General features: G+C 33.7%; 1 protein-coding gene across 2 annotated transcripts; it reads left to right on the top strand.

Annotated features, from left to right (window-relative positions):
• Positions 1 to 108203: 108203 nt before the first annotated feature.
• On the top strand, positions 108204 to 241067 carry CDH9 (cadherin 9). Of its 2 annotated transcripts, XM_032861913.1 has the most exons (12): positions 108204 to 108419; positions 154127 to 154403; positions 206077 to 206371; positions 214032 to 214151; positions 214734 to 214901; positions 217109 to 217296; positions 218209 to 218462; positions 229735 to 229871; positions 230313 to 230434; positions 234237 to 234354; positions 234453 to 234704; positions 239785 to 241067. In XM_032861913.1, the coding sequence occupies exons 2-12, from the start codon at positions 154176 to 154178 to the stop codon at positions 240270 to 240272; spliced, it is 2370 nt and encodes a 789-aa protein (XP_032717804.1). In that variant the 5' UTR covers positions 108204 to 108419; positions 154127 to 154175; the 3' UTR covers positions 240273 to 241067. The 2 variants fall into 2 exon arrangements, with proteins under 2 accessions (XP_032717804.1, XP_032717805.1); XM_032861914.1 differs by lacking the exon at positions 108204 to 108419 and having other exon boundaries at positions 154124 to 154403.
• The last annotated feature ends 47291 nt before the right edge of the window (positions 241068 to 288358 follow it).

The following is a 288358-nucleotide window of genomic DNA, read 5'->3' as shown; positions in this document are numbered from 1 at the left end:
ACATAAGAACAATTAAATAACATAAAACAGCTATATGAGGTCATTATCAGTATTTCATTACAATAGATAATTTTGAAATAGTTTCTAATATATCATCTCATTATAGTTATCAAAACAATTTCAATAATTTTGAGGTGAGAACACAAGGCTCAGAAGTTCTAAGTGCCTAGATATATACACAGCTGGCAATGGACAAATCTAGGACTGGAGAGCTGGTTTCCTGACCCCCAAATTACTTATTTTATATATCACCGTGTGACCAAAAGTTGATTTTCTGCTGTGATCCAGAGACCGTGACATTACTTAGTGAGTTTATTATCATTATTATTTTTAAAAAGTCCTCTCATGAAAGTTATCCAGGATTTATATAAAGAAAGACTCATTACATATTTGTACTTTACCCCTTTTATGTATATCACCAGTCTGGCTAGTATAGAAATTTATAAGATTTCTTTTTATAGGGAAGACAAATGTAGGATTGTTTCATAAAAATAAAATGCAGTTAAGCTTCATTTTTTTTCCCCTAGTAGATAATGCAAGTGCCTAAATGTAAGTTTAGGCATTTCTTCCAACAGATCCTTATTAAAGCATTCATGCAAACATACTATAGGGTAAGTATTACAGTTCCCTGTACTGAATCTCCCTTCTCCCAACTCTTTCCTTCACATGATCAAGTCTTTATTTAAAGTCATTTATATACCTGGTGTTATAAGCAGATGCTGGAGTTATCCTGACAAATATTCTAGACAAAATACACCTTTACTTTTTATAATGAGCTCACATATTGGATTGCTTTAAGGAAATACACATCCATAATATCTCTCAGAATTATTCATGACAAAATCTCATATGCATAATATGATATCTTCAGAGCAAGCAGTATAGAAATTTAGTGTTAATGATAGTAATTTATTACAATAGTATCACAAACAATAAAAATGCATTAATTTCAGAAATATATAAATTTTGATCCCCCAAACTAGACATTGTACTTGATATTCAAATCTTTAATAGTTACTGGTAGTTAAAAAATTAAATATGAATAAGAGACCTTGAGGTTTTATTTCCTCTTAGAGCCCTTTTTTCCTCCTAAATCACCATGGACAGAGTGCATTAACTTCTGTAATGTGCACTATTTCTCTTTATGAAATGGCAAATGACATTGAAAATACCACCTTTTGGTTGCCAGAGGTTATGTTAATTCCCTCATTAGAACATTTTCCTTTTAAAAGTGTGTAAATATTGGGGTCCCTGGGTGGCTCAGTTGGTTAAATATCTGTCTCAGGGGGTGAGATAAGTCCTCCACCTAGCCCTGGCAAGCCCCATGTGGAGTGGAGCTCCATGTGTAGCCCCGTGCTGGGTGTGAAGCCTTCTTAGGATTCTCTCTCTGTCCCTCCCCCCACCACAAGTAAAATTAAATAAAAATATGTATATATAAATAAATAAAGGTGTATATATATTAAGAAGTGAGCATATAACAGATAGCTCATAAAATGAACTCCACTGATTCAAAGCTGGAGAAAAGATCAGTCTGAATTAGAAGAATGGCTAAAATGTAGCTTTATGACTTTCAAACAGAATAAATGAAAGGCTACATAAAAGAAATACTTAAATATTTTTAATTAATATGTCAATAAGTGGAATGTAAAAAGAGAGTTTTGAGTGCTGGCAGAGTTTGGTGTCTGATGTAACACCATCTCCCTTAACAATCTTGTTTGCAAATATGTGTTTCTTGAACAGCTTGACTTCATTAGATAATGATGCTATTTTCCCCCTTTGCTATTTCCCAGTTAAATATGAAAATCTGCCTAGTTTTGCATTAGTTTACTTTCTATTACACACTTCTTTTTTTGGTAACTCTTACTTAATGTATCCCAATATATTTTCTAACTATAAAAATAAGATATATCCTAGGGTAGGGATGCCTGGGTGCTCAGTCGGTTAAATGTCTTCCTTCCACTTGGGTCATGATCCCAGGATCCTAAGATTGAGTCCCTTGATGGGCTCCTTGCTTCTCCCTCTGCTTTCCACTGCCCCTGCTTGTGCTCTCTCTTTCTCTGACAAATAAATAAATAAATAAAATCTTAAAAAACAAACAAACAAACAAAAAACAGATACATTCCAGGGTAGGAACTCAAGGATTCTAAGGAACTCAAAGGATTAAGGAACTCTAAGGAACTAAGGATTAAGGAACTCAAACCATTAGCCCTCCATCTGAATGTGTTACCTCTCTACGCATACAGAAGTTCATACTAAGTCAAATTGATACTCCTGGAAATGTCATCCTATTATTTTAGTCACATTACATACAGCAAGATTGGGTTTTTGATTGGGGAAAAAAGAAAAAAAAAAAACAGACAAGTGCTATTTCTGGTGACATTTATAGGATTGCTTCCAATTGATTCTCAGGATGACTTTAACTGATCTTAGGTCCGTCCCAAAGATGAATTTCAGGAAGTAAAGCTTTGCATCGCCTCCTCAGACTTGTGTCCCTGTTTTATTTATTGTGGGTTGGAACTGCCTTAAAATAATTAAGAAATTTGCATGTGTTATCAGAAATGTTATAATAATACACAGTTACCTTTAACAAATTGTCAGTCTGAAAGAATGAACCCATGAAGAATTTACTGAAGCTGATTGATGAAATGCATCTGTTCAAAATATTAGTAGTCTATAATAGCAAAATGTCATCAGATTGCTTGGTTTCAAGTCTGTCCTTAATCAGTAACCAGCAGGTAAAACTTTGAAAAATCACTAAGTAACCAAAGTTTTAGCATCATTATCCATAAGGTGATGATAATATTAAAGCCCTGCTTCTAAGACTGTTCCAACAACTAAATGTAAAAATTCTTAGACTGGTGAATTATACATAATTTAGAATCAGCAAATAGCAATCACAAAACCTGATATTCAGGGCATTGACACCTTATGTGATTTAAGTTCAAATGTTTAACATGCTAATATATTTCTTAATTATTCCTTAATTATTTTGCCACAATTTGACTTAGCTACAACTTGATCATTTGTTAAGCTAATTTATTTGAGAGAGCTGTAAGAATTCAGTAACTAAACTGTAGTGGTATTTAATGCAGACAATTTCCCTTAAATAATTGAAAAACAACTGCACATATGACATTTTCCTAGACTTTTATCAGAGAATACCAAAACACCAAATAAATTGCTACCTTAGGCCACATATGTTACTATGAGTATCTAGAGGAAAGGTTTTAGAAACCCCAATAACCTATGGGATATAGATCAGGAAAACTAAGAGGTTGTTATCCTCATTTTTTCACAGAGGGATTAAGCTCCGTTTGGAGCAGAACAAGGTACCTTTTTAAAAATTGCTTTTGGGGCATCTGGTTGGCTCAGTTGGTAGAGCATGAGACTCTTGATCTTGGGGTTGTGAGCTTGAGCCCCATATTGGGTGCACAGATTACTTAAAAATAAAATTTAAAAAAAAATCATAATCTTTGTTTTAAAAAATTGCTTTTATTGCTGAACTTCCCAAAAAAAAATTGGAAGTGGAATTTTTAGTCCTGTTCCATTCCAAGGCTCAAGGTATGATAAATATACACAGTTATCACTTGTTCAACATTATAAAAATAGAAGTAGGTATGCATATAGTCAGTTCTAACTCAAACTGCAGATATCTTTAGTAAATAATACCAAAGAGTTTTTTAAGGTTTATTTGTATTTGTAAGTTGTTTTTTTGGTTTGTTTGTTTGGAGAAGGTGGTTAATTCATAGTAACAATCATTTGTTTTTACACTTTTATCTATTAATGTAGCATAATAATACCTAAATAAACATATTGATGTTGAAGATTTCACAAAATTCTATAATAAAATTTGCTTGGACATTTGATTAATACTCTAATAATCTTGCTTTTCTCAATATGTAATATAAGCTTTTTTACAAAAAATATGCATAACTGAGTTTGTTCTAATATTTAACTTTTGTGTATCTGCTTTTCTTGTTTTGTTATTAGTACAATCCCAGTCTAGCTAAATAAATTGAGAATATTTCAGTTATTATATTATTTTGAAATTTTGAAAGAATATAATCTCTTGTGTAAATAAATGCATGGTGGAACTATGTTAAATCTGGGGATAGATTTTTTTTTTTTGCCACTACCACTTAAATTAAATGTTTCCTACTTGGTCTTTAAAAAATTTTTGGCATTAAAATTTCCTGGAAATAAAAAAAATTCCTAGAAATTCAATGATTATGGTTTTCAAGTGTAATCATACAAATGTATATTAAAATCTCTGAAATGTTTAAAAATGATCAGTATGTAGAATCAAGTCTTTTTTTTTTTAAGTCTAATGGTGTATAGTTATGTTCTTCCCCTATGTGTTAAATTTCACTCTTTTTAGACAGCTTCTATGTAATTTTTTTGCAGGGTTGCAGGATTCTTATCTCAAAGAGATAAGAATGGGGGTGCCTGGTTGGCTCAGTGGGTTAAGCCTCTGCCTTCGGCTCGGGTCATGATCTCAGGGTCCTGGGATCTAGCCCCTCATCAGGCTCTCTGAGCAGCAGGGAGCTTGCTTCCCCATCTCTCTCTCCCTCTGCCTATTTGTGATCTCTCTCTGTCAAATAAATAAATAAAATCTTAAAAAAAAAAAAAGGAGTCAAACAATGAATCACATGGACACAAAAGGGTGAAGTGATAGTTTACTAAGTGAAGATGAGAACAGAAAGAAAGCTTTCTAGAGTGAGAGGGGTCTCTTCATGGTCACCAAATGATGTAGTTTTGGAATGTTGGTGAGGTCCAGAGCCCACAGCCAAGGAAGACTTCTTTGAGATATCTTTGGTGTAAAAAGGTGGCTTTATTAAAGCATAAGGACAGGACTCACAGGCAGAAAGAGCTGCACTGCAGGCATGAAAAGTGGCCCATTATGTACTTTCAAACTGAGAGGGTGTTAGGTATAGCACAAGCCTCCAAGGTATTTTGAGAAAAAGGCTTCCAGGACTTTAGGGGGCTAGCTATTATTAGGAAAAGTCATTTTTTATGGTCTAACAAAACCTTAGTTAGGAGACTCTTCAGATGTATATCAGTGGGTCATATGCTTGAGGGATACATGCCAACATGTATCTTATGGGGGAAGAGATAAAGGAAGTTTCCAAAGGAATGTTCATGTGTTAAAGTAGACTCACAGGATACTGGGGGTCAGGCTAAGATTGCCTTTTACCCTTAGCCAAGTGTCAACATCCAGGTAATTCAGTCATTAGAGGAAGGTCACTCTGCCTGTTTCAAGGACTTGCCAATGGGCTGTGAGTAGTAAGGAAATGTAATAATTTTTTTTTCTGCCTTTTTTTCCCACATCACTATTATATAGAACCAGAAACTGACTTTTTCTATGGTATTAATGCTTTATCTTTGCAATTTCATATTGGAGTTATTTTGATATTCTCTTTATTATTTGTTTTGTTAAGAACTTACTAGAATAATTTTTCAAGTTATATTCTAATAAAATTTTGCTTCTATGGAATTTGTTCCTAAAATGGCTTTATAATATCCCATGGGCTTGGTATGCAGATCTGTTATTTTAATTTATGTCTGACTATTTATAATCTGCTTAAATTTCTATTTTGTGAGTTCTTCAAATTATATTTTTACTTTCTAAGTGAAAAGGATAAGTTAATTACAATTTATTGTTATTTTCTAATTGTATTGAATTATTTTCAATCTGTATTATATTTGTAATTTAGAATATGTTAGATATAGTATTTGCTTTCTTTCTTTTTTAATTTTTAATATGCCATTTGTTTCTAGAATTGTTTGCTTTTTAACCATGTAATTTAGTAATATTTGAATATACATATGTATATTATACTTTATTTTTTGCTTACTACAAAATGCAAATGTTCTGTCTTATTTGGATTGGTTAAGTAGTCTTTATTTCATTCTTTTTCCTTTATTTCTTTCATATAGGGATGGTAAAAATTTTACTTAAAGGGCAAAACAGTAAATATTTTAAGCTTTTTGGGTCACATGTTTGTTATATATTCCTCTTTTTAAATTTTTCCTTTACCACCAATTTAAGTTGTAAAAATTATTGTTCAGGGACGCCTGGGTGGCTCAGTGGGTTAAGCCTCTGCCTTTGACTCAGGTCATGATCTCAGAGTCCTGGAATCGAGTCCCACATCGGGCTCTGCTATGCGGAGAGCCTGCTTCCTCCTCTCTCTCTGCCTGCCTCTCTGACTACTTGTGATCTCTCTGTCAAATAAATAAATTCTTAAAAAAAAAAAAATTATTGTTCACTTGCGGGGCATACTTTGTTAACCCCAGCATTGGGTGTTTACTGTTAAATTTTAATACTTAAGCTTAAGCATTTCTCTTCCAAAATATATAGTTAAAAATGCTCTTTCCCCTACATAAAAATCTAAGAATTTTTCCACTTTTATCATTTTTCCATACCTCCCTCTACTTTTCCAAATTCCATTTGAGATAATCTAGGGACTTAGGGTCCAGGATTGTTGTAAATTAAGTATTAAAGTATATTTTCTTATGGGTCTTAACTCATTCATTTTCATAATAATAGGTAGATGTGATTGCTCTATGCCATTTTACAAATGAGTAAAATTGAGAGTACATGCTCTTAACCATTTAGACTTCACTATAAATATTTTCAGTTTTCTTGCTTATCACTATCTAAACCAATTGAGATTCTCCCCCACCTACTTCTTTTTAACCACCCATCTTCTTTTAATTTATTTAGAGAAGATCCATAGTAAATGTTGTCTCTGTATTTTTAATTCTCATACTATTATCATTTATCCTTAAATTGGGTGATAGTTGGACAAAGACTACACACAAATCTATTTTCATTTTTTTCCCAAACCACTGAAGTTAATGATCAAGTATCTTCTAGCACGAATTGCTTCTGGGAGAAAATTAAAATGATACAGTTCTTATCGTTGACTCTAGGTACAGTGTTGTACAGCATATCTCTGCAGCTTACTCATCTTGCTTAGTTGAAACTCTATGTCCATTGATTAGTAATGTAGTTACTCTTGGATTTCTTTGTGATTGTGTGTGTGTGTGTGTGTGTGTGTGTGTGTGTGTGTGTGTGTATAAATATGCTGTCAATATTTTACTTCTGGAAACATTTTTTAATTTCTCTTGAATCATGTTTTCATAGGATGTGGCAACAATGGGTCTTTAGGTTTGAATGCAGAAATAAGTATTATTTTGTTTTGTTTTGTTTTGTTTAAGTTAAAGAAAAGATCTGAGAATTTACTCTTTGTTTAATTTCAATTTTATTTTATTCTGGTTTATCATAGTAACACTGTCTTTTTTGAATTTAAAAATATTAACTTGTGTATTTTTGTACTTCTTTGAGTTAAATATTTTGTTGTTTCTTTTTGTTTCTTTCTTTCTCTAATGAATGCACTTAAGATATCAATTGTCCCTCTACATAGGGATTTGGCTGCATTCCACTGTCTTTGTTTTACTCTTCCCTGACAATAAAGCAAAATACATAAATTGGCAAATTGATAAAGACAAAAAGCAGGGCTATATTGAATCAGTATAGTAATGCAAATATTGCCCCAATTTTCAATATAAAATAAGAGTGAAACTTAAAACTTACAGGCTCAAAGTGCTGGTGGATCCATAGCAAAAGTAGAGTAATATTTATCTTTCCAGTAGGAGTATTATATTTTACCATTCAACATGTTTATTTTTTATAATTCCCTTATTGTGGCTCATCTTTTAGGATTCAGCCAATAAGGTAGTATTTCAAAATTTGTCTTAATAATATGGAAAAATTTAAAAGTTTAAAAAAGGTGAATATAAATGAGAGCAGGGATAAGGACACCTAAAGTCTACACTTATTTCAAAATCATATTGGCAGTGTAATCTTGGTCAACTGCATGAATTTTTAACATCTTCATAGTTGAAGTAAAAGTTTTTAATTATTTAATTGCTGGGCTTTGTTTCTCAGATGTTGAAGTTTAGTTTGGAGAAAGATTTATTTCCTTTGTTATGCAGAAGCTTCCTAGTTTGAGGCAATCTCATTTATCTATTTTTACTTTTGCTGCCTTGGCTTTCCGTGTTATATCCAAAAAGCTTTCTCAAGTTTTCTTCCAGTAGTTTTACAGCTTCAGGTTTTCTGTTTAAGTCTTTAATCCACTTTAAGTTGCTTTTTTATAGAGTGTGAGATAAAGGTCCAAATACATTTTTTCTGCATGTGTATATACAGTCTCCCTAACATAATTTATTGAACAGACTATCCTTTCCCCATTGGATGTTCCTGGCACCCTTGTTGAAGATCTGTTGTCTGTAGATGTGTGGGTTTATTTCTGGCTTCTTTATCCTGTTTCATTGGCCTATATGTCTGTTTTTATTAGTTTGATTATGGTAATCATCCCATGATTTACACATATGACAAAACATCATGTACACCTTTAATATAAAGGTTTGGAAAAAAAGAACTTAATAATAAAATGGCTTGTATTGACTGTGTTTTTAAAAACGTAGATTTACTACGTTATAGAACATAAAATCCAAGACCAACACCAGAAATTGCAATATGCTTAAAGGACCAAAATGCATACTCAAGAGGGAGACAACATGACCTTGAATTAAAGGAAAGCCTTAGGTTGATCTAGGTGACAGAAGGACTAAGCAGAAGAAAGACACTCAAGAAACAGAATAAACATGATAGGGAACAAATTAGAGAATGACACTTTCGGGGATTGGAAGTAATGCAGAGTTGCCAGAATTTACAAGGAAGTTGGAAAAAAGTGAGAGATGAGATAGAATAAGAAATGATAAGTGGACAGCTCTGGGAGAATAGTTTAAGGTACAATAATTTAAGTGGACATTAAAGGCAATAAGAAAGGTTTTTAGTGGGAAAGAGGTAGAATTCATAAGAGAAAAAATAAATAACAGAATAGAAATTCACAACAGTAATCATAGTAGACAAAATATTAGTTTTAAGCATTATAACCCAAAATTACTTTTTTTCCTCCAGTGACAATACTTGATCTACTGAAGCTACATTGTAATAATTTATTTACATCCCCCACATATAAAAGTTGAAAGCTGTTTTAGCATCAAACAAAATCACATATACCTATAATTCATTTTGAGAGGCTATTTCAAAATATATCTTACATTTGGCAACTCCCTAAATTATCTTTTTGTAAGGATTATTAAAATGAAATATTATTTGGATAATTGGATGAAGAAAAAAACATAGAAGATCCCATACTATTAAAAACAGGAAAGACGGCACAGTGCAGATTTGAATATATATGTATATGTATTGACTTAATAAACCATTGTTGTTGTGAGGTAATTTGCCAAGGGCTTCCTACATTCTAACGTGTATGAGCACATTGATATTGCAAGGCTCTGACTACTCTTTTATCCAGGTCCTTTTTTTTTCTCCTCTGGATGTTTGTGCATCTAGAAATGCTAAAAAGTTGAGATAATGTCTCATTCTGGGCAAAAATGATAAACATAAAAATGAAGGATTCTGTAAACTCAAGATCCCTCTGTGTGCAAAAGTCCCTCAGTGTGCAATACACTGTCCACACAGGCTTTATCTGGCTGCCCATGAAACCTCCCATGATATGGGAGCAAAGGAAACTTGCACAAGTTTCTGCCATTCCTAGTATAGGTGGTATCATAAAGTCACTTTTCTCTGACCCAGGAGTTTCACATCTTCTGTCAGTACCCCTGGAACTGTGACAGGCCAACTCATTAACTTGTATGAAAGGTAAAATCCATCTCCTCATAATTATACTAAATAATACAGTTAGATTTGAAAGCATAAATAAAATGTTTAATATTCTAGAAAATGCTAAGCCCACTCAGAATTTAAAATACAAATAGATTATTTTATTTTACAGAAATTAAATAAGTTATCAAAAAATTACCCTAATCTAGGGTGCCTGGTGGCTCAGTGGGTTAAAGCCTCTGCCTCTGGCTCAGGTCATGTTCTCAGGGTCCTGGGATTGAGTCCCACATTGGGCTCTTTGCTCAACAGGGAGCCTGCTTCCCTTCCTCTCTCCGCCTGCCTCTCTGCCTACTTGTGATCTCTGTCTGTCTGTCAAATAAATAAATAAAAATCTTTAAAAAAAATTACCCTGACAAGTACCTCAGACACTGAACATTTTTGGAGAATTTTTAAGATTGAAGATTCTTAATGACAAACTCTTTTCATGGTGGGGGGAGGGAGAAGATTAAGAAGAAGCATGGTAATATATTCTATTATAATACCATAAGTATTAGAAGGAATAAACTATGATCAATTCATAGTCTCAATTATGAACTTGATGATGAAAATAACAAACAATTATCAGTTTAGTATATGAATCAAATAATGATGTACAGTATACATATGCCCTCAGGTATCAATTTATAAAACTCCAGCAGTATTCAAACAAATAATAATTTTAGTATCTGATTTGACTAGAGATATAGCAGAGATAATTCTGGATTAGGATTTGTGTCCATTAACAAATATTCATTTTTTAAATATATTTATTAGTTAAAAATTCAGTTATAGACTTTACCAAAAATATATTTGGTTCATTTTCCTTAACATTTGGAAAATTTTTAGCATTTAATATTAACAATAAATAAACTTTCTGAACATCTACTATGGGCCTCATGTTTTATTGAGTGCATTAGGCATTATGTATTTTTATATTCACTGCAGGAGACATAGGAAGTGAAACTCAGAGAGGTTATGTACACTTGACTTCCTCATTTGCAGTAGGAAGAATTTATGTTGTTATTTTCAGTTTTGCAATGCAAATATTATATAAAGACATTAATTATCTCAAATAAATCCATGAATCCAAAGAAATTCCATTAAAATTCTCATTAGGGATTTCTAAGATAACTACCACTTAGGTGAAAGAGTAAAAATGTAAATATATCCAACAACATGTTGAGAAAATGAAAAGGAGAATTTAAAGAAGAAAGAAGTGATGGAGGAGAAGGATTGGGGAAAATAAGGAGTAGAAAGAAATGGGACTGAGCCTGATTTATATAAAAAGTAAAATAAAACTAAACTCAGTGAACTGGCTAAAATGTTTCTGGTGAGTTACCTCAGAGCCCAGTGTACCTAGAAAATAAAGGAGCATATTAGGAAATAACAATGTATGCAAAAAAATACTTAAATTTTGTGGGCTATGTTAAGAAGACTATTTTTTTTTTCTAAATATAATGAGAAAATTGAATTACGTGGAAGATAGTGTAGCATAAAATACATGTTTTGGAGAAGATAACTCCATCTGTAGTAAGTCAGTAAGTTGAAGAGGAACAAAAGCACTTGGGAAAAATCAATTATTAGGCTATTGTGTAGTACAGATGAACAACCTATATAATTCCTTCAGGTTAATCATTTAATCTTTGAAGTGTTTTTAGATTTCTCTGACTTGAGTAAGGTCATTGGTGCTTTCTGGCATGTGGTATTGAATGAACGTGTTTTCAGTATGCTCTTTTCATGACAATTTACCTCAGCCCAAGATTTATTAACCAGTATGTTTCATTTCTTTTGATACCATTCATTCAGAAAAAAAAAAATTGAAATAGCAAAAGGCACTAAGATGACAAATAAATCTAGTGAAAATTTGAATATCAGCTGAGAACCTAGTGTTCATGATTGTGTCTATTTCTATTATTAACCAAAAACAAAGTTATAAAGCTTATTGAGTATGCACATTTGTCCACATAGTTTACTATTTTAGGATATTCTGTTAGGTGTATATATTAAAGAAAGGATAAACACTTGAACTACCTATACTTACTGTGATTGAATGAGAACTATTTCTAGGGATTAATCAAGTTTCATCAATATGGGGAAAATTTTTCATCAATACGGGAAGTCCAGTGACTCTTTCACAGCATGGCTTTCAGTCAATATCTTAAAAGTCAAGTAAATGCATAAGCAGGATCAGGGATATTAATTTCCAGATAGATGCACCTACAATATAGTCTTATGGTTACATAGGGTTCTTTTGTTAAAGGATATTATAAAGAGAAAATTATGGATGGTAGAAGCAATACAGCAAGATCAGGAGAAATTAGCTTATATGTGACAGTCTAGCTTCTTAAATTTGCTCTAAGTTTCACATACAAACCTGCATGGGGATATTTATAGCCCCTTTACTTACAATCATTGAAAACTGAAATCAACAAAGAGGTCCAATAGCTGAATGGATAAACAAATTATGGTACATCCATTTAATGGAATGTTATTCCATGATAAAAAACAAATGAACTACAGAAGAACATGGAGGAAACTGAAGTGCAAAAATCTGTATAAAAATCTGAAACTTCTGTATTGTATGACTCCAACTGTATACATTCTGGAAAAGGCAAAACTAGAGTAGAGTAAAATGATCAATGATTACCAAGGGGGTTGGGGTGGGGAAGCTAAAGGATGAGTAGGTGAGGTAAAGGGATTTGGAGGGCAGTGACACTATCCTGTATGATATCCTAATGGATTCAGGGTAGATCCATGCCATTACAAATTTATAATATTCATAAATATGTACAACATAAAGAGTGCAACTTGATATAAATTATGGATTTTGGTTAATAATATATCAATGTTAATTTATTAATTGTAACAAGTGTACCACATTAATATGTTAAGAGTAGAAGAAACTATGTATTGGGGTAAGTGGTAAATGAGAATGCTATTATCTACTCCATTTTCTGTAAATCTAAAACCTTTCAAAAATGAAGTCTATTAATATAAAAATAAAGAAAACCAAATTTTAAAAATTGCTCTGAAGAGAGGACTGGCTGTGTAATATGATGTATATTTAAACTGGGTAAAGCAAGAACTTGTTGAGAAATTCAGAGGCACGGATTTAAGTGATCCCAGGTCTATCATTTCCTTCTTTGCACATTGTAATTAAAAGCAATTGGTTAATAAATAAACAGGTCCAGTGATTGTTCAAATACATTTTAGTTATAAGGAAATGCTGTAGTTATATGTGTGCATGTGTTCACACACAGATGTGTTTTTTTGGGTATATGTTTGTGTAATACAACAGAGGAATATGTACATCATACCAAGTAAAACTACCACAGATTAAATATTTACTATGTTCTTAATTCTGGATATACAGATGACATGATAAAACAGCTATTTTCTTTGGATCAGGTTTCTGTGCTTAACATGAATGGCTAATACATCCCTTTCAATGAGTCTGCAAAAAACTAGTAAAAGCCCTTTATGGCTTTTGCAGCATTTAAGAAAAAGACATTTGTTGTGTGCCCTGTATTATATTTTCACAAAAACTCACCTGTCTAAAGATTCGATACCAAAATATCATACAAATACACATTCACACACATACATACTCCATTTGCAAAATGTAGCAAGTATTTATATTCCTCCATCTCTTTCTATGTTAGCCCCTAAGCTTGTTACAAAAATGGAAATGAGTTTCTTTGTAACAATTCTGCAATATCTAATGGTCATGTATCTTATTTCTATATGTATGACTTTTCCTCCATGCCCTATAACCCTCATGAAAAAAGAGAATGTTTTAGCCAAAGGACGAACAGATTTGTTGCTCAGGGATGGAAGCTACTTATTGTTCCTAGGTGTTCAATTACATGTGGTGGAAGACATAACCAATATTATAGCTTGTGAAGCCACACAGTTTGAAAAAAAAAAAAAAACATAAAATGTCTTCCGCCAGGTTTTCTAATCCCTGTGGTGACACGTAATAAAGAAACACATCACACTGCCATCAACTTCAGTCACTTACACATACTGCTGAGGCTGGCTTTAAGATAGATCCTTTCTTCCCATATGAAAAATGAGCAAACCAAAACCAAACAACCACCTCCCCCCCCAAAAACAAACAAACAAACAAAGCAAAAACCAAGATCAAAACTTGTTTTTTATCAAATTAATTTTTCTGGCAAGGGAAAAGCTAAAGATGAGAAAAAGGATTGTTCATGGGAATAAAACACTCATTCTTACATTCCAAGCTCACCACCTGAAGACTGACTGTGTAATATATCCCCTTACTAGCAGATTTCTGGAGTGAAAAAGGCCATTGGGAATAAGGTCAGACCAATTAATACTGATACTTCCATCCTAGGAATTAGGATGGGGCCCCAGGCAATCACTCCCAAACCCAAGCCCTTCCCAACACAGTCTGCCCCTAATCCATAGAATCAACCCCATTATATCCCTCATCCTTGTATGCAGTAACCACAAGAACTCCCAGACTCAGTCATTCCTCATCTCCCTAAATCCAATCTTTTTAAAATCTTTGTAATTCCTTATTCTTCCGGTTATTCTACCGTCTTGAGTTCCTGATACCCTTATACAATGTCCACGGAATTATTTTACATTCTAAGATAAAATTCTTCTTTCACCATTCCTTTCAGATTATTTTTCTGATGGAAACATGGATCTATGACATACCTTCCACAACTGACTTCTCAATGATATATGATTTTGTTCCCATAGCTCCTATGCCAGTGAGTCTGGATATTTTCTTTACATTTTATTCGTGGTATTAGGCCATTTTCCCTTTCTTCTCCCTAAAGACTTTGGTTTTGATTCTCACACATACTGTCAAATCCTTTGACCCACTAAGCCCATTGCTGCTTACATCTACAAATTCCTGGTTCCATTCCCATAGTCCACTTACTAGCTCAAAAATTTTATTACTGGTTCCATTGTTACTCCTGCCTTAATTATCTATGATTACAACAAATACATAGATGATCCTTCCAAGCCTGACAGTTCAACTCCTTGAACTCCATTTCTCTAAGTTTTTTGTCTTCGTCTCAGTGATAATCTTTCAATGCTTTACTCATTAGTCTAGATCTTTTGTTTACCAGCAATTATAAAACTCCATAATTTAAGTTTCTTAGATCTTATTCTTTGACCACTACCTCTTCTCCCTAATTCAATCATCCTGACCTGAACAAAACTTCATATCCATTAAGACCTCCATTCCATTACCTTAAGAACTTTTGTTTTTCTTTTTTTTTAAGTTTTTATTTATTTATTTGACATAGAGAGAGAGATCACAAGTAGGCAGAGAGGCAGGCAGAGAAAGAGGGGGAAGCAGGCTCCCCACTGAGCAGAGAGCCCAATGTGGGGCTCGATCCCAGGACCCTGAGATCATGACCTGAGCCAAAGGCAGAGGCTTAACCCACTGAGCTACCCAGGTGCCCCTTGTTTTTCTTTTACTTGATATCTTACACACCTCATTCCTCAGCTTTAATTCCACGACCATTAATTAACTCAACAGATACTCACTATTTGCTAGGCACTATTTTAGTGCTTCAGACATATTAGTAAGCAAAGACAAAAGGACCTCCACTTTCATGAATCTTGAATTATAATCATATGTATTCTAGTGCATCAGCCATCTTGGCCTAATTATCCTGTGATAACAAATGACACCCAAATATTTGTGAATTCTTAAAACAAAGCTTTAAATCATATCCATATTTTTGTGTATTGAGTTGGCTTAGGTTTTCATTCACCAAACCAGGATCAGGCTATATTTGAACTTGTCAATCACAGTAGAGACAGAGGAAATATGGTACATTGATGTGACAGTTCTAAAAGTTCCTACTTCTAAGTGGAATGTGATACCTCCACTAAAATGTTATTGACCCAAATAAATAATGAGCCACAACTGAAAAGATAACACACTTAAGGATGAGGACCACAAGAAAGGGCCTGGTAGACTTTTTTTCTTTTCTCAGTGGTTAACCTTATTTGATAAAACTGCAGCCTTAACTAATTCCAACTATCTCTGCTTACTTTCATCTGCACTCATACAGTTGAATACGGCTTGAGAAAAGAAAAGAAAAAAAAAAGTATACCAACTCATGAACTGGTTAAGTTTTAAGTGGATGACTATAAATATTGAATGGGTTATTAATGATGCCAAGAAATACAACCATAGATCTGTTATGTTAAATCTGTTCCCCCCAAAGTTCATGATGCTGAAATCACAGCCCCTAGTATCTCAGAATGGGATCTAATTCAGAGACAGGATCTTTACAAAATAATTAAGTTGACCCTAGGCATTACTATTTTGACCCTAATCCAATATGACTGGTATCCTTATAAAAAGGCAACATTTGGGGACAAAAACACACATAGAAGAAAGATACCACATGAACACACACAGAGTGAAGACAACCATCTATGAGCCACATAAGGAGGTATGGAACACATTCTTCACTGATCCCCAGAAGGAATCAACTATGTTGACACATTGATTTGGGGCTTCCAGCATCCAGAACCATGAGATAGTAAATTTCTTTTTTCAAGTCACTTCCTGAAGCTGACTTCAGTGAACTGATGACTTCACTTCCTACTACTCTGACAATTGAAGTCATCAGAAAATATCAGAAGGAGCCCTCTTCAGTCTCTCTACAAAAGACCCTTACCTAACACCTACATTAACATACTCTGCATTATTGCCAAATGCCATGGATGGAATAGTCTTGTTTCTATCTAAAATCAATCCCTTCACTTACCTTCTTTCATCTATTCAAGGGTGTCACTTTGGCAATTCTCTCTCCCTTCTACATAATCCATTTTCCTTGTCTATTGCAGTAACTTCATGGCCACACAACCTTTCATCAAAAAAAGGTAATAATATTTTTATCTCACTTCTCTTATCAGATACAACCCTATTTTCTTTGTTTGTATTTGTAGCAAAACTTATCGACATTATTGACAATCCCCATTGTTTCCAGTTCCTATTTTAAATTTGCTCATATCAGACTTTGTTACTTAAATCTACTGAAGCTACTCTCATCGTGACGGACACAAAATTAAAAAGAACCTTACGGTCCCTGACTCCTAATATGTCCTTGTGTAATGTCTTCCCCTTCAGTGTGCATAGGAATTGTGACTAGCTTTTAATCATTACTTGGTGGCAAAGGCAATGGGTTGTATGGGATTATATATACCCATCTCATGTGAACCTCTTGCTAAGAGGCTTTGTTGATGGTTTTGATGAAACAAGTGACCATGTTAAAGAGGTTCATGTGTCATGGAACTGGTGGACAACTTCCAGCTAACAAAAACTGAGGGCAGCCTCTGGCCAACAGCAAAATATAATGACTCTCAGTTTAATAGTCCATGAGGAATTGACTTCTGTCAACAATGACATGAACTTGGAAAATGAGCCTTTCACAGTTGAGAAGGGCCCAGCTGACACCTCGTTTATATGTATATAGACAGCCTGATGCCAAACTCATATGCTGTATATACTACACCTCCCCAAAAGTGTGCATATGTTGATGTCTGTTTCTTTGTTTATGAGAGCAGTTGTCTCCTGGCAATTAAAGCATGGGCTTTGACATCAAATAGTTCTGGGTTTTGAAATGCATCTTATGTTTCTTATCATATAGCTTAGTCAACTTTGTTTTACCTTTTCTGTGTACCTTATTTTTCAATAGGATAACTAGGTAATGGATCAAGACAGCCTACATATGATAAACTTAAAAAGTTAATGCACTTGTAGGCTTTCTTACTATGTAAAGTGTTCACTATTAATAATTATTATTGTGAACATTAAGTCAGGTGCATTTCACCTTTTCAATCTGTTTTTTTCTTAAGAATAGAACTAATTTTTAATTTTAATTAATTTTTAATCACTTGACTAAATTTTAAGGAAAGTACAACTGAACAGACACAGGCTGACACAAAAAACTGAGGAAGCAGAAGTTAATGGCAACTTATCTGAACACTGGGAACAAGTTATTTCAAGTCAATCAGACTGTGTTATAAATCTCAGTTCGGCACCCACTTCAAACTATTACCTATCCTTTGATCTCATAGTATCTCACACTAAGTGATGAAGTTATTTACCCTTCCCTTGACTTTGGGTTCAACCACGTGGCCCAGTTTGGTTAATAGAATAACACGGAAATTATGACAGGCCATCCTGACCCATGGTCTCACCTTTTACTACTTTCCTTCTTATGTCACTATTGTTTTCTATGTGAAAAACATATCAAGGATAGTTCATTTGATCCAAAAGGTGGATAACATATACTTGTAACAAAACTGCACCTAACCCCAGTAAGGTTAATAAGCCTAATTAAGATCAGTGGACCTTCTAGCTAAGCCCAGTCAAGTTCTGCTAACAGTCACCAAATCTATAGGTCCATAACATTAAATTCTATTTACTTTAAGCAGCTAGTTTTGGAGTAGTATGTTGCATTTCATTTCTATGACAAATGGTATGGGCTAAAACTCTCCTAGATATATATGTAGATATAAATATAGAGATATATAGCTATAGATATACACATATACATATATTTATAAAATCAATGCATAGAAATATGTTTCTATGAGAGAGAGAGAATAGGGGTATATATTATACATTATGTCTCCATGCCTAGTTACATAAACTCAAATCAAATAACAATGTACATCACACTTTATAACTGGCTGGCTCTCTAATTAAAGAAGGTTTTTTTCCTGGGTTGGACTGGGAGTCTTCAGAATATGGTTGACATTACACCCAACTGACCAACAGCTATAACCATTACATTATTAAAAATTATCTCCTTCATATTCAACCTCAGTCAATAATAAATAATGAGCTTTGTTCACCAAATTACTGAATTTTGTTCAAACATTAAACCTTTGCTGTAGAAAGTCGCTACATATGAAATTTGGTTTAAAAGTTTAAAGTAGGGGGTGCCTGGGTGGCTCGGTGGGTTAAAGCCTCTGCCTTCGGCTCAGGTCATGATCTCAGGGTCCTGGGATCGAGCCCTGCATCGGGCTCTCTGCTCAGCGGGGAGCCTGCTTCCTCCTCTCTCTGTCTACTTGTGATCTCTGTCTGTCAAATGAATAAATACAATCTTAAAAAAAAAAGTTAAAAGTTGTATTTTAAGTAAATTCCACTGGCTTTATAAATTATTCTTTGCATTCTTTTTGTGACTGAACTAATCACGTTCAAGTAACCATATTTTAAAAGACTCATATGGGTTTGAGACCGTCCTCTTTACCCCTTAAGAATGGTAGGGGAGAATGGGATGATTTGACTATTCATTACATTTACAAATCAGTAGTGATGAAGTGAATTATAGATTGATGATCATGTCTTTAAGCAGAACACATTTTATTTAAGTCTTTCATCCGTTTGTACTGGCTAATTATGTATGAGGAGTTTAATTCTTTTATTTCAAAGGGTTGTCAATGTGTGGGATGAAAGTACAGAGAAAGAGAGCAGTTCTTTTTAATTGTTCCCAGCACTGAATGCTCTTTTGTGCATAGTTGGAATTGAAATAATTTGATCCTCCTTGCTTCTATCTAAACAAATTTAGATAATGAAATGAAGATATATCAACAAATACACAAAGACACCAATGTTTTAACATGGTTCCCATTAATCCAGTAAGGTAGACATTAAAATAAAAGCATAGGTACAGATGAGTTGGTTTGAATAATTGTTGGAGAAGAGACTGAAAATTTTTGTTGAAATGTTTCTTTGACTTTTATAATACAGTGACTCAAATGCAAATGTCTGCTGTGTAAATAAGATCTCGGTAACTTAGAGTTCTCTAAATACTTACTTTTAAAAATTTAGATGAAAAATAAATGCTGGTACCCAGGCTAAATGTTTCCTTATGATTAATTTTACCATCCTCTAAATGTATTTTTTGCTTACGCATTCTTATTTGAAAACAATCATCTAAAAGTCAAACTATAAAACTATTCAGTAACTTGAGTTATTTTTTCAATTAAAGCAAGTGAAATAATCTGTGTAGGTAAGTATATATAGAGACATATTTTCAATCATTTATTGAAATGGTTTGTACAGTAAATATGCTATGAAATACATGAATCTTAATTTAAAATGACTATAATTTCCAGCCAAAATGACTGATTTCCTAGACATCCCTGTATCAATGTACAGAACAAACAAACAAACAAAAGTTATAATGAAACTCAATTTCTACTGAAACATTTTCTCCAGGATAGGAATATCAGTACATTTTTAAAAGTTTAAGATGTACCCAAATAGTATATATAGCACAATTGACTCTAAAATGACAAAAGATAAAATATATTTGATTTAAGTTTTGCCCTTCCTAGTTCTGGCTACAGTTCTTTGTGTCATCCTCATTCTTATGGCTTCTTAGCATCAGGCTATGTGAGTAGTTGGTCACTATTTTTATCTATTTTTTGAAGCAATTTTTCTCTCTGATACCTCTTACTCACTTAGCATCTGAACAGTAGCAGCCAGCTCCAGGTTGATGTCACATCCAGTCTCAGCAATGTGAGTAGCTGAATTAATAGCCCACAACTCTATCTTCAGTTATTTAGGATTCTCAATCATTCCATTGGATGTACCCTTACTGATTAATAAAGGATCTATTTAATAGGAAATAGGTGATTTGGAAACTCTCATATATAGCAAAACAACACAAGTAGAATTATATGTCCAAATCTCCATGTGTGTGTGTGTGTGTGTGTGTGTGTGTGTGTGTGTGTGTAAATCTCCAAAGCTTGTATCACATTGCATCTTGTGATTTTTGTTCTGGTTTGTGAGTAATTGTTTCCTTTCTTCTGCGTTCCCTTTTGAAGATTTTACTAATCGTTTGTGTTTGTTTGCATGTGTCCATTTATTTAAAATTTGTAACTTTTATAGGACAAGTTATATTCAGAAATACTCTTTGGAACATAATTTTGGGTTTTAATTGGTATATCAAAACCCCTAATATTTGAAATTTGTTGATTTGCTCTCTAAAGTAATTATTTTCATGAGCTATGTTTTCTTTTTATGCCCATAATTTACATTTAGAATTGAGCCACACAAGTTTTAATGTTCCATTCAGGATGATTTTACATGCAAGTAAACACAAAATCTGGCTCAAAGTGGCTGAATCAGTATGGAAGTTGATTGATTTATGCTAATATTTTAGGTAGGAATTCATGGTCATTTTGAGGGAGCATTAACATTAAAGATCTATTATCTTTACTTTTGTCTGCCTTGCCTTTAGCTTCAAACTGGATCTTTGTGGTTGCAAGAAGACTGTATACAATTTCAGGACCACAAGATAAATCATTCAAGACTAGAAGAAAAAGATATTTCCCATTTAAAAGTTAAAGGAAGTACAGGCCATGACTTTTCTCATCTGTTTCTCTACTCAACCTGGAAGCTATTGCTGTTATGGTCCAGCTAGGATTATGCTAGTAGGCTGTTCCAACCAGTCTTATCCCTGAAGGTCTGGGTGTGACCCACCATAAGCCCATAGTAAGTAGGGACGTATGACAGTGCAAATTACATTACTCAGAGCTGATAAGAGATAACTGTAACTAACATTTTATAAGTGTTTCAATTTATTAACTATCTGCTGGACATCTTAAAAATCTTACAATTCCATTCTGTATATAAATCCTATGACATAGATAATGTGCAAAAAGAATTGTTCCAGAGATTATTATGTACTTTGTCATTCAATATAAGAATACATATATTTTTATCTATCTCTCTATATATATGAATTCTGTAAGAAATTTCTTTCAGATTTAGACGCTGGGAAAGATACATTTTCTCCTGAGGTATGAAATGTATTATTTTTCCTCATAAATAATAAAAATATTTTATGTATAATTTATAACCTTATATATTGTTTTTCCTGATAAATAAAAATATCATATACAATACATATTATATATATAATAATTCCGTAAGATAAACAATAAAATTATTTAATTGACTAAATTTTCTATTGCATGAAGCTTAGGACCAAATTTGGTGCTAAATATTAGTAACCATGTGTGACCCTACTGCCTATACATTAATAATGTAATTTTCCTTCAGTTTCAATCATCCATTAATCATCCATTTGAGAGCAGTTTTAATCATCCATTTGAGAGCAGCAACAACTGGATTTAAAATTTGTGTCTTACCCTTTTGAAACAAAGAAAAAATCAAGAAGAGCAATAAATACCAGGACACAGAGTACACCACAACTCTAGATTATCTTTAAATAGAAGAAGGTGGGCAAAAAATCCCAACTGAACATCAACCACCATTTTAAGTCTGTTTTCAACCCATGGGTATAAAAAGCTTAAAAGAGGATGTGGAAAGACTCCATGACAAAGAGCAGCCAGGAGCAGAGGACTTTGAGGAAACATACAGTGCCATTCTCAGAAAGATGAAGTGAAATAATAAACATAAATCTACTGAACATAGGCTGGGAATTTGGTTTGTTCATAGTATTCACAGAGCTGGTTGCAGAATCATAGCGACAGCTTTAGAGAAACTCTACTTTTGGAGAAGAATCAGAGAAGAGATGGCATGCCTTGGAGATGAGGTGACGGAGAAAATGAAGAAAATGCAGGGGGATTAAGTCACATGCAGAAATGTAACAGAAAAAACACCAATTTTTCCTTTCTCAAAATCATAAAATAAAATACAAAGGATTGGGCAGAACTGATAGAAAACTCATTAATAGCAACCCTGCACTCTCAATAAGAATAGAAAAAGACTGAAAACATCGATATAAAACTTCTGTACATAGTCAGATACTGTAAAATGCAGACTGTCTGCTGGTAGAAAATCTCAGCAATAAATAAACCACAAAGCTGAAGAAAACTGACACATTGAAAAGTGAAGTAAATGTTATAAAAATTTTAGAAATATGAATTATCAACCTGAATAAGAAATGTAAAATCTAAGAACAGATATACAAAAAAAAAAAAAAAAGAAAGAAAAAAAGGAAAGTTGAAATCAAGAAAGAAATATATATAAAAGACAAAATGGTATCGGAAATGTAGGCAAAATTACAAAATGTTCAAGATAGAATAGATATGAATGAACTCTTAATGAGGAATGTTGAATCACAGCAGAAAAATAATCAAGGTAGTAAATCTGAGATTTAAGAAAGAGGTACAATGAACCAGAGCAAAAGTGGTTGAGATAGAAAACAGGGAAGGAGGTGGAACTTCTGTATTATTGGTTTCCCTGAAGAAAAATATCAAAATAATGGATCAGAACTAATATTTCAAACTATAATCCAGAAAGAATTCCAAAAATAAAAGTAGATAATATTTGCAGTCTATCCTGTTATATTTGGATATTGCTATGCTATTCCTTCTGACCAATGGACTGTGCATAAAAGTATTTGGGGAAACTTTTGGAAAATAATCACTTAATATTTTTGTGACTTTTCATGACTTTCCTCCTGCCCCAATGATCTTGAAATCCCATATCTAGACAGAGACACAAAGAGATCAATGCATCTTGGAATACCTAACCACGACATGGAGATTTGAAGAGAGATTTGCTTAGACTCAGTCTGAACTTTGAAGGAAAGAAACTATTCTACTGTACCATTGGAAATTTGCTGGTTCTTGTTGTAACACACCTGAACCTATTCTGCCTGATACAATTATTCACATTAAAAATATGAAACCCAAAAAAATGTAACTGACATATGATTTTGTGAAATAATACATATAAAATAAATGGTAACATAAATTTCAGACTCTAAAATTGCTGAACTCTGGCCTGTTACATCAGAATACCTTTGGGCAAAGCCTACCCATCGTTATTTTTAAAAGCTTTTCCAAGTTCATAGCTATGGCTGAAGACTGCCTTTAGTGAAATGAAGTCCGTACATAATTATGAAATGTTTCAGTGAAAATCTGTTTCAAAACAAAATACAAGGAAAATTTATCATTACAGAAATCGTTATTTTTCCTCTCTAGAAGATAATTATTTCAATGTGATTCCATATCATCATGTATGATTTGCACCTGTTGATGTTTTGCAAAATTCTCCGTTTCTAAGATGATTGCTTTGTGTAGTTTGCACTTCTGCTATTTGAATTTGCATCATCCTCTGAAAAACTACTTGTTTCTGAGCTAGGGTTCTCATTAAAGTTTTCGTGGCTGATTGCAGTTGAAGTGTACTGTATCATCACAAAGCTTAGTCACATTGCTTGGAACAAGTATGGCATCTAGTCTTTCTTAGAAAGCAATTAGGTAAAATTTAACATCTTTAAAACTAAAATCGCCTTTTCTTTAAAACAAAAGCTCTTTTCCACCTGTCTTCAATTTCATTTTCATGTCACATTTTAGCTTTTTTTAAATCCCCTTAATGATTCTTCTTTCTATGTTTTTCTATTTTTATTTGTTTTGACTCAGCATTTTCAGTAACTTCTGCATCTTTTGAAAATATTATATTTTATCAATTCCCTTGGAAAAATAACTTTAGTGGATTGTGATCTAGAAATCTATCTTGATGGTCCATCTTCTCTGTCATGAGAATTCTTCTCATTGGCAATACCGTCATTTAAATATAATTTTCCATGTAGCAGCTTCGAATAGTAATATTTTTCATCCTTTATCTCATCCCGTGGAAGATCTGGTTCCTTCTTTAGGGAAGATTTCCTTTCAATTCATTTATAAACAAGAAGTATACCAGCCTACCATGAGACTTGTATGTTGAACAACAATTCAAAATGAGGACCTGGACAGAGTGCTTTAAAGGGTGGTAAAGAAGACAATATTCCAAAGAGTAATCCATGTCCTACACAAGCCAGAATGAAATTTCATGTCATTTCTAGTATTTTCTAAGTCCATTGGATTTTTTTTTTTTAAGAGAGGAAGAGGGGCAGAAGGACAGGTGGAGAGGATCTTTTTTTTTTTTTTTTAAGATTTTATTTATTTATTTGATAGACAGAGATCACAAGTGGGCAGAGGAAGGCAGAGAGAGAGGAAGAAGAAGGCTCCCTGCTTCCAAAGCCAAAGTTAGATGCTTAACTGATTGAGCTACCCAGGTGCCCTGACCATAGTAATTTTTCATCTTCTAAGAGTTTTGAAATAATCCAATATATATAAGGTTATGTTTTATAAATACTAAAAATAAAAATTTTGCACTGATTTATTAGTGAATATATCTTTTAAATAGAAATGTTTTAACTGTTCCTAGAAATTTTTATCCTTTGGGCAAAATTTTAAAAAGTCCCTTTTATTTTAATATGTTGGTTGTGTATATAATTAGCTTTCTCTGTGCCTGAAAAATTATTGTTATTATAAAATCTAGTTATACCCCAATAGATATTACAGTATTTGATTATGGATTGTATGAATAGATTTCACTTATTAGAATATAGTTTATTTTTCCCTACACACGTTTGCTTTGTGTTAGATAGGAAGCAGAGTTTCAGGGCACCTTTACATCTTACTTGAACTTTTGCAAAAATCTTTTAAATGGTCACTGTGTTTTTCACAACCTCACATTTCTAAACTCTTACATTTTACTGACAGAGTTACTTCCCTAAACCAGATATCTAATGAACCATGTCATTATTCTGCTCACAAATCTCCAGTGATTTGTCGATGCCTACATCGGAGCGCAGACTCTCTCCTGTGTCTGTCATATGGCCCCAGCACATCAGTTTTAGCCTCTTGTTTTGTCCTCCATCTACCCCTCCCATCGCTCTCTACTTTATCAAAAATAACATCAAAAATGAATATAATGATATTTAAAGCCCTGATTCTCAAGCCCTCACATATTCATGAACATACATGCATACACATACACCCCAGTGCCATGAACATAGTCAATCATACCTTCTTTGTTTCTCGGGATACTATTTTTATCCTTGTTCACACCACAATGGACTTCCTGCCAATTTCCACATATGTCATACACATGTTCTTTTGTCTCTATTTATTTGACACTCTTACCCTTGTGCCCTTACTCATCCTTCTCTGTGGCTCAAAATTCCACATATATTTCAAAACAGAGCTATGTGCAACCCTCTCAATGACATTTGCTCTAATGATTTCTGCCAGAATTATGCTTCCATGAGACCTGTTTTCTTTTTTATAAACCCTTGCTATATCTACAACTCATTATTTTTATATCATACTGATGAATTCAACTGTCTCCATAATAGATTGTAAACATTGTGAAAGCAGAAATTATTCTATTTATTTTCTCTCTTCTGTAGGGTAATAATTCAAATGTTCAATGAATAAAAAGAAAATATACATATTATTCATCTCATCTATTATAAAATACTATAGGACCCCAGAATCCATGATTTTAATACAATCTATTTTAGGTATCTTTTGGAAATAAATAAAATTGAAATCAGTTATGGAAACTGCATTTCAGAAGAATAGTCATATTTTATTTGGAAATGTTGCAATCCTTTTGATATCAAGAATGAATTAAATTCACTAGAAGACTGGAGTGTGTACACAAATACTAGCCATGGTTGTAATTAATTCACATAAAAATCATCAGTATTGGCTTTTAACTATCTCCAAATCTAAAGACACCCTGAAAGCAAGCCATGTAGTATCTCACAGCCAGACAGAATGCTCTGAAACAATGCTTTCTGCTTCCATCTCTGAATCAACTGTCATAACTCTTTTCTACCTAAATCATATAGGCCTACTAAAGCTCTAGCCTTCAGATCTCTCATAGCCAGTCTGCATGTCTCCAAATTCATCACTCACTACCTCCCTAAGTGAATTCTTTACTTTACAAAATTGATTTAATATTTTCCCCATAAAATATGCCACAAATCCCTGGCTCTGTTCCATTGCTTACTTCATTCCTACCACCTGGAACGTCCTTGCCTTTTCTCTTCTCTCATTAAAGTTGAACTCTCCATGGAAATTTCACTTAACTGGAGTAATCCACAGTGATGTTTCTCTACCCTGAACTCTTATGGAATTTATTACCTGAGCTACTAATTAGTCAAAAAACTATGAGCACTATGATGCAAGTCAACCTTTTTTTTTTCCCCTTTGTGGATGTGTAATTTTCTGCTCAAATTAATTTTTAACAATAACTTCTATACTTTTCTTTTTATCTCCAGCCTTTTTTTTAACACAGTGTTTGACATATAGCTTTAAAACTATATTTGGAGAAATGTAAACACCTATTTTAAAACACCTGAGAATAAGATTTTTTTAATTAATATATACTACTTTTCATGGATAGCTACTTAAATAATGATATATGGGTTCTGCACTACAAAAGGTTATTGACCAATAGTAAGAACATATAGTAAGTTGAAATCAAGTAATGAATACCATATTGGATGTGCATACAAACTGTGATAAATCTCACAAGTTGAGGAGGGAAGAAATACATGTAAAATTCCTCAGTGTATCTGCAAACATAGTTTATCAGACTAGTAAGATCAGAGATCAGGAAAAAATATACGGATCAGAAGTATCAGAAGTAAAAAGAGAAAGAGACGAGGAAAATCAAAGGAAATATGGTTGTTTTGTTCACAGAAACATACACACCTTTCATTCTTAGAGTATTGTCTGGCACATAGCAAGGACTCAGAAATTGAATGCATAAAATGGTGGATTACCAGAGGTCTGTGCAGGATTCCAAACTCTTGAGCTATATAGTAAATTGTTGATAGCTCATCACAACTTTGTCAGGTATTATTTCCACTTTACAAATCAGGAAACTGAAGCCCAGTGAAATGACATTGCTCAAGGTATATAGGTAAGAGGAAGAGCCTAGATTATACTCAGATTTATCTAAATCCTAGCCATATGTCTTTATTATACATCATCCACCTCTCAACTTGCCACAGAATTGTAAAAGAAGATGACATACACAAGCAAATGTGAAAAGTTGAATCAGTGTTTGCTTACATTACAAACAAAGCCGAGTTAAGAGCAGGTAGTCGGAGGCACGCTGTGAAGGCTGTGACGGCCAAGTGAAGGCACAGACGTTGTTTTATAGGCTGTGTCACACCATTCAAGAATTTGAAGGAGATTTATTTATGTTAAATCTCACTGTACACACTGTGGGAAAGGGACTAGTGAGGGAAGAGATTGAGGGTGTTAAGCCGTTAGGAGCATACAAAATGACATAGCTTTGGGGAGAAAAAGTAAGGGTTTAACTAAATACTGGAAACGGAAATGAAGAGAAAAAGAAGCATGCTGTTTAGGTGGCAGAAAGTATAGAACTATGATACAGGTCAGCTGTGACAACCAAGAGAGTATTGCAAATTTTAGGACAATGTACAGGCTTTAACACCTGTGTGGCAATAATGTTTAATTTAGAAAAGGACTGTAGGTGGAAGGATTCTAGTCTTGTAAGGTGTGCTAGCTTAGAGAGGATCATGGGATATTGGATGACACTTCTAGATACACTGGGGAAATTTGGGTCTATATCAAAGAGAAGTGGAAATATAGAAATTAAATGGGAGAATTAGGAGTATATGAGTAGTGCTTAAGATTTGATTGAGTTCATCCAAGGGAGAGTATATAAAGAAGCTTCATGACCTTCTAGGTTTTAGATGTTCTTGAATAAATTGCTAAGAGGCAATCAAAGAAATAGGTGGAAACAGAGAGGTCATGATTTTACCGAAGAGAAGAGGTAGAGTGTTTCAAGGTGGGAATCTTCCATAGTATATGTAGTTGCAATTTTATTAGACACTGCAATGAAATTTACTTATTTTTAATTTTTTAAAAAGGTGTTATTTGTTTATTTGAAAGAGAGTGAGCAGGAGAAAGCATGAAAGGGGGGAGGGTCAGAGGGTGAAGCAGAATCCTTGTGGGGTCTCGATCCTGGGACTCCACCCTGGGACTCTGGCCGGGATCATGACCTGAGCCAAGGGCAGTCACTTAACTGACTGAGCCACCCAGGCACCATGCAATGAAATTTAAAATGGAAAAGTTTTAGAGGACATTGGTAACTTAGTAAGAGCAACTGTAGTGAAATTATAGGAACAGGAAGCTAAATGTATTGGATGGAGTCTAGCATCGATAAAATGTTCTTAGAAGTAACTTGCTTGTAAAAATGGAGAGTAAAACAGGAAATTGGCCAGATTGGTATTAGAGAAATAAAAAGAGAATGGAAATGTAGCTTCAAAAGCATCAGTCAGGCTTTAGGTTGTCATCTTAAAAAAAAAAAAAAAAAAAAGAATAGTAAATGTATATCAAATCCTGATTTAGTATCTGAGTTTTCAAAAGGATAACTGCTAGTTCATCAACTAATGAATAGAAGTGCTGTGTTGACAATATATTTATATTATCACTTCTATTGATACATTCTGTTATTGCAGTGAACAGTTAATATTCTCTTTTTTTAAAGACTTTATTTATTTGACAGAGAGAGATCACAAGTAGGCAGAGAGGCAAGCAGAGAGAGAGAGAGAGAGAGAGAGGAGGAAGCAGGCTCCTTGCCTAGCAGAGAGCCCGATGCGGGACTCGATCCCAGGATCCTGAGATCATGACCTGAGCTGAAGGCAGAGGCTTAACCCACTGAGCCACCCAGGCAGCCCAACAGTTAATATTCTTTTTGGCTTCTCAGAATGTGAACCATTTTCCTATGAATGGAGAATTCTTCTCTTAAGCATCTTAGTTGAAAACAAATTTCCCTTTAAAGACTAGAGTGCAAGCACTAGACCAATGCTCAGTTCATTGCCTAAAAGGCCACGAACTTTCAGTCAGAAGACAGTTACACAAAAAAGAAGTCACAGCAGAAAAATTTATTTGTGGGTAGTAGTATCTGGGTCAACAAATTCAAGTTTGTAAAAATAGCACTAGGGCTGATGTTTGTTGTAGCTTTCAGTATCCAATGGCAGCTGTGTTGGCCGCAGAAAGAGTAGGATTTGTACATGTGGATGCTGCAGTAATTCTGTATTATAATTTCCGTGTTCTTTTGAAGGTGCCTCAAAGCCTATTTCTCCTGAACTCTTATTTCTCTTAAATCCCCATTTAATTTCTTTTTTTTTTTTAAACATTTTATTTATTTATTTGACAGAGAGAGAGGGAGAGAGAACACAACCAGAGGGAGTCGGGGAGGGAGAGGCAGGCTTCTCACCAAGCAGGGAGCCCGATGCCGGGCTTGGTCCCAGGACCCTGGGATCCTGACCTGAGCCGAAGACAGCCGCTTAACCAATTGGGCCACCCAAGTGTCCCGCATTTTTTTCTATTTTAAATGAATAGACTATTATTTGAGCAATTTGAGGTTTATACAAAATCGAAGCAGAAAGCACAGAGCTCTCATAACCTCCTGGACACCACCATCCTCACCTCAGTCAACTTTGTTATTAACGTGTTGAATTAATGTGGTACATTGATTATAATTGAGGAACCAGTATGGATACACTGGTACTAAACTCAAGTTCATAGGTTACATTGAGGTTCAGTCTTTGCATTGAATATTCTGTGTGTTTTGATAGCGGTATGACATGCATCCGACATTAGGGTGTCATAGAGAGTAGTTTCACTACCCAAAATCCTCTGTGCTCCATCTGTTCTTTCCTCTCTCCCTTCTTTTGAACCCATCAACCACTGAATTTTTTTACTCTTTCCTTAGCTTAGCTTTTCCTGAATGTTATGTAGTTGAAGTCATACAATATGTAGCATTTTCAGACTGACTTTTTCATTTAGCAGTATGTATTTAAGGTCAGTCTGTGTCATTTCATGGCTTGATAGCTTATTTCTTTATTTTGTTGAATAATATTCCACCGTTTGGATGTACCAGTTTGCTTATCCATTTACTGTTGAGGGACATCTTGGTTGCTTCCAAGCTTTGACAATTATAACTAAAGCTGCTATGTGCAGGTTTTTGTGAAGATGTAAATTTTCAACTCATTTAAATAAATACCAAGAAGTGTGATTGATAGAACTAATCAATTTTTATATCAGTAATAAATTAATATATTTCTATAAATAAAAATGTCAAGGTAAGAAAATAGGGCCAATTCTAATTATTCACAGCAGTTGTATTCTATAAAGTCTCAGAGAACACAGAATTAGTAAACACTGAATCATTGCTCTGAGGGGAAATATAGGATTAGGTGCTCTGGTCACAATATTTTTGACAACCAATCAATACATAACCTTTTATTTATTTATTTATTTATTTATTTATTTGACATAGAGAGTAGTCACAAGTAGGCAGAGAGTCAGACAGGGGTGGGGGGGTGGGGACCAGGCTCCTCGCCGAGCGGAGAGCCCGATGCGGGGCTTGATCCCTGGACCCTGAGATCATGACCTGAGCCGAAGGCAGAGGCTTAAACCACTGAGCCAACCAGGTGCCCCAGTACATAACCTTTTGTTATGTGTGTTTCTATAAATAGATACTACACACACACACACACACACAGTTGACTCATCAATGTTGGACTCACATCCAACAGTCCTATAACTTCTGTGTAAATGAAGCTTACCTGATGTACATATTTTCTCCATAAGGCTAATTACAGTCTACTTGTGCTTACACACTAGACAGTATGTCAGCACTAAGCTTGGGGGCCATTTTAAACAGTGAAATCACCAACAAAAATTTCATAATGTGGTACTAGCTAGACTGCAAATAGGATATTCATTTATAGTGTGAGAGCTGAGATAAGAAGGCAGAATGCCACTTTGTTCCATCTCAGCTGGGACTGCTGAGCATTCAGTGACTCAAGTTTTTCTGCATGTGCATGTCTGCAAATGGTCACAAAAGTGCCATGACAATTGGTTTGGGGCAACAAACTAATTTTAGCAAGTTAGTAAATTCACAAATTCAGAATCCATGAATAAGGAGGATCAACTTTCCCAGTTGGTAAAGTTCCAGGATTTATAATACATATTATTTATCATATATTTTCAATGTGGACCTTTCTCTAGTAAAATTTTCTGATCCATTATGGCAACAGTGAAGAGAATGCTTCAATATTTCTTGTTACTATGAACAAAATGAAGAGATTGAGTTGCTTCATCAATATGAGGAGTATTCATTTGTTTATATTTTTTATTCACTTATTCATTTATTTTGCAACAGTTTTGCAGTTACATATGACCAATGACTTTGTAGTGGTGCAATCCATAAATATAATTCCATTTGCAAAAGTGGTGTGATTTTTATAACTGAAATTTTGTAAATTTAGTTAGCCAAGAGGTGCTCTAGGAAAGTTCCACAACATGCCATTTAGATGTGGCCACAAGAAGCAAATAATTTCTTCGATATATTTTCCAATGCAACCACATTATTGATTTTTTTTTTTCCAAAGACCCTTCAGATTTCCCATGAGTACATCAAATATCGAAATAATTAATAAATCAGGGCACCTGGGTGGCTCAGTTGGTTAATCATCTACCTTCAGCTCAGGTCATGATCTCTACGTCCTGGAACTAAGCCCCACATTGGGCTCCTTGTTCCATAGAAAGCCTACTTCTCTCTCACTCTCTCTCTTTCTCTCCCTCCGCCCCTCACCATTACCTGTTCTCTCTCACTCTCCAATAAATAAATAAAATCTTTAAAAAAAGAGAAGTATTTAATAAATCAGAATGATGAAAGCCATCTATAGGATTCTTACATGTTACTTTAGACTACATAAATGCATTGAATCCCTTATACAATTACATCATTAAATTCCCATAACAAATTAGATGAGGAAATTATGACTCAAGTATATTAATTAAATTCCTAAAAATCATATGTTTAAATAATTGAAAATGAAGCTTTTTACTTTGTTCTCCTTTCTATATGTTGTATTATATATCTACTTTCTATATGTTGTATTACTTCTGCAGTACAAAGCCCATATTTTTAGGCTTTTCAACTTGTACCGATTGGGATTTTTTGACACCACATAGAGTTCATGGCTATCAAACCCACTTTTGGAAGTGTGGTAGAGAATTGGAAGATCAGGCCTTCACAAATGGTTCACAAATGGTTCATTGTTGGAAAAATGTTTACAGAGTAAACATTATGTATTCCTAACCTGAACTATATATTCGGAATTTTAAAATTAAAGTATCTGAGAATCAACAAAAAGTATCATAGGTTAAATAAATTTAGATATAAAAAATATTAAAAATTATACTGTACTGGGCATTATTTATACAAAATTTGTGAAATAAGATTTATTTTGAAACAATATATTAATATTTAACTTATTTAATGTGTAACTGTGTTTTGGAGGAATTTGATGGAAGATTAAATTGAAAACCCTAACTTTTTGAGTATCTAATATTTAAAGACATTTTGGATATCCATAAAATGACAATCTCTTCAGTCACATTAGCACTTAAAATGTGATTGCTTCTTTCATAATTTGCTTCAGATCTTGTGCTTCCAGAGAGATTAATCCTATAAAGAGCAGAGATATTCTAAACCTTTGACAGTTCTGCTGAACTTGTTGTTTCTCCCCCTAGAGTTTTATAATAATACACTCAATTAGCTTCTTTGTCCCAGATTTCATACAATAATTGCTAGAACTTTATCTGGTCCTTATGAGTCAGAAGCGTTTATCCTTTTGGAGGATGTTTTCTGGAGATTTTAATACTTTCTATGCAAAGTAAAAAAATAAATTTAAATTGAAGCCAATTAATAGTTCCAATTTTTGAATTACTGTTTTATGTTTAAATTAAGCATATAAATGCCTGAGATTTTTTATAATAATATCTCTATTCATATCCTCTTAACACAATTTTACTACCAATTTTCCCCATTATCCAGGACAAACGTACATTACTAATACTCCTGTGATTTTTTTTGGCTGATTTTATTATTTTCAGAGACATAGTTTTATTAATAAATACTATTCACATTCATTTGCAATACCAGGTTATAAGAATTGAATATCAATTAAAAAACAGATTTAGATGAAACACCTCAATGGATATATACATACATTAACATCAAATTCTATTTGCATTTGTCATTCTAAAAAAAGCACCAGCTAGTTGATGTTTAGTAAACCTCTATAAAGAAAGATTGATTTTCAAAGCCTCAATAAACATTCTACTCTTTGTAAGCAGGATGCCAACTTTATAAGCCATAAAGTTTAATAGAACATTTACTTATTAATAAATGAAAAGGGTTTAGGGACTAAAATATGCCTAAACAAGGATGAAAAATATGACCCTGTGTAAAGTAACATTTATCATTAACAAAAACTTCTTTTATTCATTTTAAAGAGCTAGACAGAAGTGCCATAAGAATGTAAAAACTTATCTCTCTCTTTGCAGGAAAAGATTATACTAACTTGTAAAGGAAGGATATTTTAAACTTTTATAATTAACATCCATTTTTAATTAGTATCACTGTTGCTGTTAGGAAAAATGAAGACCTAGAGAGAGTTCAAAAAGAGATGAACTATCCCAGTGTAATTACCACAACTCCCAGCAGGATCTTCTCTCATCTGATTAACACCACAGCAGGATAGTCATCCTAGCGCATGGCTAACTGCCATAATCACGAGGAAAATAACAGGGGTGAGAAGACTCAAAAAAGAATTTCCCTGACATTTAAAATTAAGAATCCAAACTTCTTTGTGTTGTTATGAGTAAACTCATAATTCCAAACATTTCTAGGAAATCAAAACCAGTAGTAATCTCAAACAATTTTAAATAAATTTAAAAGACCTAAAGATGACTGTTTCAATAAAATAAAACAGACTGTGTTAAAAATGACTTATTGGGGTACGTGGGTGGCTCAGTGGGTTAAGCCTCTGCCTTCAATTCAGGTCATGATCTCGGGGTCCTGGGGTCGAGTCCTGCATCGGGCTCTCTCTCGGTGGAGAGCCCGCTTCCCCTCTCTCTCTGCCTGCCTCTCTGCCTACTTGTGATTTCTCTCTCTATGTGTCAAATAAATAAATAAAATCTTTAATAAAAAAATGACTTATTCCTCTCAGATCAAGGAAGTATTTTAACTACCAATGGACTATTCTGTTGTGGTTATTTGTACCTGTACTGAAATCATTTCTTCAATAATTCATAGTCGTGGTTGTTACAGACTGCTCTGTAGAGGATATTTGCTGATGCACATTTATAAGATTTCACAGATACTTAAATGTATATTAATACAAACTCAAATGGCATTTCCTATATTCATTGTCATATTGTAGTGATTGTTATGCTTCAGATTAGTGTGATACTACTTGAAACTCTACTCCAGGAAGCTGATTTTTAAATTGTTGTTTTGTGGGGTTTTTTTAAATTTATTTATTTATGTGAGAGAGAGCAAGAGAGATCATGAGCAGGGGGAGGGGCAGAGGGAGAAGCACGCTGCCTGCTGAGCAGGGAGCCCAATGCGGGGCAGATCCCAGGACCCTGGGATCATGATCTGATCTGAAGGCAGATGCTTAACCACCCAGGTGATCTTTGTTTTGTGTTTTTATTTTTGTTTTTGTGAAGTCCATTTTTTCTTTAATATTTTATGGTCAATTAACTATCTAACATTCTTAACTTTCAAAAATGACAATTTTAATGATGTGTTCCAAGAATGCTAGTCAAAATATTTGAAGACAGGTATGAAATAAGCATTGGCCAATTAGGATAGTTGCTCAACAAAACATAATGGGCACCACCCAGTCAGTTATACTGCTATGCATTGTCTGAGTTTTCTACACATTAGTTTAATTTTTATTTTTTAATTGATGTATAGTTAACATATAAGGTTATATTAGTTTCAGGTGTACAGAATATAATGATTCAACAATATTATACCTTACTCAGTGCTCATCAAGATTTGTGTACTCTTAATCCCTATCACCTATTTCAACAACCACTCCACTCACCTCCTCCCTTGCAACCACCAATTCATTCTCTGTGTTTAAGAGTCTGCATTTTTGTTGCTCTCTTTTTTCTTTATTTTTTTCTTAAATTCCACATAGGAGTGAAATCATGTGGTATTTGTCTTTCCCTGACTTATTTCACTTAGTATTATACTCTTTAGGTCCAATTATGTTGCTGCAGATGGTAAGATCTCACTTTTTATGGCTGAATAATATTCCATTGTGTGTGTATCACATTTTATTTATCCATAAATAATTTTTCAAAATTTATGCTTATGAAAGTAAATATAATTGTTGTATTACTAACATATTGTTATGATATACCCAAAACAAAAGCAAAAAGCAAAATAGGATAAACTGCAATACCAATGGAATATTTGGGGGGACTGTAGCACCAAAAACTCCCAACAAGATGTGATTCAAACTGGATAGAATATTATTGTTAACTGGTGTATCAGTTTCCTAGGGCTACTGTAACAAGGTATGCGGCCTAAAACAACAGAAATTTATTCTCTCACTGTACTGAAGGCTAACCATCCAAAATCAAGTTGCTCAAAAGGCAGTATTCTCTCTGAAGTTTTTGCTGGGTGGGGAAGAATCTGATTTGCTCTTGGTTTCTGGTGTGGGAGTCTTTGGCATTTCTTGCCTTGTGGCTGTGCAACTCCAATCTTGGCCTCCGTCATCATCAGGATCATCATCCTCCATCATCATCATCACATGGCATCCTCTTCATCTTCTCTTCTTTTAAGGAAACCAGTCATATTGGGTTATGGGCCCAACCTAATTCAGATTGACTTCATCTTAACTAATTACATAGGCAATGATCTTATTCCCAACTAAGATCACATTCTGCCGTAGCATGTATTAGTAGTTCATCATATCATATGGGTGGCACAATTAAATCCATAACAACTGGCTTATTAATAAAACCTTGAAAAATTTATAGCTTCTAACCATAATAGACATCTTCAGGAGACTAACAATTCAACATGTAGAATTTCCCTTGAATGCATTATTAAGAAAACAGTAGACAGGGCTCCTGGGCTTGGTTGGTTAAGTGTCTGATTCTTGATTTCAGCTCAGGTCATGATCTCAGGGTTGTGGGATTGAGCCTCACATTGGCTCCATGCCAGGCATGGAGGCCGCTTAAGATTCTCTCTTCCTGGGGTGCCTGGGTGGCTCAGTGAGTTAAAGCTTCTGTCTTCAGCTCAGGTCATGATCCCAGGGTTCTGGGATCAAGTCCGCATCAGGCTCCCTGCTCAATGGGGATCCTGCTTCTCCTTCTCCCTCTGTACCCCCGCTCATGATCTCTCTCTCACACTCTCCCTATCTCAAATAAATTAAAAAAATCTTTGAAAAAAAAGAATTACTATAGTCAAACACATGTAAAGTCAAGTTATTCCTTTAAAGATATATTCCTCTTGGGTAAATATAAGCTCTTATTGGCTATGTATTGTTTTCAGTTCAACTTTAAAGTATGTTATAAGAAGTATATTTTGTTTTTTATATGTGTACAATAATTTTTAATTCTGAGCAAATTCAAAAAGCTAAAATCCTCAACATAGAACTAGCAGTTTGTATATTAGAAGTGGTAATACCTTTATAAATAATGCATTCAACTGGAGTAGGAATGGGATATAACAAGCATGGGCTGCAACACTCGTTACCGATCTGCTACTGTTTCTGATGACAGGGTTGTGGTGGTCAAATGACATTCCGTTGCCACTTAACTGATGGTGGAACCAGGACAAGATTCTAGGTCTTAGCTCATTCTAGGCTTCCTTTCTCCTTACATTGAGATTTTATGATTTAGACTGCCATGCTATCACCTAGATTTATATACTCTAACTTTGTTTTAATTTGAAGAATTATTAAACCTTAAAACAATGTTTTTTCCAGGTTTCCTCACTAAAAACAGTGTATATTTCATAATTAAGTACATATTCTTTTTTTTATTTTTAAGATTTTATTTATTTATTTGACAGACAGAGATCACAAGTAGGCAGAGAGGCAAGCAGAGAGAGAAGGGAGGCAGGCTCCCTGCTGAGCAGAGAGCCTGATGTGGGGCTCCATCCCAGGACTCTGAGATCATGACCTGAGCCAAATGCAGAGGCTTTAACCCACTGAGCCACCAGGCGCCCCAGTACATATTCTTAACTTACTATTAATATGATGACGCTTTAATTGGAAAGCTTTATTTTACCAGCACTTAAAAGAGTTAAAAGTTGACAAAGAAAATATAGGTTCAACTAATTTTATCTGTTGTAAAATCAAATGTTGTGAAATGTTCTTTATAAACTTGACAGTGTCTTCATTTTGCCAGTTACCTAATTTTAACTGCCTTGCAAGATATTTCATGGATGTTACTCTTCATATTATTTATTTCTCTTATAATTAAGGAAGAATTTTATTTTTTAATACAGTTTGCAAATGTTTTGCAAAAATATACATATGTCTTTCCTGTCTTTAGAATACTTAGCACATAAAATTAACTCCCATAGATTTAGTTCTATTCCAGAAATCTTCAGCAATATTTTATGTATCTTTCTCCCCCCCGTGTGGAATATATGCAAGGATTTATAATTCTAGACTTTTCCAGGCATACTATCAGGACTACAATAATTTTTCATTTGAATTTAGCTCTTTGATTATTTTCTAAAATGTACATTGTCTTATTAAGTTACTAAATGACAACTGAATTTTCAGAAATATTTGTATATTTTGATTAATAAAATAACTGACAGGAACTTTCTTCAAGCCCTTTTCTGAGTTTCAAAGACATAAATACCTTATGAGTTTAAAGTTTTGAAAGGAATATGGTTAGAATCTCAAAAGTAGGATGAAAACTACTAATATCCTTATTCAGAGTAGTGGGTTTTTAATATTGTATTCTGGTTTTCATCACCTTTTTAACTGATTTTAGGGTTCATAAGTCATTTTGTGTACTTTCTTTTTTGGGAAAAACACTGCATTAGCTCAGAGCTGACTTAAGGTGGATCAAATAATTGACTTTTTTCAGGAAGCCTGTCTGTGTTAATTCTGTGGGGTTTTGTTGTTGTTTGTTTGTTTTGTGTTTTTAAATAAATGGAGGCAGGTGATTCTATCTCTGACTTCATTATTGTATTTATTTCATTTTCTCTATCTCATCCTTCTCCTTTTCCTACTAAGAGTTTTGTTTTTAAAAGAAAGCTTTTGTCATGGTTGTTGTGGTTTCTTTCCTCCTCCCCCTACCTCCACACAGTTTACTTTAAAAGAGAAAAATCTTGGAATTCCAGATTGTTTTGTATCTTGAATGTCTTATCTGATGTCAAGAGAGAAAAATAAAATGGCCATTACAGTTTAATTGATAATAAACAATGTCTCAGGAATCTTATTTCCTATTTTTGTACCATGACAGAGAAAACTATCATATTCTTAGAGTAAAACAGTGCAAGAGAACAAAGGCATCCATACCCGTAGGGTGAGGTCCTGGGGGAGACAAGAATTTCTAGAGAAAGAAATATGCCAGCTCCACTCACTGACATGAGTTGATGGACAAGGAGCCAGGACCCAGCTCATTACAGCCAGAATCCATAAAGTGAGACAAGTAAGTAACAAAAGACAACTCTTCTCGATTATAAGGCTTGGTCTGGTGGCTTGGCTAGATGTACAACTTTAATTAATTAATTAATTAATTCATGTATTTATTTATTTTATTTATTTTTTCAAATTTACATTAGGATTATTTGTACTTTTTTTAAAAAAAAGATTTTATTTATTTATTTGACAAAGACAAAGACAGCGAGAGAGAGAATACAAACAGTGGAAGAAGGAGAGAAGGCTTCCTGCTGAGCAAGGAGCCTGATGCGGGGCTCAATCCCAGAACCCTGGGCTCATCACCCGAGCTGAGGACAGATGCTTAATGACCAAGCCACCCAGGGCATCCCTAGATATATGTCTATATTTAATGGAATATATTTAATGCAAAATGTGTGTGTGTGTGTGTATGTGTGTATTGGTTATATATATGTATATTGGTTATATACATGTTGTAACAATTATATATATATGTATAATATACATGTAATTGGTATATTGGTAAATATACAATTGGTATAATATATATATAATTAGATGTAATTATACACACACATAATATAGATGTGTGTGTGTGTTATATATATATATAATATATATCTCCATGGATGGATGTTAAGATACATATATGTATCCTAATAGAGATATATAGATACATATAGATAGAGATATATAGATATATCTATAGATCTTAATACAGAAGGACAAAGATAAGGTTTATACCATCTTCTCATCATGAAAGTTGAACAAAATATCATTCCCATTCCCTTTCCTGAAATTATGTCTTTAGATAGTGTTGCTTGATGAACGGCTGGTGGAGTTACCTACTCAAGGGGGTGAAGACAGTGAACATAAATTATGTCAGTTACGTTCTTGAAACTGTGCATATATGCAAACCACAGCTCTGCATGTGCATTACCTACTTTTCTTTTAATGTTAAAGACAAAAGCTTATAAAGGTGAATTTTTTAACCAAGGGTTCAAGTGAGAGTAAGAATTTAGAGAGCTGAGAGTCAAGCCCCATCTGTGGGGTTTCAGAATTAGTTTTCTTTTTTGTCTTTCTACTGTTACCCTGATGCTGAAAATAAAAATTATCTGAATATGGTGAGGTATAATATTTAAGAATGTCTTATCTGCTTTTCAAATCAGGTGTATGCGTTGCTAGAGCTGCCATAACAAAATACCACAGACTGTCGGGCTTGAACAGAAATTTATCTTTTCTCATAGTTCTAGAAGCTACAAATCTAAAATCAAGGCGTGAGCAGGTTTCATCTCCTTCTGTAGCCCCCTCTCCTAGACTTAAAGATGGCCTCTTTTCACTGTGTCCTCATGCGTCCTTTCCTTACTGTGCGAACATATCTGATGTGTCTTTGTGAGTACAATTTTGTTGTTGGGTTTTTTTTTGTTTGTTTTTTGCTTTTTTTTTTTTTTTTTTTAGTACAAATTTATTCTTCTTACAAGGACACCAGTCAGATTGGATTAGGTCCCACCCTAACAGCCTCTTTTTTAACTTGATTACCCCTCTACAGGCCATAGTTAAAAACACAGTCACATTCTGAGGTACTGGGGTTTAGGGCTTCAACATATGAATTTGGTGGGGACAAAATTCAGTCCATAATTCAGCTCATTCAGAATGTAATTAAGGGTTAAGTCAAAGAGCATTAAACTTGAAGTCAGAAAATCTGTGTTAAAAAGTTTTCATGACATTTAGTAAGCAACTCAGCATCTCTGAAAAACAATTTGTCATGATATGAGAATAATACTCATCTCAAGGTAATTTTTCTATGATAACACATATAGAAAATGTACCATATGGCTTTATCCATATTCATAGTAGATTTACTAAGTGTGTATATTGTATCAATGTCACCATATACTTTTGTACCTCCTAAGATTAAGGAGATAATATGATAGAAATGCTGAAATTTAAATAGTGTTTTCACTTTGCTTTTGTAAGCAAGACTTTTATTTGTGAAGAATGAATTTGAGCATAATATATTAAATGTGTCCTAAAATTATAACATTTTTGAATAGCTCAAATTCAAACACTTTTTTTCTATTTAGTCATTCATAAAACTCTTTTTCATGCATCATTGATTTGTAGACATTTGTCACAAACAAGATAGACCCATATGTTAAAAGCATTACCATTTTTTTTGTGACTGCCTTCTATCAGATTCAACAGATTAATGATTGTATCGGCCATCCTGATTTTCAACTATATGGTCTTAATTATTCTACTATATCAGGTTTGTCCCTTTATCTAAATCACTAAACTCTTTGGGATTTATTAAAGCCTCTTTTTAGGCATACTGATCTCCATCTGATTTGTACCTCTTTTGTAATGCCCTTTTCTCGCTTGAATTTTCATAGCAAAGTATTCTTGTTGATTGATGTGTTGGTGTGTTGTTACATTACTTCACCTTAAATACCTTTTTTCCCCTCACCAAACCTCCTTGAGTCCACTATTCTAAATGCTTTAACCTCTTATATGTCTTTGTAATGTCCTTCCATGTAAGATCAGGTACAGTGGGCTGACTGTATTTTCTAGTGCAAATTAAAAGCCCATTTGTTCAGCTTGACTTATGCTTAGTGACAGCTCTGTGTATTTTTATGCTTAGTGACAGCTCTGTGTATTCACATGTGATATGAATACATGAAGGACACAGCATAGAAACTCACTGCATTATTCTCCATCTGCATTGTGAGGTAAATGTGGAGTAATTACGACTAAGTTTTTATTCATTTTTTCATTAAAACTGCTATCATGCCAGGGACAAGGATAAATAATACCCAATACCTGGCTCTTATTAGTTTCTGTCTTTGTTAAATGTGAATGACATGAATGGCAATAAGTAAGGCTGTAAGAAATCATAAATAAAACATTAGCACTTTTTTTAATAGTGCAGGTGTAAATGTCACTAATGAAGTAAGAATAAATATGTTATGTTAATTACACTGGTTTGCCTAAGTGTAAAATGTGAAAGGAAATGTACTTCTTGACAAGAATGAAAACAGGAAAATCAATTTTTTTTTCTTACCATAGGAAATACTCATTTGTTTTAATACTCACCATACAAGAGTCGATTATATTACAGATTTGGCCATGTGTTAGACCTGTTCTATACAGTGATATTCTAAGCACAATAAGTCACATATGGCCATTATACTTTCACCAGCTGGCCCCAAACAGATACCTACATATATAGACTGTATTCTAAAGTATGTTTTTCTCTGTGTTTCTTTAGGGTCAAAGAGCACATAGCACTTGCTCCAACAATGCTTCATATCCTTTTCTTCTACAAATCCCTTCTTGTTATATAACAATTATTCTTTTTTCTAGTATGCAAAGAGACAGGAAAACCAAGTGTATTCGAATTACATCTAATGAAGTCTAAGTAGATTAGGAAATGACATTTTAAAAGCCAACTGATAAAGTTCATGAACTATAAACAATAATTTAAAAAAATTGATTTATTTTATGTGTTCCTCTGCTTAATCTAGAAAGAAAAAAAATAACTGTGGTGTTGAAGTTCATGGCTCACGTTTGAGTATCTCATTGTATCCATTAGCATGTGTTGGGAAGATAGACTACTACTTCACCCTTAGATAGAGTAGACAGACACACAAAAATCAAATTCAACTAATTCCTCCAAGAGATTAACTAAAATCACCCATTCCTCTTTGCTCATCAAAAGCCATTGTATCCAGAAAACAAAACAAAACAAAAAATCTAAGGGTCATTTCGCTTGTTTTATAAATTTTATGCTCTGTTTTATATGCAACAATGGTAAAATTGAGCAGGTTTCGTTCATATATAAATAAAAGTCGCCATTTTAGAGATGAATAATCTTTGGATCTGAGGGGATTACATACTCTTCCAATTTCACAGAGTCACAAGTCTGAAAATCAGAATTCAATTTGGAATCAACACATTTGTAACCAACCTTCAATGCTCATGGGCCCCAAAGGATTATCTCTACCCCAGACCTATGTCTTGAGGATCACACCCACTTACATATTATCACATGGCTTCTCAACATACTCTTTGGATAGTGCAAGCATGTCTTAACCCTAAAGGGCTAAAAGTCTGTCTTTTTCAATTTTTACTTATGTCAGTGAATGACACCACCATGAAACCAGTTTCTTAAGCTGAGAATCCAGCTTTCACTTCTCACAACTCCTTCTCCCCTGATCACAACATCCATATATCACTTTGCCCTGTCATCTTTTCCTGACAGATATTTCTTTCATCCATTCACATTCGTTCATAAACACGAACATCACTGATTCTTGCAGAACACTTTCCTCCTCTCTTTCACAGCTGCCCAGATACTGTAGTGGGTTCCTAACAGTTCACCACAGACATCATCTTGTCTCCTTTCAATCATTTCTTGACACTGCAGTTAAATGATTTAAGGCCTGCCATACCACTCCTCTTTCATTCTATAACATTTTTCTCCTTACTGTGATTCAACCACTCTAGATTTCTTTAAGTTTCTCAAATAAAACCCACTAACTCCTGCCACAGTGCCTTTGCATACATTGTCCTACCCGGAGAGGTGTTTGCTACCAAAAACTTACTTGGCCCTTGCCTACATCTATTCATCCTTCTTATGCAAGTTCAAATATGATTTGCTTAAGCTAACATTAACTGAGGTTCAGATTGATATAACCTCCATTTTGCACTGTCACACAATGAAAAGATCCTGTTTTATAGCATTTTGTTTATAATTGAATATTTACCTGTGTGATTATTTAATGTTTACCTACTTTGTGTACTAATAGAGTTTATGAAGAAAATGAACATGTCTTATTTTTCTCATTTTTATATTCAATGTGTTTAGCACAGTGCCCAGGACAAATTATATAATGATAAATAACATGTTGAAATACTAAAGTCATGTTTTATGCTAAAATTAATGTTTTTATTTTATATCTAATATTGTAAAAATATCAAGCTAGAAATGTTGTCTATTTTCAACTGCTTCTTGTGAAAATTTTTTCCTTGAATAGATTTTGAAGGATACTGTGGACACTACTATAATGCTCACTAAATTTCATTATATTTTTTAACTTTTGGCAATACTTGCTTCATCTAGCTTTCTTTCTCATTCTTTTCTTTTTTCTTTTCTGAATCACTTGAAAGAAAGTTGTACACAGCATGACATGTACCTTATTCCTAATTACTCAAACATGTATTTCTTTTTTTTTTACCTTAATTTAATTTAACTTATTTAGAGAACACAAGCAGGGGAGGAAGGGCAGAGAGAGAATTTTAAGCAGGCCATGTCCACCATGGAGCCTGACATGAGGATCCATCTCACAATCCCAAGATCATGACCTGAGCATAAATTTAGAGTCAGACATCTAAGCAACTGAGCCACTTAGGCACCCCTTGAACATTTATTTCTTTTTTCTTTTTCTTTCTTTTTTTTTTTTAAAGATTTTATTTATTTATTTGAGAGAGAGAGAGAGCACATGAGTGAGTGGGGAGGGTTGGGAAGGGGAAGAAGACTCCCTGATGATCAGAGAGTCTGACATGGGGCTTGATCCTAGGACCCTGGGATCATATCATGACCTGAGCTGAAGGTATACATTTAACTGACTGAGACAACCAGGTACCCCAAACATGTGTTTCTTAAGAACAAAAATATCCTTATCTAGATTCTATATACCATTATCACACTCAAGACATATAAAAATAGAAGATTATAATGTCTTGGAGGTTATAATAAAATAATTCAAATATGCTTTGGATTTCATTACGAATCTGTTATATAAGATACATAAAATGCATAGCATTATCTATATTACAATATGTTAGAAAATGAAATTGATAGTTTAGCTTTCTACAAACAGACTAAGTGTCAAAAAGAGCATTCAAATTGAGGTCTACTCAGCCCAAAGCATATTATTAAACCATATCATTAAAAATCAAGATGATGTTATTGACATTGTTTCTATAACTGGAAATTAGGCAATATGTTGAGAGTTTACATAGAAATACAGTGTGCTGAGGGGGGAGGTGTGGGGGTGCCTAGGCGGCTCAGTCGGTAAAGCATATACCTTCAGCTCAGGTTATGGTCCATGCGTCTTGGGATGGAGTCCTGCCTCTGCCTCCCTGCTCAGTGAGGAGTCTGCTTCTCCCTCAGCACCCGCATCTAGTGCTCTCTCTCAAGTGCTCTCTCTCTTTCATTCTCTCTCTCTCAAATAAACAAATAAAATCTTAAAAAAAGAAAAAGGAAATGCAGTAGGAAGGCTTACTATGCACATCTAATGGTCAAGTGTATAGTAGGAGACATTCCCAGTTCAGTAAGATATCTTCTTCTCTCAAACTGGCTCTGTTACTGTATATGAATATATGATATTTTTCTGAGCCCACTATAGTATAACAATCACTGATAGTGTTTATAGTTAGAAGTGGAATATTAAAATTTGTGAGATTAACACATAATTCAAGGAAGGAAGGAAGGAAGAAAGAAGGAAGGAAGAAAGAGTGGAAATAAAATACAGAATAAAAAAACAGAAAAGATCAATAAAACTAAGAGCTTATTCTGTGAAAAAATAAACAAAATTAGTAATCCTTTATTTCACCAGACTCATCAAGGAAAAAAAAAAAAAAGAGGACTCCAATAAATAAAATTAGAAATGAAAGAGGAGTGACAATGGACAGAACATAAATACAAAGGATTACAAAAGACTACTCTGAAAAATTATATGCTAATAAATTGACAACCTGGAAGACATGGGTACTCTTGTGGAAGCATAAAATCTTCCAAAACTGAATCAGGAAGAAATAGAACATCTGAACAGATAGATTGATTAGTAGTAACAATTGAATTGATAATCAAAAAACTCTCAACAAACAAAAGTCCAGGACCAGACAGAAACAAGAGAATTCTACCAAATATTTAAAGAAGAGTTATTTTTCTTAAACTATTTCAAAAAAATAGAAGAGGAAGGAAAGCTTCCAAATTCATTCTATGAGGCTCACATTATCTTGTTACCCAAAATAGACAGACACCCCAAAAAAGAAAACTAAAGGCCCCTATCTCTGATGTACATAGAAGCAAATCCAAGCAAATATTGGCAAACCAAATTCAACAATACATGAAAGGATTAGTCACCATATCTAAGTGGCATGTATTCTAGGGATGCAAGGTTGGTTTAATATCTACAAGTCAGTCAATTTGATACATCAATTAACAAAATGAAAGTTAAGAACTACATGATCATCTCAACAGATGTAGGAAAAAGCATTTGGCAAAATTCATCATCTGTTTATGATTAAGAACTCAATAAAGTGAGTTTAGAGGGAACATATTTCAAAATAATAAAAGTCATATATGATAAACCCACAGCTAACATCATTCTCAATGGGGAAAAGCTGAAAGCTTCTCCTTTAAGATCAGAAATAAGACAAGAATGTCTACTCTCACCATTTTTATTCAAAATAGTACTAGAAGTCCTAGACATAGCAATCAAACAGGAAAAATAAATAAAAGACTTCCAAATTGGTAAAGAAGAAGTAAAACTGCCACTCTTTGCAAATGACTAAAGACTCCACCAAAAAAGTTATTAGAACTAAGAAATTAATTCAATAAATTTGTGGGATATAAAATTAATATTCAGAAATCTGTTGCATTTCTATACACTAATAATAAAGTAGCAGAAAGAGAAATTGAAAAAAAAAAACATAAAATTGCACCAAAAAGAATAAAATACCCAGGAATAAATTTAGCCAAGTAGTTGAAAGACCTGTATTCAGAATAATAAACCATGGATGAGAGAAACTGAAGACAACACAAAAGAATAGAAATATATTCCATGTTTATGAATTGGAGGAATTAATATTTTTAACATGTCTCTACTACCCAAAGTAATCCACAGATTCAATGCAATCTCTATCAAAATACCAATAGTGTTTTGTTTTTTTTTTCCACAGAACTAGAACAAATAATCCTACAATTTGTATGGAACCAAAAAAGATGTAAAATAGCCAATGGAATTTTAAGAAAGAACAAAGCAGGAGCCATAACAATCCCAGGCTTCACCGCATACTATAAAGCTCTAATAACTGAAACGGTATGTTATGAGCACAAAAAAAGACACATAGATCAGTAGAATGAGTTAGATTTCTCAGCAAATTACCCACAATTATGTGGTTAGTTAATCTATGACAAAAGTGGCAAGAATATAAATAGAGAAAAGACAGTCATTTTAATAATTGGTATTGGGGAAAGTGGATAGCTACCAGCAAAAGAAAGAATTTGGGCCACTTTCTTATACCACACACAATAAATAAACTGAAAATTGATTAAAGACTTAAACGTGAGATCTGAAACCATAAAACTCTTAGGGGAAAAAACAACAACAACAACAACAACATAGGTATTTAAATTCTTTGACATTAGCCTTAGTAACAAATTATAGACATGTCTCCTCAGACAAGGGAAACAAAAGCAAAAAAAAAAAAATCTATTGGGGATATAGTGAAATAAAAAGCTTTTGCATAGAGAAGAAAGCCATGAACAAAACAAAATAACAAAAAGGCAACCTAATGAATGGGAGAAAATATTTGCAAATATCTGTTGAGGGGTTAGTGTCCAAAATATATAAAGAAATTATATAACTCAACAGTTAAAATAACTAGTAATTTTATTGAAAAATGAGCAGAGGATCTGAATAGACATTTATTCAGAATCATACAGATAGCCAAAAGACACATGAAAAGATACTGAACATTGCTCATCATCAGGGAAATACAAATTAAAACTACAATGAGATATCACCTTACAACTGTCAGAATGGCTACTATCAAAAACACAAGACATAACAAGAGTTGGTGAGGATGGGTAGAAAAAAAAAACCTCATGCATTGCTGATGGAAATGTAAATTCCTTCAACCACTCTTGAAAAACATATTGAAGTACTGCAACAAATTAAAAATAAAAATAACATATGATTCATAAATTCCACTGCTGGGTATTTATCTTGAAAAAACAAAAATACTAATTCACAGTGATATATGTATCCTTATATTTATGGAAACATTATTTACAGTAGCTAAGATGTGGAAGCAACCTAAGTGTCCACTGGTAGATAAATAGATAAAGAAAATGTGGTATATATGCACAATGGAATTTAACTCAGCCATAAAGAAGAATGAGTTCTTGTTATTTGTGACAACGTGAATGGACCTAGAGGGTGTTATGCTAAGTGAAATAAGTCAGACAGAGAAAGACAAATGGCATATGACTTCACTTGTATGCAGAATCTAAAAAAAAGAAATTTAAAAACAGATAAAGATCATAAATACAGAGAACTGATGGCGGAAGAAGGTTGGAGAAGGAGTGAAATAGATGGAGGGGATTAAGAGGTACAGACTCCCAGTTATAAAATAAGTAAATCCTGGGGATAAAAAGTACTGCACAGGGAATCAGCCAATGATGCTTTAATAACATTGTATGATAACAGACGGGTGACTATACTTATCATGATGAGTATTGCATAATGCATAATGAATAGAATTGTTCAATCACTATATAGTACACCTGAAACCAATATAACATTGTAGGTCAACTATACTTCAGTAAAAAATGTACTTAAACAATTATTCATTCACTCTTGGAAGAGTATTGAGCAGAGCTGACCAGAAGATTCAATTCAGTAAAAAAAAAAAAAAAAGCGTACTGCATTTCAAGTCCTCTCATCTGAAAGAACTGCTGTTCCTACCATGGGAAACTCTTAGTTCCATAATTCATAGAATTGATCACCCTCACAAAATGTATGGATCTCTACCAGGAAACTCTCTCTCCAAGCATAAATGTTCTTCATTTACAGTGAATCTCTGACTAAGGTAGAAGCTGAAAATATAAGGGGTTTTTTTTGTTGTTGTTTTTGTTTTTCTACACACCATCTTTAGGAAGCAAAGAATGGTTTCTAGTCATGGGGAGGGCAGAGTAAACTGAAAAATCAGAATGAAAAGACTATGGAGGAACATCATAGAATTAGACCAAGAACTCATAAGGACATATGAAAAGGGTGTTTCTGGGACGAATATACCCCAGAAATTTTGTTTTTATAAATTTGTATTATGCTTCTTGAAGAAGGATCCTTAAATTATATAAGCTTCAGGCCTGAAAAAAGGTACTTATTCCTATAGGAGACTTTAAAAATATTAATAGATGAATTCAAAGGGTTATCATTACTAAACTTTGAATTGGTACTTTGAGAGATATCTCATTAAAAAAGCACATTCAAAAAAAAAAAAAATGGAAACCACAGGTAAAAAGCAAAAGAGAGTACATATTCAGCGTAACTAATATAAAAATGTTAAGGTTTATGAAATGTCAGATTAAAAAAGAACCGAATTAAAAGAATTATCACATTTACAATGTAAGAAAGCTTCTTTACTTGTTGAAAAACTCATCTCTATAGACAGAAAGTAGATAATGAGCACTAGCAATATTTAATTCACTCATTGAATGAAACCATATTGGGCATCTTCAATTAGTCAAGCAGAATTCTAAGCACTGGGGATTCAGCAGTAGAGAAAAGAAGCCAGGCTTTCTCCTTTCACAGAATTGAATGTAGTCAGGGGAGGCATCAATAAATGAATAAAGATCATTGCACAAGATCATTTCAGGTCAGTATACATCCTGAAATAGGAGAATGTGGTCTGAAATGGCAGCCAGTGGTTGGGAGTACAATTAATTGTAAAGTTGAAATATATAATCAGTAAGTACATAGAAAATATTGAAGGGAACCTGGAAAATGGGTTTTTCAGGAGTGAGCGTTACCGAAACAGACAGGAGCAAAGTGAGCCAGGGCTCCTGAGTGGATCTGCATTGGCAAATAGGCCAATGGCCAACATAACATAGAATGAGGAAGAAAAACTTGTGATATTGACACTGATAAGAATTCAAGTGTGAAATATTAAATGGGAAAAAAATACTAAATGCACAAGTTTACTGAAAATCTATCTTTTACAATCAGAAAAAAATTTTACTCACTGAGTTACAGTTTAGAGAAACTTCAAATGTTAACATAAATCTCATCTCATTAAAATTATTTTGAGGGGCATCAGTCACCTTGCTCATGTACTCTCTCTCTCTCTCAAATAGATAATAAAAATCTGTAAAAATATTCTGCATTCAAGAATTTTAAAAAACAATGTTAAGCAGTTAGCATAAATTTATTAACATTTTATTAAACATAGCTCAGAGTAAAAACATAATCCAATGGTATTTATGAGCCTTTCAGTAAATGGTTGGGTTTCTCTTCCTTTCTTGAGCTATATATGCTATTTCAAAAGATCTAAACTAATGCATTTCAACTGTATTTCATTCAAATCATGTATTTGTATGAAGGCTTATTTTTTTCTTTCTTCCTGGAATGGTTCAGACTTTCTTTTATCTCATTCTATATCTTGTACATAAAAGCCCTTAATCTTTCTTTAAGGGCATTCTAGGATAGTATCTCAGATCACTTTAATCTGTTTGCAATACTTACTTTTTAGAGTTTTTTAATGCACATCTGCCACACTTTAATTAAAAGCAAATCTTATTTTATAAAATAAAATTTGCCATGGTTGACTTGAGAAAAAAATCATGTTTTAGAAAGTATTTAAGGCAATAAGTGCATTTACTAAGTGCTCATTAAAGTTTTAATTTATATTTATGATAAAGAGTTTGAGGAACTTACTGAAAAACAAGATATAAAATTGCTACTTACTGGCCATTAGCCAAGAATGGAATCAGTTTAAAAATCCTATTCACAATAGTAACAGAAATCCATAAAATTACTTAAAAAATACAACTCAAAAATAGATGACTTATAAATAAATAACATTACTAAAATACCATTAAAATTCAATAAAATCCAGGGGCGCCTGGGTGGCTCAGTGGGTTAAGTCTCTGCCTTGGGCTCAGGTCATGATCCCAGCATCCTGGGATCAAGCCCTGTAAGGGGCTCTCTGCTCAGCCGGGAGTCAGCTTTGCTTCCTCTCTCTCTCTCTCTGCCTACTTGTGATCTCTGTCTGTCAAATAAATAAATAAAATATTTTAAAAAAATTCAATAATTTCCAGAATAGAGGGAGCAATTAATACTCCTAGAGATTTTAATATTGGAAGATAAGTTTTTGCAAATTGCAATTTATGAATACACATTAACAAAATAAAAATGTTAAAAAATAATTATTATTTTTTATGTTGGATTAAATTTTCAGAACTGAAGATACTCTCTTGAAAACAGTAATTGAATTTCAGTGAAATACTTTTTTATGTGCCATAGAATGGATTTTTATAGTGTATAACTCAGCAATTCCATTTTGGTATACAATGCAAATAAATTTTCATAGAAGGAACTATGAAATACAAAAGAACATTTAAAACATAAGAATTTTTTTCCTAAAAGCAATATATTGGAAACAAACTCTTATGTTCATTAATAAAAAAATGTATAATCATACAATTAAAAACTATGTGTTGATATATATATATATATATATATAAATTAGACCCTACTGATGAACACCATAAACATAGTACTAATGATCAAAAAACTTTCCAAAAGCATACAATCAGTCTAGCATTGTTTCCATGAGGTAAAAAATATTTTTACAAAGTGCCATATGATATTTATGCATATATTTAATTATGTACATTATAAAGTATTCAGAAATATATGGTAATAAGAAACCTCAAATTCAAGACAATTGTTATCTTAGTCAAAAGGAGTTTATGAAATCAAGAGTTCATAGGTGTCTTAAACTGACTTGGTGTTATATATATATATGTATATTAAAACTGGATGGTGGGTACGCAGATGTTTTTAGAAATAATTTCACAAAGTTCTTAAATTCTTTAATATTTTATAAGATTTTTTAAAGAGCATATCTCTTAATATACATTATTTACATACATACCTTAGATCAAAATTTAATTTTCAAGGGATTGGTAAAACATTAAAACTTATTTCATTTACATATGTGTTTATTTCTATTGTTGTTATTATTATTGATAAGCCACTTCTATGATGAGTTCTTGGGTTTTTTTATATATACCTGTTTCACATCCTACAATCAAGTGTGATGGTAAGAACACAGTATTTGGAAAGTTTCAGATATAAATGTGTGCCTTCTATGGTACCCCTAGCATTATAACATTTACTTTGGACTATTCATATTGAATAACAAACACTGAAGAGGATGGGAGTATGAGGAAGGCATTTTCTATCAGATGATAAATCTTTCTATAAAGTCCAGTAATCAAAAGAGAATGGATTTGTACACAAGCAAATAGATAACCAGAAAAGGTTGATGCCAAAAAATGAAACTATATATGAAGGGGGTCCTGGTTGGCTCAGTTTGTTAAGCATCTGACTTTGGCTTAAGTCATGATCATGGGGTCCTAGGATGTATCCCCACTTCAGGCTCCCCGCTCAACAGGGAGTTTGCTTCTCCCCCTCCCTTTGCCCCTCTCCCAGCTCGTTCTCTCTCTCACTCAAATAAATAAAATCCTATAAAAAGAGAAACAAAAAAAAAGTACATATGAAACTTAAGAAACTTAAGTACTTAAACTTAAACTTAAGTACTTAAGAAACACAAATATTATAAACAGTAGTATTAATCTTAATGGAACTGGTATACATATATGGGAAACTTAACATGACCAGACATTAACTGTTGAATGCATATTAAAACATTAACGAGTTATTTGCTGTTCACTAGGAAAGGTGATCTTCTGGGCAATAACTAACCTCATGCATTCTATTGTTAATGATCATTGTTAAAACTCATTTGGAAAAAATGTGGGAGAGTATATTAATATTTAAAATATACTTTTTAGGGGTGACTTGGTCAGTTGGGCATCCAGCTCTTGATTTCAGGCCAGGTCATGATCTCAGCATCCTAGGATTGAGCTGCATGGGGGTCTCCCCACTCAGTGTGGAGTCTGCTTGTTTCCTTCTCCCACTGCCCCTCACCCTGCTTGCACTCTCTCTCTCTCAAATGAATAAATGAGTCATAAAATAAAATAAAATACACACTTTTTAAAAAATTGAAGTTCAACATTTTGGACTGTCTATATAGAAATAAAAAACAAACAAACAAAATTTCCTAAATGAAAAGATGCAGATTACTTGCTACCTAGAAAAGAAGTTTGTAAATGTAAAATGTGTACAACTACTTGAATTTTCATAAACAGGAGAACAATAGAGGATAGAGAACATAAAAAATCACAGAAAATATAGAGAGGGAATTTAAGACATCTGTTGAAAAATCAAGCTGCTAACTTTTGGCAAGTTACAGGTCAAAGATATTTAAGAGGGTAAGTAAATATTTAAGTCTATCTTTTTAAAATAAAGTAAACTGGGCATGCATGTGCCTTTATGTGTGTTTGTGATCATAGGAAAAAGGGTAAGGGTACACATAAATCTATGTTCAATGGAAACCTAAGAAGTCTGAACTGGAAGGAGAAATTAATACATAAGTATTTCTATATATTATTATTTCCTTTATTACCATTAGCATTTACTTGCTTGGAAATACTTTAAAAGTCGAACAGAAGGGTACCTGGATGGCTCAGTTGGTGGTTAAGCATCTGCCTTTGGCTCAGGTCATGATCTCAGAGTCCTGAGATAGAGCCCTAGACTGGGCGCCCTGCTCAGCAGGGAGCCTGATTCTCCCTCTCCTTCTGCCTGCCACTCTCCCTGTTTGTGCTCCCTCTCTATCAAATATGTAAATAAATTTTTTTTTTAAGTCAAACAGCTACATGCAGAAGAATGAAACTGGACCATTTCCCTACACCACACACAACAATAGACTCAAAATGGATGAAAGATCTCAATGTGAGACAGGACTCCATCAAAATCCTTGAGGAGAACACAGGCAGTAACCTCTGTGACCTCAGCTGCTGCAACTTCTTCCTAGAAACATCACCAAAGGCAAGGGAAGCAAAGGCAAAAATGAACTACTGGGACTTGATCAAGATCAAAAGCTTTTGCACAGCAAAGAAAACAGTCAACAAAACCAAAAGACAACCAACAGAAATGGGAGAAGATATTTGCAAATGACATATCAGCTAAAGGGCTAGTATCCAAAATCTATAAAGAACTCATCAAACTCAAAACCCAAAGAACAAATAATCCAATCAAGAAATGGGCAGAAGACATGAACAGACATATCTGCAAAGAAGATATCCAAATGGCCAAAAGACATGAAAAAGTGCTCAACATCACTCAGCATCAGGGCAATACAAATCAAAACCACAGTGAGATACCACCTCACACCAGTTGGAATGGCTAAAATTAACAAGTCAGGAAACAACAGATGTTGGCGAGGATGCAGAGAAAGGGGAACCCTCCTACACTCTTGGTGGGAATGCAAGCTGGTGCAGCCATTCTGGAAAATGGTATGTTGAGTTTCCTTAGAAATTTGAAAATAGAGCTACTCTATGACCCAGCAATTGCACTACTGGGTTTTTACCCTAAAGATACAAATGCAGTGATCTGAAGGGGCACGTGGACCAGAATGTTTATAGCAGCAATGTCTACAAAAGCCAAACTACGGAAAAAATCTAGATGTCCACCAACAGATGAATGGATGAAGAGATGTGATATATATATATATAATATATTATATATATAAACACTATGCAGCCATAAAAAAACAAAACAAAACAAAACAAAACAACAACAACAACAAAAAACAAAATCTTGCCATTTGCAATGACGTGGATGCAACTACAGGGTATTATGCTAAGCGAAATAAGTCAATCAGAGAAAGACAATTATATGATCTCTCTGATATGAAGAAATTGAGAGGCAGGGTGGGGGGTCGTAGCGGGTAGGGAGGGAAAAATGAAACAAGGTGGGATTGGGAGGGAGACAAACCATAAGAGACTCTTAATCTCAGGAAACAAACTGTGGGTTGCTGGTGGATAGGGGCATAGGGATAGGGTGGCTGGGTGATGGACATTGGGGAGGGTATGTGCTATGGTGAGTGCTGTGAATTGTGTAAGACTGATGATTCACAGACCTCTACCCCTGAAGCAAATAATACATTACAGTAAATAAGAAAAAAAAAAAGGAAAATAAAAGTCAAACAGCACACAAAGTAAATGAAGAGTCATGATTGTGATATGCTTTTGAAGAGATCATAAGTCAAGTACTTCAAAGGAAATTCATATGCTTTAGAAACAGAAGGATATAAAGTAAAATTTGTCTCTTACTGTATTAGTATGCAATGTTTAACTCTGTGGAATATACATATATTCCTCTTAAGACTTATCTCTGTAGGATATACATATATCCCTCTGTAGAATTTACATATATTCCGTTTCCTCCTGTTTTTTACTCATGCTATATGATGGTGATTAACATCTGGGAATGGAGATGACTGAAATGACAACTGGAAAACCAAAAGAAGCTTACATTCATTTGTCCAAATTAAGCCTTTTGATAATGATTGCAGACATGATGTGAAATGCTTATTGTTAGTGAATCATAGCTGGCCTGAGAATATTTTGCTACCAAAAAGCTTCTTGATTCTCTTTTTTTGTAGTGCACATACTTGTGCACCTTTGTTTTTCTTAAAGATTTCATTTACTAACTTACTTATTTATATTTCATTTATTTATTTATTTATTTATTTATTTAGTAAGTGACCAGATGTGAGCAGGGGGAGGGGCAGAAGACAAGGCAGAGAGGGAGAATCTCAAGCTGACTCCGCACGGAGTGTGGCGCCTGACTCAGGGCTCAATCCCTCCACCCTGAGATCATGACCTGAGCAGAAATCAAGAATCGGACACTGAACCGATTGAGCTATTCTGGTATCCCTGCTTCTCTAACTTTTAATAAGAAATAGAGGGCTCAGTCTGGCAAATCAGAAACTTGGAGTAGAGCAATATAACATTGCCTTTCCTGAGGCTGAACCCACTTAATAATGTACTCAATAAAAGTGAACCTAATGCAAAAAGTGCACAGGCCTGAATAAACAAAAAAGATCTCCTTCATTTTGTAAGCCTTTTTAACAGAGTTATGGATTAGAAGCTAAATAATACAAGGATAGAAAAGTATCCAGGTTTACAAAGGCATGGGTTCATTCTTTGAGGCCTGAAAGGGACCTCGCTGGAAAGGCTCTCACATACTCGACACTTTCATCACCTCATCACATCAGTTTCTACTTCCTATGTACACAACTGAAGTACATTTCCATTTCCATTTTAAGCAAAATCCTTGAAAGGCTGTTTGAAATTGTTGAGAAAGAGGGCTTTGGGGGAGTCGGCAGAGCCATTAAGTTTCAAGGAATAAAAAGATGAAAATAGATTCACAAATATAACAACAGCCATGATTTTAAACATCAGCATGTTTAGAAAATTGAAGAAACCAAAAGAGTGATCTAAAAATAAAAACAGAATGAAAGCCATGAGCCCTGCATTTCTATCTCAACTAGGTATATACTTCACATTTTCCTAAGTGATGAAATTCTTTGCTGTAGCTAAAATCTAAGGGAGAAAAATGAAATAAAATTTAAAATAAATATAATATTAGAATTCATAGATTCCTTCAATCATTGAGATAGAATCATTGGAAAGGAGCTTAGATATGATTTAGCCAAATCCCTCAGGGAAACTGGGGCACAGAGAAGTGAAGAGATTTACACATATTTATCGGGAGAAAATCAGTCATTATTGGAAAAGGGATTAAAATGTAGGATTGCTACCCCCTTTTGGTGATCTTTTGGAATGTATTTTAAAAAAGAAATAATAAAGCACTTTATTTTTCCATTCAAAAAATAAACATTTATTGGACACATCTTATTAATCAGATATTTCCCAGGACTGAGGATGGAATTAAGTACAGGATATGTTCCTTGTTGGAATATAGTTTAGATTGTAATAGGGGAGACATGTAATTAAAAAGTGGGGGGGAAGGCTGAAAAATAATAATACCAAATGATTGTAGCATAATAAACAGAATAAAATAGTGAATATAATTTGGCATTATTGCAAGGTGTTGTTGACCTTGAAAAGAGTAGTTTTATAGTAAAGGATGGCAGGATATTATATGAGATTGTTTATGATGTTTGTACAAATAGGAAAGACTTGAAACAATCTGAGGGAAAGACATTTGAGAAGGACTGTTAATAGGTTTCATTTGGTTTGCATTAACTTCATGATTTGAGAAATTTCAATGACATTTTCAATAGGAAAATCTGGCCCTATATAATTAACCTAAAAAATTCATCTAGGCAAAAAGGTTAACACTGATGGAAATGAAAGTTAAATCATAACTATTCAAGTGAAATAAATAGTCCTGCTTCACTGTATAAAGTAATTGGCTCAAAAAATGATGTACAAAGTCAGTATGCTGGTTAAAGAGAACATCACATGGTTGATTACATGATATATAAAATACTCAGAACTATAGAATAAAAGGTAACAACTCTGCTTGATTTCTATTTTATTTTTCAATCCATTTAAAAATGTATTATTTTTCAATTTATTTTATTATGTTTTTAAAATATATCACTAGATGTTGAGACAGGCACATTTCCAAGATTTAATTCACTCTAGAAATAAGATAGGCTGCAGGATAATTATTCTTTTTTAGCAATTCCAAATATCCCCTACATAAGTTGCTTTCCCTGCAGGAGAAGCTCCCCTAGTCAATTATGGAGTTGATCCCATAGTTGTGTCCTGATTAAAGATAGCTTTATTTCACTTGTTAAAACCATCATAGTGCTCTGAGAATACAAAGTACTTCCATTGTATTCAGAGAATCTAAAAGTTACCCTCAAAGAATAGGAACTGAACTTTATTCTGCAACTAAATATACTGTTAACTCATTTAGTTAACATTGTTGGCTTGGGTAGGCGATATTGAACCAATACAAACAACAATAACAACAAAAAAAGTGGCTATTTGTAATGATTCAAGCTTATCTTGGAATGGAACTCCAACTAATTACAGGAACTAATTATGAGTAATTTACATTTTGGATGCAATAAGGCTTCCCTTTCCCACCTCCATGATAGGCACTCATTTTCTGCATATTAGGAAAATAACGTATATTGAAGGAATGCTTATTCAGGGACAACAACATCCAACCCCAGAATCTTCAGCATCACATGTATCTATGATGCAAATGATTCTTAGAGCTATCAAATTAATTAATTTGAATTTCTGCTCCCTTTCCTCCTGTAGGGTCTCCAGAGAGAATTGTAGGACAGCTTTCAAAAACATAGGATTAAGTATTCTGATTTATAGTCTTGCTTTGTTGTCTTGAGAAAGACGCATAATGCATATACTCATTTTGTCTTTAATAAGAGTGGCTTGACTTCAAAACAACCGAGGGACTTTTTCCACTTAAAAGAAAGGCACATATCCTAACACCGATTTTTACTGGAAGATACGCACCTTAAAGATCTTCAAATGGATTTGTTATCTGTAACAAACGCATGAGTTAGGGCATATGATTTTAGAATAGAAACCTATAAAGTTAAAAGCAGAGAATTGAAATACTACCCACTGAAAGGTAGACTCCAACTGTTCATAATTGCTTGTGAATGCAGAAAGTGAGAAAAAAGAAAAAAAAAGCCCTAATATTTCTGATTCATTTTCATGATCCATTGGCCAGCTGCTATGAAGAGAATCACTAATGAAGCATGGGGTTTCATGCTGTTTGGCCCCACAGCATGAGCCATGCTTCACCTTATGGTCACATTCTTTACCCGTTCCTAACACCAAAAAGGTCCATGTGTTCTGAACACATTAAAATAAGATATGTACATATTATTCAGCTTTCTTTGAAAATCACTGACAGCTACCATACCATTTGCGAGAGTGACAGCGTTCAGCAGAGCATTGTTCTGTGAAATAGAGTACAGAATCACATAGTGTGAAAGGAAAAATGTAAAATCAAAAGTTTTCCAGAAGCTATTATTTAGTAAGGTTTTTGTTAAGGAGTTAATACTGTAATAGCTCACCTGTAATTTTTGTTTCTTCTTCTGAGAAAAATTTGGTTTTGCAAACAATTAGATTGTAGTGTTTATTACATGTTTTTGATGTTCCCCTCACTTATACTTTTGTGTTGCATTTCCTAGCACCGAAAAAAACTGTGTGGTCTTTGACATCACAGCTCACAACTGAGTGTTGACAGCATAACAATGAGATTTTCTTACTAAGTTATTCTTACAAGTAATAAAAATGAAATTCATAAATGTCAAAAGTAAACAGCATTGTTTTTTCTTAAGTTATCTACAGGTGATAAGAGATTGTTCAGTTGATCTGATAAATGTATATATGGAGCTCTTTTTTTTTCCTTTTTTCTCTCTCTGAATCTTGTCCTGGTTTTGAAATTAGGATTGATTTTCAAATGCAAACAATTTGTAGAAATCCATCTGTGAATACTAGCTGTCATTATAAGATGAGCATGTATCCTATATTTATCTACTAAAACATGCCTTAACTGAGAATGTTTAATCTAAGTTAGAAAAGCCATTAAGTGTGCTTTCTTACATTATTTAGTTCATTATATCATGGGTTTGTTCTATGAATAATACATTATGTACATAGGAAATTAAAGAAATTAGAGTAACACAGAAGGCCATACTCATGGCTCTAGTTGAGTTAAAATTACAGCCAAAGCACTTGGATGTTATAGATAAAATATAAATTTGCTGTAGTTATAATTATTATATAAAGCATGATGGTAATTTTTTAAATCCTTAGAAATGTCATAGTTTTGTTTTCTCTCAGAACCTGTCATCTTGGGTTTCCCAAGGATAGGATCTGAAGACCTGAAATCAATGGGAAGGCAATCTATGGAGACATGTTCTCAGAAAGGTCGCCTGCTGAGAGCAGAGAAATAGGACCGGACAGAGTGGGGAGAAGCACTTGGATACTGTGGCAACAGAGGACTCACCTGGGACAAAGGTCAGCGTGGGAGGTAGGATGGACCTTGAGGCAACGAGACTAGGACTCTAAACCCCAGAAGAATTAGGAAGTGGATGTGGAACAAGACATAGCCTTGGGCAAGATGCCTCTCTTCCCCTAAGAACAACTCCCAGCAAGGAGTCTCAGCTTTCACCATCCTGGCAAATGTGTATCTACCAAAATTATTTTGCATGAATTTAGGCAGGTTCAAAACTTCAGCGTATTAGTTAATGTTTAGCATTGTTTTCATAATTAACAATATGTAATAGTGCCTTAAAGATTAGAAGGGACCAGAAAAGTATTCATCCTTTTTAAATAATGAAAATGCTATTTATTAATTTTTTTATGCTGCTGATGTTGTTGGCTCATAAATATGTAGGTTGTTAATGTGGAGTATTAACATTTGCCACAGAAGCATTCATTACAAAATTTTTTGGTTAGAAAGTACACAAAATGTTTTGTTGGAGTTCAAACGTGTGTTCAACCAATACACAGATACTAACATGGGAAAAAATTTTTGAAAAAACCTTAGAGAACATACAGCATTTGAAATGTCTGAGTATATTTTATTATGAAAAATACGCTAGGTAAATTTGAAAAAGAAAAATAGCTATAATCTAAATCACCCAATAAACCGGCATCAAAATGTCACATTGGTGCTTAGCAAGGCGATAATATTCTAGAATTCAGTAATCCATCAACTCTTCAAAACTCCTGGAAGTTATCTTTATATTATATGCTTCTTGCCAATCTTTCATAGGGTCTAAGTGATTATCCACTTTTTACAAAGAAGTAAACTAAGATTCAATGAGGATAAATAAGTTTGCCATTTAGGTTAAGACATGAAAGATGTGAACATGACCCCCCCCATATTCTCTTGAGACACTTTCATTTAAAATCAGTGAAATCCTTTGTGCCAGCAGAAAGAAAAGACGGAGGGGTAAAAAAATAACAACAGGAAAAAAAAAAAAAGAGGAAAGGAAACACTGCCTCTGTACACTAAAATAGTGTAATATATATATGGTAATGTCCGAGGAACTCATGAATATGCCTTGATTTGAAGACCACCCCATAGGTTGAGTTGTAATTACTTAGTTAAGTAGTTCTACAAAAGTTAGCACCGGTTTTGTGCTAAGGACAGATAAACTGTTGACCCTTGAACAATGTGGGGGTTGGGTGTGTTGACTTTCCATGCAGTTGAAAAACAGTGAATTACTTTCAACTCCCCTGAAACTAAACTGCATAGCTGGAAGCTTTACCAATAACTGGTTGTGTTATAAAATAACACATATTTTGTCTGTCATATGTGTTATCTTAAAATAAACTAGAGTAAAAAATATAATTAAGAAAATTATGAAGAAAACACATTTATAATCATGTATGTACAAGTCTGTGTATAAGTGGAATCATGCAGTTCAAACCCATGTTGTTCAAGAGCCAAGTGTACCAAGTATCTTGCACTCACAGGAGCCAACTTCTTGAAATTAGGGATTCCTTTATTTAATTAGAATTTCTTTATCTTTAAAAATGCTCTGGTGTAAGAATAATTTTTTTTTCCCAGAAAGTTTGCTTGGTTTGTTGTTTTTTTCTTTAAAAAGCTTATGTAATAATTGCTAAGTTATATGGGCACTAAGATGTTAGGGAAATCATTCAATATATGTAAAAATAATTGTGATTTTAGAATTTTACAAAAATCTATCTGTGATTGAATACATGGTGACATTTTATCTTTGACTTATTGAAATCATTTTATTTCTTGCACTCAGCTGATGATTTGGTAGTAGGCAGATATTACCGTACCTTTTTCAAAAAGATACATTGTGCATTCCTACAGTGCAGTTCTTGTCTCTTTGATATACAGACTTAATTCTAATATAACTTCCAGAGGATTTTATATGAGGCTTCCCCTCTGGCTTCTCCATGTTCTGAAATTGAGCAAGAAAATTTACATAAAATGTTAATGTTTAGATGTAAAATTCTGAATACAAAGTCATGTGAGAAAAGTAAACATGATTTCTGGAACTTAATGGTTGTCAAAATAGTAGAACACAGAATAAAGGTTAAATCACTTCTCATATGTAATTTTTAGAGATATTGGTCTAAAGCCTGAGGAAGAGGGAAAAAAAAAAGTAAAGAAACTTGTAAAATAGTATGTATGTGTACAGAGAAAATTCTATATTTTCCCAACATTTTATTTAAGATGTTCAAATATTCTGCAAGGGAGAAAGAAATTTATAGTGAATACTCATCACTTACCATTAATATTTTACTATAATATTTTACATTAGTATTTTAATATCTTTAACCTAATATATATCTATCCATTTATCCTGCTCCCTTCCAACCATGCTTCTTTTTTTTCCAAGATTTTATTTATTTATTTGAGAGAGAGAGTGAGTGAAAGAAAGAAAGAGCACATGAGCAGGGCAGGAGTAGAGAGAGAGGTATTAGCAGACTCCCCGCTGAGCAGGGAGCCCATTTCAGGGGTTTCAATCCTGGGACTCCAAGATCATGACCTGAGCTGAAGGCAGACGCCTAACTAACTGAGCCACCCAAGCAGCCCTCTTTTTTGTTTTTAATGTTAATCATGTTATGATTTTAAATTACTAGTTAAGATTCTCATGATAGTTATGCAGATCATTGCAAAATTTTTTTCTGTCTATCTTGCCTTAAACACTCTATTCTACTTAAAATTACAATCCTTCCAACACAAGTAACCACACACATGCACATATGCATGCTGGCATGGGTGAAAACACACACACACACACACATACACACATACACACACATACACATATGGGCTCCAAATTTCCATTGCGCCCATCTTCATTTTTACAAAACCTTATCATTTCTCAACTTACTATGGAAATATAAACATCATAATGGCATTTATTTGGTGGCAATTTCTGTCTTTTGCTTTCTAATTTAATTCAGATTTCTAAAAGGCAACCTGATTCATAATATGAACTCAGAATATATTGTTTATATTTCATTGTGTGTATATGTGATGACACAAGATGTCTCACTGTATAGTGTCCTTAAGTTAACACAAGTTTCCATATGTAATTATATGATTTTAAGATACCTATATAACTCTACAAATTGATCCCAAAGTCCCTTTCCAATAATGTCTTCCATTAATCTTAAAACTTTTTTTTTTCCATTTTCTTTCTAAAGTTTTACTTTTGTCCTGGAGATGTAACTTCCAAGTTATCATTTTAATTAAGAGTAATGGCATATAAACTGACTTTATCCTTAGTGTGCCATTACCGTCATTATTGTCATTATCTATTTGTTGATTTTGCTATTATCTATTGTCAAGTGTCTACCACTTGCTTCTCCTTTTTAATTTGGTTGTTTCTACTATCTTAACACAGATATTAAAATTAATAAAGTAATTGAAAGCCACAGGCATATAAACATAGTTTCTCTTTCCTTCCTTTCTCTCTCTGTCTCTCTCCTTCTCTGTCTCTGACTCTAGAGTTATCTAAGGAAGATCAATAAACTTTCAAGATTAAACAAGTAATGTTAGAATGCCAAAGTAGTAGGTTGGGTTTTTGAGGGCCCCCCCACCCTCTGTCATGCCCTCAAACCGACACAAAGCCTGCCTCCTAAGCTTCCTATCTAAGCTATGGAGTACTTTGCTGTTTTAACAATCTGTTTATTATGATGAGGTCTCAGCTTTGACTTAATCTTGACATCAGTTGGCTTTTAGCTGAAAATCTGCAATTGAGATGGTGGAGCTGTCACTCTTGCTGACCTTTTAACAGCCTGGTGACAGAGACTCATTTCCTTTTGCTAGACTTTAGTTAACCAGAGATTCTGTGGGCCAGTTTAAATCAGAGATTTGGAAACACAAGCTAACAACCTGACAAATAGGATTAAAACATTCAATGTGTGAACACATGCTTGTTATTCCAGCAGATGATAGAAGAATTTGGGGTTGGCTTATATAAGCTGCTTTTCAAAGCATATGAGCCGAATTCAGCAGATAAATTTTCATTTCTTCCTTTGATTTTGCTTGCATTAGATTCCTCCTGAAAGTAAAACTGTTTAATTCTAGAGAACAGAATATTTTTCCTTGTAAAATTCAAGGGCAATGGAAATTGGTTATCACAACTTAAAAAAAAAAAAAGTGTATAAATGAGAGGGTTTACTATGGCGTCAATAGAAAATATTTTTATATATTGCAAAGATAAATGTTCTTAAATTATTAAAACCTAAAAAATCCATAACAGCCAATGATAGTTTCAAAATACATAATATGAATTGCTTATATAGTAATTCTCTAGTTATATTACTATAAACTAAATTTAAAATCCTTACTATATTAAACTACTTATTGATATTTATTCCTTATGTTTAGGTACACATTTATAAGAAAGAGGACTGGGGCACCTGGATAGCTCAGTGGGTTAAGCCTCTGTTTTCGGCTCAGGTCATGATCTCAGAGTCCTGGAATCGAGCCCCGCATCAGACTCTCTGCTCAGCGGGGAGCCTACTTCCCCTCTCTCTCTCTGCCTGCCTCTCTGCCTACTTGTGATCTCTCTCTCTGTCAAATAAATAAATAAAATCTTAAAAAAAATTTGTTTATAGAAAGAGGACCTATGCTATATGTTTCATATTTATCTAAATACCTTATTCTCTTAAAATTGGTACAATTACCCTATGACATTCTTAGAAAAAGCATATTAATGATCCATACTTGGGATCATATTTTCTCTTCTTTCCTTCCACTTTCCCCTTGCAATCCTTTCCCACTACATGCCTAATTCATATTAATCCCTTAATAGCAATTCTACCTCATCATTATAATAAATCATTTTAATGAGCATTTTAAAAAACACTTCTGACATTCTTATCAAGCATTTAATAGCACAAATTAAGTAAATGGCAAATTATGATTTCATTTGTGTTCATTGTAATGTTATTCATCAGACATTATTTTGGCATTTGTGTGAATGCAGCTCTCTATTTCCATGGAAATTTATTTTTATTTTGCTCTTAATTGAGTCAACTTGACTCATTGTTTTAGATGGTTTAGTTAGCTGGTTTAGAGTACCTAAGAAATAATTCAGATAGAAATGGGAGAAAAGAATCTCCACACGTTTAACAAGGGTTTTGTTTGGACTATTCAATGTTTAAAAAGGTATTAATAATTAAAATTTGGGAAAATTTGCATAGCTTTCAGAATTTCTGCCTTATCCTCATAAAGATGGTTTGGGGGTTGCAGGGATAAATTTTGCATTTAGAGTGTCTTCTCCAGTTTTAAGATCCATTTAATTTTCATACTGTGCTTGCTTCACTACTTTTTATTAGCTTCTTATCTCTTGCAGGCCAATGAGATTGCACTGTCTACAACACAGACTTTCTTAAAGAGTACTGGGGACACTTTGTGCCTTTGTCACCTGTTAAGATTGTTTCACCACCCATCAAGATTGGTTCTAATCTCAGTCTAGGTACATGACCTTATGTAACTAATACTGTTATCAGTAGACAGATAATTAGGCAAAGTTCAATATGTTAGGGTTTTAGTAAACCAAGAAGGAAATATTTGTAATACAATCAACCATTTCCCTGGACTAATCTCCTGGTCTTGATTACAGGCAGGATACTCTCTCACGAAATGGATGTTGTGGAAAATGGATTAGCTACTTGTGATTCCCTGTGTTCGTGACAATTGCTAGATCCTGGAAAACACTGTTTGAATTGGGAAAATGTTCTGCAACTGATTTGGTTTTTAAGGCATTGTCAGGAGAAAAAAAATTAAATATTCCAACTATTACAGCCACTGATGGTGACCATGTTTTGTTTTGTTTTTTACTCTTCCTGACATTTTAAGAATCCACTTTGATAATATCTACACAGTGAATTATTCTTAACTTCAGGAAATACAGTGATTACTCCTTTACTTTAGCTGTCATTGTGTATTCTATTTAGTCTTTTCAGAGATGAGCGTGGGACAGCTGGAATAGAATTAACAGCCAGTACCAAAGCTGAAAGGAAAGAGAAGAGACTCTATTTGGGGGCAAATGGGAGGTGTGTGTACAACCATCACTGGAAACTGGACATGTACTGTTTTTGTGTCTATCTGAAATTCACCCAAAAGATGTAGGAGACACTGGACTTCCAAATGACAAATCTTGAACTGAGATTGATACAAAAGAGAGTGACATAAATCTGAAGGGACCATGTCAGAAAAGAATCCAGACATTATTGTTACTAAATCAGGGCAGAACAGTTTAGAGAGCAGAAAGCAGAACCCGAGTGATGCCTTAAAATGAAATGTAGCGGATAATGGTTGTAGAGATGGATCTTTTGTTCCTTGTCTGTTTGTTTGCAGCAGGGTATTTTCAGACTCATTCACAGAGGGAACAAGCTGTTAAGGACATCGAGCCAGTTCAGAAAAAGAAAGGAAAGGAAGACCTGGGATCAAGGCAGGGTCTGAACAGTGAACTTTCAGGCTAATTAATTATGAAGAGTCTGCTTTGGCTCTATGTAAGCCTAAGAATATTCTTTAAACCTGTTTTCCTACAATTTAATGAAAGAACTATATATTTAGATAGTGACTCTTCAAGCAAAAACACTCTTTAAGAAATGACTATATATTTGATAAAATAATTACAGAATGATGACAAAAATGAATTACAATTATTGAATAGGTATTATGTTCAACACATTGTGCCAAGTAGTGTATGAACATATTCTTGTTTACCCCTCTTAAAACACTTCTAATCACCATTTCATTAAAAAAAAAAAAAATCGAATCCTGGAAGCATTATGTCATTTGACCAATGTCCGTGAGTACTACAAAAAGCTCGAACATAGGCCAGGGATGTCCATTTCTCATCTTCTGAGCAAAGAAATTTTCTACTACTCACAAGCCATCTCGTCTCTGTATGTTTACTTTGAAGGTAACTACTTTGTGGGTAACTTTTTGCAATGCTTCATAGAGAAAGCTGTTTATTTTTCTGTGAAAATTCATCTTAAGGTCTTTTTAAGTATTCTCACTGAAATACCCGAGCACGTATCAACTGAATAAGTTTTATGTGCACAAACTAAAGTTAAAAAAACAAATATTAATAGAAGCTTTTCATCCATTCATGACACAGTATTCAGAAGAATTCAATACAAGGAAAATGAGTTGAAGTTTTCCTTTTTATTTTAAATAATTACCTTCTGATTACCTAACGTTTTGGGGGGCAGATTCAGAAATATTTTGCCGGCCCTGGATTTGGTTTTTGTTCTAATTTATATAATATAAAGCAGAATAAGGTTTATGATTAAAGCTCCCTATATAACAAAGGAACATTTTTAGGTTAGATGAAAAAGCATGTATTCTGCTAGTCGCGAAACCAGAATTATTTTCCCTCATGCTTAATAAAATGCTTTTTAGAATAAAAAATATTTTACCTTTAAGTAACAAACATTTGATTTTTTTTCTTCAATCCTCTCTAAATCTTTTGTGGTACTTCTAGGTATTTCTAAATAGGCTTCTATTTGAAAATAGACAGTATTTCTGTATTATGGAAAAGAAAGGTGTTTTCTTTAACTTTGCTTCCTTTCTTATTCTATAGCTTATATTTGACTCTGGACATGAAGTTATGAAACATAAGTATTTCAGGCCAGTAATTGCTAACTCAATTTTAACCACAAAGGAACTTGGTAGTTGGTGTCAAGTTTCCAGATAACTGTTAATTTGACTGTGAAAATATGACTGGATATCATGTCATTACAGGGAGATTTGTTAGAAATCATGTACTTAGAAAGAAAAAGGAGATGTTTATGCAATTAAAAAAAAAGTCTTCATCCTAACGTTGGATCATATCATCCATTCAAATTAACCTCCTGAAACTCAGAAAATCCTGTGAGAAGCACAGTTCTTATACATAGTAAGGTCATAACCACAAATATCGTAATTTTCTTGGACTTCTAATCAGAAGTGGCTTTATCAATATCTCATATTAATTCTGGAATGCTCGGGGGGCAACTTATGGTTTTGTTTTCTCAGTAGACCAAAGTGTTAGTTCTTACCTAAGTTTATACCTCAAAGTCTTACCCATGAATTTATCATCATTATTTTTTTTTCTCATACTGCTTGCATATGAGACATTATTTAAGTAGACTTGGAGCAAAATTAATACAACAGATCATTTGAGTATAGATACTCAAATGCCAAGATAGATCTAAAAAAAAAGTAAGCCTCAATATGAGGAAAATATTCTAGATTACTCTAAATTCTCAAGTTTATACAATCATCTCTAGCTCTGAAAAACAAATCTAGTTTTCTACCTGAGTGGTTCTTGACTACTTTTTAGCTAAGCTTGTCATTAAAATAAAAATATAAAGAATACTTCAAAGAAGATACCAAATAATTACTAATCTATTGTGTTAAATTAATGTTAGATTAATTTTAGTAAAAAAGCTAAATAAAGAACTTTCCATATAAGAATAGCAAGTATGTTTATAAGAATGGAGGAATATAATAAAGCCATTCAAATAGCTAAAATTCTATCTCAAATTTAAAAAAAAGGAAAGTTTTATAAAAAGCATATTATTGTGAGGAAGAAAGTCTTAGAATGAAAATATGGGTTTCCTCATTACATATAGAAAATGTTGGCTGTCTACAGACTGAAAGTGGATAAAACGTCTCCAAGTAAATATATTTTTGCTCAAGTAAACTTATTAAGCCCCATTTGCTAAGGAAAACGTAACTATTTCCTAAGTACCAGGGAGCATTGTACATTATTATTACACACATTAAGACTTTTTATATGCTTCAGTTATTTATGAATCACTGTTAGGTTTTGTAAGTCAGAAAGCAATAACGATTGTGAAAATTAATGTTCAATAATTATATTAGTTCACATAAATTGTAAGGCAACATTAATAAGCTCTCCCTAAAGGTGCATTGTATTCAAAATACTATACTAAAAAGCATTTTTTTTCTATAACTAAGATACAAAATTGTATTTAAATTAATGTTTCTACTTATAATGTTCAAACATTAAGTTAAGAACAATTGAAAAATAATATTTTCTAAGTAGGTAATAAATTGTAAAATATTATCCTATATAGTCAAAACTATTTGATTTAGGGATGAGATTTAAAGGGTTTTTTTTGTGGTTTTCTTTTGTTTAAAGATTTTATTTATTTGCTTGAGAGAGAATGAGAGCCAGAGATATCACAGAGGAAGAGGGAGAGAGAGAAGAAGACTCGCCACTGAGCAGAGAGCCTTATGCGGGGCTCAGTCCAGGACCTTGAGATCATGACCTGAGCTAAAGGCAGATACTTAACTGACCAAGCCACTCAGGTGCCCTGGGTTTTAGAGTTTAAGTATATAATGAAAGCATTTATTTAAGGCAAGTAAGAAATATTGAGTTTGTAGAGCTGAATTATTAGAGGCTGACATTTTGAATACCTCCAATTTATCCTATAATTTTTATCTTTATATAAATTGAGAAACAGAAATCTGGACTGGAAAAAAATTTAAATTGATATTGTACCTCTATTATTTATGCACTATGAAATTGGTATTTTTTAATTATTTGAGAGAGAGAGCGAGCCACATGAGAGACAGCACAGTGGAGGGGAGGGGCAGAGGAGAAGCTGGCTCCTACCAAGTAGGGAGCCTGACTAGGGCCCAATCCCAGGACTCTGAGATCATGACCTGAGACAAAGGCAGATGCTTAACTGCCAGGCGTCCCTGAAATTGGTATAGTTCATTGACATTTACACATTAAATATCAAATTTACCACTTGGTTGAGAATAATAGGCCATATAGTTCATTTTGAATATACAACCACGCAAAGGGCAGGGGATTTTGTATGTTTAACAGAAATAGCTTTCCTTCAGGTTTATTTCTACCCAAAGCACATCTTATATCTGATATCTATATGACAATTAAAAGGCAGAGATCATTATACTTGGGGGGGAGATAATTCCACATGATTTGCTGCTTATAAAGACAGAATGAACATAAAATAATATGAAAATAAATATATAACATGGAAACATTCCTTATAAGGAACAGTGTAGTAGCTTTAACAATTTCAGGCAAAAAGTAAACTACAAGAAAGAATATTTCGATGGAAAAAACTGAACACTTCATCACAATAAAAGACTTAATAAAAGATATTCAAAAAACCCTAACTCTGCTTTATTAATAAAATAGCTAAAATCAATGAAATATATAATGGACAAGTGATACAGAAAACCAGTGAAATTAAAGATGGTTTTTGAAAACATCAATAAAATCAGTAAATCCCTAAGAAAATATAGATGATATAAGTTCCTAATATCAATAATGAAAAAGGAGTAAGAAATCCTGTTATTTTATAAAACCAGAATTACTATTCTACAAATTCAACCAAAATATTTTAAGAGAGGAAAAAACCATGAACATCTCAAGAATGTGTGTGGGGGGGGAAGAAAAATGGAAAAGTATTTCATCAAATTCAAGAGCCAGAAAACTAGAAACAAAGGAAACTTCTTCTACCTGAAGGACAATAGGAAAAAACAGTAGCAACCACCATAATTAATAGTGAAAAATGTAACATGTGCTCCAAATAACTGAATATAAGACAATGATTTCCACTCGAGCTGTCATTCAATTTTTCATTGCAGGTCCCACCCAGTAAAATAAGGCAAGAAAAAGGAGGAAAATACATATAGATTATAAGATATGAAACTTACATATACTTAAATATACTAAATACATGTGAATATCCTAAGAAGTCTAGAAGAACCTATTAGAAATAAGCTAATTAGTAAGGTCACAGGCTATAAAACAAATATACAACAAGTAAAAGAAAACACAAATATTAGAGTTAAATATAAGAAGCCAGAATTTAAAAAAAAAATTAAATAAAGAATGAGGTGGAGGACCTAACCTCCTTGATATCAAGATATACTGTAAAGCCACAGTAATCAAGACATCATTGCATCAGGATAGACATAAATATCAAATGAACAGAACAGAAGGCCCACAAAAACATTCACACACATAATCATCTGAAACTCTATAAAAGTGTCAATATAATTCAATTGGGGAAAGCTTTCTTATCAAAAAAGGGGGGGTTGAACTTTTATGTACTCATATGATAAAAACAGAAATCTTTACCTATATCTCACACCACCCACAAAATTTACCTCCATGTAGAACATTTAACAATACGTAAACATGGACACTATAATCTGGAGTTGTACAAATTTTTCATATCCTGAGATACTCTTCAGCCATAAAGAGGAAGAGACTACTGATTTACATAAAACATTATGCTGAAGGCATCAGATGCAAAAAAGAAACACTCTACATGATCACATCTATGTAAAGTTCTAGATAGGGGAAAACGCCTTTATATCAATTCTTATTAATCTTCAGAAACAAATAAGTTTTGTTTAGGTAAATACATCACATTAGGTCTTTGATTTTCCTATGTTAATAAATCTTTACAAACCAGTTCCTAAAACAGGAAATCTGTGACAGGTTTCATTGATTTGTAGTTAAGTTACTTTTGCTACTTTTGTCCACTGTTTTTTTAACTACTGGAGTCTCAAAATTTTCTGTATTCTGTGGTAGGTGACACATCTTATAATTTTGACTTGGCTAAAAATTCTGGAACAAAAACAATGATTAAAGAATTGGTTTTGCTTTCAATTTGGTAAAAAATGAGCATCTCCAATGCGGAGTTTTTACCTGAGATGACACTAAAAATATTAAAAGTGTAAGTGTATGAATATTGTCAAAATTCTTTCACCCATGCCTCTGCTTTTTTTGGGGTACTGCTTCAGATTTCAGTCTGCCATTGTATAGGACAGGGAGTTACAGATTTGAAGAAATTAAGAAATAAAAAAGGTAACAGCTTTGCATAGCTAGTGCTTGGAGAGAAGAAAATATACAGGAGGAGAAAGAATTTGGACATAGGAAGAGCAAGGGGAGAAACAACAGAGTAAGTGACTATGGAAAGTGTTTGGGAAATTATAGAAAAACGCGACATGAATAGAAGAACTAACCTGATGTGGAACACCACTCAGGAGGAGGATTTTAAAGACATTTTGCTACATGTCCTATGTTATCCTTTTCCTTTTTTTCTTCTCCTTCTCAAGACATACTTAGTGTCTGGCTACATTAATTTGTACTTAAAAAATCAAATTATGGTTATTTTTTATCCATTCTTATGCAGAGCTTATCTTCAAGTCATTCAATTTCAGTTGTATCCCTCATATATTCAGTTAGGATACGGCATTACAAAATTTAGGCATTTTGATGCCTTTATGCTTGTTTATCAGAAATTGTCCCTCTCGTTCCTGATTGTAACTTTTTTCAGATTTTGAAAATTGGGTCTAATTTTTAGTTAAGTAGTTCTGTTAAAAACCCCACTCACAAGAGTAAATATTTAGAAATAAACTTCTTACAATAGGAAAATTGTTGATGGATTTTCCTATCAACCAAAAGGTTGGTTAAAAAAAAATACCTCATATATACTGAAAGCAAAAATCATGAAAATCGATAGCTATGATAATGTAGTTTTTACAATTTTGCATGAAATCATTGCCAAAACCTTAAATTAAAATCCCATCAAGTATACCTCAATAGCAAAACTTTCATTCTTTTTCATTTCCCTCTAACTTTATAGCTTTTTTTATTGTGAAAGGAAGGCAATAAGAAAATATGGATACGTCATATTCATAAGAAAATATGGATACGACAAAAGAAGGTATAGAACAATCAGGATCTCAATCATTTTATGTTGGGTATGGTGCTGCTCCTTTATTCCTTTACTTGTATATTATGATTAATAGTATTATTGTATAAAATATATTGCACATGATATGCATAAATTTTCCATAATCAATTTAAGAAGTCTTCTAAATTGAGGCCTTTAGGTTTTATTTTAGGTTAGTGTGAGATGACCCAATTACTAAGACTGGGAATTGTATTCACCAACTGCCCCATATTCCTTTGGCCAGATTTTAGTCACATGGGTGTGCCCAGGAGCAAGGGACATGGGAAGTGTGATATCAGTCAGAGTGTGCCTCTAGCCTTCCCAACTGTGAGCAGAAAGCACAAAATAGAAATAATTCCCTAAAATTTAACATCCATAAGGTAAATCAGTCAAAATAAAAAAAAAACTAATAAACTTATTTAAAATACATACCAGTATAAATTTCTCAAACTAGTATATTAAAAATTAAATGAGGGTAATTATTTTGACCAATCATAATTATGACTGACCAATCAAATTATGACCATAATTTGAAAAGGCATAATCTAATCAATTCCTAAGGTTCATTTTATCTATACTTACCCTATGCAGTATTAAAAAAAAAAAATCCAATGTACCCATTGTATTCCTTGTATTTATAAAGACTCAGGTTTAAGAACTTAAAAATGAAACAAAAATATCATAAAAGAGCTTTTTTTTTTAACTTCCAAAGAGTTCAGAAGTAAGGGGGAAAAAAATCCTTCAGTTTAATCAGTGTTACATTCTCTCTGTTATTCAGTTTCTCCTTGATAAATTTTTTCCTGCAGCAAAGGATTCTGCCAGAATCCAGTGTAATTACAAAAAAAGAGAAATTATTTCCTTTTCTACAAAGGATGCCACACTATATTTGAAACCATACGCAACCTTGAATTGTTGTCTTTCTTATTCAATACATGCCTATTGATTAGTTTGTAAATTTTGTCACAACTGTGACCCTTTGTAGATACTATGTAGAAACTGTGATTGTTAAAAATACCACTGTGTCACGCTTCCCATCCTGTCCTGATGCTAAATAAAATTAGAATCAGAGTAGTTCAATGAGGACAACAGTTTGGGTGAACATAAAGTTAGAATACATCTCACAAACATAAGGTGTATGAGAACTGAAGCATTGTCTTGTTTATGGCTCTATCCTTGGCACTTCTATTTCCCATCATATAGTAAGTGCTAAATAAATATTTGATAAATGAGATAGTGAGCTTTCTTGTCCTGCTAGCTTTGAGATGGATATTTTAGACTTTTGTTTGGGAAATAAATGACATACCTTTCTATTGTTTTGTTATGTATCTGAAACAATGATTATACAGTGGTTCTTATGGTTTATTATGGAGTTAGACTACCTGAGTGCAAATCTCTGCTCTGCCATTTATCAATTGTATAATCAAAAGATGCTACCTTCTGGGTAATGATTTTTCAACTAGAAAAATAGGAGATAATAACTCTTATCTAATATGGCTGATATGATCATCTTACGTGTTCATATCAGCACTTGACACAGTGAGCACTAAAGGGACATTATGTAGCTCATTTAGTGAAACTGGTAGCTAAGTCGGGTGCCTACTTAGGTCCACATTCTAGTATAACTTGTTTTGTATGACTCCAAATATAGACAATACAAAATTGTTAGTGTTCTATAAATTAAGCACTGGTTTATCTTTTAAATGCTTTAAAAAAAAAAGTTTCTTGTTGGTTTACATTTCTAAAATATTTTGAAAACAATCACCTACTCATGTTTTTCTTTTAATATAAGCATTCTTCTCAATAGCTTTCCTATGTCAATCAAATGAGATCACTTGTTATCATATTTTAGAACAACTAGCAGCAATAAAATTACAGATAGGTAAATAGATTGTTAATGTTTCAGAAACTAATGATATCAATTATAAAATTTTTGTCCAAATGCAAGGGCAAGAATATAGTTTTCAGGGTGCTACATAATGAAAATATGAAGAATATAGATTACTTTCAATATAGTAGTATATTTTTAAACTCCATTTTCTTTAGAAATTATGAATATAGATTCTATTTGGGCTTGTGTCAAAGTAATTTTCTGGGGTAGGAATCTTTCTGCTAGTCATTTTTATTCATTTTTATTTGTTTGGATTCACTTTTTCAGTGAAAAATTACACACTGCTTTCAGGATTTTCTCTGTTGAATGAACATAGTAAACTCAATCCCCAAGCTGCCGAAGTGAAAAGGTAACCGTTAATGTCATCAGAACTAGGAATGTGAAGCTGAAATTGGTGACATTCAGGCAGTGCTGGTAGTAATTTTCCATATAGAAATATTATTCAAGGGTCTCTAAGAAGTTTCTAAAGAGAATAATAAAACGACTTTCCATTGTATAAATGAACCATTTTTAAAAAAGAAAACATAGCAGTTGTTCTAAAACTTGGAAAAGTCATTTGATTGTGTAGTTGTGTGAGAGTAAACAGTAGAGTGTGGTGGTCTTGGTAACCGGCTTGCGGTCACATTGTTATCACTCTCACCCTACTGCTCTCAGGCAAAAGCTGATACAAAGATTTAGGGACTTTACCTGGTGCTTCAAAAGGCTCCAAGAAAAGAAACCTGTCATTTTTAAGCTAAGAAAACTTTTTCATTGAGCACATTCTATATGAATACATGTTTTTTTGAATTGTTAGCCTTTATTTAGGTAGAGTCTTATAATATTACCTCTTACTCTTTGTATCCCAAGATACCAATATAAAAATTCAAACACATTTGAGGAAATGTGCAACTCACTTTACTCATTCTAGAATATTTACATCACAGTTCATTGTGCCCATTTGAAAAACATGCAATTATTTGAGATCTCCAATGGGTATTCTAATACTCAGATAATAACCAAATAAGGACAAGATAATAGTATATTCTTAGAAATCTGTTACATAGATTGCAAAAATTTTATAGCAGGATTAAAAAAAAAAAAACAGTCCAGTGATTGGACAGTTAATTTCTAACTGATGTAAAGACTACCAACAGTATAGTGAAGAACACAGATTTTTGAGCTATGTCAACTTGGATTAATATCTTCAGTTCTGCCTACCAACTACCAGCAAACAGGTTTTTCCAAGTAATTTAGTCCCTTTACTTTGTTTCTTGAGCACTAAAATTAGAATAATGATATTGTAATGATATCATGAAATTGTTATGAGGATTATATGAGATAATTATCTGGATTTAATGAGATTATAAATGACTGGTCCAGAGAAATCATTTTCTAATTCATAATCATGAAGATTTATCATAGATAGATTTGCCTTTCATCTTCTTATACTTAGTTCCTGAAGTGGAGAAGATATTCTTATTTCCAATATTGAGTTAGCTTTTAATGATAATCTAATAATTACTGAATCACCATGAAATGGGATGATACTAAAAATTTTGTGACTGGTAAGATATTAGGCATGGCCAAATCAAGATAGATACCAAGTACAAACTTCCAGTAAGAAGGGACCGTAACAAGCCAAGTGAATATTGGCCGAGCAGAAGATAAACACATAGAAAAAGAAAATAAGTCATATTTACAAAATGGAGATAAAAGCATTAATAAATAACTATTGAGGGGAACCTGGGTGGGTCAGGTGGTTAAGGGTCTGCCTCTGGCTCAGGTTGAGAGCCTAGGGTCCTGGGATCAAGCCCAGCAGGGAGCCAGTTTTCTCTCTCCCTCTGCCTTTCCCCTTGCTTGTGTTCTCTCTGTCAGATAAATAAATAAAATCTAAAAAAAAAAAAAATAGTAACTATTGAAAACGTGTCCTTTGACACCATTTTTTTCTGTTTTTGTTTTTGTTTCTGGCTCTACTTGGGTTTTTCTGATAATCCAATATACGTTGTGATAGGTGATCTTGCTTAAGATGATACCTGATAGTTTGTCAAGTGAATGTACAGAAAAATATAACTTATTTTTATTTTTTACAAATATATTGGTGGTATACTATTAATAATTCAATCAAAATTTTTTGAAGATTTTATTTATTCATTTCACAGAGAGAGCACAAGCAAGGGGAGCAGCAAGCAGAGGGAGAGGGAGAAGCAAGCTTCCCACGGATCAGGGAGCATGACCCGGGGCTCCATCCTAGGATTCTGGGATCATGACCTGAACAGAAGGCAGACGCTTAATGAACTGGGACACCCAGGCACCCAATAATTCAATCAAACTTAAAGTTATGTCTTCTTTCCTATAGTGAAGTCATTGTTATATGGGGTTTCATACAAATTCTACTATCTCCTTCCAATTAAAATTTTTTGATTATTCAAATCCCTACTTTACATTAGGTTTCACTCTGGGCATTGTACAAACCATAGTTTTGACAAATGTGTAATGACATATATCCACTATTATAGGATCATACAGTCCTCTGTGCTCTATTTATTCATCCTTCCTTCCCCCAGACTCCTTAGCAACCACCTAGCTTTTCACTGTCTCTGTTGTTTTGCTTCTTCCAAACTGTCATATTGTTGGAATCATAGAGTATGTAGCCTTTTCAGATTGACTTCTTTCATCTAGTAATATGCATTTAGGATTCCCTCATGTCTTTTCATGTCTTGGTAGCACATTTATTTTTAGCACTGAATAATATTTCATTTTTTGCATATACCGGTTTATTCATCTATTGAACAACATCTTGCTTGCTTCCAAGTTTTGGCAATTATGAATAAAGCTGCAATAAACATACTTGTGCACGTTTTTCTATGGGTATAAATCTTCAACTCCTAAGGGTAAATACCAAGGAGCACCACTGCTGGATCATATGGTAAGACCGCCAAACTCTTCCAAAGGACCTACACCACTTTGCATCCCCATCAATAATGAACGAGAGTTCCGCTGTCCCTCATCCTTGCCAGCAATTCATGTCTTGTCGTCCACGGTTTGGGATTTTCACCATCCTAACAGGTGTGTAGTGGTATCTCATTACTATTTTAATATGTCGTTCCCTAACGACATGTGATCTTGAGTACCTTTTAATATGCTTATTTGTCATCTGTAGATCTCTTTATTGAGATATCTATTTGAGTCTTTTGTTCATTTTTAAATTGTTCATTTTCTTATTTTTTAGTTTTAAGAGTTAGTTATATATTTTGGTTTACAGTCCTTTATCAAGTATGTCTTTTTCACAAATATTTTGTCCTAGTATCTGGCTTGTCTTCACAGTGTCTTGACAATCACCTTTCACAGAGTAAAAGGTTTGTTTGTTTGTTTGTTTTTAGATTTTATTTATTTATTTGACAGACAGAGATCATAGGTAGGCAGAGAGACAGGCAGAGAGAGAGGAAGGGAAGCAGGCTCCCGGCTGAGCAGAGAGTCCAATGTGGAACTCGATCCCAGGACCCTGGGACCACGACCTGAGCCGAAGGCAGAGGCTTTAATCCACTGAGCCACCCAGGCGCCCCAAAAGTTTTTTTTACTTAATGGAATACAGCGTGGGGCACCTGGGTGGCTCAGTTGTTAAGCATCTGCCTTTGGCTGGGGTTCTGATCTCAGTGTCCTGGGATAGAGCCCTGAGGAAGCCTGCTTTTCCTTCTCCCACTCCCCCTGCTTGTGTTCCCTCTCTTGCTGGGTCTCTCTCTGTCAAATAAAATAAATAAAATCTTAAAAAAAAAAATGCAGCTTATTAGTTTCTTCTTTCATTGATTGTACCTTTAGTGTTGTATCTAAAAAGTCTTCACTTTATCCAAGGTCACCTAGATTTTCTCCCACGGTATCTTCTAGGAGTTTGCTAGTTTTGCATTTACTATTTAGGTCAAAGATCCACTTTGAGTTTATTTTTGTGGAGGGTATAAGGTCTGTGTCTAGATTCATGTTTGTGCTTGTGGATGCCTAGTTGTTCCAGTACCATTTGTTGAAAAGACTATCTTTTCTCCACTGTATTGCATTTTCTCCTTTGTCAAAGATAAATATTTATGTGGGTCTATTTCTGGTCTCTCTATTATGATCCATTGATTTACTTGTCTATTCTTTTGCAAATACCACACTGTTTCCAATACTGTCATCTTATGTAAGTCTTGAATTTGAGTAGTGTCAAGTCTTTGACTTTGTTCTTCTTTAATCTGTGTTAGAAAAAATATTATTTTAATAAAATCTGGACAGAGAATTGTTTTGCAAGTATACTTTATATTCTAAAGCAATAAATGACAAACTTTTTTAATAAAAGAGACAGTATATGTTATAAGCTTGCACACAACATTGTCTCTGTCTCAACTATTCAATTCTGCTGTTTCAAGTAAAGTAGACTCAAAAAATATAAATGGCTTAGAGTGCTTATGTTACAATAAATCTTGATTTGCAGGAACAGGCACTGGATCGCAGTTTGCTGAAACCTGTTTTAGAGGTATTTTTCCGACAGCAGGAACATTTATGGAAAAGGGACCTTATCTGTTTTGTTTACTATCTCATAACTTGTATCAAAGTGTTGGGCATATACTGCAGATTTAGTAAGTGTATGGTGAGGAAAGAAATAAAGGAACATTTTTTCATCGGAAACATATTAATATATTTTTATTTTATTTTTTAAAAGTTTTTATCTAAATTTTAGTTAATGTACAGTGTGTATAATATAGTAATTTATCACTTCCATACAAACGTGGTGCTTATCACAGCAAGGGCACTTCTTAATTCCCATCACCTATTTAACTCACCCCTTCACCTCCCTTCCAAATGGTAACCACCAGTTTGTTCTCTATAGTGAAGGGTCTATTTCTTGGTTTATCTCCCTCTCTTTTTTTTCCCCCATTTACTCCTTTGTTTTGTTTCTTAAATTCCATATATGAGTGAAAACATACGGTTTTTGTCTTTCTCTGACTTACTTTACTTAGTATAATATTCTCTTGCTCCATCCACGTTGTTGCCAATGGCAAGATTTCACTCTTTTTGATGGCTGAGTAATATTTTATATTTGTTTCCATATATTTATTTCCTTAACTTGGCTATTGTAGACAGTGCTGCTATAAACATCAGGATGCCTGTATCTCTTTGAATCAGTATTTTTATAACTTATGGGTAAATGCCCAGTAGTGTCATTGTTGGATTGTAGGGTAGTTTTATTTTTAACTTCTGAGGAACCTCCATACTGGTTTCCAGAGTGACTGCACAAGTTGTCATTCCCCAAAACAGAGCAAGGGGGTTCCCCTTTCCCTACATTTTCACTAACAACTATTGTTTCTTGTGTTGTTGATTTTAGCCATTCTGAGAGATGTTGAGGTGATATCTCATTGTAGTTTGATTTGTATTTCCCTGATGATGAGTGATGTTAAACAGCTTATGTCTATTGGCCACCTGTATGTCTTTTTTGGAAAAATGTCTATTCATGTCCTCTGACCATTTTTTAACTGAATTATTTATTTGGGTATTGAGCTTGATAAGTTCTTTATATGTTTTGGATACTGTCCCTTTATCAATATGTTTTTTTGCAAATATCTGCTTCCAATTACAAAGGTTGCCTATTAGTTCTGTTGATTGTTTCCTTTGCTGTCCAGAAGCTTTTTATTTTGATGAAGTTTATTTTTGCTTTGCCTTCCTTGCCTCCAGAGACTTATCTAGTAAGAAGTTGCTATGGCCAGTGTCAAAGAGGTTACTACTATGTTCTCTTCTAGAATTTCTATGGTTGCAAGTTTCACACTTGGGTCTTAAATCCATTTTGAACTTATTTTTGTGCATTGTATAAGAAAGTGGTCTATATTTTTGCATGTTGGTGTCCAGTTTTCCTAGCATCATTTCTTGAAGGACTGTCTTTTTCCCCACTGGATATTCTTTCCTGCTTTACCAAAGATTAGCTGATCATATAAGTGTGAGTTCATTTCTGGGTTTTTTATTTTGTTCTATTGATCTTTGTGTCTATTATTTGTGCCAGTACCGTACTGTTTTGAGTACTATAGCTTTGTAATATAAGTTGAAATCCAGAATTGTGATGCCTCTAGCTTTGGTTTTCTTTTTGAAGGTTGCTTTGGCTATTTTCAGTTTTTTGTGGTTCCATACAAATTTTAAGATTGTTTGTTCTAGCTCTGTGAAAAATGCTCTTGGTATTTGATAGGGATTGTTTTGGGTAGTAGTACAGACATTTTAACAGTATTTGGTCTTCCAATCCATGAGCATGGAAATGTTTTCCCATTTGTTTGTGTCATCTTCAATTTCTCATTGGTGTTTTATAGTTTTCAGGGTATAGGTTTTTCACCTCTTTGGTTTATTTGTAGGTAACTTATTATTTTTGGTGTAATTGTAAATGGAATTGATGCCTTGATTTCTCTTACTGCTGCTTCATTATTGGTGTATAGAAGTGCAACAGATTTCTGTATGTTGATTTTGTATCCTGCAACATCACTGAATCTGTGTATCAGTTCCAGCAGGTTTTGGTGGTTTTTCAGGGTTTCCATATAGATTATCATGTCCCCTGCAAACAGTAAAAGTTTAACTTCTTCCTTGCTAACTTGGATGTCTTTTATTTCTTTTTGTTGTCTGGTTGCTGAGACCAAGGCTTCCAGTATAATGTTAAATAGCAATGATGAGAGCAATTTATTTTTTAAAAGATTTTATTTATTTATTTGACAGAGAGAGAGAGATCACAAGTAGGCAGAGAGGCAGACAGAGAGAGGGGGAAGCAGGCTCCCTGCTGAGCAGAGAGCCCGATGTGGGGCTTGATCCCAGGACCCTGGGATCATGACCTGAGCTGAAGGCAGAGGCTTTAACCCACTGAGCCACCCAGGCACCTGAAAGTGGACATTTCTATCTTGTTCCTGACTGTGGAGGCAAAGTTCTTAGTGTTTTACCTATAATCCAGTAGTGTATATCCTATTTTCAGCAAAGCTTAAACTCCATTAAAAGGATTCTGGTTACCAGAAGCTAAGAATTAATGTATATCTCTCAGTAAGAAGAGAACTGTTGCATATTACTTTATGTATAATGTACACAATCATTCACATCTACTGGTAATAGTTTGTACAATTTGATAAGGAGTCCATAACATAAGAAGAAGGAAAACAGGTAATATTCCTATTAGGTAAACTTAATATCTATGTTTAATACTCATGACTCTATACATTTGTAATGGAAAAATATATTTACCTAAAATACATATTGTATATATAAGCTTGTCATGGTTCTGAAATAGATGTTCTCAAACACAAGATACAATAATAATATTTTTCAGTAAATTTCACTGCATAAGAGAGAAATTTCTTCTGAAAACTGTTTATTTCATGTTTTAATTTATCATTTCAAAATGTCTGTAAAAACTTATTTAGAAGCACATTTATTTCTGTAAATTGCAGCTTATTTTAGTAGTTAATTGTAGTATTAATATTCATATTTAATTCTGGTCTGCTAATATTCCTTATTCTAATCAGAATATGCAAACCTTTGTTATTTTTCACTGCTAATATCCATTAACAAATCACATGGGAAAAAATGTTCTTTAGCACATTGAGAGTGCAATGTGAAAGAGGGATTGTTTTTTCCTTGTGGAATCCAAAAGGCATACTGGTATAAGTCATCAGAAATAGGAAATGATCTAAAAGAGTGTTTTCTTTTGGCTCAAGAAAAATTATACTTATGGAATAATATTTTACTTATTAACATGGATATACAGGAGAAACACCAGTGTATAAGAGAATTATGTAGGGGCTTTTCTTTTAATAAAATCAATCTCAATAAATAATTATCTCTTAGAAATTGGAAATTTTTCTTAGCACAAGTTTCACTTTACAATTAAAATTTATACAGTAAAATCTTTAATGCTTGTACTATTGAAAAATGATTAAGCTCAAAGAAGCTCCAAGAATTATCTGAATATTAACGTAACATCTTTTGGGGGACTGTAAAGTTATCATACGTATTGGTGTTATTTTTGACTTGGCGAAAGCAATACAAATGATCTATAGTAAAAATTCTTAGGACAAATTCTCCACAATAGCCATGGAATTTGCAAGCAAATATCTTAATGCATTTCATTAGTGTGAACATGGATCCACTATTTTAAGTAAATTCTTCATGCAGAGTGGGCTAATTGGTCATGTCTAATATTAGCCATTATGGTTTCTGAATCTGTTTCCATAGTAGCATTTTTAGATCCATGATAAATAAAGGATTTCTTTATACCTTATATTACTAATGAACAAGGGCAAAAGATGTTAAAGAGTTAAAAAAAAAAGATTTAATATAGTCTATTAAACTACAATTCCCTTATGTTTTAACAAAAAGATGCACAGCCACAAGTTATGATGTTCAGTGCTGTGGCACTCCAGTCCAGCTTTCCGACACTGACCTTACATAGGAATCCTAATATCATCTCTTGAGCAATTTATAAGGCATTTCCACTTGAATGTGCTGCCTTTGACTCAAAGTGCATGGTTTAAAAACTGACACCATATTTTTTTCTTTCTTTCTTGACATTCCCATCTCCTAATAAATAAATCTAGAAAGGTTAAGTTTTCCTTTAGGGCAAGTCCAAACAACAATTATAGATGCTTCAAAAATTTAACCTTCCCTATGATCTGCATTGAAATATTGTCTGTGGGTTTGGACTCTAGCTATTCATAAAGAAGGTGTCCAGTGAACAAAAACTTTAATTATAATCCTCAAAATATCAGAAGGGTTGATATTAACCACACTTGATTGATGTAAGAACTGAGGCTTAGAGAGCTTTGCCAGGTTGCTCAAAATTGCATTGCCGATGGGACTGCAAGAGGTTTTAAGAGAAAAGTAGCAGATATTTTGGGAGAAAAATTAGAAGGGAGTGTCTATGTGAGAGACAAGAGTACAGAGTTGAGAGAGTAGTGGAAAAGACAGTGCGGTATTGCATATGTCATTTGAGCAATATTATCAAATCTTGATAATTATTAACACTATTAATGCTGAAGAATACAGGCCAATTTTCTTTACATTTAATTTTTTTTTTCAAAACTGGTTAATTTGACTTCAAATTATTTTCTCTGATTGAGTCAATATAATTACTTACCTACCATGTATGAATTTGTATAATTTTTAGGATTTTGATTATGTTCTTGACAATGTTCTCCCTACATTGATTTATCATTCTTGGTCATTTCAACACTTCTATATCAGAGCAGAACACGAGAACTTTCTGCTATAATATGGTAGACAGTAGTCACTTGTGACTATTAAAATTTGGCTGGTGAGATGGAGGAAATAAAAATGAATTAAAATTAAATAAAATTAAAAATTAAGTGAAAACATTCTGGATTATAGTCTGATAAATGAAAGAGTCTTGTTCCTAGTCTATGTTACCTTAACAATTTAAATATTATTTTATGCCTCTTATCACTGCTTCATGGGTGTGTATGTGTCTGCATGTATATGTGTGTGTTTGTGAATGTGTATAATTTGGGGTCCTGCAGAAAATGCAAAGATTTACTGGTAGTTAACACCTGGGAAAGATAGAGAGGAAAGGAAAGAAGAGCAGGTTGGGGAGACTACAGGCTGAGATGCAGCTCCTGCATGTGATAGGAAAGGGAGAATGAATCAGAAGACTCAGATTTAGTAAAGTTCTGAGAATGTTTAAGTCAGCCCAGTAGGGATTTAAGAATAAAGATGACCCATTAGAGGAGTCTTGTCCTGAGCAGGAATTGTCAGAAACTGGTACTCCCACCATAACCACTCGTCTGGGTGTTAAAGTGGATATAGCTCTTATGCTACAATAGATTCTGAAGGCAGCTGGAGAGCATAAGATCATGGTTTCCTAATTGTAAATTCTTATGGGAAATTTGTGAATTTTGTCTACTCTTGTTTTTCACTGCAAACGCCTCCAGAGAATAATGGTTTTTCCTTCTCTTGTGCTTTCCAAATTTTATAGGAATATTTTTCATTGTTACCTGTGATCTGGAATTACACAGGGAAAAGGACTGCAGGAAATATAATTCCTAGAATCCTTTATGCAGTACAGAGGTCAAAGATCATAGAAGGAGGTCATAGTGAGGCCAAACTGAAGATAGATATGGTAACAAATCAACCCATTATCCACTCAATATATACACACATATCCTTTAACCATTTTTAGTTTCAGAGTAAAGTAAAAACAAATTATTCTTCCAAACTTGGTGTGACTCTTCTTTGTATACTGAAAATGTACTTGCACATTTCCTAAAAATAGAGACACTAAGTTCTATATTTAATTTTATCCATCTCTGAGTGGTGATCATATATTTGGTAGCTCAGTCACAAAGATTCTTAGACATTATAAGTTAAATATTAAATTATGCACTTAAAAATAATCACTCTATATTAACTCAAGGTGACTGTGTAAAGAGACCACTGGTTATATATAATCTATTAATAACAAAATGAGAAAGAAAATATGCTTAGCTACCACCATACTCACTTTTGCAAGGCCATACGAACAGAATTTGTACTTATAATTGCCTTTTTAAAAATATTTAATTTATTTATTTTGAAAGAGATAGAGCATGGGGTGAAGGGCAGAGAGAGAGGGAGAGAAAATCTTAAGCAGGCTCCATGGTGAGTGTTGAGCCCGACACAGGGCTTGACCTCATAATTCGGAGATTATGACCTGAACCGAAATCAAGAACAGGACACTTACCTGACTGAGGACACTCAGGCACCTCTATTTTTTTTTAATTTCTTTATAAAATTCTGTATTCCTTATTTCCTTTCCCTTTGCTGGCACCTCACTTGACTGTTATTTCTTTCCTGGGGCGGTAACTAAAACTTTGTTTTTGAAAGGGTTTTACTATCAACAATCTTGCCTGTATTGAATGACCAAATTTTCATTCATTGCTATCTGTGGAAATAGAATAGAAAGGGAAGTCTCAGAGAGGCTACTGGATTCCAGACATATCTCTTCTTGCTCCCATTGTATAGTAACATTTTTATTGTATTCTCCCCTGATAATCATGACCAAACCACTTAGTGTAGTGACTTCTTTATCTATAATTTCAGTAGTAAGACTAGTCCAAAATATTCGGATGGTTATCTCAGCTTCCAGGTCAAGAAAACCTTGTTGGGTTTCTCTAACGTATCAGATCCCAGGGTTTGGATATGGGAAACAGCTTTGGGTTTTGTTTTCCCTAGCATATAACTGGGAGTAATAGAGAAAGCAGTCACTTCCATTTCCACATCTCTGTTCAGAATACATTCTGATATTCTGGTTTGGGGGAAAAAGCCATTGTATCTGTTGCTGGTAAAAACCACATGCTACATCACAGGATGACTATTCAACTCTAAGAGCTTTCTGCACCGACTGGTGCTAAAACTGAGTCAACAAAAGGCCATTCTTCAGGTGAACTGACCTGGGGCAAGGGTTATGTAGAATGATTATAAACTCTCTGAGTTTAACTCATCATCTTACTTTACTTTCTCTAAAATGTGTTCCCTCTAAAATGTGTTCCTTGGTCAAAAGTGATGGTCAAAAATGGACAAAGTATTATACAAATCCACTGACAGTGATTTTGACAAAAGCACTGTGAATCAAAAAGGTAAATCTATATCCAGAAACAGCATTTATTCTAGTGAAGACAAATCAATGCCTGCTCTATAGTGAAAGGATCCAATGTAATCGACATGCAACCACATGGCTAGATGATCCTTTTGCAGAAGATTAGAATATGGGAACCCAGTGTAATTCTCTGCTGTTAACAGGTTGGAGCTAAGCAGTGGCCAGGTGTGCCCTGGTGAGGTTTGGAATTGTTACTTGGACTTCTTTTTTCAGAAGAGGCCATTAAAAATCCAGCAACCTTATGAGCATTTGGTTATTAAGGCCGAATAACATGCCCAAATAATATATAAACTGCATCCAGAATATAAAGAACCTTCTAAGCATGATAAGTTTTTCTTGGTGACAAGAAATGCCAGCTACAGCATGTTCTTACTATTGCAGTGGAGATCTCAACATACCCGGGTCCACTAAAACAGAAACACTACTGAACTAATTAATAGGCTTTTGATTTAATAGGTTCTATTTCTCACTTTCTACATACTTGTTTCTCAACAAGACATAAAAGGCATTCACTAATTCTTGGTTACTGGTAATAATCAACGTTCTTATCTAATCTTGACCGCACACCTAACCAAGTTTCTACTGCTAGCCTGAATGCTTCCTCTGAGGACACTTGACTACATATTCAACAGGCTGAAAATCCTGTGGCATTGACACCATTCCTCAGGAGCAGAGCTCAACCAAAGACTGAAGGAAGACAGAATAGGCATCGTCCAGCTCACCTGCCTTTTCAACAGAATAATGCCTAAATATATGTTTTATTCTGTTCCCTGGACTTCCCACATGTCATTAGGCTTCAAGTAAAACTAGTGGTAACTTGACTGAAAACAATCCATTTCAATATAATGTGATAAGAGATAAATACCTATGGATTTCATGGAGTTCTAGAAGATTCTCTCTTTTTTTTAAAGATTTTTATTTATTTATTTGACAGACAGAGATCACAATTAGGCCGAGAGGCAGGCAGAGAGAGAGGAAGGCAGAGAGAGAGGAAGGCAGAGAGAGAGAGGAAGGGAAGCAGGCTCCTTGCCGAGCAGAGAGCCCAATGCAGGGCTCGATCCCAGGACCCCGGGATCATGACCTGAGCCGAAGGCAAAGGCTTAACCCACTGAACCATCCAGGTGCCCCGAGAAGATTCTCTTTTTAACTGAATTGGCTTAATATCTTGATAACACATATCACAGAAAAATTCATTAGTTTACTACTAACAAGCAGTAAACCAAGGAGATAAATATATAAATCTAAAGTTATTAAAAAACCTAAATGCTATCTACTTTTTTCTCTTAAAATATTATGGATAATTATAACACCTAAGTCAGATTTATTCCTTCCTATTATAGCTAATAAAAGCAGCCCTTTGAATCTGGTAACTACATCCTAAAATGTTGGATTATGGCAAGTGAGAAGTATCAAATTTTAGGGCCTACCCTTCTAGCCTTTCTTTTTAAATTTGTTTTTAAAGACATGCATGGAGTTTGCATCCTACTTTTAGGAAGAAAATCAGAATTGCTTATAAAGTTTGTGCGCACACACACACACACACACACACACTCATGATAACTTGTACTAGCAATGGTGTTGGAAAGCAATTCAGTAATGGACAGTGGGAATAAAAACTGTGACAAACTTTTGAGGAAATATATGGCAGTAGAAATTAACATTAAACATGAACATTACCTCTGACATATCAAGCCAGATTTTAGAATTCTAACAGAAATGATAACATTATGCATATACCTTGTAAAACTACAGTGAGAAAACATGAGAAATAAATTAAATGTCCATCAGTGGGGAATTGTTGACCTTTTCTATATCCATTCTGTGAAATTGAAATACCATCTATCCATGTCAAACCATCATAACTAAGTATGAAAGCATGTTGCACAATTAAATACATAAGAGAGGGAAGGGAGGAGAAGGGAGGTGAGACAGTGGAAAAAATAACAAAGAAGAAGAAGAAAAAGATAGCTACCAAAGCTACCAGAGGGGCTGAGATGCTGGTAGAGATTCTTTAAAAAAAATTAATATCATAAAAATTAATATCATAACCATACTTAAAATCCAAAAACAAATAAGCAAAGCAGTATAGTAAATAAAACATGCACATGGATTTCTTAATGCAAGTATTAAGAACCCTCATTTAAATACAGAATTTGATAAAGAGAAGCAAACAAACTTCTTCCTATCCCCTGTAAATACACAATTATTCACACAATTAACCTTTAACCTACTCAACCTTTGAAAGTTAATCAATCATTTTTGGGGGGCAGGCCTTTTTATTGATAACAGGAAAATATTATTCACCTTAGTAAGTTAAAAAAGAGATTTGGTGGTGTTTTCCTCCTAAATACCTTGGGGGGACAGCTATGACTTGTGCTCAAAAAAAAAAAAAGTCTTTATGAAGTCAAAACATTGTGGAACCATTTTTATAAAATACACTTTGCCATGAAATAAGAAATCAAAAAAATTTTCCCTCAATACTTAAATGGTTACCAGATCATTCAACACCATTGTTTAAAAAGATCATGGGAAAATTAGTGACTTCAATAAACATAGAAATTTATATTCAAAACTAATCTCACATTTAAATTATACTTTGAGAATTTACTTGATCAAGAATAAGAAACATTTCCTAGATTCTTTTATTCATTTTTAATTTACAGCATTATAAAGTCAAATTTTGACTGTTGAAAACAGTTGCGACAGATGAAAATGTTTTCCAACTGAATTTTCATAGTCATTACAAAGTTAGGTTTATAGTGCAATTGCTGACAGGCTTTTAGCATTTTGATGTTCAATATTCATTTCTGCTACAAGGGAACTCAAACTAAAAACTTTTTTGGTAGCTGACACTGTTCGATGTTTGACTTCAAGGCTATTTTAAAACAATGAAAAGGAATGACATCATACAAAAACTGATCTGATTTAATAGACACAGTTTTGGAAAGGAATAATTTAACATAACGCAAAAGAAAAGTCTTATCTGTTTACTTAAGGACAAAAAAGCCCACAGATAAGCAGATGTGCAAATACTTCCCTTCGGTATTTTGCTCTTAAAAAGACTAAACAAAGTTAATACAACATATCTTTTCATGTCTACTAATTTTGTCTCTGTATCTTTTTATTTTTTTTTTACTTTTTCTTGTAGTTTCAAGTTTTAATTTAAATTTTAGTTAGTTAACATACAGTGTAATATTAGTTTCAGGAGTAGAATTTAGTTATTTATCATTTAAATACAATACCTGATGCTCATCACAAGCATCCTCCTTAATACCCCTCACCCATCTACCATTTAGCCATCTCCCCACCCCCCACACTGCCCTCCCTTCCAGCATCTCTGCTTCTTCTCTATAGTTAACAGTATTTTATGGCCTTCCTCTCTCTTTTCCCCCTTATGTTCATCTTTTTAAAATTTCCTAAATTCTACAAATGAGTGAATTCATATGGTATTTGTCTCTCTGACTGACTTGTTTTACTTAGAATAATATGCTCTACCTCTATCCATGTCATTGCAAAATGCAGGATTTCATACTTTTTATGACTGAATAATATTCCATTATTCATATATATAATCTATTTTATACACACACACACACTATCACACACACACCACTCTACATCTTCCTTACCCATTTGTCAATCAATGGACATATAAGTGATTTCCACAATTTGGCTATTGTTAATAATGTTACCGTAAACATCAGTGTGCATGTATCCCTTCAAATCAGTATTTTTGCATCCTTTGGGTAAATATTTAGTAGTGAAATTGCTAGATTGCAGGGTAGTTCTATTTTTAAATCTTTGAGGACCCTTCATATTGGTTTCCAGAGTGACTGCACAAGTTTGCATACCCACCAACAGTGCAAGAGGGTTCCCCTTTCTCCATAACCTTGCCAATACTTGTTTCTTGTGTTGTTGATTTTAGCCACTCTGAAAGGTGTTGAGGTGATATCTCATTGCAGTTTTGATCGGTATTTACCCAATGATGAGTGATATTGAGAATCCTATCATGTGTTTGTAAGCAATCTGGATATCTTCTTTGGAAAAATATCTATTCATGTTTTCTGTCCACTTTTTAACTGGATTATTTGGTTTTTGGGTGTTGAGCTTGATAAGTTCTTTATATATTTTGGATACTAACCCTTTATCAAGTATGTCATTTGCAAATATCTTCTCCCATTCTGAAGGATGACTTTTGGTTTTGTTGATTGTTTCCTTCATTGTGCAGAAGATTTTTATCTTGATGAATTCCCTATAGTTTATTTTTGCTTTTGTTTCTCTTGCCTCCCGAGACCTATCTTTTAAGAAGTTGCTACAGCCAATGTCAAAGAGGTTACCGCCTCTGTTCCCCTCTAAGATTTTGATGTTTTCCTGTCTCACACTTGGGTTTTTAATCCACTTTGAATTTATTTTTGTGTACAGCATAAGAAAGTTGTCCAGTTTCATTCTTTTGCTGATGGCGGCCCAGTTTCCCCAGTACTACTTGTTTAAGAGACTGTCTTTTTTCCACTGGATATTCTTTCTTACTTTGCCCAAGATTAGTTGTCATATAGCTGTGGGTCCATTTCTGGGTTTTCTATTCTGTTCTATTGATCTATGAGTCTGCTTTTGTGCTAATACCATGCTATCTTAATCACCACAGCTTTGTAATATAATTTGAAGACCAGAATCATAATGCTTCCAGCTTTGCTTTCCTTTTCCAAGTTTACTTTTGCTGTCTAGGGGCTTTAGTGCTTCCATACAAATATTAGGATTGTTTGTTCTAGCTCTGTGATAAATGCTATTTGTATTTTGATAGGGATTGCCTTAAATGTGTAGATTGCTTTGTGTACATAGACATTTAAATACTGTTTGTTCTTCCAATCCATGAGCATGGGATGTGTTTTCATTTCTTTATGTCATCTCCAAGGCCAGATGGCTTCACAGGGAGATTCTATCAAACATCTAAGGAAGAGTTAATACCTATTCTTCTCAAACTACTCCAAAATACAGAAATGGAAGCAAAACTTCAAAATTCATTCTATGATGCCATCATTACCTTGATTCCAAAACCAAAGGAAGACCCCACTAAAAAGGAGAACTACAGGCTGATATCCCCAGTGAACATGGATATAAAAATCCTCAACAAAGACTAGCAAATTGAATCCAACAGTACATTAAAAATTCACCATGGTCAGGTGAGATTTATTCCTGGGTTGCCAGGGTGGTTCAATATTGGCAAATCAAACAACATGATGCATCACGTTAATAAAATAAAAGATAAGAGCCCTATGATCCTCTTAATGGATGCAGAAAAAGCATTTGGCAAAATGCAGAATCTATTCCTAATGAAAACCCTCAACAAAGTAGGAATAAAGGAAACGTGCCTCAATATCATAAAGGCCATATATGAAAGATCCACAGCTAATATCATCCTCAAGGGGGAAAAACTGAGAGCTTTTCCCCCATGCTCTGGAACAAGACAGGAATGTCCATTCTCACCACTGTTAATTTACATATTACTGGTTGTCCTAGCCTCAGCAGTCAGGCAACAAAAAGAAATAAAAGAAATCCAAATCAGGAAGGAAGAAGTCAAAATTTCTCTATTTGCAGATGACATGATGCTCTATGTACAAAGCCCAAAAGACTGCCAAAAAATTTCTAGAACTGATACAAGAATTTTGTAAAGTTGCAGGACACAAAATCAACATACGGAAATCTGTTACATTCCTATACACCAATAATGAAGTAGTTGAAAGAGAAATTAAGAAATTGATTCCATTTACAATTGTATCCCCCCTCCTCCCCCACCAAAAAAAAAAAACCCAAAAAATACCTAGGAATAAACCTAACCAAAGGGGTAAAAGATCTGCACTCTGAAAAGTATAAAACACTTATTTCTATATCTTTTTAGAAACTGCGTCTGTGGGATCCTATATAGACTACAGCCTTTCAGTAAGATACAGAAAAAGCAAAATATTAAATTTAATTTTTCCAGTCATAGCAGTAGTTGATTACACAACCTAATTTTGTGACATTTGTACTTTTGTGTGAATATTGGTATATCTAAGGAATTGGGAAAACCTGTTTTATTTGCACATTGAAATGAAACTGCCAACATAGATGCAATGATTTCATGGTTAGTTGATATTTGCCAATAATTTTTCTCAAACTAGAAATCACTCCAAGCAAAGAGAGGGGGGAGAAAATGAAAGAAAAAAACGAAAGAGAGAGAAAGGCAATGACATTTCTGCACAAAGAAATTTGAAATTGTGTCAATTACTTGAAAAAATCAATTTAATAATAAGCAGGTCACAGTGTGTTTGGTAGCTTGAGTTTAGATAACCATTTATAAAGTGTATCATTGCAACTTTGGTTTAATCAGTAATATTATGTAATGGCAGGAGAAAAGTCTAAGGGTGATGAAATCTGAAACAGTTTTGACTTTCTATGTGATTGATAAAACCTATTTGAAACAGAAAAGTTAATTCTATTGTCAAATGCAGTATCAGTGAGAAGCCTTATTTCATTTTCATGGTAGAACAATAGGAGATATATAATTCTGCCTAAATTTGTCTCACTGTTCCGTTCATAATTAAACACACTGTCACAAGTGCTTGTTCTACTTTTATATTAGTGATTAACAAAAGAATGATTATAGCTAAATAGTACAAATTGCTATTCAAATGGAATGATTCCTTTATATCTGTATATGTAAATCATCTACACTTAACTTTTCTCTAAAATTTTGATAAAAATTATGTGTATACATTTATAAAAGTTAAGACATTTGCTTTGTTATAAGGGTTATATTTTTATAAATTTTAAGAGGTAACAGTTAAATTAGTAACATACTTCTTCAAATCATACAAACATATTTTGTATTTGTGCCTTCAAATTCTGGAAAATTCTGAATATATTATTTACATTTTCAGAGTGTCATGTTTCCCTTGAGATCATGAGTTTTACTGTAAGAAATTAATATGGTAGTCTATATTTTCTAAAAAAAATATTTGTATGTGTCTACATTAATAGGTTACACTCAAACTAATACACTTTGATGATTCTACTCTATTTTTCTGGATTATAACACAGGATTAAAAGCTTTTTTTATATTGGATTGTCTTAATACATCATCTGCACAATTTAAAATAATAATAATTTTGCTAAAATTTCCATTCAAGTGGACAATTATATAGTCAGTTTGAGTTAGTGGATAGAATATGGATTCTAGAGTCTTAAAGAAACAGTTTCTCAGTACTGGATTCATGGCTACCTATTATGGGAACTTTCTCTGCTTCAGTTTTGTTCTTTTTTTTTTTAATGTTGCATTGGAAAGTTAGGTTAATTAAAGGTATTTCATGTAAAGCACTAAATATATCAATATTGCTTAAGAAATCAAATGTGTTATTGTTTTTATTCAAATGGCCATTAATTTTTTTTACTTAACAAATATTAATTAGTACCCCCTCCCATGTCCTTGTTATAGTGGGAGAGAAAGGAACACAAATAATAGAACAAAGAGATTTTGCTTGAAATGCATATAGTTTCATTTGCCACATGTTAAACAGGAAAATGCTAATTTACATTTATGTTTAATATTTTTGGAGCTTAAAGCAGAGGGCTCCTAATTCTGCTTGCACAAGGAGGAGAAAGAGTTAAAAAGAAGGTAGTATTTGAGCTATGTCTTGGGGGTTGAGTATGTGTTTGTTCTTCAGGTAGATTGAGTTTAAAGGTAGAATAGTCAGGGAGGGAGAGATTAAAATGAACTGGAAACTTTCTAGGCAGAGGGATAAGCATATGGAGGTAAAAAATAAACTGACATATACAGCTACCTGAAAATAAGAGCACATGGCTCCGATTCAGCCATGTGTGCAAGAGATGAAATTTTATACCATAAGGAGTCACATAAGCCATCTGTAAAGAAAAGAGATAGCAGATCCGTGAGTCACCCCTTCCCTACTTGAGGTTAATTTAATTGAGACACCAATTTTTCTAGAGGACAATAACCAATTCAGTGCTATGATAACTTGAGATAAGAAAAGCATAAAAAGTGAGCTCCACATTTATCTCAGCTTTCTTTCTGGGTGTGTTTTCCAAAGGTGCACAGGAAAATGGAGTATAAGCAGAAATGACTATATTGCTGTACAAATGAAACATATTAGAAACCAGGGTAACTAAATTTTGGAGACAGGATATGAGAAAGGTAGAAATTACATATAAGGATTCTCCAAAATATATATAAAAGTTTCCCTGGTGTCCTTGGTGTACATATTCAAAGCAAAACTCTGGGATGCCTAGGACAGAACAGATGCTGGGAATGTAAAGAGCCAAATGGAAATGTCAGTGTTTTCACAGTGCTGAAATATTTTGGTGTATGAACCCAGCCAGTGAGAACACTGAAGATTCTGACTATCAGTTGAGACTGTGAAAGGCACTGGGAGAAAGATTAAACAGGAATAAATCTGCCCTAATGGGCCTAGAACCCAGTTTCAACAGGATCAAAGTGATCCATGAGAATCAGACTGCACAACAGAGCAAACATTAACACCTTTTAGAAGAAGACTGCACAATTCACATTCTCAGGACATATTTTCCACAATGTTCAGTATAAACAAAAAATCTCTAGATAAGTTAGGAGATAAAATAGACCAGCGATATTTAGGAGGTGAAACTGTCAGTAAAAGCATAAAAGTATACTTGAAAATAATACAGATATTAGAGTAAGCACAGCATCAAAAGAGTGCAGATTAATTTGTTAAAAGGGAATCAGTTGCCAAATGATTCAATAAGATGAGCTAATACCAGGCTGGTATTAACAAACAAAAAATAGGACTAGAAAAATTGAGAATAGTTTATTAGAAAATATCTTATCTGAAACGGAGAAAAAAAAATGTAATGGGAAAGAGAGAGCATAAGAAAAATGTAGCATTTGATAAAAAAAATGAACACTCATGTAATTGAGGTCACAGATGAAGAGAGTGGGAGAATGGAACAGATGTAATTTTTATAAGGAATACTGAGAATTAATTTTTCAAATATAAAATGATACATCAAATCACATATTCAAAAAAGTGAGTAAATAAACCACAAGAAGAAGCAGAAAAAACGACAACTAGGAAGGTCATAACCAAACCTCAGAGAATGAAATACAGAGAATAAATTGTAAAATAAGCCAGAGAAAAAAGAAATGTTATCTTTCATAATCAATAAAAAAGAAAACTGATTTCTTGGGGTGCCTGGGTGGCTAGTGGGTTAAAGCCTCTGCCTTCGGCTCAGGTCATGATCTCAGGGTCCTGGGATCGAGCCCCGCATCCATCGGGTTCTCTGCTCAGCAGGGAGCCTGCTTCCCCTTCTCTCTCTGCCTGCCGCTCTGCCTACTTGTGATCTCTCTCTCTTTCTCTGTGTCAAATAAATAAACTAAGTCTTAAAAAAAAAAAAGAAAAGAAAACTGATTTCTCAACCGAAACTTTATCTCAGTAGGAGATAAAGAAATATTATTTTTCAAGTGCTGAAAGAAAATAGAACAGTTAACAAAGAATTCTATATCCAGCAAAAATATCCTTCAAAAATGAAGATGAAATAAATATAGTCTCAGGAAAACAAAAGCTGAGATAGTTTGTTTGCAAGTATACCTCCACTGCAGGATATGCTTTATCTCAAATGGAAGTAGGTGAGTCTAAGAAGGAATAAACAGTATATTTTACCACAGAAGTGGTAAATACATGATTAAATATAAAGTACTATTCATTGTTCCAAGCAAAATTAAATACAATGCCTTATGCTTTATAAATACATAAAATTAAAATACATAACAATTGCACAAAAAGGGGACACAGGAAATAACATTATTGTACTATAGCTATTTTTTTTGTGTTGTATTATATGCTGTAGAAATACTAATTTGTTGTCTCTAATAATAAAAAATATGTATTGTTTATAATACATTTTTAATTTCTAAGAAAAGCAGCAGGGAATAATAATGAAAGATATTAAAAAAAAAAAAAAAAAAACTAGTAGAAGAGTGGCACCTGGGCGGCTCAGTCACCTGAGCATCCAACTCTTGATTTTGGCTCAGGTCATGATCTCGCCCTTCTGAGACAGAGCCAGCCATGGGGCTTCCTGCTCAGCAGGGAGTCAGCCTGGGATTCTCTCTCTCCTTCTCCCTGCCTCTCCCCCTGCTTGCATTTTGTCTCTCTCTCTCCCTCAAATAAATAAATCTTAAAGAAAACTAGAAGAGATAAAAATGAAATAAATGAAATTTACAAAGTATCTACTATAAAGAATTGCAAGGAAAGAAGAATAAAAAAGAACGTGACAAATAGAAAACAAAGAGCAATAAGGTAGATTTAAACCCAACTATGTTAGCAATTATATTAATTCTAAATGATCTAAACATTCCAATTAAAACACAACTGTCATCGACAGGATTTTTAAAACAGATAACTCAAGCTGTCTTAAAAAAGTACACACATTTAATGTAATAAATTATATATGAAGCTGACATACCCAGAGTCATGCCCTACTCTAACCATGTGCCGTCTACAAAAGCATGACTCTAACGCTGATGACATTGTTAATGCAGCTGGTTACTACTGTGCTTTTCTCAGCCAGAAGTCAGGAGATATGCTCTCTTGTTTCCACATTGCAGAGGTTCATTAAATACAATTTGTATTCCCTCCTTTGGTTTCCTCTATAACCATGTTGGCAGATTCTCTTTTTCCTACATGCAAAGGAGTGATTTTTCCCCGTCATCTAGTCCTTGCCACATTTTCATAATTAATATTCCATGAACAGGCTTTGTCAATGTTAGCTTTCAGCGTTAGTCTGGAATCCCAAAATGGAAAAAAAAAAAAAAATTCAGACATCTGAGATTTCAGCTATGAGTGAACAGATACAAAATCAAATGTTGGTCTTGGCCCAGAAACCAAACTAGAGGAATAGACAGGATAGGATATCTGTAGGCCACTGAAATGAGAAGAATTCTTGAAATGATCAGAACGTTGTTCGTATAGATGCACTTCTGTCGCTTTTAAAAGCAAAAATTCCAAACTTGGTATTAGTAACAAACTTCGTTCTCTGTTGCAACGTCATTGCCTCATTTGGTTCTCACAGGGATCCTTTGATCAGTTTCTTGTTTGTTGTGTGAAAACAGGCTGTGAGACATGGAGTAACTTGCTCAGATTCACACATTCACTACATAGAAAACTTGGAATTGTTATCTAAATTATTAAACCCATTCCGCTAAAAAGCATGGACGACAGAGAAAATCAGACAAACGTGCCCAGAATATGTAATCTGGTATTCTCGCGTCTATAGCACACTAGAAATAACAAGTGTCAGGGAAAAAAAAAAAAAAAAAAAGACAAAGTTGAGTTTGGTAACTATTGTGCCACCTGCTGAGTGTGTGATTTGACCATTATATTTGACCATTTCTGAGCCTACATTTATTTGTTGTGAGAAAAGTCATGCATGCTTCTTTATATTATTGTGCAGTTCCAATAAGGTAAATTTAAGAGGTACTTAATGTAATAACCATCATGGTTGGTTTTCAAACTATGGTAGCTTTTATTGTGGAAAAACAAGATCAATTATACTTAAGTACAGTCTAGTTCATCTGTGCACATTTTTCAGCTTATGACCTGAAATTAATATATAGGTATTAAGATATTAATCCCCATATACAATAGTGTTGACTAATGTTATATTTCTTTTTGAGGTATGTTTATAATAAGCATTAATCTATTTTTGCTTGTTAAATTATTCTACTGTATAAGGTTAGCCATACTTTACAGATAATGAGGTGATTACAGACAACTCTTCTTTTAGGAAAAAAATAAAACTGAGGTCTTACATATTAAACAATTGGTTAATTTAAAAATTTTACAGCACCCTTTATGAGCCCCACTATACAACAGCAGCTAATAGTATGTGCGCCGGTAATGTCACCATGTGTAAATAAGGAAAGATTTTAGCCTCTAAGGAACTTAATAGTCTAATGGAAGGAGATGGACCTGTCAACAACAAATACAAACACAAAACACAGAAAGAAATATACATCCATTAGTGATATTTGAGGAGGAGTGGTAATTATTACCCTTGCTGAAGAGTAGTAAGGGTATCTTCATTGAAGGAACAACACCTTCACTGAAATGAAATAAAAAAAAAAAAATACAGAGAACAGAAAGATTTTCCTGGCAGAAGGAACAATGAGAAATATGCAAAACAAACAAAACGTGGTATATTCAAGGAATCATGAAAAATTCCGTTTACCTTGAGCACTGCATATTGGGATTGGAAGCACTGGAACCTGAAGTCTTAGGAGATCTCTAGACATCACATACTTAGACCGTCTGAACATAACCAGGGGCTGAATTTGTAAGCCCATTCTCATTCCCAAGACTGCGATTGTTATCTGATCAGTGTGCTCATTGGAATCACCAGGGAGCTATTGAAATTGCCAGGGTTTGGGCTTTACCCTTAAACAATTGAATCAGAATCTCAAGATGAGGAGCCCACACTCACATGATTCTTACATGTGACCAGGGACAAGAACCACTGATACAGTTCCTCCAACCAGGTTTAGACGCTAACAGACAGCAGGTTTAAATCAAAAGTCTGTCCTGTTTGTTAGTTTAAAACGAAAATGTGTCAAGGTTATTTTCACTCTGTACGGTTGTAAACTATTCCTTTGGTTTTTTGAAAGAAGAAACTCAGAATTTCTACTTTGGTATTTCAGTGCTTCTAGCAAAGTACCATGTATGTGAAGGTACTCTTTAAAGATTTGCTTGTTTACAAAGATGATGTTAAAGTCACTGTTAAACTCAGAGCTTTCAATCTTTTCTTGGCCTTTGGCTGTACCCTTAAGATATATACATACCTTTTTGTAACATATTAATTATAATTTTTGTACAATTTATACAACTGACACTATGATCACATTATAATACAATGTGTTGTATTTACATTGTTGAAGACACAATACAGCAATTTGCAAGGATGAAATAAACAACACTTTAAAAAATTCAACTTAAAATAAAATGAAAAAAATAAAGGACTGAAGATGTAAAATAGATTTTTATCTTTAAAAGACTTAAGAAAAAAACAAAAGGATTATCGTTAGCTGGAAGCTTTGCAAGGCATTTATATTAAAGTATGGATGAAAGTCTTCATGAGCCACCCATTAGAAATTGTTGTTTACTAAATCAAAACATGACACACACAGAGAAATAAGTATTGGTTTATTTACTGGGAAACGTTTTTCTTCCTTCAATATTCTACAATTCATGCTATTTGCATGAGCAGATTATTACAAAGCCATTTGACTTAAGGGTCAATGTTTTTTAGGATTTAAATTCTATATATCAGGCTTCTCATTATCAGAGTTTTTCAATTTATATTTTTCTTGTGAAATTTTGTGGAACAAATGCCATTATTTTTTGTTCTTCCATTCATTAATAAATAAAACCTAAATATAGGAACTTTATTACTCTGAAGACTGAATACAGATATGTAATTTCCTATCTAACAACAACAACAACAAAACCCCAAAGCACATAAGCAAAAGGAAGCAAAAGGTATTCTAAGGGAGGAAATAGCAGACAAGGAGGAAACAGTGAGTAAATTTTAGAAGCTTGAAAGTAGATGAAGTATTTTACCAAGAAAAACAAATCCCAAATTTTCAATTGTAAAAGCTGATACAAACTTTACAAAAAGAAAATGTCCATAAATATTAAATAGAATAGCTTAATGCCTTTGAACAATGTTTATCAATAGAGTTACAGAAGTGTCCACAATATATTAAGTAGAAAAGCAAGATGAAGAGAAGTTAATAAAATATGCTGTTTATTTTTAATGAAAACACTAAGGGTAACATATAAACAATATAGATAATAGAGTGATAGGTAGACAGGCAAAGCATAGGTACACAGATACAAAGATAGATACATAGATATAGATAATAGATTTTAAATACGATTATATGAAGTATGAAAAATTATATAAGAATCTGTTGATGTCAGTACCTACATGGAAAGCAGAAAGGAACATGGATGACCACAAAAAAGAGGAAAAAAACAAAAAACAACAGTGTTAAAACAAAAATGTTTAACATATCCATAATAAAAATAGTACGCAGGATATGATCCTATTTATTTAAAATTAATTGTGTGTGTGATGTTAAATGATAGCAAAAGAAATGTTCTTTGTGTTATCAAGTAATTTTATTTTCTGACTTCTCGGATGAATGTAGTGTTCATTTACAAATTTATAACAAAATATTTTAATTAAAATTAAAATAAATGACTAAATGCTTTTATTAGATTTAAATTGTGTTTGAAACTTACATAAAGCACACAGCATACCATTTACTGGCTAACTACTCTGTGCTTTGCCGTGTGCTAAAAAGATACAAAGATGAATAAAACTCTAGGGTTTTACAACTATATTTTTCTTTAATGTAGGTGTCAGTGTAATTTTTGTTATAACATGTTCTTTTTAGAATACTTTTCTGACTAACATAATCTGGACAAGCATTTGTAAGTATTTCCAGAGATTCATCCAAGAGCCAAAAAAAAAAAAAAAAACCTTTAAATTATGTTTAATACTTATAAATCATTCATAAATTGTCAGGTTTTTCTAACCTTTTCCTTACTAGAATTTATGCTAAATCTAAATGCACATTTCTCATATGTCATATTTTAAATCTTTTTGGCAAAGATAAACATATTATTATCATTATTATTATTATTATTATTATTATTATTTTAGAGGTGGGAGAGCAGAGGGAGAGAGAGACTCCCAAGCAGGCTCCACACCCAATGCAGAGCCCAACGTGAGGCTCCATCCCACAACCCCAAGATCATGACCTTAGCCCAAATCAACAGTCACCCAACTGACTGAGCCACCCAGGTGCCCCAAAGATAAACAGTTTAGATAGAATTCTATATTGTATAAAATCTGAGGATAAGAAATCTCTCTAGGGGATAAACAATATTCCCTCTACCTTTGCCCATTAGTGCCTGAGTTGTGATGCATGGTGTGGCCAGCAGGCAAATGAGGGAGGTGTATACAGTAAGTATAGTGCTTAAAAGGATGGGCATTAAACTTAAATAGACCTGGTTTCTGCTCTAGATTCTATCAACTGCCTCGTTAAGTGGATTTTGATGAATAACTTCATTAACTATCAGTTTCTTTGCATGATATCAAGAAAAAAAATCTATCTTGCAGAGTTGTTTTAAGACATTTATAAAATGGCTGCAGTTAATGCAAGTATACAATAAATCATAGCAGTTGCTAATGTTCAAATTAGTGATATTATCATGGCTAGTGATAGCAGGAGCGAATTTAATAATGGGCATGGTAGTATTCACGTAATAAGTATAACTATAAGCAGAATTTTTTTTTTTTTTAAGTGGCAGAGGACTTGTACCAGCTATCCATGTTCTGCATGGCTTATAAATATCCAAGGACAGACTTCAAGGATTCTGTGAAGTTCCTAAACTTTCATCTTCTGTATGAAGCCTGGAGTATGTCAAGGCTCTCTGAACTATGAAGAAAAAACAAAGAGCAACTAGGACAGTCACTCTGACTCCAAAATTCTACTCCAGCTGCATTATTTGGTGGATGGCTCACTCCAGGACCCCAGAATCCCTGGTCCATATTTCTTTGCCACAGCTTAATACAGAGCTCCTTTTCTTTATACTTTTTTTCAGCATTCTCTAAAAAAAAAAAAAAAATGTTACTCTCTGGAGATAGTGTGTGTGTAGTCATGGAGTGAGAACTGAACAACAAAGTATGCTATGCAATGGAGAAGTTTTGATAATGACTCATGGGATCAAACACGAGTGAGCAGAGATGTGAGAACCTCAGAGGAGTGACAAACATTAAAAATGATGTGGGGTCGATGGATGAGAGGTCCTGAAGGGAGGTAGAATTGCTGGCATCAAGGTAACAAAGAGAGTGATTTGAAAGTAGGAGTCAGAATAGCAAAATTGGGATTTCTGAAAAAAACATATTCATGCCATTTTTGGTGGTTACAAGTATAGATACTAAGTTATAGGACAGGAGCAAACACCAGTTAGTGACATGTACAGAGGGGCAAGGTAAGGTTTATCCAGGATAAACAATCTTACAGGGAAAAAAAGTCAATATAATATTGCTATGTCTGAATGTTTATATTTCTCCATAATTCATAGGTTGAAATCCTAAAGCCCAAGATGATGCTGTTAGGAGGTGGGGCCCCTGAGCAGTAATTAGGTCATGAAGGTAGAGTCTTAATGAATAAGATTACTGCCCTGATAAACAGAACACAGAGAAATCCCTCAGATGTTCCACTACATGAGGACATAGCAAAACGATACAAAGCAAGTTCTTTCCAGACACCAAATTTGTTGGCACCTTCATCTTGAACTTCCAGCCTCCAGAACTGTGAGAATTGAATTTATGTTATTTATAAACCATCTAGTCAATAGTATTTTGTTATAACAACCCAAAAAAGACAGATAAATCTTTTTATTGTCTCTGTTTTCCCCATTTTACAGGGAGGGTTGTTTGGTCTGGGAACCCTAGGCAATTAGCCAAAAGAGAATCCTTGTCCTAGGAGGGGGCCTGTGGGCACCAGATCCTTTGATCTTTCTGGTTGAGATAAGGCTACATGCATGAAAAGATCATTCTCTTTCCTCTGACACTGTCCTCTAGAGACATCCATTTACCCATCATTAAAGGAAAGTAGGAATCTAGTAGCTTTCCTGTTAATTGAGGTGTTTTGTTTTTTTTTTTTAGGTTTTAAAAAAAATTTTTTTTTTAAGTTAACATGTGAATAGAAGGAAACTGAAGGCACAAAAAGCAAAGAACAAAGTCATCCATAATCACAAGCAATTTACAGTTTGACTTCTAGGTCCCATGTGTGTATCTACACAAGTAAGCATTTTAATGTGATTAAGATCATAAAAGTATGTATCATGCTTTTTTACACACCATGAATATTTACCATTTCAAAGTCCCCAAACTATGAGTATTTTATAACCAAGAATACACTACCAACTCCATCTGAAAGAAAAAACATAATCCTGCCTTTCTTGGTGAGTTTTGTTTTACTGAGTCAACACATTGCTATTCTACCTTGAGGCACAGAATGGAGGAAGAGCTATCAGGGTTGCCCAGAAAGGAGAAGAAAGAATAGTTGTTGTTTTTTTTTTTCCTCTTCTAGATAGGGTATGACAATGAGATTGTAGCTGGAGAGGAGGAAATCATCACTGTAAATGAAAAATCAAGGGAAGAGGAGTAAATTGTTGTGTACATCATTTAAGTGATTGCTGAATTTAAGAATGATGAGAGCAGTGGTTAAAAACCAAAACAACAACAACAGGAACAAAAACAATAATAACATAATAATGAAGGAGGAGGAGTAGGAAGTAGAGTTGGGGGAGGAGAAGGAGGGAGGAAGAGGAAGAGGGAAAGAACGAGGAGGGGAAGAAGAAGTAGAAGAAATTAAGCTATGCTTATACTCAGCTTCAATGAATGAGGAACAATCATCTCATTTTTAAATGATTTCAACAAGAGGAGTTAGGCATGATAATATCTGTGGCAAGCATGGGTAAAGGAGTGAGGGGAAATGGTCTAGCAGTGACAACCAAGGAGATCATTCATTCCCACTCTAGGTCCTGTTGTACATGGGCTATGGGATTAATATTATATTTCATGTATGAAATACAAAATGGAAAAGAACCCTCAGACAACAGCTATCTTTGAGGCAGAGCTGGGACAGAATGTTCAAAGAAAAGGCTGAGGATAAAAAAATTTCTGATGTTAAACAGATTCACCAGTGGGCATAAGCAGTCTATGGAATTCTGATGAATTCTGGGAAGATCTCAGAGCCCATAATAACAAGAATCATGGTAATGGGAAACGATTGGGGCATGCTGTAAGTAGCAATGAAGCAATGACTGGACTAAAATTGATCATTTTTAGGAAAAAAAGGGAATAATTTTTAAATTTTTCCCCATTCTTGATAATAGTTTAATCTTCAGATTGTAGTAGCAAATTCTTGACTTCAAGGTCTGGTGGTGGTTATTCACAACAGTTGCAAGCAAAAGTCATTATACAAAGATGTGAGCTGAGAAGGCATGAGCAGCTCTTATCAGGACCACATGTTGGTTTTATATTCCAGGATGGTCCTATGAGTGGTGTCATGGCACAGTTGTCTCAGGGCAAAACCATGTCTTTATGGACCTCTCTGAACACTGCAGGACTAATTATATGCCTAACAACTCACTTGAGTATAACGTTTATTTTATTTATTAATTCATCCTTTTTATTTTCTATTTCAGTGCAAGATAAACTAGCATTGTGACTACTTTTTGGAAAGTTCTCAACAAGCTGTCAAGTTATTATAACACAAAATGAAAACATTTGGAGTTGTCTATATAGCAGAGTAAATAGGTCTGGTACCAATTCTAATGTGGAACCAGGGAGGTTCACCACATTAACATGTAATTCTTGGGACACCAGTTGGTTGTCCTATAATTTAACTTAATTCTGACATTATCTATCTGAAGTTTGCATCATATTCCATAGGTTAAGGGTTCAGTTCCAGGAAACCGCCTCCCTCCTGCCCTACTCCTTTCAGATGCCAGTTACAAGTTCGGTTGTTACCTTTACCTCTGATCAAGTGGCTATAAATCAAAGGTTCCCACAAGCCCTGCCTTAGGTTCAATTAATTTGCTAGAGGGGCTCACAGAACTTAGACAAACATTTTACTTACTAGATCCCCAGTCTATTATAAAAGGATATAACTCAGAAAGACCCAGATGGAAGAGATGCATAAGCTACAAATCCCATGGTCTGTCCCAAGGTGCTACTCTTCCAAATCTCCAAGTGTTCACTATAGTACCCAGCAGCTCTCTGAACCCTGTCTTTTTGGGAGGCTTCTTTACATAGGCATGATTGACTCAACCATTTTGCTTATCGGCAACTGATTCAACCTCCACCCCTTCTCCTCTCCCCAGAAATCAGAAGGGCAGAACTAAAAGTTCTAACCTTCTAATCACATGGTTGGTTCTCTTGGCAACCAGCCCCCATCCTTGGTGGTGTTCAGAAAGTCACTTCATTAACATAACAAAAGACAACCTAATGCTCTCACCACTTAGAAAATTTCAAGGTTGTAGGAGTTCAGCGCCAGAAATCTGGATGAAGACTAAATGTTTATTTTTTATCATGACTCACAAGGATGAGCAGTTATTTTGATAGATGGAGTCCTCAAGTATGGAGATGCATTATATTCAAAGAAAAAGAAAAGAGAAAAATTCAAAGACCATGTGTTTTGTTTTGTTTTGTTTTGCTATGGTACTACATTTGTTGCTGTGACGGGGGAGACCCAGGACCTCGAGTCCTCAACCCTGCCCATCCCCAGGATGTCACCAGAGGACCTTGCTCTCATCATGAGAAAGAATTCAAGGACAGACACAACACAGTGGATGAGCAAAACAGGCAAGGAAGTTTATTAAAGCAAAAGCACATCCTCTAGATGTGAGAGCATGTGAGCTTGAGAGACAGAGACAAAGCCACAAAGAGCTGCACACCTGGGGTTCAGGTTTTCAGATTTCTTTTATCTACAGTTATTAACAAGGGGTTGGAATATTCATTACTTGAGGCTGGGCTTCCTTGGAAGCAGGCTTTTGTATTTTTTTCTTCCCTGTTTGGTCCAGGGTTTCCAGACTTGGTATCTTGGGCCTATCTGGTTTGATCCCACATCTTGTGGCCTTGTTTTAGAGGGCTGCCAGGACAGGCCTCTGACTCTCCCCATAGCTGCCATGACTTGCTCTTTGCTGGCTGCTATAACTGCCCACCCTAACACATGTACAGCAACAAATGATTAAGAGAAGTTAATTCGTGCTAAAATAATCTTGGAAAGAATAGTTCAAATAATATTTTACATTTACTGTTAATGATTTTGATGTCTGAATGCATCAGAAAATATACATGTATTATAAATAATAAGGATGATTAATATTTTTGTGTAAGCCTGTTGGCTAAAATCTGTAAACATTATTCTAAGACTTGAAACCTGTTTTATATAATAGAGAATTCCACTTACATATGAAAACCTACAAGTAGGGATATTTAAGATATAAAAGAATTTTTAAAAATTCCAAAGTTTAGGCCCTCTGTTTTCAAATGCTCCATAATCGGTATGACAGAGAAGGGAAGGACAGAAGATTCCTGACAGAATAACCATCTTTTACATGGTAACATTTCCCCTACTCCTTTTCTAGGAGTAGCAAAAGTAACTTCAAATCAGGTCATAAAATGCTCTGTTGGACTATAGATTTCACACAAAACAGTCTTTTCTTACATTTGGGTTTCGGTGGGAAATGAAATGTATTCAACTTTAGGGATTTAAATCTTTTATTTGTGCATATTTACCTTAAACTATGATAAAATATTTTGTTTGGTTTCTTTTCCCATTTTACGTATAGTACTTTATCTCGGCATTAACAAAGAGACTTCAACAATATACATTTTTATTTTAAGGATCAAGTACACCTGGAAGAAATGAGTATATAAGAGTGTGTGAATTTTATATTAAATATATTTGCCTCAAGAAAACATTCTTAGCCTCCATGAAGAATTCACTAAGCTGTTCTTAACCACTTGGATCCATCTAGCCCTGGACAATATGCATAAAGCTTTTTTCCTTCTTTCTGTTCCTTCGTTTGTAGATGGGCAAAACAAGTCCCTTTTTTGGGTCCATTTCCTACATTTCAAATTCACAATTATTTAAAAACCATGTACTCCAAGTTCAATTACCATACATTCGTAGTGCCATGTTGTATTTGGGGATTTGTAAAATGGTATTTTCTAAGTATTTGTTTTCCCTTTTAAGAAATGAATTTCCATACTGCTCATGCTACAAATAGGCATCTCTATTATCTATACTTCATGGATAAATGTCACTATTGGGGGGGGGGGCAGGTGGCAATTTTATTTTTATTTTCTATTGTCAGTTTTCCTTTGAAGCATCAAATAGGATATTGATATTTTTTGGCACTTAAGCTATTTACTTACTGTGACTTAACGAGCCGTTATAAAGTGAGCCATAGTCCCACTGTGCATTTCATACAACTATTACTAGAACTTCTTTTCAGAAGGATTTATCTACAATCAATATCCTTCTTATTGTGCCATTTCCAGAAGTCCTAAAGAGACTTTTCTGAAACGGGGTTTGACTCTCTCATGTTTTACTCTCTCTCTAACAGTTGTACAGTGTGCGGCAGCGGATCTAACAGGTGGACTGTGTAGTTCTTACGATGTGGCTATGGTCACAGTTATTTTTGGACATTTCTGGGGAAGGTGAAAATCCCTCAATTGCATTATCGAATAAAAAACAGGGTTGCAGATACTTGAAATTATACTTGAAATCATTCTCTTTCTTAAAAAGTACATGGTAGGACATCAGTTATTAGATATTTTTAAATTACTGTTTTTGAAAGATTAGTTTACAAACTCAGAGACACAGATAAAAATTCATCATTATCAATGATACATGTGATCTGAATTCCCTCTCTTCATTTTCTTAAACTCGGAATTTTGGTATTGAATTGAAAGAGGTAGTCGTGAATTCTGCGGGGGCTATGCCCCAAATCTCTTTTGAGCAACAGCATTCTCCATGTGATATATATTTTCTATAGATGATTTACAGGTTACGGACATGCTGTGACCTCTCTCCCCAGTCGCAAACAGATTAAGCAGAGCTGATTAACCGAGCCTAAAACACTGGGTTATTTTCTCCTGGGGGGGGGGGGAGTCTTTGACAAAGCCCTCCTTTCTGAACCCTCCCACTTCATTCGCTTGCAAATCACTGTGCCTGAAGAGGTCTTACTCCCCCAGCCCCAGCACTCGAGCCCTGCAGCGCCATCAGCGGCAATATCTTCCTACGTGAGGGACGTCTCTTATTAATCAGAAACGCTGAATGGAAACCAATCAGACAGAGAGTTTCTTTGGCTTCAGCTTCCTGCCTGTCTGAGTTAAAAGTGATGCTCGAAGAGGGAGGCACGCTGAGATGCATGAAGCTTCAGCTGTGAAGATACTATAAAAAGACAAGAGTAGGAATGAGACAGAGGCAACCCTGGAATTGTCAGCGCTGAGCAGGGCTCAACTCAGTTCCGCTACTAAACAAGGTAAATGCTATTTACTTTACCTGACAATATAAGCTATTCAGTTTTTGCTTTCTTAAAATGAAGTAGTACAAATACTGCTTTTCTCCTGGTTGCTTTATTTTGTACACACTCTCTCTCTCTCTCTTTTCCTACCCTCAACATTTTTTTGGAAGCAGGTAAGAATACATTTTGTAGTATTTGAGTAAGATATTAAGATGCTCACTGAGAAAACTTGCAATGCTTGCTTCATATTTTACTTTTACAAAACTGATACCTATCAAAGCTCTTTTCATAGTACTCAAATCTGCATATGGAGGATTATTATAAAAATAAAACTAAACTTCGCATTGTGTTAGTTGATTTTGGGGGGTCTTGAATTACTCACATATTAATGTATACATGTATGCTATTATTATATTAATTCAAATGGACTCCTGGTTTTTCCATAACTTTTGTTTATAAAATTTGAGTCAGAACTGTCAAAAATAAAGGCATCTTTATTCATAATTTAATAAGAAATGATTTCCTTATTTTTCATATTAAAATAAGACAATATAGAAATAGTGCAAAGAACACATGTACAGATGGACATAGGCTGTCCGGATTAAGGTGATCACTATACCTAGCAAAGATTTCTCCACATATTTGTGGTTCTCACTCAAGTCAACATTACAAATGTGTACCTCTGTTGGCTATAATTGCTCTCCATTATCACAGGCAAATGTATCTTAATGTAGTAAAGATGGGATGAAAACCACAGGAGGGAGAACTTCAAAAGCAAAATTGTCATGTTTTTCTGAAATGATATGGAAAATGCAATGATTTGATGAAGCAGTGTTTTATTTTTCTTTGCATAGTCAACATAATCATTCACATCAATTAAATTTTTAAGCACACCAATCTCAAAAAAGGCAAGATTAATTTTAACTATAAGATTGTCAGTATTTTATAGTTTTTACTTTTAGATACTGTTAACAGTGTGTGTTCTTAGAATCTACTTTAAATACCAATGGTGCACTAAAAGAAAAGTGATCACCTGTAGTAGATAAGTTCACATTTATTTGGTGATCAACTTTTGATAAGAATGTAGTGGATTATAGATTTGAGGAGAAGCTGGAGATCTTTTCTGAAGATTTGTTGTCATATATTATTTTATGTTATAGATCTATGAGATTACTAATACAGATTTTTTTCACAAGGGTTTTATAATCTATGTAGCAGGAAAATAACAAATGATTTTGTGACAGCAAAAAGTGGCAACTTTGTATGACAGGAGGAAATCTTCATTTGCCTCTTGATCTATGGAATAAGAAGAGTTACCCATCTTCAGCCATAGCTGACTATGAATGAATTTGATCATTCGATGCCCTTAAGTTAAAAAGAAATGTGTATAAAATCTACTGCATTGAATGGTGGCTAAATCCTATTTTCAGATTCAGACACTGTCTCATTGCCTAGGCAATGCTATGTCTCATGTAGAATACATTTGTGTAACTATGAATCTGCTTAATCCAGGTTTGAATGGTGGGTCTTTTAAAAGATCAGGAAAATGAAATAACATGCAATTTCAGCATATAACAGCAAAGAATTTAGGCATAACATGAACAGCATATGTTTGTGGTCTTGTCCTCAAACATATTATGAATTCAACTGAAGTTTTCCCAAAGAGAGAGTACAAACTAATTACATCCCCTTAATAGATGTCTACTAAGATGCTAAAATACTGTTATCTCTGTATTTGTTTGTTTTGAAACATGAGAAAATGCAAGGTAAAGTGCATGGTATGAGCAAATCTAATTCTGGAAATAATGAAGAGAAAAATGCCTTACAGGAAGCAGATAGTAGTCTCAATTTAAAAGTAATTCACTAACTTTACGTCAGATAGATTGGGTAAGACTAATAAAGCAAGTCATATCAGATAATATTTTCTGGGATGAAACAATATGATTTTTCCCTTTATTATACTAGGTGATAGCTTTTTAAAACAGTTTTGAAATGATCTGCATAATCATTTACCATTATTGTATTCATTGCATATGTGAAGTAAGGACGTCTTATACCATTGCCTGTGTGCAGCAAGATCACAGTATTAAAGTTGGCTTTGAAATGATGTCTTTAAATGTTGTGCTGCTTGACTTGACAAATTGTATGCTGCATCAGAAGCCCTTCTGAATGTCACCTTCCATGAAAAGATTTCATTTGGTATTTTCCTGTGACCCCTGTATATACAAAGTTTAGCCAGTAGAGTGTCCCTTCTATGGTGCATTCACCAAATGGGATTCAAAAAAACAATAACTGGAGACTTTTTTTTCTCACTGGCTTACTTCTCTTTAGACAGTAGTAGTGATTTGAAGCAGATACGCATTTTCTACAATATTTGCACAATGCATAGGTATAGTTAATCAGAATGCTTTGGACAATGCTTGAAATTATATAACATAAAATACATGAGTAATATGGCAATATATTGTAGCAAGAGAGTATAAATTTAGGTAAAAGTTAATTTAAAGAATGCATGTGAATGTGTCATGAATAAACATTGATTGTAATTTGTTCTCTATGAAAGTGAACAGCCTACATGGATAATTACTTACCATTAATACAGATGTTTCAATGTAATGGATCATTAGTTTGCTATATTCTTTAAGACTAATTTTGTTCTGCAAATGGAAATTTAAATCTAAAGTATAAATAAATCTAACATTTGAAAAAACAGAATGTGGTACTTTACAAAATGTCCAATATGATGTTTTAAGTATTTATACTTACAACTTCAAGGATATATGTGTATATATAGAGAGAGATAGATAGATATAGATATATATCTATATATATATTCAAAATATCTATATATGTATATATAGATATATATTCTATATATGTATATATCTATATATATTCAAAATATTTATATATATCCCATTATATTTATATTACCATATTATATATATCAAATCAATAGTAATATTAACTGTAGAGTAAGTTTGGTTTATTGTATTTATTGTGAGGTATTTTATTATAAAAGTCTAGTTAAGATCTTGGGTATTTACTTCATAAATTATCTACTTAATTAAAATTAAGCTTTCTTTTTTAAAAAATTTTTATTTAAGCTTTCTTAAGAAAGAAGACAGGATGTGAAATAAGATCAAAAAGACATTGGTTTTAATTGGCTTTGTCTTTACCAGATGCTAATTAATAGTCATTTTTCATTGTAGAACATAAGATATGTTTCCTAAGATAAAGCAATTTTGTTCATTGTATCTTTCATATTTGTTTTCAGATATGAGTTGTGACTTAAAATATGTACCCAAAAAGTCTCTTAATACCCATGACATTTTATTTAGGTTTTTAAATAAAATTCTAGAACTTTAGAAAAGGGATTTTAACCACCTTCAACTCTGATATTACACAAGAAAATGGAGGTTTAGAAAGGTAAGGTTGTATATCCAGAGTTGTCAAATCGTATATGAAAAATTGGCAACATTGTGTGAAAATATATAATGTTGAATCATGAAAATCATATTAGGTGTACACACAAGCACACACACATACACACAGTGGTTAGCTGAAAACAATCTCCTGGATTGTTTTAAACATTCTGAAAAAGTTTTTCTCTTATGACTCACTTTGAATTCCTCAGCCTGGAACCACTATTATCCTTATCATTAAAACATAGTAGGAAATGCAGAGTGAGGAGAGTGTCTTTACGCACTTACACATTTCCATAGCAGTCCTAATATGTTAATGCACTTATCCCTACATTTAGCACTAGTAAGAGATGGTCTTACAGCCACATTAAGAATGCAAAGTGCCTGAATAAAAGCACGCTGATCTCTGGAGCCTCACCAAGACATTTTATATTAGCACTACCAAGAAACACCTCCCAAAACATAAAAGTCATGATAATGGATCTTACTGCTTATGAAGGGAAAATGGAAACCTCATAAAGTATTGTTTTTGTTGCTGTGAGGTATGTATGTGCATATGTGGAGGAGAGAAAGAGACAGAGAGACAGAAAGGGAGACACACACCCATACAGAGGGAAAGAAAGGGAGATTTGTTTTTAAGAGGAAAGGTAGGGAAAAGGAGAAGACCTGAATATTTCCTTAAGTAACGTGCAGGGGTTTTCCTTTTGATCCTTTTCTGTGCTTTTGGATTACTTTGCCAAATTATAAATCAGTTGCAGGAGAAATGAGTGCTCTTGTATTCTCTATTTCTCTTCAAGAATAAGATAAGTCTTGGTCTTTTGAATTGATCAAAGAAACACCAGAGTGCATGATTGTTTCATAAGTATGAATTAAAAAGCTTGTCTTCCCTATCATTTCTTGAGATTAGCCTTATAGTTGTGAAGAGCATGGATGATTTCATAATTTTTTTCCTCTAAACACTAATTCAACTTATAATGGGAATGGCAATGACTAATAGTTATTATTTGATTTTTGAGTTTAAAGATGAATGTGTTCCTAAATGTATTTAAGAAATAGATATACCTGACAATTTATATTAGAATATACCAAACTTACTATACTTTATCACAAATTAAGTATCCAATGCATAATGAACTTTTTCCCTTAGTTACTGAAACCCAATCTTAAGAAAGTCCTAACAAGAAATATTCACAAGAAGCCAGTATAACAAGGGAGATGACAACACATATAACAATGTGTAGTCTAAGCAAATAAACACCAACAAACACTTCCTGGGACAAAAGACATCATGTGAAATATTCCACTTTTATAAAACTGGGACAATTGGACCTGAAAGTTTCCAAAGGGAGTTTTCCCCCAGACAATCAAGTAACTTCTTCCTCATCTATTTTTTTTTTCACTAAAGCAGGTTACTGTAATAATTAATGTAGTTGCCAGAAATTTTTTTTAAAATATTCACTTCTATGTGTTATAAATAATTAAAAATGCAAAAAATATACCATGAATTCAAGAAATTCAAATCTCTTTTTCACTGTAATGATAATTAAGTCACAGATGAAACATCTGAGGAAACTTACAAGTTGAATTACAAAGTAACATCTATATATCTGTTATCTTCTTATATCTGTGTTCCCATTCATAATTCTGTGTACCTGTATCTGTAGGTATCTCCATGTACATGTATGTTTATATGTTTGTGTGTGTAGACTCAAAAATATGTGGAAAATAGAAAGGGAAAATAATTACTTCAAAGTATAAATCAACTAGTTTTAAATTTTTAAAAAGGTATAACATTATATACTAAAAAGTTCTTTTGTCAGGTAATTATAGGTATGATATTATGAAGTAGTAAAGTAGCAATTATATATACATATTTCTTAATTTTGGAAAAAGTTAAACTCAGTTGTAGTCCATGTGTTATGGCTGATTCGGATAAGTTTTGAATAGGAAGTATTAGACTTTCATTCCTTAAAAGTGTAAGCATAAATAATTGCTCTCCATTCAATGTCCACAACTCTTGAAGACCTCATAAAATATAACCTCTTTACCCACTCTTATGATGGGAGAAAAAGCATTATATAAAGTAGGAATTATATTGCTATTTCAAAACATATTGGTAAAAGTTAGATTATTATAACTATCAGAAAATAAAATCCTTATTATTTTTCATTTGTTATATATAGTACAAAGAAAGGACAGTGAAATGGTAAAATTTTATAGGAAATATTTGGCCATTTTCCCTACCTGAGGATTAGATAAATAGGCATTTTAGAATTATTATATTATTTGGTAAATTATTTGCTTAATGCTTTATATCAATTTCTTTATATTAAAAATGTAATGCTAAGACTAAATATCATTTCCTTATATCTAATAAGATATATGCCATACTTAATACAAAAGTCAAGGATAAATGTTTGTATTATGGTTACTCCTTCGAGATTAATGTTATAACTTATTAGCACATTATAAATCAACTACATATGCATGTACTGAGCAGGGGTTAGACTAGGTTTAACTATCAGAAGAGAGAATATTTTTCCTTCTCTCCCAAATCTTGCCACTCTTGATAATGTGATATTTTACATAGATTCAATTCTGTTATGTTTTTAAACATAAGGTTCAGATTTGTATTTCTGACAATACTTACATTCTTCCAAAGATTAAATAATGCACTATTATAATAACATGTATGGTTATGTATGCATATCATATTTGTCTGACTTTTATGTTTAGCTTAGAACTGAGATCTCTGATATAATCATTTACAATGAAGAATGTTGTTATCAAATCTACAATATACTTTTCCTTACAATTAAAATTAATTTTGGTTAGCTTAAAATAACCAGTTCTATTAAAATAGAAACTGTGACTATTAATAACAAACATCCTTTTTAATATGTGTAATTTTACACATTAAAATGAAGAGTTTTTATCAGTACTGTCTATATATATTTATCTCTATATATCTATAAAAATCTATAGATATGTATGATGTATCTCACCTTCACTACTTTGGACTTTAAACCCATGTTAAATTTCATTTTCAATAACTAAATATAGAATGCTATTTAAGTAGGAAGAAATCTCTAACTTTGGAAATATTTTGTGATTTTTGAAAATTAAGAGAATTGTTCTGCTAGAATTAAAAAAAAATAGGTATATATCAGGAAACTACTTGAAGCTATAATTATTTACACCCAAAGATGAATATCAAAACAAATGGAGTCCAAATGATAGAATGGAGACTGGGAATGGTGGGATTCCATCACAGAGACAGCAGTAGAGTCACACAACAATGTGAATTTACTAGTGATGACTCATGGGTGTCTGACATCTCCCCAGACCTATGCTGCTTTTAGGCTTGCTGCTTAACAAATGAAGCATGGCCTATGGGATCACCAACCTTTTATTTAAACCACCTTTTATTAAATCACCAACCCTTTATTTAATGTAAGAGTTCAGATTCTTCTCCATTATATCCAAGACTGGACTGTGTTTATGGAAGTGAGTTTTAAATGTATTCAGGGAGGAACAAAATGTTACCTCAGAATAAAACTGTCACTGGTATATGTCTTGCATTTATTTCATTCACCATATTTATAAGTTGTACTCTTCTGAAATTAAAAGAAAATGTAGGTAAGCAGCCCATAGAAAAGAATGTGAGGAAATTTTACCTGGAATGAAAATTTTATCCAGATTATGGGTTTGGACAAACACATCTCCAACTATTTATAAACAGTATTTTGTTCTATAAAATATGGATTTGAAAGCAGATTTTAGAAAATAAGTACCTTTAAATTATAAAATTCTATACATATTCAATACAATAGCTTTCTACTAATAAGAGATGTCTTATAAGCCTTATAAACCTATAAGATGTGATATATATATATATATAGATATATCTTATTAAAACTGCAGTTGTAGATAGTTTTTCTAGATGTAATTATTTGATGTTTTTATTATTTTGTATTCCTTGCATTTTGGCTTCTGTTATCTCAAACTCATATAATTGCTCTTCAATTATCTCCTTTATGAGAAAAAATTTAAAGTATTAACAAATCAATCTGCTACAAGTGTATTTTCAACCAACGTAGTATTTGGAAAGTAAGCATATGTTAAGATTACAGAAAGGATTCTTAGTATTTAGTATGTGATTAAAAATTCTAAACATATATAATAATAAAAGGTATTAAATGATATACTAGTATATAACTATTAATGTATATATGATAAACCAATTAAGTTACTCTTTCTAATATGCTTGGTGACATGTTTTATGTTCAAAGTGTAACATGTACTTTCTCCTTTAATTATAATCATGGGGGAAGATATTACTCATACCCATTTTCTTTTATCCTTTCTCTTATGCTTTAATTTAAAATCATGTGGTGCTAACGCAGACTTTACTTAAGATGTGCACTGTCCACTGCCTTCTACCAAATTAAGTACAAATTTATGGTGATTCACAGAAAGCAGATTGTTTTTTCCCACGCAATGAACATGATGATTTATTTCTTTTGCTGTTTTTATTTTTTAAGGATTTTATTTATTTATTTGACAGACAGAGATCACAAGTAGGCGGAGAGGCAGGCAGAGGCAATTGGTGGGGGGGGGGAGCAGAAAGGCAGACAGAGGCGGCTAGAGCGGGGAGAGCAGGTTCCCTTCTGAGCAGAGAGCCCCATGTAGGGCTGGATAACAGGACCTTGGGATCATGTCCTGAGCTGAAACCAGAGTCTTTAACCCACTGAGCCACCTAGGCGCTCCTCTTTTGCTGTTTTTAAACTAAAGTGCTTTCTTACCCTCACTACAACTTTAGCTTTGCTGCTATTTCCATTTCCACATTTACTGCTTTGCTTCTTTCCCCTTATCATTATTCCCCACCCCCACTCCACTTCTATTTTGAAGACAGAATATATTTAACTACAGGTGCCTATCTTCCTTAACTTGGCTTGCATTGTGGGAGATGATTCAGTGAAGTGTGACAGAAAAGTAGCTTTTCCAACATGAGAAACTCCCTAGATGTGGAGCTAATAAAAATTGGTCAATATATTCTTGGATGATTTTAGAAATTCTTCTCCTTTCCACCTCTCTCCTACTTTCACTTTCTAATTGACTGGAAGTGGGTCTTACAAGGAGTGAAATAGTACCAAGATCACCATTCATTAAGAGATGAGTAGAACAAGGAGAATTACTGCTACTGACAAGAGGGTTTGACTGTAAGTCCAGGAATATAGCCCTGCATAAGGAATTTGGAGAATTGTTAAGAAAAACGGGGGCTGCAAAACCCAAAGCTGTCCTTATATACTGGAGTTTCATAAGGTATGTGTGTGAGGAGACAAAGTGGAAAATTATTTTGATATTGAATGTTTGGCCTCAGAAGTCCCACAACTGACGCATACAAACTTTTCACATTAAGAAGCTGATCTCTGTCCCATTCCCATGTAGTAGAAATGACAGTCCATCTTACGGTTTGCAGGTGTCAGTGGAAGCAATGCATTTCATCATATTCGTACAATAATGTAGTATCCTAAATATGTGTAGTCTGTTCAGAATCCTATATGCCCCTTTTGTTCTTTTCTTTTAAACTCACCATCAGGAGAAAGACCTTCGGATTATTTGCAATAATTAATTCACCCCCTGGATGATTATTTCATTTTCTTACCTTTGAATTATTCATTATTGAATACCTGCTCAGCCGCCTGGCTCTGTGCTATGGGAAACGTGTGCTGGGGAGAACTTCTCATGGAAGCCACCGTTGTTTCCAACAACTTCCCTTGTTGGAGATTCTCCTCTTGCCACATGTGACAAAACTTTTCTGCTTGTAACTTCACTTTTTATTTTGTCTTAGCGTTGCCTATATAGTTTGGAATCTTTAATCCGCTGCTATCGAATAGCATTAAACTCATTAAAAAAAAATCTCTGTCAATCCTGTGCCTGCTCTTCAAGTATAAATGTCCCTCATTACTTCAGTTCTAAAATAAGGAACGTTTTCCAGATTGCTCTATCATTCCAGTCACCCTGTGTGAAATGAATTCTTGTTTGATATTGTCTCAAAAATGGAAATTAAAAATCCCAATGCGAAATAGAGAGCTCACAGTAACTGGGACCAAAACTCCCTTTAAAAAGAAGTTTAGGGGCGCCTGGGTGGCTCAGTGGGTTAAAGCCTCTGCCTTCGGCTCAGGTCATGATCCCAGGGTCCTGGGATCGAGCCCCACATCGGGCTCTCTCCTCGGGAGATAGCCTGCTTCCCTCTCTCTCTCTGCCTGCCTTTCTGCCTGCTTGTGATCTCTGTCTGTCAAATAAATAAATAAAATCTTTTAAAAAAAAAAAAGAAGTTTAAATTAATTTAAGTTACTTTAAGACCAGTTTTTATCCTTCCTCACTACTTCCATTAGACATACATAGAAAAAAATTCTTTATGACTTGTAATTATTTCTTATAAGGTTTTTCCAAATTCTTAGAGATATAACCCTTGTCACATCTTACATTGGTCTCTTCCTGTCTAGTCCTTGGGGCACTTTTCCTGTAAGAACCTTAGTATCTCTTTGCTGTATTATTTTAATAACCTTTTAATTGCTCACTTAGCCAACAATTTCCTTAACAACTGATACTTTCCACAAAGTATAATAAATTAAGAATATGCTCAAGTAACCCTCTCTCCTGCTACCCCCAGCCCATATCCCATCACATCTGGATATAAATCAATACTCCTTAGCCTTGAATCCAAGTTCTTCAGCAGCTGGTTTATCTTATATTTTAACTTTTTCTGCTAAATTTTGAGTCTTAAAAATATAGCCACAGCCTTAAGGAGCCCAAATCTTAGGTCTCAAATGATTGAAACTATTCTGAATCTTTACAGAAATATTGTATTTATGATTTAATGTGAGTTCCCTGGAAAACAGTCCAAAGCATTCATGACATTCATGGAATTTTCATATCACCCCCAAAAAAGATATGGACTGCTTAGGTCCATAAATTAAAATATCAATATTTAATAATATCACTGTATTGGAATCAGAGTTAAAAACTCAGTAGACTGGTGATGTGAGCAGACAAAGAGCTTCTTCCTAGCTCCATTTATTTGTTCTGCTTTGTGCGTAGCTTATCTTCATTTCTGGATACAAATCGTCTCATATATAAAATGCAATAAACAAAAAAGTTTAGATAGGTAATATTTTATGATTGGAGAGGGCAAGAAAAGTCCTGGGGTCAGACATCCAAAGTATATGAGTTTGAGAAAGTCTTTTAATGCCTCGGAGCTCTAGGAGATTCCTGTGTTAAATTAAGATATTAGCAGTATTTACATTATAATGTAATGTAAAGGAATTATATACATTACATTAGTAATAATGTATGAGGAAACATGATTGTTCCTAGAATAACTTCTGTTATTACTATTATATTATTAAGAATGTTATTGTTCAGCTTCATTGTATTCAGGTAAAGATTACTGGGACTGTCCATATAAAAAAGCACAAAAGGGACGCATGAATGGCTCAGTCATTTACGTGTCTGCCTTCAGCTCAGGCCATGATCTCAGGGTCCTGGTTCAAGTCCCACATTGGACTCCTTGCTCAGTGGGGAGCCTGCTTCTCCCTCTGCCTTCTGCTCCCCCTGCTTGTGCTCTCTCTCTTTCTTTGGTAAATAAATACAAAAAATCTTTGGGGAAAAAAAATAAAGAAAGAAAAGCACAAGAGACCTAGCTTAATTTGATGAGTAATTTCTTTGTTCTTGAAAATTAGGTAAGATATGTCTAGAGGTCAGTTACAACATCACGAATGTACATGGTCACATATATCATATGGCTCCTTAAGTTGACATAACATGCAATTAAATATTTTGTGTTGTAAATTTATACATATTAAAATTAATATAGAATATTTACTATCATAAATAGAATACTAGAAGGTTTATTGCTTGATATTGTAATGAGTATATTACACTTGGATCTTGGAGACATGAGTGAGTTATAGAAGTCTTTTAGATATAAGTAACATTTGGTAAATCATTAATGGTAAGAAAATTTCATAGTGTCTCATATCATCACTTTTTTTTTTTATCACATGTTTTAATGCCAGGTATTTAACTTTTCTTTTTCTAGCATTTTTATGGTTTCTCCCTTTTATTCATTGAATTATAGGATGAGTATAAAGTGAATGACATTCTTGACCTTAAAATGAATGCAGTTTATAAAGGTGGTTTATTTGTATAAGAATTTTACTCTGGTGTAAAAAAAAAAAAAAGAGCTCAAACAAAAATAGTGGTAATGATGGTAATGATTACATGTTTGTGAATAACATTCATTAATAATAACTTGAAAGTTATTTTTGTGGTGAATGCTAACAATTTGATAGTTTATCCATAATCTCTGTAAAATAGAGTTAATGTCATTTGAAACATAGAAACCATTTTAAGTTATATTATTTAGTAAATTTGTTCTATAATCAGGTATAGATTATAGATGCCAAATATTTATTCAACCTTTACTATCACGCAGCATTTTCTGGGTGCTGAGGTTATAGCAGTAAACATGATACAAAGAGATTCTAATCACAAGAACTTACTCTCTAGAGGAGTGATACAAATAATAAATAAGATAAATATGGTATCGATAAGTGCTAAGAAGAAAGGTCATGTGATGGAGAGTTACTGAAGGGGTAGATGGAATAGGGTGTATGAGAGAAGCTTTTTTTTGAAAAAGTGAAATTTGAATTGATTTTGAATGGAGAGAAGGAAATATTATGAGAAAAATTATTTTAGGTAGAAAAATGGCAGACTCAAAAGTCTGGAATGTTAACAAATTTTGCTAATTTTATAATATAATCTGAATTATAACTTTAATTTTAATATATAAACATTACATTGTTATATCATGCCTATTTAGATACTTATAAACTTATAATAAGAATGTGAACTGCACATTTTCCAGTTTTCATAGTAATGTTGTTTTAACAATAACCTGCATTCTTTTCTTTTTGCTTCATTAAATACTTAGTTCCAATATAATATATTTATTTTTTTATGTATACAAAGTTAGACTTTCATTAAATGTTACTATTTATATAGTAGTGGGAATTTCAGACAACTGCAGTAGAATATTTAAATATTAACTATGAGTATTCAAATTAGTAAGTTCTCTAGTTTCTCCTATTATAAAGAGAAGATTCAGGCTGAGGCAGGGAAGAATATCTAATTGTGAGGAAAACTAATATGCCTGTATACATCTTTGTGTATTTCTATATTATCAACTATAGTGAAAAGGGACAGTCTTACAACTCTTTCCTTCCATACCCCCAAAAAAGAAATCCATAATAGGATTGATCCTCCTTTATCCTGAATTTTGAGGGAGATTCTCCTCTTTTGAAAGCATGAGAAATAGCAGAATCTGTCCTAGAATTTTCTCAAATGTCTTTAGATGTGGATTCCTTCCTATCTGTGTGATTTTTATCTTAGACATGATTTTCATACTTCTAATATAGTTTCCAAAAGAAAGAATCTAATTATGTGACTCAAATTCTTCTCTAATTCTGAGGATCTGCTCTCTGTAGGTTCTGTTTCCATCACTTTGTCTGTTAGGTCATGTCTACCTTTATTTTCTGGTGCTTTTCTGGCTTCTCTTTCTTTTTTTACTGACTTCTCTTCAACGATCTCGAGTTAAATTTTCTGAGATAACTGTATTAAACTAAATTTTATTTCTTTGTAACAGAGCCCTAGACAGTCTTTTGGTTAGTTTTCAGTATCTTCCTAACCATATCTAAGTTAGATGACCCCTTCATTTTCTCTTGAGTCCTGGATATATCCATCTACTGAAAAAGTAACCTTTAATCTCACGAAGAGTGGCTGGACACCCATCTTTAAAAGGACCCATGGGGACATCTGTGTGACGCAGTCAGTTAAGAGTCTGGGTTGTGGTTTCTGCTCAGGTTGTGATCGCAGGGTCAGGGCATCAGCCTCAAGATGGGCTCTGTGCTCACTGCAGAGTCCACCAAAGACTCTCCTTCTCTCTCTGCCCTCTCCCTACTCTCTCTCTCTCTCTCTCAAATAAATAAATATTTTTTAAAAAATAAAAGGACCTGTGGGCATGGTACTCAATATATATGAAGAGGTCTATAGCATTTGCACAAAGTAAACAATTATAATGACAACATTCTCTCCCCAAATGATGTGTAGATAATATGCTTCTCATCCTACATAATAGTGTCCATTTGGCTGAAATGTATTTTATAGTTGTAAAATAAAAAAGGAAATATGGCAATTTGGAGTCTTAAGATGATATCATGAAAATTTGTTGGTGGTTTTCAATGAGGAAACAACAATGTGTTATACGTGAACCATGTTTTGCTAAATTATTCCTTTAGTACATTCTACATTGCTTAATTATGAAACTGATTGATATGCCACATTGAAAGGTACATATTTGTAACTTTTGGTCTGACCCTAATTTTATATCTCATAATTCCCTGCTTCTCTTTTTGCTAATAACCAAAATCTGCCTGACCTTCTCTTGAGTTACAGAGAACAAATCCCCACAGAGTAGGGAAAAATGTTTACTTAACTGTTAACTAAAATGATTAAGAGTGCAGATTCTTGAACTAGAAACACCAGCTCTACCTCTTGCCTCCAGCATGGTCTCAATTAATTTACTTTATCTTCCTAAATTTCAGTTTCCTCATGTGAAAATCTGGATAATTGTATTCATTTGGATTGTTGTCAAGAATGATTATGATAATACATGCGTCAAAGTGCTTATCATAGTAGCTACTTAATAGATACTAATTTTGTTTATTATGATTATTAGTAGTAAGAGTAGTATATTCACAATATATTCAAACTGTCAGTTTCCAAAACCATTTTAAGAGAGTTTTACCATGGTGTGTGGGAAAAGTAATTAAACATTCTGTAAATGTTTTAGGACTTTCCTTGTCTAGACTCCTAAAAGAAGTTAAAAATTAAAAATAATTATACCTCCAAATAATTGATGAAAAGAAGCTTTTGGCCTATGCTAAGATTTTACTTAATTCGACAACATATTTTCTCCAAAGAAATATACACTGACTTTTAAAAATACCATATGATCAATCATGAATGCAGAGAGTAGGAGTAACAATATGAACATATTGGAAAAGTTGAAGAAATTTTAAAAATTATGTAAGCGATCACACTTTCAAAAGGCACAGGACATTAAAAAAACCACTCCCAATTATAAAAGCATGAAAAATAAGTTTGAAAATATTATGAAAAATTTGAGTCTTGGAAAATATTTAACTTTTTATTTTTTTTTAAAGATTTTATTTATTTGACATCAGAGATCACAGGTAGGCAGAGAGACAGAGAGAGAGGAGGAAGCAGGCTCCCTGCTAAGCAGAAAGCCCGATGCGGGGCTCCATCCCAGGACCCTGGGATCACGACCTGAGCCAAAGGCAGAGGCTTTAACCCACTGAGCCACCCAGGCGCCCCTGACTTTCATTATTAATAAAAATAGAGTCAAGTTATCATAATGGTTTCTAATGAAACATGCTATTTTAAAGTGAGAAAAAAAATATTCTATATATTCTATAAAATGTGATCTTTCTCTTGGAAGAGAGATTTTAAATTGGGCAAAGTGCGACTCAATATAACTAAGGATTAGTACAGCAAGAACTGACATTTTGTTTAATTGACTGATTTTACAGATAAGGATAGCAAAACACCAGGAAATTTGTTCAAAGTGATCCTACAGGAGAAAAACCAAGAGTAGAATATAGGTCTCCAAGAATAGACTATGTGATTAAGGTTATCTTACCAATATCAATCATTATATTTTTACGAAGTTGTTTTTGATTCGTAACCCTTCACATGTAAAATACAGCATGCTAGTAAACACGGTGGCTAAATAATGACTGCCACTCGATTCACCTCTGTGGTTGGGCCTAGATGTCTCCACAAATCTTGCTGAAAGGATAGGATGAACCTATGGAATTGTGCATGTAGAGAAATACAAATAGATTCAGGCCAAGCAATATGTTCTCTGCGAGCAGTAAGAGGCAGGTGACTATTTCCCAAATTTTATATGGTGGAATGACACTCCAGTCTGTTGTAATAAAGGAACAGTGGATGGGAAATAAGATGAAAGAGAATGGGGTGTACATTCATTTGTTAAGCTGGAATTTAATTTCTTCACCCTAAAAATTATAGACTAGAAAATATCTAAGGGCTTTTTCAGTTCCAAAGTCAACAGATCTTTGCTTAAAATAATTATACTAAACTTCCAGTTGTTTCTCAAACAAGCTTCCACCCTGTGGGGGGAAAATATAACATTAGAATAATGGAGAGTTTGGGAGTATCCAAAGGCCTGGATATCCTGTTCTCACACCTGGTCCTCTTGAACACATTTTCCGAGATGTGGATACTTCTGCGTTAGGTCTAATTGCATCTGTTCAATTAACCTTCTCCACATTGCCTAAGTGTCCTCCACTGATATCAGAATTTCCATGTATAAAAAGAATATGACGTAGAATTTAATTATTGTCCACCAACATTCAGAACTGTATTTCTTGGTCATGTCTGCCCCATCATTTTGTTTCAAACATTCTGTCAGCCTATTCACCTATAACAATGAGTTCAAATTATCAATCACCAAAAGAAACTCAAGTTTCAGTCATGTGTTTTAAATCATTTTTTGTATGTAGATAATTCAAATAGTGTAATCTGCTCATTTGGTTGAACTTATATATATTTCTGCAGTTATACAATTGTGCTATTTCTACATTATTTATATATACAAATTATTTCTATATTAAAGCAAAGATTGAGTGATATTGTCCAATTTGTTAATACAACTGCTCCATCATGAGGAAAAAAAGAAAGTATGTCAGTTCACTAGTTTTATTTTATTTATTTTATTTTATTTTTTTAAAGATTTTGTTTATTTCTTTGACAGAGATTAACAAGTAGGCAGAGAGGCAGGCAGAGAGTGAGAGAGAGGGGGAAGCAGGCTCCCCACTGAGCAGAGAGCCCAACACCACCGGGCTCAGTCCCAAGACCCTGAGATCATGACCTGAGCCGAAGGCAGAGGCTTAACCTACTGAGCCACCCAGATGCCCCAGTTCACTAGTTTTAAAGATAAAATTCATTTGAAGGACAAATGATTCTAATGTCAAATGAATCCCCAAAAAACATTCAATTTGTAAAAGACCACATTTTTTTAAAAAGGGATTAAAAGCTAGTTATTTCCTTGGGACATTGTATATTGGCATATTTTAATAAATCTATCCTTGGATACCATTTCATTGATTTATGCCAACAAATAATCAATCAGAAACTTTAGGTTTTAGACCCCTCAGTTAAACCTACAAGAAATTACTATCCTTAGCCATGTTTTATCTACAGTGTTACGAGAGTAATAAGGAAAGCATGAGTGCATAAGATAAGTTCTCCCAAATCACAAAAGAGCAACACCCTCCATTTCAATATAATGTCTTGAGAAAATATAACAATACAAATATCTGATAGTCAATTAAACATTTTGCCTTCACAATTCATTTACATGAAAATTAATTATTTATAGGTAAATTATCTCCTCTCTTTTTGATTTCCTACTGGAGTTAGATTTCTTTCTGATGTTCTGAAGAAGGAAATTAATCTATTCATTAATTAAATTAACCTCATTGTAAAATAACATTTTGTAATAAGAAAGTACAGATTCTGATATTCTTAGGCAATGAACTTTTATTTATAATGTTATCTTGTCCCAGTCTTTGGGAAAAATAGATAGCAGCTGTGTTAGACAAACCACACACACAATTAGAATATAGGATCTCTTTGCCAATGATATTGCTGAAGTTATGTAAAATATCATATATTCCTCATATAGGTTTTATAGATACATCATATTTTATATTACTTTGAAGTGCTTTCATGTACATGGAAACAACTTCAATATTATTAGTTCTATTTATATAAATGTGGAGAAAAATCAAGTGATTCAAAATACGCAAGGCTTATGTGATTCCTTTCCTTCCTACAGACTCACTATTAAGAGATTTTACTTAACATTCCTTCCATCTTTTGTAATTTATTTTTGTAATTATATGATCATTGAAAAAATAATTTTCTTCTAGGGGAATATACAATCTTAGGACCATAAGTTATGTATAGGACATGTGTCAGTGTTAGTAAGCCAACCTCAGACCCAATTAAATTTATATCTAAACACAGTGTGCAATTCATGTGTGAATCTGATCCAAAAATCTCAAAGTCATAAAATCAAGCTATTTAGCACAATACTTTAGCTCCCTCTTTTGGATGGCTCAGACTGCATGCAATACGAAAATATGAGAAAATGTCTTAATATGTTTTCTTTTCAACTGAGATTTTAGATTTGAGATAAAATTATTTCTTTATTAAACTGTGTAAGATTAATCATTTTAATCTGTTTTCTAATAAAAATAAGTCAAATTTACTTCTGGAACTTTTTTTTTACTAGTTGAATGCTAAGTTATTGAACACTTCATTTTAAAGATGTATTTTGACAAATTGTTTTAATATGTATTGTTTAGAATGAATTAATGTATACTCAATTTTATAAGGACTTTTCAGTACTATTTCTCCATATAAAATATTTGACCTCAGTTGCCTCATAAATTATGTATTAGTTAACCTTAAAACATGTAATAACCAAGAATTTTTTAAAGTATTGATCATCAGACAGTATAAATTTGGTGAATTCTTATTTTAAACATTCTTTACTACTTTTAGTAATGACATAATAACACATCAAGATGCATAAAACAAGTAATCTGTGTTATCTCTTAGACATGTATGTTATGCAAAGTATGTGTCGTGCATGCATATATGTACATGTATATATATGTATATGTATATTACACACATACAGTTAATATTTAAAGAACACAGATTTGAATTTTTAAAATAAATACAGTATAGTACTCTTACTATAAGTGTATGTTCTCTTACGATTTTCTTAATACCATCTTCTTCTCTAGCTTACTTTATTGTAAGAATACAGTATATAATACATACATGAAACATGTGCTAATTGACTGTTTGTGTTACTGGTAAGGCTCTGGTCAGCAGTAGCTATTAGTAGTTAACTTTTTGAGAAGTCAGAAGTTATGCACCAATCTTCAACTAGGTGGAAGTTTGTTGCCTCTAACCCCCACATTGTTCAAGAGTCAATTGCATATAATAAATATTTAAAATATATATATTATATATATGCATATCTATTTATCTTATGCTATTACATTATCACTGAAAATAGTTTAATACTAACACTAAAATAATTCAAGCACCTGCAACTGAGGTGACAATATTTTGTTTTAAGCTTTTTTATTTCTTGAAGTGATTGAACTCTATGCATTAAAGCATTTGATATCGAATAGCCTAAGTGTCAATTATATAGCTACACATAATTGGTGGAATTTCTGCCTTCCAGAAAAAAAGGTTAAGTTATAATTTTACATATCTGAAAATATAAATGAAGGTGTATATTTTTGTAGTTTTTTGCAACTGAAATTTATTTATTTAGCTTTATTTTGAAAATAGAAAACTTTAAGAAATTAAAATTTTTAAACACTGATTTTCACTATACTCAATATAGTAGACAATTAAGACAAACTTCTATATTAAAATATCTTAATTTTTTTTTAAATTACATTTTGAAATACTAATACTATATCTAATTATGGAAAATAAATTATCATGGGTTTGTCATCACAGGACAGTCAAAAAGGAATAAATTTTATCCCATCTATTCCAGTTATATCTATTTCCTAAACCCAATCTCTCAGTACAATAACACTTCTTCTAATGCATTTGATTTTACTGCTACTTTAAATTGCAATTATTGGGGCGCCTGGGTGGCTCAGTGGGTTAAGCCTCTGCCTTCGGCTCAGGTCATGATCTCAGGGTCCTGGGATCGAGCCCCGCATCGGGCTCTCTGCTCAGCGGGGAGCCTGCTTCCTCCTCTCTCTCTGCCTGTCTCTCTGCCTACTTGTGATCTCTGTCAAATAAATAAATAAAATATTAAAAAAATAAAAATAAAAATAAATTGCAATTATTTTTGAACAACTCAAAAATATGAAAATATCTTCTTGGGTGTCTGGGTGGGTCAGTCAATTAAAGGTCTGATTGTTGATTTTGGCTCAGGTCATGCTCTCAGGACTGAGAGAGCCCATCCTCTGCACTGGGCATGGAAACTGCTTAAGATTCTCTCTCTCCCCACATCAGGCTCCTTGCTTGGTGGGAGGCCTGCTTCTCCCTCTCCCACTCTTCCTGCTTGTATTCCCTCTCTCCCTGTCTCTCTGTCAAATAAAATCTTAAAAAGAAAAATTCTCTCTCTCCCTCTCCCTTTGCCCCCCCCAACTCTCTTTCTCTTTTGAAAAAACAAAAACAAAACAAAAAAACCTATTAATGTTATTATATATTTTCCAAAGTCCATATATGGTAGATGAAATTAGAAATCTTTGCATGTAGGGAAATAACTCTTACTCTTTTCTTAAATATCCTATTTTAAAATATATAAATATTGAAGGGTATTTAAAATCATTCTAATGAATGAATTTAATAATCTACTTCACCTGTGCTTATTTAGATATTATTTTTATATTTCTTTATTAAATAGACTTTTTTTCCAGTTAAATGTGAGTTAGCTGCCATCTTTGTACTAGTTTTTCTGCTTTGTGTGTTCTGTTGAAGTAGAAATTAAATACCAAATATGCAGAAGCTTCACCATCAGCTTGATTTCAGCATGTATAAATGCTACATATGGCAATTACATATTGTAATTGATTGTAATTATATATTACATTGTCAATCTATTCACAAAATGACACCAAGATCACATGAAGACAAAACCAGCACATTTACTAATATTTTCTAAATATAGAGGCAGAAAAGAGTGAAATATTTAGAGAAATGGACTGAAACTAATTCTGAATTATGAAATGTGTTAATTAATATGTTATTTCATATAATAGTAAGACAAACTGAGCATTTTAGAAAAACCAAAGAATTAAAAAAAAAGAAAAACAAAAGAACAATAAATTTTTAAAAAATGGAAAATTTCGGGGTGCCTGGGTGGCTCAGTGGGTTAAAGCCTCTGCCTTCAGCTCAGGTCATGATCTCAGGGTCCTGGGATCAAGCCCTACATTGGGCTCTCTGCTCATCAGGGAGCCTGCTTCCTCCTCTCTCTCTCTCTCTGCCTGCCTCTCTGCCTACTTGTGATCTCTGTCTGTCAAATAAATAAATAAAAAATCTTAAAAAATAAAAAAATTAAAAAATGGAAAATTCCATCACTTAGAGATGGCCATACAAAACTGCGAGCATATGTTTCACATATATCAATTTCTCAATCTATCAACATGAGCCTCTCCAAATCTATACTCTCATCTGTAAGAGCAGATGTGTACCTAATTTTTCTAATCTTGAAAGCTATTCTTTCCTTTCATATCCAAATACCTAATTCCATTTGCATGTTAGAAGTAAACCTAATCCACCCCATCAATTATTTCTTTAAAATACCTAGGAGTTTCTTAAAAATTCTGGATTTCACCTGTTACCATTTGCTACGGATTGCTCTTCAATTTTCTCAGCCTATCTCAATGCCTAGTCCTAATGAAGCTCCTTCTTGAGGCCCTACTAATACTAGCACAATATAGTGATGGATAATAATAATATAATTTAACACCCCTGACAGGAGGATAAAGAGAATGAAGATAATGTTAGGGAACCAGAAGGCATCTAGAAAGAAAAAAATTTACATGCAGCACATAACTCTAAATACCACAGGCCCTGTAGCTTCCCAGTACTTGCCTCCTGGCCACCTCCATCCTTTGCTCTCAGGTTGTTGTCATGAAACTGGGGAACATTTTTCCAATCAACATGTATTACCTTGACAATAACTGTTATTTGGGAGTATGGGAAAGTATTTTAAAAAGTAAAATAATTTACTGGTAACATTATCTGAGAGATGCCAACTTTTAAATAAAATGTTACATTATTAAAGAGGAAGATTAATATCCCTGTAGGACATATGAGCATTTGGATTTTTCCATCAGAAAGCCTAGGGCCATCACTTAACCTATATCTACATTTTGTGGTGAGTTACGTATTTTTTCATCAAACGACAATCTCTCTCGCCTTCCTCCCTCACCTCAACCTAGTACAGCCCATTGATTCTAGTACTATGTTGCAGAAATGACTTGTGAATGTATGGCCAAAAACCACACTTGATTCAGCACCAATGTTCTGGAAAAAATAAGATAAAGTTTCCTAATAGTAGGTACTCATGCTAGTACTGTCTATTAGAGATGCTACTGTATCAATTTCTGAGGATGGATGCAGTTAAGGAAAAAAGTAAAATCCTCAAAGTCTGTAAAATGTAGAGATGTTAAAGGACAGATTATCTGACTAATGAATATTATATAAAATGTCAGTACACATTGTATTTATCTTTATACATCCCCTCTGCCTGTTTACCTACAATAGTTCTAATGCTGATGGTGGTGATGATAATCATGATGAGATGAAGATGATGGTGGTGGTGGTCTCGTTAGAGTAGGATGACAAAATCATGAACTCAAAATACTTCTTCATTGAGCTATTACCAGGAGATTATAACATACTGAAATCCTGAGTCACAGTATTGTTGACGCAGGTGACCCTTCTACGCTTAATAAGCAGAATCCTATTAGTAAAAGACAGCTGTGTCAAGTTTTTGGCAGAGTATACGGTTATAGTATTATGAAATAAAACATTAATTAATTCTGTGAATTTCTATTAATGTTAAAGTGACCAGATCATACATTTTAGAATTTATATTTAGTTACAGACACGTTCCTAAGAGGCAATATTTAAAGACCAGTTTTTGGCTCTGATGAATATATTTCATATCTCTGGTGCTTAATGATGCTATTAAAGCAGCAAACATATGCTCCTTTGGCAAATATATAGAGGAAAAATAAAAATAACCTGGTCTTATCATGTGACAGATTTAAATGAGTTTCCTACAGAAAAAGACCCATAGCACGAGGGGTACAAAACTTTAATAAGGCCTAATATTAGGAGGTTAACTGATGCATCTTTGTGTTTTATTTTTCTGTTTACTGCAAAAAAAAAATATGTTCTAATGAAGATCAGTAGTGAGAGGCATGATTTATTGTGAAAATAATACTCTCCCTTAGGAATGCAGTCGGTGGTAGAGATAATTAAGTCCTTTATTAACCTCTTTGTGCAGGATTTCTAAATAAATTTTAAGCAATTTAAACTTTACAGTCCTTAAAAAAGTTAGATTCAATTATGTGCAAATGTGCAAAGTGAGAGATAACATGTTCAAATTATTGAAATAGCTACAGTTAGGTATTCCTTTTCTGGTACTTTATTTGTTTATTTATTTATTTCAAGTTTTTTATTTAAATTCTAGTTAGTTAACATGTAGTGTTTCAGGAGTAGAATTTAGTGATTCAGTACTTACATATAACACCCAGCGTTCCCGTAAGGTATTCCATCGTATCCCACCTCATAGGCATAGACTGAACACACACTGAATCATTTGAACTCTTGATTCATTATTCCTCCCCCAAATCAGACCATAGTTCTGCGCAAACCTCTGGGTACATTATAAGAGTAGTTCATTTTTATTGTAAAACCCTTTTGGTTTTTGTGGTTTTTTTTTTAAGGTTTTTTTTTTTAATTATTTATTTGACACAGAGAGAGAGAGAGATCACAAGTAGGCAGAGAGGCAGGCAGAGAGAGAGAGGAAGGGAAGCAGGCTCCCCACCAAGCAGAGAGCCCGATGTGGGGCTCCATCCCAGGACCCTGAGATCATGACCTGAGCTGAAGGCAGATGCTTAACCCACTGAGCCACACAGGTGCCCCTGTAAAACCCTTTTGACTCACAGATTATTTGTGAAAAATCTCGGAAAATTGCGGTAGCTGAGAGTAGCATGTAAAACTAAAAAATAAATCAATGAAATAAGGAAAGGTCCTTGTATGAACAAACAAGAATTATGGCCTATAAGTTGGGAGTATAATTGATTCAACCCTCTGCATTGAAGTTGGGGCAGTGAGGTGGGAACTAAGCCAAGTCCTCAACAAATTTTCCTTATAAATTTATATATGTATCATCCATATCTGTATCTCCACACACACCGCAATAAGTCCTATCAGTGCTAATTCTGCCACACTGTTTTTTTGATATTTTAATTCAAATCCCTTGATTTGTTCGGTAAAAGAAAGAAAATAGCTATGTTAATTACCTTATTAATTATCAATATTCATACTCCTTTAGTTGCATTAAAGCACAGTGGTGTATCATGGGTACTAGAGCCAGACTCCTCAAGTATAAATCTCACCTACCACTGGAAAAGCTCAATGCCCTCCCACCCCAAAAAAGGAAAAGCCAATGTTTCAAAAAACCACAGAGAACACAACTGGCTGTCAAAGTTGGGTGTATTAACTTCCTGCAATAAGGCATACTGCCCATCATGGGGATATTGGAAATAATCTGGTTACAGAGAGTTAAGATAGGCTTATTATAGAATTTGGGAATATGCTGAGGCATTTAGGAAGTTCTTATGCACAAGAGATAAGAAATTGATTGGGTAATGTCAGGAAATCAGGGCAATTCTATAGACATAAATTAATTTCCATGTAGGAACCTGGAAAAATAGTTTGAAGTTGTCTTTGAAAAAGAAGTAGTAGTAACCAAGAAAGGAAGATATCTGGTCATTATAGGGTCATCTAGTGCCTCTGCTTTTGCCTTATTCTAATTCACAGCTATTGAGTGAGTTCATCTGATGAAGACATTCTGCTAAATTGTTGGTGTTCGGCAGGGGATACCATCGCTTAGTTCTTAGTCACCAGGCCAGGTACCAGCTGTCAGCTCTCAGAGCTGATTTTTATTTCTCCCTCACCACCTAATGGATGTTCACCTTGGACAATTTATTTGAACACTGTGAACTTTCATATTTTTCATGTATAGAATGGGAATAATTGCACCTTCATCAAGTAGATTTTGAAAGTACGATTTAAGTGATATGTGTGATTCAAGATATATGCATCAGTCCTAAAGACCTAGGGTGTACAGGTGGTTTCAAACAAAAAGTTTCTTTTTCTCTCCCATTATATATCCATCACAGGTTGGCTTGTGGGAATGTGGGAAAGCCCATGTTGTCTTTATTTTGGGTTGTAGGCTGGGAAGTCTTGCCATACTTGGTGTGACAAAGCGAAAAAGATCATGGCAGGATCATGCAGCAGTTCATAGACGTTCTTCTCAGCAGGAGTGCATGTAACACCCACCCAAACCTCACTGCCAAATAGCCACAGGAAACTTAGAGATGGAGGTGAAATAATGCCAGTGGATAGGAAGAGGAAGACATGAGCTCTCTCAAAACAGAATGAATGATTACCAAAGCTGTGAGGCACTTAGAACAGGGCCTGGTCAGTAACATCTACTTAACAAATGAGAGATAGAACAATAGTGAATGACTGTTATGTTATTATCATCTCCAGTTTCCCTCCTGTCTTTAAGATTTAATAAAAACTATTTATTTATTATATGTTAGCTTATTTTAAGATAGAATTTCCAGATGATAGAAACATCTGGATGATAGAAACTGGATTTTTTGGGTGTCTGGGTGGCTCAGTTGGTTAACCGTCTGACTCTTGATTTCGGCTCAGGTCATAATCTCAGGGTCATGAGATGGAGCCCCACCTCGGGCACTGTGCTGGGCATGGAGCCTGTTTAAAATACTCTTTCTTCCTCTCCCTGTACCTGCCTGCCCCCCACCCCCACACCCCTCACCCTCGCTCGCACATGTGCATGCTCTCTCTCTCCACTGGATTTTTAATAACAGTATCTGACAATGACGGATTAAGGAAAAGTTTTTGTAACTGTGTTGTGCTTGAATAGGTGAATTGCAAAGGTAAACATGCTAATGAGTTTTTACACTAAAATAATTTTATTTATTTTTTATTTTTTTAAGATTTTATTTATTTATTTGACAGAGAGAGAGATCACAAGTAGGCAGAGAAACAGGCAGAGAGAGAGGGGGAAGCAGGCTCCCCACTTAGCAGAGATCCTGATGTGGGGCTTGATCCCAGGACCCTGGGATCATGACCTGAGCCAAAGGCAGAGGCTTAACCCACTGAGCCACCCAGGCACCCCGACACAAAATATTTTTAAACTTTAGTTGGAGAGTATTTGAAATTTGAAACCTAGGAATAGCTCATGATTGTTGTTTGTTTCACTCTTTTCTTTTCTTTTTTTGATCTGTTTAGATTTTATTTGACTGGTAAAATTAAATAATCTGTAGATCCATTTTGAAATTGCCAAATGGTACACCAGACTCATGTTATGCTATGACTGTGTATCACTAATTGAAAACATTACCATGGGTGATTGCTATAGTAACATTTAAATTGGCATCAGTGCCAAGAAATCTTTACTATCGATATGATAGAGTTCATTTCACAGTGCATTTCAAGAACATAAATGGAATTTTGCTGGTGCTTTTATTCATATAAGCTGAGTTAAAAGAAAAAAATATGTTTTAAAAATAAAAACATGTATTTAAAAATAAAACATATACATGTTTTAAAAATAATATATATGTTTTAAAATAAAAATATATTTTTAGAGAAATGCTTAATGCAAATGGTTGTGATTTTTATATAATTCTATATTTCAATATGTGAGTAGCTCATATAATTTTCTTCTACATTGTTATTTTTCAAAATTGAATTTTAAAAATACTATATGTAATTCAATACACTGAATATTAAGTATTTAACTTAATTAAATAATCTAGTCCACATATTTTTTAATCTTGTGCTCGGCACTGTGCAAGATGATTTAATGCAGTTGAAAAAGTCACTATTCTGATTTTGAATCATAGTCAAAAGTCAAAAATCATAGTCAAAAGAGATAGTCATAAGTAATTTAAAAATATCTAAACTTAATTGAACATTTTTCTAACCTTTTAACAGAATCAGCAGCAATTCCATGAGCATTATTATTATTATAACTCTGTTTTACAAATTAACTAACAGAGAGAGAGGTCTCTTTTATCTTACCACAAGTTACATAATAGCCTTCCAAAACAATTCTAAGTCTATGGTCTCAAAATTCCTTCATGTTAACTCTCTGACCTTAATTTTATGGACTCGATGTTGAACCACAGAGAAAGAATCTTTTACTTTTACCTGATAAAGTCAAGCAAATATTACAAACTGATAATAAACATATGTATTTCAATAGCACTGTGTTAGTTTCCTAGGGCTTCTGTAACAAAATACAACTGAGTAGGTTCAACAACTTAAATGTATTCTACAGCAATGGAGGCTATACACATGAATCAAGGTGTTGGCAGGTCTATATCCTGTCTGCTAACTCTAGTAGAGGATAATTCTTTATTTCTTCCAGCTTCTGATACCTTGGTTTATGCCAGTATAACTCCAGTCTCTACCTCCTCCTTCACATGGCTCTCTTTGCTCTATATTTGTGTCTCTTCTTATAAGGACACCATTGGATTAGGGGCCCTTCTAATTCAGGATGGCTTCATCTTAACTTGATAACATCCTCAATGACCCTATTTCCAAATAAGTTCATATTCATAGGTACCAGGTGTGAGGAGTTGAATATATCTTATTGGAAGAAACAATTCAACCCCAAGCAAACATTCTCATATACTACTGAAGCAATCATCAGAACCCTTGTCCATAGGCATCTGGGTGGCTCAGTCCTGGGGTTAAACCATGCATCAGGCTCCCTGCTTAGTGGGGAGCCTCCTTCTCTCTCTCTCTCTGTTGCTCCCCCTACTTATTCTCTCTCTCTGTGTCAAATAAATGAATAAATAAATAGTAAATAAAGAAAGAAATAAATAAAATCTTTAACCAAAAAAAAAAAAAAAAAAAAGAACTCTTTCCAAAAGTTTCTGGATTTCTCTCTTCCAAACAAAATTCTTCGTAAGATTATCCTTCTCCCCTATCTCTGAATTTAGACATAACCATGGGATTTGCTTTGCCCACTTAAATGTGGGTGCAAGTGGGAGCAAGGCCTTCTGTGTAGAAGGGCCAACATGGATTCTCCCTGTTTCCTCTCTCTTCTGTTGGCAGTCATGGAGCATAGCAATAGAACTTCCCTTGCCTTGGGTTCCTGGCAATAAGGTTTATCATAACCTCTCAGAAAAATAGCAATGGTCATATGCCCTGAGCGAGAATAAGCATTTGTTTCTAAAGCCACTGTGATTTTGGTTATTTTCTGTTACTACAGCATAATATGACAGGTGCATAAATAACTACTGAAGTTGATATGCTGTCCTAAAAACAACAAATCATAAAATTTGTAGCATTGACTTAAGGCCTAGCCATCCAACTGTAAAGAAAGCCGAATCAGAGGTTCAAAAGTGGAAATCCATTTCCTTCAAAGGTGTAATATTTGTGATAACTTGGATGGCAGATCCTGGGTCCAGTGAACTTGTAGTCCTAAGGAAAATGTGGGAAATCAGTGATGGAAGGGCGTATTTGTCCATATGGCTTTATTGTCAAAATACTATTAAAAAAGAGATGAATTCAGAAAACTATTGTCCTTGTGGTGGTAAAAAATGTAATGAAATGCAAATTACATGAATAGGGGACTGACTTATTGAGAGGAAGAGACAACCTTTTTAATGCTCTTCGTTAAAAGAGACATAATAGTTTGGTGTGAAAATGGATGATTGAAACTTTTATAGCAAAAAGCAAATTAAAAGAATGACAATCATGGCTATTTAAAAATTTCTAAATGGATGATATCAGCAAGATTAGGACCTAGTTAAGTGTTTGATTCTCAATAAATCCTTACACTCAGATAAATTGTCTCATGTTAAAGATATTGAAGCTATAATTCATCCAGTAAAGCCCAATAAGAGCAAGAAACCTATAATTAAGTAGATATAGCAAGACTTGCTGTACAGTGTGGTACAAAAAATAAATACAGAAAATCTAAGAAGTAATGTTTAACCAGAAAATATTTCCATGGAGTGACTCTTGTCACATGAAACTGACAGGAGCCAGGCAGGAAAAAAAAAAAAAAAAAGGATTTAGTCTTTAAGAACTTTAAGAAGCCACCAAGCCAGACCAAACAGATCTGGGTGTCACTGAGGTTAAGATGATTCTGGGGCTATCAAGTTGCTTGGTCAGTAAGCTGGCCAAAAAATTTGTTCAACTTGCAGAGTGATACTATCTACTGCCTTCTTCAGCAATTGGTCAATGAGGTTAACAAATATGAAAGAATTCCAGAAGGTAACGGGGTACAAACAATAGTAGAAAAGGATGCCCCTCGTAAGGTAGCGAAACTGAAGAAAAAGGTCTAAATATGGCTTAATTCTCCTCACCAGAATCGTAGGACAAGCAAACAGGACTTCAAAATTGCCATAATTTTCTGAAGAAAATTTGTTGTGCTTATACTTCTCCCATGTCACACACACTATCTTTTAGTTCATTAGTCTCTATCATGAAAAGCCTCACATAGATCTGATAGAGAAATTACCGCATGTGTTATTTCTTCCATACTGCCTCAATTTGAACTTAAAGGCATGTCTGGATGTGACTTATGAATTGTACCTGCATATTTTTCTCCAGGAAGAAGAATTGAGCCTTGTATTTGGTAAGAAGGGCTTGAATTGTCATAATCATCTTTGCTATTTACCAAATGTTACTAACTTCTAAGTCTTTAATAGGAAGGTGTTTTATCAGTAACTTTGAAGTTAGACAATGTACCCTGATTTGGTCAATGAAAAGATCGTCTAATTGATGGGTGGAGATCCTAGGTGGAGATGTTAAAGGCCTGAAGGCCAATTGCAAAGTTGTTTTGTTTTGTTTTGTTTTTCTTGCCTTGGCAAATGTGGAAGTACAGAGTGAAGCATGTCTCCCTTAGTCTGAAATTCTGATAAAGATGAGGTGGAACTATTAACAAAACTAAAAGATGGCCTGATAAATGGGAGAAGGTATTTACAGATGACAGTTTTCCAGGTTGACTTCACAGAAAAGAGAAATCAAGACACATAGAAGAACATTAAATTTATTTGTCACTAAAAAAGATTGTAGTGTGTTCTAGGAATTAAACATTAGATCATTTGACAATCTGAATATTTAGAGATCATCTGAAAAGTCCAGGTAAAGGAAGAATATATTTACTCATAAAAGCATTGCGATATATTCAGTACGTAGTGAAGATTATCATTTCAATCCAGTGGTCAATTTCCAGTCCCCATATTTCTGATCACTTGGTTTGATGTCACTATCTTTTACTATTCTTTCCTTTCTGCGATGTAAGAACCTCCCTCCCTCAGCCTGTCCTCTCCTCCCCTTCACTAACCTTTTTCAGACACAACTAAAGCAAGCCAGGCACTCCATTGCTGTAGCACCTTTGCATTTACTCTGCCTGAAAATATTTCCCACACATACGTACTTGTATAGCTCCCCTTACTTTAAATTTTTTACTCAAATAACACCTTCCCAATGAGCCAACCTGGAATTTCTTTTCCCTTCTCTCCTTTTCCCTTCCCTTCCCTTCCGTTCCCTTCCCCAGCCCCAATGTTCAGATCCCACTATATTGCTCTATTATTCTCAATAGCACTGAAAACCTTCTCTCTACTGTTTTCATATTTATTACATTTATTAGGTAGTGTTTGTCTTTTCCTGCTTAAATGTAAGTTACATAAGGGCGGGAGTCTTTGTATATTTTCTTTGTATCTCAAACACCCATGGGTCTCACAAAAGTAGGCACCAAATAAATATTTGGAAAATAACTGGATGGCTCACTTCTAACAGAGCAGAAGTTCATTCAGACCATATATACAATCTTATGTGTTTCCTCAGAAAGTCTGAGATTTGGATTTGGGTATAAGTGATTGATTAAAAATGTGATTTTCAGAGGAAAACTGTAAAAAAGGGAATAAAACAGGAGAGAAGGAGAAAATATGCTGACAGTCTCAGACTGAGTGTAGCCTTGCCTGATCCACAGAGAGAAGGTTCCAGGCATAAAAGGGAATAGAGAGTTGACCCACCTTGAAGTGAAGGATCTGACTATTTGTATCTCATTGTCATTGATCATAGTGGTGAGCTTAGTTTGGTGGTTCTCACCAGTTCAGAAAAGTTCTTAGAAGAGGTTAGCTATAAGCAGTTGGCAGCCAAACCCAACAACAGCTGCCTTGTGAGTACACTGGCTTGGTGCATGGAATCTGTGTGGAACCCAATAGTGTTTACCACAGAATTTAGATTAACACTTAAAATAAACTATGGATGTACTTTTGCCTTTAAAAAGCTTAATGTAATAGTTTACAATGACCCTCTCAAAGCTCATTTATAGTTTCCTAGGCAAGTGCATATTGTTTTACTGCACACTAATAGAATATAATTATTTAATGACCTAATCGATAGTTTCAGTCCAAAGGAAAGGAAGACTATAATTATATATTATGAATTTATTGTATTTCAGGTTCTTTCTATACTCATGGTTTTATTTAATTATTTTACCTCCTTATAAGGTAAGCCCATGATTCCCATTCCAGATATAATGAAAATAAAACATAAATTTGCCTAAGCTCATTAAGAGAGTGACAAACTCAGAATATTAATCCATATGTCCTCCCTCTGGGTTTACTGTTCATTCCACTCTTCTGCCTACATCTATAATGTCATTGTAAAATTACCTATTTTTCCAAATTTAAGTCCCTTTTATTTTGAAACTAGTCCTAAGCAATCTTAACATAGAATTTATATATTTAAGCTGAAAAATATTACATCAGTATTTGTACTAGTCTCCAGCTGAAATTTAGCATCTCTCTCAATTATATTTATGAATATCCATACATAGAAGTATTAGAGGTCCTGTGACTTTATCATCAGCAGAAATTAAAGATCATACTAAGCACCTTGTATGTTCATTTTTTTTCTTTGACACTATGGGACTAATCAGATCTGCTGCAGGGTTTTGTTATTTATTGCATTAATTAAGAAGCATATGTATTATTTTACCAAAATCAGTTTTTAAAAATAATTTGATAGCTATATTTCAATAAAATTGATTTCCTTTTTAATACTTATATCCTGTATCTTAATTCATGCTTTAAAAACATTACTTTGTTAGACTGACAAAATGTTCATGAAACAAAAAACTGAAATTCCTTTTTAAAATCCATAATACTTTGTTGAATATTTGAAATATTTAAAACATTTGATTAAAAAATTAAAGATGGCAAATATTTAAGATATTAACTTACCTGTATCTCCACTGTGGAAATTATTATAAATGTTTGGATATTTGTGTTATAATTTGCTATTCCAGAGCTATTTAATTTCCCTTTCTCTCCTCAGTACTGCCAAGCACATCCTACCACTAACCACTTGGTACCCATTTTCCCTTTCCCCATTCTAAGACATAAGTAGGCCAACAGTTCTTTTCTTTTTTTTTTTTTTAAAGGAACTGGGCTGTCATCATACTTTCACCCCAGTCTTTAGCTACTTGGCCTTGGCAAAGGAGGATTTTTTTTTTTAACTTTATTTATTTATTTGACAGAGAGAGAGAGAGATCACAAGTAGGCAGAGCAGCAGGCAGAGAGAGAGAAGAGTAAGCAGGTTCCCTGCCTAGCAGAGAGCCTGATGTGGGACTCGATCCCAGGACCCTGAGATCATGACCTGAGCTAAAGGCAGAGGCTTAACCTACTGAGCCACCCAGGTGCCCCAGGCCAACAGTTTCATCTGAACTATTGGTTTCTGGACCTAACTCAAGAAGGAAGCTCTGTCAAATCAAATACAGTTTTAAATATGGACACTTTTTAGTACTATGCACTCTTTCTTAAATGAGAAACACTTAGTGTAGGCTGATGGCATGTGAAACACTCATTAACTTACGTCTGACACACTGTGATGTTCATTTCTATCACTGGAAGTTGACATGAAACCACAGGCAGGAAATTCACTTATACCTTTCTCTACCAATTAAAAATTTGAGATATAAATTTAAGTTTTTTCTTTCCTTTTTCCAGTAGATTAACTTTTATTAAATAAATTCAAGATATGAGACATGCATACATATATATATGTATATACATATCTATATCTCATAGATAGTGAAACATTAAGCCATAAAAAATGGTATCTTGCCATTTGTGACAACATGGATTTACCTAGAGGTTGTTGCACTAAGTGAAATGAACTAAGAAGAGAAAGAAAAATATGTGATTTCACTTATATGTGGAATTTAAGAAAAAAAACAACAGCAACAGCAACAACAACAAAACCCAACAGAAAGAGACTCATAGATAGAGACGGAAAAAAAATGCTTCTATTGTCAGTGATCTCTTCAGAGGTGTGTCACAAATATCTCTTGTTATATATGTATAGACTATATTCCTAGAATGTAGACTCCTCAAGGAATATGCTATTCTGTTCACCTATAAAAATGTCCAGAAGCTAGGCATTTTGTGTACATTTGGTAAAAGAATTAGTATGTAGATTTTTCTGATAACTTCATGATGTCATTATATTACATGCAAGTTGCACAATTTAGTTATCCTTCCCCTACTTTAAGACATTTAGCTCATTTCCAACTTTTCTCCAATGTTTCTGTCAAGATATTTTCAGGAAATATACTCATACTCATACTCAGTGATTGGGAAAGGCTTAATAGAGGATGTGAACGGGGTTAAAGGAACTGATTAGGGATAGTGCCATAGCAGGAATTCATATTAGCATATATCTGTTATCCCTCCCAGTACTAAAGGAACATGGTGCTGGATAGACACTACTTCAGAGAGAGTACTGGTTCTTCTAACAGAACACCAGCTATCTGAAAGGAGCTGTGGCTCATTGTAGAAAAAAGCAACCAGTTCTTTGGGCTGCACTGTGGAGGAACCTACTTCCCTCCTCCTACCCTTCATCTCCTGCCCGTGCCTCACTCACACTGGCTAAATTCAGACAAGGACCAGTGAGCCCATTGATGTAGTTCCTATAAATTTATCTCCTGCTGTACTGAGCAAAGTAAGAACTGAGAGTGGATCTGAAGGCATAGACATAAAATTTCCAGTACATCTAATAATAAATAATATTTAGATATACATGCTTATACCCCAATCTCTCTTTTAAAAGCCTAATTTCTTAAGAAACTTTCCTAGAATTTGAATTACTTAGTCAAACACTGTAAACCATTTTAAGGCTTTGATGTTTATTGACAAATTTCTTTCAACAAAATTTTATGCATTTTACTCTCATCAATAATAATAATCTTTTTTTATACCAAGAACTATACCCATCCTGCTACCCCTCAACAGAACTGAATACTATTCTTGTTTTTTTTTTCTTCAGTGTTTCAGCTTTCATTGTCAACTATTAAATCATGTAACCTTCAATCTTAATTATAAGGGTTATAATTTTAACTTTAATTATAAAATCTGTATTTTCTTATTTTCCATTGAAACTGAAACTATTCCTTTTTTTTAGATTTTTTTTTTTTTAACTTTAATCTCTACACTCACTGTGGGACTCAAACTCACAACCTGAGATCAAGACTTATGTGCTCCACTAACTGAGCCAGCCGGGCACCCCAACCCTGTATTCTTATTTTTGTACTTCATGTGGAAGTACAAAATTAACACTCTCATCTCTTTAATAACTATGGAATATGAAACTCAATATTCTGTCAGTCCTGACAAGTCCTTAAATTCCAGACTTGAATGTCCAAACGCATATGGGTTATCTCCACTTGGATACTGAATAAGGCATGTTCTATATCAAAACCTTGTTTCCCTACTGCCACACACAACCTGAATTTCTCCAACGCCTCTCATTAGCAAATGGCAGCTCTAACCTGTTGTTCAAGCCAAAGCCTTGGATTCATTCCTACCTCTTCCACTTTCATTAATTCCATCCCAGTGAGAATAATCACCTCACCATTTTCTCTGTCTCCTTTCTTGCCTCGTAAAGTCCATTTTTCACATGCCATTCAGTTACCCATTCAACATTAAGTTATGTCAGGATTCTCCTCTGCCACAACTCTCATGTGATTTCAATGTTATTGAAGTTAAAACTCTTTATCATGCCTTGTAAGATTCTAGAAGTCTACTGCCTCTCGAAGCTTGTCATCTGTGACTATCCCCTTGTTTACTCAGCTGTAGATACACTTAGTCCTTTCTATGACTTGAAAGCTTCTAGGATGAACATGCTTTCCTCCCCCACCCCTTCAGTGCTAAGTGTCTGCATTTTGTTAGACACTTTCTCAGGACACTGTTCCCACTGAAATCCTTATAACTCTCCTTAAGTCCCTTCAGCTTTCTGCTCAAATATCACCATAATCAGGAATCCTGCTCTTTGACCATATTATCAAAAATAACAGTACTTGGGGCACCTGGGTGGCTCAGTGGGTTAAAGCCTCTGCCTTCGGCTCAGGTCATGATCCCAGGGTCCTGGGATCGAGCCCTGCATCGGGCTCTCTGCTCAGCGGGGAGCCTGCTTCCTCCTCTCTCTGCCTGCCTCTGCCTGCTTGTGATTTCTGTCTGTCAAATAAATAAATAAAATCTTTAAAAAAAAAAAAAAGTACCTCTCCCAGCACACATAATTTATCCTCTCTACCCATTAAACTCACTTTATTTTTCTTAAATAAAGTTTTTTGGTTTATTTTGTTTTTTGTTTTTGTTTTTTTAGAATACATTTAGATTCACATTTTGGCTACTGTGGACATTGCTATGAACACAGAAAAATTAAGAACACAACATAATGTTCCAATATATGCTTTACTTAGTTTCATTTATTATTAACATATATTAGCATAATCCTTTTTTTTTACAATTAATGACTCTATTTTGATATATTGTTAGTAACTGAAGTCTATAGTTTATTCAGATGTCCTTTGTTTGTATCTAATAATTTTTCTGTTTCAAAATTCCATCCAGGATACCACATATCATTAAGTAGTCTGTTGTTTTAGGCTTCTGTTGGCAAAGACAGTTCCCAAGACTTCTTTCTTTTTTCTTTTTCTTTCTTTTTTTTTTTTTTTTTACTTCTCTTTCTTTTAATGACCTAGATAGATTTGGGGAGTGCTGGCCAGGTATTTTGTTGGGTGCCCCTCTATTGGAATCTTTCTGATGTTCTTCTCTGATCAGCCTGTGTTTGGCTTGGAGGAAACCATGGAGAAAAAATCCCACTTTCATGATACCATATCAAAGAAACTTACTATCAGCTTGATTTAATGTTGTTGATATTGACTTTGATCACTTGGTGGAGAGGATTTTTCAGGTTTCTAAACTGAAAAAAATTAAAAATAATAATAATAATAAATGAAAAAATACTTTTTTCCTCCAAGTTTTATGCTATCCTCTTTGGAAAGAAGTTACTATGTTCATCATACATTTATGAAGTAAAAATATAGGATCTTCTTGCTTGAGGGCAGTTTCTATATAAATTGTTTGGAATTTATACCTAAGGGAGATTTGTGTTCTCTTCCTCAATTATGTATTGATTGAATCATTTATTTATATCAACCTGAATTAGTGGATATTTTTATTACCCATGCAATTATAATGCAATACTTTAGTTTCTTGCTCAAATTAATCCAGTTTTGGTCATTGAGAGTTTTTTTGTTCTGTGAGCCCTTGACATATTCCTGTCAATGTAATGTGTGTGCTCGTGTGTTTGTTAAGCACTCCTTTACCTTCTGGCCTTGCGATATGCTCCTGGCTCATGGTGTAGTCCTCTAGTCCTAAAATCAGCTATTTCCTTCAAGAAATCCTGGTTCCTTTAATTGGAAAATTATATTAGAAACAAGCTCTGGATGCTAGATGAGTTTGTTGGTACTCGGCAGCATTGCTGCTAGACCATCTCAGCTGATAGAACAAAGAATATATACGTGTACATACTAACTTGTATATATGCACATACCTATAATTATTTAAATATATAGCCATCCATAAATATATCAGAGTATATGAGTTTTCATCAATGCCTCCAACTCTAATCCATCGCCACATGAATTGTACTGTTCTCCTCCCTTTGTTTATCAATAAATTCCCATAACAACAGTAAGAAACCCGACTCCCAATGTCTGTCATCATTTATTTAATTGTTCAGTTTCAGTATGTCCATGTATAGCAGTATGAGAATTGTTCACCTATATGCTCTGGAGACACGACTTTATTAGCTAGAATGCAGTGCATATGTGCAATCCCTTTCCATTTATTCTTAGAGACTCCACTCACTTCCAGAGTTATCCAAGTCAGCACATTTTCTTCCCCCTCCCTTCAGTACAGTTGTTTCAAACATTTGTAGTAAGTTAGATTCCCTTGTCACAGTTTGCATTCCTTCTTGGAGCTCCATTCCTCCAGCCCCCAACTCCAAAGTGATTTCTTCTTATTTGCATACACGATTGTTCACTCTGTGTTGTGAAGATGTGTGGGTTTTGACAAATGCATAATATCACATAGAATTCACTCCTCAAAAGTTCCTCTTTGTTCACCAGTTTATCCCTATACCCCTACCTGCCCTCAACCCAAACCACTGGGAGCCACTGATCTTTTTACTGTCTTTATAGCTTTGCTTTTTCCAAAATATCATATATGTAGTTTGGATCAATATGTATGTAGCCTTTGCAGGCTGGATTCTCCTGCTTAGCACTATTTATTGAAGTTATTATTAATTTTTGGATACTTGATAGTTCATTTTATCTCTGATAATATTCTATTAAGTGAATATACCACAATTTGTTTATCCATTCACCTATATTTTATACCACTCTCATCCTATCCATAACCAATATCATAAACTGACCAGGTCTTATGATTCTTATGATTAAAAGGTCCCTCAGCAATAACCATCTGGAGACTTTGGGGGTTTGTACTCACAGCTCCTGGAATGCACAAAGAGCACCTGGGGCATAAATGAGGTTCTGGGGAGGAGGTAAAGGTGGATGGCGAGGAACAAAGAACAGAGCTGGGTGGGGGGTGGGGAGACTGAGATTCAGCATTTATTGTGGTTGACGGTGAGAGCGCAGGGTTTCTGAGGTTCACCATTTACTGGTGATTTTAAAACGTAAGATTGGGAATTTAACACTGGTGAAAAGAAACACAAGCAACCTAAATGATCAGTTACCTAAATCAAACATCATCTCTAAAACAAAGGATCCTCAGAGGAGGGTAAGGGGGAATCTTGTTCTTTATCTAGTTATGTGACTGGCAATGTGTTTATTTGAGATAACCATAGCTGCAGTGGAGAGTCACACAATTTCATTACAGAAGAAAAAAAAAAAAAGGAGAAAGAGAGAAAAAGGAAACCCAACTGTCAGGGCTGACACTATAACTTACTAACCTCCATCCTCCAAACCCCCCTCGTTTTTGGAGATTTTGAATAAAAATTTTTATAAGCATTAATATGAGTTTTTGTATGGACATTATTTTTCAGGCAATTAGTTATACACCTACTATGTTTGGCTTTGTAAAAGACTTTCAAATAGTGTTTTAGCTTGCTTGGATCACGGTGCATTCCCACTAGCAATGAAGGCGAGTTCCTGTTTTTTCCACATCCACATCAGTTTTTGAATTAAAATCATTTTGAGTTATTCTGTGTGTAAGAGACACATTTTGTATCTAGATTCATTTAAAAGTATTTACATGTGGATGTCCAGCTGCTCCAGCAAAATTTATTGAGAAAGTATCTTCTCTCCACTGAACTGCCTTTGCCCTGTTACAAATATTTTTTCACTAAATTTTTGTGGATCGAATTCTGTACTCTCCATTCTATTCAGTCGATGTGCATGTATGTCCTTTTGCCAAAACCATGCTGTCCTGATCTATGTAAATTTATAATAAGTTTTGAAATTATCTGCCAGTTTGTTGTTGATGATAATTTGTCTTCCGCTACGATTTCTACAAGGTAAAGCACTTTGTTTAATTCATTGCTATGTCCTCAGTGCCTAGAACAGTCTTTGCAATGGGCGTGATTTTTTATCAATTTGTTTAGAAAATGAATGGATACATGTCCATGATTCCTTTTTAAATACTTATATTTAAAGTCCACTATTTTGTCACTAGCTTTAAGAATAGTTCTTATTTATCAATGTTATTCACTCAATCTCCATAAAATTTGTTGTCTTTTTTTCTCCTTTTGTCAGGTATTTAAGAAATTCATCTGATGGTGAGAGGTGTTGGGATTCTAGTGTTCTTCCATCTACCCTAGCTTAACCACTCTTCCTCATTTAGAGCCCTCTCTGCATCTGCCTTTCTACATTTTCATGGACTCACTATTGTGCCTTGTGAGGTGTTTTTGTTTTGTTTTGTTTTTCTGTGTGTGTGTGTTTACCTTCAGGTGAAGGTAAGCACACAGCATGAGCTTGTGTGATAGGATGGTGCGCATTCCCAGAGGCTTTATTATAACCCAACTTCATGCTGTATATTATGTCCTTTTCCCATACCAACTTTTAAATTTTTAATCTAGTTTCTAGTGTCTAAGAACACATTGACTAAAAATGCCACTATTTCTTTATGATTCTCTCAAATCCTACCTGCCCCCCTACACCACTAATACCTCATTAGTCAATATTTTTAAGTCCTGAATATGGACAGCTCTTACTTTAAAGTCAATTCGTCCATCTCTGACACTAACTAAAATGATACACTTGTAAGGCATATCTCCAAATTAATAAACAAAATAGTACCCCCTACATTGTCTCCTTTCCTCCTCAGTCCTGTTATATTATAGGGCGTGCATATTTTGAATAGATACAATAATATTGGGGCAAACTCCAAAGGTGGTATCTTTGTAGAAGATTATACAAAAGTTTTAATCCTTTTGATCCCCTGATTCGGGGTACCAATACTGGGAAAAACTTTCTTGTCTATTTCTTTTTCATTGGAAGTCGATATTTTTTCATGTATCAGAGAGTCATCAATCATTATTCATTTTCCTGTCTAGCTTCACTATCCTTACAGATTGTGATTATTTTTCTCAGATTCTGGAAATAGGTTGTTTACTTGTCTTTATATTATATAATTCTATATATTTCATATATGTCATTATATTATGTACAGTGTTATTATTGTTCTTTTGATAGGACACTGGGGAAACCTGACTCTTGAGCTTCTCTTCTGATACCAGTTTATCCTGCCAGTTTTCTAATGACCTAAAGCTAAACACTAAAAGAGAGTTTACTTATGCTAACTATTCAGAAATCCTTACACAAAGGTAGCAGCTCATGTTCCTTCCAACAATGTCTGTTTTTCTTGAGATCATTGTATAACATTGAGGCAAGGGTAAAATCACAAATTGCAATGCGACAATAATTGAATGTGAGGTTGCTGAAAAAAATCCATAAATGATTTGAGATACCTCTAATACATATTGAATAACATAGCAAACTAATAATCAACTATATATATATATTCACATGTATGCACACATATGTTTATATAATAAATGCAAGAATCATCAATTACTATGAAAAATAGATATGTTAAAACATATATCCCTAAATAGTTTCTTGATTATGTAAGACTTGTAATTTTAATGTCTACTCAAATTACAGAATTTGTTCTAATTATATATGTGTAATTTACCTAACTGAGCTGTCAGACTTGTCTCTCCAACTGATATAAAGAGCCCACATAGTATGCTGGGATGATCACTGGCCAAGGAATCAAACAACATGAATATCACTTTTGCTTAAGTCACAAAATAATTGGGTAGTCAAAACAGCTTTCTTCACCTCTCCAATCCTCATATATCTTATTCGGAAAAAGATTTAAATTGCATGACCATATCTACATTTTTTAAAAAGATAAATAAATTGATGTGGAAGTACTTTGTTGATTACAAATAGTATAAGATACTAAAATTAATCATATACACTTGTGTTATATGTACATTTCATCTGAGAAACTGCCTAAAAAAAAAAGATGGAAATTTTTACAATAGTTTATCTGAGTTTTCACTATAGGGATAAGAACTAATGATATAATTTAAATTTAGATGTGGATTTTACATGAACATCCTACTTAATTACAACAATGCACTTTTTTTGATTCATAAATAGCCAAGAGCCATTTTTCTCAAATGCAATTGAAATATAATTATGGGGACAAGGGACTAATAATAAAACAATTTTCAGTTTTTAAAGTTAACAAGATTAAAGTGAATTCCCTGATTACAAAATCAAAGTTAAAGCAAATTTAAAATATTGTACTTCATAATGCATCTGATGGTATTTATTTATCAACAAAAATATGATTAAAATGCAGAACATTTAAGGTTGATAGAGATAATTAAGCATAGAAAATTTAGTAATCAGTTTGTTGCTATTGAATGAATAAAGGATGGGAAAAACTTTTAATAAATCCCATGAGAAAGAGCTTGCTAACTTTAAAACAAAACGCAATAAAAACATTTTATAATGTGTACTTTTGTCTAAGAGCAGAGGAATGTACGGGTGTTAAATTGGCCACAGGAGGGGTATACTAATATTTCCTAAATGTGAAAGAATTATGAGGAAAATAAAGAATATATTTACTGAAAGGGATTCAAGTTCAAACAGTCTATAATTTATACCAACCCTATACTGAAGCTCATACTTAATCTCATGTAATGCACATTTTTACACATATTACTCCTATTTCACTGGAAATATGGGTTGTAGTTCATTTGTTAGGGAAAAACCCACCAGAGTTCTTTCACAGGCCCATTTCCTCCCAGTTCAATTCTTTCCATATCTCTATTAGCTTGTTTATGCAATGGACTTTCAAGTCAATCTCATTTGTGATCTCAGACTTAAGCTGAGGATTATCTATTTAAGCATGAGTCAATTAATTTTATAAATACATATTAAGTACATACTATGTATCAATAACTATTTTATACAGAACACAGTGATTTACAAAATATCCCACTACCATACAAGTTACACTCTTACTAAACAGTCAATAAACATATAATCCACTAAATGAAAGACATCATTAAAATCATGGTAAACAATATATAGTAAATAAATGGATAGGATGAAAGAAATCAATAGAAACCGAAATAGGATAAGCTATTTTTGAAAAAGTTGAACAGAATATGACAGAGAGACTGAAAATAATGATGTGGGGATGGCTCTAGATGAACCAGGTAAGGTTGTTCCAGGTCAGATTGTGAATAAAGACCCTGAATTGGGCAAGCGCTTAAAGCATGTGAAGGAGGCCCTGGTGGGCACATATGGAGCAACATTACTTAGGAGCAAGTACAATTAATATCAGGATTATTGACATCAGTCCAACAATCCAAATCCTGGATGTCTTCCATCTTCCCCACAGGTGCCTACCACCTTGTGGTATTAACAGGTTACTTCAACAAGCAAAGCCTCAGTTTACTCCTCTGTCTAATGTTTTCATACCTTCCTCATAGTATTTCTGTGATGGGATTTAATTAAATACACAGTGCTTGAAAAAAAGACTCAGAATAGTGTCTAGAACACAGAATGCAAGTTAAAATAAATGTTCATTGGCAGCTGTGGAGCTCAATGCAAGGGCATACCTGGATTTAATTCTCAATGCTTCTGGGTCTACTTACATAAACTTGGGAAAGTCATTTCACCTCTCTTTGCCTCAGTTTCCTTATCATAATATGAGGGATTATGGAAGAACCCATTTTAAATAATTGTCATAAATATACAAATTGCTTTAAATTAGATTAATAGCACAGTGAATCATATTGCTTCCTATGATTTATATGCAGAAATGCTATTAATAGTAGCAGAATAAAATTGACCACAAATAAGACAAAAAAACTTAGTTCTTTGTTTTTCTAATAGATCATCTTTTCCCTGCTATAAGCAACACTCCCCAAAATGGCACAATAATCTACTACATTCACAAACTAATAATCTAAAAGTTATATTTTAGTTGTCTTTTTTGGCACCTTCCATAATTAATATATGAGAAGGTAGTATCTACTCTTCTTGATATGTCAATATGTGGGTTATATTCACATCATGGGTCTTGAGACCTAAGTAAGAAGTGGATCCTGAGGCGAGGATTTGGATGCAAGTGATTGGTTAATAAATTGCTTCCAGGTCAGCAAATGAGAGGGAGCATGGAAAAGCAGTACAGAAAGAAGAAGCCAAACAGGGTGTCATTTTGAAGTTCCAGCCTCAGAACAATTCTTATAGGGGAACTATGGGATGTAAATAAAGTGTGAATTTCCATATTTCTGCACCTGTTAGACAATGGCTTGGGGATTTCATGGGAGGTGATTGTAAACTTGTAGGCACTTTAGGTATCCCTCGCGGTGTATGTGAGCAAAGTGGTTCCAGTAGCCAAGGGAAGTCCTCCAAAGAGTTGCAGGTGCAGGTCATTAGAGGCAAAAGCACGCAGAAATTGTAGTGCATGTAGTGTGCGTGCATGGGTGCATGCACGTGTGTGTGCATTTTAAAGAATGAAAGAGAACCTGACAACAGTAACAGTGTCCACCACAAACCACTTCTCTATATGTCATTGCCATCACTTTCTTGACTAGACAGATAGACTCTAACTGATCCCCCTCCTTAACCAGATTTCTTGCCTACTCTCCAACTGTTGTCCACTCTGCAGTCAAGCTGATCTTTTCTAAACATTCTTTGTTACAATTTTCCAACTGATTTCCATTGCACTGAAATGAGTGCAGATTTTTACTCCAGCTTACAAAGACCTACAGGATCCTGGCTTCTGCCTAAGTCTCTGGTTCCATCTAATACAACTGGGTTTCTCTGCTTAAAGGCTTCTATTCCACCCAAAATGGGCATCAGAGTTAGAACAGACCCCAGGAAATGAAAAATGCTCTCCAATTTCTTTTGCAAGAGAGGAAGAGATGATGGTCAAAAGAGACCTCCCAGTGGGGAAGACACAAATGACCAGTGTGGTCAGCTAAGGAATTTGTTGTATTTTATCGAAGTGAGACACCAGCTGTTGTGGAGATTCTAAGGCTGCTTGTTTCCCACAGCACCAACACTGTTCAGCAAAATGCGAGGCATGTTCTGAGCTAGTGGCCACTAGAGGGTACTTTGCTATGGCACTTTTTCCAAACACTTTCTGATTATAGTTTTCTGATATTTATTTCAGAGCTTTACATCTGCTGTGGTTAAATTTACCAATTTCCTGCAGTGTATAGGATTATGAATAGCCACATAAAGTCTTGCTAAAAGATAAGTACCATCACCTGAGATTTCAGAGTCAAAAAGTGATGTGATTTTGATTTCTCTTATGTCAAATTATGTGGGTTTGTGACCATACACATGTATTTTGTTAAGTAAGATTTAAAAAAAGCAACAACGACAGATATGGGAATTAGAGTACATATGTGCTGGACAGAGCCCATAGCTCTGGACCATAGCAAATATCCATACTATTATCTACCAATCATCATTCCCTATCTGATATGCGTTTACTATACAAATACACACATGCACACACACACACACACACACACACACACACACACACACATATGGTTATAGTAGAAGCAACCATGGTTGATGATGATGATATTAACATGTTCAAAATTTGTATCCTAGCACTATACTAACTTGTTTACATAGATTATCTTTTGTAAAACATACTATTTAAGGCTGTGTGTCTAAAAATTTGTTCCAGTACTTATTATCTGTGCATTTGTTAAATTCTTCACACTTCAGTTTCCTGGTAGGTATATGCTGTTGTATAAATAAAGTCCTTGTGATACAAATAACTATTACTTTGTATTGACTGAAGTTCAAAATAAATTTAATAACAACACCTTGTGAGTCATATATCAATTATTCTCTTTTATGGGAAGAAGTAGTTGAGACTGAGTAAATATCCCCAAATCTCACAGACAATAAAGGATGAAACCAGGCTAGAGGCATGTGTTTGACCTTTATGCCTCGAGAACAACAACTGACTCCAGAGATGTATGGTCCAGTGTTGGGCATCTGACCCAAGCCAGGTAAATTAGAGTCCATTCCCAGAATTTTTCAGACTCTACTTAGATAATACTATCCATTGTTTTCTGGATTGGAAGATGTTAAATCTGAACTTTATATATTCCTCTGTTGCATCAGGTTTAGGAGGCTTAGTTGAAAGCAAGAGAGAAGAGAGGAATGAGCTAGAGAGAATAGTACTAAAGAACCTAAACCCTTCATTCTTGTTTTCATGAGCACAAAGGCCCAGTTGCTTCTTTGCTCCTTTCCTTCCTCCCTTTCCATACTTAATTTGATTTCATAATCCAATGAATTCTTCTTTTGCCTATACTAGTTTGATGGGTTTCAATTGCTTATCAAAGGCATTACTGGCAGCAGCATTACTATAATTTCATATCTGCTAAATGAAATGTTTCACAAAAACCAATTTTCTAATAAATAAAATTAATTCTGAAATGCCAAATGAACTTTTTTTTTTTAACTTCAAGAAGAATCAACTTACTATCTCGACTGAGAGACATTGTTGGTTGCAAAATTCCAGATCAAATTATCCCATAGCTGAGACCTCATATCTAATATTACCATACCAATTTTGTGTGCTCATTTTTCCTATTATTTTAGGAAATAAATATGTATTGTTATTTTTAATTATCAGGTAATATGTTTCCATTTAGAGCATGCTTTCTTCAGAATCCAATTAAATTTGAGTAACTTACTCAACTGATGGTAAGAAAAAATATAGCCATCAGTTATAAAGGATCGACATAGTATGGTGCTAGGTATTGCAAGACACAATCCTAAGTACATTCGGTATAATTTAATCTGCCTTGAGGGAACATCTTATCATGTTACAGAAGAACAAGGAAGAGGAAGAAGAGGAAGAGGAGGAGTAGGAGGAGGAGGAGAAGAAACACATTACAGAAGTTGGCAAATTGTGTGCAGAAAACAGTGTTATTTAAAATATATAAGCACATATATATGTACATATTAATAAATACACTAGTTTTTTGGTCTTAAAGACTTTAGGAACACTCAGTATAATCTTTGGTATACTATAGGGCTTAATTTTTTTCAAATATTTAGTATTTTAAATTACAAATATCTTCTCATTTATATGCTGCAATATATGTGATGTTAAAGTCAGCTGTTAATTTCCTGTTTACTTGTGCTACATAGGTCTCCTTACATAGCCAGGTGATACATGAGGTTTTAATGATAGCTTACTGATGTAACATGGAAAAATAATGTATATCTAATATATTATTTATAAAATTTTAGTAACATTTAGAAAAGTCTTATAGTTTACAGGTTATGTGAAAATGAAATACAACATGATAAACCACTTTTCTCCCTCTAGTCCTCAGGGGCATCAGACAATATACTGAATTTGATATCCTGCTGAAGCTGTTTATAATGAGGACTTACTACTGCCTATCTCTATTCATCTGGACCTATATGTCGCATATAGTTGACGCTATCCCACTACAAGAAAAAGCTAACAGTGATTTACCAAGCAAAAGGGTAGTGGATCTGACGAAAGATGATGGTAGAATATTACATCGCACCAAGCGTGGCTGGATGTGGAATCAGTTCTTCTTGTTGGAAGAGTACACAGGTACAGATACACAATATGTTGGCAAGGTAAGAAAAGCAATTAAAAAGTGGTAGCAATGTAGTCGGTTTTATAGCAACTTCCTGTGCTGATTGTTTAAAATAATGATTATTTCAAAGTATCTGACTAATTACGATGTGCAGAAGGCATAATATTGCAAATGTTTGTAGTAGGGTAGAATGGGGAATGTGATTTATTCAGGTAGCTAAGTGCAAGTCAGTATCCATAGTGAGCCTCAACATAAAACATCATCTGTGGACTTGATTCATTATTAATCGGCTACATATGACTTAGTTTTATGTGTGTGTATTTAGAAGATTTTAAAAACTTTCTTCGAAATTTAATTTAACATCATGTAAAATTATAACTTAGTGTGCTATGTGAGGCAAAAAAACACAAAAATATGTCAAAAATTATATCGGTCTCTACTAATAAACAATTTATCTTAAGTTGAATAGTAAGCAGTGTATGAGAGTAAGTACAAATACTTCTATCTAGATGGTCTGTTTCTTAGTCTCAGTCGAACTGAACTACTTCCTGCCTATAAGCCAGACCAAAGGACTCAAGGAGAAGCAGAAGGAAAACAGTAGAAAGAAGGCAGTACCTTTGGGATGAGCCGTCCTAGCAGCAGCAACAGGAGCTCATTAGCAGTCTGGAACAAATGGCAATAGAGAATATGTAACTCTCCCTTCTTATATTCAACTTTGGGAAAACAGATTCACAATCTTTGTCTTCCTGCTTCTTCTCTGTCTCAAAATAGAGGACATGATCTTGCCAATGTCCAGAATTTTCTATTATCCATCTTCGCCTTATCATTTTCATTCATACCATTCTGTATACAGGACAATTCCTTGTTCACTTCATTGTCCCACATACGTGCCTAATGCTCAGATACTTTCAAATTCTAAGAATAAAACAAAATAAACAGTGATGAATGCTAACACTGCCCATAAATCATATATTTTATTTTCTTGATTCTTTGTACATGAGGCTAGAAGTGACTGTGATGGTCTGAGTATTTTTTGACTTATTGTCAACACAAGGCAGATAAGATAGAACAGGCCAAAAATAAAAATATAAAAAGTACCTGATATCACAAAGCCATGGCTATTGCTTTTAAGCCAGAAATACATTTATTCTGTGAAATTGCCAAAATCTTGATTTAATTTTTCATTTTGTGTGTGTGACAGTATTTTTTCAAACATAGCTTTTTATTGGAAGCCTATTATTTCCTCTTCTTTTGATATCTCTCTCCCCTGGTTCCATAGGTCATACTCATTTTGCCCCATAGAGTTCACTTGCTGATTCCTTTTTCCCTCTTATTTCTCCTCAGGTTAGTCATAGGGCATCCCCCTGCACCCCTCATTTAACATCAATTTCCACACTATAGTTAATAACTAACATCAGGATATTTCAAGTTCAACTGACAAATGTTTGTGTCTAAGGACTTGAAATTGCCTTGTGATTCTTTTTCTAAGGCAGTGTATAAAGGACACATCCGGTTCATGAGGTCTCACATAGAGGGTTTTATCCTTGGAGATTTACAGATGCAGAAGAACAGCCACAAATAAATAGAGATACTCAGTCACAAGGCGATCAAGGCTCTACTGCAGGCATTTACTTTTAGTTGTAAACAAAAATGCTTCTTTCTAAAAATTGAGTGTGCATTGGTTAACAGACACCATTATTGCACTGACATTTTAAAATATACACTAAGCTTTGGATCTTTTTGTACCTTCCTGCTTATTTTTAATTAGTTCAATAATGTGTCAAAAATAGTTACTAAATGCGTGCATAGTTTTATTTAATTAGTCTTCATAAAATATTTTTTCACTTGTCTTTGGAAAATAACCTTTTTTTTTAAATCCATGGACAAGTTAAGGTGTTGGATTTCTGTGCCTATTTATCCTTGACAACCAGATTATGAACCAAAAGTGCAACACCATTATAATAATCAGAATTTTTGTCAAATGAAGATAGTCAAACCCAAACTGTGTCAACTATTTTCAAATTATACTTGGAAAGAAACATGTGTATGAAAGAGAAACTTCAACAAAATAAAACGCTTGCACTTCTTTTTGAAAAAAAAAAAAAAAAAAAAGATTTCTCTGTTTTGTATCAGGGCCTTGTCTTAAGATTTGCCATGCACCATACAGTTAGTTCAGATAAAAATAGGCTTCCAAGGACTTCTAGGATTCATTAAGTTCTTAAGGGTCTATAAACTCTCCTAACCTGTTCTTCTAGTTTCTGACTTCATTATTCATTTCCATAGGCAGAGACTAACTAGGTCTTTGCACCTCAACTTGGTCAAACATATGAGTTCTCTGGAGGATTTAATTTTTTGAATACCAAACAAATTGTTTTCTTTTTGACCACTTGTTCTGTTTCCCTCGTCTTCAAGGACCCACAGCATTGGCCACCTTCATGTAATATAAATACCTACCATATTTACCAGGCACCATGATTCAAAGAGAATATGCAGTTTCTAATGTAAAGAGATTTTCATATTTTTTCTTAGTTTTACAGAAGGTTGGCATTGCAGACAATGTTAAGACCTCTTTTAATTTATAGGTGATATAAAATTGTATAAAGTTGGAAGGATATATAATCCTTGGATGAAAAATTTAGGGTTTGATTCTGAATTTAAAGGAAGGAATTTTAAAACAAATAATAAAGTAGTAGCAGCAAAATTTAATAAAATATACTTGTGCATGCACTGAAACATGAAATTTGCAAGGGTCAGTCCTGATTATGCCATTCAGTAACTGTGCAGAACTTAGAAGTTAATTAAACTTTCCAAACCTCAAATTCTTGTTAGGTTAAATTGCCACTAAGATTTCTTTAACTTCAAAATGCTGATGTATTCTAGGATTATGGATGCAACTGCATTTGAGGGCAAGAAGAACTAGTAAAAATTTAATCAAATTTGCAAGGAGGTGAGATTGCATATGGCATGGTGTGCATGTGAAACACACATGCAAACACAAACACACACACACACACAGAGTAGCCTAATACGATGAAGTTAGATCACTACTGTAAAAGGCCCAGAATTCCATGCTGAGTTGTTTTTACATACAGCATGGAAAGTGAGTCCCGTTGAAAACTTTTGTACTTATTTTTGATGTATCACAAGTATGGAATGCTCAGTTTGCTTTGGTGTCAGGATGGACTGGAGAAGCAACAAAATGAGTAACGATGATATTTTTATAAGAAAAACTAGGGAATATTTCTGTATGTCATTTCAGACTTTTGCAATACAGGACAGAAAATTGAGGAATGTTGAAATTAAGAGTAATTTTTGTATGTTAACTATACTGGATTTAAAATTAAAAAAAATTATGAGTAACTTTTGTTTTCCACAATAATGCAATCTGAAGTTTGGTTGCTTGTTGTTGATGGAAGCTATCAGAGATTTATTAATTCTGTTTTTTGTAATGAGGGAACTCTTTGGTTCTTACTTAAGAGGATTACAAAGTTATGACAATTGCCATGTAGTTTCCTTGTGATTTGAATAGAGACATGTGGCTGAATTACTTAGCCATAAGAGTAACACTGCTCAAGAGAAGAATTTAAATAAATTTAATAAGAAGCATAGCAAAGGCTCCTACCATTCTGTTAGAGAAACTTCATATACATTTGATTTCTTACACATTAGATCTAGATCCCAAGAAATTGTCCTCAGGACAATCCTGAGTTGTCATGAATTAATAATTAACTGATCATATGCCTATTATGGAGAACTGATATTGGATATCTAGTTATAAAAGCACATTTATTATGCAGAGAGATACCAAACTTACAGGTATAATGTTTATCCCTTTTGAAGGAAAACATTAGCATTCATAAAATAATTTGAAATATCAGCTTAATTGACAATTACATTTCAATTCAAGGGATTAGCTTTGCTCAGAGCAATCAACATCATGCCATGGAACTGCCTATTACTAGGCACCATTTAAATACAATATATTTTTAATAGAGTTAATTCTAAATTTTTAATAGTGTTAATTCCAAAACTTTTACTGTTCTAGAGCTGAAAACATCAAGAGTATAATTACAGAATCCCAGAATGGAAGAGGACTTTTAACATTTATCAAGATCTTGGTTACAACTGGGTACAACTGATTTAGGTGTTAACTAAAACAAAGGGAAACACAGGTACCAACAGGAGAACAGACAGGAGTCTGATTTCTAATAGACTGAGTGATGAAACTCTCTTTTGTACTTAGGGTTATTGACATATGCACTAAATATTGATATTTCTCTAAAGCATACATAAAATAATGTATTTGGACAGGCAGTGTTCTCTTAGGCTTTCAGAAAATGGCAGGTTGATGTTTACAGAAACAGAAATAAAGTCTCAAATTTCCTGAAGGATATTTGATAAATTTTTATAGTATATTACAGTGTTTTTCAGAATCTAAATAAATTACAAAGCTTTAGTTGGGCTGCAGTACATGTGGTAGCTGTTTCAGATTTATGGGCACATTGTATCCCCAAAATGCTCTTCCTAGGTTAGTTGTTTAAAGCTAAAAACACATGAGAAAAATATTAAGCATTAAGTCTAGGTTTTCTGGACAGTCTACAAAGGCTTATTTCACACTGAGCTCTCTAAAACTTTGCTTTTTGAATAGAGTGCTATCATTTCACTCTGACTGCCAATTTCCTCGCTGCTAGCACTCTATCACCACCTCACTGAGCCACTGCGTTAGCACACTAACTGGACTTTTTAGTTGACTTCATTATTTTGTAATTCTTAAAAACACACGACACACTCTTTCTTTCATGTTATGTGAGTCACCATACAGTACATCATTAGTTTTTGATGTAGTGTCTCTTGCATGATGCCAATCTCCAGGTCAACCTATCCATAGAAAAATAACCCAAATTCACTTAAGTAGAATCCCAAATACTGGATATCATACCTACAACTATGGCTTTAGCTCTGGGCAAAGGTAAATCTTTTCTCTTCCATATGCTTGACTTCTATTTTATCAGGGTCACAGACCTTTTTCAGAGAGTATCTAAGCCCTTTTTCATAATTTCATCTCTTCTCCTTGCTTTCAGTCCTACCTCAAGTGAGTCCTTATACAAAATGCCCACTGTCATTCTCCCCAGCTAGAATTTCCCATCAAAATTATACCACCTCTCAACTTATTCAAGGCATAATTTTAATTATTTTGGTGTAATATTTTACTATCTAGAATCTGTGAACTTTGGGCTCTGAATCTGTGTTGGATTTCATTTTTTCTTACCTGAAATGTTTGACTTAATGTATTTATTTACTCAAAATTAATATTCAGTTGCTCTCAATATATCTCTATTGGCCATTAATTACTCTGGGTCCTGAGGTATTGACACTACAAAACACTAAAAGAGCAGAGAAAGTTAAAAAAAAAAAATCCCACTTTCCTGATACATGTTGCACCAAGGTCAATTTCTTTCCTGTATTGCCATTATACTTGGGGCTCCTAATTGCAACCCAAGATCCTCCCATTTTACTCTATGCCCTCAAACAGCACAAACTTGAGAATCCCTTTTACTTCAAAAAAACCTCTATGTCCTTAATACAGATAATTTTAAACAGGCATTAAGAACTAAAAGATAAGATCAAATAAATTCTGACTTTGATTAAGGAACTGTAACTACTTCTAGAAAAGTTTACATTTAAAATTTAGGTAAATTTTTTTTCTGGAATATAGCAGCTGTTAAATCATTCAAAAAATATTAGAGTATGGCAGAAAATATTTATTAGTAAGATTACCAAATATATGTGTGATTTTTTTCCTGATACATACCTTCCACCAATTTCAATGCTTTTGAACTATTTCTAATATTTCAACATTCTCTTCCTCTACTTCAATACTTGTAGAAGATCACATCCACCCTTGTATATCCATCAGTGTTTCCAAAAAAAAGTAAAAGAAAGAAACTTAAAAAGAAGTAATAGCATCTCCAGGATGGTCTAGAGAGAGGATTGTGAAAAAATATTTAAGCACAAACATCATCTATTATTATTATTATTATTATTATTATACAAGTAATTTGTGCTCCTTACAATGAGCTAGGTCCATAAAACAAAAAATTAATGTAAAACATATCAAAAATTAACTATAATCACACTATGAAGATAAGATTAAAATGATTACATTTTTATGTTTATTTTCTTTTACATATATTAAGACTGTAGATTTTACATTACTTCTATATATTTTACTTTTTCTCAGTTAATTCTGTGTTTCTGCACATTGTTAAAATTTCAATGTTAGGCATATGGCATCATATATATAGTTTCTGATTAAATTAATTTTATATCTTTTCTGAAATTTCTATATAGAATAGTTTTACACACATACACCCTTTGGTGATGATAATTTGGTAACTGATAATTTTTAGTGTATTTTAAATTATGCTTACTAGATTCCTTTGTTAACTGGAAGTGGAATTCCAAGAATCAAAGATATCATTTTAAAGCTCTGGGTATGCATTAGTCAACTGTATTTCAGAAAATTGATAACACTTATCTTCCAAAATATGCCAACATGGGACATTATTAGTAAGCTGGATATTTATTTGTAAAGTTGTGACTATATTAATGTGAATTTTAGACCTATGTATTATTATTCAATTAGTTTTAAAAACTGACCACCTACAATGTGGGACACCAAGGTGGAGTCCTAAAAATAAGAGTAAATAAAATAAACCTGTCTGCATCTTAGAAATAGATATAAGTAAGTTATTGTAGATTTAGTAGTATCTATAAAAAACAAAATGCTGTTATCACTGGCCTGCTGGAGAAAGACTGACAGAAATCTCAGTTTAGATGAAGGATGATCCTTTTTTCCTTAATCAATAGACTGAATTCCTAATACCTAAGTTCTACTTAGCCTAATTTAGCATTAAGATCACTCTCCAAATTAAAAATGGATGCATGTTGGTTTATTTGTTAATTTAAGACTATCATATTTCCCTATTCCCATGAACACAGACTTTTTTTTTTACCAGATTTTCATAAAATAACCAAACTTTGCTTGTGCAAACATTTTGTAATTTGTCCACAGTAAATCAGTAAATTCTAATAACTCATATTAATAGTCTTATAGCTATGGTGGAATTATTCATGGAAAAGGACTTAGGACAAAATTCTAAAAGATGTTAAGGCTTCTTTTGTTTTTAAGATTTTATTTATTTATTTGACAGAGAGAGCAAGAGCACAAGCAGGGGGATCAACAGGCAGAGGGAGAGGGAGAAGCAGGCTCCCTTCTGAATAAGGAGCCCAATGTGGGGTTCTATTCCAGGACACAGGGATCTTGACCTGAGCCAAAGTCAGACTTTTAACTGACTGAGGTGGTTAGGTTTCCCATGATCAGGCCTCTTTACACTGATTTCATACTGTAATTGAGGTTATTCTAGATATGTTATTGAATATACACTTAGTGGAATTCCCTCAGTAAATATCCTATTTCAGAGCCATCTTTTTTTAGGGATATGATTACAAAAAATCATCATACTCAGACCTTTACATGAACAGAGACACAAAAATGAGTTCAAGATCAAAGAATAAGTGACTTGGTAAATCTAAGGGGAAAGAGGCCTCCTCCCCTCCCCACAAAAATGGAAAGGGATATATTTGTAGGTGGCAATTTTGTGGAAGTTTTAGCTTCTTCAATGGTTTCTATAATAGCTTTTCTTGAAAAATTAAAAGATTCTTCCACAGTTTATGTTCTATTGATCTTCCTCTATAAATACAATAAGATCTATTGCTATTATGTGTTAATGGTTTTAGAAAAAAATGCACTTAAAAAACTATTTTGCTAAATTTGTCTTACATACTTAAAAAAGAATGTATATTGCACACTTACTGGGTATAGTATTTTGCAATCTTATGTAAACTTGATGGTATTATTCAGTTCTCTATGGTTACAAGTTTTGTGTCACCTTATTCCAATACTTACTGTGACAATTCCTCTTTTTACCTCTGTCAAGTTTTCTTTATTTTTTTATGCCATTATTAGATGCATGGTCAACCATCTTTTATGTTTCTGATTAATTGATGCTTTGTTGTTATGAAATATCACTTTTTATCTTTCATAGTACTACTTGCTTGAAGTTTACTTTGCCTGATACAAACTTAGCCACACCAATCATTTATGATTATGTTTGTACAGTTTGTAATTTACATCCTTTTGCTTTCAGCCTTTTTGTACAATTCTATTTAAAACACAGCTCTTGTAAACATCTCAGAGGTGATTTGTTTGTTTTTGCTTTCCTACCATGTTTTGGGTCAATTGAGGTTTTTTTTTAAATATCTGAATTTGTTCTTTACAATTCACCCTCTACCTATTATAATATAAATCTAATAAATATATATTTTAGTATGCAATGCAATAATCTTAGAACAATATAATTTTATTCCCTCTGTCAGTCTTTATATTTCTCATATATTTTCCATCTGTATATGTTATAAACTGTACCATATGTTGCTAATTTTCATTATTTAAGCATTTCATTATTTACTAAAAACCTAAAAAGAAAATATAATTTTGTATTATATTATATTTTACTTATGTAATTACCATTTCCAGTCAGTGCTTTTTACTCTTTCATATTGATCTGAATTTCTGCATGCTGTCATTTCCTTTCAACCTGAAGACTTCCTTTAGCATAATTTATAGTTTGGATCTGATGGAAATAAATTTTCTCAGCTTTTTTTTTTTAATCTGAAAATATAATTATTTCATTTCTAATTTTGAAAAATATTTTAAGTGGCTATAGGACTATAGATTGATCTATAACTGCTTGTTTGTTTGTTTTTTCTCTTAGCACTCAAAATTTTTGCTATATTGCATTGTGGATTTTATTAGTTTAAGTAGGAAGTCAGTCATTATTCTTATCATTGTTGTCCTATATGTCATGTGTATTTGTCTCTGGTTCCTCTTAAGGTTCTGTCTGTGTCTTTTGCTCTCTGACAGTCTGTTTCAACATGGGTTGTGCTTTGATACCTGGCTGTGTTTTTGTTCTGTTTTTTCAAGATTTTATTTACTTATTTACTTATTTATTTAGATAGCACATGCTGAGGGGAGGGGCAGGGGGAGAGAACTAATCTCCGTGCTGATGCAAACCAAATGCATGGCTCAATTTCACAACCCTGAGATTATGACCTGAGCTGACACCAAGAGTCAGATGCTTAACCAACTGAGCCACCCAGTTACCCCTAGATGTGTTTTGCTTAACCTCCTTGGGATTCACTGGCCTTTTTAGATCAGTGGGTATTTTTTCATTAAACCTTTAAATTGTATGCTCATTTTTATGGTCTGCTATATATATATATATATATATGTATATATATATATATATATGTATATATATATATATATACATATATATATATATTTAATTTTGCAGAGGGAGAACTCCAAATACAAGTATATTAGGGTGTTCCACATTTTCTTCTACATCACTGAGACTATCTTATATTTTTTTCAGTGTAGTTCTATATCTATGCTTTAATTTGTTTAATTAATTTTTAGTGTCATCAAATTTATTGTTTCTTTTGTTTCTGTGTCTAATCTACTGCTACAGGTTTTTATCACAGAAGATATAATTTCCAGTTCTAGGTTTCCTTTTCCATTTGATTTTTAATATAATTTATGAAATCCCTTACTTAATCATTATTTTAGTGTGCCCTATAAATTATTTAGTATACTTATGATAGTTATTTTTAAAATCTTTGTTAAGTTTAACATCTGAGTTACTTTTACCTATTTCTATTGATTATTCTCTTGCTATATTTTTCTGCTCTTCAAATCTATATAAAATTTAGATTACATACTGGGTATTATGGTTAACACATTGTGGAGATTCTGGATTTTGTTTTCTTCCTCTAAAGATTGTTGAGTTTTGTCCAAGCAGGAAGTGAAATTGTGGGATTCTACTTTGATTCTATGTAGGCTTTTAGAATTTTCATGGCAGACTATTTTGTTTATTCCCTTTGTCCTGTGGTGTAACCCTGTATCCTAGTACGTCACCCAAGCTTCTAAGTTACCACTTTTCTGCTGTTTTATTGGATATCTCAAAGTGTTCACCAAACATATTTACCTACAAGGAGCATTAATCTTAAAATCTTCATTCCTAGTATTTGGTGTGGCTAAAATCTCTGCTTAATTTTTAACTTTCAGACTGTTCCTCTTCTCTGGATTCCTTGGAGTCTTAGTCTATAGATGGCCAGTTTAGAAGTCACCTACATGTTACATGTAGCATGTGTTCAAGGTTTAGAGCTTTCTCCTCTGTGGCTTTCTCTACTCCTGAATATCTTCCCAATTTTTAGCCATTATGGCATCCCTGAATCCTGACCTCTGATTCCTTAATTTGTAAAGACTGCTGCTTTCTGATTGAATTCTGTCTTCTGCATGACACATGAAAAGTGGGATACTTGCAAGGAAAAGGGGATTAATATGTAAATCAATTTAACCCCTATTTGCTAGTAATCCTCCCAGTTTGTGTTGCTGGTTTTTATCTACTGACTTTATAAAGTCTTAAAAAAAAACAAAAAAAAAACCCAGTTTGTAAGGAGTTAATTATTTCCACAATAAGATTGTTGTTCCCAGACAAGCTATTTTCTGTGACTGGAATCAGAACTCCTACCTATTTTTTCCTTATTAAAACTTGTGTTTCCTATAAATAAATGTCTTATGATTGAATGCATATATAAAATGAAGTCCTCTAGGACCGAATCAACAAAGCAAATATGGTTTAGAGCATATTGGCTAAAAAGTATTTCATTCCATTTTCTTTTCTTTCTTTTTCTTTTTTTAAAGATTTTATTTATTTGACAGAATAAAAAAGACATTTATTTTTTTAAAGATTTATTTATTTGACACAGAGAGAGAGATCACAAGTAGACAGAGAGGCCGGCCAAGAGAGAGGGGGAAGCAGGCTTCCTGCTAAGCAGAGAGCCCGATGCCGGGCTTGATCCCAGGACCCTGAGAACATGACCTGAGCCGAAGGCAGCTTAACCCACTGAGCCACTCCGGTGCCCCTCCATTTTCTTTTCTTGAGTAATTTTTCTTTTACACTGCATAGTAGGAACTGAAGAAGGACCTGAGCATTCTTATAAAGTACTCTAAGAATACCACATAACAATTTTTAAGTTCCTGCCTTAAATGACTTTTTTCAGATTTTTAATTAGAATAGTATTGTCAATATGTTAAGACGGACGGTTGAAGGAAGCAAACTGTTTGAGGAGAATATTAAATCTTAGCATATGGTATTCCTAACACTATATGGGGATAATGGCAGTGACTAGGCAGAGTATGTATTTGGATGTAACCCTTCTTTGTATTCAACACTTTTCCTGGGTTTGTTGTTTAATTCATCTTCAACCATTGTTGAAATTCAGCCAGTATACTTATAAGTTAAAGGATAATAAACTTTTAGGGAAAAAAATGTCAGAAGCAACTCTATCTCAATCAATAACTACTTTCCACTAATTATGTTGATGTATGTTGTGAAAACACATTTTTTTTACGTTCTTACTTGCTTAGAAAATCACTTTTTGTAGTCACTGTAGTATATTTCAGATTAATAAAAATGAAATATTAAATATCTTTAAAGTTATAAAATACTAGGTTATTTGCTGTGCTAAAGGTTTTTACAAATCTCTGAAAAAAAAAAAAGCTTTATTGACTTTTCTATGCTTACCCCAATAAAGCATGTTAAACTTTCTTTTAAAAAAGTCTTCATTTCAAGTGAGTGAAGTCATTTTTTTATGTGTACATGAAAAAAATAAAAGTGTCTTGGTCAAATGACAGACAAAATAGTATTTGTTTATATACATTATGAAACCAGTTTTCTAATATACAACAAAACAACATAGACTCTATACTCCATTTGTCCCAAGTTTATCATGAAATATACTGATTTTTAAAATAAATTGTAAATTCTAACTTACAATGACCTAAATATGTTTTTCACACAAATAAATATACATGTTTTACTTAAAAATTAATGTAAACAAAGGAATGGTGAAATTCTATTATAAAATGGGTATTAGGGAAATCATTATTAAAAGGAATATAATGAAATATGTCATAAATACAAAGTTATGTCAATATTTCCCATAAATTTATTATAAGAGCAGCTCTGAAGTTAAGGCAGGAAATTTCAGTATCTGTCCTCAAATTACATAGACTGGGGATACAGAAAATTTTCATTTTTTTTTTCTTCCTACTCATGTTAGTCTAATATTAGCAAAGAACAACTTGTGTTGCTGGTGATAAATTGGAAGATCAAACTGAAAGTTAGAATCTTTGACCATCCTCAGCCTGGGGAAGAAAGACAGAGATGAGAAGGGTAGATATGCTCTTAGGCACTGCCTAGCTTTTATCTCCAAGAAGTACTTTGTCTGGTCAGTGTTTATGGGAAGAACACATAAAAAATGCTATAGTCAAAATTGGGTTTTTTTGTTTGTTTGTTTGTTTTTGTATAGTTCCAATAGTTTATTTTTGCTTTTGTTTCCCCTGCCTGAAGAAAAATATCTATAAATATGTTACTAAGGCTGATGGTCAAGTGATTGCTGCCTGGTTTTATATTAGGAGACTTATGTTTTCAGGCCCCACATTTAGGTCTTTAATCCATTTCGAGTTTATTTTTGTGTGTGGTACAAAAAATGCTGTTTCATTATTTTGCATGTAGCTGTCCAGTTTTTCCAACACTATTTATTGGAAAGACTGTCTTTTTTCCATTGTATATTCTTGCCTCCTTTGGTGTAGAATAATTGACTGGTTAAGCATGGATTTATTTCTGGGCTCTCTATCCTGTTCTGTTGATCCATGTGTCTGTTTTTATGCCAGTACCATACTCTTCTGAGTACTATAGCATTTTAGCATGTCTTGAAATCTGGGATTGTGATACCTCCAGATTTGTCCTTCTTTCTCAAGATTGTTTTGGCTACTTAAGGTCTTTGGTGGTTCCATATAATTTTAGGATTACTTATTCTACTTCTGTGAAAAGTGCTATTGGTATCTTAACAGGGATTGCATTGAATCTGTAGATTGCATTGGGTAGTATGGACATTTTAATAACATTAGTTCTTCCAATCCATGAGCATCATGTATCTTCTCATTTAGTTGTGTCATCTTGAATTTCTTTCATCGGTGTCTTAGTTTTCAGAGTATAGGTTTTTCACCCCCTTGACTAAATTTATTCTTAGGTATTTTATTCTTTTTGGTGCAATTGTAAATGGGATCATTTTCTTAATTTCTCTCTCTGCTACTTTGTTATTAGTGTACAGAAGTGCAACAGATTTCTGTATAATAATTTCATGTTCTGCAATCTTAATGAATTCATTTATTCTAAAACTATCCACTGATGGAATGAATGGATAAAGAAGATGATGTCTATATATACAATGGAATATTATTCATCCATAAAAAGAGTGAAATCTTGCCATTTGCAATAACATGGATAGACCTGAATGGTATTATGCCAAGTGAAATAGGAAGAGAAAAGCAAATACCATATGACTTCACTTACATATGATATCTAAACAACAGAATGAACAAACAGTAGGCTCTTAAATACAGAGGAGAAGTACAGGGAATGGGCAAAACGGTTGAAGGGGATCAAGAGGTATAGTTTTCTGGTTATAAAATAAATAACTCATGGAGATAAAAAGTACAGCATAATTGATAACATAATAATGTTGTATAGTGACAGACGGTGACAACACTTATCACAGCGAGTATTGAGTAATATAGGGAATTGTCAGATCACCATGTTGTACACCTGAAACTAATATGACATTGTATGTTAACTATACTTCAATAATATTTTTTAATGTACTAAAACTGTGTGACGTGCAGAGAGCCATTAAGTTCAAGACAATAGTACTAGAGTGGTTGATTATGATAACCAATAACATTTAGAAAAAATTTCATAGAGATTAATTTTTGACCATTTATTAGCTTTAGAGAAATTGAAAGAAAGTTGGTGAGGCATAAACACACATTTAAAAATAACTCTTAGAGATGCCAGGAAATTTGCGCTACATATCCGTTCCCCAGATTTTGCCTGCTAATTTTATTCTCTTTGACTTGGATCACTCAGCCATTATTACCGTGTCCTTTGCTACTCTCTTTAAGTTCTAAGTCAAAGGCAGTAATACTAAATGTTAAGATTTAGAGTGAGAGTGCAAAAACTGCAGCTAGAAAATTGTGAATAATTAGAGTTGATCAATAATAAAACAGTCTCCTTTCCGAAGTAATAAAACTCCTTCTTTCAAAGTGTTCAAAGAGAGGATAAATGTCCATTGATAGTGAAGCATTTATAAATGATGAAAAAAAAGTAAAGAAGAAAATGTAACTCCCAAATTCACTGATACCCATGGTTACAATGAGATAAATTCCTCTGGCATTATTTTTTGTCCCAAAATTTGTATATAGTAAGTATCTGCAAAGTACAAATAGTGTTCTCCCTGTGTACCTAAGATTAAAGTGTGAGCATATTTTGATGCCCTAAAATGGTTTTCTAGAAATAGTTTATAATTCCTATGTGATACTGTTTCAAATAGAAAAGAACATTATGAAGAACCCCGTTAGAAATTAAAAAAAAAAAAAAGACTGTCATAAATAATTCTGGAATAACAGATAAGGATTACAATGAATGGATGTAAGTATGTATGGGTATGTGTTGCCAACTTGGTTTGGTTAAGATGTACATGTACAAACTAATGTATGTGCATCTTAATTGCACAGCTCAAGGAGATTTTTATTCACCTATTTTCCATTTCTATTTAGCTATGTTAATATGACCAATATCACAATATAAACAATGTTTGGCATCCAAGAAGAAACCCTCTCATTTAGCCCTTTCTAATCAATGCCCTCCCAGAGGTTACCACTTTGCTGACCCCAATCCGTATTGATAAGTTTGCAAGTAGTTGAGTTTTATATATCTGGGATTACACAGTGTATCTGACTTCTATATTTCAGCTTTATGCAGGACAAATTCATTCATGACATTATATGTAGGATTAATTGTTGATAATTATACAGTATTCCATTGTTTAAATATGACACAATTAATTTATTCTATTGACAAATAACTGATATGCTTCTTACTGTACATGATTATATACAAAAAGTGTGATAAAGATTCTTGCACATTTTTATTGTTACATGTGGGTTCATTTCCTTTGGATATATTTGAAGAGTGGGATTGCTGAACCACAGAGTGGGTATAGATTTATCTTTAGTAGATGCTCATAAAGTGTTTTCAAAGAGATTGTACCAAGTTACATTTCCTCCAGGAATTTGTGAATGTTCTATTTATTCCATATATTTACTAATATTTCTATTATTAACTTTGCCTTGACACTTTATAAAGGTTTTTATATATACAAGCCATTTTCCAGAGATATTGAAATTATTTTTTCCTAATTTCAGCTTACTTCTTCATTACCATCATAGTGTCTTTTAATGAAGAAGACTTCTTAATTTTAATTTGTTTCTATATATCAACATCTTCCTTTGAGTTTATTAATTTTGGTGTCCTATTGAAGAGACATTTGCCCATCATTAAGAAAGTATCTTTTGCTTTTTTTCTGGAAGCTTCATTGTTTTATCTACCATGTTTAGGTCTTACAAGCCAATTTAAATTCACTTATGGACTAGATGTAAAGTAGAGATCAAAGAGTGCATACAGACCTAGATTTGCTCTAGCATTTCTTTTTTTTTAAAGACTACTTTGTATCTAATGCTAATGGTAACTTTTTGTGTAATTCATGTGGCTGTTTATGTGTGCATGTGTTTGTTGAACTTTCCATTTATCCTTATGTTAATACCAGGTTGTGTTAATTCTCAAATCATTATTGTTTTATTTTTTAATCTAGTCATATAAGTCCCTCAACCATGTTCCTCTTCTTTTTTTTTTAATTAATTAATTTATTTATTTATTTTTAATAAACATATATTTTTTTCCCCCAGGGGTACAGGTCTGTGAATCGCCAGGTTTACACACTTCACAGCACTCACCATAGCACATACCCTCCCCAATGTCCATAACCCCAACCCCCCTCTCCCAACCCCCCTCCCCCCAGCAACCAACATGGGGGGTTAAGGGGGTAGGAGAAAAGTAAATGAAGCAAGATGGGATTGGGAGGGAGATAAACCATGTTGCTCTTCTTCAAGATCACTGCGGCTTCTGAGGTCCTTTGCATTTTCATAAACTTTTAAAATTAGCTTGTCAGTTTCCGCTAGTCTCAGGAATAGTTTCTGATTTAAGAGACTAAAATGACAAACTTGTTTTAGGAAATGTGTGACCCTGGACTGAATGCTGAATTTTGGTAGCATATGATCACAAATTCATTATTAGAACAATTGGCATATTTGAAGAGGGACTGTTTATCTTAATGTTAAATATTATAATATTATTGTTTCTTTAACTTTATAATTATACCATGATTATATTAGATAATTTTCTTGTTCTTAGGTTATAGATGCTGAAGTATTTATTTGGAGGTATAAGTTGATAAAATGTCTACAAATTGATAAAGGCAATGTTAATACATATACAACATGCCATAATAGGTATGACAAATATCATATGCCTACAGAAGTACGTAAATCAATAAGGAAAAGATGAACAGGCAAATATGAAAATGAGCAAAATAACTGACTAGTTATTTCACAAAAGATGATACCAAAGTGGCCAATTAGCGTATATATAAAAAGGTGCTCAGCTCACTAGGGAATGCAGATTTAAACCACTTAAACACCAGAATGACTAGGAGTAAAAAACAATAAATAAATAAACCCCAAGGGGAAGTCATGACATGAACAAACTGGAACTCTCACAGATTCAGGATGATCCAAAAATGCTAGAAACATTGAAGGAAACTTATCTGGAAAAATACAACATGCCTTGATGTTAGAAAACTAAAATTTTCTCTAAAGATTAAATGCCATTCTAATCAATATCCCTGTATATTTCTTTTAAGTCTAATTTGAAATAATTTTAAACTTCCAGAGGGTCAGTCAAGTTGTTCAAAGAACTTCCATACACCATTCAGCAGGATTTACCACTTATCAATATTGTCAATTTGTTTTGTCACTCTTTCTGCATGTACAGATTTCATATGGCAGAACTATTTCAATGTTGTCATTACTTTCAGGACTTTTCCCTTCTTGAGCTCTACAGAAGGTCTGCAGTATTTGCAAATGCACACTAAGTTGGCAATAACAAATCTAATTTCTGTTTCCTACTGATGGAATCTGTTCAGTTTCTTAGCCTTCTTGCTGACATTTTCTAGTAAGTATTTTGGAGTTGGATCTTGAGCATATGAAGTTTAGACATCAACTTGGAGGCTACATTCCCTGTGACTCCTCCCCAAGATTGTGCTCTCTAATTTCTAGTTCCTCTGGCAAACTCAAACTCTGACCACTGTCTTCTCAGCCAAATAATACTGCTTCTCTCTGCCTGGTCTCTAAATATATTAACATATATATATATATATATATATATATATATATATATAAAACATATATATATAAATATATATAACATATATATATAAATATATATATAACATATATATATAACATATATATATATAAATATATATATATATATAACATATATATATAAATATATATAACAGGGTTACAGGGTTAGTGACAATATAGTTAGTACCCTGTACTAACTATACTATAACTATAGTACCCTGTACAATAGAGGAAGAGTCTGGTAATAGAATAGGCCATAAAAAGCATAACTCAAGGTCATATCCTTTGCAATATTCCCTCTTTTGATTGGTCAGCAGTTTTGCCTGTCTCCATAACTGTTTGTTTTGACCATGATTTCACAATTATTCCCAGTGGGTATATTTGTCCAATGCAGCTAAATGCCAAGATTGCTTTTGAGAAAAACTTCATAATGTGAATGCAGGGTTCGTGCACCACTAAGGCTTAACATATTGTAAGATTTAAGTATTTTTCCAATGTGCCTATTCAAAATAAGATATACCTACTTTTTTTGTTATTATTATTTATTTGAGAGAGTTAGTGAGAGAAAGAGTGAGAGAGAGCAAAAGAGCACCAGCGAGGGTAGGAAGAGGGACAAGCAGACTATCCACTGAGCAGAGAACCTGATGTGGGACTCATTCCCAAGACCTGGGGATCATGATTAGAGCCAAAGGCAGATGCTTGACTGAGCCACCCAGGTGCCCCAAGATATACCTATTATTTCTGTTTCTTGTTTTATTACATTAGGTAAAACTTTCAGAGTGTTTTTTTTTTTTTAAGTCACAGTTGATAGTGGGAATGGATTCCTTGCTGTGATATGTCACTCTAAAGGATGAATCATTGCTTTTTTGAGATTTTCTAGCTTGTTAAGAAACATGGTGGTTCACTCTTTCCTTCTTGAAAACTCGGACCTCCAAATGAAAATCTGCAGCGGCCATTTGTAAATAATTTCTATTCATTTCTTGTCTGGACCCGCAGGTCTGTTTTAGGGTTATACTTCTGCTCTTCCAGTCACAGCATCTCAAACACTCTATGAGATCAGTGATTAGTGACCCTTCTTTCCAGGGCAATTTTGAACACCCCCACTCATTCATCAATACATCAGCGACAATGTGAGGGCAAGAACTCAGGTGTCACCAACTAGCCTTTAACTTTTGAACTATGTAATCTTTCATTCTACTGTACATGTAACAAAATTATGTAAAATAAAAACCAACATCACCATTTTGTTTTTACTGCATTTTATAAAAACACTTCTATTATATCTATTCAGATGGTTTACTCTTTGAAAATATAGATTTTTTTCTTATAGTTCAGTGCCTGGCACATATGAACACTCAGTTCAATGTTGATTTTAATCCAGGTTTTTGAGCACAGGATTGTGATATTATTATCACTATTGTTATCACTATACTCATTAAGCACAAGACAGATAAACTAAACAGGCAGATATTTTCCATACTCCCTAAATTGTTTTAGTGGAGTTTTGCAAAGGGAAAAAATTATATATATCATGCCTACTTACTTACTTGTCTTCACAAGCACAAAAATCATCATTCTGCTCACTAAATATGACCTTAACATGAAGACATGATCTTAACAAAATGAAACAGAAGAGACAATAAATTCTTAAAATATATTATGTAAGATAATTACATAAAATCGAGAGCCATATAAATTAATATAAACATCACATATTATTTGGTTGATATATCAATGTACTTTAACTTGTAAAAATGCATTATAGGGGCGTCTGGGTGGCTCAGTGGGTTAAAGCCTCTGCATTTGGCTCAGGTCATGATCCCAGGGTCCTGCGATCGAGCCCCGCATCGGGCTCTCTGCTCCGTGGGGAGCCTGCTTCCTCTCTCTCTCTGCCTGCCTCTCTGCCTCCTTGTGATCTCTGTCTGTCAAATAAATAAATAAAATCTTTAAAAAAAATAAAGTATATATATAAAAAATGCATTATAAACACTGTTTTGGACCTTAAATTCAGTGATGATACTATATTAAAAAATGTGATCACAATATAAAATGAAAAAAAATCCACTCAAAGAAATATTCATTAACAGATATTCCCTAAGTTGTATTAGGATAGAGAGACAGACACTCAAACTGGTGAAACTTGTTAGAATCACTTGAAAAGTTTCAATCATGGAAGAGGCTGAAATTGATGGATAATACTCTCTAATTATACACTTGTGATAAAATCTAAATTCAGTCTGTGCTGGATATCAGTAGCTAATATGGCTTGCACAGCTTATCTTCAAGGAACTTTTTTCAGTAAGAGATTACAGATAAAATAGATGCTGTAAAAGTGACTGGAAGCAAAAGAACAAAAGCAAATAATATACTTACGTAATCAGATTCCTAGAGCAACATTTTAAAGGTTACAGACCATGGGGAGCTTAGGTTTTCCAAATTCTTAAGCCATTAACTGAAGCCACAGTATAGAGCTAATGTAGACAGCACTCTCAATAATCAATTTAAAGCCCATCTCATGACCACGTATCATTTTAAAGTTGGATAAAAATATAAGGTTACTATTACCTTGCTGCAGCTAGCAATCCTAAAATTAAGAATCATCATTCTCACTTTTTAGTTTCTTCCTCCTACCCCCAACCTGCAACTAAAGTGCAGAACCAGAAGACATTTTTAAATGTGTGACCCTATGCTGTGAGTCCTGATAAAGATGCTTTTAATATTTGGCCTGACGCGGCCATCGAAAAGCATTTAATATACAAAATAGATTAAAGAAAAACAAATGCATGAGTTTATACCTCTTTGGTGATTGATCGGTTTCTATTCATTTATCTTCCAAACTCATAAGTGTGGTGACATATGTGTTTCCACTGTAAGCAGTCTCTCCGCATCTCTCATCAGCTTTCTTATATTAAATCCCCAACCAGTCCTATTCCCTCTGACTTTCATTTTGTCTTTCAAATTACCTTTATATACTCTATGAGAGTACTTTTTTTAAACCATGTTATCCTCTTCAAACATTTTTAATGGTTCTTGCCTAGAGTAAAACTCAAATATGTTGAGATTACTGTTATTTCAAAACCATTATTAATAGGGCATTCACTATTCTTCATAACATAATCACCCCATATTTAACTTACCACTTAATCCCCACATCTCTACAGTTTATTTATACCTTCCATTTTATTCTCTGCATAGTAAATCCTGTTCAAATGTAAAAGGTTTACATTTGATATTGTTCTTACGAGCTGTTTACCATCTGCCAGTCAGTGGGGTTGCCATTCTCTGTCCTATTTCATTATATACCGTTTTTATATCTTCTTATCACACAGTTGTCTCTGTGTGTGTGTGTGTACGTGCAAGTGCACGTGTATGAGTTCTTGTGCTCGTGTATGTTGCGAGTTGTTTTTGTGCCGGCTATGAAAAGAAAAATTCTGTAATCTTTTACATTCCAATGCCCTGGCACTGTGGCAGGTGGATGCATACATGTGTGCATGTGCACGTGTGCACTCGTGTGTACACTTACACACATGCACACACACACGTTAGAGAAATAAGAACAACTTTCTTTGTCAAGAGACTAAGCATCTTGAGCAAATATCCTAAGGAAAATCCTCTTGCCATAGTGTATTTCAGCCATTAGTTGATTTTAGCAACACACACAAATAATAATAAGTTGCATGAAAATGATTCGCTCTGAACTCCCTTCTTTTTTACTTAAATTTAATAAATTTTGTGCATTGAGACCAGAATGGATAATACCATTTAAAGTTGTTCCTACTGAACAGGTATTGCTCTAAAGTTGGAATGAAAGAATGGGAGTGAGAATACATTGCTGTAGTTAGCACTCCCCAGAGTATAATAATTGCCTCTTAAAAATGAGGTGTTCAAGGCAATAACCTTCATTTGTATTCTATGAGATATAATATGACCAATGAGTGAATCCTAATTTTCTCTCATGTCATTTCACTCCTGGTAATATGTGCTTCGTCTTGACCATTTTCATGGTGAATAATGCTAGAATCATACAGTACACATTCTCTTTTCTGACTTTGTGGTCAAGGCTAGAAATAGAGGTTCCCATTTTAGCTTTGCATAAAGCTGAAAAGAAGCAGAGTTTGCATTTATGTCAAAGGAACTTCGTAGAATAAAAGGTAGCTGAAATGTGTGAATTGTGATAAGAATAGCCTCTTCTATGTCAGGAGCATTTCTGAGGTTTTTACTGCTAACATTCTTTTCCCCGCTATGGATCAGAAAATTTAAAGGAAATGAAAGTTTATGTTCGTATTCAATTTGAATAATATGTAAAGATCTCAGGACCATTTTTATTATATTCACACTAGACATTTGAATCACTGTAGGATTTGCAACATTTATGAGAAAAATCATCTTACTTACATGTATACAGGTATACAAGACAAGGTCAAATTTGCAAAATGAGTTTTTTCTCAAATAAGTAAGATCTAGTCCATGTAAGTCATTGGAAAGAAAATTCAGTGAAGGCAGAGGAATGAAGGTTCTGATTATTAATGCAAAAACTTCAGGATGTACTCAATTATTCTATCATACTTATTTGGAGTTGTTAAAATGATTTATTTATTTCTTTATTTTAGATTAATAACCCTGGTAAGTGTGATCTAACTTGAAGAACAAAGCTTGATCATGAATAGCCAAGCAATGCAATATTGGGAAACCATTTATATGAAAATGGAACCATATACATCATGCACATGTATATATATTAACCTCACTAAGGTTATTTCTTTTCATGAATTTCTAAGGTTAGGCGAGTTGTTAGAAAAACAATAAATAAACTGATGATTTATTTTACTTTTAAAACAGCATGTTTATCTTCATTTCTTTACTAAGCTATTTGAAAAAATTTAATTGATAAGGAAAAACATTAATCTAAGGTCAGTAACTATAATTTAACTTGTATGTAGTATAAAGAAAAAGACTATGACTATTTTAGCTTTGTGACATTTCCATAGCATAGAAACAAAAACCTAACATCCCTTGAATAACTAGAATTTAAAATTTACTACATTTAAAATTTTATTTTAATTAAAAAATTTAAGAGTATCATTACAAGTTTTCAATAACTTAAAATTGTATTTTATGAAGTTTTGAAACTCAAAAGACTTACTTTGAAAAAGTTATATAAATAAATATGTAATTATATATAATTTTCAATATACTAGTAAAAACACCAGACTAAGAAAAATAAAGTCTAGGGTTCTTAATGTCTGAAATAAGATAAGGAAAAGATAATTAAAAGAAATAATAAGTACAGATATCAAGAGAAGGAAATTTTGAATTTTTAAACTATCAATACAGTCCTATTAAACTCTACAACTATGTACTGATATGTTTTAGACATTATGCTAAGATAGCTCAGGTTTACAGTGAATGTATACAAGAATCACATAATCCAACAGCCATAGGAATATGAGCATACATACAAAGGGAAAAGTTGTTTTTTTCACTCTAATTTATTATGCTGATATTTCAATAATTTTAAATGATTATCATTCTGAAAAGCCTTTTTGACCAATTAACATTAGAACAGATTCTCTACCCACAATAGTAAAAATAATATCAAAACAAGAGTGAAATGCTGTTGTTCTTCAATGATCCTTGTAAAAATGAAAAAGTCTGACGCTTGGCAAGAGATTTTGAAGTGCCTTATATCTATAAGTATCCAAAACTAACACAAGAATAAAATGATAGTTAATAAGTGATACAGCAATTCCCACACTACCGATTTGCCCAAGAGATATATTCTTAGACATATATGAAAATATATAGACCAGAGTATTCATTATAGCACTTGATATAATAACCAATGACAACAAAAAAGGAACAAAACTAAATATCCATTCAATGAAGATTACTTAAACAAGAATAAACAAGTACTTAATTGTGGAAAACAAGTGCAGGAAACTATATGAAATAATACAAGAAGCTAGCTGAGATAAATCAGTAAAACAATTTTTTCAAGTGCAAGAGATTTTAAGTTTCAGGAGGATAAACAACATCGGTTAATAGTTATATATTTATACCTCTGATTTATCAGACTATGTTTCAGGTCAGTGAGGTGAGGACAGACAGGGTCTTTATATTTATTTTGGTTTACATACTTGTCTAATATCTCAATTCTCTATCATTTTCATGTATTGCTTTTACAGTAAGACAAAGTACTGACATTTCTATCTAACTTGTGTGGCATGACAACCTGTCCAGACCTGGCCCCATCACTCTTTTTAAATTCTAGCCACTACCCCTGCCAAAGTTTAGACCTCTGACCATACTGAAACGGTTATTGTCTTCAGATTATGTCATGTTTCTATACCTCTGGCATTGTATAAATGGTTTATTTTTTTAAGTGTTCTTTAAATAAAAAAGATTTTATTTATTTATTTGACAGAGAGATAGTACAAGTAGGCAGAGAGGCAGGCAGAGGGAAAGGGAGAAGCAGGCTCTCTGCCAAGTAGGGAGCCTGATGCGGGGCTTGATGCGGGGCTCGATCCCAGGACGCCGGGATCATGACCTGAGCTGAAGGCAGCCACTTAACAACTGAGCCACCCAAGTGCCCCTATTCTTTTTTAAGTGTTCTAAACCACCTCCCACCTCTCTGGTTTGCTGTTTACTTAATACAACATTTAGTCATTTATCAAAATTCACCTCATATACCATAAATTCCAGAAAAATTTCACTCAAATCTCTCCAGGTTTCTTTTCGCTTCTGAACATAGTTCTGTATGTACTCTAATAATACCATTTTATATTCCCTTTGGATACCTAGCATTCCATTCAAATGTAATGAAATCCATTAAATTAATGTTATTTTTTATCTCTCAGATACAATGTATTGCATAGTTGATGGTTCACAGTGGGTCTATAATTTGTATCTAATGACAAGTAAAATAAAGGCCATACAAAATAAAAAATAGAGTTTGAAAAGTATGGATGTAATGTAAAATAGGATGTGAGTACCTCTTGCTGTTTCTCCCTAGTAGAATATAAGTTCCATTTAGCAGGCATTTTCACATGCATGGTTTATTGCTATATGCACAGTGCCTAAAAAAGTGCCTGGAATATATTTTGATACTAAACAAATGAACACATTCATAAGTACTCTTTCTGAGGAAATTTATAGTTCAAGTAATTAAATAACTTTCTCAAGGATTTTGATTTATAATCAATTTAAATTTGGATAGATACAGTTTTAATTTCCAGAGAAGCAGTCCAACAGGACTTGGTTTTTGAATCTTTTTTTGTTGTTGTTGTTGTTGACTTCGTCTTGAATCTTACGAGCAAGGATACTCCTTCAGAAAAATTTACTCAGGAAAATAGGGTGTTTGATGAGACTGACAGGAATTAAACCACCAAGGCAACAAGCACAGGGAGAAAAGACAAGAGAAAAGAACACTAGAAAAGACAACAGAAGAGACTCTAAGACAGAAACTAAGGAATGAATATATTTTCAGAGCAAGAGTCAGAAAAATACAGATAGAGACAGGCTCTGGGAGAATCAGAAAAGTTCAATATTATAAAGCTCAAGCAAGGATAATTTGCAATAACTGTGTAGTAAATGATGTCACAGTAATGTATTTATTTAGCTGGACTAAGGGAAATACTGGGTTTGTTAACTGAAAATAAGCATTTCAATTTTGTGGGTAGAAGCCAAATTGTAAAGAACTCCCTTGGGAATGTTAGAAGAGTAAGTGGAGAATATTAGTAGAGACTCCCTCGTTTAGTGTAGGAAAAAAGAAAAGGGCAAACAAGTGATAGCGTTACCGAAATTAAATACTTTGTTCTTTGGGTGGAACATGGATGAAATCAGATGATGTACGTTTAGAATACTCTAAATATGGATTGCATCTTAGATGTTTTCCTACAACAGGAGATCCTGAGACAGAGCTTTGTATGAAGATCTCTCAGGAAACACTCTGAACCAGAACTATAAGGAAGTAAAGATATAGGATTGGACAGAGGAAATTGAACAGTAACATAGTATAAAAGCCAATCCCATGAAGAGTTCTAGATCTGCAACTGCCCTTCAGAGCTACCCCAAACTGAAATAAGGAGTGTGGGACTTTGCACTGGGAATCAAGCATTGGCTGTGGAGAGCCCCAGGGAAAGGGTTGAACTTTTGGTGAGGTGGTTCCCTTTCACTGAACTGCAGCGCACCACCGATCTTTATCAGTGACCTGGGGAAGAGTTCCCTCGTTCTGAAGAGGAGAGCAGGTTGATCAGAACATATAGATCTATAGCATAGAAGTCAGTTGGCAAAAATAGTACATAATATCATGATATCATAGTAGTGTGTATATGTCTAAAACCACAAAAAGATTTATAGAGTTAACATTTAACTGCTTATGAAAATATAAAATGTTTTGCTTTATTTTATATTGCCATAGATTTAATTTAAAATCTTTAATTTTATTGTTACTGCTGCTGCAATGCTTTTGAATCAGTTCTACATAGAAAATGAGAGAAAATGAACCACAAAAATCTAGTACTCTGGCTCCTTCTGTCACTATGGATTCCACATTTCTTGGGACAAAACCAGAAGTGTTCACATAATTAGGCTAAAATAATGAATTCAGTTTCTAGTTGTCCAATTACTGTTTGCTGATCATAAAGTTCATAAGCGTATCACCAACTACAAAAGAGAGATATTTTATTTTAATGATGTAATATGAAAACTACTATACAAATACAGCTGAGTTAAAAGTCAATGTTTGCTGGATGTTTTAATTATAAGACTCTATTTTTTAAATAGATTTATAACTGTTCTGTTAAAAAGGAAGATCATGGGTAAAGGATATTATACCAGTCTCTAGTAACTGATTAATCTCTTCATTGTCTGTCTCAGTAAAATCACTAGGAGACCAAAAAGAATTGAAGCTATTAGTTGGAAATTCTTACCAAAGAAATAAGTGATTGGAATTTTGCTAGATCAGAAGCTATTCTACTTATCTCTTATAAATAATTACAAGGCCTCGATATAATGGCACTGAGAAAATCTATTTGATTCATGAAGGCAAAATTCTTTTATTCAATCAACACACTATTTTTCTGGGAACAGAGAAAGATTAATGGAAAAAATAGCATATAATTTATAGTTTTATATATTTTCTGACTTTGACTCCTGTGCATTCATAGAGAAAGGATATGCCATAACTCAGTAGACCAAATTTCTAGAGAGTAGAAATAACAGTTTCCTTGTGATGATCTTAGAAGTTTTGGCTTTAGTGAAATACAGATTTTAAAAAAAATTCTCAATCAACATGTTCTAAAATGTGTATGTGTGTGTGTGCATGTATGAATCAACATAGAGACTTTCTCTAGATTGAACATAAGTTTTATGAGAATCTTTCCTTGAACAAAACAATAAAGCAAATCACAGTGACACCTCTATTACAAAGCTTATGAAAGTACTACTCACAATTTCTTGATTATATTTAACATGAGTACTCACACCTTTTTTCTTCCTTTTAGTGGAAAACTAATATGAATGTTGCCATGAACCTTGAATATAATTTGGTAAAAGCCCTTCAATTTAGTGAGATGGATTAAATGTCTTTTCCAAAATCATACTAGCATTTATTCAGAAAGACTTCCAAACTCCTAATCAGTGCTATTTCTTTCTAATAATCTTTAAGTTCAAGTTAAAGTCACATTTTCCCATATTCTCATTTTATTATTCAATTAACATTCATTGAGTTACCTAATCTCTGGGAGTAACTTTGCAATACATTGAAATGTATCATTTCTTAAAGAGTAACAAAGACATAATCACCAGTCTGCACTAATGTTCAGGGATATATGATAACAGTCAATTTGCACTTGTGCTCATCATTCTAGAAAAAATATATACAATAATGATGTTAATACTCCCAGATTTCACTATTTTAGAATCTTTTGAGAGAACAGTAATGGTGCTAATTCATTCATTATTCATTCATTCATTCATTCATTGGTGCTGATTTTATCCTATAATGTTCTGGCTAGGCTCAAAACTCAGCAATGAACTATTGCTGTTAGCATACACTAGGAAACATAGAAGTGGCATTCAATGTCTTTGTGCTTACCCTTATTTTTTCTATATGCTGTGAGAGAGTCTGAGATGTAAGTGACGTATCAAAATTAACTTAAAAGTCCAGTAGATAGCTTCTCACAGGGGATTAGAGTCAGAAGCTGATACACCGCTAAACTACAAAGGAATGTAAATTATTCTGATACTATATTATTTTTTACATTTTGCTCTAAGCAAAGCAAACACTATCCTTGAAAAAGGACAATGCCCAAATGCTATAGATTGAAGATCATATCACTACCAGTAGTTCTAAGTGATCAATTCTACTATGATTTAATGAGTTCTGATCAATTGTCAGAGTATTTTTGTGTATTATAGTAATTGTTTTTGCAAACAATAGTAATCTAGGTAATTGTGTAACTTCTTTCATATTCTCGTGAAATCACTGCGCAGATTAATTGTTCAAAGAGAAGAGATTTTTGGGGGGTAGGAAACTATATTGACTTAGATGTCAGGAAGATTCTTTTTATTAAAGAAATAGTTTTTGTTTACAAAATATTTGATAAACTGATTACAGACTGAGATCTTTAGGACAGAATCTAAATCAACAAAACACAGTTAAAAGAATTAAGTTTGGAGTTTTTCCTGTTGATGGGCTCTCCAACAAGGAGGGTAGAGATCATGGGGATTATTGGCGACAGGAGGCTATCTGTTTTGCACGGTGAAGAATCAGTAAAAGTCAGAAAGAAAACCTTGGGTTTGATAACAAAAAGGGCTTTAACATAGTGAACACATAATGAATACTAGATTTCTGTGTATGGGGTCAAAGTGACTGTGCCTGGGCTTATATAGTAAATATACTGTACTCTTAGCTTTTTTGTTGTTGATTTTGTGTTATACTGCATTTTACTCTGTCTTATGAAAAGTTCAATTTTTAATAACTATATCAATGATGAAATATTATAGTACACTGTATGCATTTCCTGAAATCAAGTAATAAGAGAGTTAAAAAAAAATGAAAGCAAAACTGACAAATTTCTGATATAGAACTTGAGAATTAAAAACAAAAAGAAAATAACAAAAAATCCTGGGTCTGCTTGTTTATTTGGTTTAATAATATTAAAGATTTTATTTTCATATGCCCCAAATAATTAAGTATGTAAATAAGAAGCTCATCATGCCAAATTGAGGCATATTCTGCATTGAGGTACCTTTGTAATCTTTCACATACGAAATGATACTAAACCTTATCTCATTTGGGACAAAAATAAACAAAATACTAAAATAAGAAGAGCTGCTATAAAGAAGGAGACATTTTCAGAAGATGATTAAAAAAAGTTTCTGCTTCCTCATTAGGCTTTTCAGCCAACATCTATAATGAAAGTCAGTATCTTGAGTGGTTCCAGAGTCTCCTGGTGATTAGGATCAGTAGTATGGTTAGTCTTCTATGTGGCCACAGATCTTGCCCTCAACTGTGCCTCCCTTTTTTGCTTTTGGACCAGATTAAATAACTAAGTAAGTAAGTAAATAAATAAATAAATAAATAATCTCCTCCAATAAAATAAAAATAGTATATGGGTCTGTTAGTGGGTATGTTGGCTGGTTCACTGATTAGTTTGGTTGGAAATTAAGTGGGTTAACTGTTTTCTTATTTTCTCTACTTAAAGAATTATATCTGAGATGACTTGGAAAACATATAAGAGAGGAGTAGAAGTGATGGAGTAGAAGCACTTTTGATAATTGTTTAGCTAATGGAGAGGGCTTTGGATTTTAATAGTGCAGTAAAAGGTGATTTGTGTAGTTTTATCTAAAATATCAAGGTCTAAACATATCAGCTGATACCCAATTTACAATTGGAGTTATAATCTACATTTGGAAAATTAATGTCACCTAAATGACCAATTAAAATATTCAAAGCTTCAAAATCATATGAATTTTCTTCTTTTCCTATTTACCAGTTATTAAAACCATGCTACCTTTTAGTTTGTTTTCTAACTGAACTGTGAAAACGTTCCAGAGATTTTTGTTTATAGTAACTAGTTGCTTTCTTTTACGTTGAGAAAATTTACAAAATTTATGTTGAGAAAATTTCTTTTACATTGAGAAAGTGAAAAAGCCTCCTGTATCATAATTATATTATTAATTATATTATTAATTGAAAATCTAAGATGATGTCTAAACTTTTCAGTTGTTTTATGAATGACACATGGTGGTAAACTCTCTGTGTTCATGCATGAATTATCTTATTTTATCTTCTCATTTAATTAATAATTTTATTGAGTATGGAATTCAGTTTCAAAATAATTTGAACATGAACATAAGCATGCATAACAAAGATCACTCATTTATCTTCTAGTGTCCAAGATTGTTGATGACAAGTCTACTGTTTGCATAATGCATGCTCCCGGGCAAGTGATCTCCTCACTGGAAGCATCTAGGATGCCTTCTATTTATGTAGTGTTGTAAAAGTTCATGATAACAGAAAAGAAAGGAAATCAAATTAAAGAGGATCCAAATGATTATTTTATCACTTGATCTTTCTTTAACTTTTTATGGAAGTATTGTTAACATAAAATTACCCATTTTGATGTATATAATTCGGGGGAATTTAGTACACTTCCAATGTGCAACTATCACTTCTATCTAGTTCTAAAACGTTTTCAATACTCCAAAAAGAAAATCTATACTTATTAAGTACTCACTCAGTAGTCCCTCTGTCTCCAGCCCCTGTCAACCACTAACCTATTTTCCATCTCCATAAATTTATCTGTTCTGGACATCTCATATAAATATAATCATATATTATGTCATCTTTTATTTCTGGATTCTTTCACTTGGCATAATATTTTGAGATTCATTTACACTGTAGCACATATCAGTATTTTGTTTATCTTTTTTCTTTTTATAGTTAAGTAATATTCCATTGTATGAATATACCACATTTTGTTTATCCCTTCATACATTAATGGATCTTTGGTTCCACCTTTTTGCTATCGTGAATAATGCTGCGATGAACATTCATGTATAAGTATGTTTTTCAATACCCAGAATCTGCGACTTTGGCATATTTATGTGGCAGAAGAGAACTGAGGTTGGTAATCATCTGACCTTGAGATGGTTGGGGAGGAGTAGGGAGGGAAAGATAAAGGGATGAAAGGAGGGAGAGAGAGAAACACAAAAGTTTCAGACAGCTGCCATGTGAAAATCACTTGGCCTAGTATCACCAGTTTTGATGACAGAGGAGGGGCCCATGAGCCAAGGGAACAGGCAGCCTCTAGAAACTTAATAAGGGAGGAAATGGATTCTCCCTTAGAACTTCCAGAAGGGAATGTGACCCTACTGATATCTTGATTTTAGCCTGATTAGACCTGTCAGACTTCTGACCTGGAGAATTGTAAAAACCAAAGATAATAAATTTGTGTTAGTTTAGGCCATTGAGATTGTGGTAAATTGTTACAGCAGTGACAGGAAATTAATACAGAGTGTAACTAAGGGCTTCTGAATATTGTAATATTTAGCCTGAACCTTGAACAGCAATCAGAAATTAATACTGCAAAGAAGTGAGGAGGAGACATTTCAGATAGTGAGAGCTAATGTTTGAAACGAGAAATGAAGCCAACAGCTAAAAAGAAAAAGAATAGTTGAGGAACTAGAGATTATTGATGTTTGGATTTAGTTTACATTGAGTACTTCATAGCTTGTTATGGACATATTCTAACAGTCTAATATAAATTGTTATTAAAATTGAATTTTATGATGACATACATGACATAGCCAGCATTTGATTTTATGAAGTTTTGTCACTATTATAATTTTAAAACTATCATTTATTTTTCTTTCTTACATCACAATTCTTTTTATCTTCACTACAGGAGACAAGTTTTTAAAATCCAAAGAATAATAGTTTAGTTTTTCAAGAATGGGAAAAATTGGGCAGTTACCAAGGGAAAAGTTCTAACTTTTTCTAAATCTAGTTGGAGAATTAATATTCATAATTGATGACTGACCACAAATGAAGGAAGTTGTGGTGAATGTTGTTAATTGGAATTTAGGTATTTATAGAAAAGAATGAAAAATGATTAGTCATCTTTCCACAAAAAAATTCTAACATGACCTTAAGCAAGATAGTCAATCTGTCATTATAATTGAAGAGTTTGTGATCAATTATATTGAAATCCATGATGAAAAAAGAAAGCAAATGCAGATGTAGCTCAGTGAATGAGGAGGGAAATAAAGAGAGGTACAAAGAGGCAAGGTCAGGTAGGTTCTTGAAAGCCATGGTAATCTATTGGTTTTCTTTGTGTTTTGTGTTTATTATTTATTATTGATGTGTGTGTGTATGTGTGTGTAATCTAGTGCAATGAAAACCCATGGATGTATTTTAAGCAGGTGATTCATATAAACTGATTCTATTTTGAAAATAATCAGTCTGGTTGATGTGTGGAACATGGATCCTTTTTTTTTTTTTTCTTTTTTTGAACATGGATTCTAATGGAGAATGAGATTCAAGGAGACTGAGTAGGAGGCCACTGAAGCAATTAAGGTGGTCAACAGTGCTGGCAAAGATAAACTAAGTTGAACTAAGATGTTAACAGAAGAATTGAGACCATAAGAAGGAGAGAAACTAACTTTAGTTTGATCAGTCATACAAAGGATAGCACTATTTACCACAGTGGAAAAAGACAGGTGAAGGGATGAGTAGTAGATAGCTCAGAGAGAAATAGAGAATCTTCTTTGGCCATATAAAGTTTTACTTTATTATTATTATTTTTAAAGATTTTATTTATTTATTTGAGAGAGAGAGAGAGAACACCAGCAAGGAGGAGGGCAAGAGGAAAAGAAGACTCCCTGCTTAGCAGGGAGCCTGATGTTGGACTGGATCCCAGGACCCTGGGATCATGACCTGAGCAGAAGGCAGACACTTAACCAACTGAGCCACCCAAGTGCTCTGGCCATATATTGTTTCAAATGGCCTATTTGACACATAGATAGGTAGAAAAGGCAGGCATATAATATTTGATTTGAAAAGACAGTAGAAAAATTAGGGATGAAGATACATATAATAAGCATGTAAAGTCATTTGACTAAGTAAACTACTTAGGAAGAAAGTATAAATAAGACTGGGATTAGGATTTGTATTATATAATGATAAATTCATTAAGGTGATATCCATGGCAATATCTAGGAAAGAATGCTTTGTGAGTGCACTTGCAATATATTGGTGCATAAGTTTTATTTTTAATAAAATTTTTGAAGTATAATAGAGAAATTTTAATAGAATAATAGTTAAAATTTCAATTTTACTCCATAACAATTGAACCTAAATTATGTCTTTACATATGTCAAGTTACTGACTTATTAGGTTTTCTAAAAAAGAATGTTTGATATATTACTAAGAATGAACTATAATCTTTTCCAATAAAAATGAGGAAACGTATTGCAGAATTTTAAAAGCTTCTATAAACACTGAAATTCCACTGACGTTAATGTGAGGAATCTAATACAGGCAGTATGTTTAAAGCTGAGACTACATAGAATGTTAATTATAGAACATGCTTCCGAAATATATACTTATTTTAATTTCTTTACTGTTTCTAAAGTCTCCTCACTATTCAACTTTATTCTCTCCTTAAACTGTGTGTTCTTTAGGAAATGAAGATGTTTTGGTTGACTAAGTGAGAATTAGTCTTAGAACAACAAAATTCCTAGGAATTTTCTTTTCTTTTAAACTGAACCTATGTGTTGAAGATGAAAGTTTTGAGAGGACTTCTGAACCAAGAAAAAAGATACCTGTGAGAAAAGCATTAGGATGTCTCTGATTAAGGAATTATAAGTAATTCTTCTTCCCTTCTGAGCGACGACAAATGATTGGGAATTGTCAAATCAGACTTGCATTGATCAGACATATTTACCCAATATCAAGCCTTACTAATAATTTCAAGGATACACGCAATCTATAGAAATACATGAAGGAGAGAGAGATGGAGGGATTCAGTGCAGCAACCCATCCCCATAGCATGGATCTCCAGCCCATGTCCAAAGAATAGTTCTCTAAGTGAAAAGAATAGTCACCTGCTCTAGAAAACTGAGTGCCTTTAGGTTTTGAAGCATCTCCATTTTGTACTGAAATAGCTCACATATACTCACATGGGATATTTCCAGAGAGCACACCTCATTAATCATGGATTTTTTTTTTTTTTGGTCATTCATTTAATTACTATAGGCACACCTAAACCAGAGATAGTCCACTAAAGCATTTAAAAGAGAAGTATTCTCCTCCTACCAAATGCTGTTAGTTTGTTTTTAGGACCTATATTCTTAGCGTATTTACACTGAGGTTAGGTCATGTTCACATGCCTTTTTCAACCTAAGGAGGGTCTCTCTAATAATGCAAAAGAAACACATTCTAGGTAAACTGTTTAACTTCCTAGACTAATCTCTATCCTCAGTCAATATCTTCATATTTCTAAGATACATTTTTATTATCTGTTTTATATCTTGTGCTATATTTTCTACAAAGATTAATCTTACTAACAACATGACAATGACTCGGATTTAACTCATGCAATTTTAAATAGGAATTTCCTTTGCAAATCTTGTTAAACATGATGATATCCCCTTTGAGTTGTTTTAATATTCTTTTGTCAGTGTAATTACTCTTCTCCCCCTAGTGACGACAGTCATTTGAGCTTTTTATACATTGATGTAAGCATTTATTGAATGTGTCATTTTTATAAAGCCAACTTTACTTCCTTTTCTGGAAAACCATTTTTAGAGGTCTTTCATCAAGTGGTGGCTTCAGGTTAGATCATAAAATATTTCCTCCACCTGGAGAATTATTATTTACACAAGTCTGGTTCTAATTTAATTCTCTAAATCATGTGTTCATCAAATAGCTCTGTCATTTCCCTATGTACCATAACTTCTGGCCAACCGAGATGGTGATGAAAGGACATTATTCTGTGAATTCTGGGTTATGTTTGGGTTAGTGGACATGAAAATGTTCCAGTGACCACAGGAAAGTGTTCAGGACACTGGCTTTCACATGTCAGCACTGTGCACTACATCTCCTATTCCACCCATACCCAGTAGAGATGACTAAACTTTACCCCACGACTCAAACTCAGTGACTTGCACCATAGTGAACTCTTTTGTGTAATATTTAGGCCATCAGAATATGATGATAAAAAAAAAAACACTTCTTTGTGATGACCCCACTATTACTTAAAATTCATCTAATATTCACACAATTGAACTTCCTATTCGCCTCTCTATGCCACAAAGTCATCAACCTTTAAAAGCATCAGAGATCATGGTATCTGGTAGTCTTTCCTTGTAATGAATAAACTCTCTGTCCTAAAAAAGCTCTCTTATTGATAGCTCTGGTAAAGTTATTATTAAATTAAGCCATATAGGGGCACCTGGGTAGCTCCGTTGTTAAGCGTCTGCCTTCGACTCAGGTCATGATCCCAGGGTCCTGGGATCAGGCCCCACATCTGGCTCCCTACTCAGGAGGAAGTCTGCTTCCTCCTCTCTCCCTGCTTGTGTTCGCTCTCTCTCGGTGTCAAATAAATAAATTAAATATTTCAATAAATTAATTAAGACATATAATTAGAGCTTTATCTTCTCTCAAGTCCAATTTCTTGCCATTGCCAATCTCCCAGAAAAGAGCATTTTCTACTGTCCCTATTGGATAAGCAAAATGTTTTCATCATGCTGACGACCTTCTAGGAAAGTTTATTTCAATCCTACTCAGAATGTCTAGGCGAGCTTCTCACATACCCACAGAACATTCAAAACAATGGGTCCAGGGCTTACAAGTCAGCACATATGTTTTCGCCAGAGGGGAATGAACAGGAGTTCAATATTTCTTCTGTGGGAGTAAGAAGTCTTAAGTTGTCTCCTTCCACCCACCCGTGGTCATCATTACCTCTGAAAGGGATAACTGAAAGTGTATTCTCCTGCTCTCAGATGTTCACTTGGAAATTGCACAGTTGCATTCCTTCCTGGTGTATTAACCTTTTTTGGATACCTTTTCCATTTGGTATGTCTCCCATTTCTGTTTATTACTTTTTCACCTAAGGTTGGCTTTTAAACTTAGCAGGCAAGTTATTTACCTACAGAGCTGGTAATAAAAGCTGTTTTATTAACACTTCTTACCCACCCCTGCCCCCAGCTCTAGGCAGATTTGGGATTTGACAGGTACAGAGTATTGGATAAGCCCTGCTGTTTGATAATGAAATTGTGTTTATAGGTAGCCCTAATGAGGCCACAAGGGTTGATGTTATGACTCATCCCAAAATACCTTTAAAAATATGCACTGGTAAGGTCAGTGACATTGAAATTAGGCCTTAGTCATTCTTTATATATACAAAATTTTTAAATAGGTCTCACATCACTGGATACGGAATGGTGGAAGAACAAAATTTCTTAGATAGAAAGATGAAGAGCTTTGTAATATCATTTCCCCATACATCCATTCCTATCTCTAGAGTCTACAAATGATTCTTGTGAAGATCTCAATTTTACTTCCTTGCATACTGGAACTTAAGGACATGTTCACTTAAACTATTAAGACAACCCATAGAGACTTTTCAGTCACCTGTTTTGAATAACAAGTGTTTCAATTGCTATTGACTAGAGCACTTCTCTGTGTGTAGTAAGTACTGGGATACGCTTACAAAATTTATGTTTCCTTGATTCTATCTATAACAGCATAATATCATCTATAGCTTCAGTAGAAGAAATATACCCCCGTAGTCCACACTGATGGAATTTGCTGTTCTAATCCTTTAAATGTTTTCTTTGATGCCATATCTGTTACACAAATGATTAACAAAACTGAACGAAGAATGAGTGTCAGGCCCCAATTATATGTTTGTACCCCCTAGGGCTGTAGGTTGTGTGGTATGCAGGACGTCTTGCCCTAGTACTTCAGAGCTTTAGTCACAGCCATTTCAAGCAATTATTTTTCTGTTGATATTGGATGGAATTGTGGACACATTAGATAGTTTGTTGGATGCCAAAGGCATTTGTTATCTCCCATCACATCAGTGACTGGCTGAGTCCCAGCATGTCCTTTCATTTTATAAACCCAAATAGCTAGTTCCAGAAATCTGACTAAGGCACTGCCTTGGTATTCCATGGCCTTTACAAGCTGTTATCTGCCTTTATAGTTGTTTAAGGAACACCATTTTATAGTAATTTTAAGTCATCATTTACACACAGTAAAAAGCAAAGCTATTCTTAAGAGCTTGATGATGTCATATATGTTTATATGTACTCATACACACACACACTCACACACAAACACATAAGTGACTACCTCTCAGGCTGAGGTATAGACAATCTCCATCATTTCTGAAAGTGTCATTTTAATTTTTCCAATCAATACAGCAATGCTCTGGTTTATATCATCATAAATAAATTTTGCTTGTTTTTGACCTTTATATAAGTGAACTCATAAGTATTTTTAAAACTTTTCTAGTCACTGTAAAGTTTCTGAGATTCATACATGTTGCTGAATACACCAGCATTTTGTTTTTTAATTCTGGGCAGCACTGAATTTTATTGATATACATAACTTATTTATCATTTCTACTATTGGTTATCAGACTATTATAAATAAAATCTACATGAACAAATTTATACAAGTTTTTGAAAGGGGCATTGGCATATATGGATATATTACAAGGAGTACCTACCCTTGGTCTTAGCATAGGTATATAACTGATTTTATTAGAAAGTACAAAAAAGTTTATCAGATCAGTAAAACAAATTACCCTTCAAACTGAACCGTGTTTTTCACAGTCTAAACTTATCAGGTTAACTTTTAATTTCAGGTATTCTGGAATATGTGTAGTATTCCCCATTGAGCTTTCACAGTCAAGCATTTTGGTGAAGAGTAATGCCGTTGAGAACATTCTATAAGTTTACTGACTATTCAAGTATCTACTTTTATGAAATTCCTGTTGTCCTTTGACCCACTTTGTATTGATTGGATTCTTTTTCTTTTGTTTATTGACTTGTAGTATTTTCATATTCATGGAGATGAGTCCTTTGTTGTCATACACTCTACAGTATATGGCTTGATTTTCCCATTCTTTACATGGCCTTTTTTTTATAACTTTGTATTTTTTGTTTTGTTTTTAAATAATATGCTTTATTTCCAGAGCAGTTTGGGGTTTGCTGAAAATGGATCAGAATGTGTGGAGTTCCTTCTCCAATCACACCATGCAGTAGTGTGCTACATTTGTTTCAAGTGACATTAGCAATATTATTACCTTATAACTAATGTCCATAGTTTGCAGTTGACTTCACTCTGTGTTGTACAGTCTATGGATTTTGACAAGTGATTGGTCTTCTGTATTCCCATTACAGTGTCATATAGAGTAATTTGTCTGCCCTAAAAATCCCCCATGTTCTATCTATTCATTCCTCCTTCACTCCTGAATCTGTAGTAACCACTGGTATTTTTATTATCTCTAACATTTTGTCTCTTCCAGAATATCACAAAGTTAGAATCATACAGTGTGTAGTCTTTTCAGATTAGCTTCTTCCACTTAGTTATACACATTCAAAGTTCCTTCATGTCTGTTTTTTAAAGACTTATAATTGATATGCTAAAAGTAGAGAGAATATGGAATATAGAAAATGCTCAATAAAACCATAAAAGGCAGAAAAAGATCAGACAAACAAATAAACAAGAAAGAAATAAAGAACCAGGTATTAAAGGAATATAAAAGGAAATAATTAGAAATATAGTAGATATTAAATCAGCTGCACCAGGCAAACTCATTTTAAATGTGAATGGTCTAAATACACCAATGGTAGAGAAAGTGGATAAAATAAAAATTCAAAACTCCACTATGTTGTCTAAAATCAACCCACTTTAAATATAAAGACACAGACAGATTAAAAGTAAAGTGATGGAGAAAGATATTTCAAGCTAACGGTAATCTAAAGAAAGTTGGAATAGCTGTATGAACTTCAGATGCAGCCAATATCAGAAAAAGAACATTAATCAGGGATAAATAGAAACATTACATGACAAAAAGGTCAGTCCTCCAAAAAGACAGCAATCCTTAACATGTATGTGCCTAACAGCAGAGCATCAAAATACACTGTCTTCCGATGAGTGTATTATAATTTTTATTAAATAAAAATATTATTTTTATTATATTTATCGTTAGCACCTATTGATTTTGTGTAACAAATATTTGCCTGAGTGTCATGAAGTCAAGGTCATACTTTTTCCAAGATTTTGTTTGTTTGTTTCAGCTATTACATTTAAGTCTGTAATATATCTCAAATCAATTAGATCATGTATGGTATGAATGAAGTTTCTCCATTTTTTTAAATACTGATGATCAATTAAATTGCTCAAGAATTTTGAGAATTTGTCCACAAAATTGCATTGGTACCTAAACTCAAGTGACTGTGTATCTGTGTGCTTATTTCTAGATTTTTCATTTTGCTCTCATTTGTCAATTTAATACTTCACTGTCTTCATTACTGAAATACACAGTAAGTTCTGAAATGTAATAACCAAGTTCTCCTACATATTTCTTCTTCAAAATTATCTAGGCTACTCTAGCTTTGCATTCCATGACAATTTTAATTTTAAGTTATCAATTTTTTACAAAATATAAGTGACTGGAATTTTGATACGGAGAGCACTGACTCTATATACGATATATAATACAAGGCATTTTATGTATATATACATATATATGTGGGGGAGGATAGATATAATACAGAGTCTACATCAATAGGCTGTGGACCAGCTACTTTGGTCAACTGCAACCCAATTTAATATATAGTATAACCTGATGATTGTAACACATGTACTTGAAAAGAATGCATATAATGGATATTTTGGGTATTGCACTATAGAAATATTATTATGATTGATTTGGTTAATAGCATTGCCCAAATATTCTATATCTTTATTATTTGTTTTTCTCTTCTCTACTTACTGAAAATAGTATGTTAAAATATCCAAATATAGATATCTGAATGAACTTTGTATTGATACAGCTAGTTTGTATATATATAGATATATATACACACACACAAATTAGTATTCAGTCATATATTTCATTGTTCTGTCAGCTGAGAGATTCTAAAAACACCAACAACCCAATAACAATAAGCATATCTAGCATTCAGATCTTGATTTCTAATGTCATTCTCCAGTAAAAGGAACCAGGGCATCTTGAAAAACTGGCTGATTCTAGGACTAGAACAGAAAATACACAAGATGATTGTGGAATATCTTGTGCTACCAGAAATTAAGGAAATGCACACATGCAAAAACACATAACAAAGAGGGATGTGGCAAAAGGATGCAAGAGTTGACTGAAAGGGCTCCCAATGGGCAAGGCTGAATAAAATTGGAGCAATGAAGTACAGTGGTATTTGACCATAACTCAAAATATAAAATTGAAAAATCCAAGAGTCCAGACTGACATTAGTAAGTAATCATAAATAAGTAAATGGGAGAAAATAAATAGGTCTCCCACGTAGAGCAATTCTGAATGATATATGAAGATATCACCCCTTCAAAGAGGTATAACTCCTCACTCCTTAAATGTTAGCAGAACATAGTGACTTCCTTCTAGAGAATACAGTAAGAAAAGGGAGAAATAAATGACTTTATAGTGGAGACACTGGAAAACCACCAAGCCAACTAAGTTAACATTAACAATGATGTATCATGTTGACAGTATACACCCTTGATATGATGTGATAAAAATTGCACTTTACTACTGTGGTCTCTCTCCAAGACACATAATCCTAGTATAATCATGAGAAAAAATGCAGGATAAATCCCAATAAAAGGACATATTACTAAATACATGACATACTATATCCTTAAAATTGTGGAGGCAATAAAAAACTGTCACAGTACAGAGGAGACTAAGGAGCATAAAGACGGTACGTATATGGATCAGGTAGAAGATGTCAGATAAGAAGTAAAGGACTCTGAATAAGATACAGACTTTAATGAATACTTTGTCAGTGTCAGTTTATTAGTGTAACAAATGTACCATAGTAATACCAGGTTAATAAAAAAGAAACTAGGTGTAAGGTAGATGGGAACTGATTGAGATAGCTTTGTACTTTTTCTGTAAATAAAAAAAATTCTAAAAACATTATCAGTGTATGTGTACAGCACTAGAAGAACATGCTTATTGTTTGTATATTTATTTTTATTTGCTTTAATGATATACAGATAGTATAACATCTCACTGTAATCATCTGTTCTAAAATCTCATAATTTCAATTATATGTATACAATGTATTAGTTTCTTATAAGAAACAAAAGCTAATCATTTCCACAATAAAATCCAACTGCAATTTGGATATGTCTACTACTTCTTTTAGTTTTATGAAAAATGATTCATTTTGAAATTTATTGTTAGTGCCATGAACAATAATGCTTGTTATATCTTTGTGAGATAGTGCCCTGTTTATCATTACGAAGTTTCCTCTGTATCATTTTTAAAAATATGTATATCTTTATTTATTTATTTTCATTAACACATAATGTGTTGTTTCATTTCTTAAAGTTTATTTTGTCTAATATTCATATAGCCCCACATTTTCTTATAATTAGTATTTACAAGGTTTTTATTTCTTTAATTTTTTGCAGTCATATTGAAGACATGATTCTTGTAATCTACATATAATTAAGTACCTTTTTTTTAGTGGATTCTGACATTCTCCTTACCAGAAGTTCTAGCCCACTAATATCAATGTAATCACCAATATGTTTGTGTTTTTAATCTACTGCTGGCTTTCTCAGTTTATGTTTGTTCTAATTATTCTTTGTTTATCTCATTTCTTGTCTTTTTTACAGAAAAATAACTTTGTCTCATCTTTCTCTTTTTTTGACTAATTAGTATTCCACTTTATTTCTACAATTACCATTTTAGCTTTATTTCTTTGTATTATTTAGCACTTGCTGTAAGGATATAAAAAGTTATAAGCATAAAGATAATATGCATCCTTAATTTATTTAAGTCCAACTGGAATATGATGTCATCACCACATAATGTTAAAACTTTGTAAAAGTACAATTCCATTTACTTTGCTATTATTGTTATATATTTTATGTTTACTATGTTACATAAAACTTATAATATATTGATACTATACAAGATTTAAACAGCTGATTTTCTTTAAGGAATACTTTAAAACAATCTTTTAGGGGCGTCTGGGTGGTTCAGGCAGTTAAGCTTCTGCCTTTGGCTCAGGTCATGATCCCGGGGTCCTGGAATTGAGTCTTGCAAGGGGTTACCTGCTCACTCAGGGGGGAGCCTGCTTCTCTCTCTCCCTCTGCCCTCCCCTTCTCAGCTTGTGCTCTCTCTCTCTCTCTCTCTCTCTCTCTCAAATAAATAAATAAATAAATAAATTCTTTAAAAAAAACACACACACAACCTGTTATATTTACCAGCTCTTTGGAAGGCTCCTCATTTCTTTCTTTAGGTCAAGGATTCAATTTAGGATTATTTCCATTCAGTCTAAAGACATTTACTTTAAATATTTTTATTTATTTATTTGACAGACAAAGATCACAAGTAGGCAGAGAGAGAGGAGGAAGCAGGCTCCCCGCCGAGCAGAGTCTGATGTGGGGCTCGATTCCAGGACCCTGAGATCATGACCTGAGCTGAAGGCAGAGGCTTTAACCCACTGAGCCACCCAGGCGCCCCAAAACATTTATTTTGTATTGCTTGATACTTCAAGTAATCATGTCTTACTGACATGTAATGATGTCTTATTACAATGAATTCTCTCAGCATTTTTTTCTCTCAAAATATTTTTATTTATTTATTTGACACACACAGAAAGATCACAAGTAGGCAGAGAGGCAGGCAGAGAGAGAGGGGGGGAAGCAGGTTCCCTGCCGATCAGAGAGCCCGATGTGGGGCTCGATCCCAGGACCCTGAGATCACGACCTGAGCCGAAGGCAGAGGCTTTAACCCACTGAGCCACCCAGTGCCCTCAAAATATTATTTCTTAATGTTTGATGGTTATTTTTATTAAACAATTATAGCTTCCATTTTTCTAATGCAAAATCAGCTGTCTTTCCTAGTCTATTTTTTCACCCTAAATTTATGTCTATTCTTTTGATGCTTTTAAGAATTTTTTAAAAGATTTTATTTATTTATTTATTTATTTATTTATTTATTTGACAGAGAGAGAGAGAGAGATCACAAGTAGGCAGAGAGGCAGGCAGAGAGAGAGAGGGATGCAGGCTCCCCTCTGAGCAGAGATCCCGATGCGGGGCTTGATCCCAGTACCCTGAGACCATGACCTGAACCAAAGGCAGAGGATTAACCCATTGAGCCACCCAGGCACCGCTTAAGAATTTTTTAACCATTATTTCTTTTAGAAAAAAATATTCTGTCATTTTCTTTTCTCCCTTTTGCAACTGCAAGTATACACACATTATTCTAATAACATGTATGTCTGTTAGTAGTTCACTATCAGGATTATCTGTTTCTGCTTCTATTAGAGAGTTATAAATATACACATTTCAAAACACATTCTCCCAGAACTTAATAATTGATTTAGACTACTATATTCTGGGCATTGTAGATGATACAAGGTTCTGTCAAGTCTTGTTTTAAAAACCGTTTGAATGGGCCTATTTTAGTTTGCCTTTTTTTTTTTAAGAAAGAATTCTTATTCTCCTTTTTAAAATTTTATTAAATCCAGTTGATTTTCCTTTAAGTAAGCTCTATACCCAACATGAGCTTGAACTCACGACCCCAAGATCAAGAGTTTCATGCTCTACCAACTAAATCAGGCATACACCCAGTCTTTTTTCCTCGGGATGTATTCTTTACTCACAGACACAGTCCCTTGTCCTAAGACATGACTTTTCTTAATTCCTAACACTTCTAGAACTAAGAACTCTAGGCCAGCACAGCATAAGGTCTAAGGAACGGGGAGTAAAAATTTTGCTAGTGGGTCACTAGGGATAATAGTGAGAGATGCTGCTCCCATTTCCAATCCTTAATTCTTGGACCTGTGAATCCTGCAACAGCACTATTTATTGGATGCTGATTCAGAGCATATGAAGCCTTCAAAAGAAACCCATCCCAGCCCTGCAAGGTATCAGTGCCCAGCTGTCACAGTATCAGGGTCTTCTAAAGGTCACTCCATCATTCTGTCAAATCAGCTGCTTTAGGATCATGGTAAGACCAGTGAATTCCATGAGCATTTACCTATTGCCACACTTGTTTTGATGTAAAGTGATTACCTTTATCAGAATGAATGCTGTGCAGAATACCAAGATGAGGGATAAGACATTCTGTAAGTCTATTGATGGAAATTTTGGCAGAATTACTGTGTGCCAGCAAGGTAAATCCATACCCAGAGTAAGCATCTATTCCAGGAATAAAACAGAAAAAAAAAAAATCATTCCTGCCAGGATGGAAGCAGTCCAGTGTAACTGAACAACCACGAGGAAGCTGGATGATTATGAGGTAATGATACTGGAAGTTCAATGTTGGTCTCTACTGCTGGTACACCAGGTCTCTACTGCTGGTACACCAGGTCTCTACTGCTGGTACACCAGCAGTGACTACAGCCAGACCGTCCTTAGTCAGTGAGTCCATGTTGCTGGGCCCATGCATAACTTCCATTCCCGCCACTCTGGCCACTTTGTTCACGAGCCCATTAGGAAACGACAGGACTGGCTGAGACTCGAGATTGGTCTACACAAAACAGTTATCCTATCCACCGGATTATGATTCCAGGCTGCTCAAGTCACCCCGTGGTGAACATTCACATGGTATATAAATACTTCCATGTTTTTGCACATTCAGAGTGGTGTACCCAGATCTCTCTTTCCCAAATTTCTTTGTCAACAATTTTCCAATAATGTTTCTTCCAAGCTCCTGAACGTCCAGCCAAACCATTAGTGACAGCTCATGAATTGGTATATAATCACAAATCTGGCCATTTTTCTTTCCAAGTAAGTGAACAGGCAGGTGCACTGATGGAAGCTCTGTCCACAGAGAGGCTTATTCTTCATCACTGCCCTTGAAAAATGTTCCAGAAGGGGACTGTAGTGCTACGGCTGTTCATTTTACAGTGATGATTGAATATCATACAGAATTATCTCTAAACCAGGCCCTAGACTCTTCTTTTTGGGTCACCTGATTGAAGGATCTCCTCATGAGGCCATAGGTACAGGCTGGGAAAGAGAAGGCAGTGCAACACGAGGACGGACCGTGGGCATTTGGCCACTTCTTCCTGTAAATTAACTTCTGCTTCCAGGGCATGTGCAGGCATGATGGCACCTGTTTTGATGAGTTGCTGCTGTGCACACTCAACCTAATGGCTTGTTGGGTCAGAGAACATGCAGTTCATGAGTGGTAGCATAGGCTGCATGGTAAGTTGGTGGCCCATGGTTAAATATTGAGTTTCTAAGGCCAGTACCAGGCCAAGAGCTGCTTCTCAAAAGGAGATTATATCCAGAGGATACGTCTCTGCTCCAAAATCCTAAAGGCCAGTGTTCACCTACAGGAGCCTGTCAAAGGCTCCAAGCAACATCTCCATCTGTCCCTGACACTTCAAGCACAGTTGTATCTGTTGGATTATATGGCCCAAGTGGTAGAACAGCTCCCACAGCAGTCCAGACCTCTTGCAGAGGTTTTTCAAGTTCTGGATCCCACATAAAACTAGCCGCTCTTCAGGTGTTGCAGTAAATGGATAGAAATAACATACCCAAATGAAGGAATATGTTACCTCTAGAATCCAAAGAGGACTACAAGGTATTGTGCTCCCTTTCTGGTTGTGGGATGGGACAGATGTAACAATTTATCTTTCACTACAGGATGGGTTTAGGATCCCACTGGGTCTACTATGTGACACACCTCAGATAAAACTCCATCGATTACCTGACTTCCACATACCTCTACTCTTGTTGGCAGATCACACTGATTTTTTGAGTCTCCTGGAATCAATGAGAATTCAGAGCTATTGTCCAGTATTCCCCAAATGTCTGATTATTTCCTTTTTTCCAGTGCACAGTTAGTTTGGTAAAAGACATAGGTCCATTTGGGGAAGGCCAGGAGAAAGACCGAAAGACTAACAGTATGAATGTTTGGGCATGTACCGGGGACATTCCTCAAGGGGACTTCAGCATATCCTTCATTCAAAGGGTATGGGTCTGTAAACCGGTTCAAGTCTGGGGACGGACTAAGGCATCATGACACTGTTTTTACTGTTCAAGTTAGTCTTTTGTTTTCTTGACCTTCAACTCTTCTGCTTTTACAGATCACATGAGAATTTAGTAGACTTCCTATCTATTGCAATTCTAAGAACACCATGATCAACTAGCCAATGTCTGAGTGAGTCTGATTATTCTGACCACTGCTTTGACTCTACTATCCTTTATGGTAATCCTTCTACCTTCCTTCAGGCATCTGAGTGCTGCCACTTGGCCCCAGACACTCTGGGATCCAATTACTCCCACTACATTTAGGTGTCCCATTTCAGTGACTGCATAGCTTCCCATGGTAAGCTATGGCCAATAGAGAGGAATGATCACAGAGCTCTTCAACGATGCTGGATTCCCACACAAATTTATTTCTCCCAGTAGTGGTAGGTTTATTTTATGGACCCTTTCAGCGTGGGTGTATATGTCTTAAAACATTGCAGGCATAATTTAAATTTTTAGCTTATTTTGAGTGCACTTTTTTTTTTTTCCAAATTTCTTAAAAACAAATAACTGTTTTGGTAGCCTGCAACCATGATGCTGTTGATACTGTACAAAAATGATACTATTGGAAAATAACAGCATTTCAAAAACATTATCTAGGATATATTGTGTTATCAGGGTTTCATTCAAGTTTAGAAGAGGCAAGTAAGTTCCTTCCAGGGAGGGAGGACTACTTGGTACATTGAGAGCTAAAGAAAATAACTATATTTGGGTACTCGTATTTCTTTAGGAATTTTATGTGGCTTTTGTTCTATAACAGATAAGCAATATTCATACCATTACTACTTTATTTTGTTTTCATTGATCCTATAAAATTGTTGAGTTTCAGGTTCATGTATAAGAGGTTATTTACAGTTAGGCTATGGTATAATAGATTTTACTATTGATTTCTATCAACTCTAAATGTATAACTTAAAATTAATAATGTACATGACTAAAAACCCCAGTATTTTAAGATAGTATTTTTTTTTCTTAACCTGCATCAGAAAATAAGTATTGTGAATTTTCATTCTCAAAATGGAATCATATAAAGTCCTGCTTTAAAATGTGTGATTTGGGGGTGCCTGGGTGGCTCAGTGGGTTAAAGCCTCTGCCTTCAGCTCAGGTCATGATCTCAGAGTCCTGGGATCGAGCCCCACATAGGGTTCTCTGCTCAGCAGGGAGCCTGCTTTCCCCCCTCTCTCTCTGCCTGCCTCTCTGCCTACCTGTGATCTCTGTCTGTCAAATAAATAAATAAACACTTAAAAAAAAAAAACTTGAGAAAAATGTCAATGGAAATTTTACATACATACACATGAATCAAAATTATTTTTAATTTTTCTGTATACTTCCTTATCAGTTTTCTACGTATTTAACATAATGATAGTATGTCAACCTAAAAAAAATAGCCAGTTACTTTATTACCAAAATTAATGTATTTGGGACTAGCAGTGGAACTCTAATTCAGGATAAGCAAACTATGGCAAGCCATAGGCAAATCTGAGAAGACAAAGGGAAAGTCAGCTTTTATTAAGTTTGAGGAGGAAATCGAGGTAGGTTGTTTTAAACCAAAGTCTGTTGGAGAAGAGCAAGAATTTGAGGTTGTGACAGTTTCTCATTGGCTGCAAGTAGTGGTTAGTGTGTTGTTGCTGGAGCAGGAAGAGATCTTTCTTCTTTTAGGTTATGTATAGGCTGCAAGAGTGGTAGGTGTGGGAGATATATTTTTCTATCTTACTTACATTCAAATACCTGTGGAAACCATTCACTTTTCAAACATTCTCTCTTCATTTAAAGTATTTTGAAGTCTGGAAAAATATTTCACCAGCATGGTAATCATAATCACAACACTTTTCTCTGAAGGATTTTATATTTTATTTTAAATATTCCAAGGAAAATTCCATATGAAAATTGTGCTGCTGGGACTGAATATGGGTTCCAGAGAGAAATTAAATTAGTTACAGGTTTTCAGATTAAGTACATTATCTGAAAATACTGAATTTTACAAGATTTTCAGGATAAGTATGTTTTGAATTTTAATTAAAATACTTGCAACAAAATTATATTATTTTAGTCATTCATACATTAAAATGATTATAATTTAGATTTATGTCTTATTCCTACCTGTTCTAATTCCTGCTATGATATTTTATATATACTAATTTAAATGCCATTTTAAAAGAATCATGTTACATAAAATCACACATTTTATTTTGTTTTGTTTTTTAAAATTTTACTTATTTATTTGACAGAGATCACAGAGAAGGAGGCAGAGTGAGAGGAGAAAGCAGGCTCCCTGCTGAGCAGAGAGCCCAATGTGGGGCTTGATCCCAGGACTCTGAGATCATGACCTGAGCTGAAAGCAGAGGCTTTAACCCACCGAGCCACCCAGGCACCCCAACATTTTTCTCAATTTAAATTGCAGTTTAGTTAACTTGTAGTGTAATATTAGTCTCAGTTTTAGAATTTAGTGACCCAGTACTTTCATAAAATACCAGATGTTCATCACAACAATTGCCCTCCTTAATCCCCATTTTACCCCTCCCCTCATCCACCTCCCCTTTGGTAACCATTAGTTAGTTCTTTATAGTTTAAGCATCTGTATCTTGGCTTTCCTTTCTTTCCCCCTCCATGTTCTTTTATTTTATTCATTAAATTCCACATGTGAATGAAATCATATGGTACACACACACCCACATCTTCTTTATCCATTTAGCAGTCTATGGACATTTGGGCTCTCCCTATAATTTCGTTATTGCAGATAATCTTCCTCTAAACATCAGGGTGCATGTATCCCTATAAGTCAGTATTTTTGTATTCTTTGGGTAAATACCTGATAGTGCAATTGGTGGATCATAGGATAGTTCTATTTTTAACTTTTTGAGGAAACTCTATACTGCTTTCCAGAGTATCTGTGCCAGTTTGCATTCCCACCTATATTACAAGAGGGCTCCCATTTCTTCACAGCCTCACCAACACCTGTTGTTTCTTGTGTTGTTGATTTTACCCATTGTGACAGGTGTGAGGTGATATCTCATTGTAATTTTGATCTGTATTTCCCTGTTGATGAGCAATGTGGAGCATTTTTCATGTGTCTGCTAGCCATCTGTATGTCTTCTTTGGAAAAATGTCCATTCATGTCATCTGCCTATTTTTAAATTGGATTTTTTGTTCTTTGGGTGTTGAGTTATAAGTTCTTAATGCATTTTGGATACTAACCCTTTAACAGAAATGCCATTTACAATTATCTTTTCTCCTATTTCAAAGGTTGCTTTGTAGTTTTACTTATTATTTCCTTCACTGTACAGAAGCTTTTTAGTTTGATGAAGTCACAATAGTTTACTTTTGTCTTTGTTTGCCTTGCCTCGGGAGACACATCTAGTAAGAAGTTGCTAGAGGAAATGTCAAAGAAGTTACTTCTTATGTTTTCCTCTAGGATTTTTATGGTTTTAGGTCTTTCATCCATTATGAATTATTTTATGTATGGTGTAGAATGCTGTCCAGTTAAATTCTTCTGCATGTTGCTGTCCAGTTTTCTCAACACCATCTATTGAAGACTGTCTTTTTCCCATTGGGTATTCTTGACTTCTCATTTGAAGATTAATTGACTATACAGTTGTGTGTTCATTTCTGGGTTTTCTATTCTGATCCATTGATATATGTGTCTATTTTTGTGCTGGTACCATATTATTTTGATTACTACAGCTTTGTAATATAACTCAATATCTGAAATTGTGATTTCTCCAGTTTTGCTTTTCTTTTTCAAGGCTTCCTTAGCTATTGGAGTTGTTTGTGGTTCCATGAAAAGTTTAGGATTGCTTGCTCAAGCTCTGTGAAAAATGCTGGTGGTATTTTGATAGGGATTACATTAAATGTATATAGATTGCTTTGGATAGTATAGACATTTTAACAATATTTTTTCTTTCAATCTGTGAGCATGGAATGCCCTTTCATTTTTATGTCATCTTCAATGAAATCCTAATAATTTAAAAGAAAAATATCAATCTTTCTCTTTTATATTTTACAGTTTAGTGGGCATGGTAAATAATTTCACCAAATGTGTGAGTATCATGATAGGGCACTGAAATGTGCTTTGTAATTACACAGCTGGCATATCTGTTCTAATCTAGAGAATCAGAGAAGTACACAAAAGACTTATGTACTCTGTAATAGTACAGATATGCCAGTAGATATGACTGGCATAGATATATGCCAATAGAACAGATATGCCAGCTGTGTAATAGTACAAAGCCTATTTTAAGTGAGTTATGATAAATATTTAGATAGGAAACAAAGCAGAGAAGGGTAAGAGTATTAAAGGGTAAGAGGAAAATATGCAAACATCAAGTATGAAAGCTGAAACAGGCCCTCTGAAAATGAAGAAGATAGTACAAGGCAAAATAATACAATTGGTCTGTACAGAATGATAATGAAGTGGGTAAAGGTGGCAGAGATGCCTCTGGAGACGAGGATGAAATTATGGAAGATGTATAAATAGGTGGTAGAGTCCAAACAACTAGAACAATAATAAAAATGAAGATTATTTTTAAAAGAATACTATGTCCTTTTAATAGAATAAGTTTAGATTAAACACATATACAGTGTGCCCAATATAACACAAAAATTTGCATGAGACTAACCCAGGTTTGTAAGACTTTAGATTCATGTTTCTGTTGCACCGTAACTTATTGAAGAATTTTACGTTAAGAGGTAACATGACCAGACTTTTAATGTAAAAAATCACCTTCTTTAGAATGGAAAATTGTCTGGAGTAGAGCAACTGGGGAGGAAGACGTCCATTAGGAGATTACTACAGTGGTCCAGATAAGACATCATGGAAGACAAAACCAGGTGACAGCCATAGAGATGGAAACATACAGATGAGTGGGAAAGAGATTTCAGAGAAGAAAAGACTGCATTTGATTATTTTAACATTGGGATTAAAAGTAAAGAGGAATAAAATATGAATCACAAGTTTGTTATTTTGGCTACTATGAAAAACACTAAATAGTCAAAGAATTCAAGGATGGAATGGGACATCAAAGAAATAGGTGGATGTAATGGGATTTGTGAGTATATGATGAAAGACAACATACAGGGATAGGCTAGTTAAGAATCAAGTTTCAGAATAGTGTTAGATTTGAAAAAAAAGTTAAGATCTTTTCTAATTCCTAAATTTCTGTGAATATATGATTTATTTGTTTGTTTTAAGTACTCAATGGACAGCCTCTTTTTAAGATAGGTATGTATCAGAAGAAGAAAGATAATTTATGAAAAAAAATATTTATATGGCCAGTGGAAAAGCCCTGTTTTTTTTTTTTTGGTATCAATTGGATTTTAAATATGCCTATAAATATGTCAACTTCCAAAAAATGTGAGAACATCATGTTTAAAAGTGTACTTTCCCGAAGTCATACAGAGAAGAATCTTCGAAATTAAAATTAAAATTCTCTCTCTGATGTCTCTGAAGACAGAGCCTCTGATTCTACAAACAATATCATACTGAAGGGAGGTAAAATCAGTTTACAATTATGGTGGTATTCTAAACATCAACAAAAGTTCAAAATGTCTCACATCATCTCTTTGAGTTGAATGATGTTAAATGTAATCAGGAGTATATCTACCCCAGTTCTAGATTTATGGATCTTTTTTTCTTGTTTATGTACATCTTTGAACCATTCAAAACTTTGTTTCAAAAGATATATTCATTTTTATCTTACTTTAAATTTAGCCCCTTATGATGTATAAATATAGTTATTTAAAATTTTTGAGAGTGATAAAACTGAAATGTTTAGTATTCTCACACTGAAACTTAAGATAACCATTGTAATCATTGTTTCCATGATATTATGGCGATCCATTGATATGTGCCAAAATTATTTTTTTTCTGTAATAACAATGCATATATTTATAGAACTTTTCTTTTCTGCCTCTCTGAAGCTTCACACTGACCAAGATAAAGGAGATGGAAATTTAAAATACATATTAACAGGAGATGGGGCTGGCAGTCTATTCGTTATAGATGAAAATACAGGAGATATTCATGCTGCAAAGAAACTAGACAGAGAAGAAAAATCCCTATACATTCTTCGTGCCAAGGCTATAGACAGAAAGACTGGGCGGCAGGTGGAACCTGAATCTGAATTTATTATTAAGATCCATGATATCAATGACAACGAACCAAAATTCACAAAAGACTTATACATTGCCAGTGTTCCTGAAATGTCTGGAGTCGGTAGGTATATGTTATTCCACTTAACGTCTTTGTTTGTTTGCTAAGGTGATTATTACGGACATACGGTTAATGTATGTAGCCCCTTCCAAGATAAGAATTATGTATAACTGAGGTACTCAATAAACATGTTGATTGAAAAAAAATTATATATATCTGAAGACTACTATTGAAACTATCTCACTTCTAATTATTTTCAATTTTAAATATTTTAATAATCCCTGCAATGTTGTGACTTATACCTAAAATGCTATCTAAAAATATGATCTAAAATATGATGACTGAGGACAGTTATTCCATTGCATTTCAAGCAACATCTTTACCTTTATTCAACTGCCATTCAAATGGCAGTCAAGCTGAATGTATTTTCGCCTGAAATAAAAAAGGGATATCAAATAGTGTCAGCAGTTTTGGACAGTTTTGGGCAGTTTTGCTTGCATTATTTTGCATAACAACTAACCTTGCATTTGACAAATTTCTTTTGATCATCTCATTTGATCACTGAAAGAACTTCATGTGGAAGGCATGGGAAATAGAACTTTAAATCCCCATTCTGTTAATTAGGAACTCAGGATTCTGAAAGATTAAGTAACTGAATTAAGATCAAATAACCTAGTAGCATAATAACAATATGCCAAGTCTTTTAATGTTATTTTAGCTGAGTTCCACTACTGAATAATATTTTATTATGCAAACTGAAAAAATTATTTCATTTTTAAAGGGTCCTCATAATTTTAAATATTATTTATTATGCAATTTTTATCTGCATGTGTAAGTTTAGATTTGTTAATGAGATAAGAATTAAGTCATAACATGTTAAAAAAGAAGTGATATAAACTTACTATAATATCCAAATTATACAACCAATTTTCAAAATGTGATAGTTTAGTTGAATATTATTTCAAAATTAGTTTTTAGTGATTAACTTTGAAATTATTATAATTAATCATGTTTCAGTCTAAAATGGTTTCTTTATGAGGAAAACCAAACTTATATCTACTTTTACTGAGTTAATGATACAAAATTATTTCTTAACTATGTGTGTCATCTAGCCAGAAGAACCAGGGGTTTGTAAAGAAGTTATTTCCTCTCAATGCAATTGAAATCTCATCTATCTGAGAAAAGTGCAGTTCAATTGCCTTTTCAGATATTCATTCTAATAATATGAAAGGGAGTTATCAGATTAGACAGGAATCCTATGAAATCAGAAAGCCTAGGATGAAATATGAGTGGTTGTGTTTTCTTTAACATTTTAAAATATCTGCTAGCCTGGTATAGTTCCATGGAAAGTACTGGATAGGTTCATATAGGTCGACCAGTGGGCTGAGGTAGGTATGTATCATGATCTCTTAATGGCTTATATTTTCAGATGAGGATACATCTAAATTTATACTCTCTATTTCAACTTCCTATTGATGAGCATTCTAAAGTAGTTTGGTTTCCTGGTTAAGACACTTTAACTTTTATAAAACATTATTTTTTATTCTGTTTGTATGTTATTTTCCCAGATATTTTTTTAAAGATTTTATTTATTTATTTATTTGAGAGGGAGAGAGATTGAGAGGAAGAGAGATAGAGAGTGTGAGCAGGTGGAGGAACACAGGGGGAATGAGAAGAAAAGGGAAAGAATCCCAAGCAGATTCTGCACTGAGGGATTGGTCTCCATCTCATGATCCTGAGACCATGATCTGAGCCAAAACCAAGAGTCGAATGCCTAACCGACTGAGCCACCCAGCATGCCTACTTTGTCAGATATTTTGATACTTAATAGTACAAAAGCTTTCATTCATCCTTCTGGAAATAGATTTTATATACCTATAGGAATAAAAAGTAGAACTTTGATGACAGGTATTTAACTATAATACATTTTGATAATAACTGACTTAGATTTGAATAACTTTTAAATTTTTCAATAATTTTTCAATATTTTTTTCAATATTTTTCGATAAAAATTTTTCAATAATTCAAAGAATTACCTCATTTTAAAAACCAGAATATTTACTTATCAGACTGTTAATATTGAAAGTCAAATAACCTGTATTTTCCCCATATTATTTTGTGCTGTTTAATGGAATATTACCTCTCTACTCTGTGTATTCCTATCATCTACCTAATTCAGATATATTCTATTTCATTGCTTTATTAATATTTATCAAGTATGTAATAAGAGTAGCACTGGAATAAGTACTTGAATATTTTATTAAAAATAAAAGACTTAAGTTGTTCAATACCCATAATAATATACAGAATACATAAGTTTATACATGGAAGAAGGCCTGCAGATTACCTTTTCCAAAAAGCCCTTCCTGTAAGGCAATCTATATTTCATTTATATAAACTTTAAATTGTGGGCAGTACAATTTCTGGTTATTGCAAGCCTTAAAAATGAGAATTGAGGTCCTTGTCGATGGCACTTCTTCTGTGTCTACAATTCCAACAAAACTGAAAAAAAGAAGAAACATATAGAAGGTAGCTATATTGCTCTGGTTGCAGCTTTTCATATCAATAAAAGAAGATTTAAAAACTACCAGTAAATCTTGGGGTATCTGGGGGGCCCATGTGGTTAAGTGTTGACCCTTGGTTTTGGCTCAGGTCATGATCTCAGGATCCTGGGTTGGAGCCCTGTGATGGGAGTTGGCTTAAGTGTCATTCTCTCTCTCTCAAATAAATAAATAAATAAAATCATAATAATAAATAAATAAAAACTACAGGTAAATCTTGATCCTATTTATGGAAGATAGTTATTATTATTACTAAGATTGGCATCACTGCATTAATTTCTTCCTGTTTGGCCCACAGACAGACTTCATATGTGTGATTATTTTTAAATATCAATGCATATATTATACACAAATACACACACACATACACACGCACAAAAGATACCATATTACCCCTCTTCTAATAAATAAGTAAAAATCAGCTCAAAAGAGGTAAACTGACTTGCCCCAAAACACACAATTTATTACTATACTAGTTATAAAAAGAGAAAAAAAAGGTTAATAAAAAGCAGGGAAAACTAGATAATTTTAATGCCTTAGTATTTTTCCCCACTCTAAAATACTTGTGCTTATTATGGAAAACTTCTAATTTTATGATATTCTTAGTAATTCCTCAAAAGAAGCAGTTTTCTTTTTTAATTTAAATTCAGTTAGCCAGGGGCCTGGGTGGCTCAGTGGGTTAAAGCCTCTGCCTTCAGCTCAGGTCATGAGCCCAGGGTCCTGGGATCCAGCCCCACAACAGGCTCTCTGCTCAGCAGGAAGCCTGCTCCCCGCTCTCTAACTGCCTGTCTCTCTACCTACTTGTGATCTCTGTCTGTCAAATAAGTAAATAAATAAAATCTTAAAAAAAAATTCAATTAGCCAACATATGATACGTCATTAGTTTTTGGTATAGTATTCATTGATTCATTAGCTGCGTAAAATGCCCAGTAGTCATAACATCATATGCGCTCCTTAATGTCCATCACCCAGTTAGTTACCCCACAGCATTTTTTTCTTATTTTATTCTTTTAATTCAAATGCCCTTATCAATAAAGTTAAATCCTGAAACAGAAAGGGGAGTGACTGCATTTTACTTTAAGATTTTAGATCTATTGGGGTGGCTGGGTGGCTCAGTGAGGAGCCACTGCTCCCTGCTCAGCAGGGAGTCTGCTTCCCCCCGACCCCGCCTGCCTCTCTGCCTACTTGTGATCTGTCTGTCAAATAAATAAATAAAATCTTTAAAAAAAAAAGATTTTAGATCTATTAATGTATAAAATATCTAAATAAAAAGTCTATTAATTATACATATAAATAAAATATATATTCATATTATATATATTTATGTATATAAACAATACATATTTTATGTATATATATATATAATATATATATTTTATCAGAGGGGGAAACGAACCATGAGACTCTGTGAACTCTGAGAAACAAACTGAGGGTTTTAGAGGAGAGGGGGTGGAAGGTTGGGTGAGCCTGGTGGTGGCTATTAAGGAGGTCACATACTACATGGAGTACTGGGTATGGTACATAAAGAATGAATTTTGGAACACTGAAAAAATAAAATTAAAAAACATATATCTTTTAAATTATATTTTTGCATATAACTCTGTTTAAAGGAAAATTAATATTAACTCAGTATAATTTTGTAGATGTAATTGTCTCGTTTTTACCTATACAAAAAACTAAATGGTGATACTTGAGAACTTTTTCAAGCTGTGTGTAACCCATATACTAAGAGTTAAAGCCCATACATAATCAAATAATAAAGAATGCTTCTTGATATCCTCCAATATTCTCCTCCATATCGTCCCCTTCCCTGTTTATTTTTTTCCTAATTGTGTCCTTTTTGTTCCTGTCTCACCAACTCCTCTCCTTGTTTATTTATCCCTCTACCTCTGGTTCTGTCAAAACCACATGCCATATTCCATTGTGTTTCTCAGAATCACATGCTTCTCTCCTTTTCAAAAGTTAAAATCAAATGATTCCAATTGTTGAAATCTGAAATGCATTAGCATTTTCTCATCAGAACACATAAACTGGACAATATATAAGGATATATAATGAAGAAAAATGAGATACACTGATTTAAATATTTATATTTAAATATATTTAAATATCAAATATTTATGGCAGATCCCATAGATATTCTTTTTATTTTTTGTGGTCATCATACTTCGATTAAAGATTATCTATCACCCTTCCATATCTGCATGCATTCATTTTCATCTAGGCAATGTCCTACTGTGTAAATTTGCGGGGTTTGATGCATACTTTCTCATAGACTGGGTGTTTCCCAAAACCAGTCTTTCAAAAACTTACCCAGTTCCCCTTCACACCATCTCCTCAACAAGAAATCCCTCTGTAAATTTTCTCAAATCACACATAGAACTCACCAATGAATCCCTTATGACTTAATCCAAGCCACTAAGCGTTCATTGCCTGTGGATTCAAGAATGTATCTAATCATAGCCAAATGCCAGACAAGCCCTTTAGTGAAGTAGTTAGAATACTGCTTCTTTCCTCAGACTGTCTAGGTTGATCTCTATCACCTTTTCTATCACCTTCTATCCCTTATCACCTTCTAGATGTGTGGCCATGAGCAGCAACCTCTCTATGTCTCAAGGCCTTCATCTCATGCATCTCCTGAGAATAAAGTAATCATGTAAATTAAGGGCTGAATATTTTGCCTAGCCTACCTTAAGTGTTCTGTAAATGTTCATTCTTATAATGACTCTCTGCTAGAAACTGTGCTGGGCTTCAAAGATAAAATGTTGAATAAAATAGACATGGGCCCTGCCTTTGAGGAGTTTACACACAGGACAAACCTACAAATAACAAATACAATAAATTTGTCATTCAGGCTTCACTCTAAGTTATTTTTTAAATCTTTGTTCAATGTAAAAGTGAAACACTAATTTTAAATTATTGAGAATAAATGAAAATTATAAGTATTTCAGAAAATTCAGAGGGATATAAAAATCACAATCTTTTAATCCATCTTTATAATAAACACAATTATAAAATCTATGCATTTTATATATATATAGAAATAGAAACTACTTTCTAATTTTATTACTAAATAGTATTAACTGTGCAATAAGTTTATGAAAAAAATACAACCTATGAAATAAATACAGTATCTATTCCCTAAAGTCCAACACACTAGGTATTCCTATTTTCTTATTCTACCATTAGAAATATCACAATAATATGCTGTCAGTGTTCATCAGTGTTTAACAGCATTCCTAATCATTACCATGATTCTAAGGGAAGGGACAGTACTAGTACTATATGAGTGTTTATAACATTTTAGTCACATTCCAAGATTGATTTTTATTCTTTAGATTAAATTTTTTGTCTTTTTTAGGTCAAGTATTTTTGGATATGTTCTAAGATCACATACCCACAATAAAAGCAAACAACAGAAAACAAATTTAACAACAAAACATACTATTAAAAGTGTCAAAAGATATAGAGGAGTATTTTTACCTGTTTTCACTATGAAGTGACATCCACAGTAAAAGAAAAATGAAACTGGTAGCAAATACATGTCATGAAATTGATGAATTAACCACCTGCATTTAGCATATTGATTACACTGAATAATTCATATTTCAAATAATCCTCAACTATGAAAACAATTCTTATTCTAACGAACATATGTTCACATAGGTTTATGTAAAAAATTCAATATAAATCAGAAAACCACTTTAGTTTAACTTCTTAATGTTATTGCGGGGAGGTGGAGATCACTTTATTACTTCTGCTTTGGCCTGGATAAGATGGGAGGGGGTGTTTTCTAAATGACAAAGGAGAACAGCTAGGATCCACCGTGTAAGTCACAGTGTGTCCTCACACAGGATGTACCAAGTATCAATTCAAGGCCTCAAGAGAAAGAGCTCAAGTTCTCTTGTTAATTAATTTTGAAAAAACCATAAAAAGACTGCTGCAAAATTCATGTGTTAGTATTCAGATACATTGATGGGAAATGAGGTGTTAGTTTAATCTTAATGTACAATTACTTAATTTTTACGCTTTGCATAAGCATATACATGCAAATTTTGAGAAACATTCACTACAAGTCAAAGAGACAAGCTCTGAGTGTGTAACATATGAGATGTTCAAGTAGGAGACACAGCCAAGATGGAACTTGCCCTGTGCTAAGGAATTTTAAAATCTATGTAAGAATCCGAGTCAAACTTTGGAAAACTTACATGTAGTATACTAGAAAATGTCATATAAACTCATTTTGCCCAGGGGATACATAGTAGGCTTTAGTTAATAGTAGTTTTACAATCATACTTTGAATCTTTATAGTGATTAGGGAAATATTAGAAAAGCCCATTACTTTAAGCTCCTGAACCTAGCACCTAAAAAATCCTTTTATCTTTTAAAGACAATTTATGATAAAGTAAAAAGAGAATGGTTTAAGTTTTATAAAATAAAATTAAACAGATATTAGTATTAAATTACAGTCTTGTATGTGACAGACCTGTATACTTTCTTAATTTTGAGGGGAAGTATCTACTAATTTCATTATGCGCAGCAAGTAATAGGTAGCATACCAATAAATACAAACATATATGACTTTGGTAACTACATTTTATAGGGAGACACAGATGCTTAATAATCATTTATATCTTAAACACAAAAATTACAGGTCAATTTTATGTCAGTTTGTTTTTTTATTTAAAAAGGCCCCTCTATTTTTTTATTCTATTTACAATATACAGTTAACTTACCAGAGCAAAAAGCAGCCTGAGTGTTACAATGCTGGTTTTATCTTTGAATACACATTTTCAGTTAGCAGTAACTGCATTAATTGAAAATTGCATGTGCATTGTATTCAGTGAAAAATGTTTCCTTACAGTATTTTTGATCAACTAAAAGTGCAGGGCATTTGTTTCATTATGTTCATTTTTATGATAAAATAGTTTGCTGATTTTTTTTCAGATAGCTCAAACCATAAAATTAAGGGATATTGAAATTTTAAAAAAGGAATGAAAAAGAAAAGTGTGGGTTTTTTGAGGCAGCATCCCTTAAAAAAATTTGTTTAAATATATATCATTGTCTCTAACACACCACACGACTAGCAGTAATTTTTCAGAAAGATGGTTTTCAAAGTTGGAAGTATTTAGGTGTCTGTGTTTGGGTTGGGATTCTTGTAGGTACATCAGTTATACAAGTGACGGCGACAGATGCAGATGATGCCAACTATGGGAACAGTGCCAAAGTGGTCTACAGCATATTGCAAGGACAGCCATATTTCTCAGTGGACCCAGAATCAGGTAATAACCTTTAAGACTTGGTCTCTTTCTCACGTTATAATACATCTGGATGCACAATTATAGATTTTTCTGTATTTTAAAAGCTATTGATTCAGCATCATGCTTTCATTTATTCCCTACAGGTATTCCATGGAAATAAAAGCAAATTTCATATTATTTATGTAGATTATTTGAACTGTTAGCTTTTGAGACTATTACTTACCGAATTTAAATTCATGACACCAAATACAAAACTTCAGAGATTTAGCACTTTGCGTGTCATAGGAAATACTCAAAACCCAAGGAATGTGACGATCATCAAAATCAAGCACTCTTATTAATCTGAAGATTTCTGGATGAAGTTAATTTTCTTAATCAAAAAGATAATTAAATTGATTTAGCAAACTCATTCCCTGTACAACAGCCAGTGGAAGATTTCTTTCTGTTCTGTCAATTACAATTTAATATTTATGGATTTCATACATTTAGGTATACCAACTTTTTATGTTTGTTATGACGAACTTCTGTAAAATAGATCTTGCATAGGTTAATCTTAAAACTCAATTATTGAATTGTAAAATATTTGTCTACTTTCTCTAAAAGGCATAATAAAAACTGCACTACCAGACATGAGCAGAGAAAATAAAGAGCAGTACCAAGTGGTTATACAAGCCAAAGACATGGGCGGCCAGATGGGAGGCCTTTCTGGAACCACCACAGTAAACATCACTCTGACGGATGTCAACAACAATCCTCCTCGATTTCCCCAGAGTAAGGAAGGTTTTATTTATCCCATGTTGGAAGCCTACTCCAACACACTATGAACAGAGGCTAATATTTGTACGAGTATTTTCACTATCAGTTTATGAAGAAAGGCAAATCCACAACCAGTCCCCCTGACAAAATATCACAATTTCCAAAAATTGATTTCCCAATATTCACTATGATCATCCAATCTTTTTCTTATATCTTTTATGGTTCACAGTGTGGACTCTCAATTCTGACTGCCTGGTTTCAAATTCATGTCTGTCACTTGTCTTACCTCGGTTATCTTGTCTGTATATAAGAATAATACACTCTTATTTATTTATTTACTTATTTATTTTTTATTACATACAGTTGATTCCAAAACACACACTCGATGTTTTTAAGTCTCTGAAATCAAGGCAATTTGGGTTTAATTGGCAGGATTTGTTTTTCTAAATGGCTCATCGAATTATGGCATATCTTAGTTCTGATGTCATCAAGACATGTTAAAGTTTGCTAATATCTGTTACATATTTATAAAGATTAAATTAGTCAATACCCCTTTAGTCATCACCATTTTAGGCATGTATGTTAAACCATAGATGCTTTCCATGCCATGAGTTCCCATAAAAACAGATTCTAATCCTTTGCTGGGAATGTTTCCTTTTTGCAGTGAATAAAAATATAAAGGGCCCCATTTTTGAAATGTTCAATGAAAGGGTCTCAAATTTAAATTTATGACACTAAATCCAATACGTGAGAGTATTTTCCAAACTAGCGAAATTTAAAACATTTGATGATTCAACTTTGGATGTTTGACATACACATCCAATAAATGTTTTCAAAAAGTTTGCTAAGAACATAAATAATAAGCTTAATTATCATAAATCTACACTTTGCATTCAGTTTCCTTAAATATAATCTGAAAGAGTATGACTTGAATTCTCAAATGGTTTGCTACTCTATAATTCCATAATCTATTATATCTTAGCAAAAGGTGTAGAAATATTATAGTAATAATAAAAACATTTAAGAACTAGCCATGGACTAAACATATTAAGGACATAATTTCATTTAATTCTCATTTAAAAAACAAACAAACAAACAAAAAATAACCCTGTGAGCTAATTCCTGTCACTATCACCCTATTCTTATAGAAATCAAGGGTTAGAGAATTGAACTTGCCCAGTAATAAGAATTCCAATGCAGGCAGTTAGATTTGGAAGTCCTTCTTTATCACCAAGAAAATTGGGAAGAATATAGACTTTGAAGTCAGAGAGACTTAGTTATTAATCCTGTGTTTCTCAATTTCATAGGATGATTTCCTTGAGCCCTATCCTTGAAGATCATGTACCTGCTACCTTGGTCTTATGAGGACTAGTGTTAGAATTAAATAAATTAATATAGAGAGCCTTTCCTTATACAGAGTTCAGCACATATTAAATGTTTAAAAACATGGTGGGTATTATGGAGGGCACGTATTGCATGGAGCACTGGGTGTGGTGCATAAACAATGAATTCTGTTACGCTGAAAAGAAATTTTAAAAAAATGTTTAAAAACAATTCTAACTTTCGTTAACTCTTTTTGTAACTTTTTGTCATTGTCTTTGAATAAAAAGTCACAAACTAAATGCTTTCAAGGACAGCACAATGCAATATAATGACTGGCTGAAAACTGTAGGAAATAGAAACATTCATATACCACTTAAAGGTGTTAAGAATCAAAAAAGGAAGGAAGGGATGGAGGGAGGGAAAAAGGAAGACAGGAAGGAAGGAAAATTCCTGTGTATGGATTTAACTTTCTATCCCTGACTTAGGATAGAAGAATAAGTCCATGTTTTTGAAGTAATTTAAAGAAAAATACAGGTAAAATATGTATAATGATAATATTGAAGGCTCTAGATATGTAGTAAATGGTCAGTTTTCTAGCCCTCTTGAGCAAAAGTTCTGGATTCTAATAACATGTCTACCATCTACTTTTTAAATAACCTTGGAACATTCACTTAATCCTGAACTTATATTTCTCATTTACAAAATGACAGTGTTCTGACTTTATGAATTATTTTTCCAACTTAATAAACCTATAATTTTTGACAGTTTACAATTCCAATTCAATACGATGAAAACCTTTCCCAATTTAAAGTTAATTTACTGAAGTAAAAAAGGCAGAGGAAAGAAGACTTTTGTTATCTAAAGACGAAATGTCAAAACATCTCTGATTTAATTTTCAGGTACGTATCAATTTAATTCTCCCGAGTCTGTACCTCTTGGAACCCATCTTGGAAGGATAAAAGCCAATGACCCTGATGTGGGGGAAAATGCTGAGATGGAATACAGCATTGCTGAAGGAGATGGAGCAGACATGTTTGATGTCATCACTGACAAGGATACACAGGAAGGGATTATAACTGTCAAACAGGTTTCTTTACACTGTCTTCATTTTTTCATTGAGTGCTTACAGTTTATTTTTGCTTTTCAGTTAAGGGAAGAAAAGCCTAGGATTTATTTTTCCCATCCTTTACACACTGTCCAGTTTTTATAGAAGTGGGTATGTTTGTAGTTTCATATCAAATAAGTAAACCAACTTCATCACTGACACTTAAAAAGTGATACAAAACCTTAACTGCTTATAGTAGATGATCAAACTAGGATTAGATAGCCTCAAAAGATAGGCATACAGCCATAACTTTACTTCATGTACTTTTCAAAATATTTAAATTAGCCTCTTTAAGTTGATGAAAACTGAAGATGCTGCATGTTTTTTATGTTGGATGCAGTGTGAGAGAATATTATGAAACTTTACATACTATAATCCTGAGAAATGTGGATTAAATTCTGATTTCTTGATTTTTCTGTTTTCATTCATATCTTGCTTTCCATAGTGTTCAGATTAATGAAATATGGTTTTCTTTCTAAAATAACAGTTTTAGATATGTTGGAACTAAGGAAGCAATTTATATGAATAGTTTGCTGAATCTCTACTTTTTTTCTATATTTTGTCTGATTTTAACTTTGTATCACTTTGATAATAATAATCAATAATCAATTTGTCCATTAGATAATACATTTTGCCTGTGACCATCAAAATGTGAAGTGCATTACCAAGTGGGAATTGATCTTAATGTACATACCATTATGTTCACCCTCTGTGAATAAGTGTAAGACAAAACAAAAAATTACTGATTTATTTGATATATGTAAAAAGCAATAATTGGGGAAGTTTTTTAACCACAGTTACTGGTACCATTAACAGAGCCGGTTATTACATTTTAATATTGTCTTCCATTGTCATGTCTGCTATATCATACTAATTTTTCTTATTTAACATCAGAATTTAGATTTTGAAAACAAAATGCTGTACACTTTAAGAGTGGATGCAAGTAACACTCACCCTGATCCCCGATTCCTACACCTGGGACCCTTCAAAGACACAGCCGTGGTCAAAATAGCTGTGCAAGATGTAGATGAGCCTCCTGTGTTCAGTAAACTTTTCTACTTGATAGAAGTAGATGAAGATGTGAAGGAGGGCAGCATTATTGGACAGGTTACAGCGTATGACCCAGATGCCATGAACAATTTAATAAAGTAAGTATTTTGTAAAACTTTAAGTCTGCAAAGAAATAATCATCTTTTCACTCTTTATAAGCATGTGGAAAAAAAAATGATGGTGTACTATGTATGATCAAGTACAGTAACAAGTCTAAACACTTCTATAGCACCAACTCTTGGCTGGACTGCCTTCTAAGTGATTTTATTGCATTTGACTCATCACTTTACAAGGTAGATCCGATTATTATACCTGTCTGCAGGTAATAAGATTAAGGTACTAAGCATTTAAATAACCTGCCAAACAATTAGTGGGTGGCAAAGCTGGGTTTGAGAATCAGGCCATCTGGCTCCAGAGTCCATGACTTTAATCCTTTAGCTACTGTGATTCTTATCTCATTGTCTTTCTTGGAGAAATTGTTGTCCAATAATAAGTGATCTAAACAAATAAATCAGAAGAACATTGTTCTAGAAATGTTATGAAGAGGTAATCTGAAAATGTTGAAAAATCTTTTTTGTTTATACACTATGTTTTTTTTAACTTTTTATTTAAATTCTAGTCAGTTAACATACAGTGCAATACTGGTGTCTCCTTTAAAAACAGTTACTCAGCATACCATTTATTAAAATTTTGGGAAAAAATAGTATGTCAATTATATTCTAATAATAACAGAGAATTAGTAAAGAAAAAATGATATTTGAGAATTGCAAACATTAAAATTAATATGGTATTATGAAGTATGGTGTAATACTTTCCCCAAGTTTAAAATTGTATTAACCTTTTCAAAACTTTCAAATATTCCGCAATCTTAAGTGATTACTACGTGCGGTTCTTAAAGGGAATGCAAATATAGTTATAAATGGATAGGCTGGGTGGGTGAATATGGGTAGGTATATCCAACTGTGGCATTAAATTCATGATACCAGACCATCAAACATTTTGCCCATCCCTTCCTCTGTAAAATTACTGTTACCATTTATTGAGCAGTTACTATAAGCTAGAGAGTCTAAAGAGATTTATTATTTATTAGCTCAGTTAAGCCTCACCATAACTTTATTAGGCAGGTATAATTGTTATCACCCAAATTTTATACAAGAATAAATTGAGATGCAAAGAGTTAAAGGACACACAGTACAGAAACAGACTGAGGATTCAAACTATTGTTGATCCGAATGCATAGCCAGCTCTTTGGCAGACATACCCTTCTTTCTTAATGACCTGTTTACTAATTAGAGATAATTAATATAATGTTCCTCATTTGTAGACTAATTGAACCGACTTCAGTTATACAAGGCAGATCCCTCGGGAACAAAATTATGCAAAGGGCAAAACATGGTTTTTGTCCCTCAGAATTTGGTCTAGTTTCCTTTCATTTTTCCCATTGCCCACAATAGGGAATTTCATAAGCTCCAACTATAGACATGTTAACTTAGAAAACTACAGCCTTTTTATTCTTTTTAAACACATGTATTGAGGTATTACTAACAATAAATTGCACTTTAATTTGTATGATTTGATCAACTTTTGTATATTCATATGCCCACTAAAACATCAGCGAAATCAAGATAATGAACATATATCTTACCCCCCAAGTTTGTTCAAGTACTTTTTAATACCTCCCTCCCAAACTTCCTAAAACCCATCCTCCAGCCCCCAGGCAAACACTGATCAGGTTTCTGTCAATATAGATTAGATTAGATTAGATTAGATTGGGTTTTCTTGAATTTGTACAAACACAATCATAAAGTATTCTCTGTTGTCGAACTTGTTTTACTTACATAACTCTATTGAGATTTTTCCATGTTGTTATGTGCATTAATAGTTTATCCCTCCAATTGCTGAAAAGTATTCCGTTGTTCAGAGATGCCACAATTTGCTTATCTGATCACTGATCAGTTTTGAGTTGTTTGAAATACTTGGATATTGTAATACCTTTATACACATTTGTATTTTAGTATATATACAAACATTTGTGCGTAAGAATTTGCATAGTTACATGTTTTTCACTTTTCTTGAGTAAATACCTATTAGAGTTATGACTGGACCATAAAAAGTAAGCCTTTTTAATCGCAGCCATTCTAATAGGTGTATAATAGTGTCTTATTGGCTATGTGACCAATGATGTTGAACATTTTCTGTGTGCTTAATGTGCCACTCATACGTGTTCTCTGATGAAGTATTTATTCACTACTTGCTTAGATTTTACTGTTACTTCTTTATTATCGATTTGGGGATACATACACACACATATCTACACACGCACCCACTTCACACAATGGATACAAGTCCTTTATCAGATATGTGATTTACAAATATTTTCTCTCAGTTAGTGCCCTGTATTTACATTCCCATAAACTTTCAAAACTCTAAATTTTGACAAAATCTAATTTATTAAATTTTAATTTATGGATTGAGCTTTTAGTGCCTTATATACAAAACATCTGCCTGATTCCAGAATTCTTATTCCATGTTTTCTTCTGGAAGATTACTGTTTTCAGTATTATATTTACATCTATGATTTATTTTAATTTTCTATTACATGAGGTATGGATCAAAGTTCTTTTGCTTTTTAGTATATGGATCCCCAACGTTTCTAGCATCTAGCATGAGTTGCAAAAACTATTCTTGTCACTGAATAGCCTTCCCACCATTGTTAAAATTCAATTGCACATGTATATATGGGTCTAAGTCTGGACTCTCTCTTCTTCCAATTATGTATTTATATATGTTTGCAAAATCACAGTTTTCTGTACCTTTTTAAAAAGTCTTGAAATTAAATATTATTTGTCATTTAACTTTTTTTTTCTTTTCTAAGTTTGGTAATTCTAGGTCCTTTTTATTTTCATATATCAACTGCTACAGAATTTTGATTTGAGTTAAGTGTGTAGAGTAATGTACACAGAATTGATGCCATCCTAATGATACTTAATTAACCCAAAAGAATATATTTTCTCTGCTTATAGAAGGATTTTTTTCAGCTATGTTTTGTGGTTTTTTATGTCTACAAAAAAACATTTTTTATATTTCTTTTTATTGCTTTATTGCACTGGCAAAAACCTCCAAAACTATGTTAAGAAGAAGTAATAAGAGCAGAAATCCTTACCTTCTACCTTGTCTTATGACTAAATCATTTAGTCTTTCATCATTCAGTGGGATGCCATCTGCAGGGTCAATTTTATTCTATTCCTTTTGTTCTAAGTATTTTTATCAGGAACAGAGTTTGGATTTTGTCAAATGGTATTTTCTGTGTTTACAGAGATGGCCATATAGTAAAATGATGTATTATTTGATTTATTTTTTAAATATTGAACAAGCTCTGTATTATTGGGATAAAAGCCTCTTAGCTGCATTATACTATAATCATTATACACTGTTGAATTCAGTTTACTGAAGTTTAAAAATAATTTTGCACCTATTTTTACGGGGACATTATTTTACAGTTTGGTTTTCATGTAATGTCTGTTTGGGTTTGGTGTCATGGTAATACTGTCTCACACAATGCAGTCAATAAGTATAAGATGCTCTTTTAATTTTTTTTGAAGAGTTTGCATAGAATTGATATTATTTTTCCTTAAACATTTGGCAGAATTTAAAAGCAAAGGACTGCATTATCTTTCTTATATGAGTTATAGCTACAAATTCTGTTTCCTTAGTAGTTGTAAAGCTCTTCAGGTTTTCTTAATTCTTGCATGACCTGGTTTGGCTTTTTTTCCCCCCCTTTTCTTCATCTTTCAGGGAATTTTTTAATTTCATCACAGTTGAAAAAAGTTGTTCATAATATTTATATTATCCTTTTGATACTCTAGTAATGATAGCCATTAGTGATATTGTTAATTTGTAGCTACTTTCTTTCTTTTGTTGTCCAGCGTGACTAGACTTTTTAGTTGATTGATTTTCTCAAGGAACAAGTTATATTGGTTTTTCAATAGTTTGTTTTCTCTTTTTTTGCTCCGATCTTCTTTTTTTCTGCTTACATTGAGTTTCATTTGCTCTTTTTGTCTATGTCTTTGAGTCAGAAACCGAGGTCATTGATTTGAGACCTGCTATTGTTCTCATATGTGCATTTTAGTGAGAAATAAATTTCTCTCTAGGTATACCTTTAGATGTGTTGTTGGTTTTTGTACCAATACAATAAAAATTTTGCATTGTCCTTAATGTTTATTTTTCTTTTCTTGTCAGTTGTGTTACAGGATGCTTTTAGCTTCTGTCACTGGTTTTAGCAATTGGATTATGATGTAACTTTCTATAATATGCTTCAACTATTTTGTACTTGAAGTTTATAAAACTTCATGAATCTGTGATTTTTATGGCTTTCCTCAAACTTGGAAAAGTTTCCAGCAAGTCCCTTTAATATTTTTTGCCCTATATTCTTCTCTTTAAGGGCATTTAATTATAATTATGCTAGGTTTCCTATATGTGCAATACAGTGCACGGGTGCTATTTATCTTCTTTTTTTCCCTTTTAGCCATTTTAAATCGTTCCCATTCATCTTCATCTTCACGTTTATTAATCTTTTTCTCTTTCGATATCTAACCTGCTTTAATTCCATCTAGAGTATTTTTTCATTTCATAGATTATAATCTCTTCTCTGGAAGAGTTATTTCTGGGTTGTTTTCGATTGACAGATTTTTCCTGGCAGCTATATTTTCTTGTTTTTTTGCATGCCTGTAATTTTTGACTTGATGACAAACACTGTGGTTTTACTGTGTTTAGTGTTAAGTAGCTTTGCATTTTCTTTTTTCTTTTTTTTTTTTTAGCTTCGCATCTTCATATATACTCTTGAGTTGCATTCAGATGTGTTTAATTTTTTTCATTTATTTGAGAGATACCATGAGTGAGAGAGAGAGAGAGAGAGGAGAGAATGAGTCCGCACAAGCAGGGGGAGGAGGGGGGCAGAGGGAGAAGCAAACACCCTGCTGAGCAGGATCCTGGGATCATGACCTGAGCCAAAGGAAGATGCTCAACCGCTTACCTGAGCCGTCCAGGCACCCCTCAGATGTGTGTTTAAATTACTCACAACGTCTTAATCTTTTGGACCTGGCTTTTGTGCTTTATTAGCGCCCTTTTCCTAGACCTAATTTTGCCCCATAAATCAAGTAAGACCTTCCTGGGTAGTCTACCAAAGCCCCATGAGTTACGAATTTCTCCTCTTAGGTTGGTGGAAACAGAACTATTCCCAGTAACATGCCAGTTCATAGTTTTGCTCCCTCCTAATCCTTGTGATTGATTACTTCTATTGTTTCAACTTTAGCTATATCCAAATATGTTCTGATCAGAACTTAGCTGAAAACTTGAGTTATATTTTCTTCAGATTTTAGTAGTTCCCGCTTTGTGGAGCTCTCTCCCATGAATTACTCAGCCTTTCAAACTCTAGACACTTTGTCCTCGACATGGACTATCAGCTTGAATGCAGGAGATTGACAGACTCCATCTGGTATCTCATTTCCTGTATTATTGTCTGGAACCTCTCCCTGGCAGCAAACTCGGAAGTTTTATGGATCACATCCTATCTCTTTTCTCTGGGATTATTGTCATTGTTCGCTGGTGTGTAATCCTTCAAAAATAATTTTCATTTAGTTTCATATATTTCATTTAGTGTTAGTGGGGTGTGTGTGTGTGTGAGCGTGCGCATGCACGCACGTGTGCAGGGGGGACTAGTAAATCCATTCCTTGTTATTTTACAGTTGCTAAAAAGGGACATTCAAAATATTTTTAAAACATGTTTTTAGTTATATAATGTAGTCACTCTTGTATAGGAAGTTTTGTAGTGAAGAAGACATCTATTAAATTTTTCTCTCAATAGATACTTCAGTGGTATTTTACTCTACTTTTACTAGGTTTTGAAAGTTTCCATTTATCAATCACCTAACTAACTTTAGTAAGTAGAGATCATTATAATATATATATAGGTTTATGTATTTTTATTAATTGTAAATATTTGATAATGCCATTAACCTCAATAAACTTGTATTGTATAAATAACACACTATTGTGTAGGGGATACATGATTGCTGGAAACTTGGTTGCAGTCTATCAATCTATATATATCATCTATATATATATAAAATGTATATATGTATACATATATATGGATTAGATATAGATACAGATTGATACAGATACAGATATAGAAATAGATATGGATACATAATCTACCCAGTCTATACAGATATATCCCTTCCTATATCTGGAATTTCCTCAGGATAAGGACAGGCTGTTGCCTGTTTATATAAAGAAATATGCATACACACACACACAAAACCTTTAGATATCTTACTACACTGTGAGAAACTAGCAATAATTCAACAAGGAGACAACATGTAATATGTGACACTTTCGTTTGCTCCTATAGAATTTAGAAGGAGGATTGATCCCCACAGCAGAAATGGGCTACGATAAGCAACATGCAGAAATATTTCCAGGGAAATCTTAGGAACTATTTCTCACCCACCAGTAAATCTGTTCATCAAACATATTTTCTGATATACATCTGCCGCTTGCAACATGAGATTATGATTACAATTAGCAGCTGTTGTCAGCTCTGCTTTACTTCATTAGTAATCATGGATTTCCCAAGTTATAGGGTTGATTATAGCTTTACAGGTTCTGAAAGAACATGTTGTCTCATTTCACACCTATTTTATGCTCAACGTATTTAAAGTTCAGCAAATTTTAGAAGAAATTTTTTCTACCGCAGTCAAACTGAGAAGTAAGTACACAAAAAACTTGTTGGAAAGAAATGTTTTTATGCTTCAATAAATGTACATGATTCTGCCCTAAGCCGGAATGAGTGAATAAATGGATGTTTGTATGGGGGTGTGTGTGTGTGTATGTGTCAGTGTTTCTCTAATATTCTAATACTTTGATTTTATTAGAGAGAATAAAATAATATTCATTTATTTAAAAATCATGATTATTTAAAAATCATGCCATTAATATTTGAAAAAAAAATTTGAACTATTGCTCAATATTGAGCAACTTTTGAGCAACTATTTTGAGCAACTATTGCTCAATAGTTGAGCTCAATAGTTGCTAAAATTTGAGCAACTATTGCTCAAATATTGCTACTATATAGTCACATTCTCTTTTTGAAGAGCAATGAAAGTTTCATAGTTCGTAGATCGAAAACACATTTCTGGAATGCAGTAGCTAGAAAGGAAAGAGCAAATTAATAGCGTAATAATACTGACTTAGTGGGTGGAAGATGTACGTGGCATTCAGTAAAGGAAGAGAAGTACTACCCCTGACACATTTCTGCATACTACTGATTTGTTCTGGTGTTTGCAATTTAATTTACGTGTTTTATTGTGATAGATGAAAATACAGGGATCTGATATGTGTTGGATTCTTAACAGAAGAACATGAAAAATGAAAAGAAAACAAACTGAAGCAGAGTTCAGCTTCTACAGAGGCAGTTCTCTTGTGCTCTTTTGCATTTATTTGCTGTTCTGCAGATCTTGTTTCACTTAAGAAGTTATGCCAGCAGCCATTTTTTTTGTTTAACTAACTGATCAAAATTAAATGTAAGGAGATGAATAAAATAGTGTTGTTTTAATAGGCCATCTGCTGGAATATGAAGATAGCTTTGTCCTGTGTTGTTTATCAAGCTCTTTCTGGTCATCTGCAGTAATCCAGTGTATTTATTACTAATAGGTAAACCAGAATGTCCCATTCTGTGTTGAAAACAGAATATGGGCTGCTGAACAAAAGACAGTTATCACTGGGCTTTGACAAATTGTGAGACATCATTTGCACTAGGGCAAATTTCTGAATATATACCTGGAAGTGTTCAGTGTTCGTGTTAAAGTGAGCCATTTCTAAATTGTCGAAGTGGTTCTCCACCATGAATTCTTCACTTGGAAAGTGGTACCTTTCAAGATTGAATCTACAAATAGGGTAGTCAGAAACTTATTCTGACACCACATAAGCTCCAAGCATGTCAAAGCTGCACTTGCATAAAGTTAGAATTGTTATCTATTCCTCGACCATAGAAAGCCCCATGCTCATCTCCAGGGCAAGTAACAATGAGTACAAAGGAATTTTATTTTTCATTTTGATCTTCAATGCTAACAGTAGGAAAAAAATCCAATGTCTGATTAGCCATAGCAGAATGGCTAGCTACTGACTTTTCCAACAATCAAAAGAAATATATTCAGGCAAATATTATAAATTGAATTCCACTCAATACATAGATGTGGTTGAGTTATGTATGTGTATATATATATATATATATATATATATATATATATATATATATAGTTTTTTTTTTTTCGCACTGCTTTCTTTGCATTCATTTTAGGGTTGTTTTATTCATTAGCAGAATTTGGTGAAAGTATTTAATTATTTAAGTAAAACAGAACATTTAAACATGTTCTACTGGCTTTCCTAGTCCATGTTAGGAACTAAAATTGTATGAGGCTTGACACCTAGAGATAGGAAGCACTATACTTTTTTCCATGTCAGCATTTATTAAGCAATAGAGATTTAGAAGAGAAAACTTAACATGACTGCCATCCTCAATTTTAGTACATTAATAGTTATTTTTTTAATAAGCTTTCAGATCCTTGTCTGACAATGAATTGCTGGTTAAAACCTGATATAAATTTTGCTTCTAGGAGATATACATATACACCACGTGTATTTTATATATTTATTTTTGTATCTAGCTTCTAGTTACCTTCTATCTCTTTAGGAGTTCCCACACCAGAAGTATAGCTACTTTTCAGCAGTGACCATATATCATATAATCAATAATTTGACCAAATATCAAAAATCTCCCCAATTTTCTCATAACACCATGTAGGAAAATTACAATTACGATTATTGAAAAAGTGAGAAGATACCACCATTTTTCTGTGGCTCTATTGCCCACCGCACAACCCTTCCAAAGGACAAGAAGGTGAAGGGTCTGGTTTTATATTTTGAGACTAGGTACAGAAAGGAACCTAAAACCAACTATGTAAAGCTTTTATCTATTCCATATTCGAGATAAATTATATAGGGGTGCCTGTGTGCCTCAGTTGGTTAAGTGTCTGCCTTAAGCTCAGGTCATGATCCCAGTGGGATCGAACCCTGCGTCAGGCTCCCTACTCAGCAGGGAGTCTGCTTCTCCCTATGCCTACTGCTCCCTCTTCTTGTTCTTTTTCTCTCTGCTAATAAATAAATAAAATCTTTTAAAAAAAATCCAGTATATGTATATTTTGCCCACATGCTCAAATACTCACTTTGAAATGGTATCTGTCAGTCTGAGAAACTCTTTTGATAAAGTTTAGCAGAAAATAAATCAGGCAAACCCCGTGATGTTAAGCTATTACAATTATTTTGGAAAGCTGAGTTTACTAATGGATCTCTTAATTTCAGTATAGTTCATATAACAATAGACTAAGTCATGGATTCTTTATTAGAACAACCAAGGCAAACAAACAAACAAACAAGAATCAAAGAATTTAGATAAATAGATTTTCATCCAATATTTTTTTTAAATTACAAATATTTCATGTTTATAACATTGGCTGCTCAATATCTATTACTTATATATTTGTCAAAGTCAGTGCCTGATACTGAATATATGACATTTATAATGAGAGTTGTAACTTCCCAATTTACCAGATCAAAAATGAGTTCATTTGCTAACTGAAGTCAGTAAGATACCTAGAAAAATGAGAACTATACCGGACGCTGTTTAGTCTGTTAGTTTTCTCCCTTTTTTTTTTTCTTTTTCTGTCTTTATTCTAATCAGTTTATTCCATCGTATATAACCTTACTGTATGAGCCTTGTCCATAGGCTTTTAACATGCAATTGGCCTAGGATGTTTGTTAGAAATAAAAATCCCAGCTCCAACACCAGACCTACTGAATCAGAATCTGTTCTTAACAAGATCCTAATGTAATTCATATGAACAGTAATGTTTAAGAAAAACTTGTTTTCCTATATGGCTTAATTAGACACTCAGCAGAAATCTCAAACAGATGTAAAGTGTTAGTATAGCCTAATACGGCCTAACATAATGAAAGGATTTTATTATAAGCTGGTCTTTTAAAAGATCTTTCTTATAAGTCCACCGCAGCCTTCCATTGCTGTCATTAAAAATTACCATAAACTTACTGCTTAAAGCAACTCAAAGTTATTGTCTTACAGTTTTATAGGTCAGAGATCTAGGATGAGTCTCACCGGACTGAAGTCATGGTGTTTGTGTGGACAGGGCCACATTCCTGTCTGGAAACTGTAGGAGATAAATCGTTTCCTTGCTCACTCAAGTTATTAGCAGGCTTTAGTTCTTTGCAGCTACAGGTCTGAAATTGTTATTTTCTTGCTGTCAGCTCAAGGTTCATCCTGAGTTTCTAGAGGCTGCCTGTATTCTTTGGCATGTGGTTCCTTTCCGCTGTCCTCAAACCAGCAATGAGAGGTTAAGTCCTTTTCGGACTTTAAATCTCTTTTTTCCCTCCTGTCTTATTTCTCAAGACCCCATCTCTGCCTTTTTCTTCCACTTTAAATGGTTCATATGCTTAGTGTAGGCCTATCTAGATAATCAAGAATAATCTCCCTTCTCGGTGACTTTAACCTTAATCACATCCTCAAAGTTAACTTTCACCAGGTAAAGTAACAGAGTCCCAGGGCAGGGATTAGGGGGTGGGCATCCTTTGGGGGGAGGCGGGGAGGCATTATTTTGCCCACCACGGAGTGATACAAAGTTTATGATGACCTCTTCCATAGCCAGCCTTGAAGAAAAGAGTCATAAAACTCTGTGTAATATGTCATTTCATTTTTATCTGCAATAGCTCAGAGGAATAGATTGGAGGATAACCTTTATTCATCTGAGATGTTCCTTAAATAGAGAGCCATTCAAGAGCAATGTACTTTACAGCAGCTTCTCTCTATTCACTTACAGTCATAAGGACTCCGTGGACACATGTTCTTGTGTTTTTTAGCATAATTTTAATTTATCTAATGCAATTGACTCTATCAAATTTAATATGACTGATTACTATGTTTCAGGCACTGCAACAGGTCTATGATAGGTTAAGCAAATCAAGTGACAATTAAAAACTCACTTAAAGGTTGCCACAAGGACTCAGGAGTATAAATAATAACTCTAAAGTACATATAATCATAGAGTAGTAGTGATGGAAAAGGCCAAATATATCAAACCGTGTAAATGACAATTATATTAAACAAAAATTTGTGAAAGTTGTCAGCATTTTACTGGTCATGACTCTATGAGAACATTGCTTAAATTGCCTATAACGTTAAGAAATAGCAGATGAATTAAGATTCTTAATGCCTAGATTCATGAATCTCTTTTCTGCCAGATACTCTATTGATCGGCATACTGATATGGACCGGATTTTTAGCATTCACTCCGAAAATGGCTCTATTTTCACTTTGAAACCCCTCGATCGGGAATCATCTCCTTGGCACAACATCACCATTACAGCCACAGAAATAAGTGAGTGGGAAATAATCCACCTGAACACCAAAGTGGTAAAATAATAGCATTCCGTAGACTCTATTTCTTGGATGATTTTATCATTAGCAACATCAGACTGTGTTGGATACTTGTATTATTTTAATGACTATCGAATATCCACTTTTTAAACTTGATATTCTTTTATGCCTTACTCTAGGATAGAAATACAATCTAACCTCCTAAAAATAATTAATCTAAGAAAATTATGTCTGACAAATAATACTTCATTCTCAATCATATTCTCCTCTTTTTAATCATGCTTTCCATCTGGACCATGTAAGAAAGCTCAACTATTCATCAGCAATCCAATTGAGAAAGTGAATACCACAGAAATGATCTGTTGCTAAGTTACAAATGGGGTGAGAGGTATCACCGCTCTCTGTAAATGAGACTGAAGTCTTACACATGTTCTCGTTGCAGATAACTCAAAACAAAGTAGCCACATCCCTGTCTTCATCAGAATTCTAGATATAAATGACCATGCTCCGGAATTTGCCATGTACTATGAAACATTTGTTTGTGAAAATGCAAAACCTGGGCAGGTAAATAAAATTATTATAAACTTTAAAAATATATCTCCTCTTCACAAAGGCAGATAACATTATATTAATTCACTTGCACCAACTTTTTTTTATGCAAACCCTTGTCAATCCTCTTGGTCACATGTTCATCTCCCCTTACCAAAACACTCACAGTGATCTAATCAGATGACTTCTGAAGTTGTTCTTATTATGAAAGTCATATGTAATAGGAAAAGTTTTAATATATGCTTTAATTTATATACAGGGTATATAATGAATATATATATGGAAAGTTCTTCCCTGGATTCATAATTATGCTGATACTGAGTTATATTCAAGAATAGAATGGAAATATATTACTAAATAAAACATGAAGTATGAAAATGAAATTGTTCTGGGTTAGTATAAAGGGAATCACAATAATTGTCTCATTGATTATATTTTTCCTCTTTTAATCTCAGGCAGGATATTTTGGTTTGATAAATTATACTTTGAGATTTGTCAACTTTAACATTATTGAGATAAAATGAGATTGTACAAGAGTTACAAAGTCTTCTTGCAAAGTCCCCCTAATATACAAGAGATCTCTAAAGTAACTTTAAGCAAATGCAGAGTATGTTCATTTTTGACACTAATATGGTATTTTATAAATGACAGCTACTGCACAAATTTCACTGAAAGAAATTTTAACAAGTTATTTAGATACTTCTTTAAAGAAAAAAAGTAGATAGATGTTAAGAATCATATATAATTCTATTGTGTCTATTTAAATATAGAAAAAAAAAGTGAAATACTGTCCTCCTTTTCTTCCAGTGAGGATTGCAATGGACCAAATGTTCATCTGAAGCCCTAGCCCCCAAAATGGCTATATTTAGAGATGGAGCTTCTAAGGAAGCAATGAATGTTAAATGAGATCCTAAGGTTGGGGCTTTGATTGGAGAGGATTAATGTCCTTCAAAGAAGAGACACCAGAGAGATCGCTGTCTCTCTCTCTATGCACACACTCAAAGGAAAGGCAATGTGAGAATGTAGCAAAGATGTCTGCAGGCCAGAGAGAAAGCTCTCATCAGAAACCTGCTAAGCTGGCACCTTGATCTCAGACTTCCAGTCTCCAGAACTGTGAGAAAATAAATTTCTGTTATTGAAACCATCCAGGCTGCAGTGATTTTCATGGCAGCCCAAACAAGCAGACCAAGACAGAGATTCCACTTAATATACAAGAATAAAAATGGGGTATTATCATTATTTGCCAAAAAGAATCATTACACAGTTATTTGGATTAAAGATTGTTTTTCTTTTTTCACTTTGCAACATGTAATGGACATACTCTCAATTTAGTAAATGATTCTTTTTAATTTGATGCTGAATTTTTATAGTACAGCTATACATTAATTAGCTTATTCAACTATCCACTTACTAACAGAAATTTGGTTTATAAACACAATGTTACTCTAGCAGATAGCACTATAATGAGCATTATAATACATTTATATTTATACACTACCTGGTACTCTTTTCCTTTGATACAACCTTTGAAGCAAGAATAATTAAATTGCATATATAAATACTCACCAATGCCTCCGAACAGCTTCCCAAATAGGTCATTTACCTAGCGTTTTGCCTATTTATTGGAACACTAGACTTTAAGTGTCCACCCAATAGTAATATCTCATAATAATTTTAACATGGATTCTTCCCCAATTTTTCAGGCTGAACATTTTTTCATAAATGTGTGGCCATTTTAAAATAATCTTCACAGATGTATTAGTTTCCTAAGGCTTCTATGAGAAACTACCACAAACTAGAGAGCTTAAAATAACAGAGATGTGGTCTCCCACAGTTCTGGAGGCTAGAAGTCTGAAATCAATGGTGTCAGCAATCTGTCCTCTCTGTAAAGACTCTAGGAGAGGACTCTGTTTCCTAACTTCTGGAATTGCCGGAATACACTGGCATTCCTTGGATTCTAAGAATTACTCCAAATCTCTGTGCACACTGTCCCATGACATTCTTTTTCTATTTCTCTGTATCCACATTTCCCTCTTATGAGACTCCATTCATTGGTTTAGGGCCCACACTAATCCTACGGTATCATCTTAACTTGATGGCATCTACAAAGAGCCTGTTTCCAAATAAGATCACATTCACAGATACTGGGAATTAGGATCTGAACATGTATTTTGGAGAGACAAGTCAATTGACAATAGCATATACATAGTCTTTCTTTATTTGCCTATTAATATACTTTTCTTCTGTTGACCCATGTGAGTGATTGATACACACTAAAATTAGTATTTGAGAATGATAAAGTATATTGACATTAACTAATAATTATTTTAATATATACTATTAAAATTTCTGTCATTGTTCATACACTTGGCAGAAATCAGTTTGCTTGTTAAAATTAACAAGGCTGAAAATATAGTTTAAGCTTACTGATATGTATTCTCTATTAAAATATGCATAAACAGTGGCCCATCTACTCATTTTAAGAACTCAGCCATATAACCATAGGACTGATGTTGTTTATGTCTAAATTATTCCTAAAAATTAGACATATCATTGCCAATCTGGAACAGGAGGTTAAACGAAAGTATTTAAGTAATAAAAGTATTTTTTTCTAGGTCATGATCCAATCTCCTAAGGAGAAAATGTGCATTACATTTGTATTAATAATCGTGCACCTTCAGAAGCATTGTATAAACAAAAGTAAGGTTCCATGACTCTCTGCCAATAAAATGAGTGAAATCCTAGTTAATATTAAATTAAAGGGGAAATGGTATTGACTAGTGAGTACTCAGGTTAGTATGGCTGTAGAGGGTACACAATAACCAAGACAACAGGTATGTCAAACTGCTGTGAGATTCCAATAACTGTTCATCACAGAAGTTGCACTGTTACACCTGGAAGTGGTGCAACTCTTTCTTTTTTGTGGAAAAGAAATCTGAAAGTAAGAGTAATTAAATGGCTGTTGATTTCAAGTCGCACCAGATTGCAGACCCGTGACTAGAAAAACAGGCCCCATGATGGGTAGCTTAGTGCTTTTTCCCTATAAAATGTTCAGTGGAATTTTTCTGACTGACCCATTATTTGCTGCTCCATCTTCACAGTAAGGCACACTTCTGACTTACAGTGAGTACAGTTAAGAGGTGTTGTAATTTCTCCACTTTGACCTAATTTTATGAAATATTAAAGGCATTATTTTTATATCTTCCTACACTTTACAGATACCATTAAAAGAAAAACCAAAACTTTGAATAAAATATGCAATATGATCGTAGTCAGATCGTCCCATCGCTTTAGAATCTTCTGCTTTCTGGTATTATGTACCATATTGCTTATTTTTCCAAAACTATATTTATAGTGTTCTTGATCTGTAGGAGTAGCTGTGCTAATCACTTTTGTTTTTTTTAAAAATGCATCTGTTATGTTCTCTGCCTTTGAGACAATCGTTAGTTAGTGGAGGCAACAGATTAGTAACCAATTATTAATAAAACAGACTGGTGTTCTCTAACAATGTTAAAAAAAGATAGATGTTGGACTGATTAAATTGTTCTTTGAGGTTGGATATTCCAGGAGCCAAGAATCAGACAGTGATCATAGAGACACCTTGCACAGTAATACTTGATGAACATATTTTAACCTTAACTAATTGTTACACTACACTGAACCATAAAAAGCTTTGGCATAATTTCTGAAAATGGCCCGTTCTTTCTTTCTTTAATGTCAATGATATCTTTAAAACACAAACACTGACTTAAAATGTCCTATAACAACAAGAGTTGCTTTTCGTTGTGCCTTATTTAATTTATTGATTTGGTTTCAGTTGATTCAGACTGTCAGTGTCATGGACAAAGACGACCCTCCCCGAGGCCACAAATTTTTCTTTGAACCGGTACCAGAATTTCCTCTCAATCCGAACTTCACCATTGTAGATAATAAAGGTATAGAACATTTTTTAAGCTAAAACTGAGATCTTCAGATGCAAAATTAAAAACTGGTCTGAGTTTTTTCTCCCTCACTTTTTTTTTTTGCCCCCTAGATAATACAGCAGGAATCATGACTCGAAAGGATGGGTACAGCCGCAACAAAATGAGCACCTATCTACTGCCGATTTTAATCTTTGACAATGATTATCCAATTCAGAGCAGCACTGGCACACTCACTATCCGTGTGTGTGCCTGTGATAATCAAGGAAACATGCAGTCCTGCAATGCAGAGGCCTTGGTCCTAGCAGCTGGCCTGAGCACAGGGGCCCTCATTGCCATCCTTCTTTGTGTCATCATCCTACTTGGTAAGCTACACTTCCGAATGCTCATTTCACTCTAATAAGTCTCTCCCTTCTCGTTCAGTGATGGTGCAACCGAAAAGCACACTTCTCTAGAGCTAAATGTTGAAATAGTTAACTTTTTATAAAATGGTTCTTTCTACTGGAAAAAAAATTGAGTTCTCTCTGAGATAGGTCTAGCTATCCAGAGATAAAAAACAGATAAGGGCGCCTGGGTGACTCAGTTGCTTGAGTGACTGCCTTTGGCTCAGGTGATGATCACAGAGTCCTGGGATCGAGTCCCACATCAGGCTCCCAGCTCCATGGGGAGTCTGCTTCTCCCTCTGACCTCCCCTCTCATGCTCTCTCACTCTGTCTCTCTCTCTCTCAAATAAATAAATAAAATCTTTAAAAAAAAAAGATAATAACTAGTGCTATATACACATATACAGACACATATTTTAAATCTATTTTATATTATACTGCTTAGTGCTAACGAACCATGGCCACTGTTCTAAGGATATTTAATTTTATAACTGATTTAACACATATCAACTGTGTAAGATAAATACGTTGATTCTTCTCAAGAAAGACTAAACGTATAAATTCATTCATTTAGAAAGGTTTTAACGAGCATTCAAACTCATAAGTCTATTTCAGAATTTTCCTTCTAAACCATTATTCTCAAAAACAAAGACAACCTTTACTAATAAAATTACAAGCAAAATTACTAATAAAATTACTAAACAAAATTACTAATATACAAAATATTAAATTATGTATATTAGACACCTAATTGGCAAGTGCATTTAAATTGTCAAGATAAGATAAACTTTTTATTCATGTAATTTGTGAAACATAGCTGTAAAATAAAAGTTTAAGTTCATTTTTTAAAAATATCACTATGACATTGTGGTCATACCTAGTCCCGCAATGTTTTCTAAAGTCATGCTTTCAATAGCAAATGTTTTATTTGAGCATGCCCTAACAGGACAACAATTTAATTCAATTAAACTGTTGTTCCACTGTAAAACATTCCCCCCAAAATTGTTTCCATCAAATATTCATCCAAAATGCTTATGCTTAGGGCATGAGAGCCAGCCAAATTTATGTTCCAGTGCTCATATGTGCTGGCTCCTTTTCACAGCAAATCCTTTCAAGCTATCTGGATGAAATCCCTTTGGCCAGATATCCTTGCAGGACTTCAGTGGGGGATTGATGAAAAGTGAGGGGAAAACATTTGTCTCAGCTAAAATGATCCAACTATTTAGAAAAACATTTTCTCAGGGTGCTTTAGAATGTTCATACCACCAATCCACATCTCAGAACTGCTGCTGGAAAGTTCAGCTCTTCTATAAAATATTTTTGTCTCCCCACGGAAAATAAATTTTGGCTTCCCTTTTGGCTAAGTGCTACTGATACTATATTTTATTTGCTCACACAGTTCTACTTTCCTAATTTCTAACAACATGGAAATATGTACCTTACAAATTTGATTTTTAGCATTTCTATATTAAGATAATACACACAGACATAAAGATAAGCATGCACACATGGGGGGAACAAAAGGACCCCCAAAACAAGCTGAGATACCATAACATTAAGAAACTAAATTGCATATTTTTCCTATGCAGAAATCCTAGAAGGCTGTTTCATTATTCTGAAAAGTCTGCCACCTTTCTGCCCTTCTACCTTCCCAACTGGCTGCTTATATATGGAGTGGTTTTCTATTATTTTAGTTTAAAATTGGTTCTAATTCAGGTTTTGTTATCAAACTTCCTAAAGCATTTTTGCTGTGATTTCACCTTTTCTTTAAGTTTTTATTCAAATTCAACTTAGTTAACATACAGTGTAATATTAGTTTCAGGTGTACAATATAGTGATTCAACCTTCCATACAACACCCAGGGCTCATCACAGCAAGTGCCCTCCTTCATCCCCATCACCCATTTAACTTATCCCTCTTCCCCACCTGTCTTCCAGCATCTCTCAGTGTGTTCTCTTTAGTTACAAGTCTATATTATGTACGGTTTGCTTCTCTCTGTTTTTCTTTCCCTGTGTTCATCTGTTTTGTTTCTTAAATTCCACATATGAATGAAACCACATGGTATTTGTCTTTCTCTGACTTATTTCACTTAGCATAATACTCTCTAGCTCCATCCATGTCCTTGCAAATGACAGGATTTCATTCTTTTTTATGTCTGAGTAATATTCACGGTATAGATATATACCACCTCTTTATCCATTTGTCTGTCGATAGATACTTGCACTGTTTGCATAATTTGGCTATTGTGGGTGATGCTGCTATACACTGCGGTGCATATATCCTTTTGAATTAGTATTTTTGTATCCTCTGTTAAATACTTAATAGTGTAATAGCTGGATCATAGGGTAGTAATATTTTTAACTTGTACTGTTTTCCAGAGTGGCTACACCAGTCTGTATTCCCACCAACACTGCACGAGGGTTCCCTTTCTCCACATCCTCACCAACAACTGTTGTTTGCACACAGTTAACTAAATTTCTAAGTTTCTATAGTAAAGAGAGACTACTCTTAGCAAGAGAGTGATATAGCATGGACAATGATACTTTAAACCTACCTATTACAGTCTGAAGAAATGTAGTTCTTAGAGTTTGTCTATGTTACAAGGCAAAGTCAAGGACTAAAATCTGAGGCAGGACTTTTCTAATTATTTTGGTTCCTTAAGACACCTTGGGAGTCAGAGGAAGCTTATGGGAAGTATTTAGAATGATAATTTAAATTAATGTATTAGACAAAATGTAGCATATGTATCAGACAAAAGGAAATGTGTGCATCCAATTAAACAAGAAATAAAAGCAAAATGTGCTTATTGTCATATGTACCCTGTTCTAGTGCAAGTCTAATGATCATTTGAGATATGTCATAACTAAAATGCAATATAAAATATCCCTGCTTTCTAGTGATTTTATAGTAACTGTATATTCTGATATTCGTAATAGAAATAAATTTCAATTACAGATTAATGAACATAATGATACACTTTTTTCTATTCCTTATCTTAACCTTTCTAAATTCCATTCAATAAATAACCTCAGGCTGGGGAAACGAAGTAGGTGATTTTGACCCAACAGAGGGGAAAAAAACTTAGAATATTCTAAGGTCCACTTGTGGAAGTTAATAAATATTATATTAGCTAAGAAACCCTTCAAACAATTTGACTATATTGTTGTTCTTTTATAGTGAGAATTTATAAAAATTTTGAGAAAAGTAGAGAATTTATAAATTAATTTAATATTAAATTTAGAAGGGACATTTTTACTCCATGATTCACTAGATTGGTGGGTTTCAGATCTATCTTGGAATTAATTAACTTATTTTCATCCTTTAATAGGGAAGAGTACAAATATGTTCCATTTTTATTGAAAAAGTCTCTTTTTTTTAATTGTCTCCAAGATGATTCTGAATATAATACCTCAGCACCCATATTCTGTGGAGAATATAATACCTCAGCACCCATATCCCTATTCTGTGGAGGTTAACTGAAGATGCTTCAAATGAATTTTTTTTTTATTCTTTCTACCAATTAGTAGGAGCTAAGGAAAGTATGTTGGTCAATATGATGATAGCATTGGACAGGCTTTTAATGGAGTTATAATGCACTCAAAAGCCTTGGTGAAATGTGGTCTTAATGTAAATGAGTTTGCTTTGTGTAATCTCAATACAAAAATTGAGAAAAGAAATGACAGATTTTGAGCCAACATTTTCTTCTTTTTTATTAAAACAGAGATAGTATTGACAAAACATTTAGCTGCCCAAAGTAAGGGGACCCTGTTTTTTTTATTTCTCCCATGCAATGTGCAAGGGTGCTTTAGCAAAATTAACTTTATTTCTTAACATTTCTTATATATAAAATTAGGGACTTGGTCCATTTCCAATGGAAAACTTACATCCTGGAAATCATATGTTTTTTTCATATTTTTAAGTGCATGTGTAAATTGCAAAGCGTATTTATTCTGCATACATTCACTGTCACATATACACATATGTTAAATTTCAGTAATATAGCAAAAAACAAGAAAGTATATTCTCTGTGGGGAAGTTCACAATTAGCCTGATAATATGGGTATGTAAATAATAAAACAATATATTGAATAGTGAAGAGAGGGATTATAATTAACATTTTCGCCAGAAAGTTCCAAAGCAACTGTATACGTCAAGGAAATCTTCAGTAACCAGATAATTAGTCTGAGCTGTCTTGTAAGATGAGTACAGGTTAAAGATAAGTTAGAATGAATTTTATATTGTCAATTATAGAGTTATAGTTCAGATTTTAAGTAGGCTTTCAAAACCAAGTCAATAAAGGAATTTAAACATATATGAGCAGGGGGGTGGGAGGATGGGTGAGTCCAGTGATGGGTATTAAGGAGGGCACGTATTGAACGGAGCACTGGATGTTATATGCAAACAATGAATCATGGAACACTACATCAAAAACTAATGATGTACTGTATGGTGACTAACATAACATAATAAAAATAAAAAATAAACAGATATGAGCTACTGGGAGGAATTAGATCAGTAGCACGTATATATTTATGTGTATATATACACACATATGTATATGCATGTGTGTAGTATATGCACATATATAATGCATACATATGCATATATGTGAATAATGTTTTGTATATATACCCTTGAGTCATTAAGAAAATATTAAATTGGTGCTTAATTTCTCTTGGGATACTAATGACTATAGCTTTAGAATTTTATTGTGTTTAAGCAAGCTTACTGTTGAGAGGAATGAAGAATCACATAATTATCAGTTGGCTAAATGAATTAGCCATAACTGAATAAGGCCTTTGCAATGCCAGAAATCTAAGGACAGTGAGTCTTGAAAGTAAATAAAGGGATTGTAAAATCTATTGCTTTACTAATGCAGGACATTTAGTCATTGGCCCAAGGCACCCTGTATCTGTGTAGGGTAGTTACTCTGTCCAAACAAATCTCAGCATCTCTCATACCACACAAACCTCCTTCAGCAAAGTGTGCTATATTTAACTTAAACCTGAATCATGGAATCTCACTATTTTCTCTTTGTTGTTGTTGTTGTTGTTGTTCATAGTTTTAGTTGTACTGTTTGCTGCACTGAAGAGGCAGAGGAAAAAGGAACCTCTGATAATTTCAAAAGACGATGTCCGGGACAACATCGTGACCTACAACGATGAAGGGGGCGGTGAAGAAGATACCCAAGCTTTTGACATTGGCACATTAAGGAATCCAGAAGCAAGAGAAGACAGTAAACTTAGAAGAGATGTAATGCCTGAAACTATATTTCAGATAAGGAGGACTGTGCCTCTGTGGGAAAATATTGATGTACAAGATTTTATCCACCGAAGATTAAAAGAAAATGACTCAGACCCAAGTGCACCACCCTATGATTCACTGGCAACATATGCCTATGAAGGGAATGATTCCATTGCAGATTCACTCAGTTCTTTGGAGTCTCTCACAGCAGATTGTAACCAAGATTATGATTACCTCAGCGACTGGGGGCCTCGTTTTAAAAAGCTTGCCGATATGTATGGGGGTGATGACAGTGACCGAGATTAAGAGTATTGTATGACTTGATCCATGTTTTTGGAAGTGCTCTCCTTGTTACTAGATTGAGTGGCCCACATTCTCTTCCTTGGAGGAAATTTTTAAAAATTTGAAATTACAAACAATACGTAGGTGTTGTCTTAGTAAGGGTTTGCTTAATCAGTAAGTTTCTGTGAATGAATACGAATGATATAGATTTTTAAAAAAAGTAATAATAACCAGTTCACTCTCTTTGCCTAACAATCTCTGAAGGAAAGTATATCACATCAATAATCAATAAAAATTACATAAAAGGCTTTTTGTGCCTTTACTTAACTATAAAGACTTTATAAATGTTTTCTTAACTGACTTACAGTCACCTTTACTATTAAACATTGTGCAACTGCTTTGTAAATTAATATGAAAAAGTATATCCCTAAAGAAATAGGAATGACTATTACTGCCATATTTATTTAGTTGAAGAATGTCTTTGTGTTAATTCATTCATATTTTTATAAATGTATATTTATATTTTTATATTTTTATGAAATAAACTAGTATTTATAAAAATAAATATCATTTTATTTAATTTCCAGAAGCAGTTCTGCTCTCACTTATATCAGAAATTTTTTACATCTTTATAGGCAAAACATGATTCACTCAGGGAAAAAAACAGTTAAGTTACTGCATGTGATTTAGAACTAGAAGGTAGCAAGACTGTAAAAGAGCTTTAGTATAAGTAATGATGTTTTTCTTCTGCTACTTAAATATGGAAAAGGGTTTATTGAACCGTTCATATCTACCCATCGATAAGATGTGAGATCTCTGAAATACAAACTATTATAAATATGCTTAGAAATGATTAAGTTTTTTGTATACTTTTTTTTTTTTTCTGTAGAATCAACCAGTGAATTTTATTGGAGAGTGTATGTAAGGAATGTTATGCAGATAACAAAAAAATCTAAATCACTCTTCCTTCAATAGAATAATTTTCAGAATGAAAAGTAATAGTTCTGATTTTTTTTCTCCACAATCAGGTAATTCATGGTATATAATCTGGGTGACATTTAAAATGTGTATCAACAGAGAGGAGTTTGGGGTTTTTTTAATTGAAAATTTTACTGAGGAGATTCAAAGTCACTGTATATTTGAGAAAATCTTAAAAGAACTAGTGACATGTCCATTGGAGATAAGAAGCCTTAGCGAATGTGAAGTTTTACTAATGATGGGACTTGTCCAGAAAACAGAATACAGACAAATTAAAACTTGGGAAAGACGGAGAAGAGAGAAAGGAAGAATTGTACATAATAATTATTTGTAAATCTTTAAAAGACTTCCAGAAAACTTGAGTTGGTTTAATCGGGAGGATAAAACCTAAACCAAAAGATAGAAACTTCATAAGGAAATACATATTACTCTTTATCTGTGCCATGAATTATTCTTTTCTTTCCCTTTTATTATTCATCTTTAAATGAGCAAATGTCATGGCCAGGGTGATTCCTAGAGTGGAATTTATATAGAAATTTAACATCAGCTAGTCTGTTATCAAGTCTTTTTAAAGAGAAAATACCAATTATGAAAAAACTTATGTATTTTGTTAGTATGTTATAAAATTTTTGAAGACCATTTCAACATCTTTACCACCAGAAGCTACACATATTTAATGCTGAGAAAATAAGACATACTTCGCACTTAGGAAATATCTGAAGTGCTTCTAATCATTGGAATTTCCCAGAAAACGGCAAGTTTTTAGTTTTAGTTTTCATTTAGAAAGTCTTAGTTTTCACTTTAGAAGGTAATTCGTTTTCCCATTGCTAGAGCTATTTCAGCACGAATCAGACAAATATTTGAGAAGGATGATACTGAATGGCCTAAAGTAGTAAAAAAAAAAAAATGAATTCGATACCTGTTCAGACCTCTTATAATCACTTTATTCTATAATCACTAGAAGAGTAAGTGGCAATAAGTTAACAAATTAAAAAGAGGCGTGTAATGACTATGTGCAACACCTGCTTTTTAAAATCATGTTGAGTCAGAAAAGGGAAATTGATAGTCACATGTGCTGGGTTTACCACGCTTTAAATACTAAGCGCATCACAACAAACCAAGCTACCTGAAAGTTGTAAACCTACAAATCCTATGAGAAAATCATATTGCGACTACACAGAATAAGACACATGAAATTTTTAAGCTTGATTATGAAGTTCAAAAGTTCATTTGACTACCATTTTTCAGCACTTTAATAAAACTGGTTTGAGTTCTCCCTTTCCTTGATCTGAGAAGACTGATAAACTGTGTGTTTATGGGGACAGAGCCAACTGATTTCATTCTTAATAAGTATATGACTATTTCTGCTATAAATCAAAGGGTATGATTTGATCAAAATTACCAGATCTGTGAAATACTAACACTTCCTATAGTTTTCTAATAATCTATGACATTCTTATAATGGGAAAAATGCACTTAGAAGTCTCATCAGCTTTTTTAATTTCCTCATGAACTGTGGCATTGGTAAAATTTGAGTGAAATTAATTCCTAATGTGTTTACTTTCCAAACAAAATAAATCAGCTAGCTTTGACTGTTTAAACTTAAGATAGAATTGAAGCTAGTTGAGTCACCATTTTTTCCAAATACAATTAAAACTTAATCATTGTTTTAATTTGTATATTCAACAATTTTCAGAATAATATGTTTATATTTATATTTGAAAGTTTTTTCAGAGAGAGGAAACTATCTACATTATTTGAACTTTAATAAGTAGTCTGGAGAGTATTACCTTCTACACTACCCTCAGGCATATGAAATAGATTTCAATGATTTAAAAATCAATTTAGTAAAGAAAAAAAAAAACAGCATTAACAACAAGAGCAAGCAAACAAATAAGAAAAAAATTCCTACTGTAACCAGTGGTTGAACTGACCACAGCTGATGATTCCTTCCATTTTGGTGTAAGCACCAGAGCTGGCTTGCAGATCCTTTATTATGCTGGTTATTCTTTTACTTTACTCACTCTCCCTAACTGGCTTCTTTCTAACTCTATTTTAGAGTGGTCCACGTCCTCATCTTTCTTTCTTTTTTTTTTTTTAATTTAAATTCTGGTTCTTAATGATCTATCTACCCTCCCAGGTATGACATCTATATCTATATCAATATCTATGTAGACATATGGACATATCAATATAGAGATAAATTGAAAATACCCAAACGAAGACCTCATCTCTGCCTCATTCTTACAATCTAAACACATTTCCAACAAACTATTCTACATTTCCACTTGGGTGCCTAATTAAGTAGGGTACACCCTAATTCTAACCTCCAGTTTTCATCCCTAAATCTGCTCTACTCTCAACTTGGCCCAAGTTGATAGAAAGAAGGAAAGAAAGAAAGAAGGAGGGAAGGAAGAAAAAGAAAAAAAGAAAGAAAGAAAAAAACAAAGAAAGAAAGAAAGAAAGAAAGAAAGAACGAAAGAAAGAAAGAGAAAAAATACAAAAAAAAAATAAAAAGCAATAACATCTTACTAACTTGTCCAGGCCAAAAATCTTGAAGTCATCCTTCATCCCTATTATTCTATAATCCTTCATATCCTATATTTTGGGAAATCCTATAGACTATAACTTCAAAATTTGTCTGGTATAGGATTTTTTTTAAAGATTTTATTTATTTATTTGACAGAGAGAGACAGCAAGAGAGAAAGAAAGAGAAAGATCACAAGGAGGGGGAGTAGCAGAGGGAGACGAAGAAGCAGGGTCTCCACTGAGTAATGAGCCCCATGCAGTGCTGGGTTCCAGCAACTTGGGATCATGACCTGAGTCAAAGGCAGACGCTTAATGACTGAGCCACGCAGGCATCCCTAGAATGACTTTTTTCATCACATCCCCTGCTAGAATCCTGGCCTAAAAGGCTTATCTGGATTATTGCAGTGTACTTCTAACTGTTCTTTCTGACTAGCTTTTGCCCCTACTGTCTACTTTGAACACAAAATACAGAATGGGTTGCATTTCTTTATCTCATCCCCTTCCTTCTTCCTTCCCTCCCTCCTTCCCTCCCTCCCTCCCTCCCTTCCTTACTCCCTTTTAATTGTGAGCATCTCATTTCTCTATTCAAAATTTATCAACCGCTCTTCACAGTGAAAGTCAGTCCTCACAAAGGATCTACCATGTCACAGATCAAGTACCCATTATCTCTTTGATCTCATTCTCCTCTATTTCCTTAACACAATTCACTTTAGTTATTCTGGACCCCCTGTTGTTCCTTAAAAATGCTAAGCATTTTCCCTTTGAACTAACTTATCACTATGCTTGGAATTATTTTTCCCCAGATACCCATGAAGTTAACCATAGGTCTTCCTTCAAGTCCTGGTTAAAATACCACTTTTAAAACTATAATCCCCCAACCCCATTTCTCTTTTCCCAACCTGTTTTTAAAAAAAATATTTTCCACAGCAAATATCGCCACTAAACATGATACATAATTTGTGTATTATTTAATTTTTTCATCTGCCCACTTCTACTAGAATGATTGTTGGTTCACAACTGGCTCCTTTACACCTAGTTTCCCTGGAAAACTCTAGGGAAAACTCTAGGGGAGATGGAAGAAAGAGGCAGGCCACTCCAGATTAGTAGATGGCAGGTTTAATAAGGAAGGGAACTTACATCTGAAGCTTGTCTTGGGCAGCAATAGGACATGTAGATCTCTGCCCTTGCCTGCCAGAATCTTGAAAGTTTATACAGAGGATTTAACTGAATTCAGTCATACACTTAGTCTAGATAGTCTCAAATACTCCCTCCTCTCTTATGGCTGTATTACTGAAACAACTCCTAGTGTGGGAATGGTGGGAAGAATGTACATTCCAAGGACAGGGGAGGGTTGTGTGAGGAGCTTTTGACTCCCCAGGGTCCAGTCTTTGGGACAACCTGAGGTCACATCCTCTCAATGACCTCCTCCAACAATGACTGGTCCCCAAATCATACCTTGTTGACATGCAGCAAATATTTGTTAAAGGTTAAGTGACATGCTCAATATTTAGATTTGACACTTTTCCTAATTTGGTAAAATATTATGAATATATAGGAGATTAAAATAAAACAAATGTAAACAAAAAAGAATTATACTCAAATTCATAACAATGTACATGCTTTCAACACAGTATTGATTATAGCCTAAATTGTTAAATCTAGTGAGTGTATGCTGAATTCTGGTTGATCATAATTAGGTCACTATTTATAAAAAGATATTCCAAAATTACGGAAAAGCACAACTAATTTTTTCCAGTTTTTAAAAAAGCCTTATTAAACTAAAATTGTATTTGATGATCTGTGCTTCTAAAAGAATATGGTCTTGGGATTTTACTGGATTTCAGGGTATCAATTCTAAATGTCAGAATCAAAACACAAGCCAACACAAAAAATGAATCAAATAAATAGCCTTATCCCTGCAGTTTTAATTATCCTTATAATCACCTACTTATTGGGCTGTTCTTGGTCCTCTTTTCTCACACTTGGGTAATAGTTTGTGAGTAAAGGCAAGCTGAACAATGCTATGAACATGTTTTCTTACTATGTTTAATTTCATTATAAATTTCAGTAATAATGTGTATTTTTAAATAAATATTGTTTGATAATGGTTTATATGGAATAGGAAACCAGATATTTAAGCCATTATGTTAAAACTAACCATGTAGACATTGGGCCTTATCCTATCTGCAGTCTTTGTTACAGTTGTTGTTTGACAGAATATTATTACCTAATATATGATTAAGAAACAAAAATCACCATAGTATTGCTAGCATTTAAAAGTCAAGATAGTTCCCTCATAAATAATTCCCTCTCAATTTTCTTATGGAATTGACTAGTGAAATTAGGTAGTCTTCCATTATTTTTATGTGTCATTCAGGAAATTTCACAAATTGCCAGTGCATGGCTGGTATTTTCTTATTGTTTCTAAACACATAATTAGGTAATTTTTATAATAGTAATTTTTTCAATGACATATACTATAAATCTCTTTCACAACTATGTGACTGTGTTTTCAGTGTAATTAATTTCAATGTAACCAAAATTATATATACTATGGTTTATGCTTTCCCGGCTATTTTTTTTTTTTTTTGGCTTGGTTTTCTATGTATTCTTACTACTAATTCAACTCCAAACTGTCAATGGTCTAATTTTTCTCTCTAGAGATTCAGAAGCATAAAAAAGTAGAGAGCTAATGTGATCTCCTTGAAGAAATCTTTCCTTCCGTCACTGAACTGCTGTAGTAAGAGGGATTAATAACCTTCTATGCTGTGCGCCTCCTGGTAGCTCCTATAGCCATTCACCTGGGTAGTCCCTGGATCTCTCCTTCAGAATTGGAGTCCTGAGTCCTGTATCCCATGTCAAGCCTTTTGTTTGTTTTTCTTGTTCCTTCTGTCCCTCATTTTAAGGATATTTGGTCTATTTATCTCTTCAACGATGATATTGCATATCTGTGTCCAATAGTATAGTTCCACTGTTTTAAACAAACAGAAATTCTTTAGTAATCTATTGTCTTTTTGCTCTATTTGGTACCCTGAAGTTGCACCAGTTTGAAGGAAGTATTTCAACTCCTTGATGACCAGAAATTTCTCTATGGATATTTACACAAGTCCTTCAGTAATTTATAGGACTTGACTACTCCTCATAGGCATTAAGCATTTGAGTTTGTAATTCCTATTGCACAACATTGACCAGAACTCTAAAATATTTATGAAAGCTATTATTACTATATGTTATTTATATGATTTTAATTATTATAAATTTAGCATATAATCCTTACACTAATAAATAATAACCTTACATGTATGTTTTATAAGGAAATACATTCTTGAGATGAATTTAAACATTCAGATCTGGTTTTGTCTATTTGGCTTTATTACATCCATTCAATACTACTTTTCAGTGTGTATTATTCTATAAAATTCACTTAAAACCTTTTACATACTTGGAAATTTGGTATGCTTACATTCTTTTAATAATCTGCTCTAGAACAGTATGCATATAAACAGAAACTGAAGCCAAATAAAGCATATATCTCTCTGCATTTAGCTGAATTAAAAGTTATAACCATCAGAGTATATCACATTTATAAACTCTCTAATACCAACTTTTGAAGAATGACTCAGTTGTGTGATATGTTAGTTTCAAATTTATTTTTTCATAGGAAACATACTGATGCCTTTTCCTATTAATTACAGGAATAGTATGCTGAAAAAAGAGATGCTTTTAATGAAAAGTATTCATTCAAATTATCACTTACATTTTCAGGATACTATATCAACCAAGAAACTTCATTGATAGGATATTAGATAACTTAATAATTAATTTGTTAATTTTGTAATAATAGCTAGCATTATGAGACTAATTGAAAAATAAAAACAAAAATAGTACAATGCAGAACCCATTCCTTTTAAAAAGACTTTAGAATTCAATCCAACAGATAAAACATAAACACAGGTAACTAACTATAATGAGGTATGTGATTAGGACTTAGAAATGGTATAAAGATAAAGGATAAAATGGTATTTTTTGGCTTCACATGTGTTTCACAATTATATCTTTTAAAAATAGGTAAATGAGAATTACTATATCCAGTAAAAAGCAATCGAAGGAATCTCTGAACAGAATATGGTAAAAAACTGTTTCTACTTCATCGAACTCTGTAAATTTTGGATACTGAAGTTTAAGGTTACAGTGCAATGAGGACACTGTCACCATTTTTTGACTTTTGACTACTGACAGTTTTACTGTCTCACCCTTCTATCTTCTTTGAGTCCCACATCTAGACAAGCTGATAAGAAAGTCTGGGTGTTCCTTCCTTGGGCACAGGCAGGAAATTCAATTCACTTACATCCTACCCATAGAAACAACTTTTCATCCAGCCCTACTCTCTAACCACAATAAAAGCAGTCATTTTGGACTTACTTGAGAGGCTATCAGTGTTCTCTCCAGAGGACTAAATCACATAAATAACAAAGTTTTTCATACCTCATTGGTGTGTTTGCATGGCATCTTTGGTCTCCACATCCAAATTACATTTTGAGCGGGAATCCATTTTCCTGTACTGGAGAATGCAACACACAAATTACAACTAAGCTTTTGATATATAAAAATGGTAATTTGATAAAGCTAAAAACAGATAAAATGATGTTTTTTAAAAAAACTTTTATTTATTTATTTATTTATTTATTCAGGGCATGAAGTGGGGAGAGGCAGAGGGAGAGACAGAATTTCAGGCAGACTCCAACCTGGTTGTGGAGCCCAAGTGTGAGGCGTAATCTTATGACCCTGAGATCATGACCTGAGCTGAAATTAAGAGTTATATGCTTAACCAGCTGAGGCCTCCTGGTGCCCTAAAATGTGTTTTTATAAACATTTAAAAATAAGCATTTATCACTACCTTCTTATCCCCATCTTCCTAGTACTTTAGAAATATCTAGGAGATATCTACAAATTGCTTTATTGAGGTAACATAAAATTGCTTAAATTATCATTGTATTCTTTTATTAAATGCAATCATTTAGTATAGAGCATATTTGTATGATGTGCATTTGGTTACTGAAATACTAAGGAAGTTGGTAGATAGAGAAACAGAATAGCTACATTAATGTGTATTGATGTTTATATGTGCTAGGCACTGCACTCAGCATTTTACAATGATTATTCACTTAAGTCTCAAAAGTCTTTTATTTAGGTATTACCCTTATCTTCATTATATAAAACAGGGAACTAAAACCAAAAAAGGTTACAAGTTAATAAAATATGAAGGAAAGTTTTAACTCTTGGCAACCTGAGTAGGGAAGGCTCTGTTTTTAGCCAGTACCCTATATTGGATCATCATTTATGAAACTGAAAGCATGGTAGTAGCACTGAGCTAGAAACTATTTAATAATCTATTTGTCTCAGATAATATCACTAATACTCATTTTAATTAAAAATTTAATGAAATGTTTGGCTTAGTTGGTAGACCATGAGACTTTATCTCAGGGCTGTAAATTCAAGCCCCACATTGGGTGTAGAGATTACTTAAAAATAAAATCTTTTAAAAAATAACAAAATGTCCAAAAAGAGTTTGGGGTTTTTCAAAACTAAAGGATATAAAATATTTTTCTTGTAAATGAAAGCATCTGAAATTATACAAGCAAGTTCGAGATAAGGACAATACCTGAATCTAAAGACATATGATATCTAAGAATAAATAGCAAAAGCTAACAAAATTGCAGTATATAAGAAATGTATTAAAAATTGATACTCTCTTATAGTATTAAATAAGTATTAAATATAAATATGTATGGTTCACAGTACGTACAACACAGATTTACTGTGTACTTTTAGTGAGCCAGGAACTGAGTCTACATTATCATTCCTTAATGACATGAACTTCAAAAATGAGCTGAATGGAGCAATGGGACTTTCATCATTGAAATGCTTACCATTAAATAATAACATGAATAATAATCTCTATTAAAAAAAGAATCCAATGAGTTTTACTAATTATATAGACATGGCACAATGTTAGGATAATGTCCAAAAAAAAAAAATCCCCATCATTAAAATGTAAAATGCCACAATATGGACAAGATTTCTGTTGGTTATCTTATTCTTAGATGGGGGAATTAACCTGTGATTGGGGGAAACTCCCACAGAATTTTATATATTATTAGTATGCCTTGGGAAATAAGTCATATGGAGCATGTGTAGGTATGTCTACTTTTCCTTAAAAACTAAAATACATTTGGATATATTTTTAATCTTCTGTTAACACTAGTAATAATCAGTAAATTTGGTATTGACAACTTGAAGCCAGGTAATAGTGGGGAATGTGCCCTGTTCTCTTGCATAGGACTGGGGCCGAGGCACTAGAAAGCACCAGCACTAAACACAAAGAGTTGAGGTCAGAAGTGATGACGTTATGTCTTGCATTTCCATATTATGCTTTCAAACCTTTGAAACATAATTCAAACCACTTCTGCATTAATCTATAGAGCAAGCAAATTAAAATGGTGCCTGGCAGTGGTTAAGTCTAATCCCAAGAAGGAATATTGAACATCACACTTATCATTAGCCACATTCATTCTAAGTAGACCAATCTGGAATTTAGGAACATCTTACCAGGATGAAAGAATAGAGGTATGGGCAATGGAGACACTAGTCCCATTACTTTTTCCTCTGGACACTGATTAAAATATATGGCTTCTATTCCCATGCTTATTCAATTGAAGCAAATCACAGAGGTGAGCCAGGGAGACATTTTGATGGCTCTCCATTCTGCTCCACACACATATCCACATATTCCCCAAGCATGATTATTTTCCATATTTTTGTTATTTGAGTATAGTTGACACACAATATCACATTATTTTCAGGTGTACAACATAGGGATTCAACTTCTTTTTATGTTATGTTATGTTCACTACAAGTTACCTACCATCCGTCACCATACAATTCTATCACAATACCGCTGACTACATGATCTATGCTATGCCTTTTATTCCTGTGACTTTTCATTCCTGTATCTCCTCAACGATGGAAAACTTCATACATTGCCAAGGGAAAAACCAGAATACATGTAATCTAGATAGATAGGTACATAGACAGATATAACATGTATATCTATAATATATGCATATTAAAGCATCTATATAATAATATCTTCCAAAAGTGTAGAAGATCATCCATATATGTCATCTGAGAGTATTTATACATGCAGACTTTAATTTAAAAAAAAAATCATACTTTGAATTACAACTCTCCCAATCAATAAGAAAGAACTGGTGGGGAGGCTTATAGTATTCTAAATATTCCGCTTATTTTCTTGGTGAACAGTAGCTTTCTGTATTGATGGCATAATTCTAATAAATTGAGTAACTTACAAAAAATGTTGCTAACAAATTCACACTTGTTTCAGTTTTAAAACTGTTGATGTATTTGGTTAATGAAATAAGGCATCTTATCAAGAAATAATCATTAATATGATGTAGTTCTTACTTGGGTATTTATTTATTGAATTATGTTAACCTAATGAACTGCCGGAAATGTCGATCTAGTGCTTCTATATCAGAGAACAGACATGCTCTGAATAGGAGAGTTGATTACACTGATCTAAGCATCAGTTAATAAAATAGTGGGGAAGTTATTTCCATTTCATGGTCTGTAAAATTAATTCCTTAACCTTCCAGCTATAATGAAAGATCGTATTTTGCATTGTTTCATTATTAATCTACTCTCATACTTACTTATTCTCATGAAATTATATTAAATATTCTCAACCTTTATTCATTAAAACTTTAATGCAATAACCGTCAGTTTTACTCACTGAATAACAAATAATTTAGAAACAATATTAAAAGATATTTAAATGCAATTCTCTGTTAAATGAAAAAATGGTCTGAATTCCTAAAAAAATTACTTAAAAATCTACTCTAATGCAGTTGAAACTAATACGTAAACTGCTTGCTGTTAGATCATATATGACTAATTAATTAATTAACAGGATTTGTATTTGTTTTCAGCAGTATAACAAAAAATACGATTTATTCTCTAAATACTATATGCATTTTCCTTTTAAGAATAAATATACATGTCACCAAGCAACTGAAACCTATAAGTAAAATATTATTTCAGAAGAAAAACTAATGTGTACTTAACAATTTTAGGCATATATTTTTGGTAAATTTCTGTATATGCAGCAAAAACACCTTTGTGAATTGGGATCAAGGAAGTGAACTTAAGATTAAGAGGAAATTCTCATCTTTGAGAGAAAAGCTCTTTTTATAGATTCCTATGAAAGGTCCAAGAGGAAAAGCAGTAAATGTAAATGATCAAAAAGAAAAGCTCCAAGCTAAAAAAATATGCTATAAATCTCAAAGGGTAGTTGCATTTTCAAGATTTTTTTAAAAGTAGAATTCTATTCCAAGCTAAAAAGAAGAAAGTTCATCTTTATTCTTCAATTTTTGAGGAAAAGGAAATTACCTCATTAAAATTTAATTTAAAATTAAATCCCAAATAGAACAAAATCAACCTTAGAAATGAGTTAAGTTCTAATCCACTGAGAACAAAGATGACAATGATTTAAGGAATAATATGCTCATAGAAGGGTTCTTATGTGCTCTTAATGGCATTCATTATATTTCATTGTACAATTGTCCTTTTATCAATACAAAGCCTAGCAATGCATCTTGATAGGAGAAAAAATAAGTAGCCAGAGAGACAATAAACAAGAAGGAACACACACCTTTCCATGGTTTATCTTGCCTATCTTACTTAAATCATATTTTTTACCACTTCCACTTTAGAAGTTGCCAAGTGTCCATCATCACTAGTTTACTGAGTTTACTATGAAAGTATTATTTCCTTGCCTTTAGGCACTGACTCAGTTTTTGCATAGTACCATTTACTGATTTGACCAATTATGTTCTTACAGATCAAAGTTTCCTATTTTCTAGAGATCATTAGTCTTTACTACAGGCAAATTTTCTCTGCTTTCTGTGCTCATTCACATGGTATTTCAGAAGTTCTAAGATATTCTTTGCCCTCTAGGGGTCATAGAGAAGGGTATAGATAATGTAGGGGAAGGGGGAGGAATTGAGAAACTGGAAGATAACCTCCACCTTTTCTGGAGCTACTCTGTTAATCTATACTTTGTTCTTAGCCCACTGTCATGGGCTATTTTATTATCAAAGCTTTAATCATCTAGACAGTAATGGAAAGGGCCTCCAGAATTTTGCCCACTCTTCAAAATTATAAGATACTGTTGGACTTTTCCAAAAGCATCCTGCTCTATTCTCCCTGTTCTGCTTTGATGATAACAATAAAGTAACCTTCCTACTCAGGATCTTAGTCAACATCTAACTAAGAAGAGAGAGGAAGCCAGATTGTATTTTTGTTAATATATCTCTGATCTGTTTATGTGACTTTTGTTTGATTCTCATTGAGCAACATGTCCACGTGACACTGGGAGGTATGACTATGGTACATTGAAAAATTGGACATAAATTGCCTACAACTTCTCCCATCAAGAATTGTAATCTGTTCCCCCATGCCATGAATTAAGGCTGCTGGCTGGCATTTGTACCTATTTACTAGAACAGAATATGGCAGAAGTGACTTGTACAAGTTCTGTGCTTAACTTTCAAAAAGACTTGCAGTTCTACCGTTGCCCTGAGAAATAGTCCTCCCTCATATGAACAAGCACAGCTACTCTCCTGGAGGATAAGAGATACTTATATACAGAGAGCCTCTAGCTACTTCAAATAATCCCCCAGAACTGTGATCAAGCCCTGAAAATAATATCCAGGCCAATATGAGAAGGACCACCCACCTGAACCTCGACCAAATTGCCAATCCACGAAATGGTGAGTTAAGAGAAATGCTTTTGTTTTATACCCATACATTTGAGATAGCTTTTTACATAGCAACAGGTAGCAGATGCACTGGGAAAGAATCATTTCCTCCCCTGCACATGGAGGAAGGGAATCAAAATGTCAGTTTTCCATGAACAACAACTTTTGTAACCTTTGACATCTCATGACTACCCCTCTGCTTCCCTGCAATTTTAAGTACATAAAATTAGGTGAAGAGTAGGTGTTTGGTGATTAGAGGGCAGAGATATTTCAAGAGTCTCTTTGTAAGCCTCAAAGGAGTATTTAATGATGCATTTTTGTCTCATATTTAATTCATCAAAAAAGAACAATGTCATATTCAACATGTTTAATATGTTTAACCAAAGAAAAGGGTTATATGCAAAAGAGAGGACAGAGTTAAGGAAACCAACAAGGGAGAGTGAATAACAATGAGAAGACTTTTCACCCATAGTTCAAAAATAATACGGAGACAAGCAGTGTGACAGGAACAAAGTTTGGAATAGGGTCCCTGTGGGTAAAGAAATCTGTTTCATAACACACTCATGGCAAACAGAGAGGGACATCAATATTTTGATCTGTCTTTTTATACTCGTATCTATTTCTGGTGCTTCCCATCAGCTAAACCCAATGGAAAGCTAAAAGATAAGGAAGCATATAGATGTAAGCACCTTGTAGCACAAAGTAGATCAACACAAAGCAGATCAGCAAAGTTTGGAAAACTGATCTGGAGAGGCAACAGAAATGAGCCATCAGGTTGTAGATTATGAGACCTTATGAGTCCCTTTCAACCTCCATAGCACTCTACACATATAAAATTAATGTTTCCTGAGTAAACATATGTGGCAGGTATTGTGCTAAGTGTTCTATGCATTTATTGCCCTTGGCAACAGTGTGAGGTTAGTACCATTGCTATCCTTATTCCATGGTTGAGGAAACCAAAGCACAGAGAGTTATTTCCCAAGGTCATAGAGCGAAAAGGAAGATTCAAATAAAGGATACTCTGGCTTCAGAATATACGATTTTGTTCACTGCTCTGAATTGCTTAATTACTGGTGAAGTGAGTAATAGAGACAGCCCTGGAAACTTAGAACCGAGAAACTAAGAGGCTTTTCAAAAGGAACCCAAATTCTAGAGGTACATGGACTAACATCCTATCATTTCCCCCAAACACTGAGCAGACTCAGCCTGGAATTACCTTTCCAGAGATGCTCAAGTCAGTTTGGAAGAGACGGTCATGCTCATTCTACCCCTACCCCACACAAACTATCCCCTAAAAGCCAGATGCAAACTCTAACACAGCGCTTTGTACTAAAACTTGTTTAATATATACCCTGTAGCTGTTGAGTCAGCAAATCACTCGATTGCCTTAAACATGTCTCCTAAAAATCTCCTAAGGGGATTCTGAACAAGCTGAATGACTATATGTGTCAACTCTTTCCAAAGGACCCAACCCTAGGAAGTATTCTTTGAGCTCAAGGCAGATAGCACCTCTTATCAACCTGAAGATAATATTATAGGGCTATGATTTGCTTCAGAAACTTTAAAAGAAATTTTCCTATTGTTCATACATCAAAGATTATTCCCAAGAGAAAATTATTTCAAATTATTTTATTTTAAGGTTTTATTTATTTATTTGAGAGAAGGAGAGTAAGGGAGCAAGCACAAGTGGAGGCAGGGGCAGAGGGAGAGGGACAGGCAGACTCCTGGCTGAACAGGAAGTCTAACGCAGGGCCCTATCCCAGGATCCTGAGACCTGAGCTGAAGTCAGACACTCAACCAACTGAGTCACCCAGGCGCTCCTATTTCAAATTATTTTAGAAAGATATTATCAAAATAGCCAATTTATATAAATTCTTATTATTTCAATCTTCATAAGAAATGTGGAAATTTAATTTACTCCCAATTCTAAATGTCTGGGATGGAACTACAAACTCCTATATAAATTTTAATAACATTCTGACTAATCAAACATATGTAAGAAAGCAATTAACTTATATGTACAGATGTCTATTATTAGAAAATATTCTGAAGGTCAAACTACAATTATGTAATTATTCCACAGTCCAAAAAATATATACTATACCAAAAACAAAAGATCATTTGGGGGAAGTATTAGATTTTAGCATTATGACAAAACTTCCTAATGTTAATAAACCTGTAGATAATGTAAAGACTTCTGGATTTTCCTAAGTCTGAAAGTTAATAAATTTCTCATGAAATGTGACCATGACGATCAATGATGATTTGGCAGGCCTTCTGTAGCTTATGAATCTTGGCACTGTTTCAGTAGAAAATATGAGAAAGAAGGATGCTTTATCTAAAATAAATGATTCCTATTTCTCGGTAACAGACTGCCTTTTAAAATACAGTGACTGAAAGTAAAATAAGGGGCATTCAGAGTTCAAAAGTCAACTGAAATAATATGCTGGATGAATATATACATTTTCTTTTGTTTTTCAAAAATTTAATAAATTAGGTCCCTTTAATGCACTAGCTATACACCTTACTTTTTTTCAACTTCAGCCATCTCTCACACTACTGTAGTGACTCCAAGAGAACAGAGAGTAAATCCTATTTATCCTTGGCACACAGCATATGCTAATACTATGGAATTAGTAATATGTGTATTTGTTGGCTACCTGAATAGAAATATTTGGGATGACTATTCCTTGTCTTCAAAGAGGAGAGCAGACTAGGAAAACCTTACCTCATAAAACTCGGGGAATATTCAAAATGATACTGTAGGAAGAAAATTAAGTGAGTGACAATTTTTCCAAAGGGACTGTCTCCACTGAAAAAGACTTACTGAATAATAATGGTAAGGTCAAAGCTCATTTTCCTGTCCTCTGTCAGTGAGAAAAGTAACAAAAAGACAATCAGTGTCAAAGAATCTGTGATCTTTCTTAGCAACAGTGCCTATAAGATCATTGCACCTATGCCTGAGAGAAGTAGTGCTGTTCTGAGACAGGATGGCAAAAATAATTCATTTAAATAAAGACCATTTCTGGATGGAACCATGTTTCTGAGAGGTTTACTGAGTGACAGGCCTTTTAAATAATATCTCTTTTCTAAAAGAAAGACATGAGTAATTGATCACAGAGAAACTGGCTTACTTGATTTTATATCTAAAGAACACTTTCTCTAAATCACTAGGATAAATCACCAGTTGGCATTCATTGCAGTCATACACCAGTGAGAGCAGATGGAATATAAAATGGCATGAAACATGTCTACTGAGAAAACAAGCATTTTAAAAGTTAATGAAAGACAAAATAACAAGGGTATAAAGTAGGCTTACTGAATGTTAATGTAATTACAGCAAAAAGAGAACCCCTACACTTTTAATGATTACCCAAATGGGAAGCAATAATAGTAGTAATAATAATACCAGTAATAGATTCATCACTTTTCTAATTATCATCATAAGCACTTTAGGTATATCATATTACCTGATCCTAAAATAACATTTGAGAGGTATGCTTTTAGTAATCCTATTTTATTGAGGAGGAAAATGTGACTCAGAAGTTAAATAAACCTTTAGGGGTTTGAAGATCCAGCATTCAAGTTACACGGATTCATCCAATTAAGTTCAGAAACATTACGCTATATCGGTTACATTAAACCATATTTTGAGTATTGGGTTCTTTGTATTAACAAATAGATAAATGTAAGAATATTTTGTGGAATGCCTCAATATTTATTAACTCAAACATTTCAGTGCTTACTATTTACCAGGCCTTTGGGGTATCAGAGATAAAACAGTAAACAAAAAAGACATCTTACCTTACTTTACCTCAAGTTAGTTAATATTCTAGTAGACAGTACTCAGTATTATTTATTATGTCTTTGCTACTAATCTAGGCTCCTTAAGTCTATTATTGATTTAGTATATCATTGAGGTATGACTATTTTTTTTAAAGATGTATTTATTAGAGAGAGAGAAAAAGCATGAGCAGGGGGAGGAGTGAGAGAGGGAGAGAGAGGGAATCTCAAGCAGACTCCGTGTGCTGAGCCTGGAGCCCAACACAGGGCTTAGTCTCACGACCCTGAGATCATGACCAGAGCTGAAACCAAGAGTCCAGTGCTTAACCCACTGAGCTACCCAGCGCCCCTGAGGTATGATTATTATTACATGAATTTCTGATATGAGTAAACAGGTAAGGAGACATTAAATAGCTTGCTTAAGTTCTCACAGTTAATAAATAGCAAAGCTGAAAATAACTCCAGGCAGTCTGCCTCTAGATCTGCAGATGTGACTATTATATAATAATCCAGGAGTATTTTATCAGAAGGCTTTCACAGTTTCTGAACTACTTATTTTAGTCAACCCAAAAATCTGCTTCCTTCAGTATGGATTAAATAATGGACTCTAAAGATGAAAAAAGAAAAAAAAGTTTCTGAATAAGTTAAATCATCTACAATGGGAAGATAAACCAGCCTCAAATATCAGCCAGAATTTGTGGAGCTGGAGATCGGGGAGAACACAGCCATGCTTCTGTGGGGCAGAACTGTCTGTCTGCCAACTATAATACTGACCATGATTTAGTACATGAAAGAGAAAGGATCTCCTATCCTTTTTAAGTAGCTAAATTATTGTTGTATTTCTGTTACAGCCTAACTTTACCACGACCAAAAAAAGATGATTATTAAATAATTTAATTCAAGTCTTCTCATTACAAAAGGGTATAATTAACTATCAAAGAAACCATGTATTTGGAAGAAAAAACTGAATCTAGCTTATGTATTAGCCATCCTCCAAATATAGAATAGGAGCAATTTTAGATTTGCGAACATTTACCAAATGTTATCCTTAGGGGAACTGGAATCCTAATGCCTTTTAGATGAAACGCCCCATACTTAGTAAATTCTCTCTAGAAATCCAGCCAAGGTTTTAATATCCTATTCATTTTGCTATTTCCCAGCCTGTATTATTGATTTAAATATCAGAATAGGGACCTGCATTTCTACTGAACTTTTCTTATAACTCTTTTCTCTTTTAATACATCCTGAATTTACAAAAATGATATGGTATTAATTATGTTTTGATTTTGATCCAGACTAAGGTCACTCAGTAAGTTTGCCATCCTAGAAAAAGGGCTGAGTTCAGTTGTGTACATGCTACCTGCAATCAGATCTTGTGTATTTTTCAATACCAGAGGTATTTTTAACCATAAGTATTTCATGAACTATTGGTATGTTTTCCATACTACATATAATGAGACAGAAGGATCTGAAAGATAAGCATTATTGGTATTGGCTTGCTTCTGCTTCTGTATTTTAAGGTCAGAATGGAAGTAGTGGCAAAGGGGTCCCTGTCTGGTTCCAATGGTTTGGCATCAACTCTTGATTTCAGCTCAGGTCATGATCTCAGGATTGTGAGATGGAACCCCGTATCGGGCTCTCCACTGGGTCTGCTTAAGATTCTCTCTTTCCATCTGCCCTTCCCCTCCATGATCTATAAATAAATAAATAAATAAATAAATAAGGGCAAAAACATCAGGTAGTGCACACCTACTCCAAGCCTTTCCTGACAGAGTCAGGGCTGCATTATGGCTTTCATGAACCATAAGAAATTTTGTTTTTGTGGGTCCCTTCTTCTATAAAATAATTTAAATTTTTATTTTACATCTTGAAATAAAGATATATTTCATAACCATGAAATTTACCCATTTAGTGTGTATTACTCCAGTATTTTTAGTATTTTCACAAAATTATGCATCCATTAATACATTTTGTTTCTACTACCACATGTCCAAGAAATTTTAGGACATTTTATTATCTCCCCCAAAATGCCACTCCCCTTAGCCATTACCCTTCTATTTCCCTAATATACGTTGAACCACCAAAATGGTATTCCTTGCCTATTCTACTATCTCTAATGTAGTACAGGTGGAAATAATGGATAAAGGTAAATTACTAGGAATAATGATGTAAGAAATAGATGGAGCAGAGTCAGTACAGTAGGTCAGATGGCATAAAGACATGATAAAGAAACAAACCTTTACCTTTATATGACAAGGAAATAAAACTCTATCTTGCACATAGGTACATATGTAATAAGTTTCCCTCCCAAACTTAGGCAAACAGTAACATACTTTCTGCCTCTATTGGTTTGCCCATTCTGTACATTCCATATAAATAGAATCACACAATATGTGGCCTCTTATGACTTGCTTATTTCATTTAGCACATTTGCCTATGTTTGTTCCTGCTATGGCATGTTATCAGCACTCATTTCTTTTTATTGCTAAATATTATTTCATTGTTTGAATATATGAAATGTGTTCATCCATTCATCAATTTGTTTCTACTTTTTGACTACTATGACTACTATGCTACGTACATTTGCTTACAAGCTTTTTTGTGAAGATATGCTTTATTTCTTGAGAATATGAAGATTTTTGTCAGTTGTTGGTTTTTCTATTTTATTAAAGACTATTTTTAGCAATTTTAGGTTCAGAGAAAAATGGGAAACAACCACATGGAACAGGCACCTAATGCACCATACTCACTGGATTTTCTCCCAACCACTCCTTCATGCCCACAGGACACATCAACGAGCCAAAAACAAGTTCATGGCTTATGTTTATTTTAGCTTTGTCACTAGGGGCAACTATACTCAATATAGTTCTAACACAAGAAAATTAGATGGGACAGGAGCTGGAATCAAAAGAGACTTTTTATTTTGTTTTCCTGAGTGTGATAGGAGTAAAATACTGTCAGTAGAACCATGCCACTGTGAATTAAACAAGGGAGAGAAAATAAAGAAGGGAAAATGACATAGGTAAAAGGTTCTATCAAGAAATTTGGGGATTCATTTTAGAAAAGGTTTTTTGTTGTGTTTATTGAGTTGACTTCTTTTTTAAAAGTCATTTCTTTGTATGTATTACTAGTATATTGAAGACAGGTGACCTGTGGGATATATTGAAAATGGAATTACTTCTTTGAAGTTGGTTTACTAAAAAAAGGTACAAACTTCCAGGTTTTGTTTTGTTTTTTTTTAATTTGTTTACTTAATTTTGAGAGAGAGAGAAAGTGTGCAAGAGTGCATATGAGTGGGGAGATGGGCAAAGGGACAGAATCTCAAGCAGACACCCCATTGAGCACAGAGCAGTGCCTGATATCACTACCCTGAGATCATGACTTGAGCCAAAATCAAGAGTCAGACAATTAACTGACTGATCCTCACAGGTGCTCCTACTAATTGCTAGTTTTAGTTTAGTATTTGTTACCGCCTTTTAGAGTAATAACATTTTCAGCCTAGCAAATGGCCATGCACAACAAATATCATATTCTAATGCCCCTTGCACCTAGTATGGAATATCCACCTTGCAAGATGCTCTATTAAAAAAAAAAATTCTGTGGTTAAATGTAGAAAATATTAACCTGCATATTCAATGAAGATTCTCACACGATATTACCATATAACAAGGTCGAGATTTTGGTGCTGAGAATGGACATGTCACCCAATGTTTAACGCACTGATTCATCAAAAACATTTAAAACTATTTCTTTGATCACAGTTGATCCCTGAATAACATGGATTTGAACCACACTGGCTCACATATAGGTGTATTTTTTAACAGTACAGTACTGTAAATGCATTGCCCCTTCTTTGTGACTTCCTTAATAACATTTTCTTTTCTCTGACTTACTTTATTGTAAGGATACAGTATATACAATATGTAACAAAGTATGTGTTAATCAATTGTTTATGTTATCAGTAAGGCTTCCAGTCAACAATAGCCTCTTGGTAGTTAAGTTTCAGGGGAGTAAAAAGTTATACAGGAATTTTTGACTATGTGGGAGGTCAGCACTCCTAATCCCTGTGTTATTCAGGCATCAACTGGGTATCTATTTAAACACCACTGAATTTAGCATTTTATACAAACCCTATGAGAAAGCAGTCTTCTTAACATATTTCCTCAAGTGCTAGCAATTATTATGGCATTCTCAAAAATTAAAAAAAAATAGATTATATGCATCCAATTTGTCCTCTCTCTAGACATAGAAACATCAAGCACAACAATTATTTCAAGCCTTAAAATGGTCAAGCTGAATGGATATGTGGATGATTGTGGACTGACTCGCTTTCAGTATGTGAGAACATGCTGGCAAGAAGAAAAAATACATAGAGGTTATGTTAAGTGCAAGCTTGTTTTCTAGCATCTAGGAGATTTATGTTTACTTTTGAACACCAAAACCCATAGTCATATTTTTCCTAGATCTGATTGGAATAAATGTACTATTTTCCCATGAGGTTAGTTTATCAGAAGCTCATGGTGAAATGATTGGCCCATCACATTTCAGAGTGAGAAAAAAGGGAACTAAGGGAAAATCCCTTGAGGCTTACAGGATATTATGATTATTTATTGAAGCAAGGGTTCCTAATGTATTCATTTAAGAAGACAAAGGAATTCTTCAAGACCAGATGAAATAAAATGTTTCCCCAAAAGATGCAGAAGTAACTGAATAGGTCAACTTAATGGCATCATTTACAATCTCACATAAATTCAGCCTTTTTGCACAAGCCCACAAACTATTTTGCATTAATAACCACATAAGGCAATTATCCCCCCAGAAGGGATTGTGAGAATCTCTAATAATTCTCTGGATAATATAATCTGAAATTCTCATTTTTTTTCTAAATTCTGAGAACTATGTGATATATCAATTGATACTGTGCAATTTATTGTGTTTGAAATTCTAAGTTCAAGTTTATAATAAAATTCCATGTTTGTCTTTCTAGATGCCAACCTGACAATTTGTGCACATAAAACAATTATTTAAAAATAACAGCTTACATTTTACAGGACACATAGGAGAACTACATTATCAATCCAATCAATAGTTCCAGGGATAAAAAAAATGCTTTAAACACCTAACTAAGTTGTTATTCATTATGGTTCCATGACAACTATGAACAGCAGAAAAACAATAACATTTAAAGTGATTTTCTCAGTTTACCTCAATTCCACTGACACGACATGTGTCCCCATTTTAAGCCAACCAAAATGTCTTGTATGAGCTACCCAACATAACATGTAGAACAAAGAACTTAGCTTATGATAAAATTTATAATTAGATTTATACTCATTACATTAATTATTATACATTTTGTATGAATAAAAAAAGCAAGGGAATTCTAAAAGTACAAACTTCCAGTTATAAAATAAGTAAGTTACAAGGATATAACAATGTACAGCATAGTGACTGTATATAATAATATTGTGCTTCATATTTGAAAGTTGCTAAGAGAACAGATCTTCGAAGTCCTCATCACAAGACCAAAAACAAATAAACAAACAAACAAAAAAAACCCCAAAAAACAACAAAGAACCCCACTTATCATGGCAATATGTTAAAAGTGTAGTCATTCAATTTTGTGTCAAACTAGGTAGTTGGTCAGTCTCTATTTAGAGATGAATTTTATGAATCTCTTTCTTTTTTCTGATCCATATTCATTCAAATTGTCTTCTGTTCCTCTATTGTCTTTTGCCACATTTCTGTTTGCTCTGAAAAGGCTCTCTGCAATGCCTCTCCGAAATGATCCAATGCGTAAAAAGGTTTAACTCCATGAAACCTTTACTGTGGTCACTGAGAAAATTTCTAGCTTTGTATATCCTTTGCTCACATTTTTTTAATGCTTTTATTTTGCTCTTTGAAGATTCTGCTTGTATCACTTATCATGTCTCTTTTCTTGTCTTGCAGTTCCGTCTCACTTCTTGTAATACTAACATCAGTACGAAATAGCTATTTCATTATGTAGTGTGATCCCTTTAAAACTTTACATTTGAAGGATAGTTAATTTACTTCTTTTTGCACAGTAAGAATATTATGTATTTTTTCTTAAGGATTCACTCATTATATTTGAATTTAAAAAATGATTCTTGGCAAAATACCAAAAGAATCATCATACCTTCAGGAAACAAAATTACCCCCCTGTCAATGAAACTCTGGTTATCTCACTCCAAAGTGTCCCAATTATAGCTTCTGAGCAAGATCAAAGAAGCCATTAGAGTCAGGGAAAGTAGGAAATGGAATCAGAACACTTTCACTTTTAACTTTTTATGGCCCACCACGTGTAGGTTTAAGTGGTACAACATAATCTCAGATCTGCATTGGCAGATGTCTCTACCCATCAGCATTCAGTAGTGTTCTTCCTAGTTTTTAGATAAATGTAGTCATAAGCATTAAACAAAAGGCTCTTGTACTAAATGTATGGTAATAAAATCAAAGATATAGGCTTATCCTTAGAAAAATGTGGTTAAAGCCTTTTGTGATCATGCCACTTTGAGAAACATGACAATAGAGGAAGTTTTAAAACTTCTTGAAGGGTTGGCCATCAAAAAATTTAATACATTCATTTTTTTTAAGTGGCATCTTTGTCCAGCTGGTGCATTAAGCAAGTGTTTAGTCTTTCTAATAGTTAAATCTGTAAAGCCTAAAGACCATGTGAAATACCTCTGCTGAGCATACTCCATTTTTTTAAAAAAGACTTATTTATGTGAGAGACTGAGAAAGAGACAGAGAAAGAGAGCAAGTGAGCACAGGCAGGAGCAGAGAGAGGGAGACAATTAGACTCTCCACTGAGCAGGGTACCTGACATGGGGCTCAATCCCAGGATCATTACTTGAGCCGAAGTCAGACTCTTAACCAACTGAGACACTTAGGTACTCCACTGCTAAGCATACTTTAAAACTATGCTCTCCAATCATAGCACTTATTCTTCTGTATAGAAATTGATTGATGGGAGCACCTGGGTGGTGAAGTCAGTTAGGCATCCGACTCTTGGTTTCAGCTCAGGTCGTGATCTCAGGGTCCTACGAAGAAGCCCCACATCAGGCTCTGAGCTCAGCGCAGAGTCTGCTTCAGATTCTCTCTCCCTCTCCCTCTGTCCCTCCTGCTGTGTGTTCTCTCTTAAGTAAATAAATAAATCTTGAAAAAAATAAAAAGAAACAATGATTACTGTTTCCCCCAGTCAATGACATCTAGTCTTCACTCATTTTGCATACCAATTACTTAATGTGGTGCCAAGCACATGATAGACATTCAGAATTATTTGTTTATATCAGGAAATCAGAAATGAAATTCAGTCCTAAGGCTTTATAGATAAATGTAGAAAAATAGTAATTGTATCTGGTAAAATAATAATTAGCCATGTCAATTTTTCTCTTCTACAAAAAAGTGTAGCTATACTCTGAAGTCATATTTTATATTTTGAGGCATACTTGGGTTTTTCATAACATCTGAAATCTTATTCACATTGTACCTTTCACTTATTTGTTCAGTCTGTCAGTTATTTATTTAGCAAATGTTATTATGATATTAATATGTGCTACACACAGACTTGTGCATCAATAATGTAGTTGTGAGTAAAAGAGACAACTTCAATGTAGTTATATTCTAGAATGTGGATATAGCTTATATTCTGGTGGAGAAAATATATCAAACAAATACATAAATATAATATAGTATACAGGAGGGTTGATTAAGAATTAGGGAGAAAATAAAACAGGGTAGGTAGACAGGGATTCTCTTTGATTTTTTTTAAAGTTTTTTTTTTACTTATTTGAGAGAGGGGCAGAGAGGAGCAGAGGGAGGGGATCTTCAAGCAGACTCCCTGATAAGCGTTGAGCCTGATGTTGGGTTTGATCTCATGACCCATGAGATCATGACCTGAGCTAAAACCAACAGTCAGATGCTCAACCATCTGAGACACACAGGTACCCCAAAAGACAAAGATTTTTAAGTAGGTATGTAGTGTTTTATATAAGAGTATTAGGTAAAGGTTCCTCGATATGATGATATTTGAGAAGACACTAGAAGGAAATAAGAGGACAAAAGTGCTTGAAAATTCTGGGAGAGTATTTCCCAGGCAGAAAGACAAAAAAAAAAAAAAAAAAAAACAAAACAAAAAACAAAAACAAAAACAAATCAACAAAAAAACCCCACTAAGTCATCAAGGCAGGGATTTACTTGGCACAATCTCTGGGACAATAAAAAGCACAAATGGGAGTGAGAGAATGAGAATGAAGGAAAGAGGGAAGGAACAGGTTATAGATAATAACAGTGGCTCAGACCATAAATATCCTCAAAGACCTTCTCATGGACTTTGGATTGTAGGAATAAGAAAACCCTGAAGAATTTAAGCAATATGGTGAGACTTATTTTTAAAGCATCAGATTTGGTGTCATGGACAATGATGGCTGAAGTGAGGTAGTGAGAACTGGTCAGACAAGGATAAATATCAGTGGAACAATCTATAGCATTGTTGATGTAAAGAGTATGAAATATTATGGACAAGGCTCAAGGATGATTCCATGGATTTGGTCTGAGCAAGTAAAATGAAGATATCTCTTCACTGAGATTGGAGCACTACAGAAGTGTAGGTTGGATAGAGGAATTATAGTTTCATTTTATACACATTAAATTTCAAGTTCCTTGTAGACAATCAAGTACAAATACTTTTCTGGAGTTAAGGAGTAAGATATGGGCCCAAGATATGAATTTGCAGCTGATCTATATAGAGAGCATTTAAAAGTTAAGAGATTGGATAAGATAACTTAGAAAAATATCACTTTTGTCAAATGCTGCTGAGAGTTGAGAATGATGAAGTTTTCAAACTGTCCACTGAAGTTGGCATCCCAGGTCTATTAGTTTTCCTGAGAAGAGCTATGTCAGTGGCATCATGAGAAATGAATCATGACTGAAGTGTTTCCAAAGAAAAGAGAGGAGTAAGCCAGGAGAGTTAAAAATTTAAAAGTTTGTTACTTGGAAGGGGTTCAGAGTAAGAAGAGATATTTTGAGATGGTGAGATATGAAAGCCAAGATGTCTATTAATGAAATGATTTAATAGAAGGAAAACATACAGGTGGAGAGATAGAAACAGGGAAAAATTTTTGAAGTAATGGTAGATAAGGGAAGACATAAAAATCACAAGTAGATATTTCTGACCTATAAAGGACATAAACAGCATATCCACTGTGACAGAAAGACAAAAACATAGATTCAGATAGATTTGATAAATGTGGAGGTAGATACATGTAGACATTCTCTTCTCATTGCTTCTATTCTCTCTGTGAAAAAAGTGCTAAAGTTATCTTGGATCAAAGCAGGAAAAGGAAGTCTTAAGTGATTTAGGAGAGAGAAGAAGATGTGACATAGGCATCTAAGAGAGTGCATCTCTGCCATCAACTGCACTTAAATTTAATTCTCCGTGAAGCAAGAGCACTTACTCCTTTTCACCCCGTTAAGACTATAACCCTCACCTTCAAGTACAATGTACCACACTTTTCTTTGGGTTAATACTTGACCCTGAATACTGTTCTGCTCTGATCATACTCTCTGGCACTTTAGATTTATAGAGGTCTCACTCTGGTAGACTATGAAGTGCCACAAAGGTAAGAACTCTTGTCTTATAGTTTAGGGCATTCCAAGTCCTTTTTACATATTTTCTTACTACATGTTTTATTGAAGTGACGAAAGATATTTCATCCAATCATGAAGTCTTACTTAAGAGATTCAATTTGAAGCCCTCGTTATAAGCTTTATTCATAATTCCCACAGCCTCATAATTAAGGAATATTCCAAATTGCACTATTTACACAGTCCCAGAAATGTAGGCCACAAGCACCAGTGTCTTTGACAATCCACTTGGAGTAAGTAAAATGTCTACTTGGTGCCCCTGAAGCCTAAATCTTCACTAACAAAGTAATCAAATGTCCCTGTCTTGGGTGATGAACTTTATTTTGGCAAATACTTGACTGTAAGCATGAAAAGAATCTTCCATACAGATATCACTATTTGTTTTGCTTCAATTAGATTATAATTCTTACTTGAAATTTCAATATGTTCCAGAATAGTAATTTAAAGACCAGCATTAATTTCAGAATAGAAGAGGTATTTACTCATTTGCATAACAGTCATATTTGAGAGTAGATTTCAGATGTGATTACATTAAACTGGCTTGGGATGAACACAGTTGTAATAACTGTTCTATATTGTCAGCCAAAAGTGCTTTCTTTTTTTTTTTCTTTTTTTTTTTTCCAATAAAAGTCACTTCTAGTCAGATTTGCTTCCACATGTAAAACACTTTATCATAAAATACTCATAGCTCTAGACTTACAACCCACTTGCCTACTTGAATCACTCCCTGGCTGACTCAAAGGCAAATTAAACTCAAGACCAAATGAAAGTCATGATCTTTCTACCCTCAGAAGTGATTATCTTTCAGCCTTCTCTATCTTAGTAGATGACAACTGATTCCACCCAGCTATGTAAGCCAGAAAACACAGTATCTCACACTCTCCCACAGTCTTCATTATCTAATCCATCATCACATTCCTATTCATTTTTTCCCCTCCTAAACACTGTTCAAACACTACGTCTACTTCTTTCCACATGCAAAACTACTTCTTACTCCTAGATACCTCCATATCACTCTTGTAGTCAGCAACAGCCTTTTAATTTGATTCTCAGTGCCTTAGGCACTTACAAACCATTTTACCTATGCTGTACTTGGGAATAATTTTATGAAGTTAAAATTTTATTTATGTTACTCCATATCCCTAAGAATAAAATTTTTTAAAAAATTGGGCATCTTGGTGGCTCAGTTGGTTAAGCAGCTGCCTTTGACTCAGGTCCTGGATTGGAGCCCCACATCAGGCTCCTTGCTCAGCGGGGAGCCTGCTTCTCCCTCTACCTTCCTCTCCCTCTGCTTTGTGCACTCGCTCTCTCTTTCATTCTCTGTCTCAAATAAATAAATAAACAAACAAATAAAATGTTTAATTTTTTTAATTAAATTAAATTAAAAAACAAAAATCAGTGCACTTCCTTTGCTCCTAAACTCTTTAACACAACTTAGAAGGTCTGGCTCCTTTATGCCTCTTCAGTTTTGCCTCAGATACACTCATTTTCTTTGGATGATAGCCATTTTATCCTTTTTATGTTTCTGCAAATGTGACATGCTTCTGTTCAAAGGGACTTTTAATTGTTGCTTCCATTGCTTGGGACACTATTAACTCTACCTCACACATTCTCCCCCCTTGTGAAATTATACTCTTCCTTCTAATTTTAACCTAAAGATCACATCTTCAGAGATTTTTCTGGTCTATCAAATGATTAACTCCTCCTCTTACACCATTTAAGGTTATTTATTTTCTATTTATTCAAGGTTACAACATGTACTATTTCATCAGAGCTATGGTAGTTTACATATATTTGTATATTTTTGTGATTATTTGCTTGATTACAATCTGTTCCATCAGATTGAGACTCCACAAGGTTAAGAACCTTATGTGCTTTGCTTACAATTATCCCATTAATGTCCATTTTGAACTGAGCACACAGAATATCCTCATTAAATACTTGTTGAGAGAGAAACTGAATAAAAGTACACAGAAACCCTGATGTAGAACAGTAGAGCTCCATAGAATATATGATAATTTCCATAAGATACAGCTATTATAGGCTTACTGGAAGCATTCTGGTTTTAAGCTGACTTAATTATATATATATAGATAGATGCCTATCTATCTTTCTATCTATATCTATATATCTATATCTATCTATCTATCTATATATATATAGTTTTTTTTGGTTTATTTGTGTTGTTTTGTATTTTCCTTTTTAGGAGCAAGGTGCCAGAGGCATTCTGGAACCAATTGCTCAGAAATGCATAAGCTAAAAGAGGATTCTGGAAACATTTTTGTTTCTTCATTTCGACAGATGGCAGTTGCTCATATAACAAAGTACATGTTATGTAAAAAAAAAAAAAAGAAGAAATGAATAAAAGTCAAATAACAAAATATATTTAGGTAGATGATATATCTATCTATAAAGAGAACATTTATTTTTCCAATGATTGTTTATAAATCATTACTCAGATTTTTCACTTTCTTGGTCAATTTTGAATTGATTTCCTTTTTCAATTGATAACAAGATGAGGAATTTCTGATATGTAATTATTCACTTCAGTTTTTAAAAAACTTTTTTGTGTGTATGTTCCAAAATTCATTGTTCATGCACCATTCCCAGTGCTCCATGCAATATGTGCCCTCCTTAATACCCACCACCAGTCTCACCCAACTCCCCACCACCCTCCCCTCCAAAACCCTCAGTTTGTCTCTCAGAATCCACAGTCTCTCACGGTTTGTCTCCCTCTCTGATATCCCTCAACTCACTTCTCCTCTCCATCTCCCAATGTCCTCCATGTTATTCCTTATGCTCCACAAGTAAGTGAAACCCTGTGATAATTGACTCTCTCTCCTTGACTTGTTTCACTCAGCATAATCTCTTCCAGTCCCATCCATGTTGATAAAAAAGTTGGGTATCCATCCTTCTTGATGGAGGCATAATACTCCATTGTATATATGGACCATATCTTCTTTATCCATTCATCTGTTGAAGGGCATCTTGGTTCTTTCCAGTTTGGCGACTGTGGCCATTGCTGCTATGAACATTGGAGTACAGAGGACCCTTCTTTTCACTACATCTGTATCTTTGGGGTAAATACCCAGTAGTGCGATTGTGGGGTCATAGGGCAGCTCTCTTTTTAATTTCTTAAGTCATCTCCACACTGTTTTCCAAAGTGTCTGCACCAACTTGCATTCCCACCAACAGTGTAAGAGGGTTCCCCTTTCTCCACATCCTCTCAAACACTTGTTGTTTACTGTCTTGTTGACATTGTTCATTCTAACTGGTGTAAGGTGGTATCTCAATTTAGTTTTGATTTGAATCTCCCTAATGGCTAATGATGATGAACATTTTTTGATGTGTCTGTTAGCCATTTGTATGTCTTCTTTGGAGAAGTGTCTGTTCCTGTCTTCTGCCCATTTTTTGACATGATTTTCTGTTTTGTGTGTGTTGAGTTTGAGGAGTTCCCTATAGATCTTGGATATCAGCCCTTTGTCTGTAGTGTCATTTGTGAATATCTTCTCCCATTCCGTGGGTTGCCTCTTTGTTTTGTTGACTGTTTCCTTTGCTGTGCAGAAACTTTGGATCTTGATGAAGTCCCAAAAGTTCATTTTCACTTTTGTTTCCTTTGCCTTTGGAGATATGTCTTGAAAGAAGTTGCTGTGGCTGATTTTGAAGAGGTTACTGCCTATGTTCTCCTCTAGGATTTTGATAGATCCCTGCCTCACACTGAGGTCTTTTATCCATTTCAAGTTTATCTTTTTAGTTTTACAAGAAATCAAATATAAATGTACTATTTAATGAGTCCAATTTAATACATATTAAAGTTTATTCATGAGGCATTAAAGTTTATTTAAGCATCTGCCTTAGGCTCAGGTCATAATCCCAGGGTCCTGGGATCAGGCTCAGGTCATAACTGGGATTGAGCCCAGCATCAGGCTCCCTTCTCCATGGAAAGCCTGCTTCTCCCTCTCCCACTCTCCTTGCTTGTATTCCCTCTCTTGCTGTGTCTCTGTCAAAAAATAAATAAATAAACTCTTAAAAAAATAAAATAAAGTTTATTCACTAGAATTTTAAAATTAAGTTTACACTTCTAATCAATATGAATTTTAAGCATAACATAATGGAAAGTTTCATAAAGGAATTATTTTCTAGAATCAAGTCTTTTTTAACAAAGTAAATGCATGCCAGAGGAGAGGTGGGTTAGGGGATAGGCAAGTGGATGAAGAGGAGTGTTAGATTCAGGCTTCCAGTTATGGAATGAGTCAGTCATAGGGAAAAAAGGCACAGCATAGGGAATATAGTCCATGATATTATAAGAGCCTTGTGTGGTGACAGATGGTAGCTACCCTTGTGGTGAGCATAGCATAATATGTATACAGAAGTTGAGTCTATGTTGTCCACCTGAAACTAATCTAATGTTGTCAATTAACTCACATAAAAAGATTAAAATAAATGCTGTGTAAAATCCTAATTTAAGGTTAACTCCTTCAATTTGTGTTTTGTATTTGTTACAGCTTAAGTAAAAAAGTCCCTGAAAAGGACTAGAGAGAATTCTATTTCCCTGGAGGCTCTGCTACTAACTAACTACTTGGCCTTGGGCAATGCACGTTGGCATCCTGGATCGTGTTCTTTCCCTATCTCAAATGAATGTGCTATCCTTGATTACTTCTGAGGGAACATTCAAAGCCATAATTCTGTGGTTTGATTTTCTAATTCAAATAGAATATAGTATTAATGTAGTCATAGATTTTTATCCCTGGGGTTTCTTTAATGGAGAAATTAAAGTAGCTTAAAGAAAATCACGAAAGTATCAGCAAAAAGGATGTGTAGATCTGGGGATTATTTCCCAATTTGGGCAATTTTGTTGCTGAGAGATTGTTTCCATGGTACAGATTCTGTCAAAATCCCTCAGAAAAGATGTCTATATCACCATTATTTGCTCTGACAATATCAGCTGCTAACAGTCTTACACTTTCTTTTCAAAACAGAGTTTGAAGCAAGGACAAAGAATGAAATGGTGTAAACTCATTACTGTGCCAAAATTTAATTCAAACTCATTATCATTTAAAAACTATAATCTTGTGCTCTCTCAAGATGAGATACTTACTCAGGGATACTGCATCATTATCTTCCTTAGAGACCATTAAAAGAAAATTCTCTGTAGGGAAGTGAAGGCCAACAAAAATTACCATCTCATCTATTTAGAACTAGAACATACTCCGTCTTTCAATGTATTAGATTTACTTAGAAATTTAATTTTTATTTTAAAAAAATAAGACAATTTTATATTGCAATAAATATAGTACATGAAATAAATTACATGTTACGTACATATGTGTATGTACACATATGTGTACATATGCATGCACCTACATACATATTTTATGAAATCAGAGCATGTATCATTTAGTAAAATTGTCCTCTGACATTGCTTTGCCAGTTTATAATAAATCATAGATATCCATTAAAGTATATTAATCAAGATCTAACTTGCTCTTTTTTAAATGGTTAATTATTCTTTGCATATATTTTTTTCTTTCAAGTATACACTTGGAGCCTTAAAATTAGGTAACATATTTTTGTCTTCAACATTTTTTTGTATACTCCATGTAATCAAATTGCTGAGTTCTGCTGATCCACCATTTTGTTAATAGTAACCATTAAAATGAAACTTTTCATGCCTTGACTGTTTATTACATTTTGCTGAATTTATGTTTTCCTTATATATTTTGCCTTTATATACCTGCATATACCAGAATACAAAATCTGAAACAGAACACACTGCTTCAGTATAATATTTACCTTTTATACAATGTATGCAAAATGTACACTGCATTATGTTAATATTAATTCTGTTCTTTATGTAAGATATCTGAAAACTTAGAGTTAATTAATTTAGATTCAAAGCTTTAGGTAGAGAAGCTAGACCTGAGCTGTAGAAAGCATGCCCCGAGGCAGAGTCCCCAGTTCTTGAAGGGGAATGATAGAGACAGGAACTGGAGGCAAGGATGGTGATAACTAAGCTACACATTACAAGTCAGGGACACAATATCCTGATCTTGTGGTTTCTGACCCTTTGGGGCTGATAGACCAATGAGCCACAAGTAAGAAGCATGAGTTTTCCTCTTCCAACTCTGCCCCAGGGTAACCCCTAGACTCATTTTAATGCATTTGCATTGCAGGTGCATACCCTGGAGAAAGGCTGTTATGGCAGTTGCTGTACTAATTTTGTAGCGTCAAAAACTCCCGTTCCCAGCCTGTGGGAGGAATCCCCCAAATGACTGGAAGCAGCCTCTCTACGACACCAGCCCCCTGTATGTCACAGCTCTTCCCAGCTCAGAAAGACCTGATAATATCCAATCCCAAAACAACCTAGGGGCTGGTTCCATCTACCAAAATCTGCCTTCTCTCCCACCTTGAGAATGTCCTTTCACTTTAACAAACTGCCTTGTGCTGGCTGCCTTCCTTCTAGCTGCGTTTTTTCCAGCATGGATCCCCATGTAAATCTTCCCATGGGGAATCCAAGACCTCCATCCACACGATGCAGACGCTTTCACTGGTAACAAAAGAGTTTTTCAATAAAGCTAGTATATAATTTTAAGGCATTCAATTCATTTGAAAAGAAAATATTTTATTCTAATGTTCTACGCCAGAGTCTTAAAATTTAGTCATCCACCCATATGCAACATAACACCTGGCACATATTGATTTATAAATAAATAAATATATGCATATATACATACACACCTCAAGCATATGCATTTCTTTTCATTTGAGCTCTGACCAAAATAACCTCATCTGGAAATATTTTGGGGTTTGCTCTTGATCTTCTAGTTTCTATTCTTACTCCGTCATCTTCATATTTGCACACTTGTAAGTGCTTGCATTTCCTCTAATTTATCAATTTTTCTGACCCTTGTTCTGACTTTGGTTCACTCTGGCTTACCACTGTAATCACAGCTTTACTTGATCCCTGATTTCGACAGTCCCCTCCAGTTTTGAGTGGGAATCGCCCTACTCAAGGTTTTGGGCTACTGTAAAGACTAGCCAAGACCCCAGGTTACACAAGGGTGGGATTAATGTGACCATTTGTCCTGGTTCTTATTGATGCAAACACTCAATTGGCTGCAAAGAATGGAGACTCGGATGTCCTCCACCCTCAGTCTCTGCATCTAGTCCAGAACTCTGACTCAAATGGTCTATAAATGATGGTTTGGCTCAAAATTCTGTTGATATAAGGGTAAGTTTGAAACATTCCATTCCAGCACTCTTTCAATCACCAGAGCCTGAGATAGGATAGCAAGTTTCAATAATGTTTCTCCATATATATAACTGCACAAGTATTCAGGACTTTTGGCTTGTGATTGGTAAGGAATGGATAGATTTTCTTATAATTGTTTAATCAGAGAGGACATTTATACTTCTGTAATGAGTAAAAATCCTTTTCTTAGGGGATTACAAATAGACTAGTCCATTACAAGTGGTTACTTGCCTCAGGGCAGAGTGGTTTCCATAGGTCCAGGGAGTAAGCACAGTGCTTTAAGATTCTTAATTTGCTCTTTTTCTGTAGTGTCATTTGTGAATATCTTCTCCCATTCTGTGGGTTGTCTCTTTTTTTGTTGACTGTTTCCTTTGCTGTGCAGTAAGTAGCTTTTTACCTTGATGAAGTCCCAAAAGTTCATTTTCGCTTTTGTTTCCTTTGCCTTGGAGACATGTCCTGAAAGAAGTTGCTGCGGCTGATGTCTAAGAGGTTACTGCCTGTGTTCTCCTCTCAGATTTTGAATAAGTCAAGCAGAGAGAGTCAATTATCACATGGTTTCACCTACTTGTGGAGCATAAGGGATAACACGGAGGACATTAGAAGGAAAGGAAAAGTGAATTGAGGGAAATCAGAGGGAGAGACAAACCATGAAAGACTGTGGACTCTGAGAAACAAACCGTTTTGGAGGGGAAGAGGGTGGGGGGTTAGGTGAGTCTGGTGGTGGGTATTAAGGAGGGCACGTATTGCATGGAGCACTGGGCGTGGTGGATAAACAACGAATCTTGGAACACTGAAAAAATAAAATTAAAAAAAAAAAAAGATTCTTAATTTGCATTTCACCAGCTAAGTGTTTGCCTGCAATTTTGAGACAATCCATAAAGAGAATTTGCAAATCTTTCCAGGCTTCAGGAGCAAATTTTGAATTTCAATCTCTAATTGCACTACTTTTACTGATTGATAAAATCATAATGAATTAAAAGGTCAAGAACTTTTTTTCTTCCTCCTTTTAAGCAGCAAGAGCACGCAAAGTGGTAAATCCCTTATAAACCAGTAGTATTTTTTTCTTTTCACTGTTTCTGTCTTCCTGTACTTAACTCTGTCTAAAGAAGTGAGCTAAAGAAGTATATCTTTTTCCTACTTAATCAGAACTTCCAGCCAGCCACCTATGTGGCTTTTTCTTTGGCTAATGCTGATTTCTTATGTCTCTTAGCCTTGCAGATAGTAATATAATGCGGTTATGAAATTAATTCTATCCTCCCCAAAATATCTATGTTGTAGCTCTATCCCAAAGTATGTACCTTTTGGAGATAGGGTCTTTATAGAGGTAGTCAAGTATTTAAAATGAGGGCCTTAGGGTGGGCCTTAATCCTGTATGATTGGTATCCTTATAAAAAGTGGGAATTTGGACATAGAGACAGACAAGCATAAATGAAGATGATGTGAAGCAATGCACGGAGAAGATATGGTCTTCTACAAGGAGAAGACAGTCTTCTACAAGCTAGGAAGAGGACTGAAACAGATCTTTCCCTTTTTAAGAATAAATAAAAATAAAAATAAAAATAAAAATAAAAATAAGTAAGACTTTCCATTCTCCCTCTTATGAATAAAAGAGACATCCCACTGAGCATCTGCTCCAAATTGCAAAACTGCCTCCTGTGTCGTAAAGACATAAGAAATTTGATCTTCATCTCATAAAGCCACTTAACTAACAAAGGTGGTCACCCCAAACACCAGGTGAATCTGGCATAATCTATGTGTGAAAAAATGGTACTGTCAACTATTCTTACTTGAAGACTAATTATTATTCATTTTGAGAACACATATCTGCTTCTCTGCTTGACTATAAAATGCTGAGATTCCTTTCTGTCTTTGTAACCTCTTAGTGAATTGCCTGTTAGAACATCACATTCTTCTTTAATGATCATTCGATAATAAAATTATTTTCTTTCTCTATGACTTTTATTGGGAAGGTCTCTAGGATAGGATAGAATTTTTTTTTAATTATATTTCCCAAATACTTGATATCCCTCAAATGGAATGAACACTGCCAACACCCTGATTTTGTATTTTGTGGCTCTACAATCTTGAAACAGTCATCTCTGTTGTTTAAGATAACGAGTTAGTGATACCTTAGGAGACTAATCACATGTTGAGGACTGGAAAAAAAAAATTAAAACCTTAATCCCTGGTTGTTAGGCCTCTATTAAAAATGTGTCTATTTTATCCTAAATACACATTTCCCTATAATTTTTCCTAGCAGCAGATGTTGACAATGTAGGATTCTGATATGTGTGGACTTTAAGAACATAATACTTTCCTAATACACATTTTACCATTATTTGACACATACTTGATAGTATTACACATTTCACCTACTGCATTGAAAATGAATACCTCAGAAGCCTATCACTGGCTTCTGTACAGGAATTCTCTAAGTTTTCACAAGTCCACAGTCTGCTTGGGCCTTAAACCATTCCAGAACTTATTAAGAACCAAACCCTAGTTTCATATTCACCCAAAAAGTGTCATGATAGAAAATGATCAGTCAAAAGAGAGATTTTTAGATTTCCTTTAGTAACCAATAAAAAATGTCTTCAGAAGTCTGTCATACTTTAAAGTAACTTTGTTGATTTTGGCCCTATATCTAGTACTCACACAACCAGAGTAAACCACTGAACTCTCTCCAGAGTGATATGAATCTCTCTTTCCTGACAAATTAATAAATTCAGCCTTGATACAAACCATTTTGTTGTGGTAGGTTTTTTTGTTACTCTTTGACACCTTTATTTGTAGAGATCAATAGGCAGATGGATAGAGAGGACATGTTTATCTCTCAATCCATGATGAGGCAGACCACAATAAAAGAACATCACAGGTTTGGCTGAGACTTTTCTCCAACTTTTCACTGTTTAATGGATCTTTACTCTGAGTGCTAACATGGAGAGGAAACCAAGCAATTCCCCACCTGTCCCAGCTCTGTAGACCCAATAAAGAAAAATGTATCATGGATAGGGGCTTGATGAAAGCAGAAGGGGCCACATCGGTGGAAATCTGCTGGGATTTCTTGTCAGAACAAACAGTTGGCCTTATTCTGCCCCTCTCTTTTCATCCTAACTCAAGCCACAGGGTGCTGTCAAATAAATATGAATCTAGACCTAGATGGGGAAAGACTTTACTCAGAACAAAGTTTATTATAAAGGGAGAATGCCTCAATCTTAGAAATCTACAAGTGTCTCAAAATCAAAAGGAAAAAGGCTTTCCTCTATGTGGCGAGGATGAGTAACGAAGATCAGCAAAAACTTATAAGAGAAAGTTGGACAAGTACGGGAAAATGGTCATTATAGTCTGACGGGAAGCGTCTCGCTGCACTCAGTAGCTTCCTAGGGTAAGAGGGCATGTTCACTTTTTTAGCTCTTTCTCAGACTTGGGAGTTAGTTGGAATTCAGGGACCTGTAGGGAGGAAAGAAGACAAAGCACAGGGTAAAAAACAGTCAATGATACTGTAATAGCGACAGATGGGAGCTTCACTTGTGCTGAGCATTGCGTCCTGTATAAACTTGTTGAATCACTATGTTGCACAACTGAAACTAGTGCAACACTGTTTGTAATTATGCCCAAACAAAAAACATTAAAGAGAGAGAGAGAGAAATGGACAATTGAGAACATTTGGTCAGTGGGAATGGAAGCATTCTCTATTCTAGGAAATGTGGTTTCTCTATTCAGAAGTGAACCTCAACGGACAGGCGCTCCTTGGTATTTCTGTGAACCAAAAGTCAATTTTACTAATAGCAACTCTTCCAGCATTCCAGCCCTTTCCCTACTTACTGGAAAAGCACTCTCTCTGGAACATTTTAAAGCACTTCTTTGGGGGTGGGGGGGTCACTTCAAAGCCAGTCTCCAGCGAAAAACTGTGCTTTTTAAAACTCAATATATTAAGAATCTTAAATCTATGTATGTAAAAACAAAACAAAACAAAAACAAATAAAAAACATATTTACATAATTATTCAAGTATACTATCCTTTCATGATGCTTTTTCCCATATATCCAAATTTTATTATATGATATTACTATATTAATATATCATATATATGAATATATATGAATTAATATTCATATATTAAAAACTGAGTTCATTTTATAAACTGAAGCAACGTACAAAACACTTTAAAAATACTTTTATCTCGGGGCACCTGGGTGGCTCAGTCGCTTAAATGTCAGGACTCTTGATTTCAGCTCAGGTGTGATCTCAGAATGGTGAGATTAAGCCCCACACCTTGAGTCCCATTTATATAAGCTCAGCAGGGAGTCTGCTTTTTTCCCTCTCCCTCCCCCCTTTCCTACTCACACACTTTTTCTCTCTAAAATAAATAAATAAACCTTTTTAAAAAATATTTTTATCTCTTATGGATAAATAGCAATGGGTAAATATGAAGCTTTAGCTTTTTTTTTTTTGGTACGATGGTTTGAAATTTATTTATATGTGGTTTTAATGGCCAATTTTTAAATTATTTAATATGATTGTATTTAGTTATATCTGAAACAAAAGATAACACAGTACTTAGTTACATTTATAACCAGTAGAGTGCAATACAAAACTTCAGTAATGCAGAACACAATAAACCATTTGAATAGAATATCTATGCAATCTATTTGCAGGTTTCCATTTATCATGGCACCTCACTATACTTAATACATGAGTATTTGACAAGTTGCTTAAACACAGTATGTTGTCATTTTTCTTTTATTCAACTAAAATATACTTGAAAAATTACAAGTGACATTGTAGGCAAGAAAATATCTTTGATTCTTAAGTTTGTATGAATAACGTTATAATTATCATCCCCATGACTTGTATTTACCACTGACTTGAACTGATACGATGTTACCTTTAACCTCACAGCCTTTCAACTTGTTGAAAACACTTTTGCATAAAATCTTACTGAATAAATGAACACAAATACAAAAATGCAAGACTCTTCATTAGTAATTGGTCAATTAATCACCTTTTTCAAATGTTAAGAGTAGCTTTTTGAAATTCTCTAGCACTGAATTGCCTAGATGTTCAAATCAGATTTGGGACTCATGCTGATCTTCTGTAAGTGCCAACAATGGAGTCACATTTTAAAAAATAGTTCCTTTCCTTGGGCCTTGTCATGTTGCTATATTATAGACAACTAAAAGCTGCTGATAAAATATTGATGTTTTCAAAAGCCATTGTTACCTGCAAACATCTCAGCTTGAATTCATTTCTGAGATTAAGAATCCTGTGTCTAAGCAGAATACCACAGGGACAAGAGATGACAGAGATGAAAGCAATTAAATGATCACTGAGGAAGGTGCTGAGCTCTGATTCAGTGGTAACCTAGTGATATGACAGTAGGCAAACTATTTCATCCTTTAATTTTTCAGCCTCCATATTTGCAAAGAAGGACTCATACCTGTACTCCTATTACATTTTAAGATGTAGATCATTTCTTTTCAAAATAGGGTATTATTAACCTAGCTCTCACCCTGACCTCCACATTGGAGATAATTAACCAGGAGAAATGCAAAAGTCATAATTATACTTGCAAATAAAAGAAAGAAGTACTGTGAAATTTAGCTGCTTCTGGTCTACAGTGCATAGTTAGAAACCCATGAGGCCAAATGTGATTTAAATTAAGAAATTTCAAATTTCAAAAATCTAATTTGATGCATATACTGTATATTGATTATTATACACATGTAGTCTGCATACTTAAGCAAGGGATTTGAAGGGAAACAAAATATTAGTTTGCATAAAATATGGAAATAGAGACATATTTAGAGATATCTTTCTAAATATACAGTTATGACCTGATAATCTAGAAGACAAAGCACTTATTTAATCTTTAAACTTCAGTATCATTGAAAGGTACATTCTCTTGATTTATGAAATAAAATTTGACCTTAGCCCATATATCACATACATCACATACATCACACCTTGAAGGTTCTGGGAAATTGACTGCAAATATTCATCATTATTCAATGTGACTAAAAGGGAATAAGAGTGACATTTGTAAAGTACACAGCAGGAATCATGTCCACCTTGTAGTACTGCCTAGTTTTTTATGATCCCACACAAGAAAAAACTTAGCAACCCTCTGCTATCCCTCCTTTTGTGTTTGTTTATTTCTTGTGCTTTTAAAATTAGCTAACTTTTTTTTGTTTACAGCAAACATCATTTGCTAGTTAATAATCTCCAAATTAACCACCACTTGTCCTTCTCTTGTGGCATCAGTTGTCGAGTAATGGCAGACTCCTTCAGTTATCTGAACACCCGCAGTTCCCAGCGGAGTCTTCCTTGCGCAGTGCTTACTCAGCCCAGCCCTCTGTAGGTTGAGGTCAGTTACTAAATTCTGCACTTCTGTTGTAACCTAGTGTCAAACACCAGGACGGATTCTTGCTGACTGAATCCAAAATGAAATATGCTAGGAGCTTCTCCAAGTTCTGTTAAACTAAAAGGTGAAAGAAGTAGAGTCTAGTCCTACCCTTTCTACGACGGGGCATTATTCTGGGAGTACTAGAGGCTGAAAGTCATGGGCATCATCAAAGAGAAGGGCCAGAAAACAATACAGAAGGTGACTCTGAAAAATGCTAACATTGTTAAGTAATTAGATAATCCAGGAATCCATTACTCTTAGATTTCTTGGCATATAAGCCTTTTCAATGAAGCATACTATATTTCAGTCAAACTACCTTAACAGATTAAAGCCTTAAAATGATCACTTATCATATTAATTTAGGGTTGTGCATTTATGACCCTCTCCCCAGTATTTGAGTTAAAATACAAGAGACAGTGTATAATTTTCTATTATTTAGGAGTGAGTTTTAATGAATATTAAGAACACAGAGAGTTATGCTGAAGATTCAAGTATAAGAATAAATTAAATCTGGTCCTGATGACACTATATATTTTATCCATTCTAGTATCACTTCTTTTTCTTTTTTTTTTTTTCTAACATCACTTCTTTTATATTTCCATCATTAATAAAACTGCTTAAAACAATCTTTAAGAGTTCCAACTTTCTACCTGTTGCAAAATGTTGTGACTCAGTTTATGATCATACAGTATACATGCACAGATATTTTGGTATATTTTTTTCACCACTGAAGAAAATAAGCTAAAATTTTCTCTTGGTAATTCCATGAAACCAAAGAAAATTCTTATTCATCCTAGTGTTAATCCATTTCCTATCTGGAATTGATTTCTTAAGTAGCTTTCCAAGATTTCCAAAAGAATCAGATTCACAGCATCACAGCCTCATTACACCATAAACTCAAATTTAGTTTTGTCTTAATTTTTTAGAGAATCCTTCTGTGTTGAAGAGAAATCACAAGAATCAAATGACTCACTAAACTATGGGTAGCCAGCTGTTTCAACCATTTTCTACAAGTAAAACGGGGGGTGGGGTGGGGTGAGAGAACTTCTCTGGCTAGAATTTGAGAAAAATGAAATGATTTAAGGTTTTGGTACATAATAATAGTTGTCAAGACACTATTTAATATATAGTATACTAATATTTAATATATTATTTTAGGAAATCTCAGTCATTAGAGGGAACTCTTTGGGATAGTTTGGAATTATTAGATTGACACTACCAAAAACCCTTCAGTCTTATGTAATGAATACCTTTGGGAAAGTGTTAGAGAATGGACGCCCCAAGTAAACTGACCATCTTTTGTAACCTGGAGAAACTCCAATCAACCTTCAAATCTCCAATCAACCTTCAAATATCACACATAAATCATCTTAAACTTCAATATCCATAAGGCAAAAGCTCCAGATTTCAGTGGGAAAGGGTTTTCTTTATAGTATCTTCTTTAAAGAATCTTTTAAATCTTAATCTTAATTGTTAAAGAATCTTTATAGTATCTTCTTTAAAGAATCTCTCATTGGTGACCTATCATCATCCTATTAGATAATATTTTAAAAATGCTAATATTAATGCATGTACTTATAAACCACTTTAGTAGAAATATTGAAAATATTAGTACTGACTGTTGCTTTGTTTTCAGTTCTAATGACACACTAGGTGTTAAGAGTGTTACTTTTCATTATGCTGCATTCTTAAAACAGCAATTTTTTACTTAACAAACCTGTATAAGTTGTAAATGATTTCTTTATAGGAAACATCCTAAAATGGACATTATATTATTGGGAAGAAAAGTGTTCATTTTAAATGTCTACCTATAGTTAGATATATCTATATTTATAGATAAGTAGATAGAAAAAATGGTGATTAGATGCATTAAGTAAACTGCCTAAGCTTTACTGTTAGAACAGAATTTAAATACAAATCTCTTAATCCATGGTGCTGTAAGTTGTTGATGTCTAAGCAGTATTCTCTGTGTCTCTGGTAGGTTGGGTAAAAAAGGCAGGACATAATGGGAAACAGGAAAAAAGTCTGGGAATTACATCTGAGGTAAGAAAACATCATCATGCTCTGTATTTATGAGTTACATCTTTCGCCATGGTCAGAATTTTCACAGATAAGTTCTGATAATCATGAAGGTATACTGATTGAAACCATGTGTATATATCAGTATTATGTGCATATTTATAGTGTTTTCTAATTAATAAGTGATTAAAAGACATTAAGTTAATATTGTTAGTAATTTATGGAAATTAAACACTTTTTTTTTTTTAAGAGAGGTAGAGAGAGGTGGTGTAGGTGCAAAGGGAGAGAGAATCTTAAGCAGTCTGCACGCCCAGTGCATAGAGCCCAACACAGGACTCGCTCTCATGACCCTGAGATAAAGACTGGAACCAAAATCAAGAATCAGATGCTTAACTCACTGAGCCACCTAAGCACTCCAATAATTTATGGAAGCTAAAAAAAAAAAAAAAAAAAGAGAGAGAGAGAGAGAGTGAGAAAGAGAGTAAGAGAGGAAATGCACACTTACACATACGATTCCATCACCGAAAGGAAGAATAACAAAATGAAGCTCAATTACTGGCACAAAGTAAGATGTTAATAATTGATAGGAAATATATGCTTTTAATCAAACAGATAAAAGATGAAAACGGTGATTAAACAAACCCATAAAAATTGTTTAAAAATAAGCACCAGCTCAGGAATTTTTTTGTTTGTTTGTTTCCTATATTGCTGCTGTAACAAATTACCACACATGTAGTGGCTTAAAACAACACAAATTTATTATCTTATAATTTTAGAGGTCAGAAGTCCCAAATCAGTCTCTTGGGCCTAAAGGCATTGTGTTAGCGAAGTCCTTCTATAGTCTCTGCAGGACAATGTCTCCTGTTTTCCCCAGCTTCTTGGGGCTATATTCTTTGTCATTTCTCTGTCCTCCACCTCCAAAGCCACCAGTGTTATATCTTCAAAATCTCTCTCTACTTCCACAATCACTAGCTCTGACTTTCTGCCTCCTTTTTATATGGAGTCTTGTGATTACTTTGTATCCATCTGGAAAACCCAGTATAATCTCTAAATCTTTGTATCATTAATTTAATCTCATCTGCAAAATCCCTTTTTTCTTTAAAATTTACATATTTATGTGTTCTGGAAATTAGAAGAAGAATACCTTTGGAGGGATCATTATTCTATCTATCAACCTGACCAATAACATACGTACTGAAGCTGGATCAGTGAGGTTAATCCATATACGAAATCTTTTAGAAGACCAACTTTCTCACCTTCCCTGTTTGCCTAAGACTCTTACCAGTTTTATCACCAAGGTCCCATGTCCTGCTATACCTTTTCAATCTTGGACAAAGAGGGATAGCTACCCTGTCTGGGCCTCCAGCAACTCTAGTCTCCATTCATCCCTCATAAAAGAAAAAATGACATGTGTGTCTTCGGCAATGCTGGGTTTCATTTACCGAATTCTTGGCTGGATAAGGGATGTAGTGGTAGCCATGGTTAAAGGTTAGGCTTGGAGAAGACTAAAAAGACTGTAAGGTATTTGAAATCCACAGGGACACTGGTATATTATATAGTCTTCATGATATTATCTGGCTGTTGCTATGAGTTTTTATTGACAAATGTATATATAAAACTTGATTCATCTTTAAAATGTATCAACCTCTAGGTCACTCATGTCAGAGATGCAAGCATCCCTCAGAGAAGATTTAGTTAAAATCATAAAATTTGGGGGGGAGAAGTTTTAGAAACATCATTTCTTTTTGCATATACCAGAAATGCTAGTATTTATTATCACATCAAAGCTATCATCCATGAAACCCATATACATATACATGTATATACAAACTAATTAATTGGAAGTTTATACCTCATATATTTAATCTTATTGATTTTTTTCATGATGATGCGTGTACTCTTTAATCCCAGTACCTGTTTCAGCCATGCCCCCCCATCCTCCCCCATAGCATCATTTACCATATTTCCATATTTTACCCAGCTTAACAGTTTTTATACTTATTTCTAAGAAAACTTATTTTAAATAAAATTCATATAGTTATCTTTTGGAGGCATTCTTTGCAATATCATTATTACTTAGGAACCACAGAATGCTTTTAACTATTCATGATAATTCTAAGATCCATATTAGTCATTCATAAATATAATTTTACTTAAAAATGTTTTCATTTCAAGGAAAAGTTCTTATAATTAAAATATGCAACTGCATATAACAAGGTCATTTTCTTTAGTATTTAGGATTTCAAAGTTTCTAGAAAAAAAAAAAAAGGGACTCTCAGGAAAGGACACAGTAGGTACCTTCCAAGACTTTTCCTGCATTTTAATTATCTCAGGGTTTAAAGTAGATTTGGTTATTCCTCTTTCCTAAAATCATTCCTCTGAATCCGATGAGAAATTGATATGCTTGCCAAATGTAAAATTTTAAAAATCCCTAAATTCTCAATCTATTTTATCCACAACCTTCTTCCTAGCAAAATATAATGACGACACTGCAAATATGATGAATATCAAACACATTAAATACATATACACATACGTACCACTATCACAAAATGACAAAATCACAATAGTTACTAAAAAATGTATTTTCCAGGAAACAAAATCTAATATCTACTTCCAGAAAAGTTTTGGAAGAAACATAGAAAGATATATATATAAAACAAGAAAATATACTGGAATTTTTAAAAAATAATCTCAATTTGTGATGTCATAATATTCCTTCAAAAATTTCTCTTATTTCTTAATATTCTATTCATGAGAAGTCTATTAAAAAGCAGTCTGCATGGGGCACCTGGGTGGCTCAGTGGGTTAAGCCTCTGCCTTCAGCTCAGGTCATGATCCCAGGGTCCTGGGACCAAGTCCCACATCGGGCTCTCTACTCAGCAGAGAGCCTGCTTCCCCCTCTCTCTCTGCCTGCCTCTCTGACTACTTGTGATCTCTCTCTCTCTCTCTCTGCCAAATAAATAAATAAAATCTTTAAAAAAAATAAAGCAGTCTACAAAAGATTTTTAGGCAGGAAAAATAAATATAAACAAGTAACTGAAAATTAGAAGAAAAAAAGATTTTCTGATATACTAATTTGTTAATATTCTTTTCCACTAGAAGCAGAGGAAAGAAAATACAACCAGGTATAGAGATGATTCTCTATTTACAAAGTATGAGCAGCTAATCAAGGAAGCAAGAACAAACACTTAATTAGTAATAAAAGAGTAATAACATTAATAAAACAATAATAAAGCACAGATTGAAACTTTAAAAGCAAGAGCCATGAAGTAAAACTAAACTTCCAAAATATTTATGTGGAAAATTAATGTTATTGTATCAATCTGGAAATCAGAACAGACTTAAGAGATAAATAAGAAATTCACCACAGCTTTACGCTATTTTACACTGAGTTTGAATAAAGGGTGTGATTCTTTTTTTAGAAGATCTCAATGTTTCTCAACACCTCACATCAACTTGTCAATAATATTTAATATACTACATTTTGTGTTATATACAAGGTTATATTACAGCACATTTCATTTTCCATTTGTTATTTCTGGTAATATTTTTTGTTCATTTTTTCTTAATGGGAAACTTACCCTAATTATGTGGTAAATTGTCAAAACTGAAATGTCAGTGTTTAATGTAAGACTCAAGATAAAAGTCATAGCTGTGTATGAAATTATATATTGGATACTGTTATTGTTATTTTAAGATAGACATAGCGAGTCTCTAAAACAGAAAACACATCATCAAGTCATAGCTAAAAACAGAAAATAGGAAGAATAGCAGCTAACAGAACAAGAAGATAGCCTCTCCAGCTAAAGTTTATTTATCTCAGGGTCCAATTATTTATATGCAGCTATTTTTTTCTTTTTCTATTGAAACCCAAATACAATTGCAAAAGAAAAGTTTCCTCATGGAAACTTTGAAATACGGGTGTTCTACTGATCTTATCAAATATAAATGCAAGGGATAACTGATATGGGTATTATGATTCAGGTCAATGATGATGAGAAAATATATTATTTCGGATACTTAGGATTAAGAGACACAAAGTAAAGAAGAAAAATCAAAGAAGAAAGAAAAAGAAAGAGGGTTTTTAGTTACTTATTGCTGCATAATAAATCACCACACAATTTAGTGGCTTAAAACAATAAATATATTTTATCTCACAGTTTCTGTTGGTCAGAAAATCAGGTGCATTGGAGCTGGATTGTCCTGGTTCACGGTCTCTCATGAAGTTATAGATAAGAGGTTGGCTGGGACTGCAGTTGCAGTCATCTAAAGGCTTAGCTGTGGCTGGAGGATTTATTTCCAATATGGCTGCTTATTCACAGGTCTCGTAAGTTGGTCATGGTTACTGACAGCAGGCCACAGTTCTTGACCATGTGGATCTCTCCAGAAGGCTACTTCAGTGTCATCGCAATATGCCAATAGATTTCTGGAGCAAAATATTGAAGAAAAAAACACAACATGGTACCAAAATTTGTTTTATAATCTAGCCTTGAATGACTCATGCGATTATTGCCATAATCTCATATTGATAATATAGGTTGAGGACTACATAAGGATGTGAATAGCAGGAGGTAAAGTTCATTGGGGGTTTCTCGCAGTCTGACAACCACAGGAAGAAACAAGGATATCTACTCTTGAAAAAATAATCATATAACATATAAAATTGTTTTAGTGTTAATGTTCTAACATAATCTGGATTGAAAGAGCAAAAAGATCTCACAACATATTGGGCTAATGATTTGTGGGCAGTGAGTCTGTCCCATTTCTTGATTCATCGAAAATAAGTATGTGTACTAGAGTCTTGTGCTGGTACACTGTTCCACATACAATTTCCCAAATCCTATGGCTTTGCAGCAAAGAAAGGTCACTCAAGTTTTTGAAGATGGTTGAGGATTAGTATACCATTTTTAGAATCTAACAAAATGTTATATTCGGAGTGAGGTTAGACTATACAAAGTTCAAACTGTCCAGTGATACTGAATTCAGAGTTTGCTGTTCCAACCTACAAGCAAGTTTTACTCTTTCTGGATTTTTAGGTTCTTGATATAATGAAATCCCCGAAGACTGGTTGAGAATTTATTCCAACACACAGACTTCTCATGTAAAAGATGAAGACTTTAATTAAGCTTAACAGACAAAATTTCATCTAGTTATCAGGATCAATTTCGTTGGGAGTAAGAAGTTATTATACTTTCACTATGTATTTCCTTTCACATATGCAAGTTGCCTCCATCTTTCCTCAACTTCCTCTTCTTTGAAAGTAACTACAACACCATTAAGAAGTGTCATAATATTTTCTGTCCTCACAGATTAGTCTGATTATTATAATCACCACAGAATGTCTACTGTCTATGTGTTGCCCAATTTTTTGGTCTTCTTGCCAAGTTCATTGTCTCAAACCTGTCTTTATGGATCCCATTACAGTTCTGTGACTTAATTCCTTATATAAATGTTAGTATTGATGTTACTAAATTTACTCCAGATGCCCTAAAATTACACACTCTCTGATGGGACAGGTAGAAACATTTTTTAAATGCACTTTGAAAACATAACAGCAGATCTAGAAAAATATAAGGAAAATGCTTCAAATCAAAACCAACCAACCAATCTAACAGATCTAGATCTCATCTAAATT

This window comes from Lontra canadensis, unplaced genomic scaffold (assembly GCF_010015895.1).
Source record: "Lontra canadensis isolate GAN:19392208 unplaced genomic scaffold, GSC_riverotter_1.0 scaffold22, whole genome shotgun sequence".
Taxonomy (NCBI): Eukaryota; Metazoa; Chordata; class Mammalia; order Carnivora; family Mustelidae; genus Lontra; species Lontra canadensis.
This window is presented reverse-complemented; position numbering and strand designations above follow the sequence as displayed.

Bases quoted from the DNA above. Each gene is read 5' to 3' on its own strand.
- CDH9 (XM_032861913.1), top strand. From the start codon at position 154,176: ATGAGGACTTACTACTGCCTATCTCTATTCATCTGGACCTATATGTCG. The intron at 214,152-214,733 runs GTAATAACCTTT...TTTCTCTAAAAG, and splicing joins CTCAGTGGACCCAGAATCAG to GCATAATAAAAACTGCACTA. The intron at 234,355-234,452 runs GTATAGAACATT...TTTGCCCCCTAG, and splicing joins CACCATTGTAGATAATAAAG to ATAATACAGCAGGAATCATG.